The 208,588-nt window shown below is 46.1% G+C and overlaps 3 protein-coding genes across 4 annotated transcripts; 1 reads left to right on the top strand and 2 right to left on the bottom strand.

Moving 5' to 3' along the window:
- Window positions 1-4,179: 4,179 nt before the first annotated feature.
- LOC126532242 (alpha-tocopherol transfer protein-like) lies at window positions 4,180-11,503 on the bottom strand. Its single transcript, XM_050179905.3, has 3 exons — window positions 10,969-11,503; window positions 6,186-6,356; window positions 4,180-4,415 (listed from the first exon to the last, which is right to left on the bottom strand). The coding sequence occupies exons 1-3, from the start codon at window positions 11,188-11,190 to the stop codon at window positions 4,260-4,262; spliced, it is 549 nt and encodes a 182-aa protein (XP_050035862.3). The 5' UTR covers window positions 11,191-11,503; the 3' UTR covers window positions 4,180-4,259.
- Window positions 11,504-28,129: 16,626 nt separating this feature from the next.
- LOC126531782 (serine/threonine-protein kinase SIK2-like) lies at window positions 28,130-60,416 on the bottom strand. Its single transcript, XM_050179505.2, has 9 exons — window positions 60,162-60,416; window positions 59,195-59,311; window positions 56,794-56,857; window positions 52,587-52,702; window positions 47,240-47,285; window positions 44,027-44,151; window positions 36,305-36,428; window positions 33,584-33,804; window positions 28,130-33,473 (listed from the first exon to the last, which is right to left on the bottom strand). Exons 1-9 carry the CDS (start codon window positions 60,282-60,284, stop codon window positions 32,538-32,540), a joined length of 1,872 nt encoding a protein of 623 aa, XP_050035462.1. The 5' UTR covers window positions 60,285-60,416; the 3' UTR covers window positions 28,130-32,537.
- A 19,635-nt stretch (window positions 60,417-80,051) lies between these two features.
- LOC126531790 (homeobox protein engrailed-1-B-like) lies at window positions 80,052-172,010 on the top strand. Of its 2 annotated transcripts, XM_050179518.3 has the most exons (3): window positions 80,052-80,505; window positions 155,456-155,491; window positions 169,881-172,010. In XM_050179518.3, exons 1-3 carry the CDS (start codon window positions 80,094-80,096, stop codon window positions 170,210-170,212), a joined length of 780 nt encoding a protein of 259 aa, XP_050035475.3. In that variant the 5' UTR covers window positions 80,052-80,093; the 3' UTR covers window positions 170,213-172,010. The 2 variants fall into 2 exon arrangements, with proteins under 2 accessions (XP_050035475.3, XP_050035476.3); XM_050179519.3 differs by lacking the exon at window positions 155,456-155,491.
- The last annotated feature ends 36,578 nt before the right edge of the window (window positions 172,011-208,588 follow it).

Raw genomic sequence — 208,588 nt, 5'->3', positions numbered from 1 at the left:
CACTGTAAATAATGCAAATAAACCTCCCAAGTTTTTGATCCCGACGTCCTCCTCAACTCCTACAATACGTATTCGGTAAAAAGATGGCGTCTTTAAACGATCCTGTGCTTTCAGTTTGCCCAAGATTATTTTGTCAGTAAAAAACTTCCCTCGTTTTGAGAGTACTTACAGAAATGTCCAGGAGGGCTGTCGCGTGGTATTTTTATTGAGCGACGTAAGCCAAACCTTTGAGGAGCACGCCGCGTTATCCCTCATACTACGCAAGGGAGGCGCTTCCGCCAGATGGTGACTCCGTAAGTCCTCGCCCTCAATAGCGAAATTCGACGCTCTGCAGTTGTACGTCGCATCACTCCCGGGTTTCGTCGGTAAGCGTGAGTGAAACTCGATGACATAAGGTCGGCTGCTATGGCACATTCCATCGGATAAAGTGTGCGGAAGAAAATTTTGTGTTAAATACTTTATTTTGATGGGCGCGCTTAGCGTGCTCCATCGGGAGTGGTGGCTGATCTTTGGTTTGCCTCGGCGCGCGAGTGCCGGAGCCGAGGCGGCCCTTCGTACGTGTGCCCGGGCGACCCCGTGCCGCTTCGGCCGAGGGAAGAAGATGCTTTGTTCAAGTCGCTCCGTCGGTTTAATTCAGCTACTGGAAACGTTCGTAGAGTCGATGCCGGAAAAATAAAGAAGAAACGCTCGAAACTTAAAACATTCCGTGTGATCTTACACTATCTCACATTATAAATGTGTTTTAGTAGTTTACATTAAATTGAAAGCAATGCGCAGTATACGCCACAATAAACGCCAACGCGTGCCGTGTATCGCGTCTTTGAGTGGCAGACGAAGCGGGCGCTGCCGTTCGCGCGAGACGACGGTGGCTCTCCTAGACGTAGCCGTACTCGAAGTCTTCGGCGAACGCAGCCTCCTTCCTCTTGAGCTTCTCGTAGCACATGGAGGCGTCGAAGGGGCCCTTGGTTCCTCCGAACTCCTTGGGGAGGATCTTGGCCGGGAACCGCTTGTGCAGCGCCTTGGTGTCTGTGCCGTGCAAGTGCACCTGCACGACGGGTTTCGGTTTTAGCGCAGCACCAGAATACCGGAGGCTGTCATCTACAAGGACGCACTTACCGCCAGCGAATGTAAGCTTAACATTGTAATGGCCCCGAGCACGAATGAGTGAAACCGACAGGACTCACCCTGACAAATATAAACAAACAGCGTTCTTTCGTCCTTGTCTGGTTTGTTCTATCGTGATGAGTAGTTTCACTCAGTTGTATACACTCAGCGCATCACGAGATGAACCAACATCAACAGGCACAATATCTTGCTCTACTCAACAAATTTAAGCTTCATTAGCTACAAAAATTGCCATCTACACGATAGCGTTTTCTTTTTGCTTTTTTTTTTGTGAATTTCAAATTGAATATGCTTTTTGCAAAAACTGCATTATACATGGTAATTTTTAGGCGTTAATATTTGGCGAGAGGTTAGGAATAAAAGCAGCAACACTGGTTTGTAGTGCCCGTCTATGATAATATTACTTTTGTTCATAAAGTTATTTTACCGTATCTGACATCGTAAAGCGTGAAGCATTTTTCGAAGAGTCATCATAAGTACCTTGTCGTCGATAGCAAACGAAAAAAAAAAAGAAGAAACGTCTTCGATGCTGCTTTCTATAGAGTATCTGTCATGTCGCTGCAGTAATAACTCCAGAAGTATAGAAGATGGAAATGAGTGCAGATAAAACTAGGGTCATGACATTTTCTTCCAAGTTAAGCTTTCCGTCCAACGTATACACTCTACGCAATTGCATACTCGAACGAACCTCTTCTTTTAAATACCTGGGCGTTATTCTTACTTCTGATTTAAGCTGGGCCATGCATTTTGAGCATATTACTAACAAGGCACTAAAATAACTTGGCTTTTTAAAGCACCGGCAGTACCTTGCAAACAGTGACACAACACTTCGTGCATACATTTCGAGCAACCCTCGATTACGCCTCAATTATTTGGAACCCTCGCACAGTTAACCTTTCTGATTGCATCGAATCAATTCAAAATAAGGCTGTCCGCTTTATTTTGCGCTCCTGCTCTCCATATCAAAGTGTGTCTGCGTTAAAGCAGACCCTTAATCTTCGGGATCTTGGCACACGACGGAAATATTTCCCTCTGGCTTTCTTTCACTCCCTTTACTATTGCGGTTCATCTTTTTCATCTGCTCCCATCTTGCCCACCCATTATCTGTCCAACCGTAATGACCATGTATGCAAAGTGTCTCCCATATTTGCTAGGACCAAAAAATTCAAAAATTCCCCTTTGGTGTTATCAGTGATTGAATAAAACGCCCTACCCCAAGACATTGTAACAATTACTGAGCCGTCTCCCTTCCAATCTGGCCTGCACACATTTTTAAATGTATAAAATGTTCAGCTGCCACTTCTTGCCTGGCCTGTTCTATATATATACAATTTTTTTAATGTGTATTTTTCCAACACCCACCTGCCGTGTGTGCCTTGTTGAAGCGTTCCATGTATAGGAAATGTGAATTGTACTCTCACCCTAATTTCTTTTCGTTTCTATTTCTCCTTTTTTTTTCCCAAACTGTATCTTTTACTAAAAGCTGTGCTTGATTGTTGTCTTCAGTTGTTTTTATTCTGTTGACATATCATGTGTGAATTCTATCCCCCCCCCCCTTCCTATGTAATGCCTTTCGGGGCCTTTAGGGAATTCAAAATAAATAAATAAATAGATAAATAAATAAATAAATAAATAAATAAATAAATAAATAAATAAATAAATAAATAAAGAAATAAATAAATAAATAAATAAATATTTGCGCGACTTGAGTAATTCCACTGTAAACTACATGTGATTTACTACATATGATTTCTTGCTGAATTTTCGCTAGAAATTATTGCGGGATCGTAGAGGGTTACATTCTTGTTTTGAAGGAATCGTTCTCTAGAAAAAGAAAAGCCGCAGTTTCCGCCGAAGGGCGCAGAATCGACACCAATAGCAAGGTAGTAGATTATTGCACAAAGTAAAGCTCGCAGTTGTATAGGAACATTCGCTTACTGACTAAATACGGGCGCTGTCGTGCGCCAAAGACACACATGAATAAAGTGCATGCATGCATTCTATTACCGCCAGCACCCGTGGCCACAACACTGGCGTGACGAAGACCCCGCGTTGCAAATCCTTTGGGCGTGAATTGAGACCACGACCAATTGGCTGCCTCGTGGCCTTCGATATCACAGCGGAGCGCCTCTAAAGGTGCGCCGGTGCGATCTCGGAGGCGACGGAAGCGATCGAGTGATGACGCTTACCGTCCCGAAGAACAGGGGCCAACGTTCATTACCTCAGATTCCCTTCAAGTATATCTTCAACACTTTATTTGCGTGTATTTGGCGGGAAAGCTCAGTTAAAATGTCCTATATATATTCGCGCCTGAAGAGCAATACCGTTACGTCGGTATGGTGTCAGGGACTTAAAAATATTATCGCATATTTCAGCACTTTTTTAGAAAACTTCGTAAAAATCAAACTTAGTACTCCACGCTTGGCTATTGGTTTAGCGTCTTTACCGGTCTATTAATACTCCTCTCACGTTTACCATAGTCCAGAAATTAAATTTACCATTTCAGTTTAAAATACCACATTGTTCCTTTAAAGCATGCCTAAAACGCATTATACTAGCGTCCCCTCCACCCTCATCTTTTTTTTGTGTACGACCCCCGGACCCGTCGTAGTGGCCCAGTGGCGTGTTCTGCTCTTGAGCACGATGTCAAGGGTTTGATTCCCAGCCTCAGCGGCCGTACTTGGCTGCCGACTGAGTGCCAAAATGGTCGTATACTTCTGCACGATAAGGAACTAAAGGCAGTCAAACTTGTATCCGGAACGATCCGCTACAGCGTTTCTCCTAGCCAGTTACTTTGTAACGTTACAAAATATAGCTCAGTCATATTCCGTCCCAATCAGAACGCTACCGCCGCGGCAGGGAATCGAATCCGCCACCTAAGGCATATAGGTTGCGGGTTCGAGCCATCAGAACGACATCGCAACTAAACCGCTGCGACGTGCTGTACCGGGGGACGGAGCAAGGGATATGTCATATTTTCGGTGAGACGAAGGCGTGATGAAACCAGAGCTGGCTGGTATAGTTCGCAACAGCTGGAGCGCGCTAAACTTTCTACAGCTGAGAAACAAGCCTGCACATTTGTTGTGTGCCACATTTTTTTTCTTCTTTTTAAATTTATTTGTCCTTTTTGCAAGTTAGAAGCCTGGAGTGGCACTGGTTCTACGGGAAAGCCGACTTGCCTTTGCGATTGACGCAGCGTCTAGGAAAGGTGTGATCATCTTGAAGAATATGTTGAAGCTGTAAGGCTGCTTCACGATGTCAACGCGCTTTTTCCTCACGGGGTAGCCGGGCTGCAACGGGCACAACCGACCAATGTCATGAACAACGCAGGCAGATAGAAAATATTTGTAAATGGCACAACTACAATACTTTGCGCGTACCTGTCGCGACTGCACTGCTGCACTCTTAAAGCTGGAAATCGGGCTGCTTTACGAGTAATGCAAGCTTGCTTTCCGGTGGATTAGACAGCACAATCTCTCTAATAAAGAGGCCAAGGGTAAATCTCTCTAGTAGTTGACATTTCAACAAGTGGGAGAGTTACCAATTTAGGTCATTTGAACTAGCTTAATATAGTAACGCGAAAGATTGAGTGGCATATGCTAGCACAAACTAGTTTTTGCCGACACGACGTCACACAGACGTAAATATCTAAAGCAGTGAGTGGCATCCGGGTCTGCGCACCAAACTTTTATAGCCGTGCTCCTTAATCACGTTTACAGATCTGAAGAAAAGCGCTTTTTATGAGGGCCTATTATCCTCTACTTCCCCGTTTTATTTTTTAATTTCCTCTTCTTATTTTCGTTCCCTTGTGTATACCTACTCGTTACCTGCTCGTTACTTAAGAAATTAAAATTATATGAATTATAATACGGCCACGCACAAGTTTAAAGCCAGACAATGAAAGCGATGTTATGAAGATGATATGAGCTCAGAGTTGGTATCGAAGGTTTTCTCTCCGCCGCGATTGCATTGTCCTTGCTTTACTTTAAAGGCAGCAACGCAAGTATAAAGTTAAGCATCTTCCCTGTAGGAAAAGCTCCCCCAGGTATGCGCAAACAATTAGCAAACATTTAGTACACTGGACATCTCAGGCAGCGAGCATTATCCTTCTCAAAAGTATCGATAGCTGGGCAAGTTGGTATGGTTGCATTCTTGAAAACTGCGCACTCAAATACCGGACAGGCGCAAGTAAATTGACAAGGACGAGCGAAAATTCGCGATTGAATTTATCCAAACGAAGACATGTGTGCCAGCCATTCACACACGTGTGCCATTATCACTAACACACAAATAATTTGCGCACCTACGATGCACGTGTCCCACGAAATGATCAACGATGTTTGTTGGCTTTTTTTTTCTATTTACAATACATTTATTTATTTCCAGTAACCTATAACTATAGTACCACTATACAGATCAAATGGGGATAAAGTATAACGATAGACCAGGTAGTGTGTAGGATGGCTGCCGTCGTATGTATTTTGTGTGCTTCGTTTGGATGAATTCAGTCCTGTCCCGTCTTTAACTGCGCTGTTTTCAAGAATGCTTTTTCTTTCTATTTTTCTTTTGGTTTGTTCCTGGCCCAGTAATATAGAAAATCCAGCACTAAAATCTCAATTACGACGGCAAGCCGAGCCTGCTTGGCCATCCAAGTGTCAGCGCGGTGCGTCTCGCACGCAAGCAAAGCATGGGCCTCCGAGATGTCCGGAAGAAACGACACGTGGCGCCGCAGGTGGCGTAGCCATAGGCTGTGCCCATTTGTGCGGTGCGTTCCGAGCTGCGGGATTAGCTTCAAGTTAGAATGCTCGTCCCTCGCCTGGCCTATCCAGGCGGAATTTCTGGCCCGAGTGAGATTTCCTCTCAACATTATTGTCGTATTGCTATATAGTACATTCATTCCCCCATTCGTGAAGAAAGACAGAAAAGAGAAAAAGGAATAAAATGGGCGACGAGGCATTAACTTCTGTTCGCTATAAACTGGTCTCATTCATGTGTGATTCACTTGGCGCAAGAGGTTATCGGCACCACTGTCTCTAAATGCGAGTGGGTGTTGCACTCACAAAGACTTTGGAGATGCCACCGATTCGCGTACTGGGCACTGCTAGGATGCTGCTGTAGCCCCAGCCGTCGAAGTCGCAGAGCATGCTGAGGCCGTTGTCCTGCGCCGCTTTCTTCGTCATGATATACTCGAAGCACAGCAGGATGGCGCGCACCACGTCCATGAACGACACCTGCGCTCCCCCGCCATAGCGCATTGTTCCTTGCTGTCTGGGCCTCCTCTTCTATTGGAATTTGAGGTATACAGGGAACGGGCAAATACGCTATAGCTTGGAAACTGGTGCTCCTTTTTGTACGACGCTTAGAATTCAGACACTGTCTTGTTAAACAGTAGAGCCAGAGTAGTGTTGTAAACTCACAAACAGGAAAAAAGTCACAATGGCGTGTCGTGCTTTCTGCTGTCTCTTTGCGATCTATCTAAAAATCGAACGATTGCAAGTGTGAAGAGCCAGCAGGCAAATCAACAGGCACTGATATGTAAATTAAAGTTTCCGGTTTACACAGATGAAACATAACAAAGCTAGTCCTAGAACGTGTTCACATGACGTCACATGGAAAAGGGACGTGTAAAAATTGCAGTTATATCCCTTTCTCCCTCGACTATAGTACCCTTTTATTTTCTTCTATTCACCCTATTTTCCCTCTTTCCTGGTATCTGTCTATTTGTCCCTTGGCATGAAAGGATCGATGAGGAATTGCGCTGACGCCTGTTAATGCAAGATAACCGGATGCGATTGATCCAGCCTTCTCTTTTGGCGTTGCGGAAGCATGAATATTATGCGAAAGTATCGCGGTGACGTGACTGTTATCTACTACTCGTGAAGTACAAAAATACCACTGCATCGAAAGCTGTGGATCACGCGCTTCAGCCAATCAGTACCAGAAGGGCTATAGCCATTGCCGCGGTTAATCCACTTGAGCGCGACTCAGGCTTGAAATAAATGATTCCGGAAGGATTATAGCGACGCACAGTGGGCAGCAGTCCTTTCTTTGACACAGCAAGTTGTCATCCCTATTAAAGCGAAGCTTTCTTAGCCTCTTCTACCGACTTTCCGGGTGCTGCTGCTGTGATGGTCTTGGCGCGCGTGCCACTGGGTTTACCACCACGTGGCGCTCGCCTCCGCACGTCCTACATCCGCCTCCGCGCATTGTCTGCAGCTTTTGAGAGAGATTTACCTAGAAAATACCGTTTTCGTTGAATGGGTAGGAATAAGGAGCGAGGAGAAAGTTGATATCAACAAGGTACTGAGGCAGGGGTGCCCTTTATCCCCACTGCCGCTTATGATGTACATGGTGAGGATGGAGAGGGCGCTAGAAGGAAGTAATATCGGGTTTAATCTCTCATACAGGCAGGCGGGTGCAGTAGTAGAGCAGCAGCTTCCAGGTTTATATTATGCGGACGACATTGTGTTGCTAGCTAACAAGCAAAAGTGATTTGTAACGTCTGGCTAATATCTGTGGACAGGAAGGCAACAATTTAGGTTTGAAATTTAGTGTTAGAAAATCAGGTGTTATGGTATTCAATGAAAACAGTGAACAGACAGTGGCAATACAGGGCCAGGAAATACCTCGGGTAAGAGAATGTAAATACCTTGGAATATGGGTAAACAAAGGCAATAGATATATGGAAACATGGAAGAACAATAACAGTAAAGGTGATGAGAAATGCAGCCATAATGAAGCACAGAGCGCTATGGGGATACAATAGGTACGAGGTGCTCCGGGGTATGTGAAAAGGTGTAATGGTTCCAGGACGTACTTTTGGAAATGCAGTTGTTTGCTTTAAATGAGGGGTACAATAAGGATTCGATGGGAAGAAAAGGTCAGTGGGATGCCTCGCATTGGGCGCTCACGGGAAGACTACAAATGAAGCTGTGCAGGGTGATATGGGCTTGACTAGTTTTGAAGTGAGGGAAGCTCGCACTAAAATTGAGTATGAAGAACGACTGAGGAATATGGAAGAAAGTAAATGGGCTGGGAGAGTGTTGAGGTATCCGTACAGGAAAAACATTGATTCACAGTGGAGGAAAAGAACTAGGAAGCTTACCAGCTAGTATGCGGCCTGTAGGGTGGGCAACACAGCAACAAAGAACGTCAAGCGGAAAGTCAGAGAGGCTGACATAATGTCATGGATGGCGGCAATGGAAAAGAAACCTGCCATGAGTAACTACTTAAGTGTAAAAAACGAAATCAGGAAAGAAACAATTTATGGTAACTCAAAGGGAAGCTCTTTACTTTTCGAAACGAGTATCAGGATGCCTTAAAACGAGATACAACAAGGAAGAAGCATGTGCTTACTGTGGTAAAGCTAGGGAAACGATGGAGCATGTTTTCCTAGAATGGGAAGACGTCTGCCCAGCGGTAGATTTAGGCACCACTGGCCTCCTTGAAGCCCTTGGGTTCAGCGAGAGCAGGGGAAAAGTAAACATGTCCGCAATAGAGATTGGTCAGAGGCGAATAAAAGATTGGTTGAAGAAAAGTAGGAAAATGACAAAAAACGGAGAATTACAAAAGCAAAGTTCGCAATAGGGGGTCAGAAAATGTGGTTGTGGGAGTTCATAGTGTTTTCTTTTTCTTTTTTAACTTGGGTAGGACATTAGGCAGTATAATAGCTAGAGCTTGGTGGCGCAACCCATGCTCCCGTTCCAAAGGTAACGCTCATAACATACATACATACATACATACATACATACATACATACATACATACATACATACATACATACATACATACATACATACATACATACATACATACATACATACATACATACATACATACATACATACATACATACATACATACATACATACATACATACATACATACCGTCTTTTTTCCCCCTTTTTTTCTTTAATCTGGGTAGGCCATCAGGCAGTATAACAGCACAATGCGTTGGCGGGCTAGTTGGTGCGAATCCATGAATACTTTGTTTAGCGCAAACAGTATAACAGCAATGGCTTGGTGGCGCAAGCCACGGCCCCGTTCCAAAGGGGACGCTCATACCATCCATCCATCCATGCAGCCGCACATCCCGTCCGGCGCCGAGGAAGCGTTTGACAGTTTGTGTGTATGGCGCGTGCTTGCTTTCCTATGCTACAAATATGCAGGTGATATGCTGTGGAGGTCGTGCGCTAGGTTGTGATAGTGTAGACATTACAATAGGCCATAGCCTGAAGAGAGCGCTTGCAGCTGGCGTCTCAACAGCATGCTGGCCACGTATGCAGAAGGAGCACGTAAACACGTGCCAGCAAAATGGCTCCAAAGCGTGCACTGAGTGTCGAGGACACCCAGGCCCGAAAGAAGCGTCCCTCGGAACAGGGGCGTCTTTTGCGCAGCGAAACGTGGTGCAGACCGCGAGTGCATGCTGGCTCGAAGACGTGAGGCAAGGCAACGACGCGTGGCGGCCATGAAAGACGACCAGCGTCGTGATCACCACGACCAGAAGGGGCAATTAAGCAGAACAATAATTATCGTCAAACATGTATGTATTATCGCCAAACATGAATCATGAAACATGATGGATGGATGTCGCAGTGCGTGACATTCGCCTTTTTTTTTAATGTGATCTGTAGCTTTCGCTGCACTGCGCGAATTTAGCGTATGAGTACGACACCGGGGGCTGTGCCTGATGCTTTCTTTTTTTTTTCGTTTTTGCGAGAGGCATGCAGCCGCTATCATACTTAAGCCTAACAGACCTCGAACGTCTTTTTGTTCTCGTGCGAAGGTTGCTGGGGATTTCTAGTTTGGATAACTTGAATGTACTTGAATTAATGTGTCGTTTTTCGAAGTTCGATGTATGCTTCTTACATCCCATGTTGTTCTTTCTTTTTTAGTTATACCGTTACACATATGTCTTCATTGTTCGGGTTAAGTCTAATAACGATTGTATACTAGCATAGGCATACATACTGGAAGACGCATCCGAAATCGGCAGCCCACAAAACAATTATTGCAACAAACTTAACGACATAATCATGACATTTATTTCGCACATTTCTTTTTTCGCGATGAATTCCGATGTGACACAAATGCATTCTGCGATTGATAACATCGTCGCGAAATGCCGCCGCCAGCTCTACTATTACCTAATACCTTATTTACTCGGCAATAATTCGAGCACGAATATAGGTCGAGCTCTGCGTACTGAACTCACCGAGAAATAAAAAAGAAAGAATAATTCGAATATAGATCGTCCTATCTCTTTTAAGAAAAATCTGACACATTGAACATGACACACCTTTATTTACCGTGAGGTAGGCTGCTGTAACAACCCTCGGGTCAAAGTATTCATAAATAAATAAATAAATAAATAAATAAATAAACGAAATAAATCTCGCTATAGTAGATGCCACAAGCTGCATCTTCGTCTGAACCACCAGAGAAGTCGTCCTCGTCGGATGCCTTGCAGGATTCCTAGGCGCCCCAAACGACGTCGTGCTTGGTGCCGTCTATAGAGCGTTGGATATGCAGCATTCTTAAAGCCAGCCTCGATAACCTCCAGGCTGGCTTTACGGCGGGCGCGAGCTCGGCTCTTTTGGTAGCTTTGTTCCAGATATAGGCCGAGATTCTTTGGTCACCAATATAGGTCGATAGCTCATCTTGAGTAACATATTGAAAAAAGAAAAGGTCGACCTATATCCGAATAAATACGGTACTTCTTTCAAAATCCCTGTACACGTTCAACCTAGCACGTCTACGCTATTTCCCGAGATTCTCCACTGAGCGCGTGGTTGTCGGCAACATACGAGCGAGTCAGTTTTGTGCTATTCGCCACTTGCGTACCTGGTCGGGGTTCCAGGCGCCCGCCCTGAGGACGAGAATGAAGCGGCCCTTCTTGTCCTTGTCGGGCAGCAGACCGATGAGGTTCCTGGAGAACACGTGGTCCAGCTCCGAGGGCATCAGGTTGCGGAACAGCTCGACCTCCTTCCTCTTGGAGTCGTAGTAGTGCTTCAGGAACTCGAACGCACGCTTGTGTTTCATGCGGCTGAAGCGAAGGAACGCCATCAGGAACTCGCTGTCCGTCTTCGCATTCAGCGACTCTTCCCCTGAGCAGCACGAAAATGGATAAGTGAACAGTTTTGCAAACACAATTGCAAAATGCAACCGCAGACAGATTGTGGCAGATATGTAGCCGCTTCAATCACTGTTGTCAATGACAATTAAAAAAAAAAGAAGTGTGTAGCTTATATCACAAGATTCCTTTTCTTTATTAGCATTACTCGAAGACTTGTACAGTACTGTACAACAAAACGTATTTCGTCGCAATTTGCTAATGTAAAAGTACCGCTAATTTAGATGTCAGTCTATTGCTTTGGAGTACGCGTCGCAAGTGCGGAATTGAAGCCGGAAATCCAATGATGCCATGGCTATTTAACGTAACTATTGAGACAAGCACCAGTTTTATTATATACGTCTATAAAGTAATCTTGTAGGGGTGTGCGAATAGTGGTTTTCGAGACCGAATCAATTGCGAATCATATAGTGCCAGAAGCGAATGTCTTTAGATTATACTGTGAATAACGTATAGTCTTCTCTATATTAACATCAAACAACTTTCACATCCTCGAGTTGACAACATTAGAAAGTTTCTGCATTCCAATGCATATTATAAAGCACGTTTTAGTAAAAGCAGATAGGGAGCATTAGGAACAACTATAGAAGTTCGTCCACAAAGTTAGAACTCTTTGGTGCATATACGCGGTCATGCATTATCATGGCCAAGTTGCAACCTGCAGCTTTTTCGCCTGGTCATCTTCACAGCTTTGTTGCAGAATAAAAATCCAATCATATGAATTCCAGAAAGGCAGCCTTGTGGTCCAATTAATACCGGTGTATACCTTCGTCTTCAAGCCTGAAATGTGTGTCGTCTGCGCTGATGGCAAAGCGAAATAGTTCAAACGGTCGTGGCAGATGGTATACGACTATTGTACAAGTATGTTGCCATGGAGTGTATTCCGATTTGAGCCGATGAGAGGACACAGATGTTGCATCTGTAAATAGTACCAAACAATACCCAATGTCTAATGTCAAATCTCAAGCAATTGTTATTGCGAGTAATCGTGGTTCAGCAGGAATGTCTGCCTTCCAGAGCGACGCTGTCTGCTCAGGGCGTTATGTCCACTGTGGATCGAATTAAGTTATCGTGGTTTTGCTTCAACGTCATGTTTGATCGTGCACTGTAGACAAAGTAAAGTATTCAAAAGCTATATTAAGAATGTTCGAAATTTTTAATATGGACTATTCGATTCGAGGACCGAATCTAACAGGACAACATTGAAGAGGTTATTCGAAAATTTCTAATACTCGCACACCCATAAATATTTAAGACTTTGAGAGTGCACATGACTCCAACCAAATAAGCAAATTTATTAGCCAGATTAGCCAAAACGTCGGGCTAATAAATTCGCTTATTTAGTTGGAGTCACACTCAAAGTCATAATCAATTTTCCCAACCAGACAGGTAATTTTGTCGAATTGTTTGGCTTCAAATTCCATAAATATTTGTGTTTCAATTTCAGCTCCCAGTGTTTTCACTGCATTGTATGTTGCGATGCGTTTTAGTCGTAGTGCGTTTAAATTCTGAGGGTGGGCCCGAGTCGAGCTCGATTTATTTTTTCCGCCAGAGTCATCCCACATAGGCGCGTTTTGTGTGTCGCTGGCGAAGCCGCAACGATCATGGCCCCTCGTGTTTGAGTCGACCCGACTGCGCGCTTTTTAACGTTGCAACACGGAGCCGTCTAATAAAGTATGAGCGTACAAAGACTCTTATGAAGCAACCGTTCTATGAACTAGGACAATTACGCTTGGGCTATATTAGTGATGTTATCCGGCATCTTCGTTTACATCGGAATTAAAAATTGGGCACGCGAATAGGAGGCAGTGTTCAGGCGCGTTCATGTTCGGACTAACACAAAGAGGAGGCGGCCTTCCGACGTCAAGTTGGACACCTCTGCCTCTACGAATTATTTGGAATACATCATATGTCTTGCAAGAGGCTTCGTCAAGAAAACAGCAAACAGACCAGTCAGTTGCATTCGTGATGTGTTCCGTGCGCGGCGTCAGCGTAGCCATTTCACCCCACGCAACGCCCAGTCTCATGCTGAATTGAGTTGGACGCTTCTTTCATTCAAAGCGGCAACCAGATGCAGCACATTTCGGCTGTGATTAAAGCGCGTCCATCGCAGGATGTGAAATAATCTTCTAACGACGGCTGCGCCTATAGAACACGTCAGAGAGGCATGTTAATCTGCTTCTGTGCTGTATAGATTACTTCGAATCACTAGATACGTAGTGTAGTAGTCCCATCTTACAAAACAAAACTGAAAAAACGCATGCAGGTAGCTGTGTACGTGGGCTAAAAAACGGCGAGACCTAGCGGCACTGACCACTGTGTTCTTGCCGATTCGCGTTATGGCTGCAGCTCCGACAACAGAACTTGTACGCAACAAGGCCACTAAGAATGAAAGGACGCCACCATAAGAATATACCACGCAGGCCAGCGTCGCGCCGAGATCGGCTTCCACAAAAGCTCTCCTCACGGATTTTGGGTACAAGGACCATTAGTACTGTTCGCCGGCGCCTATGTAGGCCACGATTTCCCGTATATTTACAGCCTGGCGCGAAGCTTCACTCGAGAGTTTACATAGGAAAACAAATACGCGTATCACTAACGTCGATGGCGACAACTTGGGACGTATGTTATTGCTTAACCGAAACGTAAACTTTGGTCCGCGTTTTCAAATAAGGCGTCGACGGGAGCGACATCATGCACTTACGCTCAACGAGCTTCTTCAAGTGTGCCAATTCACGCAGCGCCGCTGGACTCGGCGGAGTCGCCGGACTCGCTGGAGAGCTACCCTCTGTTTCCATGTCTTCCGAGCTTGGGGACGGCGGGCTCCCTGCCATGTCACCCTTGCGAACGAACAGTGCGAGCAGGCGCCACGCAATGGAAGCATTTGCTTGCTCCTTCACTTGTGGTGCTTACCCACTACGGGGCACTGGCCAACAAGCCGGCGGCTAAAGGGGAGGGAGAAATACTTAAATGAGAAGGTAAGTCAGGGTGATGTATCGGACTTTTATGATAATTAGAAAATAGATTTACTTGGCAGATACAGAAATACATTTAACTGTAACTCTATATAGACAGCCAATATTGTGGTACTTCTGGTGGCATTAGAATAATTTCCAAAGCACGATCAGCGATTTAATGGTGATTTAATGAACTGTTCAATTATTGATTTCGGGAATTAACATGGTGGCCTTCTTGTCACAAAGATGGTCTCAAATGGCCACGCAGATGCTCCTGTGGCTAACGCCCAATGAAGAAGCTCCGAAGGAGAGGATATATCTGGGCGCTGAAAGAAATATATAATTTTCGGAATGAAAATTCGGATTTTCCCCTGTGATTTCTAAATCGACGGCATGTTAGTAGAAAGTGGTCAATGTTTTAGGTTCCTGGCAGGTAGGGCACAGAGGGGACGGTGCCAGACTGGACCTGTACAGGTAAAAATTTAATGGTGCTGTTGCAATCTCAGCGCTGACACCCGTTGTTGCAAATGGGTCGCAAGCCCCAAGGGTAGCGTTGGCCTGGCGGCCTGGGGCACAACTGGAAGCATCCGAAGGTCCCGGCAAAGCATGAGTCGACTGCTAACAGAACAACTTGTTTATTCTAGCATCGCAAAAGAGCGGGCGGTCAGGTCGACCGAAGTGGAGAGACGGGAGAGCACGTAACGCAACAGAAGAAATCGGAGCCTCTCTCGGCGTCCGGGAGCAGCTGCTCTTATACTCTCGGAGTTGAGGGCAAGAGGGAACGCCTCGATAGAGGCGCACGTGACTGGGCACGGACAGGCTGAGAGACACGTTGGGACGAGTGTAGTGACGCATCCGCCGGGCCGGCGCCGGTCAGACCTCCTCGCTTCACACTTGGGGAGCTCCTCTCCCCGGCTGCCGCGCTTTGACAAGCGTGGGCACCAACATACACACACACACACACACGCACACTTGAAGACACGTGGCATTGAAACATGCCTGGACGCGCTTGGCGGGGAGGCGTTGCGGCGGCGTCGAACGGGCCAAAATGTCCGCCGCTTTGAACGAAGCCCCGGCGTCCGTTGCATCCGCGCCGGCTATACCGCGCGTCGTAGGCGAAACGTAACAGTGCTATGCACAAATATCATAAATAAGGCCGTCAGCAGGACCAAGTCGTGTCCACTCAATGCTCTGCACCAAGTGTGGGGCTACCCCCAGACCATCCACAAAGGAGTAGGCTTATGGCAGGTCACAACCAACCACAGCTTCCTGCTTCTGATGGATCCGGTGTTTCCGACTAGGACCGGGAATTCATGTACGCGGGTTGCTACTCTCGACTTGTGTTCGTCAGGGGCTTCAAATCAGCCACCTGGACTAATCTCAACGAGAATCTTGGTAGTGATCATAATTTTCTGGCCACAACTATGGAGGTCGCATGTAAGGCTACCAGGGAATCCGTAGTCACTGACTGGGACGCCTTTAGAAAAATCCGGAAAGAGCACTCCCAACGTGAGCAGCAGGGCACGATAGCGAACTTGGAACAATGGACGCAACAGATCAGGGAAGATATTAAGGCGGCGACCAAGAAGGTCCAGACCAACCTCGAAGTCGAAAGGATGATAGTCGGCTGGAGCACCTTCTCGAAGCAAAGGAATCGCTAACCAATAGGTGGAAAAAACAAAAGCTCAAGCGACGGCTTAGAAAAAAGATTGCGGAGGTTAACAGGGCCATAGAGGAGCACTGTCGGTTACTAAGCAAGCAGCAGTGGGACGAGGTATGCAACTCCGTAGACGGACGAATGAGGGTGCAAAATCGCATCGCCCCTCGCTCCGACGACTACGGCTCGCCCGCCACTTCGTGCGCGCGCACGTCTCCGCCTTCGACCGCGCTCGTGAGCGCAGCTATTTTCAGGGCTCGCACGGCAGCTGGCACGATCTACTGAGCCACGCTACCGCACGGAGGCCCCATCTCTGATGGGTGACCCTCCGAAGAAGCAGCAGAGGAAGAGGCCGAAGAAGCCATTTCCTGGCTTCAACGACGACTCGGAGTACCGACGAGCCCTGCAGCACCACCCACGTGGACGGCAACCACGCACCGTCAGATCGTCTCCTGCCCTGCGATGGAAGCGCGGGCTGAAAGCACGTTCGCTACGAGCACTGTCGGCTGACTCGACGAGCTCCACGCCGTCATGCCCGCCTACGCAAGGGAGTGCGACGCCATCCGCACGCGCCCCACCTGCCGTGGACACTCCCCTCCGCGCATTTCCTTTCGATGCGCCGAAGACGACTCCCAGCGGCCACCACCCCGCACCGTCCGCTTCAACAGACACCACCGAGGAGGCCCCCACTTCGGCTGCTTCTACCGACGACAGTGCCAGCTGCCCGTTGACCGGCTACACCAACGAGACTGCCGGCACTTTTTTCTTGCCAACCGTAAGCATGATTGGTGCCGACACTACGTCCTCCCGCACGGATGCGACCACCTCGCCCGAGGCAAGTACTGTCCGGCCGGATTCCCCATCGTTTTCGTCGCCGGCGGCCTGCTCGTCGCCCCCGCTCACCAACACCGAGCCCACCGCACCTGCGGCGGAGGAGGGCTCGCGCTCGGCGGCGGTGGCCGCTCCCGTCGATGACGACGATCCAGCTGACGGCCCCTCGTCCAACGAGAGCCGGCCGAGAGCGCCCACCCCTGCCTCAGTTGCTGAGGGAACAGGGGAGCTCATCCTGCGAAACCCTCCGCTGCTGCTCGGGGCAGCCGAGGACGCCCAACCCTGCCAGCCCGCAGCGGTACAGCCGGAGAAGCCCGCAAGAAGGAGACGCCGTTTCTGACGGTTCGTCGACTTCGAGCCGCATTCCCCACCCGCTGACGGCGGTGTCGCTCACGATACCACCGTCACGGTTCTATACCGTCCCACCAGGAGCAAAGCCACTTTCCTGGCACTCTCGCGGGATAGTATCGCTGCCCAGATCTCCTGTGTGCCAGGTGTGAGACGCGTTCGCGTGAACTTCCGTCGCAATGGGGTGGCTGCTGATGTGACGCGCGGTGCCGACTTGGCGCCCCTCCTCGCAGTGTGCGACATCGGTGACGTGGCGGTGCGCTCGAAGGCACTGCACAGCAACTCTTGTGTGGGTGTCATTTATGGGGTCCACCCTTCCTTCGACGCCCGCACAGTGAGAGAAAACCTGGAAGCCCCCGTTGCGGTGCTGTCATGCTCACGGAGTGCCGCTAGCGTCACCGTTACCTTCGTCGGGAGCGTCGTACCCACAAACGTCATCATCATCATCATCATCAGCCTAGTTACGCCCACAGCAGGGCAAAGGCCTCTCCCATACTTCTCCAACTACCCCGGTCATGTACTAATTGTGGCCATGTTGTCCCTGCAAATGTCTTAATGTCATCCGCCCACCCAACTTTCTGCCGCCCCCTATACTACGCTTCCCTTCCCTTGGAATCCAGTCCGTAACCCTTAAGAGGAAGCTTTAGCTGGGCCCAACTCCGACGCGGCCTATTCAAATACATGTAAAAACGCAAAAACGTTTTGATGAGATAACCCCTGGACCGATTTTGATGAAATTTGTTGCATTTGAAAGACAAAGTTAAATTCTAGTGACTGTTGGAAGCGGAATTTCGATTTAGGGCTTGAATTTTCTTAAAACGATTTTCAAATATTTGACCGTTTGAAAAAAATAGAGGCACGAAGTTTACAAATTCATAGCTATGCATCAAGAACTGATATCGCGGTTCTGTAAACGGCATCCATTAGATCATTCAAAGCGGACAAATGCAATATGTCATTTTACATCTTACGTGAACTTGTTACGTTGGTTACAACGGTTTTGCAAAAGTTGTATTTCCCTAGGATTAATTTTTTTATATTCATGTGTAACATATCAATTTTGTCCGCTTTTGATGTACTATTAGATGCAATTCACAGAATTGTATTATCATTTTTAGTGGTTGAGTTACAGAGTTGTAAACTTGATAGTTTCGTTTTTTGAAAATTTTCAATTTTCACCAATTTTTAATAAAAAATTGACGACCTAATTCAAAAATTCGAAACCCACAGTCACTAGATTTTAAGTTTTTTTTTAAATGCAGCAAACCCCGTCAAATTTGGTGCAGTGGTTGCCGAGAAAAACGAATTCTCCTTTTACATGTATTTAGATAGGAGCACCCGAGCTAAAGCTTCCTCTTAATGACCATCGGTTATCTTCCCTCCTCATTACATGTCCGGCCCATGCCCATTTCTTTTTCTTGATTTCAACTAAGATGTCAATTACCCGCGTTTGTTCCCTCACCCAATCTGCTCTTTTCTTATCCCTTAACGTTACACCTATCATTCTTCTTTCCATAGCTCGTTGCGTCGTCAATTTCAGCAGAACCCTTTTCGTAAGCCCCCAGGTTTCTGCCCCGTAGGTGAGTACTGGTAAGACACAGCTGTTATACACTTTCCTCTTGAGGGATAGTGGCAACCTGGTGTTCATGATTTGGAATGCCTGCCAAACGCACCCCAGCCTATTTTTATTCTTCTGGTTATTTCAGTCTCATGATCCGGATCCGTGGTCACTACCTGCCCTAAGTAGATGTATTCCCTTACCACTTCCAGTGCCTCGCTACCTATCGTAAACTGCTGTTCTCTTCCGAGACTGTTAAACATTACTTTAGTTTTCTGTAGATTAATTTTCAGACCCACCCTTCTGCTTTGCCTCTCCAGGTCAGTGAGCATGCATTGCAATTGGTCTCCTGAGTTACTAAGCAAGGCAATATCATCAGCGAATCGCAAGTTGCTAAGGTATTCTCCATCAACTTTTATCCCCAATTCTTCCCACTCCAGGTCTCTGAATACCTCCTGTAAACATGTTGTGAATAGCATTGGAGATATCGTATCTCCCTGTCTGACGCCTTTCTTTATTGGGATTTTGTTGCTTTCTTTGTGGAGGATTACGGTGGCTGTGGAACCGCTATAGATATCTTCCAGTATCTTTACATATGGCTCATATACACCCTGATTCCGTAGTGCCTTCATGACTGCTGAGGTTTCGACTGAATCAAATGCTTTTTCGTAATCAATGAAGGCTATATATAAGGGTTGGTTATATTCCGCACATTTCTCTATCACCTGATTGATAGTGTGAATATGGTCTATTGTTGAGTAGCCCTTACGGAATCCTGCCTGGTCCTTTGGTTGACAGAAATCTAAGGTATTCCTGATTCTATTTGCGATTACCTTAGTAAATACTTTGTAGGCAACGGACAGTAAGCTGATCGGTCTATAATTTTTCAAGTCTTTGGCGTCCCCTTTCTTATGGATTAGGATTATCTTAGCGTTCTTCCAAGATTCCGGTACGTTCGAGGTCATGAGGCATTGTGTATATAGGGCGGCCAATCTTTCTAGGACAGTGTTCCCACCATCCTTCAACAAATCTGCTGTTACCTGATCCTCCCCAGCTGCCTTCCCCCTTTGCATAGCTCCCAAGGCGTTCTTTACCTCTTCCGGTGTTACTTGTGGGATTTCAAGTTCCTCTGGACTATTCTCTCTCACCTTATCGTCGTGGGTGTTACTGGTACTGTATAAATCTCTATAAAACTCTTCAGCCACTTGAACTATCTCATCCATATTAGTAACGATATTGCCTGCTTTGTCTCTCAACGCACACATCTGATTCTTGCCTATTCCTAGTTTCTTCTTCACTGCTTTTAGGCTTCCTCCGTTCCTGAGAGCCTGTTCAATTCTATCCATATTATAGTTCCTTATGTCCGCTGTCTTACGCTTGTTGATTAACTTAGAAAGTTCTGCCAGTTCTATTCTAGCTGTAGGGTTAGAGGCTTTCATACATTGGCGTTTCTTGATCAGATCTTTCGTCTCCTGCGATAGCTTACTGGTTTCCTGTTTAACGGCGTTACCACCGACTTCTATTGCGCACTCCTTAATGATGCCCATAAGATTGTCGTTCATTGCTTCAACACTATGGTCCTCTTCCTGGGTTAAAGCCGAATACCTGTTCTGTAGCTTGATCCAGAATTCCTCTAGTTTCCCTCTTACCGCTAACTCATTGATTGGCTTATTATGTACCAGTTTCTTCCGTTCCCTCCTCAAGTCAAGGCTAATTCGAGTTCTTACCATCCTATGGTCACTGCAGCGCACCTTGCCGAGCACGTCTACATCTTTTATGATGCCAGGGTTCGCGCAGAGTATGAAGTCGATTTCATTTCCAGTCTCACCATTCGGGCTCCTCCTCGTCCACTTTCGGCTAACCCGCTTGCGGAAAAACGTATTCATTATCCGCATATTATTCTGTTCTGCAAACTCTACTAATAACTCTCCTCTGCTATTCCTAGAGCCTATGCCATATTCCCCCACTGACTTGTCTCCGGCCTGCTTCTTGCCTACGCTGGCATTGAAATCGCCCATCAGTATACTGTATTTTGTTTTGACTTTACCCATCGCCGATTCCACGTCTTCATAGAAGCTTTCGACTTCCTGGTCATCATGACTAGATGTAGGGGCGTAGACCTGTACAACCTTCATTTTGTACCTCTTATTAAGTTTCACAACAAGACATGCCACCCTCTCGTTAATGCTATAGAATTCCTGTATGTTACCAGCTATGTTCTTATTAATCATGAATCCGACTCCTAGTTCTCGTCTCTCTGCTAAGCCCCGGTAGCACAGGACGTGCCCGCTTTTTAGCACTGTATATGCTTCTTTTGGCCTCCTAACTTCACTGAGCCCTATTATATCCCATTTACTGCCCTCTAATTCTTCCAATAGCACTGCTAGACTCGCCTCACTAGATAACGTTCTAGCGTTAAACGTTGCCAGGTTCATATTCCAATGGCGGCCTGTCCGGCGACCCACAAACGTGCGACTCTTCAAACAGCTGCGCGCCGTTCGTGCCCGTCTGCCCCGACCACTTCAATGCGACCGCTGCGGTCTTCGGCCACGCCGGCGCCACCTGCTTCCGCGACGCCCGTTGCCTACGCTGCGGTGAGTCGCATGCCACAGGAGACTGCCCCACCGAGAAGCCACGCTGCGTTAATTGCGGTGGCCGTCACCCGTCAACCGAGCCGAGCTGTCCCGAGTGGCAGCGCGAGAGAAGGGTGGCCGTGCTGTTGTCATCGTCTGAGCGGCCCCTTTCGCGCAAAAAAGAAGGCCACCAACTTGCCCGCGCACGCCGTTCTGGCCGCCGCCGCCGCGTCTCTTTCACCCCTCTTTCAATTCCCTCTCCCACTTGTGCAGCGCGGTTGAGGGGTCCTCAACTGAGAGAGAGTTACTGCGCTGCACTTTACCCCATTTTTTCTTCCCAACCAAGAATCTCTATCTCTCGAACCTCCTCAAGCACCTGCTAGACGAAACAAATACTAGATCCAACCAGAAGAAAGTGCTGGAGAAAATCGTACACGAGGCCACTCGAAAAGAAGACGTGCCGAAGATCCTGGATAACCTGGCCTGCAGGTATCTCCCGCTGGGCACGGCCGGGCCGAACGACTACCCAACGTACAGGGGTAGATCGTACCCCGAGCTGGACGCTCCTTTCAAAACCTACTAGGTTAGGGAGGCCTTACAATGTCTCAATGCCAGGTGTGCGCCGGGGTCCGACCATGTCACAAATAAGGCTCTCAGGAACTTAGGAGACGACTCCACAGACTGGCTCACAGAAGAAATCTACAAGGCCTGGCAGACGGGCGAAATTCCCTTGGGCTGGAAAGAAGTCCTGGTAATACTAATCGCCAAGCCCGGCAAACCTCTGAACTTGTGCACGGTTTACAATTCATACTTTCGCTTTATTTCTGCAAATCCTGTCAACACGAGGACAAGGTCATTATAAGCACTAGCGGTGGCTGCCTCATCCGTATTTTCTTTATTCAACATTGTTTTAAATTTCCACTGCAAACACCATGTACATATACATCATACCTTGCTGGTGAAGCAGCGCACTGACACGGACACAGTGAAGACACACAAGAAAAGACGGCACTCTCTGTGTCTTCACTGCGTCCGTGTCAGTGCGCTGTTCACTAGCAAGGTATGATGATTAATCACCAACTAGCCCAACTTTCCACATTACTGTACATATACAATATATTTAAATATATACACAGGACAAAGTTTATTATATATTTAAAGACAAGAAGGTAGCCTATTAAATATTATTTCTTAGAGTTTAGATAACCTATGCTATAATAAATATGTTGCTGCATGTTCACCTCGCTTCAAATTGCTTTGCGTGCTTTTCTGACCCAGGAAAAAACCTGCAGACTTCAGTGACCCTTTTGGCAGAGTCCTTTATCAACGGCATGTGAAATGCGCATGAATGATATGTGTCTCAGCATAAGTTCGCTTTCCAGTAAGCAATGCTAACTACTCGTCAAAAAAATATCGCTAGAATAGCAGCTTGGGCTTGTTGGTTTTCCATCCTGCTGTTAACAGCGCGAAATGTAGACAAGAGACGAGGCAAGAGTCACCGCTTGTGGTGTCTTCTTGTCTCGTCTCTTGTCTACATTTTGCCCACTCACTTTGCTTGTTAGCTAGCAACACAATGTTGTTCGCATAAAATAAACCTGGAAGCTGCTGCTCTACGACTTTACCCGCCTGTTTGTATGAGAGATTGAACCCGATATTGCTTCCTTCTAGCGCCCTCTCAATCTTCACCATGTACAATGCTCACGGAATGAAACGCGTCAATTTAGGGCTAAGTAATGCGCATACTTTCGTTTTTACCGACTGCAGTTCGTGTTGCATCGATGTAATCCTGGCGCGTACACTTACATCGGACTCCTCGGCACCTTTGGTTACCAAATTCCTAGCGACATGACATGGTTTTCTCGCGTACTTTGCACATATGCAGGGTTCTACTAAATGCTACGTGTCGTGTTTCATTCCGTGAACACTGTACATCATAAAGAGCAATGGGGATAAAGGACACCCCTGCCTCAGTCCCTTGTTGATATCAACTTTCTCCTCGCTCCCCATCCCTTCCTATTCAACACAAACGGTATTTTCTAGGTAAATCTCTCTCAAAAGTTGTAGGCAATAATCACCCAAGCCTTCCCCTTCTAGAATATTCCACAAAATGTTGCGGTCTATGTTGTCATAGGCTCCTGTAATGTCTAAAAAGGGCACATATAACGGTCTGCTTTCTACTTTTGATATTTCAATACACGGAGTAAGAACAAATATGTTATCATCCAAACGTCTACCTATTCTGAAGCCATTCTGAAGTTCTCGCAAAATGCCATTATTCTCTGTCCATGCTTGCGGTTTTAATTTGATTGCCTGCACTGCTAACCTGTATATTACCGATGTAATGGTCAACGGTCTATACGAAGGAATTCTATCTTTCTCCTCTTTATCTTTATAAATTAAATTCATTCTACTTTGTCGCCAACTGTCTGATATTCGTCTATCTTTTAAAGTTTTTTCCACTGCTTTCACTTGAGCTTCCTTACTTTTTGGTCTTAGTTCATTAATCAGCCTAACGGGAACCTCGTCTAGCCATGTGGCTGTGCGCTTAGGAATTTTCTCTTTGGCTTTCTTCCAGTTGAAATTTGTCAGCACCAGCTCCTTTCCCACCCGAGTCTCTTTCATGCTCTTTTTTTCTTCAAATACTATATCGTCATTGCCTTGGAAAGATTCGGCTGTTATTTTTCGGATGTAATTTATTGTCGCTTCCCCTTCCAGTTTGTTTCCATCTTCGTCTAGGATATGCTGTTGTATAGTTGTTGACTTCCTGCCTAATAATTTTATGTGGTTCCAAAATATTCTAGGTGCGGCCTTCTTTTCCTCACGTATTTATGACAACCAACGTTCAATCTCACCTTTTATCTTTGCTTGCTCCAGTATTTGAACCATAGACTTTTTCTCCCGGTATATTTCCCATTTACTGGCTACTTCATCCTGCGGCAACTGCACCTTCTTTGCCTGCCTGTGCTCTCGGGATGCTTCCTGTCGTTCGGCGATCGCTTCTCGTATCTCCCTGTTCCACCAGCTTTTCGGTTTGTTTTTTCCTTTCCAACGAACATGTCCGTATTTCTGTCGTTATTACACTTAAAAGCTCACTATATTCCCATTCTTACTTGGCCATTTGCCAAGTTCTTCCTCTGCTGACTCTATAGTGACTACATTTGTTATGTGTTCAGCGTTCAAATTTGGACTGGTCATTTTGCACTCCTTGCTCTCTTTCCCAACTACACACCACATTTTCAACATGATGCGTTTATGGTCACTCCCTATGCTGCTATACCCTTCCTCATCAATGACGATTTCTCTCAACTTATCATGAATTCCTTCTGTCATCAGATAGTAATTAATGGTGGAATGCCGGTTTCCCACTTCTCACGTGATCTGCCCTTCACACTTAGGCCTTGTATTCATGATAACGAGGTTATGTTGCTCACGAAGATCTAGCATCGACTACCCGTTGTTGTCAGTATAGCCATCTAAATCCTGTATGTGGGAATTCATGTCACCTAATAGGATAATTTCAGCATCATTCCTGAAACCCTTAATATCAGCACTTATGCATTCCACTAACCCTTTATTCTTCTCTGTGCAATTTCCTTTCCACTAATCCTTTCTTTCCGACTTAGTTCTGTTGCACCCTTCCCAAACATAATGCTCAATCACGGGCGGCTTTTCCGAGTCTCTAAGGTGCATTTTTATAACCGCATACACCCCTATTTGTTCTCTATTTAACTTCTCATCAATATCTGCCCACTTTTCCTTTCTTCTGCCGCCCTGCATGTTTATGCTTGCCATGGCTACATATGTAGCCGTGGCGAGCTCTCTTTCTTCCTTTCCTCCTTTTTCTGTTATTGACGGCGATGCTATACTGAGGTTCCCTTAGGGGACCTTCTTGATTACTACCTACTCTGGCCTCCTGAGTGCCCGTGGGCCCCTTATAAATGATGATGATGATGATATTGTGGCCAACCCTTTGTATCGGGTGGACGTGGCAACCACGCCCAAGCCGGAATGACGCTCTTTTGCCTACCTATCGAGCAAAGCAGGCACAGGTAGGAAAAGGAAAGAACACCAAAAGAAGAGAGAAGGAGAGAATGCGCTACACTGATAAGCAGTCATTGGGGTCCATCCGCAAGTGCCGCTCGCCAGCATTCAAGGCGCCTCTTTGTCTCTGCGACTACGGCTCTGTCTATGTATACCGCATGCACCGTCCTCTCTACTAGTCTGGTCGAAACCAAGGGCAGCCTCCAGAGCTAAACCCTGCGCGGCAGATGCCCCGATGCCCTCACACCGTAGCACCACATGTTCAATGTTTTCGTCCGCTTTCCCGCACGCCCGACACCGCAGATCAGTCACATCACTGTTTATGCTTCGAAGGCGCACAAGTGTACGGAGCGCACCAGCTCTTGCTTCAAAGAGCAACCTACTCCCGAGGGAATTGTCATACAGGTGCACCATGCCAATAGAGTTCTTATGACATCGGTACACAGCCAACGTCGACTTTGCTGCCATATTTCGTATCCAACGTGTTTCTTCTTCATCTTGTACTCGTTGCCGCGCCTGTTTTATCCAATCCGCCGGTGAGTTTGCACTGATAGGGGAGCGAAACAGGCCATACTTACTTTCTATGCGGTATAAGCGCCTCACCCACGGCGTGCGCATACATGTCGCTGACAGGTAATCGAATACACGCCGCGCCCACCGCTCTCGAGGCATGTCGAGCAGGCGGCCACGGTATGCGATTTTGCTGACTGCCTCCCGAGCCTCAAAGCTCGACCAGCCTAGGTCGCCCTGTATAGCCTCGTTGGCCACCGCACCATGGCAGCCGAGAGCTATCCGGCCAACCTCTCGCTGGCGTCGCTCCAGCCACTCCCGCGTGGGCACCGAGAGGCAAAGCACAGCATTAGCAAAGGTTAGCGCCGGTACATGGACGATTTTCCATAGGTCGCAGACCATCACAAACCGGTTGCAGCCCCACAGACATCGGCGACGAAGGATGCATTGCGCCCGAAGTGCTTTCTGGCGGAGGATGTCCTCTTGGTGGCCCCAGAGCTCCAGTTCACTTGATATTAGGATTCCCAAGTATCTGTATGTCGAGCACGCCATCAGAACCTCGTCTCCCCTAAAAAACAGGTGTGGTAGCGCCACCTGGCCGAGATTGTGACGCCTACACCCCATCCTCAGCAGCCCCACCCCACGAACCACCCTGGTTCCAGCTTTGTGAAGTCCCCACTGCCCCTTGGTGCCCTGGACATCCTGCACCACATAGTTGTTATCTCAGGTGCTCTCCGAAGGCCTCCATTTGCTAGTTACATGTGTCCTTCCGAAGCAGCACTTGCTGCCTGGATGTTCAACGTACGTGCCAGAATTGTCGGACATTCCGGTTCGGTTGGACATTCAGTCTCATTGGACTTGCGTCTCGGTTCCCTTCCCATGTATTTAGATAGCAGCCCCCGAGCTAGACCTTCCTCTTAGTGCTAATCGCATCAACGTTGACATTCATCGTCAATTGGGTGCTGTCAGAATTGTCTCATATCTTAACGTTTTGCATGATTCCCGCTTCTTCAGTTCAAATAAGGGTTCGATGCAGGAACCTTTGCTGATTAAAAAGACCAAGTAGTTGTGAAGTTACGATTCATTTCTTATTGCAATAGCAATTATATGGACACCCCGGGTGAATCGTCGCCTATGTGATGTCCCATATAAAGCCCAAGTGCGATAAGATCGCAGCTGCGCGCCGCATCTTGTAGCTGCGAGTGAAAGCGTGCGCGGGTGAGCGGAGAAGAATGGTGGCTTTATTTCGTGCGCACGAGGGTAGGGAGGCGGGGAGGAACCGCGAGGTCTTCAGTCGCGAATAAGGCAGCAGACGGGAAGGCGGGATTCTACTCCAGTTGCGTATGGCACGGCTTCGGGGCTGCGTGGGCACCATCTTGAAAGTAATCTGCGTTGGGTACAGAGTCTAGACAAGGCGAGGGCTGATGGTTTTGTCTATGCCGTGTTCTTGCTGCTTAGTTCGTGTTGAAGCGAGAGTCAGCACGAAGGGCAATTCGCTCGCTGCTGCAGCCACTCTTCCTCACAGCGGCGTTCTGGCAGTGTGTGTCTGCGGTGATCGAGTGAGATGTGTTCCCCATGTTTGCCTGTGCGAGCAACACCATGCTTGTTAATAGTTATTAAGTGAATATTTAAAAGTTTATGTGGCCAATAATACGACTATCCTCACTTCGTACAGCGGTCTAATAATTTGCTGTCGCAATCAAGACAGTGCGGCATTTTTTTTTTCATCTCTCAATTTTCAGTATAATTGTTTTTTAAATTTGAATAAAGGTTCGATGCAGACAGCACTCCTCATTAGTCTACCATGATGCTGTTTTTCTAGCCCAAGTAGTTGTAAAGTGACAATGCAGTATTTTTTTTTTTTTTGCATATCTGGAATGTTTATATATTATCTCGAGTTTGAATAGAGGTTGTACAATGGTAGTGCACTGCCGATAGCTATAGCGTGAATATTATTTCGATGTAAATTATATGGACACTCTAGGCGAGTTTCCACCACGACCACCACCAACTCGTGTTCCACCACCACCACCACGGAACACGAGTTTCCACCGTCGCCGTGTCGAGTTTCCATGTTCACAAGGTAGGAAGGTGATGATGCGTGCCGTCTGCTCACGCGAGCAAAGGGGAGGGGGGGGTAGATGTGTGCATGCTAGGACGGAGGGGGTGGGGAGCGGGGCAGGCTAGTGGTGCGTATCCTCTTCTACTCCAGCTGTGGCGGCTGAGCGCGGCTGCGCGCATCCCATCTTGGAGGCAATCTGCACTGGGTTAGTGTCGTTATGTTAGCTATGTCGCTATGTTAGCAGCCTTCGACATGGTCTTCCATAGACATCTGTCCAGCACACAAGCTCTGCATTAAAAATGCATGGAGGAAGCAGCACCACATACACAACAATGGCCTGTTGAGTGTGTTTTATTCAATTCCTGGCGACACATACGGCATACATTTCAAACTCTCACTCGTGGACAAGCAGGTTGGCTTGGTGCCATCAATCATGCACAGCAAGATGTGCTTTGTACCCAGAGGCTTCGCACACAGCGGACAGTTTGGCAGGCACACATACCAGTTCCACACATGTACGACTCTGGTAGCTTCTGATTAAGCTGGGTCTTTGGAAGTCCCACAGTGGCTGCCACCACAGTTATGGACACTGTGGGATGTGAATGCATTGCTGAGCCAAGGATAAGGCAATGCATGCGTCTGGACTCGAGAGGAACACATGATGGACAACACACACTGAGCCTTCTGGAGTCCCGGCATAATCAAAGCAGATCTGCATACATGCACACACACACTTGAGACTAACTCTAAATTCCTAGTGAAAAGCACACGTGGGAAAAAATGTGTCTGGGCAACGTGTCACTGCTTATTGTATACCAAACTCAACTCTACTATGTCTTTGGTGCCACTTTGATATATCAAGTTGACAGCACCGTTGCTATGAGGCGCTGCTTCATGAAAAAATGTATGCGAGGACTGAACTAACACACACTGCACATCATTCAGGTTTCACTCAGACTCTAACCTCCAAAGCTGCGAGAGGCCCTTTGCAAGGCGCTGTACAAACAAACCATTGACAAGTGGAGGGCTACATGCTCTACTCCACGAAGATGCAGCACAAGCAAAACGGCAGTGCTTTTCAATGTCACAGCTTCATGGGGAGCACAAACTCGCAAGGGCTTTGGAGGCGCAGAAGCCAAGTTTCAAAAACTACAGCTGCATCACTACACCTGCATCACTACGCTGCCTTTTTTTTTTTTCTTCTTCTGCATGCTAGTTCACTAACAACGAGCAAATAAATGACAACTGCTGCTGAAAACACAACAGCGATATCTGCCTTGCAAGCTGCAGCAGAGCAGTCCAGCACAGGGGCTCATGGTAGAACTGGTACACACTCAACCCCACCCCCCTTCCCCCTCCCCACATAAAAAACAACCTAAGCTGCCATGAATGCCACAAATTGACACATGTGAAACTTCATTAGTTTCCTGTTTTCTAGTAATGGTCTCAAATCTGTTTCACAATTGGCAGGTATGGCACATGAATAGTCTCAGTGCCTGACAAATCAGAGCCCTATTTCTATAACAAAGCTCCAATAACTTGTGAATGCACTCTATGCATTGTGCATTTTCTATGCACTAGAATTCTACGCATCATGAAGCAAGTCTAATGCCAAATTGGGAGCAAAAAAAAAAGGCTGGCACAAGCCGCAAATATACCGACTTTGCATGCACCAATCCAGAACATGCAACTTGATGCAGTTGCAGATTATTCGGTGCATTTGTTGAAGGAACATGAAGAAACTTTTCAACGTAGGTGATTTTTTGAGGAAGAAATCACTGCAACATTCTAGTGCGGCCAAAACAGAGTGCACAACACAGCTGTGCTGCTGACATGTGACTAGTGCGTCGGGTGAGACTTTCAACCCCCACGTTCGTACATACACAGTCAGAATTTAAGAAGCAGGCAGGACTACCTTGTGCCTATTAGTGCTTTTTCCATTAAACCAGGCAAGTTCAAAAGCTTAAGGCTCCTCTCCAAAGAATTTTATTGTTGCTTATTCAGTATCTGACAATGTCATGACTAGCATAGAGAAGCAGTAACACATACACCTTGCTAAACACGTACTATATCCACTCTCAGGGGCAATGGATAAAAAGGCATACTAAGGCATCGCAAATAGAATGAAGTCAGCTTAGACAAAAGGCGATGTAGTCAATGTTAGTGTGCCTACTAGGCACCACAGATATCCATAAGAATATGGTGCCTTGACACTACATTAAAATAAATTACTCTCAATTTGAAGACTGCCAGAGCCCCACTAGCTTCCATCATGCTCTCTAAAAATGATGCCCCTGAGTGCAGACACAATGTACCTAATGGACCATGTTTAACCCAGTTACATATCAATGCTTACATATACAAACACTGGCTTACACTAAAAAATATTCCTATTTGCTAATCACTGGCTAAACAAACAATTACACAAATTTACATGACAAAAACAACACAAACAATGCCAGCCAGTTGAACGAAATGAAGGCAGATACATGACAATTTCTGCCAGCACATATTCTTTTATGTGTATCTTCAGATATAGTGCCAACAAGTGAGTCAAATCGGCAATTACCTGGAGTATGCTGGTAAACGTGCACATTTACCTGGGGCCGTGCTACTGAATGCTAAACCAACGAGTCAACAGCATATTCAGTAAGGCATGGTCGGTTTGGGGAAGCAGGTGACATTCACGCACAGCATTAACATTATGCGACAGTTTTGCGAGCTCACTTGAAGCAAACATGGCCTACAAAGGGACAAGATTAGGCAAGTTGTCAGGTGCCGCAACACAACAGCACACCCTACCAGCAAAGTGCAGCGGAATGTTTTTAAAATGCCAACTTTCCTGCCTTGCAGTATGCTCCTCTGCCACTGCAGCACTTACACTCTCCCCACTTTCTTACAGTCACACAGTGCCTCAGAACATCAAAGTGGCTGCATATTATGATGCACGAGAATACACTAACCACATGACCAGGGCCTTCACGCACAAGCAATTGACCAATGCATATACAGGAGCTGACTAGACCGTCATGAAATGCCTTGATTAGACGGACCCGATTTCAACCTGAACCAGCCACTGGCCTGTGTTCAGAAACAGTGCCGTCTTCAAAGCAAGAACAAAAAACGGTGATGGCAAAAGTACAATGCAATGTTGCATGCAAAATTGCCCATGACCATAGAGCCCAAAGGGAAATTACCCAGAATATGGAGATTCAAAAAAAGCAATATATATATATATTTCTTTTTCATCACTGTCCAGTTATGCTTACACAGCTAAGCTAAGCACTCCAGCTGTCTTTTCAGTTTGGTATCTTTGTCTTAACCCCTCTAGGCAAAATACTGCTACTGATACAATCATAATTTAAACTTTTGCCTAGTTTTTAAAACCAGTCAAAGCATTTCAGCCCTGTAATGAATGCTTTTAAATCTGAGCTTGTTCTCGCCATTCATGGTTCAAGGTGACCAAAAGCTGATGCATCCAGTTATGGATAGCGCAGATTTAGCAGTGCAGTTTGAAGCTGTCAACTGCAAATGTCACACCTTACCTCAAAAAGCCAATGTTTGCGTCTTGCTGCCCATGAAATGTGAAAACATATTTTCCAAGCCTGTGAGGCAACTGCTTTGCATGCTAGAATGCTACTGACAAGCATGACTAAGGGTATTCAGCATGTAGGTCTGTGTTAGTTGAGAGCTGCCAGCCATATACAAAAGTTCTCAGGAAGAGGCCCAACAAAGGTGACAAAACAGTATGAATTGAGCTTCTTGTTCTGAAGCTCACTCTCCTAAAATTACACAGTGTTGGCATTCACCACTAGGCAATCTTGGTGCTAAGATATGCCACCACAACCACTACTAGTAGTATGCCGCATATCACAAGGTGGCACTGACAACAGACATCACCACCACTATTTGTGCACCCTATGGGCCGTGAAATGCTTAAAAACTGACACACTATTCAGAGCCAGAAACAAAGGAAAACACCCTTGCCCAAAAGAGAGTAGCAAAATGTGTGAGCGACCGCAATGTCTGCAACGTCAATCTCCATTTAGGCTAAAGGACACTTCTGGCCGTTGCACAATCCTAGTGTACTTCTTCAAACGAGCATAGACAAATTACAAGTGGGTGGAGACAAGCGGCTGTTGCTGCTACTGCTAGATGCTGCCTCAAAGGACAAGCACAATTTGGTAGTTTTGGTAGTTTTGTCAGCAGTGGAAAGTGACCTGCACTGTTGCGGGAGCATTCAGGTTACCAGCACTAAACAATTAATTGCATAGTGGACGCAGGGCTGGACAGTGCACGCTTAGCAGGCAGTCTGCAAACTATGGCCAGACATAACGTGCTGTTGCGTGGGAGCCTCCTTGGCAGTGGCGAAGAAACCAAAAGCAGTTTCGTGGGTAGTCAATGGTTCAGAAGAGCGGAAGCTGCAAGAGCACCTGGTCCTCTGCGACACGTCTGCAACTGAGGCATACAGGACAGAAGAGATCCGTAGCATGACAGCAGGGATTCTTCAAGCCACTTATGAAAATCCAATTCACAACTGAAGAGTTCCTGCAGATGCATGCAATGCAACATAAAATTGCTGAAAATATGAAGAGAAAGCAGCGCCAGCAAGTTGGGTATAAGACTGTGCCTGAACAAATTCATGCAAAGCCTAGAGTGGAGTGTGAGCCACCAATGAAACCAAGTGAACAATAACCCAAGAGTTCCTCGCTGGCTCTTTCGAAGAGGAGAAGAATGCACAGTTCACAGCGTGTCCATCTGCTCCAGGCTGGGGTCCCAGGAGGCGTGGTGGCTCGCACTGGCATGGTCGCCTGCACCGTACAGATGACTAGATGGGTTGGCAGCACGGCCACTTGCCTCCCAGGCACGGCCCGTCCACGGGCATGGCACATCGCCCAGTGAACCGCCGCCACAGGCTGCCAGTGGTGGCCGTGGTGGGGTGGGACGCCAAGCTCGTGCCCAGCGGGGCCGCCGCTGCAAGGGCTTGCTCTGGCTCCACAGCGTCAGTGGAAGCACCTCAGGAGTTGGCGGTGGCAGCCGCCGGTCACTGCCAAACAGCTCTTCGCGGGGCCCACTGCCCATCAGCGTTGTGGTGGCGACAACAGAGGCCACTGGTCCTGCCGGTGATGTCACGAGACCATCCGAGGCACGGCGGCCTTCACGGAAGTCACCTGCCGACCGGTGTGGTCCCTCGGCGCCACGACATGGCTCGAGGCAGGCTGGCGGAGGTGGTGTGCATGGTGGGGCATCAGACAGGCTCAGCATCTGAGTAAGACTGCACAGTGGTGGGCTGTCCCTGTGCTCGGGCCGGGGTGGTGTGCCGGGCGGGTCCAGGTCTTCCTCAACGCCTTCATCGATGGAGCCCGTGGCTGGTGGTGCGGCAGTGTGCCAGCCCTTGAGCAGCGCTGTAGCCGGTATGCGGCATGTGGCCAGGTTGCCATCTGTCGTCTGGCAGAAGGCATGCCCTCGCACACTGTCGATGGTTGGGTGAGCGGCCAGTGCGGCCTGCATGTGCAGCACGGCAGCTGTGGGTTCGTGGCGCAGCGTCTGCTCAGCCACTGTGCTGGGCCGCCGGCTAGCGTCACCTGCAGCCATGGCGGCACCTGCAAGCCGCCGCGCCCTCTCCAGGAGCAAGAAGTAGATGGCCGAGTGGTGGTCGAAGCGCTCTTGCACCAGTGACTGCACACACATATGCCCAGTCTGCACTCACACTTATGCCAGAATACTTGTCCCAAACTGATGTTTTTAGCTACAGCTTCATAACCACATTTTCAGAGCACTTGACTCACCTGTTGAGTACGGGTTGGATCAATACCAAGGCTCTGCATGAGACGAAGGACGCCATCATCGAGAATCCCTCGACGAGCCGCCTCACGATCAGACGGGGCTGCAGGTGTGGCAGGGGCGTGCATGCCTGCTGGCTGCAGCCACCGATGCCTCTTCACCTGCTCCACTGTCAGCCGCCGACTTGGGTCCAGCACCAGCATCTTGCGGATTAGATGCTCACACTCTGCATATGGCGCCCACAGATTCATCAAGGTCCGCATGACAAGGAAGGTGTCCTCTACAAATGTGTCTCAAAGCCACCTAATAAGTACTCTTTTTTAATAAACTTAACATGCTTTTAGCATGCTATGCAGCACGGCTAATCCCTTATAATCATATGAAGCATAAAAAAAAGGCACAGAACAAATTCTGGCCTGCAAATAATCTCGGCAGGACAATATTAGGAAGCAGTCAAATCCCTACATAACAAATACCAGCTAAACAATATTTCTGGCAGAATGAAATTTTTGTTATTCCCCATCAGTTTTTCATAGAATTTAATGCATTAAAGGGACTGACAACCGACTTTTACGGATCTAGTTTTCTATGGCGCAACGCAAAGCTCACTCTCGGTAGTGCTTACATCTGCAGTGGTTACTTCCAAAAGCGCATAGATATTAGTAAGCAGAATTTTTCAATCTGAGCAGCCTCTAAAAAAATAAGAATCCCTCCTTCAGCAATGCCGAGAAGTGAGAGCGATTCCATAGCCCGCCTTGCAAATTGTAAAAGCCACCCATTATTCTGCTTTCACAGGAGTGAGTGTAACTGTGGTTAACCACCTACATTTTTACCTTTTCAACCACTTTTGAATATGAAAAGCTGGTGCAATAAGTTCGCGTTGTTGTAGAGACATTTCTTATATTTGTACTTCATTCTTCCCCAAGTACACGCCTATTTCATGGCTGGCTGGCCCCGTTGTCATTGTTCTGTCGATAGATGAGTCAAGCCAGCTTATCGAAAACAAATCCGAAGACAGCGCCACTTTTCTGCTCACTACAAACGAAGGCTTATCTGCACATTATAAGTCAAGAAAAACTTATAATAATAAAATGTATACTGCATTTCAATAATAACAAAAAGACCATTAACTGCATACGCTAGCATAAGGTCACATGGTGGACCTCTTATGCAGCTTCCATGTTTATGCCACCTGGGGTGCCAAAGGTCATTGTTTCGTGACTTTTAGTGATGAATTAAAAATATAAATCCACGTTTCAAGAAAAAAACATGACTCATTTTAGCCACTACGATAGGGAATCATTCCACCAGCAGGGTTATCTCGATTAATGTTCTGAGCGGTCGTTTGTCCCTTTAAAATTGCTGCCACAATGAAGTACACTATAAGTGCATTTTCACTTCAACAAAGTCTTTGTAGAGCAATTCTAGACACCAGCACCAGCGTAAGCTCTAGAAAGAACAGCACTGGCCAAAGCCATGTAACAACCAATTGGCAGAGCCAGTGTCATCACCACTGTCATCCCAAGATGGTGACAGAGCAAGTTTTCGCATAGTTTACGAAGAAAGCCGCACACTTCATTGTGATTTACAATGAAGCTGTGCTGCTTTGATTATGAAAGCTCATTCAAGAGATACAATATTTTACAAGTTCAGCTAGCAGCAATAGAGTCGTATGTGTTTTTGGCAGTGTGGAGACATTTCTTCCCAAGAAAGTCCTGGAATTCATCAGAATGCAATCACTGTGCCGGTAAACTTGTGGCCGTTGAGGCCGACTCCCATGTTGCTGTTTGCGTCGAAATAAGCAATAACGATATCATCAGGAGTGTTTACAATTTTGTTTCATCAGATGGTGAAGACGGCACAAGAGAGCGTGCAACCATTCCAGCAGCACCATGTGTAATGAGCACCTTTATACAAACTGGAGCTCTGCCTCAGTGCAAGCCAATGAAATCGTGATGACTCACTTGAAAGAATGGGATTTGTGTCACATCACCACTTGCCAGAAAGTGCTTGCAAGCCAAAATTATGCTTTTAGAATTAAAGCTTATTTTCTGTGTCGCTAAACCACATGTTTCATTGTTATTTGTACCATTTACTAAAACGAAGTTCAGCACAATGGAATTTTTTTGCGAGCCCCATCAATTTCATTGTGGCAGAGTTCAACTTATGCAACTGCAAAAATATTGATACTGGTCCAAAGTAAAGGTCAGTTTCAGTCATCCTGTGGTCTTCTTCCTATGTCTGACCTGTTAAGGTCTGGTTAACTATGTCACACTGTTCAAGTCACCAACTCACTCACCTTTTTCCTTTCTACAGTAAAACCACATTATAATGAAGTTATAAGGGAGAGCTGGGCTTACTTTGTTACATCCATAATCTACAGTTGTTTATTCTGACGATCAATATAGCCTGCCGGGCTGGGGCAGAAAGAGGTAGTGATGCAAAGCTGATGCAAAAGTCACAGTGCACCGCCAATGCACTGCAAAATGTTTGTTTTTTACCAAGTCTTTGCCAGCGAGATGACATGTTTTCTCTAGTGCAGTTTCCAACCCTAGTACACCTTTGTCGTGGTTATGGCGCAACAGGTTTTGCCTCATTTCATGAGCATGCCAGCGGAGCGCTGCAAGCTTTTCCTTTTTCACAGCGCTTGTCGCTGTACGAGCTAATGATCAAAATTGATTAAATGAAATTGATTAATGGCAATTAAATGAAGATGAGCCACTCACCAGTAGACATAAAGAACGGTATGCGGAAACGCCCGGAGAGCACACGACTGCGCAGCACCTGCAGGCTGCTGCCGTCGAAGGGCAGTGCCCCACACACCAGCACGTACAGCACCACACCCAGGCTCTGCGTAGCAGCAGCACGAGCGGGAATGTAAAATGCCCTCCTATGTGAACCTTCCACAAGCTTTTCTAAGCAACATTCACTTGATTGATTGAGTGGCGTTTAACATCCCAATGAAAGGGACTTTCACCAGAGGTGCACAATAAAAGTGCAGTAGTAGACGGCTCTAGATTAATTATGACCAAGGTGGGATCTCTAATCTGCACCCATAGAGTGGCACATGAATGTTTTTGCATTCCACCTTTATCGGAATGTGGCCAAAATGGCTGTGGATTGTTCCTGCAACCTCATGCTCAGTGGGACACCAATGCCACTGAACCATGGTAGCCAGTAACACAAAGGTAACTTATGGAACTGCTAAAGTGCTACAAATTATTCAGGATAGAAATAACTGGTACAAGTCATCAAGGTTCTCATGAAAATTAAGCAGACTATTTATCACGTCAACATGCAATAAACACAGCATGGAACTCCATGTAATATGCACTACCCTCTAGCTGCATTCCTTGACTTGTCAATGATTGTCAAAGGCAAAGCCTGTCAAGGTTGCACTTATACATAGACTCTATTTAACACTAAGATGAAAATCTACACGATTATACTGTTCCAAAATTATGAGAGATGGCATGTATCTACAATCTTAAAAGCACCATACACAAGTAGTTGGTCAGAGCTTTAACCAGGGTGTCTGCCCAGTTGACATTTCCAAATTCCCCGAGTTTTCCAGGTTTTCCTTGAGCACCTCTGCGAAATTCCCTGAATGACACAGAAGTTTGTTTTATGTCTAGACGGCTTGACACTGTGTCGCCTGATGCTGTCACTCCCTAGTAAGCATGTTAAAGAATAAAAAACGAATTAATCCAGTTTGAATACTAAGCAATAGTGTTTAATTTATTCAAAAAGAAAATGCACAGCGAATAAAATATCTTCGAAAAAAAATGGTAAAGCACATATTAAATTGAATCGAATATTCTCAAATATGAATAAAATGGAGATGCATAAAGAAGCAAATATTTTCCAATATGAGCTATTTCTATCAACTGATAGCAAGCTTATTGGTATGAGGCCCGAACTTTGTCACAAGTGAGATTCTCTCTCAGCAGCTGGTAAGTCAACCTCAACTGTCCTGACATGCTCTCAGCCTACACACAACACCTCAGTGTTGCACTTGACTGTTTTAAAGAGTCTATTTTGGTTTGGATGAGGCACACCTGCACCCCGACATGAGCCAACATTTTGCTTTTAGAGCTCAAGCTCCTTTAAAGAAGCGGCAGCACTCTTTCTTTCCCATTCATTCCTTCATGATGCATCAGTTCTTTCTGCTCTCGTCCTCCTTTCGCCGCGCATTCGCCCCATAGAACAACTGAAGGTTTCTTTTGCTCAGTTGTACAGTCACATCCAATTTTTCGGACTCCCTAGGGGCCGTGAACATGTCCGAAAAAATTCATGTTTTTTACTGCCCTTAAAGGGCCCCTCACCAGGTCCCATAGCAAGTTTTGGTTATACGCTGAAAGGAGTTGCTACGTGTTCTCTAGGGAGCGTTCTGCTGCAAAAATTTTCCAAATCGGCTCATTAATAGCCGAGCAATAAATATTTCAGTGCTGCAAACCCATGATTTCAGCAGGCGGACTCCACTGCCAAGCAAGACGCTCTCTCCACTCGCCTCGTCTAGCCTACGCAAGCAACATTCCTTCCCTGCGTTCTCCCATACCGGACCTCGAGGATCACATGACGCTTATGTCACAGGCCCCGCCTTAATTCAAATTTTTTTTTCTCCTCTTTTTTTTTTCAACGCTATGCACTTCCGCCGACGGTGTCGCGCGTAAGCTGTTGTCTCGTTCGGCAGCTCACGATATTGTGTGCTGTACACAAGGAAACATGACTAGCGGTATAATTCAGTGCTACACGAATACTGAGGCAGAACAAGCGGATTGCAGAGCATGATCACGCGCTGGAACACATTAGAAAATAGCATAGTTTCAGTACCTGAGCACATGACCGCATGACCGCGGGAACAAGCATACGAAGCGGAAGTGCAATTTTCTTGCTTTGGTGCAAAGTAAAACAAAAAACATGCAGGTATTCTGCTTGTGTGTTTTATTATTTCTCTAAACTTCAATTCATCAATTCAAGCAACAGATCGCACAGACAACAGATGTTGTCTTGAATAATTCTCGAAGTCGCGTGTCACCACGAGCGACATCACACTGCGGACACGACTACGTAGGCGCAGGGGCTGACGTCACCGTCCGGCGGAACGCGGCGGTCTCGATGAGAAGGAAAATCAGCATTCGGTTTGAAATTTCAGATCTTTCCACGGTGTGTAGCAATGTAATACTTTGCAGACACGATCGTTATTGTGCAATGTTTGCTCTGTGCTCGTCAGCTCGAAATGGCGAGACCTGGTGAGGGGCCCTTTAAGGGCTCAAATCGCCACAGGCACATTCGAAAAAAGCTCTGAAGGCCTGCCAGTACACTTATTAGGCATATCGGTGCTCGTACTGTGACAGGAGATGGCAGGCGCACGAGTGCATAAGTAAGGAATACATACTGTGTCCCGTGACAATAGCCCCTTCCCACACTTGTTATGCTTCACTGCAATACTTCACGTATGCTATACATTTCTGTATTGAGGCGAAGCTGTCTTTCAGAAACTAGCTTTCAGAAACCGGCTTTCCGAGCTTCGAAGCCAATCGCAAGGATCACAAAGGCAGAGTCAATGCCTTTGATGACAGCGGCGAATTCTTTCAATGAAAAACACAGCACCGAAAGGCAAGAAGCTTAATAGTGAACGTCGAAGCAGCTAAGCCTAGCCACGGCCGGCCTAGTGAACGTAACGTTGGGCCTAGCATTGCCACAGTTACAGTGAACTAGAAGGGGCGGTGCAGCGCATAGGGCCACCTGACACCACTGGTGGTGAAAGGAGCGGCAGTGCTGCAATCGCTCACTCTTGCATGTGGTGCCTGCTGTGGGCTCGAAAGCGCTTGATAGGCGGTGTTTCGTTCGCTTTCTGTGAATGTCTGCTACTTTTAAATTCGTAAGCATTATAGTTTGCATCAACAGCAAGGAGGCTTGCGGCTGATATTATACGACATTATGTGTTTCAGTAGTTCTTATTTTACACGGTCTCACTTAATGTGCTGTTGAAATGTGTGCCAAGGAGAGAACGATCGTACAATGTGCTTAATTTAAACTTACTTTCATTGTTACGGAGACTATGATTTGCCAAAGCAAAGCAAGCAGCAGGACTTCTGTAATGCAGAGTATTTGTTCTTGTGCCCATTACCTACCAATTAATGCTGTCATTGCACTAGTGCGGAAAGCTATTGCAGATATCATTCTTCAATGCCCTACCAGCTCTTGTGTGTTTCCCCATACTCTGTGATGCCTGTATAGCGAGCATTTAGTTACAGATCACACAGACTATGGAATTGTGCCCCATTTGTGAAATGCTGTACCCATATCTCCATAGGCAAGAATTGTGTCCTATGGATATCCTATCAACATCCACTGCTAGGACATCGATATCCTAGGGATGTGTCGAACACGTCCTGCGAACGTCCCTCACACGACCATTTGGTCGTACTTTCCATGTCATGCGGACATCCGTTGCATGTCCGCGAGGGACATTATGTGGACATGCTGCGTACATTTTATGGACATATGCCAGGGTCTTCTGCATACTCCTCATTCTTCTAGGCCTTGCGCCAAGTGCAATTGCCTTATTGAACTAATTGAAGTTTTAAAAGTAAATTGTGTCACAAGTTCGTAGTACGACGTAAACACGAGCTGCGGACATGATAGCTTCGGATTGTAAGTTGAACATGCCAGAAAACATAATTCTGTTAAGAGGAAACCCATGAGATGGAGCTTCAATTGGAGGACAAATATTCATGTGCATGTCAAAAAAAAGGTCCATGTGGAATAACCTTGGGACATTCGTAACAGGATATCCAAGACTGATGTCCAGCAGATGTCCTATTTGTATCCAAAATGGTGCATGGACATTGGGTCATGATTCAGATGTCCTACAGACGAAGTGTTTTCACTGGGTCCTTAAACTTCCCGCAAATCACGGTCCAACTAGTTGTTTTTCAGTTTCAGTGAAGCTACCACTTGGCTTCCGGCATCATTGTTGTGCTAGTCCTCTCCTGCTCATTCGTGTTTACTGTGTGGGCGCAACATGATTTCTACAAATTAATTTCAGTTACTTTTTCAGAATAAGTGCCTTCTGCGGGTGTATGTGACTTCAATTCGTGCGTGCAAGTTTTCTCTGCTGCTTTTCAATTAGTGAGCATTTCTGCTTGCGTCAGGAGAAACAAGTCCGGCTGTTCGATGTTATTCATTATCGCGGTTTCTGTTTTCATCTAAGGCTGTTGAATGTGCTGTTGAAAGGTGCGCCAAGGAGAGAATGAACGTGCAACGTAACAGCTTGATTTACATTTACTTTCGGTGTTGCAGGGACCAGTTACGTATAATTACCTTATCATGCGGTCCCTCGATTGTATCCCTCGATTGCGATCATGTACAATCTGAATCTGCTTACTCGAGTTCGCATGGATTGTTGTCTGTGCCCTCAAACTGTAAGCTATACAAATTCGATCCTGGTTGCTAACGTATAGCAGTGATAGTTTTCTATCTTGCCGAAAAAGTTCATCCAGACATGACTAGATTGCGATCGAAAGTACCCGTGTTCTCGACAGCGTGGCTAGGTTCCAGCGGCTAAGACAGACATGCTATACAGGGTTGCCAGATCGCTCCAACCACAGGTAGCCAAATCCACCTCCGCAGTAGCCCAAATGTAGCCAAAAGTAAAACTTTCGGGTAGCCCAAAAGAAGCCAAAAAGCTTTGCCTTTTTGTGAGTCATTCCTTAAGCATATTGAATTAATTTTCGGCAATAATACTATAAAGGAGGTTTATTGGGGTTCGTAGCGACCGCCGGTTCTACGATGCACCGAGCACAGTCCTCGAGCTCGAGCCTCTGCTGCGCGCTTGGTGCTGCCGATGCTGCTGACTGCACGCACGTTCCTCATCTTAATTACAATACCTACATATTAGTTTTTCTGTGCTGACCACGCATGACCTCCGCGCGGATCGTTACGGAGGCCATGTGGTACGGAAAGCAGATGCTGCACAAGCGCAAGAAGTGCAGAAACGCAGGCGTGCAGGCAAATTCATGATAAGGCAAATGCGGTCTTCATTGCAAATGCACTGTTTTATTTTTCCCAGAGCACCAAAATATCACCAAAAGAACAGCACACTAACAGCACCGCGCAATAAACATGCTAAGCAATGGCATGCATTCAGGCGTGCAATATTATTACTTACAGCTAATGATAATTTCGCTTAACACCACACAATGCACTAAACGAAAAACTACAAAAAATTGCAAGACAAAGTCTAACGCAATAGATGGCTGTTGGTACAAAATCTAGTACATAAAAAAGTATGCTATGATTAAGCATCACGAGCTTATTGCGAACTGGAACTGCTTGATCTGTACAAAATGCCACAGCTGAAACGGAACAAAAATTCTTGGCCCGGTTTAAAATCCTTTCAGCAGTCTCCGTTCCTGGCCAGGCCAGACTTCATGTGGAGGAGCGCTACCGATGTCTCGTTCGACATTTTATTTTGAAGGTCAGTTTTAATGAGCGAGACCTGGCTGAACACTTGTTCGACGGTGGCATTTGATACGGGTAGTGATAGCAAAGACAGGAAGAGGGTTTGGAGTTGTGTAGGGAACGGATGGCTGTGGTGGCTGTGGGGCAACGAAAGAGGATATGTTCTGTGTTGGCGTTGGAGCAGGGGCAATTTGGGCAGGAAGGGTCCGAGCGAATTGCCACATAGGCGCCATGCGGCAGGCAGAAAATTCGGCAAATTTCGGTTAGCTTGAGCTCAGTGTTCTCCCTCTATTCCTATGCCAAGGTCACCCGTGGCGCACCATCAACGGGAGCTAAAAGCATCTCATGCTTAAAACGTAGGACACCGAAAGCACACATGAGGAGACAGCAACAATCTATGTTCGCTGGTGCGCGCGCGGGTAGCGTTAGTTCGCAGATGGAGACATGTTTCCCGAGGCCAGCTTTCTTAATTAAAATTATCAAAAGGCCGCAATCCTTGACCTTTTCACATGCATATGTGTTCTCTAACATGGAACTTACAAATTTTGATTTTGTAGCAGACTGTAGATTTGTAGCAGATTTTGAAGCTCAATTTCTTTAACCTGCTGTCGTCTGCATTTCTATTCCAGCGTGCTTCTAATTTGTGCTAAACTATTTTTACTTTTTTTTTACACAGAAAAAAGGTGTAGTCCAAAAATAGCCACATAGCCAAAAGGAAAATTCTGACGTCAACTCGGACAAAAAGTAGCCCAATTTGGCTATTAATAGCCCAATCTGGCAACCCTGATGCTATAGTGATTTCAGAAAACACTTTAGCATCTGTGGCAAAAAAACAATACGTATTTCATTGTCTGATCGTAAGCAGAGAATACAGACCAAATAAACGAAGTGCTTCAGGCAAAAATCTGAACAAAAAAGCCTGTGCTCGTTAAGCATATAGGCACGTCGCAGTGTATGTGAGCACCACCGCTGAAGCTACGCGAAGAGTGCCGCCCGCTGCACTACCCTTCTGTACCGCAGTGGCGGCTGCGGCTGCCAGCGGATCTGTGTGCAGGAGCGCCGGTTCGAGGCAACAAGATAATGAAAATGGCGGCAGTAGTGGCATTGATTAATGCCATTTCGAACCTGTGGCCATAGCAAAAAGTCCAGAAAATTGGACGGCAATGGGTTTTTGCGTCCAAAATTTCAGATGTTCTTATACATTGACTCTATGGAGTATGTGGTGGTGCCACGAAGCCACCCGAATTATCGGGCGTCCGGAAAGTCAGTTGTTAATTGCACGCTGACAACTCCTCCAGCCGACGACACGGTGTCAAAGACGATTCGTTATAATTCCTGTCTGTTACTCGAGCCAGCCATATGGAGACTTTCGCTCCCTGTCAATAAAATTACAGTGAATTTTCCCTGATAGAAGTACTAATTCCCAAGTTTTCGCTGAGTCCTTCTAGGCTATTCAAATTCCCGGAGAATTCCTGGTTTTCCCGGTTGGTCGACCCACTGCTTTAACCCCTTAACCAGCATGACAAATTTTAGAAATATATAAAAGTGGACAATTTCTTTTAGACCTGCATATGTTAAACCAAATTCTTTCTAAAGACATACCAGGAATGTCTATTGTATATTTACTGATCTTGTTGAAAAAAAAAAATAGCAAAAGTAATTGTGTATTTTTTATTTGTCAGAATTATAAGTGTACTTGTACGCATGTGCAAAAATTGTGAAAAGTTCACGAGTTAACTTGTCATTGGCAGTTAAGGGCTTAAACTGTCATTCCTGTTCTCTTATCACTCATAGCACATGTCTAGCATAGAATGGTTAGCTCAATCGGTGGCGTGCAGCAGTGATGAACACTAGCACTTGCCACGCATTGCTCTCAGGAAGTGGGAGCAACAAAAAGAAAATGAAGCAATGTTTAAGCCACTGTCACTAGAAGAAGCATGAAGCTTGCTTCATTACACACATGAAGGATCCTTCCTTACCCAGACATCAACCTCGGGGCCCACATATCGTTTTCCCTCAAAGACCTCGGGAGCTGCATATGGTGGACTGCCACACCATGTCGTCAGGTAGCCCGTCGGTGAATAGAAGTTGCTGAAGCCGAAATCTGCGGAGAAATTAGTCTCAGGTGACATGACCGTATCTGTACATTCTACACAGTGTCATCTCAGGATGAGAGGAAAGCAGACTTTCATATGGCAAAATTAACACTGAAAGCTCAGGAGGACTGAACAAAGCATCGGGACGAATCTGCTTCTTCGCAAGGTCAGTCCACATTGCAACGAAAAAAAGCATTAAAGCTTATGCTAAGCAACTTCCCTAGCAATTTCAGCTCATAGTGCACTTTAGCAGCACACACTGCAACCCTACACAAGTGCCACATAGGCACTTAAACAAATGACAGTGGGGCCAGCGAGTCCGAAGGGAACTAGGGCCTATCAAAAGAGGTGAAAAATACAAAAGTGTTCATTGCATGCCGTAGTGGCTGCTGCGTATTCTTCACCATCACCTGCAGGTAGCAAGCTGCTGCTTGTGGCTTTGTTCATCGATCTCTGAGGCTGCACCCCCTGCACTAGGACCATCCCTGACATACACATATCCAATAACTGCATAGACATGTGACACTTCATCACCCACACCTTTAGACAAAATGCACAAGTTAGACAAAGTTGTCATTTATCTTATAACCAGCTGATCCTGACAGGCTGGTAGGAATCAGTAAGTGCATGTCTCCACACAACAGCTGATACTGCCACACTCTGTAAAAGATGCTGCCGAATTAGGAAACAGACAAGACGCATCTGTCCACATGCCGGCACCTGCTTTAACGGATGCCATTAAAGAAGCAGACGAAGATGCTTCAATCCATGCGCCGGTGCTTAGTTTTTTTTCTATTGCGCAGTGTTGACGGTTGGAGACTCGGACCCTATGCCTGTACCAACTAAAGGGTGGCTGTTTTTCTATAATGTGACGTGAAAATATTGTGCTATATCTTTATGCTCTATACTACTGCAGGGTGTCTATTGTTCAAATGTTGAATTCCCTTGTTAGCATGAACATCTGTAAACAGACAGACAACAGAAATGAAATATAAACTTTAGGCAGCCTTTGACAGTACACTTCCCGGTTGTTGCAAGCCCTTCTGGACGCTGCTGCCAACGTGTTGAATTTTTTTCATTCTTTCTTCTTTACACACATATATTTCAGGAAACATCACCTTGAGGGAGGATGTGGGTGATAGAACAAGAATTTTTTTAATCTTTGTCTTCGAGGTACAGTGCTGAAAACTTGTACATATATGTAATGTTATGTGCTTATTTCAAATATAAGGCCTATTTTCATTTACATCCTCGATTAAAATTTTACACAAGCTTCCTTAAGATATCTTCTGCAAAGACTTACAAAATATGTTTCAGATATTTCGCTAAATAAGGTATCAATGGCTTCTGTATGATTCTAGGAATGCAATAACATAAACCTTATTGCTCTGCCTTACCATGAACACGTGTTGTGAGGTGTTGAATTTGAAACTCGAAATTTTCTGTTGACCAACTCTAAAGTCTTGCAATTCTTGTTCTAGGCAAGGCAGAGCAATAAGGTCGGTCTTATTGCATTCCTTGAATCGTGCAGAGGCCACTGGTAGCCTGTTTAGCTAAATTTCAGGAACTGATATTTTGCAAGTTATGCGAAAAATTATTTGCATATTTGAAATAAGCACATTACGTTACATATGCGCACAAGTTTGCAGCACCATATTTCAAAGAATAATTTTTTTTGTTCTATGACCCACCTCCCCCTTAACAATGCTCACTTGAACGAAGATTCAAGGTGAATGAAGTTGTCTAAAATTTATGTGGCCGCTACATTGCACCCTGCGCAGAAAAGTGAGTTTAATGAATTCAGTATGAGGCCAACTTTCAGTTCTATAAACTTTTTTGCAACACAGCATTTTCCCTTTCAGCCTACTTTGAAATGTTTGCAGCACCAGCTGCTTACTGAACGATGAAGTAAACCTCGGCACTAGAATGTCACACCTACTAAGTCATCTCAGTAGGTCAATTTAACAACCTTGAGAGGCCAATTGCAAAGAAATTTTTTAAATTGGTTATAAATGAGTGCTATATACTATTGAAGCAATCATGGCAAAGTTGCAGGGCTGGTAATAACCTAATTTCCTTATTAACAGCCTTTACACAGCACCTAAGCAGATGATGTGGGCACTTGGTGGTTATCAAATGTTACGCTAATCCCAGCAGATTGGCTCCGACATTTTCAGTGCAACACGGGTGCCACTTTATCTTGGAGGTCGCATCAAGGAGCCGCAGTGGTTCTAATTTTTGGCATGTGAAAATGGCACTTTGCTTTTCCAGTTCCGGTATGGAAAATGTATATTTTATCAATTTTTTGGTGAAGCAGCTAATGGACAATATTTTTCATGGAGACTGCTCTGTATCTACACCATCTGAAACTGGGCTTTATACATAACTGAAAATTTAATCGCAGTTGTCTTATAAGCAGGGTGTCAGAATGAAATGTTTTCGTTCTGGTTTTAATTTCGTTCCACTGAAAAATTTCTGTTCCAGTTGTGCGCTGGAACGAGAAAAAAGAATGATATGTATGGTTTATAATGGTTTTGGTTCGCATGGAAAAATTTTCGAAACAATATAACGACAAAACATAGTATCTGTTTTCTTCAATGGGGGAATTGTGAATTCTGAATACATGCTCAGTGCCTTAAATCAAGGCATTGAGCATCAGTGCACAAGCCCTAGGTTTCGCTGCAATACCAATCCGCTGGTTCACCAAGCGGCAGGCTTGGATTGATGAAGCACTCTACGGCTACCGCTGGCCCTATCCCTGCCCGAGACACGCACTTATGCAGACCCCCGAGATACGCGCCAATTCTGATTCTGCCTGACGGTGGTTGTTTTGGATGGCCGACTTTCCCCTTGAACCGAAAACCGATCAAAAATATTCCTGTTTCACTCAAAAACAAAATAATCAATAATGTTTCTGTTATGTTTTCGTCCCAGGAAAAAAAATTAAATTTTTTTTTCTTGTTTTTCGTTTTTGTTCTGTTCTGACACACTGCTTACAAGTGTCATCAGCAGTGCCGTTATGACAGACAAATTCAGCGCTCAAAGCATATTGCAACAGCCCAAGAACAAATAAGAGTGGCAGTTGCCATGTCTTACCAGCCAGCTTGACATTCATGTGAGAGTCGAGCAACAAGTTTTCTGCCTGCAACAAAAGCCAGCCTTCATTAGGCACTACAAAAAAGAGCGCAATATTTCAAACACAAATAACTTATCCACATTTCTTGTGAGTGCTGCACTAAGCTAATATGCGCAAATGCTTCCATCATGCCCTTGCACCCACCGACAAAAGCTCTCTAGGCACAGAAACTGTGAAAAATCTGAATACCCTTGAGCTTCACTGCTCAGCGTGGGATTTAGGTGTGCAATACGACTCAAGGAAGAATGCAATGGACTGAAGAATTCTAAAATCTATGCATAAGCTGCAACAAAATTTGCTTTCTTTCTTTTTTTCATGGCTCGTGTGCTCTGGGAACTTCTGCAGTTGGGGTTACATGGTAAGTTAACATTGCTTTCTGGTTATACGGTTAAACATAATGTAAAGCAATTACTGCATGAAAGAGTGTGCTGGTATTGTCTAGCTGATTATTTTAAAGGAGCCCTACACTTTGTAAACTTGTAAACAAACTTCCGCACTCACTAGATATGCTGTCATGAATGTCTAAGACATATGCAATCTCTGAATATGTAGCTCGTAGCCCATATATTGAACTCAAAAGGCATGCTGGCTTTTCCTTCTGACTTTTTAACCCTTTCACTCCTTTTCTTTCTTACAAGAGCAAGTAGTTATGGGGCAGCATGCTTCAAAGGATATTTTCAATGTTGTAGAGACTTGAGCAGACACTTCTCACATGTAAAATGATGCCATTTATTAAATATAAAGGTTAAGAAACACTTATGAGATATTTGAATTCAATAGCAAAGTCATGCAATGTCAGACCTGGTGCCATGGACATAATCATCATGTCATGACACAGAGCAAAGTTTACCGGCATTGAGTAGCAACAAGGCTAGGTATGATGGTGCTGGTCATTAAAGAATTAAACAGAGTGCTGCGCACATTGCTTCAAAGAGTGCTGGCTTGTGGCAACTGCAGCAATCAAAGAAACATAATGAGTCAGTGTACTGCAACATCATGATGCACCCACTTCCTGGGTACCAAAACTGAAACTGGTTTTTAAGAATAAGTATGCATCATAGTCAATTAGCTATGGCATTCGGGTGCTCGTCAGTATTTTTTTCTAAGGTTTAGAATGTTTGGATTTTTCTGTAACATAAAAAAAAATGATCAAATGAAGATGTCATGACCGTACCTTTTAAGATAGCCATTAACCAGCAAATATACAAGGTTGAGGATATAAGTGTTTAATACAAGGGTTGTTCAATAAAGATGGAGAGTGATGCTCTGAAACATTCATTTCTGAAAATTATTCATTAAGACTTTTATCCCTTTCTATATGCTCCCCAGTAATAGAAATGCACGTCTTCCCATTTCTACCAAGCTTAGATAACATGAGTGAAGCCATTTCTTGCCACCATCCTAGAAGTCATCTCGAATGTCTTAACTGCACCTTGTTCCAAGTCAAAGCAATCTCATTTAATACCGTGAGGTATGTAAAGAAGTCAGAGAGTGCTGCATCTGGAATGCAGAATAAATAAAGCAATTGTTATGATGCTTTGGGAAACGTAAAAAATGAATTTTTTTAATATGTAACAAGGCATAGTTAGTATGTTGGAGGCAATTTTTAAAAAATGTGGCAAAAGATGGCTTCACACACATTATCTATGCTTGATAGAAATGGTGCAATGCGTGGATTTAATTCACTGGGGGAGCATATATAAAGAGATAAAAGTGCCAATGAATAATTTTTGGAAATAAAGACTTCAGAGCATCAGTCTTATTCTTTATTGAAGAACCCTCGTATATACATAAATGAGGGGTATTGCATGTTTGTCTTACACACCACAGTGACTTAGCGGCTGTGGTGTTGCGCTGCTAAGCAAGAGGTCACAGGGTTCAAATCCTGGCCACAGCGGCCCCATTTCAAAGGGGACAAAATGCAAGAACGCCCATGTCCCGTACATTGGGGGCACGTTAAAGATTCCTTGGCAGTTAAAATTAATCCAGAGTCCCCCACTACGTCATGCCTCATAATCATGTGGTTTTGGTATGCAAAACCCCAGAATTCATTGTATGTTTGTCTTTGTTTTGCAATCCCACAGCCATTCCCAAGGTATCCTTTCTCCCTGTGGCAACACTGTCAATGTGTACAACATGCTATAAAACATGATGAGCACGGCAACCAGGACTTTATTTTGGGGAGGGTATCCACCCTACCAGCTACTTATTTATCATTCTCAGGAAGGTGGTCCCATAGTAGCTACTAAAATCTGTGGAGAAGTAGGCATGCTTTGGCATCACAACTCCTCCCGGCTGTAAGAGATAACCACATCACACCTTTTGCTTCTTCTTTTATTTTTGTGGTAAATGAATGTTCAGGCCCTCTCACCTAAATGAATTAATGCAAGCATCATAGCACCACAAATAATGTACAGTACTTGTTCCAATAAAGCAGTTGCAGTTTTGATAGCTGGAGATGCATGCTCACTCAATTTATGCAATCACTGCAATTGCCAACGTGTGAACATGGCTAGGAGAGACATGCGCAGCACAATAATTTTTTATGAGGCACATGATCATATTTACCCTTACTGAATATAACTTGAAGCAGCGCGAACGGCCGAAGGCAGGAGCAAGAAAACAACCACAACAGGACGAGCGCTGACTGTCAAGTGAAGTTTATTCGAGAAAGCACCCACCATTTAAAATGTGTTGAAACAACAAGAACAATCAGGATCGACAGGCATGTGCATAGCGAGACTGCAGGTACAGATGTTTATCCAGAAAAACATATCTAAATCTGATAAGCTAAGTGACACCGAGCTGATGCACTTATCTTGGTTTCTGTCGTGTCAGCAGATGCTTGTTGTGGTTTGACAGATTATATATGGCTGGTGCTTTCTTGAATAAACTTCAATTGGCAGTCAGGGCTCATGCTGTCAGGGTTGTTTTGTTGTTCCTGTCCTCATCTTTTTGCACTGCTTCAAGTTGTATTCAAGATGAACCAATTGCTCAAATCAAGTTGTTGCTACCTTTACTGCTAACACAAAGTCAGAATATCTTGCTCTGTGTTGTGACATCACAATGATGTCGACGATGCCAAGTCAGGCATTTAGAGAAGAATTTAATTGTAATTATAATATATCTTAAAGGTTCCCAAACCTTCCAAATCATACAGCTCCTACAACTTGGAAAATAAGTGTCAGCGGCGCCTCCTCCAACTAGATATCGGAATGCATTATGTAACCGTGCAAACGACAATGGACAAAGAAGGAAACACACAGGACAAGAGCGGACAAGCGTGCTTCCTTTTTCGTCTGCTATTGTTTATACGGTTACATAATGCATTCCAATATCAACCACCAACTAGCCCGCCTGTCCCTATTAAATAAACTCTAACTAGATGCCTGGGATTTTGCTTCCTTTCCCACTGGAGGGGCCTTGACCAGAGTCATGCGACTCTCGTCGGCACAGCTTGCTGCCAGCAGGCTGGATTGCTAGCTTCTGCGCTTGAGGCCGCACTTGAAGCCGCACTTGAGGCCATGCTCGACGTCGCACACAATGCAATGGTCTAGTAGGTCTGAGTTGATCGAAAACTGTCTAAGACACTGGGCACAAGAACTGGTTTCAGCAGCCACTTCATCAGTCTTTCCTGAAGTCCTCAGTGTGGAAGTACTGACTGCACATTACAGAGCACTCGCTACAGGTTAACTTGATGGCACTTTATCCTTACTCGAAACTGCCTTAGCCACTGGTCACACAAACTGCTGTGGGGAGGTATTTCGTAAAAAGAGACACCTGGGTCTCCTTTTCTCTGACTATAGACGAGCATTGTGGCATGCAGCAATGGCACATTACTGAGCGATTAAAATAACATATGCCTCAATTAAACATACTTCTGCATGAAAGCATAAATCCAATGGCAAAAGACCATCTGAGAAATGGATGCTGCAGTTAGCACCAAGCTGGCGGATGAACAAACAAGTTCACTTATTGTGTCTGGCAGAGAATAAGCACACCGTCTGCAAGCTAGGTGAAATAATTTGGCACTTTCCAACACTCTGCGCTCTTTATTTTTTTATGGTATAGTATTTGTACATCAAAACATACGGTAATTAGCTGCGTGAATGAAGAAATAGCATGAATGTTGTGTGCTTATACTGTTACGAACGGCCCGCGGGGGCTGGCGAACTAGAGGAGAAGCAACCGACGAAACCTGCCTGGCCCGTTGCAATGACTCGCTTTGGGAAAACAACAATGCACCGAGTCAGCAGCCCTTCACCGCCACAATGTCTACAGCGGCGACTCGTTTTGTAAGGATGACAATGTGACAGTCCCCAACCGAACGGCGCCGGGATGTATACACGCAGTCGGCGGACCAAGCATTGTTAGTGGATTAGCCGTCACCGTCACAATTTGTTTGAAGAGGTGAAACTCCTGGAAGGAGGTGTTTTGCAGCACCGTCTCATGGGTCTTAGAAGTCGTCAGTCATTGGACAAATGCGGTGGCCACTGCCTGCGGAGTCAACACTGGGATGAAGAGGCGCCTGCTCGGGACAGGACCCTTGTCTGCGAGAACCCTCTCTCCTCAGCGTGGTCCCCTCCCCCTCAAAGGCGGGTCGGCGACGATGACTTTGGACGCTTCCATCGGTCGAGGGTTGAACGGCCGTTTTCCCTCACCTAGGGATCTAGTGGGGACAGTGTGTATTTAAGCAGCCGTCGTCGGTTGTTCGGTGTGCATTCTCTCTCAGTCATGCTAGACTGATGAACTGTAACGTTCTCATGTAGATACTGTAAATAAATCCTATATTCCTCGTTCTCAATGAGAACAAGTCTTTCCCTTCAACAACGTCCTCAGCGTGGATAAGTTGGACGACGACATGGGCCAGCTACCATCTATTTCATGCCCGACCCCAACCATTACAATACATAGATCACAACGGGTGTTCATCGTCTGCTTGAGAGTTACCAGCAGCACGGCGGTGGCTGTGCAGCTGCCGGTGTGTCGCAAGCATTCACCACAAGGAGCTCTAGTGGCCATACCAAGTGCAAAGGAGGAAAAGCGAAAAATAAGTGCAGCAGGTTTTGGCTCATGTTCCAGGCATCTAGTTAGAGGAGGCGCTGGTGTCAGTATTCCTTAACTATAAAGCATCCCCTTCAGTTACCCCGAAGGCAAAGTTTGGCACTTCTTCAATGGCTGTACTCCATAAAGCTGCAACACCTTGCACAAATTTACATAAAAGTTGCAAGAGTAAACTAAAGGTCTCGGTTCCCTGCAGAATCGACAGACAACGCCGAACACTGATATTCCCGATTTGAGGCCCACCTTAAGATCTCGATGGACGATGTGCTGGCTGTGACAATACTCAACTGCCAGCAGAACCTGCCAGAATTTCCGCCGTGCCATTGGTTCAGGCATACGACCATGCCGTGAGATGAACTCTGCGTAGAATGTCAAAAGGCAAGCTTTGGTCTTCCCTACTTGAAGAAAACAACTTATATATAATAAATACACAAACACTCTGCACTTAATCTTTTGTTTTCCTCAAGTATGTCAATAAAAAATGGCTTTTCTGCCTCCTCCTTACTTAGCATGCACAAGGAAGACAAACTTGAGTGCTTTTTAAAGAGCGGCAATATAAGGCACAGTCACCATTACATTCAAGCTAAACATGCCTCCAGTGCCTTTTCTATTCTCTTGTAGATAGTGCTGAATATTTCTGGTTGGGGTGCTTTGAATGTGCTAGTTTAAAGACCAGCTGCAATGAAATCTCACATTGGCTAAAGTGGTTATATACGGGGTATCTCAACTATCATGTACCAAGGTTTAAAAATATGCAAATGCCACGTAGCTGGATAAAAACAAGATAATGTTGTTTGCCGTCACTTGGAGATACTCGGATAATCTTTTTGTTTGTTTGTTCCTCTATGTTTGTTCCTTACAACCCTTCCTTGTTAAAATTAAGCTGCTATTGATGTGTATTCATTGTTAAGGTTAAAACTGACAGCAGCTGTACATTGCCTTTAAAATCGTAGTTTTCCACTTAGACAATGGAACTTAAGTGACAACAGCACACTTTGATACACTGGCAAAGGGAACATTGGTAAACAAGGGGGAGAAGGGAGCACGTACCTTTTGACCCAGACAGAAATAACTATTCTCCACCATGACCTTTTAAAGCAGGACTAAAACTTTAAGACCACTGGTCTTCTACACAGACTTTCTTGTGAAGAACTAGTACTAGAAATAAATGTGCAATTAATTCATGGGACTAGGCGAAATTGCTATCCAACTAGTGTGTGAATGATGAGCTCAAGCTGCACTGAAACTTTTTCTCAATGGCGAAGAAAGGTTCCTGCTAGGCCTCTTTTATTCTTATATTTAATCTGGCTTTTACTGGCAATGACAAGAAAAAAGTTAGGAGGAGGAAAAAGAGAGGAATCCACTGGAAATACCAGTGGCCTTCAAAAGCAAATTAAGTATATGTACACAAATGGTAAAGTTCAATGCATTGATTGAGAAAATGTGCAAGGTAGCAACTATAGGTGAAACAAAATTAAATGGTCCCTGAACCACTTTTCGTCGCAGTCAAGAAATGAATTTGAAGTTAAAATATACTCTTTCAGAAATACTTTGCCACAAAAAGTATTTCAATGCATTCAGCGGAAGTGGAATTATTGGCAATCAAGCATCTCTTACGTGGTGCTTGCTCCTTCTTCAATGACTTGCACTGCGAAGGCTACGACGAAGCATGCCCACAACACTCCTACTACTAAACATCACCGTGGCACGCTGTTCAAATTTGATTCTGGATGTTAACTTAGACAGCACTACTTCAGATTTTGGTGCCAATGGCGTGCCAAACGCAGTTGTCCTCAGCAAGCCGCGCTGCGCTCAGTCAGTGGACTCGTCGCGGCAACCTGTGGCAGCCGCAGTTTCTACGTTACGTAGCAGACCACAGCTACATGCAACTGTAGTGCGTGTGCATGATGCTCGCTTTGTGAACGACTTGGCTTGAGTGCACGCTCATGCTTATATGCTGCAGTTTGGCCGTGCTACGTGGTGCAGACCGATATTGTCTTACACCAGCTTGACTGATGGATAATAGCCACATCCAATTTGTGCATTTTGAAGCACTATTAAGAGCTCAATACGTAGCAAAGTCTGCCAAGGCGTCTAACCAGGAGCACCAAGGAGTGAGCGTGCACTGGCAAGCATGCGTGTGGTCTGACCTTAAGTTTTGCACGGTTCGAGACTAGTTGAGTGTTCAAAACCAGTCAAAATTAGTGAGACTCGATGGCTACAACACCGATGAGCAGGGTGGCCAAAGTTGAATTTCTATGCGGCCGAGCATAAGCAGGCAATAGTCGGCTTCTTCTGGAAGTATGTAATTATTATCAAAATTCAAAAGCAGATTTTTGCTAACTTCAGCCTGTTTATTAAACTGCATCAATAAATATACACAGTAACAGTGAGATCAAGCGCACTATCCAAACACCCTTCTTGATTGATGTCAGCTATTGGCCAATAGCAGCCGCATATAGGAATCTGTTATATTGCAAAATAAAGCACCCAGAAAAGAGCGAGGAGCAAGCTTCTGTTGAAAAAAGAGCGTTTGAGAAAAATGTGACTTTGTGTTCTACATGCGAGCTTCATATGGCGCCTGACTGCAAAATTTGGTTGAGAACTGTTTTTTTCACCAAGCTCGAGGAGTCGTTCAGGAGCCCTTAAAACAACAAGCCCATAACAAGAGGAAAGATGAATGCTGCTGTGAGTTCATGTGTGCACTTTTTGCCAGTGTGCCTTTTCAGACGAACTCAAAGGGAGGGTGGCACAAAGAATAACATTCCAGGCACATACCTTTATTGAACACTTAGATATACGCCCACCGGATCCTTGGTCTTCAGTGGTGACTTCAACGTGCATCACCAGCTATGAGCCACCAAGATCGACGGCAGCCTAACGTATCGACGGAGCACTTGCTTTGACTTGACTGATTTCCACGCACTTTGCTGCGTGCACAGACAGTGTTCCCTCTATCCCGCTCTCCTCTTTCTGTTCCCCCTTTCCCTTCCCCGGTGTAGGGTAGCAAACCAGACGCTCGTCTGGTTGACCTCCCTGCCTTTCCTCTCTTTGCTATCTCTCTCTCTCTCTAGATATCCTGTACAGTTTAAAAGTGCTATTTTTGTCATAAACAATACTGTGAAGAAATGAATAAAGGGAAAATCAGACATCCACCCGTTCGTAGCAATTGCTACAAAGGAACTACTACGTTAAACAATACTGTGTAATCTTTCAATTGAATTATTTATTTTCTGGGCAGTTTGTTGCTCTTCTCTATATTGGCCATGCATGGAGATCAAAGGGATTGTGTTACATCACACCCACTAAGTTAAAGTTTGTATGGGCTAAAAGTGCCCAAACACACAATGTACAAGCTTAAACATTTACAGCAAGCCTTCCCTGCTCTGTAATTTTTTAGCACAGAAATGTATTCACTCTATCTGTAACATCTGCAATGCCAACTTTAACTTGAATAATGAATACCCATAATTTAGAGCATAAGTAAGAAGTGCACACAATTCCATTATCATGGTCACACGACTAATATCAATTCACATGGCAGTTATTCTGGCAAAAGTGCTGGAGCAGTCATGCGTTTACACAGGAGTACCACAAATGTAAGTTCAGCTTAACACATTTACAATGGTAGCACTTTTTGAGGTTTCAATTCCTGTGTATCATGAGTTACCAATAATGAACTGTGGTCAATTGAGCGATGCTGATAGGGCCGACATTCCGACAAGGAGTATTTGTATCGGGCCATCACATTCTGAGTCCATGTATGTGCTTGTGGGTTCATATCCCCCTTCTGACACCATGTATCAACCATGGTTTGGCAAAAAGTGAACAACTCGATCAAGTGTAAACAAAGCAGTCAACCCTGGATGTTAATCGAATGCACAGTTTATACTTAGAGGTAGTGAGGGGAAGGGTGACTACTCCCGCAACCATGAGCATTGATAGTATATGTGCTTTCAGTCTGCACACTTCAATGCGACACAGCCTTGTCTTTGGGCATCAGGGCGACAACTTGTTCCTCTGACAAACTACCATGACTCACCAGTGACCAACGCTGCAGTGAACATGTTAAAAAGCTCAGCACTTTATGATATGCAGAGACAGTGTGTTGAAGACGAAGACAAGCACTGACTTGCGACTTCTGGAGGCAGTTGCCTCACATGGATGCAGTATGAAAGCACATAAGCACGACATATAGTGACAGCTATGAGGGTGACAACAAACAATGAGTGCAAAAGCAGAGTTGTGAAGTCCCAAAAACATAGAGATGAACTGCAACAAGGTTTTAGGGGCAATAAGGTTAAGAGGTGTGAGGCAACTGCCTCCAGAATTTGATAGTCAGCATTTTCATCTTTTCCTGTCGTTGTCCCGGTGTGCACAGTAATCCATAGTATGCTAGGGGCAGCGTATGGGAACTACTGCTAGAATGCAGTTATAAGACAAAACTTACCAAACACCTCGCCTTGGCTGGCATACTCTGATACCAGGTACAGCATATTCTTTGTCTCCATCACCTGCAAAAAGCCAGTCAGCCACTATAGATTTATGACACTTATCAGAAGCAACTAAGACATTTTGAGGATTCGGAAGGCCACTCCTACATAGTTCAACCAGTGTAGTTCAGCCAGTCTAACCTTAGCAAAATCACAAAATTTAATGAAAGCGTATTCAGCCTACAGAAAAGCCTTCTAGAGAAGATAAAATAAGTCTTTACTGTGGTATACACAGTCAATTGCCTTTACGATAAAGTGAGTGGGGCCTCCAAAATACTTTGCTATACAGGTCACTTCGTTGGTAAACACTGAGCATGTACCACTCACAATAGGACAAGCTAAGCACGTTCAAGAAGAGAAAAGCTTATTTAACATGAATTCAAGGGCGACTTAGCGAAATAAGTAGCTTTTTTTTTTTTTGCACACTTTGTCTGACTGAATGTGCGACTGTCGGCAACCTTATTGCACTGAGGTTCACAGCATGCTCTATGCTGAAATGCGGGAGCGTTGAATGTCACTATCCCCTCTCTTGTTGTCAAAACTCTTGTTTCGTTTTGAAACTCATCATTGTTGCCTTCGGTGACACTTGCGCGCTTTTCACCCTAGATGGCTTTGACTATGTTGTCAGTCGTGAGTTACGATTATGTCATCTTGCCATCATCAACTGCGACATGTTCACCAGCCGTTGTACTTGTTGCTGTGTTACAACAAGCAGCATGTGAGTTAAGCAATTATAGAAGCAGCGCAGCAGGACTGTAATGCTTGCTGATGTTGGCACGCTTGCCAAGTACATTGCTAGCACTGCCGTCAGTGTTAGACCAAAGCTCAGGTCAGTGGCATCTGTGGAGCACAGTGGCAGCCCCACTACATGGCATTCGTTGTAGAGTAAGAAATCAGCTATCAGGAACACCTAAATTCTTTTGTTGTACAGGCAAATTCGTTATAGTGGTCATCATTGCAGAGGCGTTCACAATACAGGTGAAAACGACAAATTCGGCCGAGACACAATTAATCCGTCGTTACAGAGGTCACTTAATTTTAGAGGCTTTATTTTATTTTATTTTTATTTCATATACCCTCAGGGTCGAAGCATTACAAAGGGAAGTGGGAAACAAGAAATACAAGGGGAAAAAGAATACATGAAAAAAGCATGTAAGACATAACGAATCAAGCATGATTAACATGGTTATTATAAAAGCAACAGGTGTAAAAATGGGTTCTATTTATACAATATTAGCCCTTTCGACTGTGGCAGGTATACAAAGCAAATTATTCGTCAAATGTTTGATACGTGGGGTTGTCACTAACTGTGCCAGCTAGAATGGTGAAAGTTACATTATGAAGACAAAACTTTTTGACTGAGAAAGCACAGTTGTAAGACAAAATGAGTTTCTTTTGCCACAAAAGAATCCTTCGGCAACACAGTCTCTGAACAGAGTACGATTGCAGATAACAATTTCTGTAAGTGGGCCCATGTATTTGCAACAAGTATTGTAGTACATTGAACTTTTGTAAACGCATGAAAAATGCTATGTGCCATGCACGTACCCTTAGCTGTGTAATTAACGAACACTCCACATACCATGTGCACTTTCTCAAGCCTTTCGTAAGGTTTCAAGATTCCGCAAGGTTTTCAATTAAGCATCAGTAAGTAATGAAAGTGAGCCTACTAGTACTGGCTATGGGTGGTAACAAATTTACGAACCATCTGTACAGACAGTTATTTCGATCATTCCTGTATGTGGTAATGAACACTGCACATTTTTCAGAGAAGTGCCACCAAACGAGCATAGTTATCCCATAAAGCATAAATTATTGCAATGTCTGAGTAAGTCGGAGCATGTGATAAACATGATTACATTCAAGAAATTAATTAAGTACCAAACTGCACCAAAATGTACCACACTTTTTACAATACTTCAACAGTCAACGGCTGTTATGTATGCAGTCTTTTCTTGAAAAGGATGCGTTCATGTACAATATGGAAGAACAGTTGGGGCGTTGGGCTTAGGCACATGTTAAAGAAACCCAGACGGTCAAAATTAACTTGTAGTCTCCCAGTACAGCACACCTTACAATCAGATTGAAATTTCGAAATGTAAAATCGCTGAATTTATTTCCCTTTTTTTTTCAGGGGGGTTGGGGGAGGGACGGAGGCATTGGCATTTTCGTTTTGACATCACCCTGAAATGCGTACATGAATGAACGTATATGTGTAGCTATATCATTAAGCTAACAGCAACGATGACAAAATGCAGGCTGTGCACCTATATCAATGAATGAACCTACAAGCTATTATCATCACGCCAGTTCCAAGTTTCGAGAAAGATGGAAAAGCAGTCTACCTGCACAACCTACCTGATACAGCTTCACAATGTGTGGGTGGCTGAGCATCTTCATGATGCGCACCTCACGGAACACCTTCTCCAGGCTGGCTGCATCCAATTGTGTCTTGTCAATAATCTTGATGGCGACCTGCATGTATCACAGATCAGTTAACCAAAATTGATGTGACACTTCTATTAAGTCTCCGGAGGCTTGAGAGGTTCTCGATAACATGTTCAGGTAACAAATACAAGTCGTTGGAGTTGAGATAGCTTTAGACAAATGTATTCTGAGTGTTGAAATAAATTCCACAGACCGCGCAAAACAAGTGCCGAAGGCAAGAACAAGGTCGAAATACCGCAAAATCATTATTATAAAGAAGAAACAAAGAAAAGTGGAGGAGCAAGCGTCGATTCGCTTGACTCTTTCTTTCGCCCCTCTCCCCAGCAGTGGTTTCGTGCGCTCGCCGTGGCACGAACTGTCCTTGCGTCAACGCGCGAGACCGCTGCTAAATGAATTACTGTTCACACTGTGCTCTCCATTCAAAAGACGAACAAAAAAATAGCAAACTAGCTCAAAGTTCGTGATCGAGTACTTTTGGGCACTACCGGGCACAGTGCCGACGCCGGATGCTGAAGCTGGCGACGCTATTTGCCGGTTTCCGTAGGCGCAGATTATTTTCCCAGCGTCTCACAACTGACCACCAATGCGCTGCAAAACGAACCAGCGCGGGCTTTGTGATTAAAAATGCTTTAGTGATTGCCTCACAGGGCAGTAATATCAGACGGGAAGGTGTAGATACGCCGAAGGCGACTCAGAAATGATCGCGCGGACCAGCATGCACGGAATGATAACCGATGCTCGCGTCTCGTCCACGGGGCGCTACGATTACGCAGGACTTTTGCTGTCCGCAGGTAGCCACCGGAGGAAGCTGCGGTAACACACGAGACTCTACACGCGTTAGCACGGAGGTTTCCCAACCATCGAGACCGACGCTAACCTCGGTCTTGGTGATGCGATGTCTGGCCAACTTGACGACGGCGAAGTTGCCCTTGCCGATGGTACGCTCGATGTCGTAGAATCCCACCCGGATGGGGCCTTTAAGCTTGACTGCCATGCCCATGGCTAGTGGGGGCCCGGAGCGCCCCGCGAGGGCCCCAGCAGTGCACGCCTGCTGCCTTCCAGCATGCAGCACCGGCCGTACGGGTCCGAGAGCCGACAACCAAACGGCAGCGTCCCGGAAGCGCGTCAAACGCCGCCTCCGTGACGCACTTCTCTTACGCACGAACCTTTGAACACAACGTACGGGCAAAGAACGGTGAACTCTACCGCGCGCGGCCATGTTCGTTCAATATAGCTGCCTCGTTTCGGTTTCGAGTAACGGGATGTTTCGCTTAGACGTGTAGCATGATTGGTGTTCCAACTCTGCAAGGTTGCTAAAGCACACGTACCAAGACTAGTTCGAGTCGAAGCTCAAATATTTGTATCTACTTATTTTTTAGCGTAAAGTCACTTCGGTGTTTTTTTATAAATTTTGGCGCATTCCACTGGCTCGAGCTAGTAGCAGGTACGTAACGGCAATTTCAGAGCTCGCAAGCATAACAGTCGATCGAACGAACTTGCCTCTAACGCAGCTTTCTTGAAAAGTTAATAATGAAGACGGTTTTCCCATAGCCACTCGGGATTGTTAAATGTAGTTTTGACAGAATAAATGATTGTCAAAGAGCACACTCGGGCATTTTGTTGAGCTTACGCACATTACTGAACTACATCTGCATTAACGGCAGTCATGACACCGGAAAAAGAAAAGTTCATCGATAATTGTCGTCTTACGCGGCTTTCTAAAACGCCACACAGATTGACCGGGCCGTTGGGCTAGACCTGCCGGTCCCGACGTGGGATTAGCCGGGTGCACGACGAGTTCGCGTCCTCGCCGGACCTGCAATAAAGTTTCTTCACTCACTCACTCACATAGATTTAACACCCTCAATATATATATATATATATATATATATATATATATATATATATATATATATATATATATATATACACACACACACACACACAGGAAGGAAGGGAACCGAGGGGCCGATTTTTATTAGTCATAAGAAGCCAACGAGCAAAGACAGCACAGAGGAAATTACTTGTACTTATTAATTGAATTAAAGAAATTATCAATGAATGGAAATGAAAGTGGATGAAAGAACAACTGGCCGCAGGTGGGATACGGATTACGCGTGTGGTGCTCTTACCAAATAAGCTACCGTGGCGCAGCTTTCCCATCCACTTTATTGGGTATTTATGTTTATCTACTAGAACTAACCCTGGAAGTGTTAGCCAGTGCCACCGCTATATATATATATATATATATATATATATACCAGAAGAAAAGCAGTTCTGGGTCCGGGTGAATATTCACAGTGAAGCAGACGCGCGTATGAAGCGGTTTATTGACGTTTCGACCGGGGTCCGGCCTTCATCAGAATACATTGCATGGTGTCAGTACAGTTAATATACATGTGCCTATCAACCAAATGAAGATACGCTTACATGAAAAACGAATAAAATGGGCGAACAAAATGCATCCAAATCGTTCAAAGGATAGCTGACACGTGTATAGACCGATAGCGATTGCAAACATATAATCTAAAATACAAAGTATAAAAACGCATCGAAATGAATTGTAAAAAGCCAATCGCCACGTGACAACAAAACGTGCTCAATGTGCTCAATGTGTGCTATGTTATCAAGCAAACACAGACACAGAAAAAGGGGAATATCGACGTACTAGTAGACGAAGGGACAAGTGACGGGCTACAAAGACAGGCAACTCAATTTTCCTACACATTCATTCATACCACACGCGACGGTATCAAACTTATATATAAGGAAGGATTCGCGGGCTTCTCTATCATAATCTGAACGAAATCCAGATTCAAGCAACGTGACTCTCAGTTTATCAAATGAGTGGTCAGGAAGATGCACGTGTCTTGAGATGGGCAGGTTGGGCAACGTGTTAGCGTGGGATTTATGATTGTTAAAGCGGAATCTGAAAGGCCCTTCTGTTTGTCCGATGTACCGTTTTTTGCAGAGTGTACATTCAAGCATGTATGATAGGACAGACATCGAATGGTAGTCCCTCTCAAGAGGAGTCATCACCCCACAATCGAAAGACACAAGTCCATCGCAAGAATGCTGCTTCAAAGAACCGCAAGAAGGCTGCTTCAAAGAATCGCCCAAAGAACGCCGCAGCGATAGCTCCATCAGCTGAACAGTCGCCTTCAGCACAGGACGCTACAGGTTCCTCCCCGAAAGGTCGCCGCTACGAGTTTCGCAGAGCACACGAAAACCGTGGATGATGCCCCGGCAAATTGACTAAAGGCTGTGTCTCCGGGCAACAATATTTCTTACCTCTGTTCAAATGAATTTCTAAGGCTAAGGAAGGTTACAGAAAAAAGAATTCGCAATGCTCTACATGTATAGATACGTTAAATACCTACCTAGCTGCGTATGTTGCACCAAAGGGTCTCCGTATTGTTGTAAAACCAGCTCTGTCGGACATGTCTGACCGCAATACAGCTAGATGGGATAACATACTAACAAATGCTTCACTACAACTCACCCGTGTCGTGTTAGATCACTATCGTTCTTCCAGTAAGAAATTCATGAACCAAGAAAGTCAAATTGCTGCGAGCTTAAACTTGTCCTCTAGCCAATCCGCCGCATTAGAGGCATTCGCAACCAAAAAACGGAATGAAATCTACGCATTGAAAGCCAAGAAACTGTCCCGTGACGGTGTTGTGTGCCCTTCTGGAAGCCAGGACAAGGTATTCAACTCTGCCCCTTTTCAAACCAAACCTCTAGAAGTACACTCCGGCACTTCTTCGTGATCCTCTGTTTGTAGGCTTGCCCATCAGGAGCAGAATAACATTGTTAATATTTCGGACATTCAGCTAACAGCTGAGGAGTGCAGTGTTCTACGTCGTGGTCTTAATTTTTGTCCAGCAACAGATGGACATAATGAATTTCAACTACTGAAAGATTTGGATAATTTCGCCCGTAACTTACGCTTGCGCGAATACTTCCATGACCGCTCCAATTCAAGCGATTCAAAACACGCGTTACCCTCTGGCAAGCGCTGGGTCCCTCCTACACAGCGCGATAGATTTTTGGACATGTATATCAAAGCAGTACAACGAGACGTTCTGCAATTGTATCAAAAACAAGCACCCTTCCGCCGTAATTTGTCCGCCAGCGGAATGAAAGCACTAGATACCCTGTCCTCTCGCAAAGACATCGTCATTAAGCCTGCTGACAAAGGTGGTGCCGTTGTCATAATGAACAAGTCCGATTACGCCGCAGAGGCCCACAGACAGCTAGCAGACGCGACGTTTTATAAAAGCCTTGATCATGACCCCACTGAGCAATATAAATCTCTGATCAAAAACACAGTGCTATCTCGTCAAGAAGAAAAAGGTGCCTGACAATGCGGTTCATTCTCTAATTCCACTAAGTCCTGTTGCTGGTCGTTCTTACCTTTTACCTAAAATATATAAGATAAACAACCCAGGTCATCCCATCATTTCTGGTATAGGTACAGTCACAGAAAATTTGTCCAGCTACGCAGATTCCCTGATTAGTAATATCCTAGCTACGTTTGCCTCTTACGTAAGAGACACTACCCACTTCCTGTCGGATATAATCGATCTCATTATTCCTCAAGGTTCTCTTTTGGTCACACTTGATGTAGCATCTTTGTATACTAACATTCCACATTCTGATGGCATCATGGCAGTCGTCAATTGCTACGAATGTGTATCACCCGAGAAACTCATCGATAGCGACACATTGGCAACTTTGCTAGCCCTTATTTTAGAACTAAATAACTTCGAATTTGAAGTGCAGCACTATGTGCAAGTTAGTGGGACGTCTATGGGTACGCGAATTGGCCCGAACTACGCCAATATATTTATGGGTCAGCTAGAAGATAAATTTTTGCTAACCAGTACATTAAAACCTTTTTATTACAAACGTTACATTGACGATGTTTTTCTGATTTGGCCTCATGGGGAACAGGAACTGCTTTCTTTCATATCTGACTTTAACAATGCCCATCCATCCATATCATTTTCTCACACGTATTCTGCATCTACTATTACCTTCCTTGACGTCAGCGTTTCAGTGCTAAATGATAAACTATTTACTGCCCTATACAAAAAGCCGACAGATAGATGTCAATATTTGCACTTCGATAGCAGTCACGTTAAACATTGCAAGACTAGCATTCCTTATAGCCAAGCCTTACGTTTTAAAAGAATTTGTTCTGAGCAATCAGAGTTTCAAAAGAATTGCGATTACCACAATTAATTGTGGAAATCGCAATTAACAATTAATTAATCGATTAACAATCCCACCACAATTAATTGACGGTGCAATAAAACGCGCAGACGTGCATGACCGAAGGACGCTTCTTTGCATTAAGAACAAACCGACTACCTCACCCCAGACAAATCTTGTCCTAACCCACACTGCGTCAGTCTCAAGTGTTTCGCATGTATACTAAAGAAACACCACAATATTCTAATGCAAAGTGAACGCCTCAAAAACATATTCTCTGATCCGCCTAAAGCAGTATACCGTAAAGCTAGAAATATTCGAGATATACTAGCATCATCACCTAAGACTGACTGCCCTGATGCCATCGGATGCCATCCTTGTCGAAAACCGCGATGTAAACTATGCCCCTACATGGTCACATCGCAACAGATTACTAGTACGTCTTCAAACTTTTGTTTAAAAATCAAAGGCGATTTCGACTGCGACACAAAAAACGTAATATACATGCTTGAATGTACACTCTGCAAAAAACGGTACATCGGACAAACAGAAGGGCCTTTCAGATTCCGCTTTAACAATCATAAATCAAACGCTAACACGTTGCCCAACTTGCCCATCTCAAGACACGTGCATCTTCCTGACCACTCATTTGATAAACTGAGAGTCACGTTGCTTGAATCTGGATTTCGTTCAAATTATGATAGAGAAGCCCGCGAATCCTTCCTTATATATAAGTTTGATACCGTCGCGTGTGGTATGAATGAATGTGTAGGAAAATTGAGTTGCCTGTCTTTGTAGCCCGTCACTTGTCCCTTCGTCTACTAGTACGTCGATATTCCCCTTTTTCTGTGTCTGTGTTTGCTTGATAACATAGCACATATTGAGCACATTGAGCACGTTTTGTTGTTACGTGGCGATTGGCTTTCTACAATTCATTTCGATGCGTTTTTATACTTTGTATTTTATATGATATGTTTGCAATCGCCATCATTCTATACACGTGTCAGCTATCCTTTGAACGATTCGGATGCATTTTGTTCGCCCATTTTATTCGTTTTTCATGTAAGCGTATCTTCATTTGGTTGATAGGCACATGTATATTAATTGTACTGACACCATGCAATGTATTCTGATGAAGGCCGGACCCCGGCCGAAACGTGAATAAACCGCTTCATACGCGCGTCTGCTTCACTGTATATATATATATATATATATATATATATATATATATATATATATATATATATATATATATATATATATATATATATATATATATATGTGTGTGTGTGTGTGTGTGTGTGTGTGGTTATGCACTTTTAAAGAAAACTCTATATTGTGTCGACGGTTCGACCGGAAGCAGACCTTTCTCAAGATCTCCTGCCGAAACGTCGACACATTAAACGTTTGTTTTAATGCGAAAGCTTTAAGGACCCCGTGTCGCAGAAAATCTGGCGTCGGACGTCGTTTTGGTAAAACGATTTTCGGACCACCCATACCCAGGCCCTAAATGTGGCGCAAGTAAGCTAGCGAACTAATTGAACTTGTCTAGCTAAAATAAGTAGAGAAATCGTAAAGTACGACTTACGCACAACCTACAGACATGATAGCGTCGGATTGATTTTTGACCATACGAGAAAATATCATTCTGTTACGCGAAAACTCAAAGATCCCCCTTCCCACCGTTTCTACCATTCATAGTCCGGCCATGCACGGCGTCGGCCATTTGCGCGTGCCGGTGCGTGAGTATCGAGGGGGCCAGGGAGCGGGGCGCCCAGTTCCCTGCAATACCTCCAGGTACTTCCACTCGTGCCCGCTCTTACTCGAGCCTGCACACAAACGGCTGGCAATCCCACAAATGAACGTCTCGTGCTGTGTTTCTACCAGAAAGCCCACCTTCGTGCATAGCGTTCGTGGCCAGCGTTTCCAGGTAAACATTACAGTTACATACGCTCCAGTTGCCGGGAAGTGTGAGAAGCAGTCAGGGATCAGCAGATCTTTGAATGCTGTCGCGTTCCACTCTTAAATGCGAAATGCGCCACCGCTACATATATATATATATATATATATATATATATATATATGCTAGGACAATTTTCTTAATTGCGAAGCTTTCTTTGCAGGTTCGACTACATCCGGGTAGTTGACAATTTTCTTTGTCATATATATATATATATATATATATATATATATATATATTGTGTGTGTGTATGCATGCCTGTGTGTGTCAAATATCTGCTGCAAGCAGTCACTATATTCAAAATTTATTTTTTAAATTCTACTGGTTGCATTTAAATGGGTTCAGCGGTTGCCAAATAAACATGTTCCTTTGCTTGCACCGGGAAATGGGGCGCCCGTCACAGCTTTACAGGCGAAGAATGAGCTGTCTTGCTTTTTTGAAGTCAATGTAGGTCACTTGTATTCAGGACAGGTAAATGCTTCGTCCGCAAGTTTCATACCCAAATTTTACCAGTCCCGGCCGTGCTCACTACAAAAAATAATTTTGTATTAAAGTCGTAAAGGAGTAGCTGCTTTTCACACATACGATGCATTTCTTAGAGCACATGTGCTTTATATGTACACCCAACTCTGGCTTTTTCGCGGAGGGGCTATCTAGTAACACATTAGCGTACTTCAACTCTACTCTGTGGAAAAAGAGTACTGCAGTGGTGCTGCTTTATTATATTTCAGCTGGTTAACCGCAGTGGTGCTGATTTCAATCTATTGCAGCTGGAGGTGGTGTCGACCCTGCATGTAAAGGGTATAGTTACAAGTGCAGGAACACCTAACATTAAAGAATTGTAATTATTTCTACGCACGTAGCACCGCTTATTCCTAGCTCCCCAGTTAATTATGTAGCGTAAAGCATATTTCTATATAATATGACATTTACAATTATAGATGAACATTCGAAAACTTCCTGCACTCCTAATAACTTTATATGCAAAATACTGATTTCTTGCAAATAAATTCCCCCTGTGAACTTGTGAATATGGTGAAAAAGAACTGTTTCCCTGTTCTTCTGACGCCCAACAGTCTGGTGCAGTTTCATGCTGACAGCGTGGGAAAACAAGCGTACACTCGAGTGTCATGTCCGGCATTGTCTGCGGGTGACTTTTGCCCCTTTAGGCCGAATCATTGCGCACGCTGCTTTCGAGCGGACCCCGACGTCTCGAAGGCGCCTTTGAGGGGCAGCCAGTGGTTGGGGGTGTCCGAGAAGGTGCCCCGGGTGGCCCGGCGTCTTCTTTCTTCAGAAGGATGGGGGAGGGCGCGCTTTATTGCGGCCGGCCGCAGAAAAGGGCGATCGCCACCACTGCGATTCCTACCGCCACTACCAGAGGGCGCTCTTTCCCATGGACTGAACCTCCGTGGGCGGGCGCCCCCTGTTGGGCGAGCGGGGCACCCAGGGCTCGACCGGGTGCCAAGGTGTCACAATGGCACGGCGTGGGCCGCCGCTACCGAAAAGGCAGATGTTACCTGTGAGGTCTTTGTGAGGCCGCCCTATTCCCCATTGTGGGAGCGTCTTCCTATTCACCAGCGGACCGCTCCAGTCCGAACTAAGCGAGACACGACGAACGCGGAATTTATCGCGGGACGGCACAAACCCACACACAGCCAGGTGGTCCAAGCGCGCGTGCAGTGTGCCGCGCGATCTCTGGGTTAAAACCGTTCAGCACCGTGAAAACTTGGCACAGCATCAGTCACCTGAAGAGAGAAATGAGCGGCCCAGCTCACTACAACTATTCGCATCCACGTTGTCTGCTGCTAAGCACCGTTCGTGCGCAGGAGACACTGTCAAACGCTGCGTTTTGACTCGAGTTGTGTTGAGGTTGGGAATAAGTTGGTCCCCTTGCTGATGCGACAGAAACTTGTTTGCACCCGATATATAGGCGACGCCGAAGCGCGCACTGTATTATGCTGCGCACTGCTGGCCTCCTCGTGCACGCGTTGCACATAGTTTCAGAAGCACTGCGCCGTTTTAGAGATACAAAACAACTCGGAGTTCTTCCGAGGCAGCGTCGCCCTTTGAAATTCCTGGTCCCCGACACCTACCACGGGGTGGCGGAGCAAAGCCGCGCTCGATGATCGCCTCCGCCACGCAGCAGGGGTTGCGTTAATGGCGTTAAGTACGGCTGCCACACTGAAGCGTGGGGTATAAAGCACCGCTGACTGCGGTCCCGTAGCGCGTTTTCAAATGTTTGCGCCGGTATCGTTCCTACAAGAGCACCATCTGTCGTGCTGGATCGTGCAGGGAATGTACCGCCTTTTGGTGGTTTTCAATGGTGCCTCCTCGTTTCCCGAACCCGGACGCAAGAGACGTGACAATTAGACTGTATGTCATGTTAGGGACAGCGGCAGGCCAATGTGATGCATCAGCGATAATCGCCTGTGGCGTTATATAGACGTATGTGCTAAGGGAGAGAGGCGTATACTGTTCGAGGTGTAAGCGACGTAAGAGAAATGTAACGGCTGGTTAGTATTATCCAAGTGCCTGTCGTCTTCTTTATATATATATTTTTTTCCATCAAGCAGCGTCAAGGGGGAATTTCCTGCCTAGAGTTGCAAGGCGTGCTTTAAGATGAAAGATGCTCTCTACAGCGGTACGCATGGCTCACGATTGTTGCATTACTCACGACATAAAAACCACCAAGTTTCAGGGGATTCTGCGTAATGAAAAGAAGTCGCCCGGGGACAAATATCCAGCTTTAAAAGGAAGAAAGCTCAACTAAAGGGAAAAGAAAGGGACGCAGGCACAGTGGTTTATCTATTTTGCTTCCTTGTCCCATTATATATTGCGCTGTTTTCGTTATAAATATTATGTATCAACTGCTGAAAAACAGCACACTCTCTTGGAATGCCGCCTTCATTCTAATGACTGTGTCCTACTTGTTCAATGGTCTTGTTACTAAGGTCAATTTGCTCTCTTTTTCAAAGCGTTGCTCAAACACTTGAGTTCATTCGAATAATGCTCTTATTGTATTCTCTTTGCGCACGCCTATCCGCATCGGTGGATGACTCTGATAGTTAATAAATAAAACCTGTGAATTAAAAAAAAATTGAAGATTTGCGAAAAGCGATAGCAAGGTTTAGCGTTGCGCTCGAGCTTATCGTACGGTGTTTTAAAATTACACAGCGGTGACAGGCTGGCCCGACGCCGCACGCGATACAGCTGCTGCTGCATGCGCAGCAGGAACAACACCCTGGCAGATACTGCAGGCGTCCTTACAACGCTGGCACGAAGCGCAATGTCGGCAGCGGTATTACAGCGGTGTGGCACCTCGGTGGTGCACGAGAAGAGATCAATGGAAAACCATTGGCGTTTAGCTTGATCACGGACGCGTGCTCGAACGGTATAAAACAATGTCAGCGCGACCTCTGCTTGACGCTTACTGTCCGTGCCACTCGCATGCATGCATGCGCGGCGTGGTATATGTGCACAGCTGCCCAGCAGAAGCGCTAATGTTTTCGCGCACGAATGTTTTCGGCAGTAGCATGCGCATGCATGCACCGGTGCAGAGCCGATTGGGCAGAGAGAAAACTTGCCCGTAGCCTCGTTTCCTTGTGCCCTTCGCGGGGCATGGGCTGATGTCGAGTGGCAAGACTCGTCGCCACCTGCTGTTGCCATACCCGTGTTTAACTTTGCCACCCATAGTCCCCTTCCGGGAGGCCGAGCGTTGTGGCGAGCAAAGCTAACGCAGCAAAACATGGCGATGCGTCCACTTCGCTTCGTCGATTTTGCAGCCATGGAGACGCACTGGGCGACGCTATAGCATATATCTGGAGCCACAGAGTATCTCACTGTATTACCTAGAGGGAAATCTGGCGCTGCAGCGCTGTGGTATGCATGGGAAAGCCGGTATGTTGTGACTTCGGATCGGCATCGTTCTCGGAGAGCCTGCAGGCAAGCACCGTTCCGTCTGTCACAATGATTATTTTTCTACTAAAACAGCACGTAACAAGCTGCTTTAGCTTTATTATTACACAAAAACATGTTTTGTTTAACTATGAGAACTTGTTGCTGCATGTGCAATTATATTAAACGTAAGAAGTATTAGCGGGCCGCTAAAGTTGGAGGACAGACCACAAGATTCGTGCTCGCATTGGAACAGCTGTCGTCTTATCTTGCTTTTCTTCGCTTGGTTATGCATTGTAGCTGAGTAAACTTCACTGGAAGATGTAATATGCGTCAATGAAAACATTTTATCAAGATATTATTTTAAGAACGCGTTATTTGCATAGCCACATCTACGTTCTAGACGAAGCCTCCTACAACACCAGCCAACACGAGCTTCGCAGACACATATACCGTCATTCCCATGACGGCACGGCACCCCTTAAGAAACTCCCATATACGGTGGCGTCAGATTTCCCTCTAGGTGTTATAGTGAGAAACTCTATGTCTGGAGCACGCGTGGACCGCCCATGCGTATACATATATATATATATAGTCGATACTTTGACAGCACGGCGGCGACGAAGCCGGAAATGCACCATGAGCGTCCATACAACTGCTATCACACACACACACACATATATATATATATATATATATATATATATATATATATATATATAGCCATAACGAGGATTGAGCGCGAAACGAACTGACATTCAAGACGGCCGACGTCTTTATTTTCACAATGAAAGACAAAAATATGTTATACAACTAAAATAGCAAAATTTTATCTTAATGGAATGACATTTGGTATAAACTGAGATTTGACATTTAGCATTTTATGAGGGCATCCATTTCTCATCCTTAATTTTTTTTTCTGTAGAGCACAGTAGATAAGCCATATACATTTTATGAAGATGTTCGCTGTCTTCGCAGTCTCTAAAACCATCTCTATCCTTGTTTAAGGTAGACAACCAGCCAGAACGTTTCCAGCACGCATACGTACGAAAAAACTTACATGGTAACAATATTTAAATGTTGAATGTGAAATGTCTACCGGTTGCTCCGCGCTGCATCTTCGCTACAATACGATGCGCTATGCGGTGAAGAAAGAATACATGCGACCGCGGGAGATGGGGAGGGGATCCGATTTCAATGGAATAAAAATAAGTGCAGTTAAACTTTTTTATATCAATTTCAGTGTATCACGACATCGAATACGCCATCCTAGATATCCAAAAATATTATAAGAAAAGCCCCCAGTGCACTATTTATGAATATATACAAACCAATAAAGTTAGAATTCCTTTTTTCTCGTGCGTTTCGTTCTCGTTTTATTCCGCAGTAATCTTTAGCCTTTGCTATGCTCGTCCTGTCCCCGAAGAGGTCTACCTCAGAGGCTTCTTTCTTAATACATGGGAAGGGAGAAAGCGTTTCGATCGGAATTTACTGCATGGAATTTGATGAGGCTGGTTGTATTGAAAAGAAAGTGAACTGCCAACTGTGAGAAGTAGATTTTCAACTGATGCCATAGATTTCTTAAGAAAATGCTTGAAAATTGTAAAAAAATATAGATCTCTAGTATAAGTATAAAACTCCGTAACTAACCAATATAAAACGATATCACTATCCTGTAAACTACATATTACTACATCTAAAATGAGCACAACTGATGCATTATACATTACACCTCTAGTTATATAATTCATATAATACACCTCTAGTTTTAAAAAAAACCGTAAACAGTGTACCATTTTCATCAGGTAAACTGAAACAACTCATATAACATATTTGTCCACTTTAGATGATCTAATATATATAATTTACAAAACTGCGATATCTGTTTTTGGTGCAGCGTTACCGGTTTGTAAATTTGGTACTTCAGACTTTATGTTTAAGTTAACCATATTCTGCAATTTTTGCAAAAATTTCGAGGCCCCAGGTCAAAATTCTGCTTCCTATACCGTCTATATAATTCGACTATCTCCTAGTTTCATTCGAACGGGTTTAATGGTTGTCTAGCGAAAGCATACATGTCTGCGTCTTACATGTACTTGAATAGAGAAATTGGAGTTAGCCATGAGATAAAGCTGCAGAAAAGATGGTAAAGTGGTTATGTTATGTTATCTGTGGTTAGGTTGTGTCCCTCATAAGGCGGCGACCAGTAAAGCGCACGCACGCACACACACACACACACATACACACACGCACACACACACACATCAGTGAAGAATAAAAGCATGTATATAAGCTGAAAAGCCAACTTCAAGCAGAATGTATATAGTGAACTTTCTCTAGGTCAACAACATTTTATGAATTTTCTGCAAATAAATATATTACACTGAGTGGCTTTTGAGTATTTGGTTAATGTGCCGATTCGGTCAAGCACCTGAAATTGGAAGCTTGGAAACGTTTCTTTCTTCTTTTTTTCAGAGGTATACCTCAGGAGTTAAAACGTTAAATATATGTGAACTCAATGTAAATATAAGTCTAGCTGCAACACAGATTATTTTGTGGTTTCAGGCCTACAAAATGCAAACATCTTAGGTATAACACAGCACTCATAATGCAGAACTAAACGAATGAAAATTAACTGGTGACCTAGAGAAACCAAGGTGAACTTTCAGTAATTCACGAGCATGTATTTTCACGTTCAGGTGACTCATGAAACAGGATGCTATGCCAAGTATCTTAGTCGAAAAAGGTTGTTGACCATCATGCGCAGTGCCTTGGAGAAATGCATGCAGCAGTACGACGATATCAGCTTTCCTGCTTTTGCTAATGCCACATCAACCGATTATTTGCGATTAAATCATTAGTAGAAAAATTGGAAAGTTAGAGTTGCCCCACGCAAGGCACTATACTGATATAATGAAATCACCTTAAGTGCAAGTCAAATGGGTGCCGCAGTGTACAGTTGACCTAACGAAAGGGTGGGGGGGGGAGGGGGAGCCCCTCCTGAAAGAAATCGAGGGGAATGGGCAGGCTCCTCGGGCCCTCCCTGACCTTAAGCATGGTTGTGTCGCGATGGTGACGACGAAGACAGGGCGAAATGCATGCTATCACACAGTGGCCTCGGACACAGCACAACCTGTCAAACTCCTTGTGTACACAAGTACATGGTAAATAATGTATACCGCTCATTGGACCAACATAGCCCGGTGTAGGACTAATCTACTCTAACAACTGTCTTATATATATATGACAACCTTGCACATCCGATGGTGACGATGTGCAAAGAGACGCATTACGTGCCGATATGCAAGCGAGCGTCCCAGAAAAGTAAAAGTCTATATATATAGTATTAACTTAAGCGGTGGGATACATTCTTTCCCAACTTCGTCCCTGCATGGCTGCATGCCATTGATGTTCCTGTATAACGTGTGAAAACTAAAGTGAATTCTCTGCGCCTATATAACAGCACTTGTGATCGAATGTGTAAGCGGTGAGAGGAGCATTTGTGCAGAAAGCATGGACAAAAAATGGTTTTAGCAACAGAAAATGCGACCCCTTACAACGAGTTCCAGCGTGGTGTGCATATATATATCTATATATATATATATATATATATATATATATATATATATATATATATATATATATATATATATATATATATATATATATATATATATATATATATATATGTGCCCGAACTGATCGACGCTGCCGCAGAACAGAGATCGTGCACGTTTCCGCCTGAAGCCGCATCTCCGTTCCACTGCCTAATCTGCGCCGAGGCTGGCCGCTTCCGTCCACGGGGAAAACTATAGTGTACGCATTTATGCGGACTTCATCTTCATCTGTACAAAGTCATCATCAATCATCGGCTCGTGTTCACTTTTGCGTCGGCGCCATTTTTCCTTTTTGGAATGAAGCGTCGTCTCGACCGTGGTATTTCAAGATATATATATATATATATATATATATATATATATATATATATATATATATATTTGAGGTGCCCAACAACTTTATAATTGATATGCTTGCGATTCAAGCAAAAATTAAAAGTAACTAATTAAGTAATACTTCGTGATGAAAAAGAAACATGGCCGTAAGTACATGCGACTATATACGGCTATACTATGCAGTCGGTACGATTTCTCTAGAGCTCTTGCGTATATTTAAAATCTTCGTCCAAGTTAGCTGCGACATGCGCGCCTTCCCGTATACCTTTCTTTTTTTGCCGCCAGAAGTGTTAGCTCGCTCATTTAATGTTTTACGGAATTGTTAAAGATCTTCTGTTGCAGATAACATAATTGTATGTATATATAGTCCTTGAGCTGGATTATTCGAGAGGCGGACATTATACTTGCTCGAGAATTCGAAACAAATACTCAGATAAATAACAAGAAACGCACCTATTACCTTCTGAATTCCTATAATTCTTTTACTTAGAGAGAAGGGTTCTCCCATCCGCCTCACTCCAAGCTAAGCAGGCCGCAGGCGGTCACGCTCAGACTCTTGCAAACTAACCCAAATCCGGCGTCCCTTATAACGGCCTATATACCCCGAGATTTATCCGAACTGTTCTTGCGCGGCCTGTGGTGCTACTTTGCCTCACATGCTCTGTGAGCGCATGCGGGTCGTTGGGCCCCAAGTTCACCAAGAGCGGGACGCGCTCCTGAGAAGTCCCGTCCTTGAGGACCAAATCCTGCCGTCCATGCGCGATCGGGCCGGCAGGCGCTATCAGTCCCGTCGTGGAATTAGCCGGGTGCGCGTTTTATGGCGTTTTGCTGGACCCAATAAAAGTTTATTCACTCATTCACTTATCTTCTGACTTAATTACTTTACGACATATATTGCAATTTACGAATCGTAGCCGGTGAGCTTGCAAGACGTATGTCTTTCCAGAATAACGCCAGCTTGCATGGAGATATATGCGCCATCAAACTTGCGGTAAAATGCACTGTTTTTGTTCCACTTACTTTTTAAGAAAACGCTCTTTTATGCATTGAAGCACAAAAGTAACTACCGCCCATGTATTTCTTTACACACTTTGGGAACCAGTTCCGAGATATGGATACGTCCTGGAAACTCTCCGGCTACAATTTGTAAATCGCAATATGTGATGTAAAGTAAATAATTAAGAAGTTAATTAGGGAGCTTGTGTTAATTCGTTGAATATGTGTCTCGATTTCTCGTGATAGTAATGTCCGCCTCTCCGAGTAATTGAGCTCAATTAAGGACAAGAACTAAGTTATCTGCGACAGGCGATTTTTAAAAATTCCGCAAAAGTAAAAAATGATCACAATGTATATATCTAGTGAAAATGCTAGGTGCATCAGTGCGAACTCCAGCGTGATTCGTGCTGTATATGGGTATTCGAATTAAATGAGGTCTAACGCGAGAAAGTTAAGAGATAGTATATATGCACCAAAACATAAATTTCCTTCAATAAAGTCTTTTACTCACACGCCCCTGATTTTTGGTATTTCTGGTAACCATACCTTTACTGCTGTGCGAAAGCGGTATTATATATAGTAGGAAAGAGGTGCAAAATTTTCTGCTGAATTAAGGCAAGGATTGAGCGTGATGAGGCAAAATATTTCTCAAATAATTCATTCTCGTCGATTCCTTCTTTATGGGACAAAGAAAACTAAATTTAAAAAAGGAAAGAAAACGTAAGCAGGGAAAACAAGTGCACATGTTACTCCCATATGCTCACACACTTTCTCTATCAATCACGCAAGTTATATGTATACAGTGGCGGACGCATTGACCTCGCCAATATATATTGGTCCCTTCAATGGGACTTTCGCGCCATGCAGTGGTCAACTTAGGTGCAGACGACGCCTAGCATGCAGCGTAATTCAAATCGTGGTCCTTGTGTACTTCCATAACTATATATCGTTTGCGCAGGAGAACTGACACGAACACCTTGGTGACCACCTCCGTCGGCTCCTTTCTCGGAGAAGGAGTGTTATTTCTTGTGCAGAAGCATATAAACACGCGCTTAGTGAGCGAATGCCGTAAACTGAAAATACATAAATGAAAGGGGTGTTAACTGCAGCAAACTGAAATTCGGCTGAAACATAGTGCGCAATAATAGATGACAAAGGTCAACGGCAAATAATACGAGTTTACGTGAGGACAAAACTATGAAGTTACGTCGAGTGAAGAGGGAAGACGCAGAATAACGCACATCTTCAGTTGAATGCATTTGTTTGGCATGGTTCGATAGAAACAGTTGCCGAGAAAATAAAGGACTGGGAAGCAGGTGTCACGTGATTGATTAAAAAAAAAAAAGGCGCCTTCGCATCTCCGCGAACCTGTGCCACATCAAGGTCACAAAATGACGCATGAGCTGTGGCTCAGCTCTGTGTGCGCGCACTGGAGGGAGCGTGCACCAAACAGGCGTCCTTTATTCTCGGCGAGCGCAGCGTTTGTGTGGCTTCCGACGTGCACGGGAATGAGAGCACACTCGAAAGCGGGCGCTTCTTCTCGCGATGTCTTGTGGCAGCGTCAAAGTGAGCGAGGAATGTCGAGCGGCGGGATTCGCGCGGCCTGTGTCAACGGCGTGATCAATCCGCAAGGTCTCTATGGACGACCGCACGCCAAGTTTCATCCTAGACGCCAGCGCTCGTTTCTCCCCTGGCGGAACAGTTTCACCTCCAACGGGGGTAGGTTTCCGCCGCCGCTTCCCTTCACGATCGCGCCCGCGTTCAGTTCGCGCTGCGGGCGAAACGTCTCTTGTTTGCGACGGCGCCTCTTCGGATGACCGGAAATTATTATTGTGTTGTTAACTGTCACGACAGCAATGTAAACATGAAAGGGTTTATGCCACCAGTGAAATTCTGCCGATTCACAAGAAAATCGTACGAAAAAAGCAGACGACAGACATGGATTACTGCGGTGCGCCGAGCGAAGTAAACAACTGGCAAACGAAGCGAGCTCGTTCATTGATCACTCCTAAGTGTATGACGGTTTTTATATGTAACCCACATGAATTTAAGAATTACTCGGTACATAATCCTTTTATTCATATAAAAACTTTCAGTTGTTCGACGAGCGCTTGTCCTGTCTTCTTTCTCGTGTTTCGTTTGTGTGTGCGCTGCCCAAGAATGGAAACCACTTCTGTTGTATGCGCTAGCAGTGGCCGAAGTTCACGCGTGCCGAGGAATTGAATATGTGCACGATGCATTGAACATGACCAGAGTTCATTCCCGCTTCACCACTGCACCGACTGATCGAGTTACTGGACGATACACGTCCGCGTCTTGGTCGCGCCGGCATTGCTGAAGCGGGAATGATTACTAATACTTTCAACTTCCGCCTCTTGAGCACTGTTAAAAAATGGCCAAGCTGTCTACATTGCTGCCTCTATTCCATATTGTAGGGCACGTACTAGTTGAAGTTGCGTGCGCATGTCGTACTTGTGCTATGCAGCGATATATTTTGTTTATTTCCGCACAGTGTCGATGGAAATCCGTTGTCGCCATCAGTGACAACACGGATTTGTAGCAAACATATTGTGAGAAACTGCAAAAATGACTTTAGCTCGTATGTGCCGTATGCATGTGCCGCATCGTATGTGCTGACGATTTTTCCGGCGGCACATACGATGTCGTTTCCAATTACCTGCTCAGCGTCACTTACATGGTTAAGCAGACGCTGCCCTTTCGCCGCATTGCAGCCATAAAAATAATCGTCAAGCGTACCGATGTTCTTAAAGGCAAATAGAAGCGTGTACAGTCTGTTTCACACTTAGGGGAAAACTCGGAACGTATTGCATTGCGATGCGGCAAGCAATGGAGTCGTGCGGCGGCAGCAGCTCGAGGGGCGGTGTAGTGATCTGCGTCGTGTGCTACGGCGGCGCGCGCTGGCCGCTTTGTCGGGAAGCGTGCTACTGTCAGGGGCAGTGCACCGATTTCATCGGTACTGCGGGAACTGAGCTGATATTCTTTACTAAACGTTGTGCGTTGCCAAACTCTGAGCCTTCATTGGCTATAATGGAGTTCCACAAACTTCTTTTAACAGCATGCTTCGTTTGTTCCTTCGAAAGGGTGGGGTACTGAGCGCGTGCACGTATATTTCTTCACTGTGTGTGCTACCGTAATAAGCAGCGACAAGACACACCAAGATGTGCGCGCAACGTGCTCAGTCTTTCTTTGACTCGAAAGGAAAACAAAGCACTCAACAATGATTACTAGGGGGGTCGAACACGATGAAACAAACGGGTACGATTAAAGGAATGTTTTAGGTTAAGACAATGAGCTGGAAGGGATTTTTCTCGACAATCAATCACTACACCAGACAGACCCTGCCCGCCGGCGGGGAATTGGACACATCACGGAACTTCGGTTAGGACACGCTCGGAACTTCGGTTAGTATCTCGTCATGTCCCCAGCGGCAGCGATGACAGCGCTCATCCTGAAGGCAGTGAAGTGTAGAATGACTTGATCAGGGATGTGTTCATTCGCAGCACGTCTCAGTCGCTGACGATGGTGGATCGAAGCCTATCTTCGGGCGACTGATTGAGGGGATGATGCGGCAGCGATACTTTCAACGAGCCCCAGACATTTTAAATGATGTTGGCGCCCGGGGATTGAGGCGACCACTCCAAGAGAGTGACTGCGCACTCTTCCAGCAGTTCTTGCACAACGCGAGCAGTGTGGATCGGCGACCTATCGCGTTAGAATATATAGTCGCCTTCCAGAAACGGGCCGTCAAGAATGTATGGAATCAGTACGTCGTCTATGACTGCATTGCAGCGATGAACTTACCTTCGAGGCGTATCAGTGGGCGTCGCACAACGCTTAGTAAAGAATACCGGCTCATTTCACGCAGTAACGATGAGATGGGCGCCCTGCAACTGAAAGTAGACGGTTTCCCGACAGTGCGGCCAGCGCGCGCCGCCGTAGCAGACGACGCCGTTCAAGATCCCGCCCCTCGAGCACCTGCGCGAGCTGCTGCCGCCGCCTGACTCAAGCGCTCGCCGCATCGCGATGCAATGCGCTCCGAGTTTCCCCCTAAATGAGAAACAGACTGTACATCGCCCTTCGAATGAAATGTCCACGCGCACACCCGTAGGCACACACCGCGCGCGGCACGAAACGTGCCCAAACACGTGCAGTGCACGAGGCAATCAAGGCGGTGCGAACGAGAGATGGGAGAGGGGTACCACCCGCTAAAAGAATTTTGCTTCGCATGCGGCGCTCTCAACGCCGGCGCAGCAGCGCCGCTCTCGGTGCCGTTCTTGTCCATTATTATCTCCGGCAGGGAACCTCGTCCCGGCGACCGGAGCGAGTCGCTCTGGGACGCCTCGAGGGGGGAACCGCGAATCACGGCGCGGCGGAGAGGGCGCCTCTCTCGCTGCCGAGCCTACCCACAAGTGGGCGGGGCATCCCACCAAAATGGGCGCGGCCTCCGTTTTGGTGGGCGGGACTACCGACATTGCTGCGCTGGCCAAGAAAAAAAAGAAAGGGCAACCGCAGAGCCGCGACGGCGGCGCGACGGAGTGCTTCGGAAACAATTTTGCGCAGAGAAAAAGGGAGGTGAAGAGAGGGCGCATTCGGACAGGTAGCCTAAATAATAGAAAGGAAGATGGAGAGAGGGAGAAAGCAACGTGTGCTTGGTGGGCGGAGCGCCGATTAGTAGGCGTGGCCCATGGGCGGTCGCGGAACGCGTGGTCGACTCGAGGGCCACAGTGGCGGCCGAGCGCGGCTGCTGTACGTGCCGCGGCGTGTCTGGATGCGCGCGCCCATGGCGCTGGACTTGGAGAAGCAGCGGGCGCCGAGCCCCGGCCGCCCGGGCTCGCCGGCTTCCTCCGAGCGACGGCACAAGGTGACTGCGGACGGGGCATCGGCGCCGCAGCCGCATCAGCAACCGGCCGCCCAACCGGCACAGGCGGCCGGATCGACGCCGCCTCTCAAGTTCTCCATTGAACGGATCCTGTCGTCCGAGTTCGGCCCGACCGGCGGCCGCAGTGTTCCCACCGTCGCCGCCGTTCTCACCGCCAAGGAGTCGCAGCAGCCTCGCAAGGACGAGCGCACCAAGCCCATCGCCGCCGAGCCCCCCACGACGCCTCCTCAGCAGAACCAGCCCGGACTGCTCTGGCCCGCCTGGGTCTACTGCACGCGATACTCAGACCGGCCGTCCTCAGGTGAGCTGATGTTCAGCGCTGTGGGGGCGGGACTGGGAACGCATGCCACCGCTCCAATTACCACAGCGAAAATCCGCCAGCTGGACGCACACATCGTGAACATTTCCTTGACAGCACGCGTCGTGTACAGACGTCAGAGACGCGCGCTTGTCAGCAACAGCGCGATATGTGATCAAATTTTCCACTTTTGGCAAACAGGGAATACCACTTCGCCTGCGCACCATCACGGGAGTTATTAGGTACAAGTAATTTCCCCTTTGTTGTCCTTGGTATCTTTGTTTGTTGGCCTCTTATGATATCGAGGGAGTGAAACTCGCCCAAGTATAATTTTATACCGTGCAATCTAGCTTGCTTGGAGAGATGAATAGTGCGAGGGGAATGCAGGCATCCGGTGTGCAGGCTGTGAGCACAGGAATGCACTTTCGTTAACGTGGGACAATCGTCAAGATAGCGATATATCGTGTCTGCACCCATTAGAGCCTATATACGAGACGCAATTGGATGGTGCTGCATGTATATGCACAGTGCGTAGTCGATCCCTGCTCTTTAGACCTTCGAGAGTTTTACTGCTTGACATATGAAAACTTGACGAGGCGATGCTGCAGTGATCGAAGTAGCACAATCTGTCTGCAGTTGCTTCCTCATTCAGAACGGTATCTTGGTGCATATAGGTGGGGAGTGAACACGGGCGCGTGCAATTTGAACGAAACCAAAACAGCGCGAGGAAGATGCTGACGCCTGCAGTGAAATGGAAAGAATTTACGCAGAATGCAATTTCCGAAGTTTGTAGCCGGTTGAGTACTCATCATATTCAAAACCACTCTATACCAGTGATTGTCCGAAACTTTGTCACACCGAGTGCATATGAATCTGATCGTATATCCCATAATGTATGCGCGCATTTTCGCATAAATGTGCGCTGTGTTTCATGCGCCGCGTTAGTATATATATATAGTCGGCGGCTTCTGCGGATATTATACTCTAAAGGCTTGACAGTTGACACCTGATGGTGACGTCGAAAGAGCGGATTCAACGTGTGGAACTAAGTGTGATATATAGTATATCTGAAACTGTGATGCATTCATAAGCATTTCGGAGATAAATGGCACACGCGGTTTATCCGTGACAACCTCTCCCTGATGTCAGCAGCCGATCGGCACGGAGAAGCGATTATATATGCACAGATGCTTTCGAGGGTATACACATGGCTTAGCACGCACGTATGCTATATATAGCTCCGAAGATAGCAGTCTACGTTCGCCGTATGCAGTCTCGAAAGCTAAAAACGCACCTCGTACGGTTATACTGATCAGGTCACTTCATCTGCGATGCCCAGCTCGACAGAAGTCCATATCCTCATTTCTCAAAAAATGAAAAAAAGAAAATGCCACCGTGCTGCTGAGCTGCAGCCACCAAGCGTGACATGGGAACAAGTCTGGTCGGGACATGCACTCTCGCCGTGCAGCGCTTCGCACAGCCTGTCAGCGGGCTCACCGTCTTATCTTATCGCACCGAGACACGCCGGTAAGCACGGCTTAAACGGCACGGATGGGCGCCCGTGAAGATCGAGTTTGGGCCGCCGGGATTGCAGGAGAGCGCCCTTCACGAAACAAACCGCGAACCCACGTGTCTGCCGCGATCCAGGCGACACTCGTGTACTTTATAGATTACGTGTGCACGTGTACACCGAGAACACGTGTTCGTTGCAGCAGGCATGCACTCGTGTAAACGCGAGTATACTGTGTAAAGTCCATTTCCATATCATGACTCTCACTTTCGTGAGTTTCTTAAAGCTAACAGAAAGAAAGCACGACGGACACAGCGATAAATAGTAGCTGTCATAGTTTATTTATTTATTTATTTATTTATTTATTTATTTATTTATTTACTTAAAGATACCTTACAGGCCCCGAGTGGCATTGTGTAAGGGGGGAGAGTACACTCAAAAATTATACAATAACTAGAATACATATGTGAATACATATACAATATAGATACAGTGTAATAAATGCGCTAACATGTAGTAATGTGGTGCTAAAATTGTACAATTGTAAATTGTACATATCATAAGAAAAAAAAGTCTTATTGCGAGCTGTTGAACGCAATATTAAGTGATTCATAACGCTACTGCTGGTCGACTGCAGCAGGTTCCAACATATGCGTATCCCTTATAACAAAGTGCATCTGAAAAGTTAATATACCAAACTGTGCAAAGATTTTCAGCAATGTGTAATTGCATGATGTCATTATTCTACATACAGTGCACTTCGTTGCAACGAAGTGTAACAATCTTGCCGAGAACTGTGTTATCCTGTAGAGTTTGTGTTGAAAGGTGGAAACTAAACTTGAAGCAAAAACGAAATTCTCACCAACCCACATGTGTTTTTATTCGCACGACTGTTCATGGCTTCATGGCTGTTTTCATAGAAAGCTGAAGGCTGTTATTATACTTCATGGCGCATTCCAAACCTCTATAGCTAACTTACCTGGACGCTCAAACACTTACTGTAAAACACAAACAGTCTTTCCTATATATTCTGTTAATGACAACAAAATTTAAGCTAAACGCTAATGACGATGGTTATTATAACTTGACTGCGTTGCAGCACTCCCCCCGTAGCGTTGTCCCGCACATCACTGACTATACCTCCTCATGACACTTATATATTTACTTTATAAAACTGAACTGAAACTAAACTAGCTATCCCTATCCTTAATATATAGAAACGCAATGAATAACTGAGCACGAATACTGTATATTGTTCCGTTCTCTGATGTTACGGTCTTTATTAGCGGTAAAGCACATCCGATTTCATTGTGTATCGCGAAAAGAATTGCGACCGTAAAAGCATGCGTCTAAGTTATCCATAACCATTGCATTTAATTATGCAAAGTGCATGGGGACATACTTGTCACTTGTTAACATGTTACATATATGTTAACACAATGACGCTATTCGGTACAGTCATTCATAGCATGTGTATCTTGTGTGGAATCTTACTTGACAATGTATATACCATGCTGAAAAACGTATACCATCCTTCAGTATATCCACTTCAGTCATTCAGTATACCATCCTTCAGTACATACTATATATATACGTCTGCGAACCGGCTCTGCATATGCGTCAACATGGCTTTACAATACTCAGTGGTCATCATCACCAATGTGCTTCGCATGTAATGCCCTCGGATATGTATAGCGCACCCTGTTAATAAATTGTCCGTCGCACATATGACGAACGGCAAACTTCACGGAACGGCAGTATATAGCTGAAAAGTTTACGAAAGTTATGTACATGCATGCATGTATATATACTCTTAGACATACAGTGTCAGTGTCATCGGCATATATGCAGCGTAGCAAGTGGTATAGCAAGAAATGCGAAGTATATATGCATGTCGAATATTTACGGCTTACAACATTTACGACTCTGCGTATACATGTGCGGAGATAGAAATGTGCGTGTTCCGCACAATGATCATCCTGAAAAAGCCTTCACTTGGGCACCTGTATTTCCCATTTTGCCTGTAAATGACTTTATTGTTCTTCCACAGGTGCGTGTTTTATATACAGCTGCACCGATTTTCACGGATACATAACTGCATCCTCACCGCATATATATATATATATATATATATATATGCATGCATGCATAAAACAACGTTTTGTTAAGAAAGTAACTGGAATTTCCGCAAAGCTCGGAAATTAATATCTCGAAACTGGTGTCATCCTGAGAATTCATTCCAAGTGGATCCATCGCCTTGCGGGCTCCACGGCTAGAATTTGTAAATTGCAATACGGGCCATAATTATAATTAGTTAAACACTTCATTAGTGATTTGTTTAATTAGTGTATTATACAGTTCAATATTTTTGTGAAAGTTTAATGTCTGCCTCTTCGAGTATATACCAGCTCATGAACTAGAATTGTGCTATCTGTCACAGGCAACCTTCAAAAAATTTTGAAAGCGTTCGCTGAGACACCCGCGGTATACATATGTATACAGTGGGTTGAGGGAATGCAATTACGAGAAATTATCCTAGCTTCCCGTGACACAGCAATGAGGCGCGTATACGCATGTTGAGCTTTGCCGCGGATCGTTGCGTTCGGCATAACTCATTTATACTTCGCGACAACCGCAAAGTGAAGAGAAGCGCAAGTATACGTATATATATATACATAGATGCTCAATTCAGTGTGAAGCGTTGGTGCCACGATGATTGTGCGCGTGTGTCCACACGCCCACTGTATATGCACTGCGCTCGGCGTTCATGCGCTACGTGCATACCATAGTGGCCCCTGATTTTGCACGCGCTCGAATGAGTATTTTCTTTTCTACGCGCCTAAAATCCATCCCGCCAGAGTTGACGTGAGAGGATGCCAGCAAGGGCGAAATGCAAACAAGACTCACGCCCGCGTCGAGCGCGTATTTGACGACTGCCGTGTGAACTCACACACACGCCGGAGCGCAGGTTATGAATCGATTGAGTGGCTTCGCCTACGGCAAACACTCAGATCCGCGCAGCCGTTGCGTGCCAGCTTTTGAGGCGGCCGTAATATTCCCTTTTGCTCGCCTTATAGGCGGGTATGCTTATGTATATATATTTATCTATAGAAACGAAGCAGGCCTTTTCTGGCGAACAGCAGTTGCGCATACGACAATTGCGTGCAATTGTGCTGCGGGGCGCTCTTTGCACGACAATGTGCGCGCACGCATCTCCGTATGCATATATAAGTAATGCAGTGATTATCACTTCTCATGTGATCGCAGCAGGCCAATTAAACGTTCTTCGCGCTAACTCATCATTTGCAGAGCTATGTATTTGTTTTGTATAAATAACCATGTATAAATAGAGCCGCGGGAAATGCGTATGTTTTGCATGATTACAGCTGGGACAAGGGCGGTATCTATATGCCTCATTTATCTCCTAAACACTTCTATACGTGCACCTGCCTTGTAAAAAATTACGAGCCGCAAACGACCGCAAGCCTTTGCGCAGGCATCTGTAATTGGCGGCAGAAAGAACAAAGGACGACGCTCGTGCGAATAGACACGCGAACAACTAACTAACCCTCGTCATTGGTGGAAACGAGGAACTCTACAGCTGTGGACGTTCACAAGTATAGGCCTGAATGGCGACCCGCAACAGCATATATATATTGCAAAAGGGCTTCTTGCTATATATGTGTATGTACAAGGGTGAATAAGAAAGTGTTTGCCCCTATATTTTTTAAGCCAAACTACGGCTAGAAATTAATGCTAAGTCAACATATCCGTTCCCATTGGTGCACCTTTCTTGGACCGGCCCGGCCTTATCTGCCGGTAGCTCCGCGGCACGGCGCTGCTGTCAGTTGTTGAAGATGGTGGTTGTGCTTCACACGCCCACGGCGTGCGAGCAACGAAGTGTGATTCGTTTTCTATGGAGCAAGGGACGAACGCCCATCGAAATTCACAGGGATATGCAGCCCACGTATGGGGCTGCAGAAGTGTGAGGTGGTGGTGTTGTGAGTTCCCAAAATACCGTGAAGACTTGCATGACAATGAGCGTATACGGGGAGGCCGCGTGCGTCGTTGACTGACGACCGCAGCATCTCAAATTTAGTGCTGCGATGGGACAAATGTCTGAAACGGTGCGGGGACTATGTGTAAAGAAAGTGTAAGGTACGTAGATTAGTACGTATATTTGTAATTGCCTCTATTTACCTTATTTTGGATAATAAAAATAGGGACAAATACTTTATGATTTGCTCTCGTGGCTCCAAATTCGTCGTGGATATATCGGAAGGCAAAGTTGGGGGCAGGGTGGTAAATGACGGCGAAGCTTTAGTCGCGAGGTTAACTTTGTGAACAAGCTGACGCCGATGTAGCACGCTCTCTCGCCAGCCGACAACAGAGGCAACGAATCACAATTATATATCGGCATTGCGCCCATGAGCATGCATTTCGAAATGGACGAGAAATTACGGATTCTCTATAGAATATTCAAACAAATTTGGTCGATACAATTCAGCAGAGCTCCAGTTTAGCCAAGGGAAAGAGATGCCCCGGTAAATAATCAATTTTGTGCAGCCAGCATACCTCATGGAACTTTATACGACAACAGCAAACACGAACACAAGTCTCAAGAACGCAAATAACGTCGCCATGCACCAGCCGGCACAGACCCTCATCACACAAGCAGAGTTCACGCAATTTCTTTGAGTTATGCATACCACGTGTGTCCCAGCTAACGTTAACCAAGCTTGTCAACGAAAAAAAAAAATGGATTTAGGAAACACGGTGCAAAGTGCAATCATAAGACCCGTTGTTCGGTCCTCAGAGGCCCAAGGACCGAACACCGCATAGGCCTTAGAATTGAGCCTTGCACCGTGTTCGTTCATTCTTTTCTTTTTTCGTTGAATAGCTTGGCTAACATTTGCTGGGACACCCTACATGTATGAAGCATCCGTATTTGCACATAAACCTAGCCGCGGAAAGAACAACACGGCCGTGACATCAAGACATGTCCTCTATATATACGTATGTATGCATCGAGAACACAAAATCAATATAATACCAGCACAGAAAGAAACCACTCGATATCAATAGCTAGATGCCTATCTTGTGTATTTTTTATTGTCTTTATGTATAGTATATCTATAGTGTTTCGTGTTCCCATTTGTGTCAAAATTTTTTGTTGAAATTTAGTTTTGCGTTTCTGTTCACGTGCTGATTGCGTAACCCACCCTTGCAAGGGCCTGCGGAAGAAGAGCATGCAGATCCGCAAATAAAATAAATATATGCACGTACTTTCCATGCGTGAACATGCACGTGGATGTGAATTATATATGATACATATAATGTCGAAAGGGGTTGTTGTGCATGATAAATGTTGCGATCGACTTCACGACGTACTTAATTCGTATATATGTCACGCAGGGTACCACATATTTCGTGATTTCGTTTTATTCGTTTAGAATATGGGGAAATACAGCATTCGATGTCTCGTCTATTACCAACAGAATGCATAAAAAACTGATAAATTACGGTATAATTGGCTGTGTCTGTATGTAGCTTTTTTTATAAAACTGCAATGCACAGTTATTTATCGCAACTCCTAACTAATAGCTGCAATTTTCCACTGAATATCTAATCGTATATGCGGTTGATTAATTATTTACGCACTCGCTATCATGATTCAAACTGCGCACCTGATCACCACAATTATGCAGCACAGTTGTAGGCTTAGAATATAGTTGTATCAACTGCTTTGTCGGGAATGCAGATGCCTTTCTTGTGGTATATTTACACAATCAATAGCAACATATGTGGCTGGACTAGCTAATAAGCGAGCAGTGTGAATAACGTGATAATTTAAAACGAAAATATGACAGCAACCTTATTGAATGATAGCACAAGATGCAGAAGAGTAGCGGAGTAACGGACATCTCGTGCAATGTTTTTCCACACACACACACACACACACACACACACACACACACACACACACACACACACACACACACACACACACACACACACATATATATATATATATATATATATATATATATATATATATATATATATATATATATATATATATATATATATATATATATATATATAAGGAAGGTTCCTTTTGTGTGTAATGTGCTTTCCTTGATATTTCGGTCTGTGCTCAAAGCCTCTGGTCAGCAGGGTCCGTTAACATGCCCATCGAATGCTTATAAAAAGGCTAACTTACGTGGAATTTTAAAGACGGATGTACTGCAGCCACATAAAACAAGCATCGCAAATTTTCAATCCTGTAGTCTTCTATATGTTTAGGACAACATGCGGGTTTTATTTCGGCTACAACAAGAAGTCACACATTTAATGAACTGTTCTTGAATGATCCGGCATGCCGGATATCGGTTTGGCTGACGACGCAAAGCTTGGCTTATAAGGCCGCCTTGTTGTTTACTTTTCTATTTACTACTTTGTGTGTGTGGGGGGGGGGGGGGGTGCGCGCGCGCGCGAGTGTACTTTTAATTGTAGACGGCTGCCGAAAAAAACAACAATTATTCTGCTAGTCTTCCGGAAGTCAACTAAGCAAAACAGTTTTACGAAAGACCAGATGCGGGTGCTGGGATTATGCGCCTCGGCTATCATTGGTGCAGTTGCATAACGTCGCACACCATGCACTGCACGCGCAGGCTTTCGTGAAACGTCGCCGCTGCAGTCGTTGGTTAACGAAACCCCATCGCCCACAGACGCGTGCATATACGGAAGCGACGTAGAGCTGGAACAGAGTTCGTGTAATGTATACACCTTTCTCTACTCCTCCCGCTTCCCCTCCGTCGCCTCTATCGGCAGCTATGCCGTGCACTGCGTGTATATTGTACACACCTGTACTGTTTACCAAGTAAGATATGCCCCTTCTGCCCAGCTTCTTTTCTTATTCAGCAAGTCTACACTGCATGAAGTACCTGTCAGAGAAGCTGATTATTCTTTTATTGTATCGTTTCTTTTTCTGGCAGTAAATGGTCGCACAGTATAGCAAATAACGAGGAAGGCACGAGGCAGCCTCTTTCGCTCTCTTCATCTTTAAGCCTCACTCGCACCCATCCCTTTCGAACAGCAGGACGGCGGTAAAACCTTCGTCGTCATCTAAAGCACCCACGGATGGCAGTGTCGAGCAAAGAGCTTTCGAAAGTGTTTTTCGAATCCCGATACAACTGCATACGACTGCGCAAGGCAGTCGCCCGCGCCAGCATGCTCAAACTGGTCGCGCCGTTTCTCTTCTCTCTGCGCATGTACACCCTCCCCACTTCGCGCGAAGGGAGGAGGCGCATGCGCTAAATTCTCCGCGCGCGCGGACGCTGAGAAGGAAGCAGTTTAACGAGGGGCTTGCATCGAAACGCGCCAGTTATGCAGGCGAGCAGATATACGTTCGCACGTGGCCAATCGTTACAAAGCCGATTTATGCCACGAACGGTTTTCTCTTTCCAATACTTCGTTCTCTTACTCGGAGAGCTGTCGGGTAGTTGACTGCAAGCGGAGCGAGGGCGATCAGAGCTTGCTGGCCTGCGAAAAGCCTGTTTCTGTGCAGCTGCTTACGCTGCTTGATTAGCAACGGTTTGCTCGCCTGCCACTTGCGTCCAATTAATGCTGCTGGGCGACCACAGAACGCCTGTAAGATTACAACCGTAGACACGTGTACTCGCGTTATACTGTTGACATGAAAATACCGGTGCAGGCGATATACAGAGAACAAATTTGCTATGTTTTTTTTTGCAGCTTGTCTTACTATTCTTTTAAGGACAATTCACATTCCTTCATAGTCCCCATACTTCTGTATATAGTATTATTCCAGTAGCAGGCTAGAGCGCGCTATAGCTCAGGCCGACCTTCCTGCCATCTTTCCAATAGATTCTCTCCCTCTCTCCAGTCTCCTTCTGGTAGGTGTCAGTGCATGGTCTTCTGCCCATTGCCATGCTAATCTTGTACAGTTACCGAGGATACATAAGCACCCAAGTTGCCATGTTGTATAATAGGTGGCAGCGGGAAGAACTTTGCGGAGTTCACATGCGGAGTTGGCTTGGTTGTGTTAAAGAAAGCTCTATATAGCGATGAAAGAAGAGACGTACGCAAACATTCCAATGTTCTGAGCAGGGGAAGTCCATTATGTTTTTCTTTCCATTTTTGGCGCTTTCATTCTTTTTAAACGTGTAACAAAGTGGCACACTGACTGAACATGCAGATGCTCTAAGTTTAATTCAACTGAGAACCTGCATGCTGAGATGCGAGCTCCCTCCTCTAAAGTTATTTGTCCCCTTGTGGAACTTGGAACTATAAGATATTTGGGATACGTGTCACAAGAAAAAAGAACATGGTTATAAGACCATGTCCATTGTAAGAAAGCAGTGCGCAATATGCCAACAGTTTTCCGTGCTTTGCTCGACGACAATGTAAGCGGGGTATCGCGACACGTACTAATGCGAAGCATTTCTCTTGGCTTCGAGCGTGCACGGTCGAACCACCCGAGCGCGAAATAGGGGCGAAGCGAAAACGTGGCCTGACTTATGGACTGCGGGATATGCCGGCGGATGCACGAAATAAAGAAAGAAAACGTGCAATTGAACCAGCTGCGTGGCTAATTAAGCGTGTCAACAGTACTTAAACTGCATCATGCACTGCATATATTCCAGAGTCAGCGGTTGCACACCTGAACGTCCCAGGTGTCTATTATGCCACCCATTCAATGTATACGCATTGCTGGAACACTATGCGAACAGCCAAAGTGGACAGGACTCTGGAAGTCAGGAAAGCTGCGTGATGCCCCTTTTTTTTCTTAATTAAAACTTGTTTCACTTGATAGAAACCGAGCAGACCTTCGTTTCCGCATGCATATACGGTGAAGTTTTGGCCTAGGTTTATATATATCTTAAGCTGGAGGCATAGCAAAGTAACGCGTCCTAGCCGACGTATAAATAACCTTTGCTTTACCATCAACCGCGTTTAACAAGTTTATAACGCATTTCATCGGGTTATCGCAATCGGAGAAGTCAAGCTTCAAACGGGCAGTGTGCTGCGTATATCGAACGTCGCGTCTTATACGCCACACTCAAAGAAGAAAAGGAGGAAATGGGGTATTGAGGTTACTCCTTTAGGGGAGGAACTGATCTGCACAATGATTCTTCCTCTTATAGTGGGTAAGTGCGAGCGGATGAACTGTTACTCCCCATGCGGTTACTCCTTCGAAGACTAACAGTTGCCCTTTTCCTATGCTCCTCAAGGGAGTAACGCTCATTCTTTCCGTTGCTCCGCAAAGATGGAATTAATAAAATTAGGCATTTATACCCGTGTCACACGGGCAACTCGGGTCTCCTTCAAGCTTCCTTCCCATAAAGTACCGCAAGGGAGTTTCACCTCAAAGGAGTTAGCTCCGTGTCACACGGCCTATAAGCGAGCTTTTGAAAGCTGCCACTGGGGGCCGATTAGGCGCTGCTCACCTCGTACGCAGTCATGAAAGAAACACGTTATATATTGCTAAAAAGTCTTGAAAAAGACGTGAATCACTCATTCCGCATGCGCGAGACGTCCGATCGCGTTGACCAAAACAACAAGAAATGGCGCAGTCAGGGCAGACGCGGAGCCATCCCGAGAACGCCCGGTTCGAGAGTCGAATGTAGCTGCTCAACTCAAATATATTTGTCAGTGCTCAAATACTATATTATATGCTATAAAAACAGTTATAATTGTTGGTAAAAGTGAAATTAATAAAAATGAGGGTGATTTCTTGACTCGAAATTCAAGCATGCTGGGAACAAGGGTACTCCCTTCAGTCTGCAAGGGAGATCTTATAGGAACTTCCGTTGCTAAATGACCGCCGTGTGACACGGCGCGCATCTCCCTCGAGATAAACACGTCCGTGGTGGAAGGGAGTTAACAGGACTTTAGCCGCGCCCGTGTGACGGGGGTATTATACCCTGATAAAAAGTTACTGAGCTGAAAAAAAAAAAAGGTGCCCGAAAGTAGGATTCGAACTCACGTCTTCGTGCTCGTAGGTCAAGCATTCTAACCACCACTACAGGTCTTTTTTTTTTTTTCGTTATTGCATGGCATTATGAGTAGTGTCAAACCAATAATGTTACATTACATTTGAACATATATCATGAGAAACAAATGCACACATGGTACGCAGTCCAATGAAAGTTCAAATATCCTGTCCTGTCAACCGACCTGCCGTGGTGTAGAGCCGGGCGTTTGTGTTTGTTTGACCGGTTCTACACCACGGCAGGCCGGTTGACAGGACAGGATATTGGGACAAGGTTAAGCATCGGAATGCAGGTGCGGCTATATGAAAGCGACTCGCATTTTCTGTATGCTATGCGGGGAGAGCCTAACGTTGAATGTACTTGTAACCATAAGCGACTGCGAAAACAAATCTGCCCGAGTATTCTTAGGGTGATTTAAACTGAGGCGCTACGCGATGTATTTGTGCAGCGAGCTCAAGCGGCCGGGGCACCCAAGACGATAGAGAAGGGAAATTTCTCTGTCTATGAGCGCGTCCCGTTTGAGCTGCAGCGTCAAACACATGTGCGTCAGAATCGTCCCACTTGTCGGACAACGCGTCGGAAAGGTAACCGATCTAACTGCCGGTACCTGTTGACAGTTTGTTGGCCGTCTTGTTTGTAGCACCATACGAGGGATCGCGTCGTTTGTAGACATATATGTGTTCCGCGCTTTAATGCTTATACCGGAAGGATGTGCATTCACGACACGGTATAGGCGGTGGCACAAGCAGTTTTGATGCACAAGAGCAGCTAGCGGATCAAGAACTGTGGCTCCGAAACGCTGTAGCGGCAGTGCTATAAGGCGATGAGCATACAGGGAAAGCGCGATATGCACCGAAACCGTCGCTCTTGCAATGCCGACGTAAAAAAAAAGAAGAGAAAAAGGAATGGCCCACGGCAAGTTGGAAACAGGTTTCGCCTCAATGAACCTTCGCTTGGCGACGAATCTCCTCCTAGAACCTCACTACTCTCAAAATGAAACCAAAGTCGTGTTCCTTTGTATAACTGTGCTATGGTTGGGGTTCTGGAAATTATTATCCACGCTATACGTATGGAGGCGAGGTATACCTCGCCTCCGTTTGCGATTCTGTGCACCCTACCCACGTAGGACACGCGACAGGACAAATTCTGTACTCATCTCGCACAATATTAATCGTTTAATTGACACCGCCTGGCTTTGCGCCGCGAATGCTCCCAGAGGGAAAGACCCTACATACAGACAGTTCCGGACGTGGCTTATCGCGATGTCGTCGTACAGCCCGTGGTTTCTCCCTCTTCCTCTCAGCCCCATTGTCGCGCGGACCCTCACGGTGCAAATTTTCACTCGCGGACCGGCCAACGCGTGCACGCATGGGTTTCTGCTTCTCACGATCATCGCTCCCCTGCGGCGAATTAATAACGGCTGCGCGCGCGACGTGGCGCCGCTTTGTTCGTGCGCACGGCGTATGCGTTGGCACCGCGAGCATCGGTGGGTCCAACAACACACGCTGCGCGACAGCGATTACACGCCGCCTCCGCTCGGAGACCCCAGGGCGATTTCCCGGCCATCCCCTACCCGCAGTGCAAGTATGGGGGGATGGGGGAGGTTATGGGTTGCGAATATAACGCGCATGGGCGCCCCCACCGGCGACGATGGAGGGGCACCCTAGTCCGAGGGGGGTTGGGGGGTGAGAGACCACCTCTTGCTGGGGACACCCCCTTTAAGACGATGTTGTCGCTCTCCTGTGGCCCCTGCTGCGCAGTTGGCGGCGGGTGACTCCCTGGCTTCCCTTTTCTGTGTCCCGCGTGCCTTCCGAGTGCTCGCGGATTGACTGCTAGCGGGAGGCACGCACACATCGGCGGCGGCGGCGCCGTTTTAGCGGCCACTTGTGGTTAACGCCGCGGGATACACACAGCCTCCCTCTTTTTTCCCCCGAAATCCCGGCCGCCGAGCAAAAGCAGCAGCAGAAGCACGCAGCGCTGGGCAGGGACGCCAATCGGCTAATCTCGCCTCCTGGGAAGTGTCCGGGCCGTTTAGTGGTCACGTCCTGCGACAAGCCGCGCTAACGGCCTGTTTACGACCGACGGAGGGGGGGAAACCGCCACCACTTGTCCGCTCCGGAATGGCCGCGGCGGCTGGCGTTGACAACAGTTCTTGTTCTCTGGGAGCCTGCTCGCTGCAATAGGAACGCAAGCACGTTGATGTAAAGGGGAGGTGGGAGCACTTGAACTTCTCTTGCGCGTTGTCGCAGTGCAGGTGGGATTTCGCTTGCCGTTATCCCATGCCGTCTTACAAGCCGTCTAGAAAAACGAATGAAATACATCATAATAGAGGAGAAACGGCTTTTACGCCTGCCATCAACTGCGAATTTCACGCAAGCCTTTTCAAAGGTATATCGGTCATTAACGAGCGTGCTGAGCACCCATACACTCGTATGTGACTGCATGGGCGGTGTGGTATGCACCGCGAAAATTCCCTTGGCTACGTTTGGGGCGCTGGTAGTGCATTATAGGTAGTTCCGCTATACGTGGCAATAAATTAGTTCGGTCACGCTCATTGTGTGACGTCACCGTCACTATTTGACAAATAATTCGGTAGGAATACAGGGAGTATACGAAAACAAGCTATTACAAATAACACAAGATATACAGGTATAGTGTTTTGTTTCCGGCCGCCTGTACATGCAAATGTCAGCTGTGTGGGGGAAGGGAGCTGCGCGTGGGAGCAGCCATGCATGTCATGACAAAACGAAACGAAGTCCTTTTTCCCCATTGTTCAGCGGGTCTACTTAGAATAACAGAATTTTTCGGCGGGTCATCTCAAGATGGAAAGCATATGCGGCTCCGTTGAAGTGCAGATTGCGTCACTGTTTTGTTCCTCTCTGCAATCGAGAGACGAACCAGGTATAAAGCTCTTTATGTCTTTCACAATGCCCGCGGATGCGCACATGATTATTCCATTCATTCCTTTACTCCCTTACTCATACACAGTGTAGCCAGCCGGACCTGGCACTGGCTGACCTCCTTGTTCTTCCCTTTCGTTTTCCCTCTCTCCATTTTTATCCATTGTCGCAAATCAACAAAATTTATTACCTCTATTCGCCGACCGAACCTCCATACGTGTACTCGTCAACCTCATTGTGGCCCTCTCGCTCCGCTTGGTTGCAGCTGAGTATATAAGTAGCGCTGGAGAACTATTTGTGCATGGTGCATTTTTGATGGGACATAGCGCGTAATTAGAACGCAAATACACACACACATATACTTATATATGAGGTCATAACGGTCGCGGCAAGTGAGTATACAGTTAAGATAGTGAGAAACTTTCCATGCACGCCTTAATTGCTTTCTTTGGGACATTGATATAAATGCGCGTACAAAACTGTTAGTGTAGTCCCATTACCATTGTCTCATATCGGAAACAATCAAGTCGGTGGTTTCATTGCGAAACATTTTAGCGCCGTGTGTTAATTGTCACCGTTTTGTATAAGTCTTCGCCCTTGAACCAGCAGGAAAGACTAACTAAAGCCACGGATTTCCTTTGCCTGTCGACTGCTGGACTGGCAATATAAAATAATCTCATTGACTTTATAACCGCTCCTGATATTAAATATAAATTGGATGCTTTTAGCTTCATCATTACGCATGAACGCTAAATGCTGCAATTCCCCGAAATGTTGAGCATTCCAACTTTAGTTCTGCAACGGAGCGCACATATACGTATATGTACAAAAGGTGAGCACACCAGCTACGTGAGGTTGCGTAACTCATCTTTTCTTTAGTGAGAATCGTTTCTCATATTGTCCAACACCATCGCCAATAGCTTGTTCATTCTCACGAATTGTTCGCGCCCATTCGCGCGCGAATGGTTTTGTGAATGCAGACACAGATTTGGTTTCAAGTTTAAGAAAAATAAATATTTGGCAATTCCTAGCTTTATCCGCATATTTTATACCACAAATATGAAGTCTGCCGACAATTACGCATAGGTATTTAGTTCTGATTCTATGTACCACGAGTTTACTATAATATAGGCCGCAATGTGCCTTTTATCCCTAATTTCAAGCTGAGGAATGCACGCTACAGAACCTTGTATAGTCACGGTTTCTTAGACTCACGCTAAAATGTGACTATAGGCCGCGAAAAAAAAAAAAAAACATCACAAAAATATATGTTGCAAGCAGCGCCTTACACAAACGCCAGCAAACTCAACCAAACAGATACCAAATCAGTCGTTGAAACGTATTAGCAATGGGCATAAAATCAAGCTTCTCTCTCTCCTTTGTTTCGTTGTGGCAAGATGAGATAGCTCTGGCGACTTGTACTATACTGACGTTGGCAGGAACAAATCCAAGACGAACCGCACAGAAAACAACCCGCCATATACGCATGCACACACACATACATACATACATACATACATACATACATACATACATACATACATACATACATACATACATACATACATACATACATACATACATACATACAAAGAGGGGACGGGGGAGTATTCAGACATAAAAGTAAAGTCACTATGGAGAGATTAAATGCCTTTAAAAAAAGGAAGGGGACCTGGTTTGGTTGTCAAATGCAGCTATTTATTACGCCTGAAGCTTGCATGAACTGGTTAAGTGTTTCTCGAATTCGAGCACACATAGAAATCGCAAGATCTATCTCGTGTTACCAAGCCGCAGAGGCTCCGTGTGCTTGTTTAAAACCGAGTATTTTACGTGGTATACACAGAAAGATAAAGTATTCTGAATGGGACGGCCTTTAAGATGAACAAAAACCGGGAGCCAGTTTTTGCGAGTGCTTAATTGAAACGTTCTCCACATGCGAGCTGGCGATAATTCTCTCGGCGCCTTATTTACGACATCCCACGGGTTGCGCGGACCGCGAGCTTCTGAGATAAGCAGTCGGACGCAGGAGGTAACTCTCGGCACGCCATGGGTGTTCCCCCCAATTGCCAGCCGCCATTATCGCGCCAGACCTCCACAGTATTAAGCAGCCTTGTCTATTATCGCCTGCACGGCTCGAGTTCTGCGAAGAGCTCCGACATTCTGTAACGCTCACACGCACGCGTCTCGTATTTTTGGACGACGCAGCCCGCGAAGCAATAAAAAGAACGAGCGGCACGTTTTCATCGGAATGCCATTGGAGATTAGTCTGCATCGTGGAGTGACGATGTGTTTCTCTCTCTCGCACTTTCTTTCTTTCTTTGAGAAAGCGGAGCACTCACTGTAGGAAACGCTTTCGCTATTCGTGCGACTGCGAAACTGAGAGAAATACTTAAGAATGAAAAACAAAAAAAGGGACTGCCTGCGCGAAAAGCAGTCGGCAGCTTCTGAATACGCACGTCTGTGTTCTGAGTGCAATGCATATACTCGTGGAAAAAGAATATAAATAATACATAAATGACACCTATTGCAGAAAAAGAATGCGATGCTGTCGTCACATTGCTTTACAATATATTTCAAGCCATATTGTGCATTATGCAATGATGTAAACTGGCAGCTGGGGCACATACTTTAGGATCACTCACACCTGTTGCCTTCTCGCCATCGGATGTAAGAGTCTTCTTCGCGGCCTGCGTTACTATATATGCCGGACGACATAGCATGACGATCGCGGATGTGTGTCTGTGCGTGTGCGTGTGTTCTATAACTATAGGATAGCCGGTTCCTGTCTGCGGTCAAACTTCTCATATTTCACATTTAATAAAGAAGAAGAAGCGATGTATTATAAATGTCAGGCAACACGGACTTCTCGCCGCCATTATACCGTATAATGCTTTATTGAAGCTGATGGTGTACCATGATTGAAAACGGTGATAGATGCAGAGCCCATTTAAAAGAGACTTCGACGAAGAAAAGCACATCAATATTTGCAACCAGCTCATACGTTGATATATATGCCGTATTGCTTACCAAGTTAAGGCAGAGCCGCCGAATACAAATGCATGGCACCCTCCAAACGCGACCCCCCGAAAACTGTGTGATGCAACGTCCCCACACGATCATCCCATGGATCCGCTTATTTGCCATGGTATATACTAGCTCTTGCACACACGCTGCCTGACATGACGTAGCTCACAAAACTACTGATTTACGGTGACTCATTTCCAAAGCACTATATGTGTATGACATGACTTAAAAACGCACCAATGGCACAACAGGCATAGCACGTGGCCGTCTACGCTCATGCGATAACAAATTTTGAAAGGTGGTCTGTATAGCAGTTTGCAAGAACAGCGAGACGTGTTTGGACACGATCGGAGCAGCGTTTCATGTTTCATGCGACAGGCTTCAATTTTAAAAAGATAACTCTGGGGCTTCACGAGCCAGAACAAATATATAATTATGTAGCCACACCATATGGTTGGGGGATTCCGTATTAATTTCCACCGCCTGAGGTTCTTTAACGTGCACCAAAAATCTAAGTACACGCGAGCACTTTTGCATTTCGCCCTCTTCGAAATGCGGTCAGGATCGAGTCCAACCCATCACCTCGGCATCAGCAACGTGTATACAGCCAGTGAGCTACGGCGGCGGGTTTCCTATATTATTCAGCGTTACTTTCTGTGCCCTTTCAAACTGCGTTACATTGTCTCTAACTTATAAGGCGAGTGCGTCTAATTAGGAAACGCATTACGTGTGCAATTAATGCTTATTAGAGCGCGCATAATTCGTTAGCTCATATATTCTGCCATAGATTTCTTTTCGTCATATTTTAAGTTGGCTTCTCTGTAATATATATATATATATATATATATATATATATATATATATATATATATATATATATATATATATATATATATATATTGCTCAGTGAAATGTTGTTACTGGTCCTCGTTCCGTGAGAAGTTTTAATCTCCCACGCCATATAACACTTAAAAAATTGTCCGCTTCGTGTTATTGTAAAACACGTAAGTTGTTTTACTATAAGATTCCCGAACGACGTCAAAATTAATGGTGATATACTGTTACGATAGACACGCCGTCCAGCAAGACAAGTTATTTACGACACAAGTAAAGATTGCCGTTGAAATTGCTTTCCTATGCCATTACAGTTGGAATGAAGGGGGGATCGTGGTATCACATCATGCGTTATTGCAAATGGATTAGACAATATGGGATTACTTTATATGGGCAGAATACGTGCCATGAACTCAATCCACCGCTTGCAATGTTGTGATGAGGTCGTTTTATAGGCACACGTCACGTGCTTTGTCGCCCCCCTTATGCAGGCACGTTTGTAAGGTGGTGAGTGCATTATTGGGATAAAGTTGCCTTTTGCACCTGTAGCACATCACGCTATAGTTAGCAAACTAAACCAGAAGACGAATGCACAGTCTCGAGGAACCGGACGCTTACTTGTTTCAAGAGCGCACGTCTTGTTCTTCGCTGGCTTATTCTTCCAAGTACCATGAGCCAACCCACTCGGCAAACAACCTCATAACACGTTGCGTTAGCAACGCGTTGCGCATGTTATTTAACAACTCCTACGCGGCGTATCTCATGTACGTGGCGCTCGCACGGATACCGAAGTACGTCCGGTTTCCCCGTGCACCTGGTATTTCCTCGGCTACAAACGGCGCTGTTGAATATTTCAGCAGGCGCGGCGGCACCGTCCGCGTCGAGCGCACAAGCTCGGCAGCCGCTCCGGCGCTTCGCACTCTCGGGGAATCGCACCATAACGGGATTTACATGCACGCGCTGAATGCGGCGCTATAAGCTATGTATACTCTGTAATAGAGTTCCCCGAAGAACGTCAGGAGCGTGGTGTTGCGCAATATTTCAAGATCCGCGATGTTCCGTGCCACAAATGCGTGATGGTCCGTGGCACTCTGGGAAGGCTGGTGGGGTTTCCCAAGGCGAAAAAGTTTGGGAACTCCTGCCTTATAATAGAGGACCTAATGAAGAGAAACTGCCAGTTTCTTGGTTCCAATTGGATACTTCTCGGTTTCAGAACGTTCACTGTGACACTGTACATTCGAATGTGATGAAACGGCCCATTATTGGACAGTTAAAATATGGAGATGCCAGTATGGAGCATTTGCGTGTAACTTACGGCTAGTGAAATGCGCGAGTGAGAGAAATGAAAGAGTACACCTTGGGTGCATGACAACTTCGTCAATGGGTTTCTTCTTCTTCGGCGTAAAGAGAAATGTCAGCAGCTCACGGGCGTTCCCGAATTCCTGGAGGCGTACGTCTTCAGCGGAGGCTGCCGGTAGTCGAACTCGCGACCTCGCGTTCAGCCGAGCGGAAGAGACGCGCCATATACCACGTCGGGGGAGCGCCGTGGGTTGCCCACCACAACATTGTCGCTGCTCCTCGATGCGGCGCACATGGGAAGCCCGACAGTATGCGAACAAAAGTGGGGGGGGGGGGGGGGGGGGGCTGCCACTTCCAATCAAGCGGACGCTGCTTCTCGCGCTGTGCACACACACGCACGCACGCGTCTCGAGACGCTTCCGAGCAGCGACGCGTCGGCCGCGGTGGACGGCTCGCGGCTCCCGCGCTCGTAGCCGCAGAAGCGGCGGCACAGGTGTCGTGGCTTCGTCGGCGGCTGTCGTCGCCGCCCTTTGTGCGTCGCCTGACGGCCGGACCACCCGGGCAGCCCGGCCGCAGGGCGATGCGAGCCAGATACGCGCTGCCGGCGTTCCTCTGGAGAGGAGGACGCTCGGTGTGCGCGCCTGCTCACCGCCGGCCGGATGCCGCAGCGCGCCTGATTCGCTCGCGCTGGGCGACACGCACGCCGACGGCTCCTGGAAAAAAAGAAGGAACGTCGCAGCCGCCGCTTACGCGAGCTCGTCGGCGGCGAAATGCGGTGCGCAATCCCGCGTGCACCGTCCGAGCTCGAAGCGCCGCGCTCTTCGAGACGTCCCGTGCAGTCCGACCGTTTCACCATCGCGCGAACGGAAACTTCGTGCCAGGTTCACCTCTCGTCCGTGCGCACCGTATACAGTTGATTCGACTTAGGTCTCCTTTTATGCCCTTCAACCATAGCGTTCGTGTAAAAGTGACGAAAACGCATAAAGAATTCGTGAACGTCCATTTTTGTTAAAGCTATAAGTTGTATGTTTTGCACAGCTGTTCGTTCCTTCTTCCGTTTTTCCTTTTCTCGTTTTCACTCTTCCAGCTATATGGAAGGTCAGCTGGACGAATAATGTACGTGTGGTTTATGTCATTTATGCCACGAGCAATCCACATTCAGTCGTTCTATCCACCACTCAAATTTAAACGTGAAAGCTAGAAATAATTATTGCAATACAACGCTGCCTTAATCGCATGACCACAATACTAATGATACTATAGAGGGAACGTGATACCACACAACGAAAGAAAAAAATGTAAATGAGAGAGAACAAAAAAGAAAATATCGCCTCAAGGCACAAATCGTGCATTATGCAGGGTATATACGTAACGTCGTATGCACCATTTGTACACTGCCGCATTGCCACAGAAGTTCTACCTCCATAAAATTAGGAGGGTTTCTTAGAATATCATCCGACGGTACTCTCTAGCTATCAGAATAATTTCCTGTGCTACTTCCGATAGTTTTCCATGCTATACTGTAGTGATGTCAAGAACTTGTTAGGACAAAAATTATAATAACAGTGCTCTTTCCTGTTCCAATAATCTTAAAAGAATTTAATTACTTTGGTATTAATATATTTGCTTACGGATGTCCATACTAGTAATAAAGATCGAAGTATTCACCGCGTAACTCATAGAATAGAATGTGGCAACGACGACATGAGATCCCATACATGCATATATAGCATATATAGCAGCAGTCACTTTTCCCCAGAGACACATTATGACGTTATATATATATATATATATATATATATATAAGACGCAACACTCTGTACTCGGCAACTTCGGTGTTATAAGATTCTAAGCATATGGGTGTACAGGAGGGGGCGGGGGGGGGCTGTGTCTGCTCAAGATTATTCATAACGAGGTTGGGAAAGAGAATAATTAATCATTAAAAAACAGGTGACACGCACGTGTGCTTACTAGAAATAAAATTAGGTGACAAACTTTAGTACGATTGGGGCATATTCATTAACTTATCGTAACCTACAAAACGGCCCAAACTAAAGCTACGCACGTTGGGTAGTTTGCTGACGGAACTCTGCTCGTGATGTCGTACACGCAGGTGCAGTCGCAATGACTTGCTGTTAACCGGTGTAGTCTACTAGTTCTGGCAATTACTTAGCAAGCTTTACACCGTCTGCAGCGGCACTCACCGTCCACGTGAATCTTACACCCGCGTTAACGCGTTCTGGAGCAAATGAGCCCGAACATCCGCGCTTGCGGACACGAGGCCCTTCGGCGGCGACGCCCCTGCGACGCGGCGTGTATATATGCGGTGCGCCGGTCGCGCGCATTGGACGTCGACGCGGATACGCGCGCGGGCACACATAAGCTGGCACGGCACGCGTCGGCAATTTACCGTGTTTGTCGCGCTGTTCGCGCCGGGCTAGGGCCCTCCGAGGTTTCGCACCCCTCGTTTCCCCCTTTCCTTAATTGGAGAGTCGCGAAGAGGGAAGGGCCGCAAACAATGCTTTCAAAGAAATTACGCGTCGTGCGTGCAGGAATAAGAAGCACAAGAGAAATACGTAATTGTGAGCAAAGGCGGGGTCCCCTTATATAGACACTCACCTTGCCAGTATACGGTGCAGTGCTGTGGAGGCCATGCGAGGCTCCGCGAGGAGATGACTATAGTTTGTCGCGCACATCCTCTGTCCTGCGGACATCCTCTACACCTGAAAATTTCCCTATATATTTCACCTACATGTAATCAACTGTCAACGCTGAATGTATCCAAATCATCGGTTTATCGACCCTCCGGCTACGTGTCCCGTATACATGGTGCACGTATACTGCCCCGTATCTTCTCCATATTCATATCAGCTAGAAAATCGTGACCTCGAGGTCGTTCTCCAATTCATGCTGATAACTCTTATAGCTTTCTCACTCAGTATTTCTCCATCGCTCATTGCGCTGCCGTGAGTTTATTTTCGTTATGCACGCAACGTGCGGGCAATGTATTTCTTTCTTTCTTTCTTTCTTTCTTTCTTTCTTTCTTTCTTTCTTTCTTTCTTTCTTTCTTTCTGTAGGCATTGACACGGCGGTGCTTAGCAGCGCAGTCTACTCTCACGGCGGCAGACGACGCATGCGTATAGGCCACACAATAACCCAGTGCCTCGGTGTGTATATATGCGTTCTCTTTTCTGATTGGCCGGTGGCTTTCACAGCGCTGCACGGCATTATGGGGCAGGATTGCCTGCGAGATTGGGCCTCGTGCGCGAGGGCGCCTGCCGACGGCGTCCACGTAACCTGGGCAACGCGGCACCCCGTCGATCGATTCTCCAGGAGCGATTAGGTCCGTCTGCTTCTGGGAGGCGCAGGCACGTGAGCTCGAGCACGGCTTTCGCCATTGGTTCGTTTGCGGGGTAAGTGCCATGGATATGGCACAGAGGTATACAGAGCATTTTACGCATAAAAAATTATGGTTTGTTACCCTGCACGGTACAAGGAAGAAATGTTTTTAGCGAACTAGGAGGGTAGAACAATGAGTGCACTTGTAATATCGTTCGATTTAGGTTACGTCCATCAGTGGCAGATACTACAGCGGAGCTGTGTATGTCTACCCTCCCATATACATTCTTCAATGTTCGTGCCTATGCTCCCGCGCCCTCTATGAGGTGGCAAAGCAAACCAGTAAGGTATGTGCTGACATCTGGCGTAGCAAGAGGGCAGCTATGAGGCAACATAGTTTCATACAATAATTACTCTGGCAGTAGTGTCTACGGGAGCTGCAATCGGGGCGGTTCAGCCCGTATGGAAATTATGGGAGGTACATGGATTCGCCAAAACCTCGTTCTTCTGGCTTTAAGCGTCTCCTCCACTTCGTAAATTCGTCATTTTGAACACATTACTGTGTAACAAATAATTCAATAAACGTTATTAAGATCATCCGCTGGCAGGATTCGAGCACATGACCTCTAGCACAGAAGCCCGACACTGAAACCATTATACGCCACGGACGCATGCGTCGACAGGCGGCATAGAACGAATTTCTTGCGGGCAAGCCAGCGTCTTGAGACGCTTGGCGCATTTCAATTTCGACACCTCGACAGGTTGAGGCGCTATGAGTAACGATTGTGCGTGTTCGCAGAGCACTAACGTGATAGCGTTAAGGGCCCCGTGTCACAGAAGATCCAGCGTTGGCGTTTTAGAAAAAGTTTATTTCAACGAAAGACGATACGAACACTGAGTCACAACGACGGCGCAATTCCACCAGGACGATAACATATACAAACTACAAAGCATTGTATCCCACGTCCGGCGTCCGGTGTCAGATGTCGCTTCGACGAAATGAATTTCGCCCCACGCATTCCCAACCACGCAGGCCCTTCATGTGGCGCAAGTAAATTACCGAAATAATAGAATTTCTCAAGGGAAAATACGTAGAAAATTCGTAATGTACGACTTACACACAACCTACAGACTCGATAGCGTCGAATTGTAATTTGAATATACGAGAAAACATAATTCTGTTACGCGAAAACTCAAACACAAACCCCTTTTAACGCGAGAACGTTATCCAGCTGCCATTTGAGGTCTGTCTAAGTAGTAGCGGCGCGGCCTCCTCGGTTCCTTGCACACCATAAAAAAAAGGAACCACGAAGCTCGCCTTCGTGCATAGCGTTCGCCGCCAGCGTTGCCCGGTGAACATTACGGTTACATAAGCTGCAGTTGCCGGGAAGCGTGAGAAGCACTCAAGGATGTTTGCACGCTATCGCATTCCACTCTTAAAGGCGAAGCTTAAGCGTCCTCCAAGTTTTCGACAGACGCGGAAGGAAACATCACCAAAATAAGTAAAATTTTACACTCAGTGGTGTTCTTCGTCTTTTTTACTGCTCCGCTGGTATATATCCTTAATTCAAAGAATTGAATGGCTGCGAATTTTTCCAAAGCTTCGTACTTGTCTAAATGGAAAATTAATTCCATAGGTAAGAGAAAAATTAGCATTTGCGAGAATTTTCCACTTATGGATGGATCCTAAACGTAACCAGATTAAGAGCGATAGGGAAACAGACATTGGTGCACACAAAACTCGGAGGTGGTACACGTCACTGTCACAGTTTACCTCGCAGGCCCTTAGACTGCAAAAAGCGAACGAGCACTATATACTCTATAGCAGTCTTTAGCGCACGTCTCCATTGTGACGACTGTCGTACGTAACCTCTTATGGAGCGGCCTGTCCAGTATCTGTAGTGCGATACACAGCACCTGCCTCTCTATCCGTACACTGTAACGTGGACAGACACACGTTATGTGTATAGTTTCACACAAAGTTCAGCAGAGGGTTATCTGGCGCTGCAATCGTTTAGCCAACACGAGAATTACAGGTAATGTGCGAATTTCACTGTATACGATGCACGTGGCATGAATGCGCCGAGAAAACATATTAAGGTTTCTTTGAACGCTGTTTGTGGCCCATTTGTGTTGTGCGCTACGCTCGGAACGTTTCATTAAATTAGTTTTATTTTTAAGTCTTCAGTAATAGATTTCACTGCGTAATTTCCAGCGCATAAATGCGCGCGACTACCGTTTCAAAACATGTCCGCGGGGAAAGCGCGAGTTCGTTAATTGCGCCAGAAGTACGTGGCAGACCATTTCGAGCGCCAGCGCTTGCGCATGGGACAGTTACGAATCACTGCACGGCGGTGTTTACGACGAGACAGTGGCAGCGACTTCGTGGAAGTCTCTCAACCGGTCTGCGGTTAAGTGCCCTCGCATTGGTAAGAGCGCCTTATTTATGCGCGCCGTGACACTAACACTCGAAGGCCGTGGTCACCAACACCACCCTCGCGAAAAGTCGGTGACAGTTACGGACGCATCAAGCGTTAGCTGAGGAATTATCAGCCGGCATGCATCGTGCGGTGCATACATAAAACACGAAGCACGACGAAACTGGGCAGTGCTTTAGCTATGCTATCGGTTCCCTGCAATGTTTGTAAATGTTGAATACCATCACGTACGTCTGTGGCGTACAGTGGCAAAAAGAAAGAAAAGAAAAGGAAAGAAAAAAAAGAAAGAAAGAAAGAAAGAAAGAAAGAAAGAAAGAAAGAAAGAAAATGCGTGCATGGCATCTTGTTCCAGTTACCCCACACGAAGCGAGTTTTACGGCTTCTCTATATCAACGAAGGATTGCACCTTTGCGGTTTTGTGTGTTAGCGTGTGGGCGTCGCGCTTATTTGCCTATAGCATGAAAGGTAGATCAGTTTAAATGCAGTAAAGTGCGATCATACACAGTGTGCGCACGACCGTATTTGGAGTGCCGTGATGCGTGAGACGCGGAAGAGAATTTCTGTGTTCCTCCTAAAGGAATTTATGGCGTTGTCCCTTATCGGTGTTGTACATGACGTCATTTCAGACATTCATGCCGGCGCTTTTCAGCATGCAGCGTCACGCACTGCATGGCTTAAATACTCTACCTGACAATACACTTTCAATTTTAGCTTCATGTTGTAAGCGGCCGCTTACATCGAGAAGCACGGTTGCCTGCGAAGGAAATGGCACAGCACTTGATTCCACTAGGTAATGCTTCTTTATAGACAAAACTCAGTGAGTTCAGCTAGTTTGTCTGATTTCTTATTATATGAAGCCTCGAAATTTGGCTAAATTTTGCTAAATTTTGCTATAAGCACCATTACTCGGTGACAACATAAAAACCCAGTACAATCTCAGTCCCCAAAGCTGCGCCGCAGTGTGTGCCGCGTAACTTGAGCCAAACATAAAAAATGTGCACATGCCAAGTATAGCTGGACAGAACCAAAGTAATGTTGCTTGCCGTCGCTTGGAGATACTCAGATTATTTTTTGTATACCGCCTGATTCGATAATTGGTCTTAATGAATTAACCAGCTTCTAAAATATTATAATTATTATAATTAGATGAAAAGTGTCAATGAGAAAATTGTAGAGCAACATGAAACACTCCCGATACAGCTTTATGTTGCTCGATACGTGCTGCATAAAAGTGTTCGGCAGGCAAGCATTGTCTGAAAGCACTATTTTGTCCGCAACGTGTGACTGCACAGTAGCAACAATAGCTACAAGGGCTGCTCTGGACTACTTGAAGGTAACCGGACTAGACGCAAGGATTTACAGAAACCCACTGTTTGCATATATGCATCCCTTCTTCCTGTCCTCCTCATAATATTTTACACTCTTTTTTGCCCCCTTTAATTTTTCCCCTGGGCAGTGTAGCGGGCCAGATCATGCTATAGCTCAGGCCGACCTCTCTGCCTATCTAATAAGTTATCTATATCTCCTATTGGGAAGGATGCGCTCGCCGTGCCGTGTAAATGCGAAGGATTTCGGCGCCTGCGTGCTGCATACGTCAGGCATCGTCAGACGGTGACACGACCGTGTGACTATTAAGGTGCGTAACCAAAAGCACGAGCATGATACAGAGTGCGAGCAATGGCTCCGCGTGGCTTCGGCCGTCCGCTCAGAATGGAAAGCGAAATGCATGAGTAGCATGAGTGCGCGGCCGAAAAAGCCCCCCCTCCTGCTTGCAAATTTGCACAAGCCAGGCCCAGTGTCGGCGGGTGTTGCGTCAATGCTAGAGCGTATAGTAAGCCGAAAAAATAACGGAGCCCATGGCTCACAGGAGCAGCAGAAAACACAAGGTTTTAAAAAAACGGGAGGAGGAGAGCGAAGGAGGGTTTGCAGAGAGGGGGCGCTCGCCGGAGCGAATAAATTTCCGCGCAAGGAGCGCCCATGTGTGAAGGCCCGCGCGTTCCTCGCCTTGCGTCATGTGCAAACAGCGGCCGCCCCCCCTTTCCAACCCCGAGCAGTGAAAAGAGCAGAGCCGCCACGTTGTCGACAGGAGAAGCAGCAGCAGCATAGCGCGCACAAAAAACGCGCGCTGCTGCTGCTGCTGTTCCTGCTTCGGCAAGAACAGGGGCGCCAAAGAATGCGACAATTTCGGGGCCGGCGCGCGCGAGTTGAGTCAAAACGAATTCCGCGCCGCCAGGAATGCAATTTTTTTTCTTCCCTATCCTCTTGTCCCCCAACTCACATCCCGTCGGGTCCGCGCCCCGAGGTAGGAGCGCGGCTCGATGAACTGCGGGCGCGTCGCGCGGTGCTGAATCATGGCGCGTTTCTGCTTGCGTGTCCTGCGAGGCGCCGCAGGGCGACCCCCGGTCACACGCGCCCGCGTGAGCCTGCTGAGACAATGGCGCGACGCCGTGGCCCCCTCGGGCTTACGCAGCGTTCACGCATTCCCTGGTGGCTGTGCGCGCCGCTGCAGCCACGCGACACAAGTCAAGAGGGTTCCCCCACTGAGCACGTGGATGACGGTCGCATTCACTGCTTAACCCGTTCTGCGGGCAAACTATGGGTGCATGTGCATGGACGCCGGCGTTCACTGCTCGATTACTCCACGTGTTGAGCCTTTTTCGCTCACGTCGCCTTTGCCGAATCGCTTTGGCCTTCAGATCTGCAATGCCGCCGTACTGGTCCGTGTAAATACCGGTGCAGCGCGAAGTCTGCAAGGTCGCTTAACTCGGCGATCAACACATATAGGTCCAATGTCAACTGGCCGGAAAGTCTTTTGGTTGTGCTACATATTTGTGCGCTTTGCTGCCTTTGTTAAGGGTCAAGTATACGTGGACACGGCTCGCGCGCACACGTCCTTTACTGCGATCCATGCTGTTGTGCGCCTACAGAACTACAAAAAGTACTGCATTCAGTAGCTCATCGCGTACATCCGCCAATGTCCACGGTATCTTATCATCATCATCGTCCCGAAACATGAAAATATCAGCATGGATGCAACTGTTCGCAAGTTACAAACAGGGACTGTGTATACTTTTATGACGAGTCACATCGAGGACACGACGCGGCAGCCTTGATTATCAACGACCTTTGAAGGATAAAAAATGTGCCGCAAAATCTGCATGTTCTAAATTACTATATTATGAGACGAAAACATTCGCTGGTTTTTAGCAATGAGCTAAAGGTGCAGTCAATAGCACGTGCTTCATAGTATACCGTGCAGATCTCTGCGTTAAAAGCCATATCTTCCCGTTTTTAGCGATTTCGGTTTTCAGCAATGGCCTATCGCTTGCCACAATATACTGTATACTGCTGCTGCCCGCACAGACTTACTTCAAACAAGCAGCACTGCTGAAACGGTTTAACTTCAAGTCGAGTTATTCCTGGTAATTCGCTTGCCACAGCGTAATATACCTGCATGAAATTATTAGTTATATTTGAGTATTATAATTCGTTTCCCTCTGTCTGTCTCGCACCCAAACCCTGCGATACTCCGCAGCTGTTGGCTCGATCGAATGCCTAGCTGACGTAAGCTTCCGACTGGTATACGCTTAAGAATGCCCATTATGGCAGTGACATCATGCGTGCAATGCAACCTCGCGTGTCTTCGAAACGATGCTTTAAATGACTGGAACGTGTCAGTTCTGTTTCTTTTCGCTGTGATCTTGTAATTGCGGTCTTGACTACAACGGAACTTTAGAAATTTACTGAGAGCCAACTGTGGTTAATCCGTCATGAAGAGAGAATGATTCATGGAAATGTATTTAAACACAGTGCTTGTTATAAGGGTGGACGTAAGTATATACTTACATATATTTCTTGCCACAAACATACATGTCGTGTGAATAATTAATCTTTATCATTGCAGAAGGGAAGCCAGTAGCACTCGCTGTTCTGGCTATATATAGTCTCCGTATCAACTACTTAGCAAACGTTGCTTAGCTTCGCTGACGTGATATGACGAAAAGCAGCTTCTGGACCTTGAAATGACCGGTCGTAGCAAACGTACTCAAAGAACAAATCAGAAACGGAATCTCGTATAAATCGCTCATTAACTTCCCAGTCACGCCCGCAATATATATATATATTATTGTCTTGAGATGCCGCGCACAGATGCTTCCGGCTTTCTGCGCGACGCATCCGATTTTATTTCTTTCTCAACAGCAGCATTCGCTGGCAACCATTGGGCTAACGGTTAATTTTTTACTGCCCAAAAATCAAGTTGAAGCTGCGACACACAAGAAGGGTACACTGGGAAAGAGTAATATTTCTTGGTCACACTACGGGTGAGCAGATGGTAAACTTTCTATTTTCAAACGAATGATGTTAATAGACATTTTTAGTTGAACGCGAAGCGGCGAATTTTGAATGCTCATGCATGGTCACGAAACAATCGGACCGTTTTGGCACTCGCGCGCAAAATGCGAAGTGACCGGTAGCGTTACGTTATTACACGCGCGCAGATCCGCTGTTCCGCCAAGCATGCGCGCAATTCCGTTAACCGCGTTGCAATAAAACTAATCTCCGGGGACAACCTCACACGGCCATTTCGCAATGGGCGCTCCGTGCTCTTCCGGGAGGCGCAGCTAATCGTGCGTGAGCCGCAGTGCTCCGACCGAGGTTCTTCTCCTCCGCGCTTAGTCGCGCCTTTCATAAAGAGCGCGGCGGCGCTTTATTAAATTCTTCGCTGTCAGCCCGAACCAGGCGGGGACAAGCTCGCCCTCGGCAATCTGGACGGAACCCCGCGCGGGCACGCTGCGATCGATGCTGCGCGCTGGCTGCCGGGAGAGTCTCTTCGCCCGGAGGAGTCGAGGTGGACCATACGCACCGGGGTCTCCTTCGCGTGAGCCAGTCATGCACGCAAAAATGAGCCGCCGAGGATCGAGCCTTGTCCCGTTGTCGCCCCACCTGCGACGAACACCGCCCGTGGAGCCGCGCGTCCGAAAGCCGTGCGGCCACCCGCCCACGCGGGGACGAGGGGAAAGGAGGAAGAGGGCGAACATCGCCAATTAACTGATTGGCCCGGGACGGGTTGTCATGTCTCCCCGCTTGGCGACGCAGCGCCTGGCTGTGCATGGCCGGCGCTGACCGGTCTGACGTTTTTTTTTTTTTTTTTCTCTTCATGCACTTCGTCATACCTGAGGTGAACTTCGAAAGTGACAAAAAACAAAAAAGAAAGAAAGAGATGGGTAAGGGTGAAGCACCATATTGCTCTACTATTATTGTTCGTCGCTTGATTGCTTGCTCTCATAAAAAAAGTCTGAACAAACAGTTGGCAGTTAGCGCTCGCCTCATGTTTCTTTATCTCTTCTTTCGTGCTAAGCTCATATTAAAAACAAGCGAACTCAAAAAGCCGGGTCGTTGTATTGCCTGTGCGGGCGCAGTTTATGCTACCTGCCATAATCTTTATAAAACGTCGTATTCGTCCACAGTAATGTACTGCCAGTGAAAGGACAATGAATAAAGACGCTTTTCTTTATTTTTTCTTAGCCACAGCGACTTCAAGTTCGAACGGTTTGCTATATATATAGTGCTGCCGACCGCGGTAACGCGAGATTTACGAGATAATAGTATACGCCGCCGATTTTAAAGTTTATTTCGTCGGTGGTATCCTTAATAAGGAGTAGGAAAATTCGGAGAGATAGAAAGAGAAAAAAAGCAAGGCGGTCAACACCCACTATATACGTATGTCGCGCATGCAGCGACTGGAGCTCTTGTTGAATAATTTGAATCTTTATTGTTCTTTGTTGTCCTACAGAATGTACGCAAAACACTGCTTGGACCCATAGCCAGCGGCTAGTAAAGGGTCCATTTGAGAAAGATATATTGCCATATTTAACGATACACGTTAGTTCAGTCTCGCACGATACTCAACGTGACCTTAATTAGGTAACGAAAGAGATTAATGTCACTTCTCCCCAGTGGCGTATCCATAAATGTATTTCGGGGGTGTGGGCACGAACTTGACCGGGGACGGGGAAGGCGAGGGGGAACGGGGGTGGCTGGGCTGGTCGCATCCCTAGCTACGCCACTGCGTTGGCCTCTCTCGCGTTCTCGTCTCATCACGTGCCGCGGTATGCGCGTGTGACAACGAAGCCCTAGCTGTCAGTCCCGAGGAATCTCCATTTCTTTCCACTTCCATGGGTGCGCAGAAGAAAACCAAATGCTTGTCAACCACTCGTCCAGGCCTCCGAGCGCGTACGTATAGTAAGCTAACGCTCTCGGAGCTCGAAGCCGTGCTAAGAGTTGACTGAGACATCTAGCGAGAGATTCGATTACCTGCACAGAGAAAGCAAGGGGCTAAGGGGAAAGGCAGATTCCCGCGCTGTCAACAGGCCTGGACGCACTTGAGACCAGCGCAAAACACCGCGTGTATACACACACGGAGGCTCCTCTTCACTTTCGCGCGGTCATGTTTGCGCGCACGAACTCTGCGCCTGCAGCCCTCGAGGCTCCGGGCGCGGCCAGTGTTGCTACGCGGCGTCGGACGAAGCCCGGCTCGGTCCGCGTCGTCGTCGCGGTGCAGCGCGCGTTCGCCACTCTCGTGTTTGGGCGACGCAAACAGCGCTGCGCTGCATGCGGCGAGCGTCGCGACGGGGGGCCACGCAGCGTATACGCGCAGGTCTCCGCACAGGTTGGACAAACAAGTCCGTCGCTCTGTCGAGGGGGCCCGCGCTCGCACTCGGCCCGTCGATTGAGACGTCCGGCCTACCGCAGCGCTCGGACCACCGGGGCCGCCCATGCAGCACGGCCATGCAGCACGGCCATATGGGTGACGCCTGTCGCGACCGTGCTCTCTCTGTATTATACACTGTATGCTGCGCCGACAAAAGAGGCCGGTATAAATTACTCCTCCGGTGAGACGACGGCTGCTCACTTCTACGCTCAAATTTCGCGCAGAAGTTGTAATTGGGCTTGGGTTCTGTTTTCACATTGTTTCACATTATATGTACTGCACTCACAAAGAAATATTCGGGAATATGCGGAACTAGTGAGAGGACCGAAGGCGAAGCTGGTCTTTTCACTAATGTAGTTTCTGCCTCCAATAACTGAGTGTCCAATACATTAAACCGAACTGCTTCTTGGTATAATTGGTATTTGCTGAAATACATATTTGCCACAAAGAGGTCGCGCACAAGAAAGAAGACATCTGATGCCAGTATGCCGTCAGTATGTCTTCTCTTTTGTGTATCGGCAAATATGTATTTCAGTCCCCAATATATAGCGCGAGACAATGTCAGTGCTTCGTGAATTCAGCGCATTGCTGAAGGCGTTCTCATTATTGCCGCACTTAAATCTCCTTTTTAGTACAAAATATATAACAGCAGTCCTCTGTACAAAACGGTAAATGTCATGAAAGAAAGTACGGGTTGTATTTGCACATTGCGTATATCAGAAGCGCGTAAATGCTAAATATTCAACTGATTCAGGGAAACTTTCAAATTTATAACTTAGTGACCAATGCTCTACAACGAGCGCCGTTAAATTGTCTGAATTGAGAGCTTGGTTTATTAAAGTACAATGTAATGTATACGAATAGGCGGACTGGCACCAAGTTAGATCCCGGTTCACAGAGGAGATGGTGACGGAAAAACGTTTTTGGGGCAAATAAAGGGGTGCCAGCTATATAGCAATTGTCGTATAGCGAACAAGATGACAGCAAAAGCGTTGAACAGTGTTAGACAGGCGTTAAGAACGAAAAGTCTAACCCATTTCATGGTTACAGTGAAGAAGTCCGCCGACGAAGGATAACTTGAGGGAATGCAATGGAGGGGTTCCTCCTAGACAGCATCTGCAATGCTGACGTTGGAAATGGCTGTTGTCAAGAAGGCAACGCCGCTTAACGCGAAACGAAAGTGTACATATTTTAACGGGCTAAGGAGGAAGATGACATATACATATGTAGACGAAGACAGTGAGGTAGGGTTTTCCAACATGGACGAACGTATGAAGATCAGAGAAGTGCGGAGCCCCCTGCGACGTTCCCGTATCACTATGATGTGTAATATAGTAAAGTATTATACTGTAGCGTCAGTTGAAAGCTCTTAACTATACTGCGCACAACCATGTCGCGGAGCCACGTCGTATCGTCGTCGCGGAGCCCTTGTGTCCTCGCGGCCCCCAGCATGGTTCGGGCGGTGCATGGGGCGGAGGCCAGGACCGATGGTGGTGGCGCCCATTGCTGCCAGCCAGCACGGTTGCCACGGCAACCGCCTGCAGGCTGGTCGCTGCACTAATGGCCGCAATTAGCGACCACGCGTGTCGGTGCTGCGCGCCCTGGCGTCGTCACCGGCCGGCCGGAAAACGAGCGTCGGGAACACGCGCCTCGTCGTGCCTCGGCCGGCGGCCGTGCGTGTACGTGCGTGCGGCTCGCCGCTGCCATGTTCGGGGGCGTGAGGAGGGCCGCGCTTCCGATCGCCATCGTGGCTCCATTTCAACAACGCCGCCTCGCGGACGAGTGCGCCCATATTTTCAGGGAGGATCATGACATTCCGACGGCGGGATGTGCCGCGATCGCCCAGACTCACTTGGCGCCCTCAGGAGTCATTTCGCGAATAGTGGCTGGGATTATGGAATTCTTCATCTTATAAGCGGCTCCAAGGGACAGCCTCTGGGCAGGGGTTTCTAATTATTCTGTTCTAAACGCATGGTACAACCGCCGATATCGGTTATTTTTTTTTGTTTTCGCAGAGATAGGGATAGAGAAGAAAAACTTAATTTTTAGTTCATGGAGATAAGGCAGTCAAAACTCAGTCCGTGGTCTCGCTCACGACACCCTGGATGGAGAAGCCCTGACACATGGAGGAGATAGATAGATATATAGATAGCTGGTAAAATCGCTTATTGTCCGTATATGTACACATATACGGGCTTTGTGCACCCTTTGGACTGCAAGCAATCAGAACAACACTTATCATTCCCGGCCAACACGCACCACTATCGTAATACAATTAAGACATGCAGCACGCTATATATAGAGCATGCGCAAAGCGAAGAAGACACTGCAATTTCTAATAGAGGTTTTCAGCAGTTTTACAAGTGGTTCAAGTACATGATTATTATTGCGTCTATTGTTGCTTATACCAAGACTCAATTCATGGTAAGTCTGATCAATTCGCATTTCCGGGAGTGTGATCTATATTCATCATCGTCATCATCATCAGCCTGGTTACGCCCACTGCAGGGCAAAGGCCTCTCCCATACTTCTCCAACAACCCCTGTCATGTACTAATTGTGTCCATGTTGGCCCTGCAAACTTCTGAATCTCATCCGCCCACCTAACTTTCTGCCGTCCCCTGCTACACTTCCCTTCCCTTGGAATCCAGTCTGTAACCCTTAATGACGATCGGTTATCTTCTCTTTTCATTACATGTCCTGCCCATGCCCATTTCTTTTTCTTGATTTCAACTAAGATGTCATTAACTCGCGTTTGTTCCCTCACCCAATCTGCTCTTTTCTTATCCCTTAACGTTACACCTATCATTCTTCTTTCCATAGCTCGTTGCGTCGTCCTCAATTTAAGTAGAACCCTTTTCGTAAGCCTCCAGGTTTCTGCCCCGTACGTGAGTACTGTATCCATATTAAGCTTCACTTAATGCTTACATTTTGTTTCCCTATAACAGTTATTGCGTCATACAGCACTTGTGCCCTACTCATTGTAGCAGTCCTATATACGTGCCAATAGTAATTTTCTGTGTTGTGCTCACCCTGGTATATAGAGTTGTGATCTCTCTCTCTTCCTTTACCCTCCCTTCTTTGCTCCCTCCCCCAGTGAAGGGTAGGAAACCAGATATTTATTACCACCTAATCAAACTCCCTGCGCTTCCTTTTATTCCTACCTCTCTCTATATAGCCTAAATGTTACTTTTCTTCTTGCTAACAGCGATTCTGTGTGAGCCTTCCTTCTTACTTATCAGAAAACCTGTCGCCGTTGTACTTATGTCACGAGGTATATGGAGCTGCTGTTTTTGATGAGTTCCTCCCACTATGTCCAATTAATTACGCACAGTATTCTCTTCTAAAGGCATTCTCTTCTTACGCACAATATCTCTTCTAAACCTTGCCTATAATTTTGGTTGTATTCTTCATGTCGCAGAGAAATCCTGAAATATTATTCCAGTTCTTCCCTCGTGCTTTGATTCTAACTGATTGAATGATACATGGAGATCATCTTCCAATGTGACCAGTAGGGCTATGAGAGGCGCTGTCGCTGTGTGCTGCTGAGAAAGTTCCAGCAACTCAACCTTACTCGAAGAAGCAGTTAATGACTTTTCATTTCCGAAAGGTCATGCTTCAACTCGGTATGAGACTCACAAAGCTGAGCCGGAATTCTTGTCAACCACGGGACTCACGTCTATATAATGCTCGTGCTCTGCGTGTGATGGGATGTGTGGTGGTGCGCGTTCCTTCCCTTTTTCTCGTTCTTTTGCCTTTCTCTCATCTTCGAGCGGGTGGGCACGGCGTATGTTTTATGAGACAATTGCTAGCCTGTTTCTCTTTATCTTCGCGGTGTGTGTATATAATAATAATAATAATAATAATAATAATAATAATAATAATAATAATAATAATAATAATAATAATAAGATACCGTTGTAGCATTCCATTACTATCGTAATCTGGCTGCCACGGTTGTCAGTCGGTCCTGCAACCTGATGCTCGCCACCGAAATGTCGTAGCCAGTGACCTACATACATACATACATACATACATACATACATACATACATACATACATACATACATACATACATACATACATACATACATACATACGTACGTACGTACATACATACATACGGACACCACGAAAAAGAAGCTCAATATATGTCCTGTACGGGCACGCTGCAACAACGTGCGCGTTGATTGCAAATAGTTCTGCAGGCAAGAACTCAATTTCAGGTTGCGTGCTTCACATAAATTCATCCTTCCCGCAGGTGCCGCGCCCAATAAACGTTAGACGCCGATAGTATGTGTTTAACGATGCTTCACAGTATACGCCAGAAGCTTCGCTTAGTTTTAACGTATCATTTCTTTTTCTATGTGCTCATTCTATGGCATCCCTTCAGATAGCGAAACATACCGCATTTGTGTACACTTTTCGTGCTTAGTCGTATACATGTGGATGTATGCGCGTTCGTTTGCTGCTAGTACGCATAGTCACGTGATCCATTTGGCAATCGGAAGTGAATCAAGCGCGGATGCTCGTCCCACGACGAAGCGCACGTGGTGCTCGTCGGACGTGACGCGGTTGCCTCGGGAGAAGTCGCGCGCTGGCCGTGGCACCTCGGCGACGCCGATCCGTCACGGGTGGACAGCGGCGGCACAACGACTCTCATTTTCGGCGACCACACTGCAGGAGCTGCTCGCGCCGTCGATACATCTCTCGTGAGCTCCAAGCCAGAAATCTCTGACGGTGCCGCCACAGGCTTATCTTCTTGCAATTTGTTACCTGTTCGTTTTTAATATCCAACGTCTCTTCGTGAAGCGGCTTTCTCTTATTCTTTTCCTTTTCTCGTGCAATTCTCGAGGTTATGTCTTTCTCTCTTTTAAAAAATCTTCTCATGCCACGTGTTCATACATATGTGCAGCTGTAAACTGCAAGAAACAGATTACAGGTTCGAGAAAGCAGGCTGAGCGCACGTATACAGCGTTCGTTAAAAGTACAGAGGACGTTGCTGATGGGAGATCTGTCGCCAGTTAGTATTGCGTTGCAAATTACACGCCAATCCGAAGTTCTACGGAGAATTTAGCTTCGGCGAGTGTACAACGTCACCGCGTCAACTAATCCGTTGAGACTGCAGTGTGAGTTTGCGAATCGCGCTGAGCCAGCGCCGAGCACGTGCAGTCCACTGGTTTGCGCTTCGGCCGCAGAAACCTTTCACTGAGCACGCAGTGTCGTTAGGGGACATCGTATTTAATGTTTAACGGGCACTATGTTATACCATTTCAAACACCGAGGCCGGTCCTACGTAGATGCAAAGGAACCGCGCCAGAAGCAAGCCGCGACGCTCAAACGCTCAGGCGCGGCGCCCTTTCGGGGCGTCACGTTGGCCGGCGCGGGGCTGCGCTTCACCGCTTCGCGCGGGCATCCCGATGGGGAAAGCGCAACCGACGGAGTTGCGCGGGCTGAACGCGCCCGCTGCTCTTTTCTTCGCGGGACCGGAACAATGGAGGCATTCCTGGCACGGCCCGATCCCGAGCCAGATTAATTACACCCGGCTCGCACTGGAATGCCCCCCTTCCTCCCAGTTCTGCTCCCAACTCCCCTAACGCTGTTTGCTGTGTGGCGCTACTGCTCCGTCCAGCCAGCACAGAGGGAGCGGCGTCTTCCGCGCGCACACTGCGATTCGGCTCCTTGGGGGATGCGCGGAGGAACGAAACAAAAAAAAAAGCGCGAACAAGGAGGGCCGCGCTGCGAGGCGCTAAGCCAAGACAATCACGCTCGGAATGCCCGTCGCCGGCGCGTAGGGAGAGCGGGCCCACGTTATTACTGTGAGTTCGGCCAGTAGCGCCAGTTTTTGCGCCAGGATTCGGCTTACGCACGCGCGCGTTGGAACTTTCGCCACGAGGCCGCCCTTGTGCCGACTTTATCGCCGCAGTGCGCCACGCCGTTTTATTTGCATACCGATTAATCGGGTCTGAATACGCCTACAGTGCGCGATGTTTCGGGGCCTGTCGCGATTGCTTTAGACGTTCGAACGCCAAGAAAGCAACTTGCGTTGTCTGATGTGATTAACGCGCAAATATTGCTTTTCTTTGTGATTTTTCTGTAGGTCAGATGGTGATGGCTTCTATATGCACCTCTGGTCCAGGTCTTCTCCCTTCGTCGCTGCAGTCCAGTTGTTAAAACATGACACGTACCCACTAGGCAGATGGGCAATACAACGAGATACAAGTCTGGAAACAATTGCCAAAGTTTACAAAAATAAATTAAAAATAAGGAAGACAGAGCGCGAAGAAAACCAAAACAAGAAGAAATATCATTTCCGTGAAGAGAATGGCACTACTCCTCCTGGGAAAGTTTCAAGAATTGGGTGGAATTTTAGAATTATAATTTTTTAAAGTTGGAATTCTTTCATATCAGATTATGTAATTGAATATTTTGTACGCAAATTTGTTTCAAGCGGAGGTGGGACTAGTCGCAGCTTTCTTTCGCCACTATATATGTATACAGGAATGTACTTCTGCGGTGAAACAAAATATTCTGCATTAGCTATACGTGTGGAAATTTCCAAAGCAGGCGAAAAATTGAAGTAATTTACGCTCGCGTTTAAAGGAACGAGGCTTGAGTTAGTATAGTTCTGAGTACGCACTTTCTACTTCGCAGTGACCCAAATATGGTGGTTTCTCTGGAGTTCTGGTACACTATTTTGTTTTAACATCGAGTGCGTTCTTCTACTTTTCTCGACTGAAAAAAAAGAACACATTGCCGAGAGGTGCGGTGTCAGATCGAAGGCGTTGAGACAACTGAGATGTGCTACATACGCGGGGTGATCATCTTAGGTTTTCCGGAACACCTGCTGCGCTTGCTAAGTGGCTATGGTGTTGGGTTGCTGAGCTCGAGGTCGCGGGATCGAATCCCGGCCACGGCGGCCGCATTTCGATGGGGGCGAAAAACACCCGTGTACTTAGATTTAGGTGCGCGTTAAAGAACCCCAGGTGGTCGAAATTTCCGCAGTCCTCCATTACGGCGTGCCTCATAATCAGAAAGTGGTTTTGGCACGTAAAACCCCATAATTTAAGCTTTCCGGAATTTTTAAAACGCGCCTGCGGCCGATAGCTTAATTTTTGTGCTTGAGCTGGATAATTCGAGGAGGGGGACATTACTAGCACGAGAAATCGAAGAACTTATTCAACTAATTAATCAGAATTCACTAATTAACTTACGGTGCACATTACAATTGCACGTCGCAATTGCAGCCGGCGAGTTTGCAAAACGTATCCACTTAGAACGAACTTTCAGAATGGCACCAGTTCCGAGATATTATTTGTCAATATGTGGGACGAAATAGATGAGCGTTCCAGTTACTTTCGTGCTTCGATGCATAAAAGAGCGTTTTGTTAACAAAGTAAGTGGAATAGATTCATTTTTCTAAAAACTCTTTGTGCGCAAAGCAAACAGGGACGAAGAAAAGGAGCAACACAAGGACGTGAACTTTCTAACAACTGGTTTTATTTTCGACCGCCTGCTTAAATGCCCACAGATCTGCGCGATCTGTGGTTCTTCGAAAATAAAACCAGTTGTTAGAAAGCACACGTCCTCGTGTTGCTCCTTTTCTTCGTCCCTGTTTGTTTTGTGCACAAAGAGTTCTTTTCATTTTGACCATTTCAGAGTTCATTTCTTACGGCGAGTTTGATGGCGCATATCTCCAAACTGGTGTCATTCTGTAAATGCATGCCACATGAATACATCTCGCAAACTTACCGGCAAAAATGAGTAAATTGCATTATATGTATTAAAGTACATAATTAGAAAGTTCATTAGTGAATGTTAGTTAATTAGCTCAACGTGTGTTTCGATTTTTCGGGCATGTAATGTCCGCCTGTCTGAATAATCTAGCTCAAGGACTAGAATTGCGTCATCTGTTAAAGGCGATTTTTAAGTTTTCTGGGAAACTTAGAAATTATTACCCCGTATACGTGCGCATTCTCCTTCGTTGACGCTCATTTGTCCCGCACAGACCTCAAAGTTCAAGGCCACAGTCATTGCTCGTTCTACCATTCATACCACCCTTATTTGAAGCTGAGTTACACGGTCACGTCAGCTAAGCTTCAACTGAGTCCCATTTACGGCCTATCGCGATTACGTAATGCCACAGAAAAAATTCTAACCGCAGTCATTTCGTGAGCCGAGGTATAAGTGCATATATAATATTGCGGTCGGGTAAAGATGAGTGCATGTTGAAGCAATTGCAACGACGGCATTCAGAGTTGAGCGTTGAAGAGCAACTACACCTTAAGTTTAACGGTCCTGCGACTTCCAGAGTTTCAACACCGGCGAACCGCGCCGGTGGCCATGACGCCAACTGCTGCCTATAGAGCAACGCATACCGCAGCCGCCATTGCCGCGAGCTTAATTGCTGCAGCGCCATTGTCCGGCGCTGCTTGATGGATAACAAATGGGACACACTTTTATGCGGAATGTTGCCGCGCGGTACACGCACGCGGGGCGATAATTATCCGCGGGGCTCCCGATGGCACGGCGGAATGCGCGAATAATTAATCCCGGCTCCAAGTGGCAGGCCGCGCAATTAGAGCGCGGGGGCGTCCGCCGCGCGCGCGCGTAGGCCCCGCGACGCCCGCTGCCTTCCCTCGCAGGCATTCCCGAACTCGCGCTGGCGACACGCTCCCTCCCCGCGGTGTCCCCCCCTTTTTTCGGGTCTGCCGCAGTGCACGCTTGCGCAGCGGCGCGCACGCCGAGACGCAGCGCTCCGGACTCGGACGCTGCGGCAGCGAGCCGGCGCTTAACCGCGTCGGTGGCTGCGCTCGGAAAGCCGCCAGTCGCGGATACGCGTGCGAGCCACCTCGGCCCCCTTTGCCGCCGTCCTGCGCCTCTCTTCCAATGAAACGTGCACTCGTTCTGGAACTTATACCTAATCGCGCGCTTGTAGGGACGAGAGGTTAACCAGAGACCACGTTATAGTGACGGCATAAGGGGACAAATTCATGATCCGCACGTGTAAGAAAAATAATTGGCTAAGCCCTGAAGGTAGTACGTATAAGTGCTTACAGAAACAAGGGCTACAGCGTTCGACATATAGAGTGAACACGCGATGTTGTTTCAGCACAATCAATGCCCAACTTCAGCATATTGTTAAAGCCTTATCCTTACTATCATAATGAAAAATAACTTTACGTAACGCTTAGGCAGCTTCTGAGAGACGAGACTGAGTGCCAAGTCAAAGCCACGGACAACCGCTTCGCGGGCATCGTGTTTGAAAGTTACTGTTTGTGGACTGTATAGGCTCCCTTATTGCAATAAGGAGATAAATCATAGTAAAGTCCGCCTTTCTTTAAGTAACGCATACGTAACGTGCGTAACGTAACGTAACTCACTTTGCAAACATCGCCATGGGCGAATTGGAAGAGATGCTGAGATAATATTTGGAATGGAAAGAGCCGAAACGTGAAAACTTTAGCAGATGTTAAATGATCAGAATTACCGTAGTTTCTAGGTGAAGAGAAAGCTCTTACGTAAGCTGTAAATTGACAAAATCAATTAGAGGTGAACGGGAGGGGAGGTGGGCGATTCGGAGCATTCAGCCATAGTCACAGTGATGACGAAGCCTTTTACAGAAGCAGTGCGAGAAGGGGGGGCGAGTTCTTCAAGTTAACCAATTATCGTATTAAATATTTAAAGGATGCAAAATGTCAGAGGCTGTGCTTTCTTTTGTGTTCTTATTTCTTGGCGAATCACTCATTTAATGCGTCACTGATGCTCTGCTCACACGCTTCATGGTGCTCATAATGTCCTCTTATAACAGTTAAGAGCAAGCTTTAGCTCGGGTGCTCCTATCTAAATGCATGTAAAAGGAGAATTCGTTTTTCTCGGCAACCACTGCACCAAATTTGACGAGGTTTGTTGCATTTAAAAGAAAACTTAAAATCTAGCGACTGTAGCTTTCGAATTTTTGATTTAGTTGTCAATTTTTTATTAAAAGTTAGGAAAAATCAAAAATTTTCAGAACACGAAACTACCAAGTTTACAACTCTCTAACTCAGCAAGAAAAAGATGATATCGCAATTCTGCGAACTGCATTTGATAGTACAACTAAAGTGGACAAAATTGATATGGTACACATGAATCTAAAAAAAATTAGTAATATGGAAATACAGCTCTTGCAGAACCCTCGTACACAACGTAAAAAAATTACGTAGAATATAAATTGACATATCGAATTTTTTCACTTTGAATGCATGGTCTAATGGATGCCGTTTACAGAACCGCGATATCTGTTCTTAATTCAGAGCTACTAATTTACTTCGTGCGTCTATTTTTTTCGAACTTCCGAATTCTTTAAAATTCGTTTAACAAAATTCAGGCCCTAAAATCGCAATTTCGCTTTCAATGGTCACTAGAATTTAACTTTTTCTCTGAAATCCAACAAGTTTCATTAAAATCAGTCCAGGGGTTATCCCAGAAAAGCGTTTTCGCGTTTTACACGTATTTGAATAGGCCACATCTGAGTTGGCCCTGAGCTAGCTTCACCTTAATTCTGGATGCGGGTATGGTGGCCACATGACATGGGTATATATAGTTGTTCAGCAAAGGAAATCGTGATCAATGCATAGAAAGTTCGGGGCTTTCTGCGAAGCCCTTGTTAAAACTGTATGCAACTGACTCGATCAGCATTGCATAATGTGCGTAATCTGTGCGATGACTTGAATGATGTTTTATGCGTCTGCACACGCTTTGCAGCCTTAAGAACTATTCTGAAATCTGTGTTAACTTTACTTGTCATGCAGCTCCTTTAAACGGCACCGTGTACTTTCACCTTGAGGCAGCACAGGTGTAGTGCTGCCAGGTATAGTGCACGCAGCAAAGACGCTCGCAGTGTTCATCCAAGATATTGCTCATATATACACTTGCCTGATGCCGCACGCTCTGCTTGTGTATTTTTGTGCGCGTGTATTAATGAGTCCTTTCATGTATCACCATTGTGATCTGGAGTATACTGCGCGATAGGTGTATGGCGAGTCAAGCATGTATAGCATGCATTAAAGAATGTCGCTAGCTTGCGAAGTGGTTAGCGAGTAACGCAACCTGATTGCTCTTAGCGCTGCACTGCATTTATATCCGCGCCGACCGACGACCCGGGCGGCGCGTTTCCTGCGGCATCCTGTGGCTTGAACGGACGAGCGTGGCCACGTGGCGAAGGTGACTCACAGGGGGGCGTGGGGGGACAGGGGGGATGAGCTGGAGAGAGGGGGGAGAGGGAAGGAGAGGAGGAAGAGGCGGCTTCTACACACCGCAAACACGCTATAACCGCGTCTGCGAGGGCTGCATTCCAGGAACGGACGATGCCGCCTCATTTCCATATCACGGTGCAAAGGCGGCCCGACCGATTCGGAAACGAGGCCCGCCAGGGATATCACGCCTGCGCACGCGGACGCAGCAGCTGATCACTGAGCGCCTCCAGAAAAGACCGCATGAAAAGTTACATGGTAGAAATGGCTTAGGTGGGATTAAAATCTAGGGATGCCATTGCTTTCTTTAGAAAAAAAGTAAAATATGAAGTACGGAAAAGATTATCTCGAAAACCTAGCCACCACGAGCTCTCTGTTCTCGTCCGTGGGACTTCTCGCTTGTCCTTTTCTGAACTATTCCTCGCATGATTTCTTTATCGTGGGTACCCGCGGGGGCTGGAGAGGATGTTGCACAGTGAAGAATCGTTACTGTCAAAGTTCACAAGTCTAGAGTCAAAGCGATCTCCAGCAACAAAGGCGCGAGTCCGAAAGAAGCACGCGGATCGCCGGCTAACAACCGGAAAGTCGAGACACTCGCCGAGAGCTCGATCGCGCAAGGGCTCTCAAGGCCCGATAACGCCATGTTATGATTCTATATACGATCCTTTATTTTGTTTTCTTCATTCGATTCTCCCTCCTTATCTAAGGAGCAGCTGTAAGCTGATCGCGCATCGATAACAGCGGCGAGGCGAAGCGCAAGCCAAGGACGCCTGCGAGCATGACAGAAAGAATGGGGAGGGGGGGAAAACTGATTCGCTGGTAAGGAAGCGAATATAATCGTAGCATTATCGACCTCTCGAAGGAGGCCCCGCGCTTCGTCACGACCGCCGAGTCCCGACCGGCGGCGATGCGTGTATCTCTTCGAGGTGCGCGTATGCACCTCTTGCAAGGCGGACACTGTATCGCCGCCTGTCAGATCGGGAATGCCGAGAACGCCACGTGTCTATGCGTCTGCGAAGCAACCTCGTCCGCAAGAAGAAGAAATTAATAACGAGGGCGTCTCTCTTAGTGCGGCGAGGTGAGCGCTGAAATTTTAAGCACGCCCGTGCGCCCGTATAGCAGTATATACGTCAGATATATACGCTCGCAGCTGCGATAGCGGTATACGACTTGAAAACAGCGATCAGCCCATTGCTTATGTCACTATATATACAAGCCGCCTATTTTGGGCTGCACCCAAAATGAACGATGTGTATCTCGACGTTCTTCCTCCAAGAGACTCCGTTACTCTGCTTGCTGCTTGCAGTTTATACGCATAGCTGCATATATCATGCTGCATACAGGTGTGTGTGGTGTTCATATATAGGCTATTCGCAGTGCCTTCCAGCTCAGCAAAATATAAAGTTCGTCGCGCGCATTACTGACGCATTCAACTGGGCGCTCAGCGGCGGGATGCGAACCCCCGACTTTTCTCGCGGCTTCTCAGAGAGGCCGTGTAGTCATCGCTGCCGTGTGCTATTAGTGAACAGCCAAGCGTGCATGCAGGCTTGCCCGGCGCCACGCTGGCTGGTCGTGGGGCGATCGCGTTTCGGCGTTTCGGGCGGCGGCGGCCGGGTGCCATACATCACGCTGACAGAGCATCGCGCCTGGCTGCGGTGATACGGAGTGCCGCGGGCCACGCGCCATTAATTCGGCGCGCCTTATCGGCGCCCAGCCGAGAGCCGGGCTCGAGCCGGAGCCGACCGCTCATTCAGAGTGCGTCGGCTGGCTGGCTGGCTGGCTGTGTGTGCGGTGCACTATACGAGGTACAGCAATCCGCGAGCATGCTGTGGATTTCTCTTAGCAAACCAACCATCCCTGCAGCGCCCCGACTCACCCCGCTTTTGTTTCACATTACGCAGCGTGCCTGTAGCCTACCGCCGCTCTAAAACGGCGCTCTCGCGTGGAAGCTGGACTAGCAGGAATCGGTTAATTCACGAGCCGAGCTAGAAGGGAGAAGCTTCAGAAAGGACAAGGTGGGGCTGGCATGACAAAAAAAAAAAAAGAGAAGTATATACAATGCTTAGGTATATATATGCTCAACGCTACAAAAAAAGGAAGCGCGATTCCACGAAGGAAATATGAGAGACACGTAATGGGAGGCGAAGATTGTAACAGAAACGCACAATGCAATTCGGGGCACGAGTTTGCACAGCTCACTTCACCGCATATAATAAATAAATACATGACTCGCCACTGCAGATGCTCGCGAGCTCGCCAGACAGTTTAACCAACAATGACACATATAGTACTGCGGATTGCTTGCTTTGTTTTCCTCTCGACTCACGCCTCACGTCCATTATGCGGATTGTCCAAGAATCACGTAGACAAGGTGAATAACCATAAAATGAAATTTAGTTCACAGATTTGCGAGAAAGGATAAATTTTATGTTACAGATACGACAAAAAATTAATCGGGTATACCTGCGGATGTCCATATGCGACTCGGGAATCGACAGCTTTGCGGATGTGCATGGTACATCTGACGTCTCCAGTCCTGCAGCTTTCAACATGCACCAACGTTTTATCGAATTATGCGTGGACTTTCAAAGGGCGTGCAGTATACACATAATCTCTGCGCTCGGTTGCTGATGAGGTTATGTAGTATCAAAGCATGGGCTACCATCCTATGTTGATGCACTTCGTGCGCGAAACACAAGGCGCAAAAGTTGGCGTGGCATGTGTATTCGCATCCCTCGCTGAACCAGCTCGGCCCAAGTCTGTTCACTGGAAACTGTGGCTCGAGTGGATTAAAAAAGAATAAAGAAAGAAAATAGATGCGTTAATTTACAGTTTACGTTGAATCGTTACGTCGATCGATCAAGTAAAATTTCCTGAGGTCTTGTTTACAACATGGTAGCATTTTATAGAGTTACGTGTATATAATGTGAACTGTATCCGTCATAGACGCCGTAAGAGCTACAGATGCAGTGCTTGTTTTATTTTTTTCTTATAAGAGTTCCTTAGTTGTAAACTTGCGGCTTATTTTGCGTATGCTTCACGGTAATGTTCGAGGACCTAAATAAAAAAACTCTGCACTGTAAATCACTTGCATTTCGCTGCTTCTTTTGAATGAAACACATTTCATTCAAATCGGTTCAACGGTTGCGGAATTTCCACATATTTCATGCATTTGAATAGAACAACATACACGATCTTGAACTCTTCACACGTCACTGTCCACTATAGAAGAGCTTGTTGAAAAAAAAATTACTTTTAGCCGTCAAGAAAAAAAGAAACTGTTATTGTTTGCCTGCCTTTCTGAATGCCACATTCTATCTCTATATAGCCCATACTGATGGCCCCGTTGAGAAAAATAAATAAGAAGAACAAGAAAAGGGAAGCGCTTTCGTGGGAACAGTTCTCTGGCGTTCAATTAATTTTGCTCGAAGCCTATTATATATGGTGCCGTCCGCTTACAACGGACTCAGCACCGTGGAAGTTCGGTTAGAACGAGCAAACGAGTGACGGCGCAGAGGCAAAATGAAAGTGTACACAAATTAAGTACGATGGCATCGTATCGTTAACCAGACATTCCTGCAATATTGTGCAAAATTTCTGGCTCTATATGCAGTGACGCAGGTACTGCTAAGAGGAATGCAACGACTTGTGTTTCTTTATTACCTGCAGTGTCCATGAGTCATATTAGGGGGTGGGCTATGTGGAGGACGCAACAACGAAAAGCAAACCGAGAACTATAGGAACGGTTAACCACATCTAACTTAGACATCCGAATGACAAAGCAAAAACGAATAATCAAAAATAAAAATCTTCACACAAACAAGCCGAAAGCATGCTAATGCACCCATACCTTTGTCACAAACCACTATAAGATAGGAATACAAACAAAAGAAAGGGCTTGCAGAAATATGGCGACTTGAAGTGATCTAGAGAAGACGAACAAGGAAAGGCGTTTCGACGAAGCGTCTTGTGTTCATCAGCGCGACGGAGACAAGCTCCCTTGTCGAAAAGTTTGCTCTAGGTTGAGACTTCCCTTAACTTCACCTACACACTGTTGATCCCGATATAATAAAAATATGCCCAAAATGCATGTGATGCTTTCAATGAGAAATAAAAAAAGGGCATTCATACGACCTTGTCGTGTTACTCTTCCAGTCAGGAAATGAGCTAGAAAAAAATTGAGAAGAAGAAAGAACCGACGGAGATATGTGACATTTATTCGCAATCTATTTTCTAGTGAAGCTATTAGTGCCACTTGGTCAATTATAATATCCCACAACGTACTTAATTAAGTGCTACGCTTGCCACATTGCCCACGTATACGTATTACCACGGCCGATCGTCTCGCACGTCGCCTCCAACTTCCAGCAAGCTATTGTATACGACATTAGGTACTCTCGCATTGGTGCGGAGATTCCGAAATGCTGCACTTATGTTGTTAACCCTTTCATCGTCTCCATTTACGCTTGTGCGGTTCTAGGCGCAGTGACAGCTTTGGCGTTAAAGAAGAAATTATTTCTACATTAGGTTATATTCCATTTCCTTCAGTATTTTGTATTCAAACGTTTCATTTGCTGTGTGAACGGAACTACATGTCTTATTACCCCCACCCCCCCCCCCCCCCACCCCCCCCCCACCCGATTGTACACGTGCGATGTCCCCTATGCCTCCGGGCAACCTTAACAAGGAAATTCCGCGCGCACCGCAGCAATAGACGGCTCTGCGCCCACTTAGAGGGAAACCAAATCGAACTTAACTATATAGAGCTTTATTGCGGCAGTCGTCTCCTATGGTTCCTCTGGTACTACCTCTTAGCTCGGATATGCCAATATGGTGGTCCCTCGAAAAAAGGAAACTACCTGCTATCAGCACCGGCTCGATGGCACTCATTAATTGCGTGCGCGTTTCAAACGTGCTCGAGGAAGGGATTGACGAACCGAGAGCGTGCACGCCGCCTCGATCGTCGCGTGCGTCGGTCCCGACCGTCGGCGGCGAGGGGACGGCGGCATGTCTCCGAGGGCGCTGCCGCTAGCGCTAACGAGGCGTCGGCCGCAGAGTCGCCGAACCGGCCCGGCAGCCTGGGTGGTCCCGGGCGACGAACAAAGCGCGCGCGATGGCTTCATCCGCCGCCGAGGCAAGGGTTCCCCTCTCGCCTTTCTGAAGACGCCGATGCTCACGCGGTGCGCGCGTCCCGCGATGGCGCGGCGCGGAATCGGAGTGTCGCCCACCGCAATGAAGTATCGCCGGCCCGTCGGGATGCCGTCGTTATCGCGTGCGGATTAGCGATCCCAAACATCTGCCGCCGGCTGCAGGCGGTGGCAGTTCAAAGTCCCCACACCGCAGGATCTGCCTCGTAGGCAGTTTGTTAATTCACGGCCTAACCCAAAGGCGTAGGCGAGAAATTGAGAACACGCAGCAAGAAAATGTTAGTATGCTGAACCGCATTAATAATATGTGCATTTTTGGCTCAGTTAAAATCCTGCGCGAGCCGCTGTAACCGGTTCGCCTATGAAAAAACTTGGAGCAGTCTGCTGAGAGCGACAAATGCGAGTTGACGGGGAAGCCGGAAGGCTTCACGTCACAAGGGGCCCCGCTTTGACGAAGGGTAAGAAGTGAGCCGTCATTGGGGCACAGAAAACGCAGTGTCTCGAAATTCTGGCCGCGGGGCAGGTGTCTTCTAAAACGCGCCTTCAGTGCGCTTACGAAGACGAAGCCGCACGTCGTTTCCGCTGGCAGCGCAACGCGAAGGAATGCCCGCGCGTTGAACCCGGATGCCTGCCTCGCCGGTACGTGGCGCTGCACGCGAATCACCGGCCGCGAAGAGGGGGGGACGCTTCAGGCCGCACGGAAGTAGTCGTGAAGTTGCACTTTCTGATTGGCAGTGACTTTACCAGTTGACTTCCGACAAGGTCGTGGGTTCGTTTCTATCCGCCGCGGTCGCGCTATTCGGTGGCGACGCGTCTATATGGCGAATGGTGGGCATTATTCACATTTGTACTAGTAAAGGTAGCCCCCCGCCCCCCTCATTTGCATAGAAAAGTTAGCTTAGGTTGCCCCCCCCCCCCCCGAAAAAACATCCTGGGTCCGTGCCTGATATATATATATATATATATATATATGCGCAAACAGATATTCGACGTAAATGTGTGCGCCATGTGCACGCACTCAAATACGGACTCTATCAAGGCAACCCGCCTGGCCGGGCAAGACATTACGCGAATGCGACGGGACTTGAGAAATGAAGCCACGAAGAATGCGTAATGGAACACGTCAGGTTCGAAAAGAATGGATGTGAGAATGAGCACAACCGGCTCTATCGCATAAGCTAGTCTATAATGTTCAGGTTTAAGAAGGCAAAAAGCGGGAACACGAGGAAAAAAGAACATAACTGGCAAAAAGCGGGAACACGAGGAAAAAAGAACATAACTAAACACGAAGCTTAGTGAGGCTTGCTGTCATGCGAAAAAGGGGGCACTCCAGCGAAACCATTTATGTTGCAATGTTTAAAACCGTTCAGGCGATTCGTATTAATCTCGGCGAAATAACTGCTGCGCGAAAATCAGCGAGCTCAGGAGGGTGTGTCTGTCCGTTGTCGAGCTTCACGTGCGCACGCAAAAAAAGTGCCCCCCCCCCCCCCCCCCCCCGACGTCGCTCACTTCCTCGTTCATTACGGCGAAGCCAAAATGGTCAGCGAGTGCTGGCTACTCCAACGTGACCCGTTAATAAACCAAGAATCACTAGCAACCAGACGAAGCCAATGAGCGGCGCCCGAAAATAAAGTCAGAAGCGAGGCATTACACACTCACACACGTGACCTGCGCGCTTGCGGTACGCAGCGCGGCCGCGGGATCGAATCCTCGCGTCGACCGACACGTCGCCCACACAGCCGCGTGTATTGGGGCGAAGCGAAGGGGAAGGGTGTTGCGATGGGATCCTCGCCGTTTCTCGCGCCTTGCTCGCCAGGCAATCAAGCTTAACGGCCCGCGTCGGCGGATACATACGCGCACCGCTCGGCCGGCCCAATCTCGGCGACCGGTCGGCCCTCCTCGTCGAGCCGCAAGGAGACCGCTCGCCTCGCCCAAAACGGTGCAGCGTTCGGGAAGCGAACAAGTGTGCTCTGCCCAGGCATGCCGCCATTATACACGTGTAAAGCACGGCAGGTGCTTCGACAATGGTGGCGCGTTACGGCCAACTTCTTCCATCGTGTCGATTGTAATTTTTTTTGTTTCAATCAATGCAGTGGGTAATGACTCATGGAATTAAGCAGCGCATTCGAGAGATGCTTCCCTGTAGCTAATTGTGGCCACGTTGTGCAGTAATGTGGCCACAATTATTATTACGCAGGTGGTTTTGCATTCATATCCCGCCTTCCTACGTGCAAACGTGGCAGCCGCCGCCCCGAAAGGAATCCGCGCTCGACAGCGAAACATCACACCCACTGGTCCGTCGTGGGGTTACGAAAACGTCGTTCAAAGATACACGGTCCGTTTTTTTCTTTTTATTTATTTATAATTTTTGGTGAAAATTGCACATTTTGCACCCCCGGGTTCTGGGTCATAACATACAAAAGCCACTCTGCCGCATAGATATATATATACCATATAAATACAGCACAAGCAATGTGAGACAGTATTTCAAGTTTCGCCACAGAGCTCTCTAGTCGAAGCCATCGTTAATGGTAGAGGCGCTGCAGTGTTTTAATGAATGCACAAGCGCGTGCGCTAGACAGCGCAAATATCCCCGACGATATATACAGCGGGTGACGCGGGACCAATGCATATCCCCCCCCTCCCCCCCCCGCTTAATATAATTCCAGTGCACTTATATACGTTCTCTCTATTGATTGGCTGGGACCAGCTTTACCTTTCACGCCGCTGCATGATTTTAACGAGAAAGAGTAGAGAGATCGTAAGGGGGGCGGAGGAGGGCTGAGGTCACCCCTCGCGCCAAATGGAGAAGCCGTCTCCGAGATACGCGCCACATTCCCTCGCCTCGGGAGCAGAGGCATTATGGAGGAGAAAAACAAAAAAGCGCTCGGAGGAAACTGACCAAAACTAGGCGGTGTCCTTAATGTCCTCGCAAGCCACGCGTGAATTGCGGGTACGAAGACAACCCTCAGCCAACCACGGTGGACCGCGGGGAATATGGCTCCCATTATTCGCGCATTCGTGCAGCTGATTTGTATGATTTCGCTCAGGCTATGTCCGTATATATAGACGCGATCATCTATATAGAAGGTACGTGAAGGGACAGCTTATAAAGCAGCCACGAGGTTGTGACTGGCAGCGCTTGAATGCGCACAAAGTTTAGAAAACAAGCGTCTATAATGAGAGAGTGAGAAAAATACAGTAGAGTGAACCCTCGTCATAACGAGGCGATCCGGACAGAAATTGAGGTTCGTTATAAGCGGTGCTTCGGAAAAAGCGCAGACGCTTTGGTCGCGTTATAGCAACGCTGGAAGTGCTACCAGCGTTGCTATAACCCAACAAAAGCGTCTCCGTTTTTGAGCGTCTCCCGTTGAAGAGCTCTTCAACAACATTATATGTATATATAAAGGATGGTCTCCGTAACGGCGTTCGACCGCGTTTCAAATAAAGAACTAATGCAGTAATTAGAGATAACACTTGAAGATGGCCCCATGGTTCACTGAATTAAAGAATGCTTGAGTAACCGCTCACAATTTGTACGAATACGCGACGCTGACTCTAGGATAACATCAGTCACATCAGGCGTACCACAGCTCAGCGTTCTAGCACCAATTTTATTCACAGTATTTATTATTGACTTTCCTCTCTCCACATGATGCAAAAATCAGGCTCTTTGCTGACGATTGCGTTATTTACCCGAAAATGAATACCCTTGCAGATCACCTAATCCTTAATAGCGCACTAGAAGCTGTGCACAAGTCGCGTAAACATCGGAATATGTGTCTCAATGTTGGGAAATGTGTTTCCTTAACAATAACCTACAAAAAGTACAGGTCTAACTTCTCTTACACTAATGACAACTGTCCCCTGACTAAAAATCACAAATACTTGCAAATAAGAATTTCAAGAGATCTAAGATGGGAGACTCACATTGATAACATTGCTAGTACAGCCCTCAAGCGACTCTTCTGCGTTAAGCATGGTTTGTGGGTGTATGTGTCTCCTTTCCTTCGTATGTCTGTTCTTGCACCCCGAAACAATGCTTAGCAAACTCCACCCACTTGCCCGAGAAGTCCTATTAAAAGATGCACGTTGTCGCGAAACTTCCGCACACGTACGTCTGCGTACGTGACGCTCGAACATTTGCGAAGAGACGTATACGTCTACAGCTTTAAACCAAACAAAACGACTGTTTCTCGGTATTAAAGTTAGCAGGAAAGCTTAGATGCATATATGACAGGATGACTGGGCAAGTGTTTTGACGACAATATTCACGAACTTACTCCGTCATGTATATTCAGAAAGTCACAACACACAAGAGAAATTATGTTCGTTTTCTTGTCGAAAGCCTAAGTGATTATTGTTTGACCACAGTTGATTAAGTTCCAGTGTTCATCTTTGCGTGAACCTCTGTCTTGTTTGAACTTCTTACGTCGATGTGCGATTCGACAAGCATGAACTTGAATTGCTGTTTCTGTCGCTAATAACTCATCTGTATATACCCCGCCGTACAAACGCTAAAATTCCAAATCAGCATTTCACCTGGCTGTAGCTTCGTTTTGCGTTTATACTTCCAATGTCCCTCTTGCGGTGTTTAAAGCAAAGCGCTTTCACTCGGCTCCATTTATGACAGCTATATATGCAAGTCGTTCTACAGTGTGAGCTATTATTGTCGTTATTAATCTCTGGGTAATCCGTATAAGGAAACATTGCTGTCGTAATGATTTATTCCCGCAACAAGATCTCGTCTGGAAGCGTTAGGTTCTCTCTGCGAAAGATCAATAAATTATTTGTTTATCAATTAGTCGACTGATTACTCGAATGCGTCGAATGATTAATCGAATGAATTAGTCGAATGAATGGTCGATACGTCGGCCAATCAATGAATATTTCCGGCGCTGCACACATCAGAGCCCATAACCTGCAGCGTCTGCTCGGCTTCGTGCAACACTGTGCGCACGCATAATGCGCATCTTTGGCGATGTATGTACTACCCGCCGTTTTTATTCAAACTATAAAAGAAAGTTTAAAGAATGCGACAACGTCATCTTTTTAATATTTTACAGTAATATGGCTTTTTTTTTTTTTTTGTCTGCACGGTTTAATAAAGCGATAGTTTGCCCGAATTGTCCGGAAAGAAAGAAAGAAAAAAGAAGACGAGAAGGAGAAAGTTAGTGACGTTTTACTTCGTGAACGCGGGTTAAGCGCAAGCGTGTGGACTCCGCGGACATGCGCAGTGAGGACCGCGGCGTCGAAGCACGAAAGAAAAGAGCGCGATAACGCGGCGATCTTCTCATCCGCCAGACACCTTCCTTCTTCGGCGCTCGCTCCCCTCGAAGCTTCAAACATAATCTCGCCGATTTCACAGATATACGCTTACGCGTAAAACATTTCAATACGGGAGCACCTCGATATCGCAGAAACAGGCTTTTGCAGAGACGTGGATTGACCTCGGTGTTCGTCTGCAACTCAAAGTCCGTGCCAGTGAAACAACAATGCCGAGCATTTTATTGAACGACGTGGACGAAAAAAGAAAGAAGAATCAGTAGTGAAGAGGAACACTATTGAAAACGAAGCATCTGTAAGCACTATAGATGTTCTTTTAACGAACTCAGACGCACGCCACTGTTCATGCTGTTCATCCACATGCTGATCCGCATTCTGTGCACGCGCCACTTGCTTATCCGTCACTGATTCCGTACACCGCGAGCCGCCATAATTTTTTTTTAGGGAAACGGGTGCGCAGGAGAACGAACCGTTTCTGAAAAGGGCCCACTGGCTGCCTCGGCACACCTACCGCGGCGATGCCGCATTACGAGCCGTTCCCCCTTTGCCGTCTGCGCAGACCAGACGCGCTAAGCGAGCAGCTGCTCTTCGGCGCCGAGCCGAGGAGGAGCGGGGAGGCAACCGCTGCTCCTTGTCCGGAGGCAGCTGCGTAAAAAATCGAAGCCGTCGTCTCCGCGGAGAACCAGCGGGATCGATGGCGGTGGCAGCGCGCAGTACACGACACGGCGCCGGCGGAGAGAGATAAGAGGGGCCTGCGAGCTTCGGGAACCCTTCGATCCGCCAACGAGCTATCTCCACGGAGGCGTAGTACATGCGCCAATGAAGGAAGTGCACAGCATACTTGCATATTAGCGCCATTAGGTCGCACCGAGTTTGCTCCACGAAACCAAGCATTTCGTCCAGACCATATACGCGGATCTCTTATTGCAGATTCAATTTTTTGTTCTCGTGTTCCCATAGGATAAGACACAAACAGTGGAAACAGTCCATCAGCCCTTCCCACGCTGCCAAAAATCAACGATACATATCAAAATCCAGGTGCCGTCGTGTGTTGGTTGATTCATATTCCACGCAAACCTCCATGATGGCGGCTCGAACGGTGCACGACCATGCTATAGCGCGATAAGAAGAGACGGACTCCTTTGTATCCCTCTGATGTGCGCCTAATTGAGGGGTTTAAACAATTCCTGACCGAGTCTCGAAAAAAAAAAAAGAAAAGAACGCGACGACTGGAGAGTGGAGTTCTTAACGAAGCTGTCCCTACATCTTCGCGCTATCGACCCGAGGCCGGGAATTCGGCATATACGTATTCGTGTATACTCTGTCGCTATACAGTCTACACGCGGCGCAATCACATAAATACACGTGCACCAGTGGCGAGCTTGTATTCTTCTTGGAGCGTCAGAATGAACCATGCTGTTTGAGAACTTCACGCTCTCTTCGCGTTATTGCATTTACGACACAAGCGACCGTCAGAACATCATGCATATTCCTTTGCTTGACCTGCCGATGGTGAGTATATACAGTTCCTCACGTATGTCTATGCACTACCGTCACAGTTTCAACGTGCGTAGTGTAGTTCCGCCTCCTTCTAAATTTCCCGAATCGTAAATACGGCTCTTCCATCAGAAACTCGATCCCGAGTATATAATAAGTGAAGGACTGCGGAGCACATTCACCATCCGGGCATATCATGGAGGGACTATAGCTGCGAAGAACATTAACGTGAGAGATTGCGTGATACCACGTCCTGTCTCCTCCCTCTCTTCAAAATTGTAGAGCTTCCGAAAAAAAAAGGGGGGAAATGGAAGAGAACAAATTTTACACCGGGCGGTCAGGAAGCGTTGCGGGGAAAATGTGGCAGTTTCCCAAAGGGACCTCTGCAAAGGTAGAATGGCTCAACAGCGTCATCTATGGAATAACTATAGAATAGCATTTCATGTTGAATTCACAGCATGCCCATATATGTGCAGTGATGGTTTTGCAGACATATTGAATATGGCTTGTATAAGAAATCTGAATTCTGTCGAAATGTGCGTGCGTGTGTGTGTGTGTGTGTGTGTGTGTGTGTGTGTGTGTGTGTGTGTGTGTGTGTGTGTGTGTGTGTGTGTGTGTGTGTGTTCTTTATTTTTTTCATTATATTGGAAGCAGCAGAAGAAAATTTACCGGGAGCTAACTTCCGGGTTTCCAGTTTTCTCATTAACGTGAATCGTGTCGCAGTTCACGAGCTCATGCAGCGTCAGCCGCATTCCAATAATGCGGCACTGATGTTTAGATGGGCATGCCGTGCAGTACTCCATAGGCTGCGCTTATGACTGATCAGACGACCCTGTATGATCATGCCATATGACAATGTATATGATCATATGGTCGTCTGATCACACTCTTGATAACGCTCTTGATTCGTTCGCGTCGGTTGTGAAGCAGAGTTTGGGGCGATATACATCGCATTTCGCATGATTAGCGGAAACAAGTCGGTTTCGACACTATGCAAATAGCCAGGATGTTTCTGTGCTACGCAGAAATTATGGACGCTCCTATAAAAGCTACAGATAAGCTAAAATATGTGACGTCACGAACACGTGGCGGCACTGCCACGACGTTTCGATGCAGTGTCAGGTCAAATGACAATCCCTTTTCCTAAAAACAATTAAATTATGGGGTTTTACGTGCCAAATCCATTTTCTGATTATGAGGTACACCGTAGTGGGGGACTCCGGAAATTTGGACCACATGGGGTTCTTTAACGTGCACCTAAATCTAAGTACACGGGTGTTTTCACATTTCAAACCCATGGAAAGGCGGCCGCTGAGACCGGGATTCGATACCGCGATGTCGTGCTCAGCAGCCCAACATCATAGCCGCTGAGCAACCACGGCGGGTAACAAACCCCTTCGTGATGCTTAGGCCTACACTAGTTGAAAAAGCAGCTCTGCGTCAGGCCCTCTCCATTCAAATACACGCTCTCATTATGTGTATAGGCAACCGCTAAACCGATTAGAATGAAAATTTTATAGGTCCTGTTGTACAATGTATGTACACATAAATACAAAAGAAAAAAATTGAAAAATGAATCTTCAAGCATCATACTGTATACACCGAAAGGAAGCATCTCCGTAATATGGGCCTTAATCCTAACCACAATAACTATCCAAATATATATGCCTCTCCTGTGCACTACAATAACCAGAATATGCCCTTGTTACAGCAAGGCTGTTATTGCGATATCACTTATACGGACACTCGAGGCGCACTAACGCCGTCGTCGGCGGTTGTCGAGCGGTCCCTCTCAGGGCGCATGCACATAGCAGGCGCAGGGGGTCTCCAGAGACGCGGAGTGCGTTTTGCTGCAAAAACGACGAAGCGAAGGGGATGCATGCCGTCAACGCTATGGAGCTATACACTCACTCGCCTTGGTGACAGAGCAAGGACAGAGTTCCCGCTAATATTCTGGAACGATCCTCGACTCGAAGCTCTTCCTCAACCCGGCCGAGTATGGTGCCTCGATGCCACGTTGCGGCGCCGACATCGAGGCACCCTACGACCGAGTCGAGCACAGCGCCGTCTCCGGACTGACGAAGACGCTATCTCCCGAATCGCCGTGGATGCTTATGAAGCGCAGTGAGTGACTCTGTCGAAGAGCTGCGCTGCTATCTACATCACGGGGTCGAGGTGGAGTGCCGAGTGAAGACTTTATCGTGTCCTTGATGGGAACCGGGGGCCGCGGGGGTTGGGAGACTAATTCGTTCCTAGTGGATACGCACTGCGAACTTAGCTGCTTCGTAGATTGAAATATGTAAATGTAATTAATTTAAGAAAGTTAATTAGAGTAATTGCATTAATTATCAAATTGAACATTTTTATTTCTCCAGTAATGGCCGCCTCATCGAGTAATTTGCGTTAGAATTGTGCTATCTGCCATAGGCAACTTTTTAAAGATTTGGCGCAACTAAAGAAAAAAAGGCACCCTGTTTATCTATACTATATTTGCGCCTGCATACACCCCCACATTCCATTTCGTAGACAGCAACACTAGCGAACTGGAGCCGAGTGCACAGCAGCAGCGCATGCGCAACGGGACACATGACCCGGCCCATGGTCGCAGTATACATCCGCGAGCGTGCGCTATATCGACCAGCGGGTTCGCGTGATCAAACCATTGCCGAGGCTCCCCTCCTCGGAAAGCTCGGCCCGCGGAATAAACTGGCGTGCCGCCCGCCGCCGCCTCCGGGCATGATTCACTTAACGGGGGCGCGCACATTAGGAACGCGCTTTTCCTCGCCGAGACGCCGCGCGCATACGGCACGCGTGCGAATCGGCGCTAACGACGCCAGCGGCGTCTTCGCCGCCGACACGCTTCTTCCTCGCGCGCGGCGCGTTTCGTTCGCGGACGCAAGGAGCGTCGCGTGCGCCGCGTGAAGCGCGGCCCATCCGCGATGTTATGCGAGCCGGTATAGCTTCGTTTCCGCCGACGGGCTTTTAAAAGCATGCGGCCGAAATGGTTCTTTCGGGGATCGCAAAATACGGTCGCGCTCGCTCGCGATCTGGAAACTGAATGAGCGGGTTTAGCATATGCGCGCATACGCATATGTTGCATTAAATGAAAATCGTTGCCATCGGCAAGTCCTGCGTCTCTATTCCCCCGAGAACGGCGACGCTCTTGCACAAGCTGCCTGTCTTTTTTTATTTTTTTTCAGTTGGCGTTATAGGGGGAAGGCATCGTTTTTATGAAATCAACAAATTTTTGAACGTCAAATTAAAACAAACAAACTACAACTGCTGCGCTCACAATCTTCGTGCGGAGTAAAACATTACAGTATTACAGAAAATGCATTATTTAGTCATTCTATATAAAACTTCGGGGAGGCGGTTCTAAAGCACTCCAGTTGTGGCCGTGCTTTATTGCTTCGTAGTATTCCATCTTGGACGCCGAATGCTGTCGTCAGTCGGTTTACGTCTATACGTGGAGCAATTTAACAAGCGGAGCATATGGGGCGGAAGAAAAGGTGACAAGTCCGAAGTAGAGTTGCGCATGACTGGCTGAGCATTGTCATGGCGTCACACATGCATACATGCTGTTGCCCATGAGCAGCGCGTTCACCAAGCAAGTGCAGCCTCATTAAAAAGAAAACATGTCAGCTATGCTGTTTCTTCGCATAGTCGTGACGTGCGCAATGAGCTCTTGGCTAGAGAGCTCGGGAGTTCGTATTCGTCTCCCTTTACAAGGCTTTCAAGTAGTGCGGAAACAACGGGTTAAGGGGGCTGGACACCCCGGTGTCAACTGCTGTCATGCGCGATGTATACGTTCATATTTCATTCGAAAACAATTTGCCACTTTTTCATTTTTGAACCATATTAGGTTACCGCAGAAGCTGCGGTCACTGAATACCGTATATAGAACAGTGCATATAGCCAGAAACATGTTTGTAAGTACTGCGTAAGTATATATATATAATATAACTGCGCAGTGGCAATGGTGTCCTAAAATTTGAAGTTTTACTAGTTTTACTTACGGCAGTGGCAGTCATCGCTACAGCAGATGCATTCCACCACCGGCTCGAATACATGTCTGCAAACGACGCTGTATGTTGATAAACACTTGGTGGAGGATTGAGGGAGTTATCTGTGCATCTTATACCGGATAGCGGCTATCTGTAGCTCCTGCAGTGTGCGAGGATTGTTCTCGTACATCCGTCCTTTGAGTGCACACCATAGACGTTATATCAGACGAACTACAGGTCCTATTGTATCGCAAGTGAAACGGCGATGTCATTCGCAGTTATTATCATATGTTTGTTTATTTTCTCGCTGCACAGTTACCTTTCGCACGCCCAGTATATGTGACTGGCGTGCATTGCCCATATATGCAGAGAACACATTTCGAGAAAACGGACGAGCAGTCGAGAACATATTTAACTGCGGAGAAACGCGATACAGCGCCACCGCCGACCATTATGTACTTTCTTAACAAAACGTCGTTTTATGCATTCAAGCACAAAAGTATCTGGCACGCCAATGCATTTCTCCGCATAGTTCGGGAATAATTGTCTCGCAACTGGTGTCATCTTGAGAATTCAGTCCAAGCGGATCCTCCTTGCGAACTCCACGGCTAGAATTTGTAAATTGGGATATGGGCCAACAAGGTAATTAGTGAAAAAGGTAATAAGTGAATAATTTTAATTGGTCGATTATGCATCTCATCTTTTTTTTTTTTTGCAAGTAGTGTCCGCCGCTTCGAGTAGGCCACCTCATAAACTAGAACTGTGCTATCTGCCGCAGGCAACGTTTAAAAAAATGTTGAAAGTGTTCGCTGAAACACCCGGCATGTCTCGCGCCCACTCTATATGCATGTCAAGTAGCCACCGGCGTCTGCAGCGCCGCCAGTGACAGCAAGATTGCTCAAGCCCTCCGGCTGCGAAATATACGGCTCAATTCAATCTTGCTCTATGGGGTCCGACGGTTCAAATCCGTGCACGGCTTTCGCAATTTTCCTTCCGTCTACCACATAAATTTTTAATTTTTATGTTATCCTATTAAAAGTTTCTCCATCATATTTACTCACAAGCCTTCCAGCGTGTGTGGTAACCTTTAGTACATTAGGCGGCGCTTGGGCGGAGAAAATGATTGACAAGTCTGACTATAGATCCGCCTGCAGCCACGAATATTTTCCTCTTGCGTCATGTTCGAGGCCCTGGGAACTGCATGGAGTGTCAGCAGCTGGATCAGAGGTGCAGACCGTAAAGCTTTACTGTTGGCCACAAAGATTTTCGGAACACGGTACCACAAATATGAATTTCTGCTCCGTTAAATCATGACGCTTCTAACTTCGTTGATCACTGTATATGTAAATCTCAAAGGCTACAGGCTAAAACCTTGCATTCAAGGCTGTGTGCCCAGTCTTTGCGAAAATGCAGCTTTCTCGCGTATCCCATGCCCCGCGAACTTTTGGGGCCGACGGTGCATACTTGCAGTCCATATAGCCCCAATCTGGTTGAATTTCGTAAATATGTGCTGCATGTGACAAAGGGAGATTAAATGCGTCGAAAGCAAAGAAGCTGCAGCTTTTGTACTGCACTTCATGAATTCCGTGCAGTTCAGAGAAAGCCAGCAGCCGCATCAGCCACTCGGTAACGGAAATTGAAATAAGGCTCGTTCATTTGTATATACGCCGCTAATCCTACCGTGTGCGACAACCAGTTGAACGGAAGGTCCAGGCATGGATGAGCGGCGAAAGTACGGGCAAGCAACAGAATCATATTCTCGGTCGGTTACTTCCGAGGGCATTACTTTCAGTTTGCAATCATAACCAATGGAGAGCGAAAGAGAGAGAGAGAGAGTAAGGGTGTTAACCAGAAAAGTGTGTGGTTGGTACATTGGGGTCCGTGAACAGAAAGAAAGGAAAAACAGGAGGTCAACCAGACGAAAGTCCAGTTTGCGCTGTGCTGGACCTTACGTCACGCAGAAGTATTCCCGGAAGCGATCGACCGAGAACACGTGCTCTGCTTCTTTCATTGAGACTCGCAGCCGGATATAATTCCTGGTTGACTATATAACTGAACCTGCAGCTCTCGCTGCACTTAACGGAGTTGCCGTGTGTATGAGGACTTTGGTGACACACTTCACGAAGATGAAATGCCACGCCACTGCATGGTATGAACATACAGTTATCTAAGAATAGCTTCTCACACTTCTATGTAAACGCCAGCCAAATACTGTACAATGATTATTTAGCTATTGAGCTGTCACGCGTATACATCGTGTAATTTTTCCCCCTTGATAGTGCTCTCTTGTAGGACGAGACTGGTATATCCGCGATTGAAGAGCACATACATTAGTGGATTCAGCGACAGTAAAGGGGTCACTGTGATAATGATGGCGACTGCAGTGAACGTAGTGAAGCTGCGTCCGCATGAACCACGAGGAAATGTGAAGTTCGCGGCGTTTACTGATAACGGTAGAGCACAAAACTGTGTCTGCACATACTGTTAGGATTCAGATGATCTCCCATATATATATATATATATATATATATACAGTTACGTCACACACGATTAAACATACCACCCTGCCTTTACTAACTACTCCTTTCTTCTGCGGAGATAGAAATTTCTTAGATTCTTTTCATATTCTTTTATTCTCACCTACTGCACTATCTCCCCTTCCCTCGTCTGCAGTGTAGCCAACTGGATAGTTACATGATTAAGTTCTCTGTCGATCCTTTCATCTCTTATTTTCTCTCTATCAGTATCTCTCAAACTGAATATTTGTTCAACGCATTTGTACTGTCACCTACAGTTGATGTGCGCATATATTGTAGAGGGGTTAAAGACTTGTGTATATATCTGCCACACATTCTGAAGGCTTACCCAAAGCACACTATTACAGACACAGCCCATAAAATGAAGATGCATACAAAAAGCGAAGCAACGTGTCGCTGCATACGCGGACAGTAAGCAGTGAAGTGCATGCTGTTCACTCGCTTTACTTTCTGCGCGTATGCCTACTCGGCGATCTTTTCGCTGGCTCGCCCGTATATACTTCACTGAAGCCTTGTGAAAATGCAGCTCATTACAGCAGAGGGCTGGCGCAGCACTAACCGTTCACCCCTCCGATTCTTCTCCCCTGTGGGTGTAAGGCTTTCGGTAGCGCTAAATTTGTTAATTACGCTACGCTGACGCCAGACAAAAAGATTCTGCGAGAAAATTAAGCGCAAGCCTCAATTTTGGAAGCTTTCCAGTTCTGCCGACAAGGAGGTGGAGTGCCGAGTCGGAGAAACAAAGGGGTTTCAAGAAAAAAAAAGAAAAGAACACATTGCGTTATAGAGGAGGGCGGTGTCGTCTTGCGCGACGGAGCGGCGGCAAATTTCACTTCCGGTGGGACACAGATTCACCTCGTCGATTACGTCATTACTGCGGCACAGTGGACGGATACACGGCTACAGCTTCTTCGGAGCGGTCGTCGGCGATGCAAGAACAGCAATCATCGCGGGGGCAAATTAAGCCGACACGGACCAGGACAAGGCGCTAAGAAGTCCGGCGGCTGAGCATGCGGTGGTGGTCTGCGTAATGCCCGCGCGTGTGCGGGGGGCGTACGTCCATTGACGGAGTGGCGCGCGTAATCCGAGGTGGTTGGCGGTGGTGCCCTCGCGCGGGAGGAAGTGCGCGGCTAATTGAGAGCGGGCGGCCGTCTCTGCACTAGAACAGTGCAGCACTGCGGAGGCGGCGAATCCACCGACTTGAACGCACACAAAGTCGCGTCTCCCTGCTGAGCAATGCGCCGTGCGTCTCTGCGTCGACGCACAGCTGACCAACGAGCCTACTTTTTGACAGACCGTCTTCTTCCAATGCTATCTTGAAACCAATCCAATGTTATCCTAGAAAAAAATTAATAGCCGTGTATACGAAGATTCCTCATTTCAGGTTACAGTGAGCAGCCGGCCCAAGGCGACGCCGTGGTGGACACGACGCCCGCTCGACGCCAAAGAAAGCGTTTCACATTTTTGACCTTTGACGAATCAAAGATCGCGACTCACCACTGCCGAGAGACTGGTCAATCATGATATCGGAAAGTCCGGGCGCCGGCTGATTGTCGCGCAAGCTGTAGCTTCTACAGCACTGCACCGATTCAACGAGGCACTGCGTACTCGCGCGCGCAGTGCGCATCGCGTCTCCGGCGGCGGCCGTGCAAGAGCATGCAGCAGCAGCAGCAGCAGCAGCCGGCGGGAGCGCTGGCGCGGAAACCGGCCTCGGCGGCCGCCGCCGCGACTTGGGTGGTCCGGCCGCCGGTCCCGACGTCGCACGGCCGAGTCCCGGCGAAGGCCGTAAAAAGAGACAGCTATTTATCGTGGCCGCTTGGTTGTAATGCGCCGTGCCGGCCCCCGGAATTGGAACGAGATTTCCGCCGCGGGAGGCGCGCGCGGGGACATCGCGTTCGGCCGGCCGCCGCGCGGGGTCCGCGACCACGACGGCGAAACGTCGCCGCGCTCAGCCCGGCCTGCCTCTCCCCGCGCGCTGTGTGTAAACTCCGCTGATGAGACGGAACAAAAGCGGCTCCTCGGGCCGAACCGCGAGCGCCGACCGGAACGAAGAGACTGATTCCGGACAAAAGATGAGCTTGATGGAGCTCGCTTCGGCACGGACGAAAGTCACGAGACGTCAGGGACACGGAACGCAACGCCGACTAACTCGCGCATGACTTTGTGGCGATTTGTGCGCCTTCTGTCGCGCTGTCTATGCCGCCATGGCGCATTTATTTATTTGTACTATACAATAAGAGCATGATGTCGATCGGCATCGTGTCCAGTCCTATTCTCTCCCTTCCAAGCATTTTTCCTCACTGGCATACACGCAAGCGACGACAGCGACAGAAAATGAATTCTTCTCATCGAACAAACAAAATGACACAGCTGCAAAGCCATCTGCCGCACAGAACAAACAATCGCCAGCAGGTAGCAATATATTAGCACGTCTGTTTTTTACTCAGATGGTGCAGACGAAACATTTCTTTTTTTCTTTTTTCAATAGACAAATGTCTTTCAGTCTGTCCTTTACCACATTGCGTACACTGCCAGGTAATTCACATAGTAGCAACCAGACAGACAGCATAACAGAGCGAGATATCATTATTAATGAAAGAAAGGCGGATAGTTCAGCCGGAGGAGCCTCTGCGAGTCTGTTGCATTACTTCGCATAAAGAAAATGCGGACGGGGATTGGAAACAAATGCGATGTGGTAGGGGTAAGTACAAAGACATGTATTACCATAACAGTAGCATTAACACACGGTAGCTTCATAGTTTCGAACTCTTAAACGTATCAAAGTTTGCGGCAAGCTCTTATTACTTGCTTTGCGTAAATCAATACGCCGTGCGCTGAGATCTACTCGTCGAGGAACCAGCATTGTTAACCTTTCGAACACGATGTCCAAACATACACTCTTAAACAAGTGCACACCCGTTGGGGTGTATACTTGCCACACAACTCTAATCGTCATCTGTCTTATTTATTTATTTATTTAGAAAATACTACAGGCCTTGTAGTGGCCCTTGCAGGAGGGGCAGAAGTACAGGAAAAAACAACAACAAGGAAATGCAAGAGTACGTGAGTAGCAAAACAGAAATAACAAGAATTAATTACATTGGAATGATTGCAGGAAAATAAAAAAGTAACAATTTCAGAAACACTGCAACAGAACAAGATAAAAAAGAAGCAAACAACTTTTTTTCAACTGTCGCAGGTTCAGCACGTTCGCACGACAGGCACGTCCCTAAACAATGTCGAATGTCGAGGTATGCGATTATCCAGACACTTCGAATAGTGCCATCTAATGTGGTAATTATACGTAGCTACTATTATACATTTTTGTTTCTTTTTCTAAATTTATTCGAATGTTCAGCGCTAAGTGGGCGTACTTGACGGATGCCTTTAAAAATATCAACGAAATTGCAAGCTGCTCACAAGATATACAAAGTCCACTCGCCAAATAAAGAGTATTTGGAATGCTTGTATGGAACTTGAAGGCGATCTAGATTTTTTTTATTATTAGTTGATCCGCATTTAATTGGGCGCCATCATTCTTCTATTCAGTCGCTCGCATTCCTGCAGGAACGCGAAGTGGTGAATGCTTGGCGTTATACCGCCCTCGCAAATTCACACAGCTGCGACCGTCTGCATCGCAGAGTGGCGCGCCTCGCATTCCGATATATACTTTAGCCGTTTGCTTCGCGAACCGCAAGTCCGCTTGTGTCCATATATGTCACCTGATCTATACCACCGCCGCCTGCCGATTGCCTTCGGCTTTATGTGGCCATAAAGTTCAGGTAGCCCAGCCGCGAGCGCCATTCGATACCGCAAGGGCGCGCCCAATGCTCGAGATGCGCGCGTGAGAATCTTCTCCTTCTTATAGGCCTCTCTCTTCTTTTATTTCATCGAGATTTCCCGAAATTCTGTTTTGACTTTCATGAGCACATATAGTAGCCGGACGACTAGCAGCACTTTCTATAGAGCTGGAACTCTTATCGGAGATCGGGTCCAGCCTGTCACTCAGCTTTTTACTGTTGCTGATAACCGCGGGAGCGACGCTTTCGACGTGCGACAGCAACGGGAATTCGCTGGTTCAATCGCCGCCACCAAACTTGCTTCCTTCTCCCCCCCGCCATAACAGCGTGGATCCGTCGCCGTAGCACTTCGCTCTTGGAGCGGCAAATTGAGCCGCGGCGAGTGGCCTTCGAGCCCCGACGACAAGACCCCCGTCACCAGGGCCCCGGGAGGTTATCGGGCCGGAGAATCGAGCAAACGAGCAGGCGGCACTTCCACGCAGCCAGCTGGACTCGCCATGCAAATGCGTGAGCGCAGAGATACACGCAGAGAGAAAACGAAGGCCGTTCAAACTGCCGCTGTGTGGCCGTATATACAAATGTGCGGCCTCTGCGATCCGCTTCATGCGGCTGCAGAGAACAGCGAGATTGAGTTGTCGACCCTCGCGTTTAACAAGACGGTGGCTGGAGAACCGCACAAAATGAACTATAGTATAAAATACGGTTCCGTGCCTGGTAATGGCCTGTTTACTGTATGTGACCCAGAAGCGAAAGCTTAACCCAGTATTACGTAAAGAATCTTGTCTTGGAGCCAAGATGTTACATAACTTATTACGAGTAATTGCCGAGACCCGCCTTTTGACCTGTAATTGAGACCTCGAAAAGACGCAGGAAAGTTCACTGTACAGCAGGCCATGTGTATGCCAAGTGAAGAGCATCAGAACGAATCCATCATAAAGCGTTTTCACGTAGCGGTGCTATAGGTTGCAATAACGTTGCAAGTTATCGACCGGTATCTATTCTCCCCGTATTTTCTAAAGGATTAGAAACAACGTTTTTCAGTCGATTATTTTGTTTTTGCAACAAACATGTCCGGACACAATTGCAATATGGCTTCCAAAAGATAGGTTTACAGAACTCGCTCTACTGTATCAAAAAGAATGTATACTACAACGGTTTGAACAAAAAAATAATAAAATGGTCGACATTTTTGTGGATTTCACTCAAGCATTTGAGTGCATTCACCACGCCATTTTAGTTGAAATATTAAACCATTACAGCATTCACGGACTCCCACTCAAGTTACCTTAAGCTATATATATCTGGCGCATAGATGTCAATTTGGTTCTGTAAATGATTTAGTGTCAGATAAGAAGAAGATAATTTCAGGTATACCACAAGGGAACGTTCTTGGCCTTTTATTGTTCACTTTACGTATAAATGGCGTAGTCCATATCTCCCCAAAAGTGAAGTTTATTATCTATGCAGATGACACGAGTTTATTTGTCACCTTAGCATCAGATCTTATTCTTTTTAGCAAAGCTAATGAGTCTTACAGAAGTTAGACAACTGGACAAGTAACAATAAGTTAAGATAAATGCAACTAAAACGAAAGCCATAGTTTTTCATTCGAAGGGTTAACAAGTGACTTTCCAGAATGACGTTGTATTTAGGGGTTCAAATATAGAATTATATTGAAGGCATTGAAAGTACTCGGCGTACATTTCTCCACTTCCTCGCAATGGGATGACCACGTGAATTATATTTATATAAAATTATAAACCGGATAACTGGAACATTAAGCCGCATCCAGTAACTTATCTTGTACCGCATCCAGTATATACAGAGCGCTCGTTAGTTCTTATCTTAACTTCTGTCATTTAGTTCGGGGAACAACTGCAGAAACGAACTTGACAAAATTATTGAGAATACAGAAGAAAATACTGAGGCCGATATAGACTACGGTATACAGTTCCATCACCTAGCGACCCACTATTTAAAAGATATAGGATAATCAAAGTGAACGACCTCTATCAACAGAGACTACTAAGAGAGTACTGTCTTAGGTGCAAACGCTCAAACTTTCTGTTCATGGAGATGGCGAATCTTTGCTTAAAGGAAAAGCGCTATAATGAAACAAGAAATACAGAAATGTGGAACATTCCTTACTTTCATACTAATTATGGAATTTACGTGCTTCGATGTACTCTTCTACAAATTCTAAATAATTACAATAAGAAAGGAGTATCATTAAAGTGTAGAAAAATTAGCGGCTCTTTGTTGCATAAACTGTGTGGTAATTTATTTAAGTTCAGCAGATTTAGCGGCTCTTGTTTAAAGGGACACTAAAGTGAAAAAAAGATTTCTTCTGCATCTGTAAATTACCGTTCTACAACACCAAAAACACCACTCTTACAACGATAAGACGTTTATTAAGCCAGAAAAAGCGCAAGAACGAAATACGGGTCGCGACGCGTACTTAAGTTCCCGCACCTGGGGGCTGTGACATCTTGGATTTTGATGACATCTTCTAGGGCCTACTAATTATATATAGCGATACAGATTGACTACATTGTGTTCTAAAGGAACCGAATATTAAACATGGCACGTTTCGGGAACCTTTATTCAGCCAACGCGGCCCAAATGCGAAAACATACTTTGGTATCCCTGACGCCACGCTGACGTACCAGCGCTGGGGTTTCGGCGCGAAATTAAAATACTGATACTTGGACCTTCATTTTCTCATCTAATAATCAAACTATCTTTTTAGAAATGACTGCCTGCAGGGTTCTCAAACAACGCTTCATTAGTCTAAACTGATTTATTGTTTCGCTTTAGTGTCCCTTTAAATTAGGAGTGTATTATCTGAGTGTAGAATATTACAACGGTTTTCTTTGTTGTTTAAGCTATGTATAAGCTCTGTTTTCAGTTTTGTTTTATATCTTGATGTTTGTTTAAGACAATGTGCCGCTTTAAAGAACAGTGCTCTGATATTGTGCCATCCTTCAGCTACTGTCATTGTTGATAAAGGGGGCGGAGGATCCTTCGAGCCGTCATTTGAACGGCTTTTCCCTCCGTATCCTGTTACGCTGTACTGTGACGAAGCGAATAAAGCAGCCAAGTGCTTTAATGCGGCGAACGCGGAATGGTGCACCAAAGCGAAACCTCAATATCAGACAGAAAAATCAGCGAAAAATTCACTGTCGCCTTTGAATATTTATATGGAGCACATAATGGTTCTTCTGCGCGCCGACTCACGAAGAATGCCTTATATCGAGGTTTAATTTCCGTGCCTCCCGAGTGCCTTTCGGACACATACAGCCATGACCTAGGGATACGCGACGCACACAAATCTTTACTATTTTGAACAGTTCTATTTAACTTCACCCTGCAGCCACATATCCGACAAGCATGCTTGTTGAATTCATTTGATGAACCTTCGGACTGCTTTGGGATAATGCCAGCGGTCTCCTTCCCGTGTTCTCTCGCTGCCAAGCGTCACGGCCTAGCGATATAACTTTCTGCGTCGTTTTATATTAGTGCTCAACTCAAGTTCAACGAAGAAGCGCAGGAGTACACTGGGTTACGGCGGGAAAGCCACTCGTGCTGTGCTGGTTGTGTGATTAGATTTATTGTGAATGAAACCGCTACCGACACGGGACGGGAGGGAGACGACAACACAGGGCGGTACTTCAACCAGGTAGTCAGACCCACTAATATTGAAAGGATCTTCGGGTTTAAGTTTGCTCAAATGGGTTTTAAGGAACTTGCTGAGGTGTACAATGGCCCTGAGCGGGCATGAATCTTTATGGGTCTTTGCCGTGAAGAAAATGCTCAGAACATTCAAATCACTCCCCGAGACCTGTTTTGCCAGCTTGTGCAGGTTGAGATCTTCTGAGCATTTTCTTCACCGCAGAGACTCATAAAGGTCGGTTGCTCGTGTCTTTATGGGCTGTTCTCAAGGAGACGATGGCCTGGTCAATCTTCGTCGTATAGACGAATTCGGCGAGAGAGAGAGAGAGAGAGAGAGAGACGAAAGGGAGGAAAGACTGAGTTTAGTCAGTGTAAGAACCTGCTGGCCGCCCTGTGCTGGGGAAAGGGATAATGGGAATAAAAAGAGAAAAAAGAGAAAAGTTGAGAAAAATTTACACAATAACGCGATGCTGCACGCTACAACATTCAAACACTGTCGCACAATTCAGAAGCCCTTAAAAACTTCAGCAGGGTCCTTAAGGCCTTGAGTGCCGAAACCCGTCTGGACCAGTGTACGAATTCGGCGAGCTTCCGCCAGAACAACGCTATCTGTGCACGTTGCGGTATATACATAGTTTCCAGCTGGCATTTCTGTAGCTCTATTCAACTCATGTTCGTTGCAAAAACCGACAAGGAAACAACCTGCTGCAATCAGCATACCTGCTTATATATCAGTACATTCTTGAGCCGTGTAAATTATGGCACATGGTCGGAAGAAGACAGAAAAGGAAAGCACAACTCAAGCCGACGCCTTTAACCGGCGACAATGTTTTCTTTTCTTTTTTTCATATGGCATGTCGCCAAGTGTCAACGCGCGTCTTAGCTTGAGCAGACAGCAGCAGCCTGTCGTCACAAGGACGCGCGTCTGTGTGGTTTCGAAAGCGTTACCAGCTTGGGCGCGAATGTGTTGAGTGCAATATAAAGGGGTGGCCGGCCACTTTCTCAGGTCCGCAAGCAAGCGGAAGTATAGTATCGAACAATGACGATGAGGGGAGCCTGCCGAGCCCTGTGTGCTTCGCAATCTTACTCGCCCGTTGCGTCATACAGTTCGCGCTTTGATATGCACCTCTCTGAATATGAAGGCAGTCATCGCTTGTTCTCCTGTTTCTATTTTTGCACGAGAGAATAAAGCGTCTTCAGTCCAAACAACTGTCAGAGTAACGCAAAATGTATGCAGCTCGTGGGAAGCAGTTTCCTTACAATCGATCTACACCAGGAGCCACAATCAAAGCTGTATGACGCCAAGAGAAAAGGAAAACACGACACACGATGTGAAAACTCGACTTACAGACACTGGAAACTTATTTTCAGCAAAACAGCCATGCTTCAAATAAAAATCTTGCGGAGAATGTCTCGGTGATTGACCATGGTGCAGGCTTTACGTCCCAACGCTGCAGAATTGTCTGTAAGTGACACCGCGCAAAATGGCGGAGGGCCTCCATATTAATTTTTACTACCTGGCATTATTTGAAACGTATACGCTCAAATGAGAGTTCTCGCATTCTTCCACGTCCGTAGTGTAGCCGGGAATCGAACCCGCGACTTCGCGTTCAGCAGCAGAACGCTCTAGCCACTGATCCAACATGGCGGCTGAAGCAGCACCCGATTTCAACATCGATGCTAATTTGGTCTAAGAGCGGGCGAAGCTTTCTGGTAACATGCGGTATAGTACTTAGTGATGTCGGAGTCGCACTCCCTCCAGCGTATCGTTTCTTGTCCTTCTGCGTTACGTCTGACTCACAAAGATTGCGGATGACCTTCTCCTTTGTGTCAGTGCAAGACAGCAATATGCGTAGCTCCAGAAGCATGCGTCTCCGCAAAACACAACAGTCTTACATTGCAAAAAGGCCCGCTTGTAGAGTATAGTTGATCTGTAAATGTTTTTATAGGCGCGTTACCACTTACCCCTCCCTGGCACTTACCTACCTGTCAACGATGAAAACAGCTTGAATATACCGTAAGAACTGAAAGTCGGGCTAGTTGGTCGTGATTAGTGTTCAAATAAGTTAGTGTCAGTTACCCTGTCTGAAGCATAAAAATTTAATTTGAGAAAGTCGCAGTTTCGCCCGAAAGGCCAAGCATCGATTGGAATAGCGAATTAGTGGACAGCTATATAGTAGCTTTATCGGCCTTATAAACTTGTAAACGTAGACACACTAATTAGATTAACAAGCATGGTGTCGCGTTCGCACATGCAAATATGAACACTTACTCGATGACCGCGGAAACTCACTGTCAAAACGCTGGCGTGAGGAAACGTGGCAGCAGCAGCGAGCGAAGTGAAGAGATCTGTCTATCGCTTCAACAAAAAGTGGGCGCCGAGAAAACACAGCACGCACAAAGCCTAGCCGCCGACGCTCCTAGACTCTGGCCCCGGCCGAGCGACCGCGCGCAGCCGCCACATGCACAGTTGCAGCCGGAGTAGAACGCCGCCACCCCCTCTCTCCTCCCCCCGGTGAACCGCAACGTTGGGTGGCTCGCGCACGACGGGAGACGGCGCGCGCTTCTTGTCCGCTTTGGTCTCTTTCGCTCGGGTGAAATTCAGCCGCAATCGTCGGCTCCACTCGCACGCCTTCACTCGCACATGCAGCATTGGGCACACGGAGGCAGTGTTATCGCCCTTATACTTTGTGCGGAACCTCACGGCGACGGCGGTAATTCGCTTGGCGGGTTCATATAATTGCTACCGCAATAAAAAATTGAGGACACTTTTCTGAATTGTGAATGGGAAATCATTAAGGCACAATTGAACGCCACTGAGCGATCCTTCGAGTTAGGAACTCCTCGCGGGAAAGCAATTGAGCGCGTTGAGACGCATGGAAAACGCCTCGTAGATTGCACAAGGCCGCTGCACTTCCATCCGTGATGTCATGCTACCTTGCCCGACTGCCATAGAATCTAATGTTGACGCTTCCAAGTAAGCCGCGGTTATTTTGACGTCACTGCTATCGTGACGCCGGGATTGCCAACGGAAATTTCGGTCCAAAGTATGATATCATATAGCCGAGTGCACAGACCTGCTGTTTAGCCCAGTGGGTAAGACACTCAGCTTCTGAGCGTGGAGGGTCGCAGGTTCGAAACTCACTGCAGCCGACCTTCCCCTTTCAAATTTATTTACTCTTCTTTTATACATCATTTTCCTTATAGTGGTTACCGAGGCGAAGTTACAACGAAGGCGAGCACTTGCGCGGACAAGGAACGTGCGGATAACACAGGCTTCCGAGGGTGACGTGGCGTCGCGGCGATGCCCTCTCCCCTCGATCACGCAACACCTGGCGCGCCAACAACTGTTCCCTTTCGGCCACTCTGCGCCGTCGAGGCGCACACGCTACGTGGCGTCGAAGCCAATTGGAAGTTAGGTGCTGCTTCGTTGCTTCAGACGCCGGCTTTTTCGCTCAATAGGCCATCTGATGCTTTCGCATCCAAAAGCGTTTATTTGTCTAAACTAATGCGAACAAAACATTTTAGAGGCCTATCACAAACATTCCAAGGGAAGGGAAGCGTAGCAGGGGGCGGCAGAAAGTTAGGTGGACGGATGAGATTAAGAAGTTTGCAGGGACAGCATGGCCACAATTAGTACATGACCGGGGTAGTTGGAGAAGTATGGGAGAGGCCTTTGCCCTGCAGTGGGCGTAACCAGGCTGATGATGATGAAGTATAGGGTAGCCAACTGGACACGTCCTTGGTTAACCTCCCTACCTTTCCCTCTTCGTTTCTCTCTCTCTATACATATAGGAGGCTTTGACCGGTAAAAGTTTACTATAATAGCAGAGGAAACGAATGTAAAACCTCCATTTCTTGAATTTCTGTGCCGAAACCGCAGCGTATATATATATATATATATATATATATATATATATATATATACGTCAGAGTCATGTCACGGATTTCAAGAAATTTTCACATACTTAGCGCAGAAACAGTGCTCAAATCTTGCTATAGGTTGAGCCTTTGGTTCCTTTAGAGCGCAATGTACTTCTTTTTCATTGATAAACAATTAAAGTCATGACGTCACAGAGGTCTGGTGCGGGAGCTTCAATATGGTGTCACCACCCGTCTTGCGTCTTTCCTGGCTTGCCGAGCCTCCCCTTACGGTAAGAGTGACCTCCGTTGATATTGCAAAAGCGCAGCTCTCAAATACAGCTGAACTCAGTGCGGACATACGCAGATTGTTCAAGCTTTTCCGGTGACCGTTATTCACCAGCTAATCGCTCTCTGTAATTTATCTATTGTGTCCCTTTGAAAATGCTTTATTCTGAGACATCCTACTAAAATAACCATCACTGAAAAGACAAGCGTTGAGACGATCGAAATAAAATGATGCCCACTAATTACTAAACCATGCATAACTGCAAGCTCTCGGCAGGTTTTCTTCCCATTGTCTTGAAGGCACCGCATGGCTGTGGCCATGGTCGTTGTGCCCCAATAATAATATTCTGCACCTAAGTAGACACATGCGTAAACAAATGCGGAAATAGCTATTTTTAATAATGACATGCGCTACATACTGCAAATATATACTCGCATGGTTTTACGCGTTGTACGAGCTTGTATACGCGTGACACATCCAACCGCGCTGTGCTCCATGTCATACTACCAAGCATCTGACTCTGGGTGCACCTTTAAAGGAATCTATAGCAGAATCCTCCCCCCCCCCCCCCGCCTTTCTTTTCGCAAAAAGCCATGGACTGCGCGCTATACTGAACCAGATGGCTCAGGCATTGTCCGCTGTATTAAGCTTTAAATGAGGCACAGGCGAGCTTAATTAACGCAAAAACTGAATAGACTCGAGCTTAACATGTAGTAGGCGGAAGCCTTCACCGAGTTAAACATAAGACCTGGTCATTCTTCATTGCTTCAATGCCATTTAGAGGTCGACCAAGGAGCATATCGTTCTGGAGTATGGAAGTGCCTTGACTGAAGGAAAGTCATGTATTGGTTACTTTCCGGTGATTCAGCCTCATACATGCGGAGCTCCCAAAGCTTTTCTGAATATCTCTGCGCATGCACTGCATGAAGCACAGGAAGTAATATGAATTGAACATCTGCAAGACACATATATTTTCATCCTCGCGCGCCAATAAACAGCACTCTGTTCGTTGAAACCTAACCTGTTCGAACACTTCCGGAAAACACAACCTTGATACAAACTCTGATAACTTTTGAAAGCTATACGCTGACCGGCTAATAATTAAATAAACGCGTATCTTTGTTTTCGCTCTTGTGCAAACGCTGTCACCGCACTCATTTTTATTTCTTTTTTATTTTGTCTCGCGTGATACGTGAACCTTGTTTTGAATTATGTTACGCTCGTTGAGCGGGTCACGCATGGACCAGAACCGCATCTCAACACGCACGAAGTAACGGTCATGCTGAGTTAGCCAGCCAGTGCAAGCGAGCACGTGTAACTACAGCGCATGCGCAAAAATTAAAAGCAGCTGGCAGTGCTTATCGGTACTTTCTTTTAGCGTATATAAATTTATCGAGTATACGTACATTGTCTATTGCAAATCAATATAATGTCATGAAATGTTGGAGATGACATAGGTGCGCGGTCGTGTAACAAGCAAATGTGCATGCGTCATGGTGTGAGGTGTTGCGTGAGCTGAGCACTTGTGCTGAGACGTGCCGTTCCTCTGTTCTAGTGGTCCGCACAGAGGCCGCCACGTCCAACCAGAAAGGTATGAGGACTACAATTGGCACATACATCTATGCGTGTATACAGCGTAGCTGCCGAGCGCTTCCGATCTGCACCAGAGAAATTCTTTCTCTCGAGTTCCGTCTACACTGTAGAAGATTTGAAAATTTCACTGTTGCGGTTTGAGAAAGAAGAATAGTCGCGTGTCATTTTTCAAAGTCAAAATTTTCTTGCTACTGTCACGCGGTGTTTCTTCATTTTCTTTTTTTTTTCCTCCTTTTTTCTTTTGTCCTCTTTCTTTTTTTTTTTACCTCGTGGTGTGTGCGATAATTGTCCATCGATGACGTCGTGCAAAATGCGTCGGTTATCGTGAGATCTTCTAACCCAAGCAGCATTGTGTTTGCTCAGCCTTTGGAAAGAAAATGATTGGGACGTCGATTATAGGCGTCCTTTCCGCCGCAGAATAATTCAACTGCCCGCATTTTATTGAGATAGGTACGGCAAAAAAAGCTGCATTCCCATCACTGCATGCTCTTCCCAGGTTTAGCAAACACCATAATAATCAATGGCTTTTTGAGGCCTGGCCGATACATGGGCTATTAAGGAGGCAAGTCGTTGTACACCACGCGCATATACAGGGAAGGCCGGAGGACAGAAGGCGTTGGATTAATTTTGGCCGCCTCGCGCTTTTCAGCATGCACCGATATGTCCGTGTATATCGCCACGGCAAAACGGCCGCCGCTGGCTGCGGAATGAAACTCGCGCGTCTTCGTATACTCAGCAGCAGGAAGCCGTATACGCTTGTAAACCATGGCGGTTGGTTTCCCACTGCGACATGGTTCTTGAGATATGTCAGCAATGCAAGTCGCTGGTTTCGTTCCACTTGCATTATTGAAGGAGCTGAACCCCCTATCTAATTGTGTGTGTTTTTTTTAATGTCGCGCAACAGACCTTGGCGTCATATGGGCGATGCCGGCTACTCCTTTTCACTTATAGCCCAGCATAAGTGAGTCGTATACAAGATATAACAACATACACGTTTGCTCCGAGAAATTTGAGACATAATAAATATATAAAGTAAACAAGTGTTGGAATGCGTATAGCATGACGCTCAAACGCGCACATTGCACGCACAACAAGTAGAACAGCGAAGCAGAACGCGTGACACGCACACATTTCATTCAAATTAAAACGGAACCGCTTTCCCGAGCTCTGCAAGCTATACGTGCAGAAAAGAGGCAAATTGACAGTTACTGCATGGGTGACATAAAAAGATATATAGTGCGAAACAACATCAGTGCATGCGCTTTACCATCAAAGTCATGCACGACGTGAGCAGCCGCCTCCGAAACAGCGCGCGCGAAGAACACCTCTGGAAGAGGGGCTGACGGAGCCACACGTACATACACCGTCACGAAGTGGATCACGCGCGTCACGCAGGCGCCGCCAAGCAACTAGCGCGTGCACGCTGAGGTGGCGACAGTGGTGACGGCTTGCCGCGGCGTGGCTGAATTTATAACGCGCAGCTGGACCTTCTCAGATGCATCGTACCGACGGCGGACGGACTGACAGATTGGACTTAAGCAGATCCTCTTCAGTTCACGACGTATTCGGAGCGCGGGAAGGCGTGCAGTGTTCCACTGAAGCCGCACAACAAGCTGTAGTCAGCTAATCAACAGCAGATTCCACAAGGGTGTTTCTCCAGATGCCACAAGCTGCATGCGGAGCACAGCGTCACGAAGACACGGCGGGCGTTGCCGGGTCTTTCCACAGATATATATATATATATATATATATATATATATATATCATGGCTCTAAGCATTTGAGGAATTGAAGAAGGGGAGGGGGATATAACGAAGAAAGAAGAAGAGAGGGAAGGTCGAGGTGGTCACAGAGCCCTTGGCTCACAGCGGTAGCCATGGCAAAGTATCTCTTTTGACGTTAGCCCGCGGTCGGACCCATCCTCATCAAACCACGTTATTTCCACATACCGGTGCATTCCCCATATGCCGATAGGCTTCTCGCATTAAACCACACAATAATAATATATGATAAACAATTCGAGTTACCTCCCGTTTATAAGCGTGCATGCATTCATATATAGCATTTCACTTGCGGAGGTGTCCATCAAGATGTGACATTCCGTGTGAATGATGCATGCATGCTCGAGAGTGGCGGTCACTGAGCAACGTCGTTAAATGCAGCGCATATATAGTACGAAGAACGGAGGAGCCAGGGTGTTCGATTGTTTCTGTAATACTGAACCTATATACACAGGGCACTGCCACACCATGTTATATAGTGCACGCACGCTTTTGTAGACGTCCAAGTGCTTCCTCTGTTTAACAACGTGCAGTTCGAGCAATACCTCTCACATGTTTCGTTAGCGTGATTAATGAGCACATAAGTGACGGTCCATGACTGGCTCACGCGACAGCGCCGCCTGTGCGCACCGTACATATATATATATATATATATATATATATATATATATATATATATATATATATATATATATATATATATATATATATATATATATATATATATATATATAGGCAGCAGTTGGCGTGCGCATATGCTGCCTTGCAGTCTTTATTGTTTGTTTTATTTCTCTTATATTTACACCCGTCTGGCTTTAACACGAACAGGGTAGTTCTTTGCTGGCATGTCTGCGTAGCGATCTTCATTACGCGCCGAGGTAGCGTAGTGGCTTTGGTATTGCGCTGCTAAGCCGAGGCCTCGCGGGATCAATTAAATGCCGCATTTCGATGGGGGCGAAATGCAAAGACACCCGTGTATCCCGCATTAGGCACACGTTAAAGAACCCGAAAGAGTCAACATTATTCCGGAGTCTCCCAGTAGTGCCTCTTACTCATATCGTGGTAATTGGGCATGTTAAAACGCCAGAATTTAATTTTAATTTTTGAGCGATGTCCATTTTCGATCATAGATGGTACACTAGCTGTGAAACAGTGATTTCTGTGTAGCGCTTTAACCTTGTTTGCTATATAATTCTTCAGTGATATTGATTACTGAGGGATGTTTCTACTACATTTAATTGTTTTCTTGTGATAACGACGTTGTATCCTGACTGCGCAGATATGAGGCTGTGAAAAAAAAAAAACGAGAGAAAGATATTTTTTATATTTCAACTTCCACTTCCTCTTGACAGTATGTCGTTCATGCTCGGCCATTGCTTTGTTCCCTTGAGTCAGAGTGAGAGCTCACGAAGACGTACGTCGGATCAGCCGCGACAAGGACGGACGATGTGCCGACTGGTCGGGAACGAGAATCGTCGATCGCCTTCAAGGCGATTTTGCGCTTGAGCGAAACGGAGAAGGAAAAAGAAACGAGTTGGACGATGGGCAGTGACTCGGCGCGTTCACTGCAGCCCCCCTCCAGGGAGGCGCTTCCTGCGGTGCGCTTAGCGTTTCAGCGAGAGCTTAAGTGGTCTGGAGTGTAGATTAACTGGAACTTATGTATGAGCAACGACGACGCGGATGTGTCATCAGTGTCCGACGATGAGCAAAACGACTACAAGGTGAAAGCAGGAGCCAACGTTTCGACAAGTGGACTTGTCTTCTTCAAGGCCTGTGTCCGAGTGACTCTTCGCTCGGTATATATACAACTCCGACTGCACTTTGAGAAATGTTTCTTGCTCCCTTGTATATATAGTACGCGTAGGTACATTCAGGTTAATAAAATAATCATAAACACGCATCTGCACAGGAAAGCTCGCAGCTGCATGCACGCTGAAACGTAGAACGAAAATATGCATACTATAGCGTTTGTGGTCCTGAAGAACGACTGTCGTCATCTTTTCCTTGCCCACGTCTTCAAACGGGATTTTCTTTTTACTGGCCGTTTTTTCTCCACATGACAAATAATTTAGCTCAAAAACAAACACGGAGTGCATGTGAGCGATATACAATTACAGTTTTTAATCCATTTGTACGTCGCTAACTAAGTCTTCGATGTCATACCTCAGAGCATTAGACGTAATTTTAGACAACCTAGTTTTCTCATACTTGCGTTAGCTTTATTGGTGGCTATATATGTACTATATCGCAGTGGGAAAGATAACTAAGATTCACTATATATAAAGGACAGTGACGAATTCCGCGAACGTTATCTTTCTATGTATACATACATGCAATAGGCTTGAGCGCACATTGAAAATGTTACAAATATGTTTCGAAAAAGCGATGAAGAACAGAAACGTGACGAAGTGACCTCCAAAAAGACCAAAGATATTTACTGAACTAAAATTAAATTTGGAGAAATACAGACAAGAACGCTTGCAAGTCATGAATACCGATGCCATTCAATTCAAAATTTGTGTAACTATGCGCGTGATTGAATTGCTTACTCCATAGTTGGCATGCAGTATGGCTCGCACAGTATGCACTGAAAAATTTTAAAGAGGAATATTGCTCTCACTGAGGCGAGCAGAGAGACTGCAGCGCTGCTTAGTCGAAGTTATGACCGCGGCCGCACATACATGTGCCAGGAACTTTCTTAACGAACTGTACTAATCACGAAGACAATGGAAATGGAACAAGCAAACCACAAGAAATCCGATTTCGTCTCGGCCTATAGTATGCGCTTTCAGCGAGCATGCCAGGAACATTGTGAACGCGAGGCGTGTGTCACGAATTGAGACGTCTTTCTCCGAAGCCGGCAACCGTTGGCGACAAATACCGGCAGCGGCAGAAGACGATTCTTTAAACGATAACGACCGTGGAATGACGTCAGCATCACTTTCGGGGAAAACTGGGCGCCCTTATCTCCAAAAGCCGGCCGGAGGTTCTCAGCGCGCGACCGCGAAGCCGCGCCGCTCCCCGCGCCAGTTATTTTAAAAGAGCAATTCGCGGCGACTGAGTTCCCAAATTCGGCGTACCGGGCAAGATACACAGCTCACCTATTGCAGTCGCCAAGAAGCCGAATTTGGAGAAGTCGTTACCTGTCGAATCTGCTAAGAGAGAGAGAGAGAGCACGGAAAGCAAAAAAGCAATAGGATAAAGTGCAGGGAAGGAGAGAAGGTGACAGTGTGTAGCTTGACTTCGCAAACAGCCGATGTGTCGCCTAAATACACGGCGCAAGCGGCAGCCGAAAGAAAGAGCCCTTCAGGAAGCCCTGTGAAATGGCCGTCGCGGACGCGTCGGCCGATGCATTTTTTCCCCCTCCCTTCTCGTTCAGGGCGATATTTACGAGAGCAGCTGAAAGCAGACGCACAGAGCAGGAGAGAGGTCCCTACAGTTCGGAAGTCCTGTCAAAAGACTTCGCCGCCGAAGGGAATCTGAATTGGGACACGCCCCCAGCCCGGGTACCGTGCCCACTCCTCGCGCCCCATTGGCTATCGCCATTTTATGGGCGTAGCCGAAACAGGGCTCCGCCTTCCTGCCATTGATGTGGAGAGGGGGTGTCAGCGGACGACACCCCGAGGTGGCGAGCGGTGCGCGCCGACAGCTGGCGCCTTCGCTCCCCTCTCGCGCTCCTCGTGTAAGCGCAAAATAAAAGCGTGCGAAGAGCCGCATTTGTAATTCCATCGGCCTCACACATCGTGGCTCTCGCTGGATTGAATTTGACTACGCCTTGTTTGCAGGGGCGCTTCAAAAGAGGGTTAAGCGTGTTATTGCTCCGCGATGTCTGGCCCGTATTTTGAAAGAGTCGAGGAAGGAGCGGGCGACGGAACAGCTGCTGAGAGTTCGAGCGCTTGACTACAAGCTAAGAAAATGATACTGCGATGGAATGAGAACTAAATAATGTAGTAGCGCGAGACCAATTTTTCTTAAACAGCGGTTACTGGAACTTCTACATATGGCCATGGGGATAGAAGCGCACGCAAACTCGATGACGTTCCCATTGAAGCATTTGAACGCAAATCACATAAAATGAATACCATTAACTGCGGCTTGGTACAGTTGAGGTGTAAGCTTCGAAAGCACGTTAGGTGATGCAACTAAGCCATGCACCTCTTATTCAGGCTTCAATACTAAATCTGAAAATTTCGCACTTGTCAAAAAAAAAAAAAGGTAACTATAGTGAATGCACTCACGTTTATATAAAAAAAGAAAGTCTTTTTTGCCGATTACACGATTCGTTTTATCTGAAAAATGCATCGCACTTTGGCATTTTATACCTTCTTAATGACTTCATCGTTTTAATATATAAGCTTCGTAATTTATTATTATCATTATTATTATTTGTTATGTTGTATAGTCGCCGTCGTGTTGTATGATATATCATAATGCCACTTTTAAGAGCACAGACGTGTTTTTGTGTTCTGCAACTACAGATTAATGTGGTCAACACTACAACGTTTGATGACACGTACAAAGCGTCCCGCGATGAATAGAGTAAACGGCATTGTATGGTTAAGTTTTCGTTAATTTGAAAACCAGGCAAAAGTTTAGTCTTGAGCCGGGCCCAACAGATAAAGTGGTAGCAAAATCATTTTTAAGCTTGCGATATCTTCTCGAATAACGCGTCCGGCTACGAATCGAACTAAATGCTCATAAACTTGAGCTATGAAGTCTAATGCACGCACGTGCGCGATAGTGTAGGCGAAGAACAAGACCGCACCTTGGTCATTGACTGTTGCTGATTTCCTCAGTTTTCGCTTTCCATGCACAGAATTTATGAATAGACGTATATACTCGAATTCAGTAGCACAACGTCTCTTCGTCTCAATGCGCCTGTTGGCCGTATACACGACGCCTATAAATTTGTTAACGTCGAAACATTTGTTCAGTCTCCATCTGATGAGGCTCTGCATGGCCTCCCGTATACAAACGTATACATGCCGGGTGTTTAAACGAACACTTTAAAAATGTTTTAAAAATGTCCGTCTCCTCGAAGAGACGGACATTACTTGCACAATAAAGTGAAATTCATAATTGACTAATTAACAAAAGTTCCATAATTAAGTTTTTAGCTAATTACCTTATGGCGCATATTGCAATTTACAAATTCTAGCGGGTGAGACTGCAAGGCATATCCACTTGAAAATAATTGTGTGGATGACACCATTTACGAGATATGCGCAGTCATACTTGCGGTATATATATACCGCAAGTAAGCAAAAGGTCAGTGCATGCATTCTTTTAAGAATGCACTGTCGTTCTTCTTACCTTCTTAACAAAACGTCGTTTCACGCATTGAAGCACAAAAGTAACTGGAACGTCAATGCATTTATCCGCAAAGTTCGGGAATTAATATCTCGAAACTGGAAGGAAGGAAGGAAGGAAAACTTTATTTGGTCCTGCAAGTAGTGTTAATTAACCACTAAGCGGGCCGCTCCCACGTCGGGACCGGAAGGCCAAGCCTCACGGCCACGTCGTGAGCCTGCATGCTGGACAGCCCAGAATTGTTCATCCAGGGCCGGGCTGCGGAGTCGTCCTGAGAATTCGTTCCAAGTGGATCCGCCTTGCAAACTCCCCGGCTATACAATCTGTAAATTGCAATATGTGCCATAGGGTAATTAGTTGAAAACTTAATAAGGGATTTTTTTATTAATTACTTGATTATGCATTTCAATTTTTTGTTCACGTAATGTCCGCCTCTTCGAGTAGACCAACTCACGGCTACAACTGCCATCTCTATAGCCTTTCCCGCGGCGAAACAACCTTGCTTTGCCGCTTGTGGCTGGGAGTGGCGTTCACGAACGCATACTCCTATCACCCGCCGTGGTCGCTCAGTGGCTATGGTGTTATGCTGAGCACGAGGTCGTGGGATCGAATCCCGTCCACGGCGGCCGCATTTCGATGGGGGCTAAATGTGAAAACACCCGTGTACTTAGATTTAGGTTAACGTTAAGGAACCCCAGGTGGTCGAAATTTCCGGAGTCCTCCACTATACGGCGTGCCTCATAATCAGAAAGTGGTTTTGGCACGTAAAACCCCATATTTTTTTAATGCTCCTATCGTTTGGGAATGGAATAGAGCCCGATGTGCAACTCCTGTGGGTGCGAGGAGACCATCGAGCACCTATTGTGTACCTGCCCTCGTTACGATGTCCAACGTCTCTCTCTGCGGGCAACTTTGCACCGACTGGACTCGAGACTGTTCACCGAGTGAAAGATACTCGGACCGTGGCCACCCCCGTCACTGGCTCGAAAAGCGATTCGTGCACTAGTGCAATACTTGAAGTGCACCGGCTTTAGAGACCGTTTATAGTGTCCCTGTGTATAGTACATGTCCCTCCCACACGCACGAGTGCTTACTCTCTCCATTTCTTCCTCTTTCTATTCCCCTTTCCCCCACCCCCAGTGTAGGGTAGCAAACCGAATGCTCTTCTGGTTGACCTCCCTGCCTTTCCTATCCTTGTTTCTTTCTCTCTCTCTCTCACGGACTAGAATTGTGCTTTCTCCCACAGGCAATTCTTTAAAAATTTTGAAAGGGTTCGCTGAAACGCCTGGTATATAGTTACGGGCGTTACGCTTGACATGACAAATGGGCACCGATTCATCCGACAGACAGTTCCACTGAATTTTAAAATGTAATGTTTCAACTGGTGCCTTTTATCACTGCACAGCTGTTATAAAATTGATTGTATATATCGCATCGCACGTCCCTTCCACGTGAGTCACGTGTACGCAGGTTGTTCCTCGTGTATACGGTTTGTCCAATGTAAACAGAACATATATGTACGCTGTTGCTTCCTCTATACGCAGTCATAAATGCTGGAGTCGCCTCGCGCTATCGTTGCTTAGGTCGATCACTGTCTATTATGGTGTATACCTCGGTACTGGAAATACGCTTGCGGGCAGTGGCAATCTGAGAAAACGTTGAATTTTCGAGCAATTTGGGACCGTATTTAGCCACTCAAACCGTACTGTTATGCTGTTTGCATATACATATATAGTGCAGGCTGCGGGAAATCCGAATTCTACGTCGCGTGTTCATATATAGGCCGCGGAAATATTCAGCTTTTTGATGCCTTCTCCACACTCCGAATTGCAGACGTCTTTTCGCGTATTGGTACTTCGATTGACCATCACACAAAAGCACCGCTCAGCCGTAGTTCTAACGTACGTGGCTATCGCTAACTGCAGAAATAATGCAGCTCCATTAATAGATTAGATCGGAAATACAAGGCCCGCCCTTGAACACGACGCTATATACTACAAATTGCAACGACAAGTTGACAACTCCAATTCACGGGGAATGTCCTGTTTCAATCGCCTTCATTTTCTCTCTATCTCTCTGTATTTACGTGCGTATGCGTATTGCGGATTTTCTATTCGTTGATTCCAACAGAGCGCGGCCTTAAGTGTATTATGTGATGGCAATTGTCTATACGCGTATGGAGCAAGATTAACGGTCCCGAAAACTTCTCAGTGCGTGACCGGGGTTGCGTCACCCGCTTTCTCCGATCGCTGAGTGGCCAATGCACCGCGAGCAAAGACACAATCTCTCATCATGTTGCTGCGATGAATTCGCCCTCCCACAGTGAAGAGGACGGTTACACATACGTCAGCGAGGCCTTGAAAAGGACTGGTGCGCGTGTGTTTCTGCGTAGACGCGGTGACGTATCCATGCACGGTGGTCGCTCACACTGCAGTTGATCGCGTAGCTCGGCGCACCTTGATAGCGCCACGAGTGGTGCAATAAATCAAGATGCTTAGCTGTACACTCTGTTGGCTGGCTGTTTGGTGTACTATAGATATGCCACGCTCAACGAATCGCTATGGGTTTTTAACGCATGCCAGGTAGAATTAACGCCGTGAGGTATGCACGAAATACTCTTTGCAGCTTTTGCGTACAACTGATGTATTACATCGCGCCACCTTCACCACCTATGCGAGCACACGTCGACGCTCTTCAGATTGTTTCGTATCTTCCATGCATGCTCCAGTTATTTAGCATGTGCACCTTCCCGCACAGCTCTTCCAGTAACTTGTTTGACTTCCTTTATACGTATAGGCAGCTTCTCTGCACTACAGCTACTTATTCCCTGCCGCACTTTATCTGAATTTCAGAGAGGGAGAGGGAGAAGAAAGAGGAAAAGTACAGGGAGGTTAACCAGAAGGGAAAATTTTATTTGTTACCCTACACTGGGGAAGAGGGGAGTGGAAGGTAAAGAGATAAGCAGGTAGAGAGAGAAATTTCAGGCTCTGAAGTCAGCAAGCACGTAGAGCCTGTAAGAACTATGCAGCGCATCTTCCATGCGCAGGTCACGTCAGCGTTGTACTCGATTTGCTTATAAAGGAGGCATAATGGCGGGAAAGATGCCGTGCAGAGAAGTTGGCATCTGGATTATGGAAGATGTTAAAAGGTGCACCTTTGTACCTGTTGGCGCATACCATAGTGGAAAAGGTCTTTGAATTCACCTTCCATCGTGATTGATGCCTTCTTATTCTTCTAGAAGTTGGTGTCCCCTTCTCTCTCTCCCTCTCTTTATTTTCCTTGTATTGTACGCGTTTTGCCTTGCTTCCATAGAAAGACCACTGCGAAATTTGTGCCCGCAGTCGCCACCGCAGGTTGAATTTGGGGTTGCACGCAATGTATTCCACGGGAAAAGGCTTCAGGGAAGAAGCATTATGGATCAGTTTTAATAGAGGCCAACAAACGCTCATTTCGTTCATTGCGTATGCACGCAATTACAATTAACAGAACACCACATCGTGGGAGCTGCATTCTGAGCTGAATGGCGCATTTAACAAAAGACTATACAGGCTTTGATTTTATTTACATTGCGTTGGAGACTTGCCTGAAGTGCTTCCGAAAGGAGAACAATGTAACGCTATTGTTAAACTTGTTCACAGGTGAACCGCATGACAAATGCGGGCATTTCACGGCGAACATGCGTCATTATTACTACTTATGTACGCTGCATACAAACTTGAATCTATGGCGCTAATGAATGAATAATTTCCGTTTATTGTGCTCAAATTGGCTTAAGTAACTGGCGCTTGCCTCATACGTTTAATAATGCAGCGCCATCCATGCTATTTTGGTCATATTTCAGCAAGCGCTTTGTACTGCATGTCTCGCACATGTTTTACCAGGGAAGTTGTCAAGCGATGGAAAACGTCCGCGATGAAGGTGCACGCAAAGTGCGGGTAATAATTACATCCGTTTGAAATATTGACAAAAATTCATTCTGAGAAAACCGCTGGAGCCGCGGAAAGTGCTAACACAGTGCACAGGAGCAGGGAAGGCGGATAAACGCTCCGAGGCTACAGAAAGCAGCGCACCGAGTCGAGGCGGTGGCATGGCTGCTGTGGGCGCGTGGAATGGGCAGTGGCAATGAGAAGCTCTACTTCAATTTGAACTACAAATCTGAAGTCATTTCGCACAAGTCTGCCGTCCTTATTTATTCATTTTTGTTTTTGTTTTGTTTCGGTGATGCTGAACAGGGAAGAATTATATACGATATAATGCATGCGCAATGCTCCTTGCTTATTTATATATGATTGCTTCTGTTCTGGCCCGGTTATTATTCGGTCGTGGATCTCGCAATGTATAAATGTTTGACCCAAGTAAGTAGACCTACAGTGCCGACCACCAAAACAATTTCCATACTTCAGTTCCCACCTATAAACGATAGCAGGGATAGCGGCTGTCTGCCAGGACATTGGATGATATTGCTGCCTTGTAACAACGGTACCTCTAAGGGCGACTATTACGCCCCCGGTTACTTTGTCCAGGCTGTACCCAAAAACGATGCCTAGCACTTTGCGTCTGTACGAGTCTTGAGAGCGTTCTAGTCTGTTGAACACGGTTATACTATTGTATTTTCAGGCTAACCAACCGCATACCCCCGTGGTTAACCTCCCCGTTCTTGCTTATATTTTTTTTTTCTGACAGCTCGACGGGAAGAGAGGGTCTGTGAAGCTTTGGGAGAGGATCGCTTTTAAGAACAAAGCGAATTTCGCGGCTAAGACAGGTCCCGGACAAACAAATCCGTTTGCGCACGCAAGAGCGTTTCCAGGCACAGGCTGCGAAGGTATCTGCTGACTTAAAGCCGGCTGTGCCGCCAGCGTATTGACTCAGTGCTTTGCGAAGAAGCTGCCCTGGCAACCCGAAGAAATGTTTACCGCAGGAGTGGCCGAACTGCGGCGGCTCAGTCACCTACCTTCCTACGACCATCGAGCAACTACCTCGTCGGGTGAAACTTTTGCGCAACAAGTCCTAAAGCCTAACGAAACGCTTCTGACGGATTCAGGCACCACAGAGCGGAAAGAGCGACAGGACGTTGGGCTGTTGGGTTCAAAACGTTCCCTTTTTGTCTTCTTTGCGTTGGCTACCGCATCTGGACAATCGCGAGCGTGGCAGCAATTGATAAGCCGTTATAACGCTGGAACAGTGAACTGAAACCAAGCAGGAAGTGTCATGGCACCAACATCACGCCCAGGACGAGCGAACACAAGTAGCGCGGCTTCTGCTCGCGTAATGTCGTGTTCGCGTCTCGGCGATAATTGCCGCGGCTTTGAAATCGCACGTCACCCGTCGGGAATGCTTCCCGGAGAGCAAGAAGAAAGGAAGTGACATTTATGCGAGAGGCGTCGACTATTTACGATGCGTCTGTTGCTCGCAACAGTTGCACTCCACACAGACGCCGAGTTTGCTCGCGCCGAGTTTCCGGTCAGCGCCGTCGCGCCCCCGCCACGGGCGGTGGGAGATGCAACCGCTCGATCGGGGTACGAGGTGGGGTGCCGGGAGGGGGTGGGCTGGCGGCAGTGAAGGAGGGGGGCTTCACTCGGGGGAGAGTACGGGCCGGGAGCACCCCGTGGGAAAGGCGCCACAGGGAGCCGCGCTTATCGCCGCGCGCCCAGGATTGCGGGAAACGAGCCGATAATGGGCCGCAGCCGCCACCCCAAGGCTGCGCCACCACGCGCCGCCGATTCGATGACGCGCGAAGCGCGCCGCAGGCCGACGGTTTGGGCCGCGTCCACCGCCGTCGCCACTGACCGCTCGGCCGCGTGTGCCTCCAGCGGGGGCGCGTTTTCGAGCTCCGGGGGCGTGACGAGGCGCGTGGCCGAACGGGCCGGCCGGTCGCCAGCGATTCGCGACTACAAGGCAGAGTGAGCGGTGATGGCCGACGTCTACTGCTCGGATCAAATGTGAAGGTCTGCAGTAGCAAATTACACAAAGCAAACCACTCAAGGCGTGGTGTACGCAGCACGCAGTGCTGGCGAAAACGATATGTACGCGGCTCCGGCCTCATAGTTACCCTCTCTTTAAACAACAGACGTTGTAGTGCTCGAACAAACAGGACGAGCGGGCGAGCTAGGTGTAATTTACAAAGAGCGGCAAAAGAGCAACACGCCGTATATGTACTGTAGTGGTATTTTAGCGTGCACTGAATGCGGCCTTTGTTTTTGTTAGAAAGTCAGCATTAAATGTGTATATTTCCTGACCATATATCTTTAATTGATCGTAGTTGCTAATTATTTTCGTGCGCTGGTATATTTGATTGAACCAGCTTTCCGAAAAAAAAAAAAAAAGCTGGTTAGTTGAAGTGCCATGAGATCCTTTTTGCAGTCACACAAATGGCACTGTACCTATGAAGAAAAGAAAAATTTGAATATGACTGAACAACAGAAACTCGAGTAAAATATGTCGAACCCACTATACATACTTGACAGAAACACTGGTCTAGCTGGAGGTTTGCAATGGCAAACATTTTGTTGCTCTAAGCTATATATATATATGCATATTGGGAAGGATAGCACTTGCTTTGGAGTACCAGGCGTGCTCCAGAGCCAGAGTGCCGACGTGGTGACAGCTCTTGTTACTCACGTAGTTGCTTCAAGACATTTGACAAGGGCTGCACAGCCCCTTCCAAAAGTTCCCAGAGGCTGTTCACATGCCTTGCACCTATAGTCGTATATCACATGAATTTACATTGCTCAAACTTCTGTTCTCTCCTGGAGGAGGCTTTCGCTGGCATCTTCGCAATGGCAGATGGTTTCTGCAGTATATTCGGTGACTGCTAGACCACGTCCCAGAGCGTGCAGAAGTACCGCATGAGTTCCTGTGAACATTGTATTGAAGTAGTTTGGATTACTTTAAAAATTATTTAACATGAACAAACAATTTTATGACTTCATACTTGCTTATGCGCTATATATATACGTTATTAAAAGCACAGACGCGAAACACTAACAGACGGTTGATCAATTTCGCATCAACCGTCTGTTAGTGTTTCGCGTTTGTGCTTTTAGTAACATGCTGTAGCGCATATATAAGCAAGTATGAAGAGCCATTATAACTCGCCCCTTTCGTAGCACTCTTGAATCTTATAGCTCCTGACACATGGTCACTGGGCGACTTGAAAGCGATGGCGCGTCACTTAGCTAGCTCAGGTTCACCCATTTGAAGAGTGCCGGTGTGCTCAGACGTGTCGCGAGTTCTTGCAGCATTGTCGGATAGCAATGTCGGACCAGCAACTAACCGATGTCGCCCTCGCTCTGCGCAGGTCCCCGGTCTCGCCGCATGAAGAAGCGCGAGAAGAAGGAAGAGAAGCGGCCGCGCACCGCCTTCACGGCCGACCAGCTGGCGCGCCTGAAGCAGGAGTTCCAGGAGAACCGCTACCTGACCGAGAAGCGCCGCCAAGACCTGGCGCGGGAGCTGCGCCTCAACGAGTCGCAGATCAAGATCTGGTTCCAGAACAAGCGAGCCAAGATCAAAAAGGCCTCGGGACAGCGGAACCCGCTCGCCCTCCAGCTGATGGCGCAAGGCCTGTACAACCACGCCACCTCGTCGCAACAGGGCGGCACCGGAGACGACGACGACAACTCCTCGTCGTGACAGTGAGCTGCTGCATGCGCACGTCGCCGCTGGGACCAAGGGTCAACGTCGCGACCATCCGGCAGCGCCGCGACAGGTCGTGCCTGCTCCGAGAAGAGCGCCGCGTTCGTTGTGCTTGTGCTCGGCAACTGGTGCGGAGACGCGTGTACTGCTCGCTTAGCTGCGCGCCCGATTTTCGTGCAGACTTCAATTACCGGAGAGCCTGTGTCCGCGTGGAGCTTTGTGCGACGGTTCCCTTTACGTGTGTGCGTGTGTCTGACAAGAACCGAACCCGGGTACAGACAGACAGTACAGAGGAAACGAGGAGATGAAAGGAATAGATGGGAAAATTGGTTGCGAGTTTAAAGATGTTTTTTTCTCCTCCTAAACATCATTCAAATTGTCACCTGTTGATCTCATCTATGATTCTATCACAGATCAAAGTGAATTTTTAGCGACGTCCAAGCCCCCACTTTGGGGGTTCATAAGGCGCGATATATGGCGGCTAGAAAATCCATGGGCTCGACTTGCTAAAGTGATAGTCTCCCCGTTAAAAGAGTGCGCGCGCTCTTAAAAAGCATAAAGCAAACGTTCCAGGTCTCGGTAATTGTTATCAATGATTAATTTTTGAAAGCAATAACTAGAATCACTTAATAGTGCAGTAAAGCTCGGGCCCAATCGAACCTCGTGGCTAGAAAACAGTTAAGTCGCGCGCAGAGCCCACGTTGCTGCACCGGATGCAAATGCATGGCCAAAGCGTCTCCCATCATGTGAGCTCAACGTCAGCTCGAGGAATCCTGAAGGACTCAGCCCACGTCCTTTGTCACCAGTGCCACCAGAGAGCGAAAACGCATCCAACAACGCTTGGCGATTACATCACTCGGCGCTCTTGATGTGAACCTCAAAGGCTTCGGCTTTAGGATCGCTCCGCGAGCGTCCTCGAAAGCTATATCAACGATAGTTCCTCAAGGTCAGATAGGCACGGCATGCTATTTTGAGACGGATACGCACCGACACAGCAGAGTTGTATTTGCAATGGCACTCAAACCGCTTCCACTGTGGCCTGCTGCAAAAACTTAAACTAGCTTCCATCGTGACTGTTTTGCAAGAGAAGATTACAAGTCGCACCCACTCCTAATCACAACTGCACTCTATAGACGAATCCTTCCTGTTGCGAAATCCTCTGGCGACGCGGTGCGTCAGCGTAAGCCCAAGAGCAGGCGCACTCTCTACAGGAGGTTAGCGACAAGCACGCGACCGCGCTGCCTTCAAGACTCGCTGGCTACGCAAGAGCGTCCGACGTGGCACCCTGATCGTTCCCGCGGCACGACAGCGCAACATCAGCCGCATGGTCGTTCTCCGGTGCTTACGAGGTGCCACGCGGGAGAATGCAGCGTCCGAGTGCACCTGAAGGACGACGCGGTGTTGTGCTCGCCGTCCCTCCTGCTTGTTGCGGGTCTCGTGAGTTGTCTTCAAGTGCTGGACGTTTGGAAGACTTGCTGACCCCGGCCCAGCGCGGCCCCGGACCTTCTAGCGGCGACGAACAGTGGTGCGCGGTGATCGATAACTAGCGCTGCGGCGCAGGTGTGTGCGCGTGTGTCGACATAGTCACCTGTACAGATACTCAAAAAAAGAAAAAAAAAAAGACTCGATCGTGCAGAAATGACCGCCACCACGTTGGCGGCCTCTCCTTTCTGTCTTTCTGTACATAACCTGTTGTCCTTTCTTCTCACTATTCGCAGTCCTCGCACTGGCGGCAAGGACATTGTCTTATATCTCACAAACGCTATAGGAGAAATACACATCCTACACTTCTCAATGGGCTGTGTTGTGTCTGTGTCCTTGGCCTACTTCCGGCGTCACGTCACGCTCTGGACGGCCTCTCACTCGCCTAAGAAGTCGGGCGTTGCCACTGCGAATGGCTGCTACACTGATCGCAAGGCCTTGCAGCACGACCTCTGGTACAATGCGCAACGGTTGGCGTAATTCACCCTCGCAACGAATGGGGAATCCATGCTTGGAGGCCTTCAGACGCACTTTAACAAAAAGGCGCATTTATTGTCTGCACGAGCGCTCGTCGAGCGGCTGATGTTCGGTCTTACCCTCGCAAAATGTTGGTACGTGCGCGCCATTTGCCACACCGCCCCTTCCCTCCTCCTCCCTTTGGAAGTGCACAAACAAGAAAGCATATCTGTGTTCAACGTTCTGCAGTAAATTTTAAAAGGCGCTAGCTAACCTCATGCTGGCTGATAATTGTAGAAGCTCCTCTCAAATCCCATACATGTCGTTACTCTGAATGCCTTTGATCTTCGTCTCATTATGATCTGCATCGCCCTAGAACACCAATGTCTAGATATAATGACACCACCATATTGGATTGCGAAACTGGGTTCAGGATAATAAACATTTATTTCGTATATAGAGAGCTGAGGCAAAATAAATGTATGCAATTTATTCCTTTCGAATCGCTGGAATTGCTCACCTAACCGAATTTATCAGTTGCATTTCATGAGGTATAGGGCTGAAGCCTTGCGAAAGGATAGTAATTCGCTTTACGCTTTCGGCAAAGAACTTACTTAACTCTCCAAGAAGTATACGATTGGAAGAATCAATCAACAAATAAGTTGTGGCAAAAATTCGCATGCAAGATGACAGAATGATAATCCTGCTTTGCTGAAATAGAGCGATAATGGTTTACAAAGCATCAAAGTGGGCGACGGCACCGGTGTGATGTCAAGCAGAGACGCTTAATGCGTTCACTTGCACGATATGCTTTCTCCTGTTGGCCACCGGCAAAAACGAGCGCCAGAATGTGGAAAGCAACCCAGTATACTTGAGTGAAAAACAAAAGAAAAAGACAGCAACCACATTCGGAAGATGTGTTTCAGTTTGGCGCTTTTACGCTCCGCTCAGCAGCTAAGCGGAGCGGAAGCGCGAATGCGCATGCGCCCACCGCTTAGCCGCAAGCGGGCTAGCGGAGCGACAAACACAAGCTGCCTGCATGAGCGGAGCGGGCTGGGCAGCACGTTGGCTAGCGTTGGCGTCAGAAAGGATTGGATTGGATGCAGAAAGCAAGCTCGCTGGCTAACACGTAGCGTTCCCCAAGATGGCGCTTTGTTCTTCACTGGATAAAATGGACCGGTAACGCATTACAAGCGCACGTCTAGATGCTTCATGGACAAATAAGTTGTATATATACGTTTTACTTTATAAAAGTGATCAATGGGTGTTTCTATTTTCTTTCATTACCCTGAATTTGGCCAGAGGGCGCTGCAACTACGAAAGGTAAAAGTAGGGAAACCACAAAAAACGGAGACGTACAAAAGCAAAGTTCGCAATAGGGGATCAGAAAATTTGGTTGTGAGAGTTCATAGTGTTTTGGTTTTCTTCTTTTTTTTAACCTGGGTAGGACATTAGGCAGTATAATAGCAAGAGCTTGGTGGCGCAATCTTACCGCCCCGTTCCAAAGGGGACGCTCATAACATCCATCCGTCCGTCCGCTCCACTACGCTAAACGTATAACTAAAACGTGAAAATCGCCCGCCGCTCCGGTGTGGCTTAGCGGGGCGAGTCGGAGCGGAGCGTACCGTAAAGACGCTCAACTAAAATACTCTATTATTGATGATTCGTTGATGGCGTTTAACTTCCCAAATCAGTATGTATATATGCACTCAGATAAGACGCCGCAATGAACTCCAGCATATAATTTGCAACACGCAGCTATGGTGTTCTTTAGCGTGCAGCCAAGGAACGGAACACGAACGTTTTCCCCTTCCGTCCTCGTCGGAACACGATCGCAGCTTCTAAGAATCAAGCCCGTAACCTTGTCCAGGAGCACAACGCTGTTCGCGGAGCTTATGATTGTGCAGGGCGATCATCTTAGTCATGTGTCCTATAGCCGCAGTCTCGTTGGCACAAGTATGTTTGAAGCAAAAACACGTCTTGTCATTACGTGTGCTTTGCAGAGAGAACACGCTATAGCTCTTTAATGAAAAGTATAGAGTAACGTGCACGTGTGGTATTGACAATGCTCAGGTTGCCTTATAGCCTTCGAGTCAAGGCTGGCAATCGTTCGGGCTTAAGCGTCTCTTACAGGGGTGAAATCATTCGGGCAGAAATAATTTAAGATGATTATCCAAGTATTCGAATAGCCGAAAAGTGTCACGTGCATGAGCCTGTCGGGCACCCTCTCTCACGCTTCCGTCAGGTTACGCTGCGCCTTCTGGAGGCGGCGCCGTGAAGTGCGCGCATGCCGAGGCGGGCACACACACAGTGATGCAAGCTGGCGTCCAAGAAGTTCATCCAAGAGCTGCACATGCTTGAGACATGTCCAGTGGCTCCAGCGGCACACACACTGCGGCACATACTCACATGAACGGCCCAAATTTTAGACTGCATCATCTTCGGGATCGGCCCATATTTTTTTCAGACGGCTAGATAGCTATAGATAGCTAAAAAAAAAAAAAAACTGGTCTGATAATGCCTAGAATGCTATGCCCATTAAAAAAAAGCCTCAGTGATACTTAAGAGGAGACCGTACTAAACTATATTACACGAGCAGGGTGCTGGAAGTAGGCCTATAGAAATGAGCTGACAAAAAGTGCGAGGCTTGTCTATAAGCAAACTATACAGCAAGACGACAGACATCGGCTGGCAATATAGTGTGAGGCCTGTCTATAACCAAACTATATATAGACTTCACACGAAAATGCTTCTAGACTTCCTATGGCCGCCAAATTTATTTTTGTAAGTGGCAAGAGCTCACAACAGCCTTTGCTGGAGAAACGGTAGCGCAAGTCAAGTAAATAGAGTCACAGAAAAAGGACACAATTAGTGATTACGTTGAAACAAGAGCGCGCAGAGTTTAGAATTACGAGCAAAATACGCTGATATTTGGTTATCACGTAGATCAATACATTTAGAGCGGAACGCAAAAGGTAAACTGTGGTTCTCACGTGGCTGAACAATGCGTACCTACAGTGCGACAAAAACAATTTGTTACCTGCAATCAACAGTCCAAACTTCCTGCCGGCAGCACGGAAGGGCTCGGCGAACCGGAACGGAATTTTGTTTGCGTTCTGTAATAATATGCAAAAACAGCAACATAGAAAACCACGTTTGAGAGGCACGAAGAGAAATGAAAATAACAAATACACCTGGTGATGTTTGAATATAATAGATGCTAATGGAAATGTAGCGTGCTTGTGCAAGCGCGTCGTGCATTGGCACCAACACTGTGGGCATTCGAGGACGCACATATACACATGGTGTTCTTTCTTGCCAGGCAATTCGACGATGAAATTTCGTCTCGTTGGCGGCCTCACAGTTTCTCCGGGAAGCTTGCATCGCGAGAAAGGTGCGACTATAGACAATTTATGGTGCTGTTAAAACGCTCGAGTCACTAACTCGCTGCAGTGCATTCCGGGAGCTATTTGGGAACCTGAACTTCATACGTCCACATTCCGGCATTCATGTTAAGCGGTGATCTATTTTGGAGGTAATGTTCACTAACACTTTTCGCAAACTTCTGGTGAGCATAAAATCCGAGACTTCGTATGAACCAGTCGTATTTCTTTTATGAACTATATCACTTGATTCGAAAATTTCTGCGTTTTATTCGAACATATGACTATGGTCACTGCAGTGTACTCAAAGAAAGAAGTCGCAGCTTCACCCGCAAGGCGAAGCATTCATAGCCATAGCAAAGTATTAAACAATTACAAGAAGTAAGGTAAGGTAAGCCACCAACCATCTCGGCCCGCCTTTACTCTTTGCCCTCGCCGCAGATTAGTGCCGCCAAGATACGGCGCGCGGACCTCCATGCGAAGCCGCGGCTGGGCTAGACGAGGATATAAATAAATAAATAAATAAATAAATAAATAAATAAATAAATAAATATATTGGCACCAATGGTTGGGTTTGAACGAACCGCGGGTGCTCTCGTATTACGCCGCAACTTTATTTTTATTTCATGTTATTTATTGCAGGGCACAAATGAGTTCTCGCGGGCATGCAGCGTATCCAGACAAACGAGTTAAGCAGAGTCCCACAGGCACATAAACAGAGCTGCATACGAATTCATATTCATCCTTGGTGTATACAAGTTGCTCATGCCACGGCCCAGGCGTATAGAAAATACTGAAATGATGGTACTGTTACTGAAAGAACATCGCCGCAATCATGCTTATGGTGGAACTCGCAATGAAATCGTTTCAAATGGCAAGGTCTGCGTTGAACTGCACGCAATTATGAACAAGTTGCATTATTGCCTTGCTCTTCTACTTCACAGAACGTCTTTAAGCCGAAAGCCTTAATTAGACGCGGCTGACGGGACGAAAAATCAGATGTCCGGCGTTACGCCATACGGCGTTATGGCACCAAAATTAATAGGGTGTCGAACCCTCGACATTTGGTGGGAGTCGAACCCACTACCTGTGGTGTTAATTCAGGCGAATTAGGCCATCAATTTCTTCAAGAAACCATCAAGAAAGCGTGAATTCCTATAGGCTAAAAAGAAGCGTCAGCACGACCTGTGGTTATAATTAAGGCGAAGTTCAGGCAGGGATAATTGAGACATAGTTAAATAGGGCACTCAAACCCACGACCTTGTGTGGGAGAAAACAAGTAATAGGAAATAACAATGCATTAGAATGAAAATGTCAAGTAATGCAATGAATGTCTCGTGAACGGGCAGGCTTTCGCATTCATCCTCTTTAGCGTTTGCTGAAGTGACTGTCTTTTTTACGAGTCACATTAATAATTATGTCTGGGAAATAAAACATCTCCTTTCATACAGTTTAAGTTAAACCCCGAAAGTACCCTATAGAGCCGATCGAGCAAGAAACACTACGCGTTGTTATAGTCCACAGATTGGTTTGAACTGGTCACATTAATTGTGTAGTGAGAAAGAAATACTTTCCTCGATCAGTAAAATGAGGCTTGTAGAGCACCGGCCCAATGACAGACCGAGCAAGTAACCCTGCCCTGCGTCGTCTTTTCCTGTCCAGTCACCGCTCAATTGGCCGCATCGCAGCCAGGTGAGCGAGGCGGGCGCACCATGCATGCACGTCAGTGGAGCGCCATCTATCTAGGCGACCGTTAGTCTTATGTCTACCATCGCTACCGCATTGCACAGTGTCACTGCCATATCGCTGAAAGTTCAGGTATCCACCAAGAAAATTTTGAAATCCACTAAAAATGTTCTATGGTGATTTTCCCGCGCCAAACAGTTATGAGCTCGGGCATCACTCTCATAACATAATTGTGACATCACGTATAACATCACGCTCGAATTTTTCGGCCGCGTGAACAAGAAAAAAACCCACATTATACATGTTGGGCCCCACATTCTAGTTGGGGCCCAATTAATAATCCCACAGCTTTGCTATGGGCCCCCCACCACTGTTTCTAAACCACATCGAATTTCTTTAAAAAGAAAAAGAAAGTCATAACATAGTTCTCATGGGTCAAAAAGTACTTTTAACGGGTCGCATTCAACGTAGCATCACAAAATATGAACTCCCTCATTTCGCGATTGAGATTACACATGAGAAGTATCTTTAAACGAACAAAATGAGCTACGCTTGTGGTTGAGTTGCCACAGCAGGTGTGCACAAAAGGGCATCAAATAATTTAATGGGCTCCGAGATTGACAACGGCGCACTATATATATATATATATATATATATATATATATATATATATATATATATACATATATATACAGGTTGCCTTGGGTTTTGAATGTTAACTGCATGCTTTCGTTGCTACGACTTTCTACATTTATGCACTGGTGTATATGCATGCATACATATAAAGGAAAGTTTACCTTCAAAATAAAACGTAGGTGCGGGTTCAGCGGTTGTTTCGTTTACTATTAATACAGTGAATATCTTTCTCTGGTTCTTTCGCCCGTTTTCGTGGTTGGTGGTTAGGGTTGGCCACACTTCCACCGTCGATATAAATGCACCAATGCAAAGTGCGCGTCCCCTCGTGCCATCGAATTGTGGGACCGACGCCTTTAACACCGAATTCCAACTATTATAGCTATATTTTAAACGCACGTACTGTCGCCGCGAGACCTTTGTGGGTTCTGAAGGCTCACAGGTCGCCTTTGACGCCGGTGCTATATATCGCCACTGCATACAGACAATAAGTACACCGCTACAGCGGTTCTGATTAAGAACTAACGGCTCTGTTCTGCTCGGAATTACGCGATGAAACAACAAATGTTACCCAAATACCATCAATGCAATAAATATAGGCATTCAATGGCATCGCTCCTTTAAATGCTTTCTCCAAGTGTTAGGCTATTCGCTTACATGGACAATCATCAGTGATCCGCGGATAACTCTATGTCTTTCTTGTGCGTTGCGCGCCGGGTGACCTGCTGTGGTTCACAATAGAGCATCTGTGGCTAATGCATGGCACTTGAAATCGGTCCGCTTGTTCAGTGAGGAAGGTCTTCTCTCCATAGCTGGTTTAGAGCGGAAGGCCAATCCTTTCATCTTCAAAGACCTGACAGCAGCAGTTGAGCTTCTCTAGAATTTCTTCGCAGCCACAGAGGCTGCAGTCAGCGCTGCAGATCTTTTCTTTTTTTTTTTTTTTTGTCAGGAATGAGCATAAATGCGCCAGCGAATGCTATCGCTCATGGCGCAAGCGTCAAAGATGCGCTTCTGCCCATCGGGGAAGGCGCTGTTGAAAAGTGCCTACTGAATGGAAACCATGGCGAGCGAAATACTATAGCGAGTAAACTCAGGTGTTATATGTCAACATATTTCTGCTTTACACGCGATACTTTTTCATATATGGTTAGTAATTGAATGTCTGAATTTTTGCTGGATAATAACATTGCTGCGATACAGTTGCAACCAACAGCATACACACACTATATTCGCTGTGGTATACAGAGACGAAGGAGGGCGCTACAGATCGAGTGGGACTGCATTGCCATGCTTTGAGACAACAACAACGACAACGACTCCATTTTGCTCAGCGCTGCGCATTTCTTGTAAAGAGAACCTGCAAATAGTCCTTGCGACTGCACTTACTTCCACGTAACAATATTAATGTGAGTTGAATGTAAGCGTTATTGCACTCGCTGCATTTTAATTTCAGCCACTTACGTCCTATAAATACGAAATATCGCTATCGAATTGTTTCGGCTCTATGCAGGTTGATGGTTTCATGTATACTACATCTATTTATAAGATCTCCTTTCAAGATTTAACGGTACCACGGTTCCGTACTTGGACACTTAATTCGCCTGAACGTCGTGGTTTCAAAACCTCCGGTAGCCGGTTAACCACAAGCAAAAAAAAAAAAGAGAGAGAGAACTGCAGATTATTATTATTTGTTTTGAAAACACATATACGCTATAGACAGGAAAGGGAAAGCGCGGAGCAGGCTGGCAGCTGCCACCGGAAGGGGCACAACGCCTACCTACGCTTCAGGAAGGAGAAGAGAGAAACATAGAAATGGAAGATGGGAACGAGGGAGGAGAAAAGAAGGAGCAAGATGTGCGAACATCCGGAAACAAACCAAATACTTTTTGTTTCGAGTTCAAGTATTTGATTCGGTATTTATTTGAATATTCCTTCATGGGTGGACACGCGGTAGAGGCAGAGTGAAAAATTGGGTGCACGGGGACGGATTGACATGCATGCGGGTGGACATGCACTTTTCTTAGGTCCCTGTGCTAGTTTTGTCATTATATATATATATATATATATATATATATATATATATATATATATATATATATATATATATATATATATATATATATATATATGGATGAACCACAAGCAAGGTCTGGTGGCGACCTTTGTTGAATGTACGAGGATATTATGCACGAAGCCTGAAGAGTGCGTGATAAAACCTCAACGCTGCAGCATTCTGTTTGAAATTTTCGCTGTTCAAACATGCGCGCTCATGGCAAAAAGGGTATACTAACATAATCCTACTAAGCAGGAACGGGCGAAAGCGCATGGTTTGACACTGCATCGGGTCTGTCTGTACGTACTGAACCCCAATGCACGTGACATTACACGCAATGAACATGCACTTTCCCGATTTGCGCGTTGTGAATATATGCTGCCTACTGCGACAACTGTTAGATCCCACTAAAATTATAAAGCCCGACGCTCCTGTGTTTATGGTAGGTTCGAGATGAGACGTATACACTGAATGGAGTCTCACAGCCCAGCACTTGGTTTTATTGAAAGATGAACTGCTCGGTTTATAGGTGTCTTCAATCCCTTGTGTGCAACCCTAGGAGCCCAGAGACTCGCTTCGCACATTTTGTCCGCATTTCTTAATGTCATATTTGTCACAGGGGAAGAAAGAAAACATTAATGAATTTAGCGCCAGAAACACAATTAATTACAGAACGGGCCGCACATAAAGACAGGGCGAACGACCCAGCAGCAAGCACTACTGCTTATATATATATATATATATATATATATGTGTGTGTGTGTGTGTGTGTGTGTGTGTGTGTGTGTGTGTGTGTGTTTGTGTTTGTTGTTAAACTGCATAAATATTGTGCTGCAAACAGTCTGTAAATTCAATACTTATTAATACGTGGGCTTCTTCACGTATACGCCAAAGCGTATTTGCATTCGGCCCACATCGCTATGTGGCCGCAGCGCCCTTGAGTAGAACCCGCGACCTTGAGCTCACAATGCAGGACGCTACAGCCTCTGCAGGGGGTCGTGAGACAGTGAAGGGTTCTTAGTATGGCCCTGCAATCACGCCCTTGCGTGGTTTGAACAAGCTTAGCAATCAACAGCAGTAATATTTCACAGCTATCAATCTATCAACGCTCCATATCAAGAGAATACCATCCATTAAGTTCGGACAGCACACAACGCAAGGCAAGGAGCCAGAAACCAGCCAGCTTTCGCTGTTTAAAGCTGTGAAATGACACTTATAAAATTAATCTCGTTGATCACCATAAGTACTTCGTGAGGCGATATGATACTGTACGCAGCATACACGAGCCAACAAAATGTGCGAGTGCATGCGCCCAACTCTGACTTGAACGCGCTGAAATAAAACGGCATATACAGTCTTCGTTTTCCGAATGACCAGCAGAGTTGGAACGATTAACAGCACAAATTATTACATGATATACATATAAAATTAGCGCTGATGTGTTCAATGTATATTCTTCTAGTGACGAGCCCAAGCGTATTTTGAGCACAGTACAAATAGAAACTAAGAAACCGACGCAAACGTTTGTTTGATGCCCTGCGTCCCGCGCGTCCGTAAGGCGTCGTCGCCGCAATGCACACGTGTACAGGTTGGTTGGTCGGTGAAGAGTGTCCAATACTTCTCAGCAACAAGCTTCATCGCCGTCTTCTGTTGTTCCAGCCAGCGAATTAAGCTGGCCGCTAACCACTAACCCCGGAAAAAAGGAAATCGGCCTCGCTAATAAACACAACCCGAAAACGGGGGGCGTTAAGCGGTCACGGACAGGCGCTAGCCCGCGAACAGAGGCAAGCCGTTGGTTCCGCCGAGCTTCCAGCGCCTCCGGCCGCGGTGGTCCTTCTTCCAGGAGTTCACGCCAAGACTCTCTCAGGTGCTAATCAACGCGATAGCGCCTCGGGATACGGCGCATGCTTCCTCTCGCCCCTGCAGGCACCAAGGGAATGCGCGCATCTCTTAAACCGCTGCAGCGACGTCTCTTTCATCGCGCGCGCCGAGGCCAGCTCGAAGAGAGGTATTCGTGGCGGCGTCTCCCCCCCTCGCGGCCTCCCAGGCCGCGCGCGCACCTTCTTCGCCCAGGGCTGCAGCGCGCCATCATCAGCGGGGACGCGCTTTCACCTGGCCTCCCCGCGTGCTCGGCGGTGCCCACCCAGGGAGAGCAGCGATGGGCGCGCGTGATTACCGGGGCACCCAGCGCTCTGTAATTACGCCGGTGCTGCCTGCCTGCCCCGAGCACAGCCCTGCCCCCCGAGCACGCGGCGCTACGGGGCCGGCCCACCGCCTATTTCTTGCCGGCTTGGCCAGCTGGCCTGGCTGTGCGTGTGTTTGTGGGGAGGGGGAAGGCGCTCGGAACGAAGCTGCCACCACCCACTCCTGCGTCGCCGTCGTCGATGCAACACCGCGAGCTGCTGCAAAAACGGGAAGAAGGAACAAAGCGAACCTGGGCTCAGTATAACAGAGGGAGAGGGCGGAGAAGGTGAGGGCGCAACAAACGTGCACGCTCTTGGACGACGACGACCCGCAGCCGTCATATGGGGGCCAGAAATTGGGAAACACTCGCGCTGCCGACAGCAGTGCCGGCCACGTGGAAGGAGGGACGGGGAAAGGGGGGGGGGGGGTGAGAGATCGGTGGACGCACGCCCAGCGGTGCAGCGAATCACCTACTGGACGAACGAATTAAAAAAAGAAAGACGTCATCATCTCGCGCACTGTGTTGGAGTGGTTCCCTCTTACTGAAGTGCGCCATTCGACTATCCAGAGCGGAAGGACGAAGCAGAGCCTTAGCACGGGCACAGCCATTCATTGACATTTTAATATTTCAGCAACTCGCCCGTAGACCTCAGGGTTCACAAGGTGCGCCCACGCATTTCGCTCCGGTGATTACAGCAACAAAGCTCCCTCTCTCCGAAGAAACAATCAGCGAGAGGCAACAGCTGCCGCAGAAATAACTGCGGGTGAGGCGAGGACGGATGAGGCGGCGTGCACACCTTTTATGGATGTTAATTTTCATGCCAGGGGGAGCTCTTTCTTGTGCGTGCACGTGTGTTCGCGAGAAAGAGAGCGACGGAACTGTTTCTGTAGTGCATCACGGGATTCCAACAACAACTATCCGTGCACTGCGCTATACCGTTTATACACACATAGCAGCGCTGCTCTTATTGCGACATCTTTTTGTTCGAGCGCACAAGCATTAGTTCCTTTGGGAGAAGCCTGCGTTTACGTGCTTACAGTATTATATGCCTATGCGGCAGCTGTGTAGACGCTGTTTCACATTTGCTACGCTCAAAAGTTTTCATTTCATGCGAAGGTGCAAGGCTGTTTCTAAGGACGATGTTTTGCAATTCAAAAGTGACTGTCATTATGTTGCGGCTCTTTTCTACAGGATAGCCCTAACCACGTGACGAAAAACCTGCTCATCTACCCTGAATAACTTTGAGCAACCCGCGACAATTGTACGTAGTTGCAAGTATGCGCAAGTCTCGCCAAAAATTACACACACACACACACACACACACACACACACACACACACACACACACACACACACATATATATATATATATATATATATATATATATTAGGTAGAGAGAGTGGGAGAGAGCAATAGTGTGCAATAATTTCCATTCCTCTTAACGTTGAAGCCGAAAGTCCGAAGTTTATATGTGCGAAGCAGCTGGCTGTATTCTGCCAAAGACTTATGCTCATGCGTATAGAAACCACTCACAAGCTGCCTTCTTTTACTAACAGAGAATCTCCAATCGTGGCATGTCTTGAGTTCTATAAAAGTGTAGCTGTTGGTAAATTATTAATCGATTGCATCGAGAGCAATATACATATGATATTCTATTTATTCCTTTTCTATTTCGCGAGGCGCACCCCAATGCAGCGTTCGTTCACTGCAAGTTCCGCTGCGCACTCCTTCATTGATCAAGTTACTATACCTTAGGTTCGGCTGAAAAAATTGTTCTCGCATCCTCTCCACTATGTTTCTTATAAACTACAATCAGGACATGCGCTTAAAGGCGGATAGTAACAGCAAGCGCTCCAAATAACATGACAATGCCCCACAGTTCTGTTGCTGTACCATTGCACAGACTTTGCAATAATTGTCCAAAAACATGCCGAGTGTTCTCATTCCCAAATATCCTGTTTTGTCATTCCTCGCTTTCCAAACAATGTTGAAACATTTTCGTGTGGTAAAAAAAAAATTTAAAAAAAAAACGGAACCTGCTACCACGAGCACGCATGAACCCCATATGTCGCAGTGATGCTACCATATTCAGGCACATTTCTCGCTTTGTAATTCAAAAACAAAAGAAATAATGCAACATGTTTATCCAGATACTCTTAATTCAAGTAAATAGACTAAAGTTGAGAGATTTAAAAAAACTGAGGATGGCCTCTTTTTACCACTAACTTACGATATATAGGAATAAAGTTGTACGCTTCTCGTAAATATTTAGTGCCGGCCTGAAATTTTAGCAACTTTCACGGCCGCAAGTTGACAAAATTTGAAAACTGTAGTCTTCACAGATGCGGAGAGAAAGAATCTATAGACTTTGGCTAATATTGTGCGATATTTCTTGTTCGCGACTTCCTTCCTCCTCATCATAGCGGTGGTATTCTATAATAATTAGTTATAATAAATTCTATTGACTCGCCGTCTATAGATATCACTAAATATTTTTAGAGTCGTAGGCACACTTTTTCTTTGGGAGCTAACCAAAATGCGGATTCGGCAAAATTCACCATAAGCGCATCTGACTGGCCGGGCGCTTCGATACTTTTTTCGTAATGTCAGATTTCTTTACTCGAAAAACTAAGGTTAATTTCGTTTTTCTTGGCACTGAGGCAGCAATATATATGTATATATATATATATATATATGTATATATATATATATATATATATATATATATATATATATATATATATATATATATATATATATATATATATATATATTGATCAAAATTAAAAATTCTCACCTTACATGCCCGGTTGAACTTATCACCCGGCGCTCTCGCTGTGGGTGCTCGTTCTTCCTGCGGTCTGTGTTTGAAGCAGAAACATCCTCGGCTGTTGATAAACTTAAAGACAAAAGCACAGACTTAGACTACATAAATTCCCGTCACTCTAAACTAGCTGCCCACATTATTTCTGAGCTTATTAACTATGCAACCAATCGTATTTTTAAAAGTGGCATACTTCCCATGCTGATGCTTGAAAAAAAAAAAGAAAGAAAGGCTGATATTATTATTGCCTATAAAAAAAGGTGATAAACTAACAATTTCTAACTGCCGCCCTGTATCTGTCTGAACGACTTCACGTAGCGCAACTTAACGATTACTTGTCAAATTTCACCTTGTTGACATCATGTCAATTTGGTTTTACTTCGGTTTCTTCAAAATACTTTAGCCCTTCTTTCTTCGACAGACTATATTAGGCAAGGTATTGACGCCGGATATCTTGTGAGCTGGGGTTTTTTAGATTTCACGAATGCATTTGATTCCATCAACTGACAAACTTGAGGCGTACGAAATCACTGTGTGGTCCTACGTTAAATTTGCTGCGATGTTATGAATGTGACAGGGAACAAACATTGTATGATAAATATTTATTTTAGACTAAAGCAACAAACCAGGTTGTGCTTCCAGGCTCCGTTTCAGGCCCTTTACTATTAAGATCACTAATTGCATTCGGTCATCTCACTGTGTTTTATACGCCGACGATACTAGCCTAAAGCTTTGCAACAACAACATCTTTAGTTTCCGACATGAAGGACGTTCTGGACCACACAGTCAGCCGGTACCAAGTACATTGCTAATTTTTCAATCCTACAAAAGCTAAATTTATGGTGTTCAGCTGGATCCGCACCAGTTGGATTCGCACTTTAAGTGCAGTATGACCATATTGCACACGTCAAGAGTAAAACAGCCAATCGCATTAGGGGAGCAAATTAAAGCTCGCTCTTTCTTTCCACAAGTCCCTCTCATCACGCCTTGTTTTGCAACCATGCATAGTCATATTGCATGTAGCATTGCTGCATTGGCAAATACGTATGAAAGTCGTCTCTCCTGTACAACACATACCGAATCGAACCATTCGTATTATTCATGGTCAATCTTGCATCTCTGTAAAGCCAGTACACTTTTACGCACTAATCATATATCACCTGTTCGCAAAATATATTCAGTTACAGCCTTGCAATGTTATTTAATTTACTAAGAAATGACTTACGCGACAAGCTTATGAACACCAGTATACAAAAAAAATAATAATTGCACCACATTTTAGCATATAAATTTTATACCACCTGAAGTATTTAATAGCAACTTTGGGAAAATGACGTCTGCCTTTTCAGCTATTAAGTTTCTGAATACTTTGCCAATATTATTGAAACTGGCGCCATCCTTTCTTGCATTAAGAAAGCGCCCTTAAATGATTTCCTATATATAGCTAGCTTGGCGTTATTACTTTTTAAACCTGCTTTTTATTCCTATTCACACTTCTATGAGATTGTGTGTCTTAATTTATTTGACATTCTACTCTAAAAACAGTTACTGGTTGCGCGATGCGAGCGGGACAATATTTCTTTATGTTGTAGCTACATTTATGTACAATTTATGCGTATGTTGCATGTGTAATTGCCAATATTTATTACTGAGTTGCGCGTATATTTTTTCAAGGCTTTCTGTTTGCGTTTTGCAGTTACATTGTCTAGATCTTGTTTCTAAATGCATGTTTATGGAAACACAACCGAGGGCGGCAGATATTTCAATGGAGCGATGATCTTAGGATATATATATATATATATATATATATATATATATATATATATATATATATATATATATATATATATATATATATATATATATATATATATATATATATATATATATATAGGGGGTTTGTTCAAAGTTCAGCACGCAGGACCCGACGTAACATACGCAGGAAAGAGACGACGAATTTTTAGGAAGACTTATTTACTGAACGTTTTACTCTGACGAAGGCTGGTCCACCAGCCGAAAACGTTCAGTAAATAAGTCTTCCTAAAATTTCGTCGTCTCTTTCCTGCGTATATATATATATATATATATATATGATTCGGCCGTTCTTCGGAAGCAGGATAGTGTAAAATGAGTCTTTCGTCCTCAAATGAACACCATATATTAACGACGAGCTCAGAAGGGGAACAACAGGGAATCTGCTATGTGTAAGGATACGAAATATGTTCTTTTCAATTGAACTTATAATTTTTTTCGCAGTTATTTGAAGACTCCGTGTTTCCTGATTCACCAGATTCCATTGCCACACGATGCTTTCTCATCATCAATGCGCCAAAGCATCACAAAGATACGTCCTGACCATTGTGAATGCTGTACGGTGCTGTTCCTCGTGAATAGTTACCAACTGACGCAGTCTGCCGTGATAACGTGACATCCTTGTTGCTTCATAAAAGCGAAAATATAGCAGCTTCCCTCTTATGTGTGCCCCACAGTATGCCTTCTAAACGAATAAATCTCAACACCGCTTGCCGTCTTGCTGCAGCCCATTCCTTTCAGTAGCTGTCAGCGAGCTCCGGCGATGCTTGTGAGGTATTATAGGAACTCCCGGCGCACCCTCTCGGTCTCATGACTAAATAAGATATTTACTTCTCCCGATCACTGGTAATGTAACTTTATATACCCAACACAACTTCAAGAATGAATCAACCCCAGATGAGGCTATCAAGCTGACCGACGCCGTTGTTGCTTGAGAAACTCGGTAGATTATTGGAAACTGTGCCAGGCGCACAATGGACAAAAGACGGAGCCAAGCCACATCACATCAGAGAACACATAGCTGTACACAGGAGATTCTCTCTCTATTTCATTCTTATCTTTTCACATCCACATACTCCACCACACCTTCAGTAACACATAATATATATATATATATATATATATATATATATATATATATATATATATATATATATATCGGATTTCCTAAGTTCATTGCTCCATCGAAATATTTGCCGCCCTCGGTTGTGTTTTCGCTTCACTGCAGGCACTCATTCTGTTATGTACGCATCTTCTCACAACATCCTGGAATGTCGTGGAGAGCACCCTTAACTATGCCACTGCCGTTGCTTGTATTGACTGATATTTCTGGTTGAGCACCCGGTTTTTCTCTTTTCTTTCATCTCTCTCCCTCTCTACACAGCATATACACACCAGAAATCAGCAGGCTCAATGGACATCCAGATGGACCGATTATCCTGCGCCCTTTCATATCATTTCCTTCCCTTGACCCCCCCTCCCCCCCTCGTAGCACGCCATAAGCCGAGATATATATTTTATTCTCCTATATATAGGAGAATACAATACTTTAAAGAAATTAAATAAAACACACTAGTAAAGCCGCGTGAAACACATCAAATGCAGCGCACTCCCATAAAGGCGACCTTCTTCCTATAGAGTCAGCCTGTATTTAATTTTTCGAGTGCAATCGAAGTACGAACGGTCATTGAATATAGTAAAATATCAGCCAAGCTTGTTTTTTTTTTTAAATGACTGTGTAGCGGCTCTAGACCTACAGTGAGTTCGATCTGCAGTGCTTTCAATTTGTACTGACTCAAGCACTTACGAAAGCCGTGACGGTGGTATCCATTCAGGGACCACTGAGCGTGCGGCGACTGCTATAGTGGGGGTCATCCATAACACTCCACACGCTCAAAAAACTGAGGAGGGCAGTTCAAAAAAGAAAGAAAAACAAGGCTCACGTGTAGGGTTTCTTATTATCTCACAATAATTTATACAGAGTGTTCCACGCAACTTTAGCCAAACTTTAAAGATATGCAAATGCCACATAGCTGGACAGAACCAAGGTAATGTTTCCCGTCGCTCGGAGATACTCTGATTATTTTTTTGCATTCTGCCTAATTACATATTAGTCGTAATCAGTTGATGAACTTCTCAAGTACGTATGATAATCAGAGGAAGAATGTCAATGACAAAATTGTATAGCAACATGAAAAACTCCCGGCACAGCATTCTGTTGCTCAATACACGCTACATAAAATTGTTTTTGCGGGCGTGAAAGACGCCCGCAAATACACGCAAAACTGCCGAGCGATTGGCCGCTCGAGGCACATTGCACATATCCGCGGGCTTCTTTTACGCATGGAAAAACAATTTTATGTAGCACATATTGAGCAAGAGAGAGCACTGTACCGGAGTTTTTCAATTTATATATATACTCCAAATTTTCTTATGGATAATTTTCATGTAAGCATACTGTCTAATAAGATAATTAATTAATTAGATGATATTACTCGCTCAATGCAAACAATCATCTGATTATCCCCAAGCGACGTGGCATTTGCATATTTTTAATGTTTGGATAAAGTTACGTCTGACACCCTGTATAAGGACTTTTGTAGGAGAAGGCTGAAGATCAATATGCAGAAGAGAAAGGTAATGTTCAATAGCCTGGCCAGAGAACAAGAATTCATGATCGTCAGTCAGCTTCTATAGAATGCGTGCAGGAGTGTTTATCTAGGTCAATTATTCACAGGGCATCTGATTGTGAGAAAGAAATTTAAAGAAGAAGAAAAAGGAGTTGGAGGGCATACAGCAGGCATTACCAAATCCTGACTGGGGAGCTTACCGCTGTCGTTGAAAAGAAAAGTGTACAATCATTGCATTCTATCGGTGCTAACATATGGGGCAGTAACTTGGATGTTAACAAAGAAGCTCGAGAACAAGTTAAGGACTGCGCTAAGAGCGATGGAACAAAAATATTAGGTGTAACGTTAAGAGACAGGAAGAGAGCGGTTTAGATCAGAGAGCAAACGGGTATAGCCGATATTCTATAGTTCACATTAAGAGGAAAAAAAAGATTTACCGACGATTACGATACTCCCTAACGCGAATTTTGAACGCATCTGTTTAGGTGTTTTGAATTGGCGATATATTGTGGCGAAAAATTCGATTCTGAACGTCAGGGTCCCCTCGGCGGCGGCGGTAGTTTAGCAGCAGCAGCAGGCGAAGCATTTTCCACCAGTTGCGTCGCTCATCGTTCAGAAAGAAAGCGTAAACACGGGAACGCGTCGCTCGCGCGGAGCGCATTCTCCAGCGGCTAAGGCGTAGGTGAAGTAGCGCATGCGCAGTGGGTCCGAAGCCCGCGCCAGCGCTTTGTCTCCATATATGGTATCGGTGGACGCGCTCGCTGCATGCCTGGTCGTTCCGTAGAGCATGTCTCGTGCGGCACTGCGGTTTCCTCCTCTCCCTTTCGCCATATCCTCCTCCTCCGATTCCCTCCTCGCGCTCTCTTCGCTATCGACGTCTTTCATCCGCGCTCGCTCTTTCATCCTTAGCTCGGTCACATCGAGGGACGCCGACGCTCAACGCAGGAACGGGCGCCTAAGAGCTGCGCTCTGAAATGAATCTCGGCAGGCCACGTAATGCGCAGGACAGATAACCGGTGGACCATGAGAGTTACATAATAGGTGCCAAGGGAAGGGAAGCCAGTCGAAGAGGGCAGAAAATTAGGTGGGCTGATGAGATTACGAAATTTGCAGGCGCAAGTTGGAATGAGCTAGAGCAAGGCACAGGTTATAACTGGAGATCACTGGGAGAGCCTTCATCCAGCAGTGGATATAAAAATAGGATTATTATTATTATTATTATTATTATTATTGTTGTTGTTGTTGTTGTTGTTGTTGTTATTATTATCTCCTTATTACAAAGTTCACGCAAATGGACATGCCGTCTTCGATCACTGCCCTGGTATCAGATTACCTCTAAGCAATAGATCGTGCTTCGTTGGCATTAATAGACAGAGTTCTGTTAGCTACGAGTTCAGTGGCGGAGTTCCTTAAGGATCTGTTCTTGGCCCTCTTCTCTTCCTACCGTTCATAAACGACATTTCTTCAGCAACTCGACACTCTTCATTCCTTCTATATGCTGACGACTTAAGCTATTTAAAGCTGTCAACAGGGTTCAGAACCGCACTGGCCTCCAAAAAGACATTTTTTTTTCACTCGCAAGATGGTGCAGAAACAATAAGCTTCCAAAACTATGGTATTAAGGTATACCCGGAAAACACACCATGTGCAATTTCCATGCACCTTTCAGGATACTCAACTGCCCAGGGTCTATGAAATGAACGATCTTGGTGTGTATTTCGAGAGAACGCTTCTCTTCAAACGCTAAATATGCAAAACAACGTGCCCTTCACGCTCTTGGTATTTTTTGTAGTATATCGCATGATTTCCACTCCCCTGTTGCATTCCTGTAGTTGTAATCTACCGTGTGCCAACTACTATTGGAGTATGCCTCTGTAGTTTGGGGCGGAACGCGCAAATCGAATTCTGACCTCCTTGAGCGTGTCCAAAATAAACTAACGTATATATTCAAGCACCGTTTTTGCCGTTCTGGCGACCATGGTACAGCCCTCTCAAATATACCTAAACTCACACCTCTAAAATCAAGACGTATTGCGTTAGACCTTTCGTTACTCAGTAAGGTGAGCCACGGCATGGTATACATTGCCCAAAGCTTCCTACTCATGTGCAATTTTCCGTGCCGCACAAATACACCAGGCAACATTCCACATTTCCTGCCCGGCCTTGTTGTATTGACGGCTGTTCTATATGGCTCGACTCCAAAAAACGTGTAATAAGTATTCTGCCTGTATTGACATACTTCAGAATTCCTTTCCTGTGTTTTGCATAAATGTAGATAATCGTGTTGTATGATTGACTCCTTTTTGCGCCTGCCTCCTCGTTACTATTATCATTATTATTATCATAATTATTATCATTATTGTTATTATGTGAAAAATAGCATAGCCCTCACCATTATATGTAGACGAAATATCTTATTTTCATGTAAATTTAAAAAAGTAAGGCTGCCACAGCACAAATTGTGCTCATGTGAGCCTTGTTTCTCCCTAGTGAAGACACCAAGAAGGAGTAAAAACCGAACGACTTGTATGATTGTAGAAGCGTTTTGTATCAAGCAGAAAGGGAAAGCTCAAGCGACGACTTAATTCCCTACATCTATTTTCTTCGCGAGTTGCTTTTATCATTGCACTTGTCTATGAAATAAACTGAATAATAATAATAGTACTTGATAGGCAGCTATTCTGGGCACCCCACATAAAATAACGCGAAAACGAAGTCAATGCGATAGTGATTGTACTTCGTATGACAAGCAGGCGCATGATGGGGCGGATCAGCATCGTCCATGCTGACTGTTTACAATGCGATAATACAACATACAACTGCGTATTCCGCGCCCATCTTAGACGGACTTTCCCACACGTCAGAACAGCGACATCAAAGACGTTTAGCTAGAGGACTACGCATATGTCTAGGAGTTTCACGAGCGACTTCTATCTCTCTTGAAATAGCTGATGGCTCGCCAATCACCATTTCGAGCTATGCGAACTACGCAAGCCCATGCCGACATTATTTCCATCTTCAAACACAGCATAAAAGTCTAGACATAATGAAACGAGGTAGAAGTTATGTTCATAAATAAATTCGAGAAAATCTTCATATATTGCCAAGAAACGAATTTCGGAACTCAGACGTCGAATATCCTCCATGGCTGCTTGCACTTCCAAAAATCGAATTGTCAGTAGACGGAATATTCAGAAAAAGAGACATGTTAATTCAAGCTGCTGCTCAACAACTAGCACTTTACCAGATATATATGCGGTATTCAGGATACAGACACGTCTATACAGATGGCTACAGTACTGCAACCACTTAATCTTCAGCATTCATTATGCCGAACCTCAACAAAAAAGAATCATTTCAGTTACCTCGTGTGACTTCGTCCACAACGGCTGAACTATTCGCAGTCCTATGTGCGATAAAATTTATATTGTCAGTAAGAGACGCGAAAAAATGGGTAATTCTCAGCGATTCACAGGCGGCTCTAACATCACTTTGCAGCACAAAAGGAAAAACAGTGTGATAGTATAGTATAGGAAACACAAAAACCTCACAAAGGCAAGTGAAGCGAAACATGAAATAGCATTCCAGTGGATACCAGGGCATTGTAATATTCCTGGCAACACAGCAGCCAATGAAGCAGCCCGACAACCACACCTCAAAGAGGATGTGGTTCTGCTCCCAATATCAAAGAATGAACGCTGCGGTTTGAGGACAACGTCTTTCAAAATGTGTTGATATACGTGGTTTGACCAGAATTCTGAGAGCTCGGATTTATATCATACTGATCTGTTTATTGAATTCAAATTTTCATTGTCATTATACAGAAATATGGAAACCCTTATTAATCTAGGCAATTAATCTAGGCAATTAAGGCTAGGCAATGCCTACAAAAAAAAAAAAACATTTCTTACACAGAATTGGCCGTGCGAAAACCTCTGAATCTCATTGTGGATTTGTAGACGAAGATATATATCACCTCCTTCTAGATTGCCCACATCATGACACACCAAGACGCCGACTTAAATCAAACCTAAATACGTTAGACCGCAGGCCTTTCAGTTTAAAGAAACTTTTGGGTGCTTGGCCAACAACATCCTTGCAGAAGAGCGCTTTAAATGCACTGAAGACTTTTCTTGAAGACAGCGGCATTGTCGGCCGTTATTAACGCTTTTATTGTTCCTTTCATTTCATTATATATATATATATATATATATGTTGGTGGATTATGTTATGTTGACTGTTCTGTTGCGACTATATGTGATAATGCATTTACACGATGTATGTACCACCCGCTAACTAGAGACTGTGTTATTAGGCGACAGCATCATTTGTATTTTTGAGACTTTTTTCTACATAACTGTGGAGACGTTTAATTTGTATGTTGTGTGTACCATGTGTTTCTTACGTCGTAGTGTTATTGTGAAAACGTTGCGTGACAAGTCCTGGTGCGTGTGTGAAAAGGTTATTTGATATGTAATCTTGAACCCTGTATGTTGAAAGATAGAACCATTCAAGAGCTAAGGTGTAGCCGGCGCCTTAAATTGTACGTCAACATCTCCTTATATCACATCAATAAAAAAAACTGAACAATTCCAGACCATAATATGTACGGCCACTTAGCGCAATATGGAAACAGAAGATGAAGCTGAAGATGGAAGCATACCATCTGATAGTATAGCAAAATCATGGTTGGACTAAGAAGCACGCCAGCCCATGCGTAAAATGTGTCACCAGTCGCTTACGAGGTGCCGTTATCTCGTGACAAGAACTATAAGTGTCAGGCTGGCTGCTTTTGCTTTCAAACGCTTCACGACACAAATACAGAGAGCACTCCAGCGCATTATATGTAGGCCAGACCGGGCGCAGCGCATGAATGTGCATGGGCACATAAGTTGCCTCTAAAGGTAAAGACGGAGCGCATTTGCCTTCGCACTGCAATGCACATCACAGTGAGCTACGACTAGACAAGGTAAGGATTCTGGGTAGAAGTAGGGATGCAGCAGCACGTGAATGATTCCAGCCTTCTCATATTAAGAAGCGAGGTGCGTCGCGTATCAGCCACACGTCAGTTGCCCTATTTCGTTCAGAGATACGTGTTATCTAGCGCCTGACACATGTGTAATGATGCATGTCTGAAGTTTTTTTTTAGTTGCTGCGCAGTTTATTCTTCTATATATTGGATGCCTTTGTAAGCAGACTAAACAGTCGAAAGTTAGCGCTCACCTTGTCCCCTCCCCTATCTCTGTTTCCATTTTGCGCTAAGTCGCCATAAATCTTATGGTCTGAAATTGTACAACGTGAACTGACCAGCCCAGCAGCGCATACTACTGAGAAAGAAACTGTCGCGTTGTCAATACCGTGCGATTTCATGACTCATGCGCTAGATGAGGCATGAATTTTCATTTTACTATTCAGTTTTTATGGTTGACGATGGTACTTTGCCTAACTTCACTGATTATTCAGGGGGTTTCCTATTCAAGATATAACGATTACTAAAGAAGGCGTTCTGAATATCCTGCTTCACGTTAATACTAATGATAGCCCTGGACCTGATTAAACTGCTAATGAATTCATGTACAGATACGCCGAGTGGGCATCCACGTATTCGGTCTTAACTTTTCACTCCCCGATCAGTAGTGTCCCGTTTCCCTCTGCTTCGAAACGCGCTGAGATGGCGCGCACACATATAAAGGTGGCCCCCCTTCCAACACTAGCAACTACCGACCTAAATCACTGACAAGTACATGTTCTAAACTGCTTGAGCATAGTGTATCAAAGCGCTCATTGACATACCTTGACGAAAATAATGCAATTTTTCCACACCAATATGGTTTCAGGAAAAGTCTATCCACTGTTACTCAGCTTATTGAACTATTCTTTAAAACTGATGGTAGCGCTAAAGAGGAAGGACACACGATGAAAAGACGACACGACGATGAGGAAGCGTTTCCTCGTCGTCGTGTCGCCTTTTCATCGTGTGTCCGTCCTTTTTAGCGCTACCATCAGTTTTAAAGAATGCACCACCAGCTAGCCCAGCACCAAGCTTTATTGAACTAGTACATGACCTTTCTAGCACAATTAATACACGTGGTCAAACTGGTATAATATTTTCAGACTTGGAAAAAAACTTTCAATGAGGTGTATCATATCAAGCTATCCCTTATTTCAATGTTACCTTCAAGAACCCCGCTCATGCAGGGTTGTTCGCTTCCTATCTCACACAAAGAAAGTAGTGTGTACAACTCGGACGTTAACAATTTAGTTTACCTTCTTTAGTCTCTGGGGTACGCAGCTCATGGAAGTGCTTTAGGGTCACTCTTGTTCCTAGGATTCCTGTATTATTTACTTGGAGCTATTAGTGCTCAAATAAGAATGTTCGCAGATGACTGCGTCATATACGAAAGAATATTACGCAGAAAGAATAGAATCACCGAACGATCAGGCCGAACTTAATCTCAACTTAAGAAACAATTTAGGCACAGTGTGATCAATGGCAAATGCAGCTGAACCCAACAAAATAAGTTTTCATGTCTATTTCTAGAAATGAAAATATTCTTCATTTCTTATTTTTCATTTCATTTCATTTATTTAAGGACCCCCGTTTAGGGAGTGGGGGGCATTACATAAGCGGTGGGGTTAAAGGGAAGCTGAAACGGTTTTCAAATTTCATGAATTGCTGGGATTGGGAAGAACAGACCTATTTCTTATGGTTCTGATATTTTTTTCTTCGTTTTGTTAATATAAGGGGCGGAAATTGCTTTCTAAACCCCCCCGCGGACAAGCCCCCGTCGCTTCCCGGAGTGCCGGGTGAGGAGGCAGCCGGAGGAGAGAACCGGCAAGAGTGACGCCATTCCCGGGGAGCATGCCGGCGGACCGGCTTGCTGGCACGCGCTGGCATGTTTCTTTCCGTCCTGCGCTTTACTAGACGACGCTACGAGAGATCTGCCGCCACTGACGTTTGCTTTCTTTTGCGATTTGCGTGAACTGTGCTTCCTTTCTGTGCTGCGTGAGTGCCTACAGCCAAGGGCACCCAACATGTCCTCGTTCTGTGCAGCATTCGGCTGTGCGAACACAGGCGGGCGAGACGATGTAGTGTTTCACATGTTCCCGAAGGACAAGAACCTTGCAGTGCAGTGGGTCCGTGTGGTGAGGAGAGAGAATTTCGTGCCGACGAAATCAACTGTGCTGTGCTCGAACCATTTCCGCGACAGTGATTATCATCGGAGCTTGACAACGATGCGGGCAATCGGTATTCCGATTCCGCTGTTCCGGTGCCCACATTGATGCACTCGAGAAATGCGAACATTTGCGGCGATGAACGTCTGGTAACACAGTTTTAGCGTCGCCGGATAGCCTTACGACCAATGCGGAAACGTGTTGTTGCTAGCGTTGCTAGGCTTGCCTAGCGACATTCGACGTACGGTTGCAATTTCCGTAAGTTTACCGTATTTACCACACGGCGGTGCTAAAACTTCCCAATATCTGTATGTCAGCACTAGCATGCAGCACGCATACCGATTCTTGATCGAGCCACAATCGCAAAGTCGTCGAACCATAGTCTGAACATATAATCCCCCTGGCCATCTCGATCTGGATGTGTAGGATAAGCAAGTTCCATGACTGTATCTCGCAGCACTGTATGTGCGCGCTTTGAAACGCGGTACTTATGTTCGCGATCGTGTATCAACACGCAAGAAACCACCGAACTTTAGACAAGCAGTGGCAAGGTGCTTGACATCGCGGAATAGCACCCGCGTTTACAATCTAACGAGAAGTTAGTGCTTCGGCATTCTTCCAGCAGCAAGTTCCCAGTGACACTTTAGCGCGTTTTTTCTCCTGTCATTGCAACGTGCAGCTACATGAAAAAAAAAAAAAAACATACGTACCAGCTAATATTTCCAATGCGCGACAAGGTGCACACATCGTTCTCGCTTTTGGCACACTCAACATCGTCGTTGCCGCCATCGTTTTCTGTATCGGCTGTCGGTTCGAACATGTAAGGCGAAAATACAAGCTGTCCGAGACATCGAGAACGTTCCATAATGCTTGCAACTCATCTGGGAAGCTAGACCAGAACAGCGTGCTACGCTCTGAAATGGCGGCGCTGACCGGTGATTCCCGTGAATGACGTCACAGCGTTGCCGACCAATCACGTGCAACAGCGGCGTTCGCGCGATGCCCTGAGGCGCTGGTGCGCGTTTTCTTGCAAAAAAGAGCCGCTTGCGTTTGTTTCCGTCCTTTTTAAACTAGATATTCATGTTCAATGGCCTAAAAACTGTAGAATGCCGTAGGGAACTCATTTTTTTCGAAAAGTGTTTCAGCTTCCCTTTAACATTGGAAATTATAGCATTTACTTCATGATGACAGGCGCGATGTAATTTTATCTAGGAATGCTGATGGGCAGGTGATGGATGCGATTTCATGGTTAATGTCGTTTCAGTGACTTGCTGCGTGGAGGAAAAAATGATTTGGAAAAGGTTTACTCGTACGGGCACGTTGGCGTGAGACTTTAAACGGATTGAAACTTTAAAAACGTGCGTGACGGAGGTGCGCAGATGTAAAGTTCTTGTTTGAGCTGGGAACAATAAAACTTATGAAATAGACACAGGTTAGAAATGCGGTGAGGGAGAGAAAGAGCGGATCATTGGGACTGTAGCTTGAGAGATGATACACAGGTATCGTATGAGTAGCAGCGATAAATGGAGCGTGCGGCTCTGTTTTGCACGGCTTCTAATGAATCTATGAGATATGCGTGTTGTGGATTCTAAATAGCGGATACATACTCAAGTCTTGGTCTGATCAGTCACTTGTATGCAAATAATTTTTCATCTAGAGGGGCGTCACGACGATGACGTTTACGGCAGCCAAGATTTTTATTCACGGATGAAATTAGGTTTGTTCCATGCTCACGCCATGACAGATCCTTACTGATAGGGATTCCTATAGGTAAGTAGAGGACCGGAGAAGTTGGACAGGAGCATCAGAAATCCTGTATGTAAATAAATGCGGGTTACGACGGTGATGAAAAGACGTGAGCTTGCATGCAGTGGGAATAAGGGCCATCATCCAGACATAATAATTACACCATGCTTGAATCCAATTAAGGTTGTCCTGGAGAAATTTTTTATCAGTATTGTTAGTAAATGGGGTATAAATAACGCAATCGTCGGCGAACATGACATGAGACGTATTGCGGCAAATTGTTAATATAAATTAGGAATAGGAGGGGTCCAAGTACAGTTTCTTGAGGTACACCTGATGTTATCGGTAAACTGTTGGAGGAGTGGTTATTGATGACAACAGACTGTGAGTGATTCGTGAGGAATTCCATCATTCATGCGGTTATGTCCGGATGCAAGTTAAGTTGGGAAAGCTTTAGAGTAGGCGTTTAAATTAAATTATGAGGTTTTACGTGCCAAAACCACTTTATGATTATGAGGCACGTCGTAGTGGGGGACTCCGGAAATTTCAACCACCTGGGGTTCTTTAACGTGCACCTAAATCTAAGTACACGGGTGTTTTCGCATTTCGCCCCCATCGAAATGCGGCCGCCGTGGCCGGGATTCAATCCCGCGACCTCGTGCTTAGCAGCCCAACACCGTAGCCACTAAGCAACCACGGCGGGTGGAGTAGGCGTTTGCGCGGCATCTTATCGAATGCTTTGGCAAAGTCCAATCAGATGGCATGAGCTAGTTTGTAAGCTGTTCACAGGGTTAGACTGGAGATCATGAAGGAAGATGGCAAGCTGCGTCTCTCACGACAAGACTTTTTGAAATCCATGCTGAGATGGAGCGAAAAAATTTATTGAATCTGGCTGCTGCATAACCTGAGAGTAGATGACGTGCTCCATGAGTTTACAAGGTATGCTAGTTAGTGTGTGGGTCGATAGTTGAGGCGCGAATTTTTGTTACCTGATTTGAACACAGGAACGACCTTCGCCACCTTCCAGCCTTCTGGGATGATACCTGTGGTGATTGACTAAGAAAACAAGAAACACAGAAACTTAGAGAATATGTCCTTGGTATTGTAGAGAAATTTTGGATTAATTTCGTCGATTCCAGGTGATGATGAAATTTTTAATTTGTCGGTTACACGAAATACCATTTTCAAGAAAAATTATGGCTGGCATCGCCGACTCAATTGTAGAAGGCAACGAAGGTAGTGGTTCTTCAGGTTCACTTATGAATACTGATGAAAATGCCGTGTTGAAAATGTCGGCACACAGAGCACCGCGGACAGCGTCACCGTTATCGTTGGTAAAGGTGATGTCGCGTGATTGTTGCGGATTTATCAATTGCCAGAATTTTCTTGGGTTATTGGCTATCATTTTGGGTAAGTTTGGTGAAGAAATGAACGTTTCGCGCAATCAACCACAGATATGTATGTATCTTCAGTTGCATAGTATCTTTCCCACGCAACGGAACTCGGCGGCCTAAGTTTCGCTGCGCGGTATAGAGCCCCTGTTTCTTGTTCTTTAATCTTTAATCTGTTCTTTAATTCTTGGTAAACAAAGAATTCTGGAGATCAGCACTGATGGTGTATTTTGGGATATACCTGTTCGTTAGATCACAAATTTTAAGTTTGAAGGTTGACCAATTACCGTGGATTGTGTTCTGACGTTGATGAAGTTCGAAATCTGGGGAGAAAAATGCTATCGAGCCAGCCTCACCGTAAAGCCTTTTAAATTTTTGGACACTTTCCTTCGTTCTGGAGTAATGTTAAATGTGACGTGAATTACCTTATGGTAGCTGCTTTTCCTAAGGTATATATAAGTATTTGAAGCTAAAGTCTCAGGGTGGCTAGTTAAAAACAGGTCTATAATATTTGCTGATGTCTCTGTGACGCGTGTTGGTTCAGTTACTATTTGGGAAAGATTAAGGTTAGGAAATATGTTGACGAATTCCCGAGGCTCCTGAGGTAGCGAAACATGAGGTAGATGGTGTCAGTTAATAGATGGATAGTTAAGGTCACCAAAAAGAATAATTCGCGCGTTGGGATACTTGGCTGTTATTTGCAACAAAACGTTGTGCAGTTTGCGGGGAAAGTGGGGACTTTCATGGGGGTGGTCGGTAGCAGGCGCAAATAGTCTTGTTATTGGCGCAGTGCGGCATAAGAGTCGGAAAATCTCAAGGTCAGCTGAGACATTAACAAAAGAGAATAGCCTCAGATGAAAATGGACTTAGACAAAAGAGAATGAACTCAGACGAAAACTTGCACTGTGCCTCACCAGAAATTAAAACTTTAGCATATATAACCTTGGTAAGGTCTATCACTGAATACGCTAAAATTGTATGGAATCCTTGTATGCAAACAAACCGCTTGAAACGCGAGAAGTCCAGCGTCTCAATTGCTTCCAGGTTTATAGTGCATCATGGTAGTGACGCTTATTTTTCGTTTATTTCCTTCAAGTGCATTTTTTCGTGCTTAGACATGTTTAGCAAGTCTTACCAACTGGACCAAATTGTCTTTTTCTTTTTTTGTTTTTCTTCTAATGTGGTACAGCATCTTCAGCCTACTTCATTCACTTTGGTGTGCTGTTGCTGTCTGCTATGCCTTCTCCCCTAAGACGTCGCTCTCGTTCGCGAAACAAAAGAGGAAATTGCATTTCCGACTGACTAAAGTTAATACGTACGTTCTTCTATATAAAGCTGACAATAAAAATATAGTTTCATGCCCGAGTAAAACGCCTGTGCAATCGCGCCGTAGTTCTTTCGAAGTCAGATATGTTGAACCAAAATTCTACAGGGTCAGGGGGACTACACTTGGAGGCCGCGTTTAGTGAAGCTTTCGCTGTGGCGTCCGAAGGTAGCGCGCCGTGGTCACTGTGGCGCGCGAGTGCATCAGTCCAACTATCGCTTCTAGCCTACTTCCTCAATTAAAGATAGTAAATAACGGTGTTTTCAGTAATACGGTGTCTCGCTTCATTTCTTGAATGATAAGCACACTAGCGTCGACGGTCGTTATGAGATGGGTTCTGCTAGAATATTTTAGAAAATTGCACTAGAGAGAGTCATATAGTTCAATTCATAACACTTTGCTCGTCATGGCATGCCAGTCAAAGTCCTGACAAACGATGAACAGCCGTTTAGCTTCAAAGTCTGATAATTAGAGATGTAAAATTTCCGGTAGCGTTGAAAGCGTGAGAAAAACCATGAAAAAGAAAACAAGGTTTTCCCCCGTAAGTTTTGGAAACACTGGAGAAATATCTTAACCTTTCTTATCATGGAAGTAAAAATAACTGCTGACGAGAGCAGATGCAACGACGTCTTCCCAAAATGTTTGGCAAGCCCTTTAAACTCTGCAGGTATAACAATAACCAAATGTTTCATACGCTGCAGATTCCTGGTAGCCTTCAGAATTCTGATTTATACCGACCACGGAAGGTACGCTCTTTTACTTCGTTAGAGACGGGAAGTACACCGTCTGAACACTTCCGGAACTGTAGTTTTTCAGATTTCCGGTACAGCGTGTTTGCCACGTGGTCATTTACGTGTTGGGGATTCGCCGTCGCAAAAACGGGACTTGTGCGCGCCTTTAGACGTGCACGGGAAGAGGGCAGCTATAAATGTGCATAGTCTCTTCTGCGATCCGCTTGAAGGTAGTTTGCGCTGTTATTTAGAAGCTTCTTTTTTTTATTCTGGGAAAGACAACCCAAATAATTGAAGAAAATGAAGACCAAATTAGTTTTCTAAATTGATTGTCGAAACCTCGATCAGTGCTGTCATTTACTGGTGGCGTCAAAAATTTCGTATTTCTTCCTTGGACAATTTTGCTGCCAGATAAGTTCCGATAACTTGTTAGGTTAAGCCTTTGGTTCATTCAGAAGGCAATGTAGTGTTTCGTTATATATATAAAAAGTTAAATTTAGGGGGTGGCTTTCTTTAGGCTATACAGAACTTTTACAAATTGCCTGTGCCAGATAGCATACCTGTAGTCTTTAACTGAATTACTCGGAGCGGCAGAAATTATATACTTGCACAAGAAGTTGAGATGCATAATGTACCAATTAACAAAGATCACTAATTGTATTTGTATGCCATTACGTTATGGGCCATATTTGCTTTACAAATTGTAGGCGGCGAGTTTGCAAGGCATATCCACTTAGAACAACATGTGTAGTATATGGCCTGGGTTTCGAGATATGCGCCATTAAGCGCACTAAAATTGCGATGTTGTTCTACTTAATCTTAAACAGAACGGCGTTTTATGTATTGAAGCACAAATATAACTGGAACACCCATGCATTTTGTCACACACGTAGGGGATAGAATATCTCGAAACTGGTACCATCCTGGAAATTCGTTCCCAGTTGATACGCCTTGCGAATTCACCTATTACAATTCGTAAATTGCAATACTTGCCGTAAAGCTATAAATTAAGGGTTCATTACTATCTTTAATTAGTTAGTAATACCTTTTGATTTCTCGTGCAAGTAATGTCTGCCTTTTTGAACAGTCCAGCTGAAGGACTAGAACTGTGCGATCTGGCACAGGGGATTTTGAAAAATATTGCATAGTCTAAAAAAAAGCGTCTATGCAAAATTCTGTCGAAGTACATGGCGTAATGACGAGTTATTGCGGGGAACGTTAGGACAGGTAGTTCCAATCTTTTTTCATGTCTGCCGTACCAAGCTTCCTCCTCACAGTCAAGGGGGCTTCTTATAATTCGTGAAGCGTAATCAATCAATCAATCAATCAATCAATCAATCAATCAATCAATCAATCAATCAATCAATCAATCAATCAATCAATCAATCAATCAATCAATCAATCAATCATCATCATCAGCAGCAGCAGCAGCCTGGTTACGCCCACTGCAGGGCAAAGGCCTCTCCCATACTTCCCCAACTACCCTGGTCATGTACTAATTGTGGCCATGTTGTCCCTGCAAGTTTCTTAAGCTCATCCGCCCACCTAACTTTCTGCCGCCCCCTGCTACGCTTCCCTCCATTTGGAATCCAGTCCGTAACCTTTAATGACCATCGGTTATCTTCCGTCCTCATTACATGTCCTGCCCATGCCCATTTCTTTTTCTTGATTTCAACTAAGATGTCTACACGGATGCTGCCATTCTCCCAGACGGCGGAAGGACATCATTCCTGAGTACTACGCATAATTTCATCATCGGCCACCAGCGCTATTTATCTACGGAAGCCAGCGCTCTAGTAATGGAACTTCAAGCCATCCACGACGCTGTGCAAGATGCGACATCTAAGCTGCCTACCATCAAGCAACTAGATATCTTCACTGATTCTTTAGCGGCTATTCAGGAACTCAAGAAGGTTGATAAGGCGATGGAAATCTGCGAGACAATACACACTATGAATAGTAAAACAGCTACTTGCGTCAAGGTACACTGGATTCAAGGCCATTCAGCGAACTCTCACAACATTGCTGCTGACCAGCAGGCACACTGCGCTCCTAATCCTGATCCTCCACCTATTCCCCTCCCACCTCAACCCCGTAACTCGCTCCGAGCCCGTAAAAATGTTCTCCGGCAGGATACACGCGCTCTTATCCCACCGTGTGTCTGCTCCCTCCCCCTTCACCTTACTAGGGCGGAGGAAGTTGTGCTTAGGAGGCTTCGGGCCGGGGTGGCCCTTACACCGGCTGTTGTCTCAAGGTGAAACTGGTCGCATTTACCACTGGGTGCTACGTGTCCATACTGCTCCTTTCCTGTGGTGGAAGCAGATGCATACCACCTAATATGGACATGTACGGGTTTACAATCGAAACGCTCGCGTCTCCTACTGCAAGCCGGCCTCCGCTACAGTGTGACAACCAGCTATGACCGCTGGATACATGACAACAGATTCCACAAAACACTGCTTCAATTCATACACAACACAGGCCTCGCAGCAAACATTTAATACACACATATGCTCCAAGAATTATGCCTTAAGGGCACGTCTTTATCGCAATAAAAAAAATCTAAGATGTCATTAACTCGCGTTTGTTCCCTCACCCAATCTGCTCTTTTCTTATCCCTTAACGTTACACCCATCATTCTTCTTTCCATAGCTCGTTGCGTCGTCCTCAATTTAAGCATAACCCTTTTCGTAAGCCTCCAGGTTTCTGCCCCATACGTGAGTGTAAGATACAGTTGTTATATACTTTTCTCTTGAGGGATAGTGGCAACCTGCTGTACATGATTTGAGAATACCTGCCAAACGCACCCCAGCCCATTCTTATTCTTCTGATTATTTCAGTCTCATGATCCGGATCCGTGGTCACTACCTGCCCTAAGTAGATGTATTCCCTTGCCACTTCCAGTGCCTCGCTACCTATCGTAAACTGCTGTTCTCTTCCGAGACTGTTAAACATTACTTTAGTTTTCTGCAGATTAATTTTTAGACCCACCCTTCTGCTTTGCCTCTCCAGGTCAGTGAGCATGCATTGCAATTGGTCCCCTGAGTTACTAAGCAAGGCAATATCATCAGCGAATCTCAAGTTACTAAGGTATTCTCCATTAACTCTTATCCCCAATTCTTCCCACTCCAGGTCTCTGAATACCTCCTGTAAACACGCTGTGAATAGCATTGGAGAGATCGTATCTCCCTGCTTGACGTCTTTCTTTATTGGGATTTTGTTGCTTTCTTTATGGACTACATTGGCTGTGGAGCCGCTATACATATCTTTCAGTATATTTACATATGGCTCGTCTACACCCTGATTCCGTAGTGCCTCCATGACTGCTGAGGCTTCGACTGAATCAAACGCTTTCACGTAATCAATGAAAGCTATATATAACGGTTGGTTATATTCCGCACATTTCTCTATCACCTGATTGATAGTGTAAATATGGTCTATTGTTGAGTAGCCTTTACGGAATCCTGCCTGGTCCTTTGGTTGACAGAAGTCTAAGGTGTTCCTGATTCTATTTGCGATTACCTTAGTAAATACTTTGTAGGCAACGGACAGTAAGCTGATCGGTCTATAATTTTTCAAGTCTTTGGCGTCCCCTTTCTTATGGATTAGGATTATGTTAGCGTTCTTCCAAGATTCCGGTACGCTCGAGGTCATGAGGCATTGTCTATACAGGGTGGCCAGTTTTTCTAGAACAATGCGCCCACCATCCTTCAACAAATCTGCTGTTACCTGATCCTCACCCGCTGCCTTCCCCCTTTGCGTAGCTTCCAAGGCGTTCTTTACTTCTTCCGGCGTTACTTGTGGGGTTTCAATTTCCTCTAGACTATTCTCTCTCACATTATCGTCGTGGGTGCTACTGGTACTGTATAAACCTCTATAGAACTGCTCAGCCACTTGAACTATCTCATCCATATTAATAATGAAATTGCTGGCTTTGTCTCTTAACGCATACATCTGATTCTTGCCTATTCCTAGTTTCTTCTTCACTGCTTTTAGGATTCCTCCGTTCCTGAGAGGATGTTCAATTCTATCCATATTATACTTCCTTATATCAGCTGTCTTACGCTTGCTGATCAATTTGGAAAGTTCTGCCAGTTCTATTCTAGCTGTAGGGTTAGAGGCTTTCATGCATTGGCGTTTCTTGATCAGATCTTTCGCATCCTGCGATAGCTTACTGGCATCCTGTCTAGCGAAGTTGCCACTGACTTCTATTGCACAATCCTTAATGATGCCCACAAAATTGTCGTTCATTGCTTCAACACTAAGGTCCTCTTCCTGAGTTAAAGCCGAATACCTCTTCTGTAGCTCGATCTGGAATTCCTTTATTTTCCCTCTTACCGCTAACTCATTGATCGGCTTCCTATGTACCAGTTTCTTCCTTTGCCTCCTCAGGTCTAGGCTAATTCGAGTTCTTTCCATCCTATGGTCACTGCAGCGCACCTTGCTGAGCACGTCCACATCTTGTATGATGCCAGGGTTACCGCAGAGTATAAAGTCTATTTTATTTCTAGTCTCGCCATTCGGGCTCCTCCACATCCACTTTCGGCTATCCCGCTTGCGGAAGAAGGTATTCATTATGCGCATATTATTATGTTCTGCAAACTCTACTAATAACTCTCCCCTGCTATTCCTAGAGCCTATGCCATATTCCCCCACTGACTTGTCTCCAGCCTGCTTCTTGCCTACCTTGGCATTGAAGTCGCCAATCAGTATAGTGTATTTTGTTTTGACTTTACAAGTCAAAACAAAGGTTAAAGGAACAACCGACAGAAAACCTTCACGTCAATGTTTTTGTGCTTCATTAGGTAACTGCCGACTCAGTCGAGGCCTCAGTTCTTCGAGAGCGGCACAAATAATTAATTACAGCAGCTTTTATATAGTCAGTCAGATGCGATATAGTCGAAGGCCACACAATGACCGTGTCGCCGAAAACTTAGATACCGACCCTTCCAATGCGTGCATCTCGTTGAAGTGCAGAGGAATCCGCTCTCCCCTGTTGGCCTATAGTTTGCTGAATGGATTTCAGCAAGCACGGTCAAAGTATAGTGTGCGTGTGTGTGCGTGTGCACGCATCAGGCGTGTCTGGTACCATGAGACTGCCGCACCAGGTTTCGGTGAAGTGAATAGTCTCCTTTTTCACGTGTTAAGCTAAGCTACACTTGCCGCGTTTGGACTTGGTCACATTGAGAGGTAACGTATTTAATTAAGCTTAAGAACAATCATGGCTCATTGGCGTTATTGCTGGGTCGACAGCTGTCGAATAAGGAAATGAGAAAAAGATTTTTCCTCAAGACTCCGACGACAAATTATGTTACCCGCCGTGGTTGCTTAGTGGCTACGGTGTTGGGCTGCTAAGCACGAGGTCGCGGGATCGAAGTTACAGCAAAGCGAACCTTCAAAAATATTACAAAAACTGGATGATATATTATGTCGTTTGTGTGTTTATACTCCCAAAGTGGTACTAATTTAACTTTTGTATAATTTACCTCAATGTATTCTATTTTATTGGGTTAATTTGGACCCTTTGTCGTTTTCACTTTTGATGCCCGGGGGAAGAAAGAACGAGAAAAAGAGTTGTGTAACTAAATTATCTGCTTTAGTTTTTCCGAGCACTCACATCTCTACTGATAATACAGCCCGTGAGTTCCACACCTAAGAAAGCATGCTGACAAATGTGCCTTGTTTCGTCTCAACACCACCAAGGGTGTTAATTGAACGGATGCCACGTGTAAAACCACCGAACCTCCTAACCAGACGTCAGCGCGGCGTGGATAACGACTAAAGGCGCTCACCCCACAATTACCTGAAAACCGGAGAAAAGGATGAACGGGAAAGAACCACGACAACGAATTGATAGAAGCAGTTAATTAGACGAGGCAAATCACCACCCATCCCTCAGCACTTATCCAGCCATCGAGACAGCGTGTAAATAGGCTATTGCAGGGTTCCACGAAAAGACCTCAGCCCGCCCTTCACCTGGCAGACTGAGCGAAGGACGGGGTGGGCAACGACGAACGAACCAGGTGTTGCCAGATGATTTCTTTGTTCCACAAATTCCAAACCAGTTTCTTCGAGGTGGAGTTACTGCGTGGTATGGATAGCATGGGCGTGGTATCGCAACGGAGTCGACCATGGTGATTTCCTGCTGGACAGTATTCAGATTCCCTAGTCGACTCGCCTAGGGAAGACGACGTGCTTAAAAGCAGATACTTTTCGAGAGTGAGGACAGAGGGTCCGGACGTGAACTGAGACGCTAACTTGCTACTGCGTGGAGTGGGATTCCGCACTGGAGCCGTGTAACTAAGCTAAATAAACCATTTTCCTTCATTTTCTACAATTTGACGTCGTGGTCGATGAACTTGGTAAATTCCATGCCCTGAACGCCACCCTAGCCGCAACAACTCCTAATGCAGAGTCTCAGAATACTTTATTTTGCAGCATGTGATTGGTTCTGTGGCTGACAAATTATATTGCAAAGCTTTGTTACTGGAATGAGAACGAAGTCCTACTCGGTCAGTCATACATGGGGTGTTGCCCGCGATATATATGGGTTTCCCGGTATCCATATAATTACAAGCAATAAGAAACATGCTGTGATATGTGCTGAGTCTGCACGCTTTGTTTGTAAAGAAGGCAGATCGTATAGATAACCATCAAGAGGGATATGCAAGGTCATTTCAGGGTTGACGTTGTGTTCCAGCTTTGAATATTAAATGGCATAGCTACCGTACGTTCCCAAAACAAGGTTTCAGTTGTGTTCGAACACACATCAATTTATGAGGATATTGCGGAACATTGTCGCCTGCAACCAATTTCACTGGTGTTTAACGTGAATTACCGATGTGGTGAAGCTTGCGTAC

The sequence above is a fragment of the Dermacentor andersoni genome, chromosome 5, assembly GCF_023375885.2.
Source record: "Dermacentor andersoni chromosome 5, qqDerAnde1_hic_scaffold, whole genome shotgun sequence".
NCBI lineage: Eukaryota > Metazoa > Arthropoda > Arachnida > Ixodida > Ixodidae > Dermacentor > Dermacentor andersoni.
The sequence above is the reverse complement of the archived record's forward strand: the minus strand, read 5'-3'. Positions and strand labels throughout refer to the sequence as shown.

What these genes read in the sequence shown, in the direction of transcription:
- LOC126532242 (XM_050179905.3), bottom strand. Translation starts at nt 11,190, where the DNA reads ATGGCGTTCCTTCGCTTCAGCCGCATGAAACACAAGCGTGCGTTCGAG. An exon ending in GCGCCTGGAACCCCGACCAG is followed by an intron (nt 6,357 to 10,968) that starts GTACGCAAGTGG and finishes GGGGGAGCGCAG; the next exon opens with GTGTCGTTCATGGACGTGGT. An exon ending in GTGGCATCTCCAAAGTCTTT is followed by an intron (nt 4,416 to 6,185) that starts GTGAGTGCAACA and finishes TGCCCGTTGCAG; the next exon opens with CCCGGCTACCCCGTGAGGAA.
- LOC126531782 (XM_050179505.2), bottom strand. Translation starts at nt 60,284, where the DNA reads ATGGGCATGGCAGTCAAGCTTAAAGGCCCCATCCGGGTGGGATTCTAC. An exon ending in ACCGTTCTTTATGTCTACTG is followed by an intron (nt 33,805 to 36,304) that starts GTGAGTGGCTCA and finishes CGCCATATGCAG; the next exon opens with AGTGTGAGCATCTAATCCGC. An exon ending in ATCCAACCCGTACTCAACAG is followed by an intron (nt 33,474 to 33,583) that starts GTGAGTCAAGTG and finishes ATGTGTGTGCAG; the next exon opens with TCACTGGTGCAAGAGCGCTT.
- LOC126531790 (XM_050179518.3), top strand. Translation starts at nt 80,094, where the DNA reads ATGCGCGCGCCCATGGCGCTGGACTTGGAGAAGCAGCGGGCGCCGAGC. An exon ending in CTCAGACCGGCCGTCCTCAG is followed by an intron (nt 80,506 to 155,455) that starts GTGAGCTGATGT and finishes CCTCTGTTCTAG; the next exon opens with TGGTCCGCACAGAGGCCGCC. An exon ending in CGCCACGTCCAACCAGAAAG is followed by an intron (nt 155,492 to 169,880) that starts GTATGAGGACTA and finishes CGCTCTGCGCAG; the next exon opens with GTCCCCGGTCTCGCCGCATG.